Here is a 288,358-nt window from a genome sequence, read left to right on the forward strand (position 1 = left end):
GGTCTGGGTTGTGGCCTTGTTGAGCCGGCGATAGTCGCCACATGGTCTCCAGCCCCCAGTTGCTTTAGGCAGCAAGTGCAGGAGCAAGTTCCATGGGCTGTCTGACCGTCGAACAACACCCAACTTCTTGAGCTTGTGGAACTCCTCCTTGACCAGTCGGAGCTTCTCCAGGGAAAGTCATCTTGCCCTTGCGTGGAGAGGTGGGCCCTTGTCAGGGTGTGATGTCTGACATTGTGTCAAGGCATCTCTGCTGTGAACTGAGGGGAAACAATTACTGGGATACCTGTTAGCACCTTGGAGAAGTCATCCTACGAGCTGTGGACGGAGTCCAGGTGCATTGCCGGAAACTAGCATCCCTCAGTGCGATGGTCTGGTAGATCTCAATGTGGACGTGTCGCTTACCCTTAAAGGTCCACTAGGAGGCTGTGGGCTCACAGGAAATCCGCTCCGAGGAGTGGTTGTTTCACTGCGGCCAATGTGAACTCCCACGAGAAGTGACCGCCCCAGAACTGCAGCTTAGCCCTACGAGTGCCATAGGTCCGTATACTGCTGTTGTTGGCAGTCCTCAACGTGGATCCCGCTAGCCTGCGCGTATTGTCCAACCCTGTCGGGGTATCACGCTGAACTCTGCTCCTGTATCCAGCAGGAACGTCTGCCCCAGCTTCTAACCCCGCTGGGTTGTTGTCCTGGGAGTCGCTTTAGAGATATCTGTCTACGTCTGCTGCCACGCGATGTGGTGGCCCGATCTCTGCAAATGTGGGCAGCCACATAGGTAAATTACATAATTCAAAAGGCATTTGGAGATATCTTTGGCTTGGCTTCGCGGACGAAGATTTATGGAGGAGGTAAATGTCCACGCCAGCAGCAGGCTCATTTGTGGCTGACAAGTCCAATGCGGGACAGGCAGACACATTTGCAGCGGTTGCAGGGTAAAATTGGTTGGTTGGGGTTGGGTGTTGGGTTTTTCCTCCTTTGTCTTTTGTCAGTGAGGTGGGCTCTGCGGTCTTCTTCAAAGGAGGTTGTTGCCCGCCGAACTGTGAGGCGCCAAGATGCACGGTTTGAGGCGATATCAGCCCACTGGCAGTGGTCAATGTGGCAGGCACCAAGAGATTTCTTTAACCAGTCCTTGTACCTCTTCTTTGGTGCACCTCTGTCACGGTGGCCAGTGGAGAGCTCGCCATATAACACGATCTTGGGAAGGCGATGGTCCTCCATTCTGGAGACGTGACCCACCCAGCGCAGCTGGATCTTCAGCAGCGTGGACTCAATGCTGTCGGCTTCTGCCATCTTGAGTACTTCGATGTTAGGGATGAAGATGCTCCAATGAATGTTGAGGATGGAGCGGAGACAACGCTGGTGGAAGCGTTCTAGGAGCCGTAGGTGATGCCGGTAGAGGACCCATGATTCGGTGCCGAACAGGAGTGTGGGTATGACAATGGCTCTGTATACGCTCATCTTTGTGAGGTTTTTCAGTTGGTTGTTTTTCCAGACTCTTTTGTGTAGTCTTCCAAAGGCGCTATTTGCCTTGGCGAGTCTGTTGTCTATCTCGTTGTCGATCCTTGCATCTGATGAAATGGTGCAGCCGAGATAGGTAAACTGGTTGACCGTTTTGAGTTTTGTGTGCCTGATGGAGATGTGGGCGGGCTGGTAGTCATGGTGGGGAGCTGGCTGATGGAGGACCTCAGTTTTCTTCAGGCTGACTTCCAGGCCAAACATTTTGGCAGTTTCTGCAAAACAGGACATCAGGCGCTGAAGAGCTGGCTCTGAATGGGCAACTAAAGCGGCATTGTCTGCAAAGAGTAGTTCACGGACAAGTTTTTCTTGCGTCTTGGTGTGAGCTTGCAGGCGCCTCAGATTGAAGAGACTGCCATCCGTGTGGTACCGGATGTAAACAGCGTTTTCCTTGTTGACGTCTTTCATGGCTTGGTTCAGCATCATGCTGAAGAAGATTGAAAAGAGGGTTGGTGCGAGAACGCAGCCTTGCTTCACGCCATTGTTAATGGAGAAGGGTTCAGAGAGCTCATTGCTGTATCTGACCTGACCTTGTTGGTTTTCGTGCAGTTGGATAACCATGTTGAGGAACTTTGGGGGCATCCGATGCACTCTAGTATTTTCCAAAGCCCTTTCCTGCTCACGGTGTCGAAGGCTTTGGTGAGGTCAATAAAGGTGATGTAGAGTCCTTTGTTTTGTTCTCTCCACTTTTCTTGGAGCTGTCTGAGGGCAAAGACCATGTCAGTAGTTCCTCTGTTTGCGCGAAAGCCGCACTGTGATTCTGGGAGAACATTCTCGGCGACACTAGGTATTATTCTATTTAGGAGAATCCTAGCGAAGATTTTGCCTGCAATGGAGAGCAGCGTGATTCCCCTGTAGTTTGAGCAGTCTGATTTCTCGCCTTTGTTTTTGTACAGGGTGATGATGATGGCATCACGAAGGTCCTGAGGCAGTTTTCCTTGGTCCCAACAAAGCTTGAAAAACTCATGCAGTTTGACATGCAGAGTTTTGCCGCCAGCCTTCCAGACCTCTGGGGGGATTCTATCCATACCTGCTGCTTTGCCACTTTTCAGTTGTTCAATTGCCTTATATGTCTCTTCCCGGGCGAGGACCTCATCCAGCTCTAGCCTTAGGGGCTGTTGCGGGAGCTGGAGCAGGGCAGAATCTTGGACTGAGCGGTTGGTACTGAAAAGAGATTGCAAGTGTTCTGACCATCGGTTGAGGATGGAGATCTTGTCGCTGAGGAGGACTTTGCCATCTGAGCTGCGCAGCGGGCTTTGGACTTGGGGTGAGGGGCCGTACACAGCCTTTAGAGCCTCGTAAAAACCCCTGAAGTCGCCAATGTCCGCGCTGAGCTGGGTTCGCTTGGCGAGGCTAGTCCACCACTCATTTTGGATCTCCCGGAGTTTGCGCTGAAGATGGCTGCATGTGCGACGGAAGGCTTGTTTCTTCTCTGGACAGGACGGCTTTGTAAGGTGAGCCTGGTGGGCAGCTCGCTTCTTTGCCAGCACCTCCTGGATTTCCTGGCTGTTTTCGTTAAACCAGACCTTGTTTTTCCTGGAGGAGAAGCCCAGTACCTCTTCAGTGGATTGCAGTTTGGTAGTCTTCAGCTGATCCCAGAGGGTTTCAGGGGATGAATCCGTGAGGCGGATTATCCTCGAGCTTTGCTTTGAAGTTTGCCTTGAAGTTTCCTCTCACTTCGTCTGACTGCAGGTTTCCAACATTGAACCTCTTTCTGGGGGCTTTACTGTTCCTGGGCTTTGGCTTGAAGTGAAGGTTGAGCTTGTAGCGAACCAGCCGGTGATCAGTGTGGCATTCTGCGCTGGGCATGACCCTGGTGTGGAGCACATCTCGTTTGTCTCTTTCTCGCACCAGGACGTAGTCCAGGAGGTGCCAGTGTTTGGATCGGGGATGCATCCAGGTAGTCTTCAGGCTGTCCCTCTGCTGAAAAAGGGTGTTTGTAATGACAAGCCGCTGTTCTGCGCAGAGCTCCAACAGGAGGCGCCCATTGTCATTGCACTTGCCGAACCATGCTTGCCCAGGATTCCTGGCCAGGTTTCTGAGTCTTTGCCGACGCGAGCGTTGAAGTCGCCAAGGATGACAACCTTGTCGGCTGTAGGGGTGCGTTGAATGAGGTTGCGCAGGTCAGTGTAGAACTTGTCCTTTTCTGCTGGTTCCGCCTGGAGGGTTGGAGCATAGACACTGATGAAGGAAATGCGACGCTTGTTTTGAAGGGGGAGTCGCATGGACATGATCCGGTCCGAGTGCCTGTCAGGAGGTTTTCGAGTTTGCAGGCAATGGAGTTCTTGACCATGAAGCCTACACCAGATAGGCGTCATTCATCCATAGGCTTGCCAGACCAGTAGAGTGTGTAGCCCGCGCCGTGTTCTTGGAGGCTGCCTACATCTGCCAGGCAGACTTCACTGAGAACGGCTATGTCGATGTCAAGTCTGAGGAGTTCATGTGCAATGAGGGCAGACCGACGTTCAGGTCGGTGGCTGTCAGCCTTGTCTAGCATGGTTCTGATGTTCCAGCATGCTAGCTTGAGTTTGTGAGCATCTTTGGAGGGGGGGGGGACCTGGAGGGGGGGGGGGACCTGGAGGGGGGGGGGGGACCTGGAGGGGGGGGGGGGACCTGGAGGGGGGGGGGGGACCTGGAGGGGGGGGGGGACCTGGAGGGGGGGGGGGACCTGGAGGGGGGGGGGGACCTGGAGGGGGGGGGGACCTGGAGGGGGGGGGGGACCTGGAGGGGGGGGGGGACCTGGAGGGGGGGGGGGACCTGGAGGGGGGGGGGACCTGGAGGGGGGGGGGGACCTGGAGGGGGGGGGGGACCTGGAGGGGGGGGGGGACCTGGAGGGGGGGGGGGACCTGGAGGGGGGGGGGGACCTGGAGGGGGGGGGGGACCTGGAGGGGGGGGGGACCTGGAGGGGGGGGGGACCTGGAGGGGGGGGGGACCTGGAGGGGGGGGGGACCTGGAGGGGGGGGGGGACCTGGAGGGGGGGGGGGACCTGGAGGGGGGGGGGGACCTGGAGGGGGGGGGGGACCTGGAGGGGGGGGGGGACCTGGAGGGGGGGGGGGGACCTGGAGGGGGGGGGGGGACCTGGAGGGGGGGGGGGACCTGGAGGGGGGGGGGGACCTGGAGGGGGGGGGGGACCTGGAGGGGGGGGGGGACCTGGAGGGGGGGGGGGACCTGGAGGGGGGGGGGACCTGGAGGGGGGGGGGACCTGGAGGGGGGAGGACCTGGAGGGGGGAGGACCTGGACGGGGAGGACCTGGACGGGGAGGACCTGGACGGGGAGGACCTGGACGGGGAGGACCTGGACGGGGAGGACCTGGACGGGGAGGACCTGGACGGGGAGGACCTGGACGGGGAGGACCTGGACGGGGAGGACCTGGACGGGGAGGACCTGGACGGGGAGGACCTGGACGGGGAGGACCTGGACGGGGAGGACCTGGACGGGGAGGACCTGGACGGGGAGGACCTGGACGGGGAGGACCTGGACGGGGAGGACCTGGACGGGGAGGACCTGGACGGGGAGGACCTGGACGGGGAGGACCTGGACGGGGAGGACCTGGACGGGGAGGACCTGGACGGGGAGGACCTGGACGGGGAGGACCTGTCCTCGGGCCTGGGCAAAGGAGCTTTTAGGTTGAGTGCAGTGCGCGCAGTACTGGCCCCACCCTTTACACCCATGGTTCGTGTGCCGTGGCCAAGCAAGCTGGGATGTGGCAGCGAGGTCCTTGCGTCGTAGGTTTTATATTGGAGTGGCCTTACCCGGGCTGTAGGGGTCTGCCTCCCCTCCTAGGCCGGTCCATACTGCCCGGAGCGGCGGCCCCGGCCCCGGTGCGGGCAGAGGGTAAGCGGTGGCGGCCCCGATCCGGGCAAGAGCTTAGGGGAGGCGGCGGCCCCGGCCTCGGTCGAGTCAGGCAGGCGGAGGCCCCGATCCGGGCACAGGGAAAGCTGCGGCGGCCTCGGCCCCGGTCCAGGCAGAGGGTAGGCGGTGGCGGCCCCGATCCGGGCAAGAGCTAAGGGGAGGCGGCGGCCCCGGCCTCGGTCGAGTCAGGCAGGCGGAGGCCCCAATCCGGGCAGAAAGGTGGAGGCGGCGGCCCCAGTCCGGGCAGAAAGGTGGAGGCGGCGGCCCTAGTCCGGGCACAGGGAAAGCTGCGGCGGCCTTGGCCCCGGTCCAGGCAGAGGGTAGGCGGCGGCGGCCCCGATCCAGGCAAGAGCAAAGGGGAGGCGGCGGCCCCGGCCTCAGAATGATGTGGGTCAAATAGAGCAAATGTGCCCTGCCCAGAATACCAACTTATTTGGCATCGTCAAATCGGTCCAAAGGGCCTGATCCATGTTTTATCACTGTGACTGAATATTTATCTTCTCCACTGTGTTGCTAAATCCAGAACTACTTTCAAATTCCAGTGATAAATAACTGAATTTTTTAAAATAATCCATCACATACCTCTTTCAAAGGAAATTGAAACAAAAGATAGGAATTGAAAAAAAAAAGAACAGGGCCTTGCTGGGACAGAGGTGGAGAGGATTAGTTCATGCCTTCATGTTCCTGGGAGTCCATATTTCAAAAGATCTCTACTGGAGTCAACAGATCGAGACAACTCTGGAGAAGGCAAACCAACACCTCTATTTTGTAAGGTGTGTGAGGAGGCTTAGAATGTTGTCAATACTCTATCAAACTTCTACAAGTGCGCTGTGAAAAGAAAACTGATGGGTTGCATCTTGGCCTGGTTTGGAAATACAAGTGTCCAGGAATGGAGACGACTGCATAAAATAGCAAACATAGCCAAATCCATCAAAAGCGCCAAACTTACATTTATTGGAGAAATTTAAATTCCTGAGAATCACCATCTCAGATGAACTTTCCTGGACCCAACATACCAATGCTATTGTCAATCAAGTATGTCAGTGTCTCTACTTCCTCGGAAGTTTGTGGAAGTTCGGTATGACATCGAAAACCTTGGCAAACCTCTACAGGTATGTAGTGGAAAGTGGGCATACAGCCTGGTATGGGGGTAGCAATAACTTTGAGCAGAAAGCCCTGCAAAAGTTAATGGACACAGCCAAATACATCACAGGCAAAACTCTCCCAACCATCGAGGAAATCTACATGGTACGCTGCCAAGGGAGAGCAGCAGCAATCATCAGGATCCACACCACCCAGAACATGCTCTATTCTCACTATTGGCATCAGGAAAGAGGTATCGCTGCCATAAGACTCGCACCACCAGGTTCAGGAACAGCTGCTACCCCTCCACCATCAGACTCCTAAACAACAAACTCAATGAGGAACTCATTTAAGGATTCTTACTTAGCACATTATTTATTACTAAATATGTAATTTTTTTTTGCATTTGCACATTAATTTCTTTCTTGTTTACATTTCTCGCTTTTGTATTTTTCTCTCGAGTGCAGTTCACATGACTGATAAGTAGAAATTCTGCCTGGCCCACAGGAAAATAATCTCAGGGTTGTATGAGATGCCATATATGTATTCTGACAATAAATTTGGACATTTGAACTTTGACTCAAGAAGGATGTAAAGGACTCCCATCACCCTAGTCACAACCTCTTCTCACTGCTACCTTATGATTAAAAGGTACAGAAGCCTAAAAACCAGGACCTCGAGGTTCAAGAACAGTTTCTTTCAAACAGCTATCTGGCTCTTGAACCTCCCCTTGTTACACTAATTACAGAAAGCTCTAACATCACAAAAGGATAGCAAAGGTGCATACATCAGGATGTTCTTTATCGACTACAGTTTGACATTCAACACCATTATTCCCTCAAAATTGATTAGCAAACTCTAAGACCTAGGACTTAACATCCCACAGTGTAATTGGATCCTGGATTTCCTCACCTCCAAACCACAATCAGTGAGGATTGGTAAGAACACCTCCTCCACAATCTCCATCAGTACCAGAGCACCATAGAGCTGCATTCTTAACTCGCTGCTCTACTTGCTATTCAACTATGACTGTATGGCTCGGTACAATAACACCACCATCTACAAATTCGCTGACCATACCACGCATGTGAGTTATATAAAAAGGGGTGATGAGTCGGCATACAGGAGGGAGATTGAAAAGATAGCTGAATGGGGCACCAACAACAACCTTGCACTCAATGTCACCAAAACCAAGGAGCGGATTATTGACTTCAGAAAGGGATCATACACCTCTGTACGATCATTAGGGGATCAGAGATGCAGAGGGTAAGAAAATTCAAGTTCTTGTGAGTCACTATCTCTGAGGATCTGTCTTGAACACAATACACAAATGGCATCATGAAGAAAGCACGTCAGCACCTCTACTTCCTCAAGAGTGTGCAGAAGTTTGGTATTGCAAACCCTGGCAAATTTCTACAGATGTGTGGTGGAAAGTGTGCTGACTGGCGGCATCATGGTCTTATATATGGCACACCAATACCCAATGAACATAGAGCCCTACAAAAATTTGTGCACACACCCCAGGACATCACAGGCAAAACCCTCCCCACTATTGAGTACATCTAGAGGGAACTCTGCTGCTGGAGAGCAGCAGTAATCATCAAGGATCCACACCATTCAGCACATGCTCTCTTCTCAGAGCTACCATCAAGAGGTATAGGTGGCACAAGACTCACCCTACCAGGTTCGGGAACAGCTAATTTATTTTATTCTCACTCTGAATTGCACAGTTTGTTTACAGTTTTTGTACTGTCAATAAGTAGTAATTCTAGATCCCACCGTTCTTGCAGCCAAAAAGTTTAAATATGATTGTATTCGATGATGATTTCCTTTTTCCTTCTTTTGTAGGTGGGGAAGGGAGGATGGAGGGTATTAGTAGTGAGGTTGGGGAGGTTGGGTTTTCTTAAATATAAATAACTAATCACATTAGCTTTGTGTCAATATATAGTAACTAATGTTGTGATTTTAAATTTTAAATAAAATATTTTTAAAAAAGTAGTAATTCTGCTTCACCCGCAGAAAAAAATAATCTCAGGATTTTATGTGATATAATGTATGTACTCTGACAATAAATCTGAAATCTAAATTTTAAATGACCAGGCCATTATCCTGTCAGTATGTCTCTTTGTTCAAAACTCGTGAGGATTTTGTACATTTGAGTAACATCATTTGTCAGTTTTGTAAACATCAAGGAATACAGACCCAAGGTGTTAAGCCTCTCTTGATAGGAAATCCCTCCCATCTCAGGGATTAGCCTGGTGAATTTCCTTTGGACTATCTCCAATACCACTACTATGTTTTATTAGTAATGGATCCAAAACTATGTTGCGTCACCAACAATTGTAACAAAACCTCCTTATTTTAAAACTCCAGTACCTTTGCAATATGTGGTTTACCTTCTTAACCACTTTTGGATCTACCTGTTAACTCTTTGTAATTCATGTATTCAGGCACCTAGATCCCTCTGAACCCAGTTCCCTCCAGACAGATAATGATCTGCCCTTTTATTCCTCTTACCGAAATGACCTCACACTTTCCCCACAATTAACTCCATTTGCTAGGATTTCTCCTACTCATTTAAACCATCTATCTCATGTTATAAAATCACAATATCTTGAAAAAAATTCTACATTTCTGCTATTCATCTTTTTCAACTGTATAAACTGAAAGTTGCAACCTATCCAGCTGTTAGGAAAACAAACATTGATTGAGTCAGCATTTTCCAGCTCTTTAGTTGTCAACTAAAATGTGGAGTTTGTAATGGTTACAAGTGCACACTTGCAGTAGGTCAAACCTTGAATCTTTTTGAAGAAATATTTTGGAAAGAGATTATAGGTAGACATCATCACAGATGCAGTCAGCTCCAATTCATCCACAGTATACAAATCGCCAAAACATATTTAATAATGTTTTCTTGAATGATATCCATGAAATGAATGGCTGTCATAGTACATAATGGTGGGCAGAAAGGGACATTTTAGTTCAAAAGAATTAGATTTATATGGTAGTGTTCATCCAAGAAATGGCTTTGAAAGTCAGTATTAGTTATTTCCATCTTTTAAATAATACAGGATGCACAATCTGATTTATTTCCTGTTTGATATTCAGATAGCCATCATGGTTAAAACTATCATCGTTTTAATTATTTCAACTAATGTTTTAATGGCCAAAACTTCGTAAGATTTTTTTTTCAAACGTAGACTTTATTCACAATAAATTATTTGCAATGAAAAAGCAAATCATTCAAATGCTTTTCTAATCCTAGGGTCATATCCATATAGTTCCACCAATGTCCACTGTTACACTGTGGCACCTTGTCCTGACTCTGTTCTTTGATGGTCTCAGCCCCTCAATGCCAGGTATCGGAATGACTCTTGCCAATTCCACCCCCACCCACACCTTTTCTCGCATGAGTTCGAAACTGCCATCCACATCATCAAATCGGATCCAAGGTAGACGAAATCGGGAAGGAAAACCAATGAAATGGATGAAGAGGCAGAACCAAAGGTGGGGGGGGGGGGGGGGGTTAGTTGCAAGGTGGGTCCGAGGCTTGTTAGCGCCCACCAGTCAGAACAGACCTGCACGTCCTTTCTAATGGTTTAATGTTCTGTCCAGAGCATCACATTAATCCTGAAGGTGAAAAGCAACGGTGCTCACCTTCTTGTGATTGAAAAATGAACACCGTCGAAATATACATGTGTTGATCACCGTTCTAGGCGTCCACGAAATGACCTTAGATTCCGTCCAGGAACTTGCAACTCGTTGGAGGGGGTGGGGGGGGGGGGGGCGGGAAGGGTGGCTGTCATCTCTGTTCGAGTCCCTGCGATCTTAGCCCTCGAAAGGCATTTCAGTCGAGACCCACGATCCCGAGGAGCATCAAGATGTGAATTTGCAAACATTCGAGTTAAAAGTAAGGTCTTCTGGGCTGTCGTGGTAGGTTGCCTGCACAGAGTCCTGAAAGTTTGGTTTAAATGTCGTGGCATCCTCTTTCTGTCCTATACCTACTAAAACCATTTCAAAAAAGGAAGAATTTTCGTTGCTGCTCATGGCAGCCGAGTGTGTGCGCCTTCCCAGCACGTCCGCCCCCAGCAAACGATGGCTTCAAAACAACCATCACTTCTGCAACACGATTCCCACTTGCTACGTATAAACACTGTGAGACAATTTAAACGCTAAGACATGTTGGATGCTCAGAGACAGCTTTCAGGGGCAACTAAACGGCAATTGATAAAAACAAGGAAGGGGATACGTCAATGGCAAAGAATGGATCAAGAGAGAACTGGGAGGACAAAAAAAAGCAAGCTGAGGCTATCCAAGGAGGCATGATGGTGCATTTTGCAGAACTGCTGCCTCACAGGTCCAGTGACCCAGGTTCGACCCTGAACTGCGTACTGTCAGTGTGGAGTTTGTGGGTTTCCCAAGGGCACTCCAGTGTCCACACAATGTCTAAAATAAGTACAGGCTGGTAGATTAATTAACTACTATAAATAGTCCCAAAAGGAGTGGTAGAACATCAATGGAACCACAGAGAGAATAAAATGAAATTAGAGCAGGATTAGAGTATTTAGGTCCTTAATGATTGGTGCAGGCTGATGGCTAAAGGGTCTGTTTCTGTGCTCTCTGACTGTGACAGGAGTGCGTACTGGGATCTCAAAGGATCGTATAAAATTTAGAAAAGGGAAATGAGTGAAGCAATAAAATGATTTGTGGAATGATAATATTTAAGTGAAGAGTCATCCCTCCTCCAAACAGATAATTGTCCATAAGGGGACAGTGGATAATTTACTGAACATTTTCCCCAGAGGCTTGGTAGACTGATTTGAAACCTGTTTGGATTTCACTCTAATAGCAAGGACATGTAAATTTCTGTCATTAAGTTTGCTATTAAAACTTAAGTCTTAGAACTGAGAACAAAAAGGAAACTGTAAAGGGACTTCAGAGGGATATAATTAAACTGACTGTGGGGATGGCAAATGAAATATAATGTGGAAAACTGTGAGCTCATTTGCTTTGGTGCATGAAATGGAAATGCAAATCATTTGTTGCATGGTGAATGATTGGGTGGTATTGATGGTTAAGGAGCCTATGTGTGGTTGTACATAAAGTGTAGGAGGAGCAAGTGCTTAGGAAGGAAAACAGTACATTGGTCTTTATCACAAGAGGATTTGATTATATAACTGTTATTACAATTGACGACACTACATTTAGAGCATCATGTACATCAGTAAACTTGAGGGACTGCCAGATGCTGGAAAACTGGAGCAACACAGTTAGGTGGTATGTGAGTGGGGAGAGAAAACGATTGAGAACTACTGCTCAAGACCCAATTGTTTCTGAGATATTTGCTTGAGAAAAATTGTCATCCTTTGGAGTGATGAAATTGTCCACATAATTTGTCAATTAGGTACGATTTAAACAGCGGTTTTCAAACTTTTTCTTTAATCACATGGCATAGGGATTACTTAAGGTGGTATGTGAGTGGAAAGAAAAAGTTTGAAATCTACTGGTATAAAGTCAACATTTCAGGCTAAAACTCTTCATCAGGAATGTGCAGCCAAGAAAGAATGTATTTGCCAGAGAAAGTGCAGTGTAGGTTTACTATACTGGTTACAGGGATAATGGATTGAGGAGATAGGTCTTATTCTCATTGACAGACAATTTCATTGAAATGTACAAACTTCAGGATAAAAGGGTGTCAGTTTAAAGCAGTGGTTTTAAAGTGAGTGGAAAGAAAAAGGTTTGAAAACCACTGTTTTCAATTATACCTAATTAACTCTTTATGTGCACAGTTTCATCACTCCAAAGGAAATGGGCCAATGACAATTTTTCTGAAGCAAATTATTTCAGTAACAATTAGGTCTAGAGCAGTAGTTCTCAACCTTTCTCCCCCACTCACATCCACCTTAAGTAATCCCTTACCAACCACTTATGGCATAGGGATTGCTTAAAGTAGAATGTGAGTTTAGGGGGCAGTTTGAAAACCACTGGTTTAAAACAGACAGAAAATATATTTAATCAGAGAGTCGTGAGTCTGTGGAACTTGTTGCCTCAGGTGGCTGTGGAAATGAGGTCGTTGGGTGTATTTAAGGCAGAGATTGATTAATCAGGGCATCAAAGGTTATGGGGAGAAAGCAAGGAAGTGGGGCTGAGTGGGAGGATGGATTAGCTCATGATTAGAATGGCAGAGCTGACTCCATGGATCAATGGGCCTACTTCTGCTCTTAGATCTTGTGAACTTCTTAAGACAGACAAGATGCATCTAGTGAACTAATCTTGTCTTTAGGGGACAAAGTTTTCTATTCTTATATGGCTTGGCTTATATGTGATCCCACACCAAAGAAATTTGGTTGGCTTTTAACTTCTGAAAAGTCAGTCAATAAGGATGTGCGATAAAACAGTGATTCACAAGTGACACTTACTATCTAATAAAAGATATTTGGTAAAAGGAATCTAGAAATATTAAGTGGTGGAATGAATTAATTAAAAAAAAGATATACAGCACTATAACAGGCTAATTCAGCCCAATGAGTCCATGTCGCCCATTTTACACCCCATTAACCTACACCCTGGTCTGTTTTTGAATCTTGAATTTAAGGGTTAGAAGTTTTCCATATTGTATAAAGGTATATGTGTTGAACTCCGAAGTAAAACCAATCATTTAGCACTTTCTACAGAAAAATCCTGAAAAATAATTATCTCCTACTTCACTTCTGAAACCAACTTTACCAGATTTATCCAAAATCAAATTTAACACAATAAATTTATCAATTTCAGAATATACTGTATATTGATACATTTATATGAGTACTATCTAATAAGATAGGAACTTGTTAATACAGGTACTGTATTACTTAATTAATTGTTCAACCAATAGTCAATGTAAATAATTTAGGTGGCAAAGCAGAAAAAAAAGAAAACTACTTCATGTATACTATACATCAAAACAGGTGTCCAAGGACATATGAAAGTGCAAAAAAGCTGGTGTGCCCTCCCTCCCTTATCTACCTATTACTTGCTGCCTGTGGGACTGCACTTCTTCCCCTACCCCTTCCCCCACTATTTTATTTGGGCACCTGCCTACAATTTGCACATATCTTGATGAAGGGCTCAAGCCCGAAACATTGGTAATGCATCTTTGCTATATAGGTGCAGAAGTAGGCCATTCAGACCTTCAAACCTACACCACCATTGAATACTAACATGGCAGATCAAGTGACCTTAGTATCTCTGTACCTTATTCCCATTTTCTCTCAATACCCCTTGATACCTTTACCCATAAGGGAAATATCCAACTTTTTGTTTTGAATACAAATTAACCACAAAGCCTTACTGTGGTAGGAAGTTCCATAAGTTCTCAGCTCACTGAGTTTCTCTTCATCACAGTCTAAATGGCTTACCCCTTATTAATATTCTGTGACCCCTTGACGTGGTCTTCCCCAATATCAGGAACATTTTTTTTTCCTTTTTTTCCTTTTATTTATTTAATTTTCAATCAACGTGAAGTTTCAAAACACAAAAAATGAAAGAAACATTACAGTCATGTACAGTAAAGTTCCAAAACCGAACTACATGTTGATATGCAATCAACACATTATCACAATACAAAATTCTGCACTATTGTTTATAAATACAAAATTACACACCATGCTGATCCTTAAAAGAGGAAAAAAAGAATGACCCCCCCATCCCCCAAAAGAAAAGCAAAAAAAAGAGATAATTCACCCATATAATGTGGCAAAATCAGGTTTTCCAACAGCATTAATTACATAAAGGTGAAACGTTACGTGATTCATCCAGAGCTTCCTTCCTTCCTTAAGGAATAAAGGTCTTGACTTAGACATCACTGGGATACTGGAGCTAATGGTATTGTAAACCAGAGGGGGGAAAATCATCAAAGATCAACTCCCATGTATCTTCAGTACAGGTTCCATATTCTTAAAAACACATTGTAACAATTTTTGAGGTTGTAAGTAATCATCTCCAGGGGATGCATTTCTGTCTTCCAGTGGGTCAGACTCATTTGGGAATTAGATTGTCAAGTAATGGCTATGCATTTCCTGGCTACCGCTAAAACAAGTTTAACAAATTTCAATTGATATTTCGACAGTTTCATTTTAAGTCTTATATCTGCTAAATTTCCCAATAAAAACAATTCTGGCACCTGAGGGTGTCAAATTCTGGTCATTTGTTCCAGGAGATTCTTCAAATCTTCCCAGAAGGATCTCACCTTAGGGCATGAAAGGACCCTATACCTTGACCACATTGAAAGCAGAAATTGGATCATTCGGATTTCAATTTATTTTTTGCAGAGTAAGGCACAGCTGATGTAAAAAAATTATATTGCACCAGCCTATACCTTACATTAATTGTATTGCTCATGGTGTCCCGACACAGGCCAGACAAGCAAAATGGATCAATTTCTCTACCCAAATCTGTTTCCCATCTCTCTCTCTTGACTTATCTAGCCCTTGTTTCGGGGTTTCTGCCTGAAAAGCAAGAAATAAATTTCTTTGTGATCCACTTTTGAATCAGAGTTTCTATTTCACTTACATTGTGGTAAGGTCAGTAGTGGACCTAATTTATCCCTTCAATAAGATCTTAACTGAAAATAGCAGAAAAAGGATGTATTTGTTCAAATGTCATAAATTGTCCCTGCTCAAAACAATCTTCAATAGATTTGATCCCACTCTGAGACCAAGTCTCTAGAATTTTATTATCCATTGTTAATGGAATTAATCTTAAGAGATTGTAAGAGATAACCTGTTAGAATGCTCACAGAAGAACCCTCCTCACCCTATGAGATACAATGTGAAAAATTAACCAAAAGGCTAATCTGCCTCAAGAGCTCTTGATTATCAAGAAATCTGTATTGAACTCAATGACAGCCATGACTCGAGGGACTTTTGGGGGTAAAAACCCCCAAGTGACAAAATTGCTCACAGCAGTTGTTTTTTTTTGGTGGTGACTAGTGGCCACCTCACTCCTTGGCCAGGAGCAACATGCTGTCAGACCACTAAGGGCAAATTTCACGATACTGCACCCTTCCCTCCACCCTCAATTATTTCTTTTGGAGGTTGAACGTGAATTTCAAAATTAATGCCTGGTTTCATCGCCCATTCTTAAATGTTTATTTGCAACACTGTGCATGCAGAAAACAACAGAACCATTTAGATTTTTTAAAAAAAACCAAAGTTTCCCGAGCTCACGACTTCAAAGACTTACCCTGGGGGTGGGGGGATTGCCACTGCCTTCTGGACAGCTCGCTCCACACACTCACCACCCTCTTTGTAACGCAGTTAAATCTAAACTGCCCCTTCAATCTCCTCCCTCGACGCTTTTTCTGATAAGACATTTAAAGCGAAAGATGAGAGAAACATCATGAGACGGGAGAAACCTCGCTTGGAAATCACCCCCACCCCCCGCCAAAAAATGTGGCGTTTTGTTTTAGTGTGTGGGAGGAAAAGAAAGACTTTTAAAAAATCCCTGTGAATATTGTTACATCATAGAGTAGACGGATCACGGGAGGGTGTGGCTAAAGGGCAGATTAAGACAAAAGCAGATCGGTTCAACACGGAGCTGGGGGTGGGGGGGGGGGGCGATCGAAAGCGGCAACCTCCCCTTCCAGGAGAGAGCGGGAGGATTTACCCATTTTGGTTTTCAACCTCAACTTCTGCCATTGAAAGTGAGCTCATCGGCCATGAGCTCTCCACAGGTGATTGGTGACACTCCCCGACCAATCACAACGCGCCTATTAGCCATTGCAAAGTTGTTAACCCCAAGTCTTCTGTGGTTGTGTTTTAATCTTGGTGATGGCACACGGCAGATTCCCCCCGCCCCCACTACCACCAACCTCCCTCCCTCCTCACACTCACCCCCCCCCCCTCCTCCCCCCACCATCTCTTGGACAGAGAGCTGTGGTGCCAGGTGGGAAGAGCAACGTTTGCAAACAGCGATCGGGTGTCTTGTTTGATACTGTAAAATAGATTGGGCTTGGATGGCATCTGCTGTTTCTAAAGCCTATCTTCTGACCATCGTTCCGGACAGGGCTTGTCAACATCCTCCCTGGATGCAGATGGGTGAGTTTCCCCCCCCCTCCCCTCTCCTTAAAATATCCCTATTGAATTCATAGATTTGAAGCTATGTTGAAATATTGTTTTAATGCAACTTAGACCATTTCTTCAGGAGGTTTGTGGTGGGGCGAAAAAATATATAAATTAATAGCAAGAGAAAGATGACGAGTGTATTCCCTTTGCTTTGGTCTCGATTCCGCCCATGCTGTCGCGTCAATCGGGCGAAAGAGAGATATTTTTAAAAGAAAGGAGAAAATGCATATTTCTTGAAGAAAAAAAATGTTTTATGCTAAACCCCTCCCGAGACAGGAAAAATATCGATAGTTTCCAAAATAACTTTATTGGATCGAGTTGGGACTTTCCCCCCCCCCCCCCCCCCTCTCCTTGCCCATTCTTCAGATAGGGGTAAGCAGAGAAAATGAGACACCGATGTCTGCGATCAAAAGGCACGGATTCTAAAGAATAGGGAAAGGATTAAATCTCCAAGACGGTGAATGACAAATGTGAGCCGCGTTCCCACTAGACACACTGTAACTCTTTAATCATGGGTGAGATTGGAAGTCCAGAGATGTTGGCGGCTGCCTTTGGCTTGAGAGGGGGAGGGGTGGGAAATGACATATTAACTCGCTTTATATTAAGTTACGGCTGGACTCATGGTCGCTGCTCCTCTTTTGCAAATTCACGTTGCATGTTCCGCGCCATTGGTGCCTGCTCTGGAAAGCCGGGGAGGGGGGGAATACTGTCGCTGATCCCCCTTTTCCTGGGGGTGGGGTTAGGAGTTTCGTCGGTTTAATTGGCTATTAACACATGTAAAAGTTGGGCGTATTTTCGGATGCATTCGAGTTTTTATTTTTTTTTGCACACGGTGAAAGATTTAACGCCGCTCGGATTATTTGCATTGACTCGTGTTGGTGGCGCTGTTTTTAGAGCTCATTTGGGGGGGGGAGACTTTGAATCCAACGTCGATTTGAGCAAATTGAAGGGGAGAGAGGGAATGGACGCCCCCCCCCCCCGCCCGATGTGGGGGGTTGTGGACGCCCCCCACCCTGCCTCGCCATCACTGAACCCATTTTTTGTGTGTAAAGGATATCTTGCCCTCATCCTTGGTGGGGCCCCTGGCTTCAAACGCACTGGCTGCTCTCGCAGGGGGCGGGGATCTGATAAATTGTATCCAGCGACACCACTTTCATTTTTTTTTAATTGAGAATCCGGATGGTCGCGTCCCTCCCCTTCCCGAAAACTCTCCTTTGCCGCGATTCTTCGCACAATACCTTGTAACTTATTGCAAGCTCGCTGAGTTTGAGATTTGGATAAAGACCAAACGTGAAGGTTGCCGGCGATGGATTTCTTGCTGCAGGAATCAGGTGCCATCTCCCCACCCCCAAGTTTGGGTTTCGTAATATGAAAAGTGACGGTGGCGTTAAATGGTGAAAAATAAATGTGCCCCCCCCCCCCACGACGTGGAGTTCGCGTGTGTGTGGGTTTCTCTCCCCCCCCCCCAGAATTTTCTGCCTGAATTGTATCATTTTAAAAGTGGAGTTTTTGAGGAGTTAAAGGCGGCTGTTTTAATTTCACCCACAGTAGGTGACAGGCAGGCAGTTGAATGTGTTTCTCGAAAGGGAAATCCCCAACCTGATTTAAAATAAAACCATATTATCCGGAGCGTTGTACTCCAGAACCATCCTACACCAGAATCACGCTGGGTGACTGAGGCCATTGTTGTGCCTTGCAAGAGCAGTGATTATGCAGACATATTTGCTGTATTCTGTGCTATCAACATGACCGGTTATTAGTTGAATTCTATCCATCTCGAAGATCCTTATCAGAAATGTGCCAGGGCAACTGAAGTGCGACGGGCTCCTGTCCGCCCCTGCAGAAATCAGATACAATATTTTTTTCCTCTCGAAGAACAAACGGGTCCAGTTCCATTTTGTAAATCTAATGATATCAGAAATCTGACTGCATTCAGTTGAATCTTTTCACCCAGCTGTTCATTATCCGCAATGATCATTGGATGCCAGTGGCTATCGGAGTAGGTTTTCATTTTTGTTCAAGAAGAAATTCAGATTTGCTCTCAAACCACCCAGAACTCGAATCAGTTTGCTGCAGCAAATGAGGTTGTCTCCCACTCACTTCAAACATGGTGCATACTTCTGGCATTTTCAACCCACCCTTTTGGTGGGGGAAGGGAAGAAATGCGTTTAGGCAATCAATGGAGAACCACCTAACTGTTGGTCTGTGCATGTCTACACGCAGATATGACTGCATTCACAACCTCTTTATCCTTGGAGACTCTGGAAATGTTGGTTGGATTTGTATGCAATTTAAAATGGGAGGGGAGAGCGTACATTTACTGTACCATCAAGTTTTGCTTGACAGTACAACTTTCTGCCAGTAAAAATTTAGCATGGAATCACCATTGCCACTGTTTTTATTTTAAAAGGGAAAGCGAAAATATTTTCAATGGGAGGCATACCCTGTCATATACCCTCTATAGGAATTTCTTAATGTACACTCTTCTGATCTAATATCTGAATTCATGGCCAAAGGAATGGAGTATTCAACTTCTAAAACCTTCTGTTCCATTCAACTTCATTGCAGTAAAGGTAGAATCATTAAGTTTGAAGAGAGAAACTTATAAAGAAATGATCTATCATGAGAGCTCCATTGTACCAACATTTGCAGGATTTTGGCTGATGGAAAGATCCAGATTTCTCTTCCGTACATTTAAAAAATTATATTTTTTTTATATTGAAAGGTCTAGTTTTAGGATGGTCATTTTAAGTTCATCTAAGAAGAAAAAAAGTTATTCTATATCTACCATATTAATCATTTTTTAATTTTTAAATATTTTTTATCTAATCAGCCTTTGTAATTTAAATATGTAAAAATATTGGTATTTCCAAGTAAACTATTCAAACCCTTCATTGTATAATTGAAAATTTCCTCCATGTATGTTGAAATTAATTTTGGCATCTTACATATCTGCATTAATCACATCATACCTGTGGAGCAAGGACAGATGATAAAGAAACTGAAAGCTGAGAAGATGGGTACAGTTGAATATTCCCCTGAGATTGGAAGGTAATACTGGTTAAATAAATAATTGGAATGCCAAGGTGGATGAAAGCATAGGTGGTTGAGAGGGGATCCTGATGAGCTACATAAAATCATGAGATGAGATGAATAATGACAGTCTGTTTTTAAGAGTAGGAAAATCTAAGATGAGAGTGCACAACTATCAGTTGAGAAAAGTGGAGTTTAGAAGGGATGTGAGGAGATAGTTTGTGACTCAGAAGGTAGTGTGCATATGGAACAAATGCCAGACAAAGTGGTAGAGGCAGGATTGTTAGCGTCCTTTAAGAAACACAGATAAAAACATAGATGGGAGAGGATTAAAGGTGTATAGGCCTAACATGGACAAGTGGGACGAAAGAAGGAGGGTACGTTGTTCGGCATAGACCACCTTGGCTGTGGACCTATTTCCCTGCTACAAGGCTCTTTGACTCTATACATAAGGAAATGTTTCATATTTGAAGGTTTCCTTTGTTTAAAGAAAATAAGAACAAATCTTGTGTCCACCATTTTATTTCTCCACTTTTATCACAGGGCTCTTAATTAAGATCAACTGCTTAGGCACTGCAGATGCTTGTACTTAAAACAAAAGGCTGTGGTGGTACACCATTGGGCAGGCGAACCGGCCCCGCTTGTCACACACGTGGTGGGGCAGCCGGCCAAAATGGCGCCGTCGGGAGTTTCTTCCAGACCTCGGCACTGGGCTCAGAAACCCGCGCTGGGGGACCCACGTGACGCCCCAGTTACATTGGGGCCCCCCCAGCGCGGTTCTCAGCCAGGTCCGGGGCTGGGAGTATAAGACCAGCCAGGCAGCCTGCAATAAATCAGTTTTTGCACACTGAACTCAACCCGTCTGGTCATGTGATCCTTCAGTTAGCAGTGTAGCCATTGCTACAATTGGTGACCCCGACAGGTTTAAACGTCTTTGAACCCAACATGAATGACCCTTCGGTCAACGCTATAGCCATCAAGCTTCCTGACTTCTGGGTTCAGGAGTCGGAGACCTGGTTCAGCCACGCAGAGGCTCAGTTTCACCTCCGCCAGATTTAATCGGATTCGACCAAGTTTTACCAAGTGGTCACCGCCCTGGACCAGGCCACCGCCAAACAAGTGCTGCACCTCATTCAGCACCCACACGCGGAAGATAAGTGTGGGACCATCAAGCAGGCGCTCACCGGCTCCCTCGGCCTCTCCAGACATCACCGTGCCGCTCGGATGTTGCGCCTCGACACCTTGGGGGACAGAACTCCAATCGAGTTGATGGACTTGGTGCTCTCGCTCATGGGCGATCACACCAACTGCCCACTCTTTGGGTGCATCTTCCTCAACCATCTGCCTGAAGATATCCGGCTGTTACTGTCCCGGGAGAGCTTCGTGGACCCTAGGAAGGTCGTTCAAAAGGCTCAGGAGCTATGGCTCGAATGATTCCCAGAGGGCTCAGCAGTCCAGCAGGTTACGAGTCACGGGCATGACCACGCCAAGCCTTCCTCTAGTGCTGCGGTGGAACACCTGGCCCCTGCAGGGGCCTTAAAGAGCACAGCCAGAAGCAAGTCATCCACTTCAGGTCTCTGCTTCTTCCACGAGTGCTGGGGAGCCAAGGCTCGGAAGTGTCGTCACCCCTGCTCGTTCCAGGGAAACAAGCAGGCCGGCCGCTGTTAATGGCTGCGGTGGCTGGCCAAGAACACAGCCTTCTCTACCTGCGGGATTCAGTCAGCAGCTGACGCTTCCTCATCGACACTGGGGCCCAGATCAGTGTCATCCCAGCCACAACCATTGGGTCCCAGAACCGGCCTCGAGGACCTTCCCTCCGTGCAGCCAATTTGATGGGGATCCGAGCATATGGAGACAAGACCGTCCACTTCCAGATCGGCCAGCGGAAGTTCTCGTTGAGGTTCACCATTTCGTCCCTTCCAACCACCATCCTGGGTGTCAACTTGCTCCTCGCCCACGGCCTCCTGGTGGACATTCGAGGTAGGCCGCCTTAACTATCCTATCAACCTGCACAGCAACCTTGATAGACATATGGATTTGGATCCCAAGGTCCCTCTGTTCATCCCCACTGTTAAGTGACTGACAGTTAAACCTATTCAAAGCCTTCTTGTTTGTTCTTCCAAAATGCATCACCTTACACTTATTTGGAATGAAATTTATCTGCCACTTTTCCACCCAGCTCGTCATCCTGTCTCTATCCTTTTGTAACCTACGCCAACCTTCAGCACCATCCACAACTCCTCCAACCTTTGTATCATCCACAATCTTACTGACCCATCCTTCCGCCCCTTCATTTAGTTAATTTTTAAAAATCACAAAGAGCAGGGATCCAAGAACAGATCCCTGCAAAACTCCGCTTGTTACTGTCCTCTAGGCAGAATACTTTCCATCCACTGCTACTCTCTGCTTTCTTTCTGCAAGCCAATTTTTAATCCACACAGCCAAGGTTCCATGGATCCCATGCCTCCTGACTTTCTGAATGAGTTTCTCATGGAGGACCTTGTCAAATGCCTACTAAAATCCATATAGACTACTTCTGCCACCCTAGTCTCGTCAATTTATTTTGTTATCTCCTTAAAAAAAACTCAGTTAGGCTCGTGAGGCATGACCCATCCCTCACAAAGTCATGCTGACTCTCCTTGAGTAGACTGTATTTCTCCAAATACTCATAGATCCTATCCTTAAGAATCCTTTTCAATAGTTTGTACACCACTGACATAAGACTCACTGGAATATAATTCCCAGGAATCTCCCCATTACCTTTTTAAAAATAGGGATCACATTTGACATTCTCCAATTCTCTGACACCTTCTCTGTTGCCAAAGAGGACTCAAAGATCATAACCACTGCCCCAGCTATCTCTTCCCTCACTTCCCACAGTGATCCAGGGTATATCGCATCATGGCCCAGAGACTTACTAATCTTAATGTTTTTAAGAAGATCCAACACTTCCTCTTCCTTAATCTCAATCTTGACCAGCACATAAGCCTGTTCTATTCTCACCCTAATCTAGGTCCTTTTCTCTTCTGAATACTGAAGTATTAATTTAGAAACTCTCCAACCTACTCCACCACCTGGCACATGTTGCCTCCTTTATTTTTTAGTGGATCCACCTTCATTTTTGTCATCCTTCTGTACTTCACATACCTAATCCAATGCCAGGGCTTTCTTATGCCCCCTTTGAGCTCCTCTAAGTTCCTTCTTGGCTCCCATATACCTCACATGACCCCTTCCTGTTTCCTGCTTCCTTCTTCCTCTTGACTAGCTGCCTCACCTGTTTAGTCAACCACAGTTCCCCTTTCCTACCATCTTTTCCTTGTCCCATTGGGACAAACCTATCCTGAACCCTACACAAGTGATCCCTAAACTTCCTCTACATTATTTCTGTGCTTTCTCCCTTGTTTCCAATTTACTGTCCCTAGTTCCTTCCTCATCCAATCATAATTAGCCCTTCCCCAATTAAACACTTTCCCATTTTGTCTGCTTTTATCCTTATCCATAGCCATGCTAAAGCTCAGGGAGTTGTGGCCACTCTTGTGGTGTAACACTATTGGTGAAACATCAAGCAGGCCGATGACATCATGGGGCAGGACCTTTGCATCTTGGAGAGAGAGGCTCAGGACTAGCAGGAAAAGCCTGCGCACGTAGATATTCACTAAGTGTATGGGAAAATAAAGCAAGCTACAAACGCGACTCCAGGCTCAAGGTCATTTTTATAATGAGCGTGTCTGAACCCAACATGACATGGTGTCAGAAGTGGAGCTTTGAGTCGCAGAGAGAAGGACTGGCTGCAAAAGAATAAAAGTGAAAGAGGTGAGCTAAGATGGAGGACGGTCCTGAACATGTAGAGGCACTCCGATTGGGAGCAGCGGCTCCTCCAACGGCGACTTTCATGCTAAAACCTCAAGAACTCTTCACCTTCTCAAAGCCATAGGAGTGGGAGAAGTGGATAAGAAAATTAGAGTGCTTCAGACTGGCAAGTAATTTAAATAATTCCTCTGAAGCTAACCAGGTGAATATGCTGGTATACTGTATGGGGTCGAGACTGAGGACGTGCTTCAAGGCCTTGATTTAACGGGCATGAAGCGGCAGCAGTACGGAGAGGGTTTGATTATTATTTTGTCCCTAAGAAGTATGTAATTTATGAACGGGTGAAATTTAGCAAGAGAGAGCAGTAGCCCGCAGAAACAGTAGATGTGTTCATTACAGCCCCGTATTCACTGGCAGAGAACTGCGAATATGGGGATCTGCACGATGAACTTGTACATGACAGACTAGTAGTGGGTCTAAAGAATTCGTCACTGTCGGAGAGGATGCAACATGACAGTGACCTCACCCTCATGAAAGCCGTCACAATGGCTAGACAGTCAGAGGCGATAAAGCAGCAGCAAATGTGTACAAGCAAACTGGAAGTAGACGCAGTGCAACTTGAGAGGAAGACAGGAGAAGTTTAAAGGGAAAGGGCAGATGCCAGGACAACAAAAAGTTAAAACAATGATGCAAAGCAAAGTAGAGCGCAAGACATGCCCCAGGTGCGGAAAACTACCATTCCACCCAGCGTTTCCACGGCCACCCAGGAGTGTAGAATGCCACAACTGTGGAAAACGAGGACACTATGGAAAAGTCTGTAGGTCAACCCGCATGGTGAATGAGATAGCAGAGGATGTGGACAGATTGTTCATTGGAGGAATCGCATCAGGTGAGGAGCCCTCGATAGCAGACATTAACGCAGGCAGCAAAGTGACTCTCAAAATTGACACAGAGGCGGAGAAAGTGTTTAAAAGAATTATACTCAGAAACGGAAAGCTAGGAAAAACACAGAAGCCACTCTGTGGTCCAGGAGGAGTGAAATTGATGGTCCTGGGATCAGCAAAAGAAATGCTTTTATACAGAGAGAGGAGCACCACAGAAGTGTTTGTTGGTGAGAGACTGACAGGCAGTGTTGTTGTTGAGACTCCAGCTAGTGGCCAGATTGGACGCCCTAGACTAGGAGATGGCCAGGAAGGCATACCCCAAAATTTGTGGTGGACATGGGCTAGTACAGAAGCCATATGTCATTAAATTCAAGCCTGATGTGAAACCATTTTCACTAAAAGTACCTCGAAGAGTCCCATTGCCGCTCATGGGCAAAGTGAAAAGAGAGCTTGAAAGAATGGAGAAGCTTGGAGTTATCAGTTGCATAGAGGAGCCTATAGAATGGTGTTCCGGCATGCTGGTAGCACCAAAAGGAAAAAAAAAATAAAGAAGATGTTTGCATTTGTGTGGACTTGACACCCTTGAATGGACCAGTGTGCAGAAAAATGTTTATATTTCCTTTGGTGGCATGCTCACTGGTGCACAATATTTTACCAAAATGGACATGAACATGGGATTTTGGAAAATTCTTTTGTCCAAATAATCAACTCTCTACACAAGATTTATCATACCATTTGGGCGTTACTACTTCAACCGCCTACCCTTTGGTATCTCCTCTGCCCCTGAACATTTCCAGAACAGAATGGTGACCGAGGTTACTGCAGGCCTGGAAGGAGTTGTCTGCCACATATCCTCATTTGGGGGACCATGAAGGATGAACAAGATGCAAGGGTCCATGCAGTCCTTGAATGAACAGAAAGGGCAGGGGCCACTCTCAATATGGCGAAGTGTGAGTTTGGAAGGAGGCAGGTGAAATTTCTGGGGTACATCATCTCAACAGAAGGCATGATATCAGACCCAGACAAGACAAGAACTGTGCAGAACATGAAGGAACCGACAATCATTAGTGAGCTCAGAAGCTTCCTCGGTATGGTGAACCCACTAGGGAAGTTCATACCAAACCTGGCTGAAAAGGACAAACCACTGAGAAATCTGTTGTCCAAGAAAAACCAGTGGAGCTGGGTCATGAGCAACAGAGTACATTTAGTAACCACAAGCGTGAGCTATCATCCACACCAGTACTTCAGTTGTATGATCCAAATATGCAACTGAAAATATCAGCTGACGCTTCATCATATGGACTGGGAGCAGTATTACTACCGAAGGATGGAGACAATTGGTCACCAGTCGCTTATGGTTCCAGATCGCTAACAGAAACAGAGCAACAGTAGGTGCAGCTGGGAAAAGAGGCATTGGGACTGACTTGGGCTTGTGAATGATCAAGAATTTTATTTTTGGACTGCAGTTGGAGTTGGAGATGGACCACAAACAACATGAGTCTGCTAGGTGGGCAAGTGCTGGATTCGCTGCTGCCACGGATACAGAGGTTCAGGAATAAACTGATGAGATACTTGTACATGATCTCACATACACCTGGGAAGAACCTCACAACTGGGGATACACTCTCTCGCTCCCCACTACAAGATGGAACCACGAGTGCTGACAAAGACCTCATGGAGGACACCAATGTAGAGATGGTGATGGAAAACTTCCCAGCAAGTGACAGATACCTGACAGAGCTCTGAGAGTAACTATGCCCTGACAGTGTGTGCACACAGGTCATGAAATATTGCATTAGAGGCTGGCCAGAGAGATACCAGTTACAAAGACTAGTCAAACACTACTGGCAAGAGAGGGGAGACCTGAGTGTGCACAGTGGACTACTCCTGCATGATACGAGATTAGTTACTTCGGCTAACTTGTGGAACAAGGTACTTGAGAAAATATATGAGAGCCACCAGGGGGGATGTAAAGTGCCAGGAACGTGGCAATCAAACAGTGTGATGGCCAGGTCTGAGTAATCAAATAAACAAGATTGTCTTGAGGTGCAGAGAGTGCATCTAGGAAAGAACAAGCGTAAGAGAACCGCTGATGCCGAGTAAATTCCCTGACAGGCCATGGCAAAAACTTAGCGCAGATTTATTCACTCTTGGAGAGAACACATACTTATTAGTGGTGGATTATTTCTCTAGATTCTTAGAAATAACACAACTCAGCCTGACACGAACTACCTATGTAATTGTTCATTCAAAATTGATGTTTACACAGCATGGCATTCCAGAGATGTTAGTAAGTGACAACGGTCCACAATTCTCTGGACAAAACATGAAAGCCTTCGCAGTGGATTTCTGGTTCGACATGTACAGAGTCAGACCGCTGAGCAATGGCTACAGTCCAGCCCACTTGCTAATGGGACGACGCCTTCACACGACTTTAGCAACCCTTCCAGAGAGGTTGCAACGAGAAATACCAGACCTGCTACAACTCCAGAATGAGGAGAGGGAGAAGATGTGTAAGAATGCGAAGTGGTATAACGAGAGACATAGAACGAGTGACCTGGAAAAGCTGGCACCAGGAGATGTGGATCTCCAATGCAAGACAGCAAGATACAGTAACTTCCATGCACCACAGCCCATGGTCGTACATGGTTAGCGGACCACAAGGGACACTGAGATGGAATTGCCAACATCTCATTCCTGTACCAGAGTTTCCAGGTGAAAATGAACAAGAGCACGGGCCGGAAATAACACTCCTGCAAAGGCAGGTCCAGAGACTCTGCCGACTGAAACACAGAGTTCGCCTGGCATAATAAGAACAAGGTCAGGACGAGAAATAAAGATTCTGCAGAGACTGAATCTGTAGAGACTGTAAAACACCCAGAGTCAAAAAAGGTTTGTATTTTGTAAATGTTGTATGTGTATTTGTATCAGGCGAAGCCACAGAAAAGGGGCTTTGAACGCAAAGTATGGGGGATATGGTGTAACATGATTGGTAGGACATCGAGCAGGCTGATGACGTCACGGGACGGAACTTCCACATCTTGCAGAGAGAGAGGATCAGGACTAGTAGGGAAAAGCCTACACATGTAGATATTAACTAAGTGTAGGGTAAAATAAAGCAAGCTACAAACACGACTCCAGGCTCAGTCATTTTTATAACGAGCATGTTTGAACCCAACACAGCAACTCTCACCAAAATGCTCACCCTCCAAGCGGTCCGCCACCTGACCAGGTTCATTACCTAGAATTAGATCCAGTATGGCCTCTCCTCCTATCAGCAAGTTCACATACTGTGTCTGGAATCCTTCTTGAACACACCTGACAAATTCAGCTCCATCTATCCCCCTTGAAGTCGATATCGGGGAAGTTGAAATCACCCATAACTACAACCCTGTATTTCCTGCACCATTCCAAAATCTGCCTTTTTATCTGCTCCTAACCTAGTACAGTGATTGCTCCCTTCCTATTTCTGACTTCCACACTCATCGACTCAATGGACATTCTCTCTGAAGTGTCCTCCCTTTCTATAGCTGTAATACTATCCCTGACCAGTAATGCTACTCCTTCCACCCCTCCCCCCCCACAACTCCAATCCTATTCCTTTTAAAACACTTAAACCCCAGTTTAGCCAACACTGCCCTTCCTCCAGCCAAGTTTCTGTAACAACCACAACATTGTATTTCCAGGTACTGATCCATGCTCGAAGTTTTAATCCTAATACTCCTAGTGTTGGAACAGACATATTTTAAACCCTTTAACTGACTACATTTATGTTTCCTCTCCTGCCTGTTATTCCTCACAAACTCAGAACACATAGTGTCATGCTTTTGACCCTCTTCCCAATTCTCTGTACACACATTCTGGTTTCCATCCCCCTGCCAAACTAGTTTAAACCCTCCCTAACAGCTCTAGCAAACCTGCCCATCAGGATATTGGTCTCTTTCCGGTTCATGTGCAGCTTGTCTTTTTTGTACAAGTCAGACCTTCCCTAGAAAATATTCCAATGATCCACAATCTAAACCCCTGAACCAACTCCACAGCCATGCATTTGTCTGCCACAGCTTCCTATTCCCACCCTCACTGATGTGTGGCACAGATGGCAATCCTGAGATTACTACCCTTGAGGTCCTGCTTTTCATCTTCTTTCCTAACTCCCTGTATTCCTACTCTCATCTATATCCTTGGTCCCCACATGGACCATGACATCTGGTTGTACATTGTCCTGCCTGAGAAAGCTGTGGACTCAATCAGAGACGACCCTGACCCTGGCACCTGAGAGGCAAAATACCATCTGGGAGCCTTGATCTCGTTTACAGACATATCTTTTGGCCAAACCAATGAATCCCCAATCACCATAGCTCTCCTCCCCCCTTCCTTTCTGAGCTGAAGGGTTAGACTATGCCAGAGAAGTGACCATCATGACTTGTCCCTGGAAGATCGTTTTCACCCCCAACAGTATCCAAAACAGTATACTTATGGATGAGGGGAATGCCCACAGGGGTGCTATTAAGGGGGTGGGGGGAAAAAGAATTAAAATGACATCCAATCTCCCTCTGATGAATGAACCCTGGTGAGATGGAAGTTGTGAGTTTTGATTTGTAGCTATAATTTCTTTCCAGTGTGGTGCCTATATCCTTTGGCTCGTTTAATACAATGTGGGTTGAGGGTGGCCATTTTGACCATCATTACTCTTCCATTTCTTTGAAGCGGTTACCCAGTCTTGCTCTACACTCTCTTTAGAGTGTTTACATTTTTCATTGCATTGCCAATTCACAAGGTTAGCTCATACCAGTACAGATTACAAATTTATTAAAAATCAAACTACAAGACAAAATAGATCATGGCTGCTCTTTGCCTTGGTGACTAGTCATGTATTCCTTGACTTCTTTAATACCCAAAAGCATAGATATATTTGGTGACTGAGCCTCTATCCCACTTTGAAGAGAACTCAAGAGATTTGTATTATGAGGGTGAATACATTTCTTCGATTGGGTGACTCGAGTTTTAGAACTGTGACACCTGATTCACAGCACCCCAGCAGGGAATTTAAAATCCCTGCATTTACCCTATCAAGACCATTTAGCACATTTTAATATTTCAATGAAATCAAATCTCATTTATTTAAATAAAAGCAATATACAGACAATCTGAAGAATCTTTCCTTTTAGGCCAAATGCTGCATGGTGGAAATCAATCTGTTGGATCTTTGTATTGTATCTATCAAAGCACATCTTTCTTGGGAAAGGAGATTGGAGCTGTACACAGATGGTATCTTGCCAAAGTCCTATGTAATAGCAATGTCACAAGTTTATTCTTGGATTCCAATCTTACACATTTAATGGGTAACATGTAACTGGGCTTCTTAATTGCTTGCTATCCTTGCACATTAATACAAGTGATTTATGCAGATGAACATCCGGTTCATGTGAACACCAACACCTTGCAATCTCTCACTAATTAAGAAAATAAACTATCTTTCTACAACAAAATCCCCATTATCTGGCATTTAGTCAACTGGAAACTTGAACACTGGCAAAATAAATTTAGAAAATAAATAATATATTTTAAAAAAATTATAAATAAGAATAAATAAAGTTTTAAATGAAAGTGTAAATAAGAGTCTAAAATTGTCAAGGTAAATGTTCACCAAAGCAACTCATAATTCTTGGGAGCAAACATTCAGCTGGGGGAGTGCCCTGGTCATGCCCCACCCACAGCAGCTTTTTGAATAAAGTTTCAATAAAGTTGTGTTTGAATAAAACAGTGGCACCCAGGATGAAAAGCTGATCAGTGCCACTCACCACTGGGGTGACTCTCCCAAAGTGTCTCTCTATCCCTGTCTGGTGAGAGTATTTATCAGTATATTATTAAGTACATTAGTAAGGCTTTCTCAAAAAACTTGAGGGAGGGGGTTAATTATGATGGTGGCATGGTTAGAGTAGCAGCCAGTGGAACACTGTTACAGTGATTGCAAATGGGGTTCATATTTAAAAGAAGATAAACCAGGGCTTGACCGGGACACTGGCATGGAGGTGAATCAGGTTGCACCAAGAGCCTGACCGAGACACCAGGATGAAGAGTTGACCGATGTCGCTTGCTGCTAAGGTGACTCTCCCAAGGTGTCTCCCTACACATGCCTATATCTTTCTTAGAATTAGGTATATTAGTAAGGCTTTATGTGTAAATTTGGGGGTAAGGTTTAAATATGGTAACGGCTAGTTAGCTAAGTGCTTGTGCTACAATGTAACAGTGCCAGCGAATGGGGTTCAAATTGAAATGTTTTAAGTTATGGGAATTAATTAAAGTGAACTTTGCATAATTAAAGACTACAGAACTGATTTTTTTCAAATTACTTTATATTTTGCACTGTCTTGTCTTTTAAATGGTGTATTCTTAATGCAGGTGTCTTAGATAGGCACCGGAAGAGCAAGACTCAGTCAATCAGAAAATTTGCAATTCCCACATCAGTGATCTCTATAGGTGCCAGATAATGGGGATTTTACTTCTGTCAAAGTGGATGAGCTCCCATTATTTCCAAATTCTATTCCCCTTGCCATATTCTCTTCAAATCCATATTACCTTTCAACGTGGATTATAGGCAAGCCGGCTATCTTAAACTTTACTCATCTCCCATTGGTTACAGCCTCCCAAACTCAATTACCTGTTTATTCCTGTTTGTTGTCTTTTGCTCAATAGCTGATCCTCATTCTACACCAGTATCTTACCAACAATCCCATGATTTTGTTTAATTAACCATGAGTTTGCCTTTTAAAATATTTTAAATTATCACTTGGTGTCCACTTTTTATATTCCACTATCTATATGCTCAAAATTTGTAGATTTATCCACTATAATTACCGTTTTGTTAAAATCTATATTAATTTTGCACAATTCTATCATTATCTAAGAGGATTGTTATCACTTTCTTCATATATTCTAGCATTTTCCCTACTCCTAATGCACCTTCCCTTCTGAAATGTCTGTTATTTATTTTTAGTTCATGTCCTTTGGGTAAAAACCATTTGCTGGTAGAAATGCTTTCTTTACTCTATCAAGACCCCTACATTAAATCCTTTAGCGTCTGTTTTCAAGGGAACAAGGAGTTTCTCTTGAAACTGAAGTCCCGGTGTTAACCTCTGCACTATCTCCAGCCCCCTGACAGGAAGATGGAGAATCATCCAGGATGCATGCCTCTTCCTGTAAATTCTGCTAGAAAGTGCATGAACACAGTGAAGTCATTTTCCCAGTGGGAAATCTAAAATAAAGGGGTTTGATCTTGAGATAAAGAAATACCTATTAATAATTGAAACAAATCTTTTTTGTGAGGGTTGTGAATCTTTAGCATTCTTTTTTTATCACAGAGGTGTGGTTGCTGGGTCAAATATATTCACAGCTGGTATAGATTTTTGGACAGCGTGGGAATCAAACAGGAAAGAAGACTTGAGGCTAACAATCAAGTCAGCCATAATCATACTGAAGACCGATCATTTGACTTACAGCCCCCTTATATTCTCACAACTTTCAGGCTGAGGTTGGTAAGTGCTAAGTAACCTTTATGCCACAGAAGTGTATGGTAATAGTCATCTTCACCAAGACACTCTATTTACCCTTGATATTCAATGGCAATAGCAGTGTCATTTCCTCATCGCAAACATATTAGATAGTGGAGAATGCAAGGAAAAAGTGGTTGCCATTGGCCAGAAGAACAAATGGCCAGTACTGTACAGTTCAGTATTTTCCCAACCAGAAGCCCTGGTTGAACAATGAAATCTGGAACTTGAGAGCCAAATCACAGGCATTTAAGTCTGGAGATCAAGATCACTAGAGAAGGGGCAGGTAAGATCTACGGAAAGCTATCTCCAGGGCGAAGTTTCTGGATGAAAATGGAAACGTGAAGGATACCCAACAGTTGTGACAGGGCTGAAATTATATAACTTGCTAAAAACCAAATCCAGTACAGTAGGAGATAGCAAAGCTTCACCCCCCAGATGAACTCAAGGTCTTTTCCACCCGATTTGACCATAAGAACAAGAAAGAATCCTCACATCCCTGATGATCCTCTCCTGTCCATAAACAAGGATGGCGTGCAGACTGCCTTCAGGAGAGTGAATTAGAGGAAAGCATCTGGACTGGAGTACCTGACCAAATTTAAAAATGTGCTGACCAATTTACCAAGGTATTCATTGATTTCTTCAACATCTCACTCAGGGCATGGCACCCACCTGTTTGAAACAGGCATCAATTGTACCAGTGCCCAAGAAGAGTGTGGTAACCTACCTAAATGACTCGATCAGTGGAACGCTCATCCACATTGATGAAGTGTTTTGAAAGGCTGATGTTGAAACACATCATCTCCTGTCTGAGCAGCAATATGGATCAGTTTCATTTCAACAATCATAGCAACAGGTCCATGGCGGATGCCATCTCACTGGCTCTACATCAAGCCCTGGAATACCTGGACAGGTAAGATGCATACATCAGGATGCTCTTTGTCATCTACAGTTTGGCATTTAACACCATCATCCCCTCAAAATTGATCAGTAAACTCACAGGACCTGGGTCTCAACATCCCACTGTGTAATTGGATCATGAATTTCTTCACCTTCCTCATCTCATTGGAACTGAAAAGTTGAGTGAGAATTTTACAGGACCAGAGAAAGATAGGAAGAAAACATTAGAACTTGTCAGTTGAAAAGCTCTGTTATTGTTAACTGTTAACAGTAACATAGAATTGTAGTTTTAGTGCAGAGAAACCAGTCCTTCAGCTCAAATTTTCCATGGTGACCAAGTTATTTACCTTGGATAGTCCTGTTTGCCTGTGTTCAGCCCATGTCCCTCTGGAGTAGGTGCTGGAGGAAGTTAAAGTAATCGCCTTGGTGATTGGTACAATGACTTCACTCCTTGAGATGTCTGACCTTTCTTGAAACAGTGCTCATGCCATCTTCCACCTTCTGAGCATTGCTACTTTCTAATGTTTTAAAACTGCATAATTAATCTAGAATTAATTCTACAGCAGATTTCTTTTGTGCACATCTATTCTAGAATGAGAATAGATGTCCTCATGGCATCTGATTGTTTGGAGCAATTATCAGAATAGAAAAAAAAATTGAAAAGTAGATTTTTCTTTTGCCTCTCCAGAGATTTTTTTTCAAAAGCTGTCAATCTTCTATGGAGAAGAAAAACTACAATGGGGCGATGTAATGAACTAATGAATTGTGACTGGCCCAGAGGACCCCAAACCCCAACAGCAATAGAAATTCACCAAGACAAATGGTTACTTAAAAGTTGCTTTTAATTTTATTTAAACATAAAAACAGAATCAAACTTTAACTTATTACTATTAACTTAAGCCCCTCTAATTCTAAGCGCACGTGTATGTAATATGTGTGTACAAGTTCAGAAAAATTATTTGATTCACAGTCCAATCTCACTCCTCCAAGTTCACCAGTATCAGGCAACTCTTATACTGTGTACAGAATTTAACATTTATGTATCTTCACCAGGCTTTGGTGCTTGAAAGGTTAATGGTTACCACTCAGGAAGATTTTTGTCAGTTTTCAGAGAGAGATTTGTTGCTCGTTGGACACAAACTGATTCCCTCCGATCAGCCATTTTAGTATCTTGCGAAAGAAACTTGCCCCATCAGGGTTTCCAGATGATAACCTTTTTCTTTCAGGTTACCCCTTTTTTGTTTCCCTTATCTCAGGCGAACATTATACAGCCAGCCATCTCCTTTTGCATGGACCACAAGGGCTTTGAACAGGCTGAAGTAAGAACTCACAACCAGTCTTCAAAATGGGGTTTCAAAACCAGCTTCCAAAAGTCACTGTAGAAAAATCTCTCTCACTCACACACACACACACACACACACACACACACACACACACACACACACACACACACACACACACACACACACACACACAGAGAAAAACCTGTTTGAATATCTGCTTGCAAAACCACATGAGTCTCCTAAAAAGAGCAAACTGCCTTCAGACAGACTGTGGCACCAGACCCAATCTTCTGAATTCATTCATTTGTTGCTTTCCAAAACAATAATCCATTACTCCACAGCATGTCCAATTACCTTCAGTAAAGACGTTTCCATAGTCTTTACAAAGGCACTGGGGACCTGGACTGTCTGGCTTGAGCCAAGCTCTTGCAATTTAAATGAGAGCTGTTTGAATTTGATTGTGACCTACACTTAATAAAACAAACTCACAATTTATCTCTTTAAAACACATCTATATACAATATAAAATATAACATAATCATTGACAGTATAATTTTTTTTAACATGTCAGAAGCATATTTTACACCTTCAAAAACATCTTCCACTTTAGTATTCAGTTGTTGGGAAGTTTATTGCAACAAAGATTCAAAGTAACCTCTTATGCTGTCTAATGCTACTAATTCCAGTTTACTTTTTTCCCAATTCACATCTTGGTCGGAGTCATAGATTTTTACAGAAACAGGCCCTTTGACCCAACCTGTCTGTCAATCAAGTGTTCTACCTGAGTAGGTTCCTATTACCTGCATTTAACCTACAGCTACATCTCAAGGTGAAACAGGAATATCTGCAGACACTGTGTTAGTAGTAAAAACAATATTGGAGGAACTTAGCAGGTCTCACAGCATCCATAGGAAGTAAAGATATATAACTGACATTTTGAGCCTGAGCCCTTATTCAAAGCACGAGTAAAAAGCAGACCTGAATTGAAAGAAAGGGCAGGGGAGGAGGACAGATCATCAGACAAAGTGTTAATTGGATATGAATAGGAGATGAGGATAGAGGAAAGATGAAAATTGATTGAGGGAGAGGGGCATGATGTTTGGCTCTGTGAATGCAGAACTGTGGGGAAAAAGGAAGAGAGAGAGAGATAGAAGGTGGCTAATGGAAACCAGAGGTTGATGTGAATGTTATCCAGTTGTAGGTTCCCATATAGAATATGAGTTGTTGTGCCTCCAATTTGCACATGGTCTCAGTCTGGCAGTGCAAGAGACCATGGACTGACATGTTGATAAAAGCCCAGAGGCAAGGTTCTTCAACTCTTCCTTCGCTACATCAATGACAACTTTGGTGCTGCCTCATGCACCCATCATGAGCTCATCAACTTTATCCTTTTGGCTGTAAACTTCCACCCTGACCTCAAATATACTTGGTCAATCTCCAGCAACACTCCACTTTCTTGATATCTGTCTCCATTTCGGGAGACACTCTTGACACACATCTACCAACTCATGAACTTCCACAGCTGCTTCAACAACACCTCTTCACACCCTATCCCCTGTAAAAATTTCTATCCCTTCTTCTCAATTCCTCTAGCTCCATCACATCTGCTTCCAGGACCAAGTCTTTTATGCCAGATCATTCAAGATGCCCTCCTTCAAAAAATGTGGCTTCCCCTCTACTACCATCAACTCAGCACTCACCTGTATATTCTCCATTACCTGTACAAATGCCCTGGCCCCTTCCACCCCCATGTCTACACCTACTACCTCACCAGCCTCCACATCCAATATATCATCCTCTGCCATTACTACATGATCCCACCTCCGGACACATCTTCCCTTTTCCTCCCCAGCTTCCGCAAGGACTGCTCCCTCTGTGACTCCCATCTCCACTCCTCTGTTCCTACCAATCGCCCCTTTGGCACTTGCCCCAGTTTCTGCAGGAGGTGCTGCGCTTGTGCTCAGACTTCCTCCCTCACCATCATTCAGAGCCCCAAGCAGTTCTTCCAAGTGAAGAAACACCATTTGTGAATCTGCATCCAGTTCTCCTGTTATGATCTCTTCATCGGGGAAACTGAATACATTCTGGGAGATGGCTTTATTGATCACCTCAGTTCTGCATGTCGCAATAGCAGGGATTTCCCACCCAACAACCTTGCGCTCAACATTAGCAAAGCCAAGGAGATGATGGTGGACTTCAGGAGGAAGTTAGGAGAACACAACCCAGTCCTCATCGAAGGTTCAGTAGTGGAGAGGGTCAAGAACTTCAAATTCTTGGCTGTCAACATCTGAGGATCTGTCCTGGAGCTTCCAAGTTGATGCAATCACAAAGGAGGCTTGCCAGTGGTTAAACTTTGTGAGGAGATTTGGTATGTCACAAACTTTTTCAGGTGTACCGTGGTGAGCATTTGGCTGGTCGCATTACTGCCTGGTATGGAGGCACCAACTCTCAGAGCAAGAATAAACTCCAGAGGTTTGTCAACTCAATCTACAACATCACAGGCACCAGATTTCACTCCATCGAGGACATCTAAATGATGTGGTTTCTTTAAAAAAAAGCAGCCTCTATCATCAAAGACCTTCCCCCCACTCCATCTAGTTCACACCCTCTTCACTCTGTTCCCATTGGGGAAAAGGTACAGGAGCCTAAAGATGAGCACTCAGTGGCACAAGGACAGCTTCTTCCCCACTGCCATCAGATTCCTGAATAATCACTGCATTACTTTTCGTGTACTATTATTGTTTTTCATTGGAGCGACTTCATTTCCAACATCGAAGTACTCGAGATGGCAGAGGCCGACAGCATCGAATCCACGCTGCTGAAGATCAAACTGCGCTGGATAGGTCACGTCTCCAGAATGGAGGACCATCACCTTCCCAAGATCGTGTTATATGGCGAGCGCTCCACTGGCCACCGAGACAGAGGTGCACCAAAGAAGAGGTACAAGGACTGCCTAAAGAAAGCTCTTGGTGCCTGCCACATTGACCACCGCCAGTGGGCTGATATCACCTCAAACTGTGCATCTTGGCGCCTCACAGTTCGGCGGGCAGCAACCTCCTTTGAAGAAGACCGCAGAGCCCACCTCACTGACAAAAGACAAAGGAGGAAACACCCAACCCCAACCCACCAATTTTCCCTTGCAACCGCTGCAACTGTGTCTGCCTATCCTGCATCGGACTTGTTAGCCACAAACGAGCCTGCAGCTGACGTGGACTTTACCCCTCCATAAATCTTCGTCCGCGAAGCCAAGCCAAAGAAGAAGAAGATGGTTATAATATGTATGTATGATGCTGCCGTATATTTCAATTCCCTGCCCCATTCCCTTGTTGTCCATGGTCTCATTCACTGCCAGACTGAGACAAATTGAAGAAACAGCACTCCTGTCTGGGAACCCTCCACCCTGATGGCTTTAATATCGACTTTTCCGGTTTCTTTTAGCTGCCTGCCCACTCACCATCTCTCCCTGTGTCTCCTTCCCTTTTCCCTCATCCTCCTTTATCACAGCTCTACATTCATAGAATCAAACCTGCCCCACGCCCCCCCCCTCTAATAAGTTATCACCTTCCTCTCTCCTGGCTTCCTATCTATATCCTTTTGTCTGTGCTTCTCCCTCTGCCCTTCCATTTAATTCTGCCTGCTTTTTACTCATACTTTGAAGGAGCGTTGAGGCCTGAAATGCCAGTTATGTATCTATGGATGCTGCAAGACCAGCATTTCTGTGTTTTAACTATATCCCTCTAAACCTTTCTTATCCGTATATTTGTCACAATTGTGCCTGCCTACGTTACTTGCAGTGGTAGCTGTAGCTCATTCCACATAACCATGACTCTGCGTGAAAATGGTGCCCCTTGGGTCCCTTCTAAATCTTTTCCCTGTCACCTTAAATGTATGCTCTTTTTGATCATCTTTCCCTTTTTGGGAAAATTAACCTTATATATGTGACCCTTTATTTTATAAACCGGGTGGCCAAACCTTTTTGGTTGTGGGCCACATGCAGAAAAATGTAAGGACAACATTAAAGCCCAGCAGTTTTCAACCAATTACATGGCAAGAAAAATGTTTTTAGACCAGAAGATCCTTGTGTCATTGAAAATTCATTTTCTATCAAAATAACTACACCACATTACTGAACAAGTTAACTGTTGACATTACAGTTTTTATTGATGTGCTCACAGTATGCTTTTCTGTATCTTGCTCTTAATTTAATTTTAATGAATACATTTAACACTCATTCAAAAAAACAGTTGAAAATAAAAAGCTGGGTGCAAAATAAGAACAGGAGTATATATTGAATTTATCATATAACAGTTTATGGCATGGAAACAGGCTATCTTGGCCTTGCAAGTCCACACCGGTTCACTCAAACACCTCCACTAGCTCCCCCTGCCTATTCTCCGCCCATAACCCTCTAACCCCCTCTTATCCATGTATACATCCAGCCTCCTCTTAAATGAAAGAATTGACTCTGCCTCAACTATTTCCTCTGAAAGATTATTCCATTCAGCCACCACTCTCTTTTTTTTTTATTTTTTTATTTTTCACACCATAAAACACGTTAGCTATGATATACACTTTTTCATTTTCACACATATACAGTGACTTTTTCTCCCCCCCCCCCCCCCTTCCTCCCAAGCCACCCCCCCCACCCCCACCTCATCCATTTTAGGTATACAATCTAGGTTGCATTAAGCCAGTCAGACAATGTTGTCATTCAACAAAAATACACCAGAAATTCTACTGAGTCCATTCTTTTCTTTTCTTCTCCTTCCATCAACTTAGGTAATGTTTGTTCCCGGTAGGTTTTCGCTATTGTATTTAATGTAAGGCTCCATACTTGTTCGAATATTTCAATATTATTTCTTAAACTATATGTTATTTTTTCTAATGGAATACATTTATTCATTTCTATATACCATTGTTGTATTTTCAAATTATCTTCCAATTTCCAGGTTGACATAATACATTTTTTTGCTACGGCTAGGGCTATCTTAACAAATCTTTTTTGTGCATCTTCCAAGTCAATTCCAAATTCTTTATTTTTTATGTTACTTAGGAGAAAGATCTCTGGATTCTTTGGTATATTGTTTTCTGTTATTTTATTTAATATCTGATTGAGATCATCCCAAAATTTTTCTACTCTCTCACATGTCCAGATTGCATGAATTGTTGTTCCCCTTTCTTTTTTACATCGAACACATCTATCAGATACTGTTGGGTCCCATTTATTTAACTTTTGCGGAGTAATGTATAGTCTGTGTAACCAATTATATTGTATCATACGCAGCCTCGTATTTATTGTATTTCTCATCGTTCCAGAACATAATTTCTCCCATGTTTCCTTTTTTATCTTTATATTTAAATCTTGTTCCCATTTTTGTTTAGTTTTACCATTTGTTTCCTCATTCTCCTTTTCTTGCAGTTTAATATACATATTTGTTATAAATCTTTTGATTAACATTGTATCTGTAATCACATATTCAAGGTTACTTCCCTCTGGTAAACTCAAATTGTTTCCTAATTTATCTTTCAAGTAGGATCTCAGTTGGTAATATGCCAGCGCTGTATCTCCAGTTATATTGTACTTATCTCTCATTTGTTCAAAGGATAAGAATCTACTTCCTGAAAAACAATTTTCTATTCTTTTAATCCCTTTTTTTTGCCATTTTCTAAAGGAAAGGTTGTCTATTGTAAAAGGGAGTAGCTTATTTTGTGTCAATATTAGTTTTGGTAATTGATAATTTGTTTTATTTCTTTCTACATGAATCTTCTTCCATATATTGAGGAGATGGTGTAATACTGGAGAAGTTCTATGTTGTACCAATTTTTCGTCCCATTTATATAATATGTGTTCAGGTATCTTTTCCCCTATTTTATCTAATTCTAATCTCGTCCAGTCTGGTTTTTCCCTTGTTTGATAAAAATCTGATAGGTACCTTAATTGTGCGGCTCTATAATAATTTTTGAAGTTTGGCAATTGTAAGCCTCCTTGTTTATACCATTCTGTTAATTTATCTAGTGCTATCCTCGGTTTCCCCCCTCTCCATAAAAATTTCCTTATTATTTTCTTTAACTCTTTGAAGAATTTTTCTGTCAGTTGTATTGGCAATGCCTGAAATAAGTATAGTATCCTTGGAAAAATGTTCATTTTAATACAGTTTATCCTTCCTATCAGTGTTAGTGGTAGCTCTTTCCAATGCTCTAAATCGTCCTGTAATTTTTTCATTAGTGGATTGTAATTGAGTTTATATAATTGGCCTAGATTTTTGTTTATTTGTACACCTAGGTATCTTATTGCCTGCATTTGCCATCTGAATGGGGATTCCTTCTTAAATTTTGAGAAATCCGCGTTGTTCATAGGCATTGCTTCACTTTTATTTACGTTAATCTTGTAACCCGACACTTCTCCATATTCCTTCAATTTCTTATATAGTTCTTTTATTGATAGTTCTGGTTCTGTTAAGTACACTATCACATCATCCGCAAATAGACTGATTTTATATTCCCTGTCTTTTATTTTTATTCCTTTTATATTATTATCTATTCTTATCGATTCTGCTAGTGGTTCTATAGCTAGCGCAAACAATAATGGTGATAGTGGGCATCCCTGCCGCGTTGACCTGCTTAAGTTAAATTGCTTTGATACATGTCCATTTACTGTCACTTTCGCTAACGGTCCCTTATATAATGCTTTAATCCAATTAATATACTTCTCCGGTAAACTGAATTTTTGCAATACTTTGAACAAATAATTCTACTCTGTCGAAGGCCTTCTCTGCGTCTAAAGCAACTGCTACTGCAGGTGCTTTATTTCCTTCTACTGCATGAATTAAGTTAATAAATTTACAAATATTGTCTGTTGTGCGTCTTTTTTTGATAAATCCAGTTTGGTCTAAATTTACCATTTTCGGTACCTGTTCTGCTAATCTGTTTGCTAATAGTTTAGCTATTATCTTATAATCTGTGTTTAGCAAAGATATTGGTCTATATGACGCTGGTGAGAGTGGATCTTTCCCTTGTTTTAGTATCACTGTAATTATTGCTGTTTTACATGAATCTGGTAAGTTTTGTGTCTCATCAATCTGGTTGATTACATCCAGGAGGGGTGGTATTAATAGGTCTTTAAATGTTTTGTAGAATTCTATTGGGAGTCCATCCTCTCCTGGTGTCTTATTATTTGGTAATTTTTTTATTATCTCTTGTATTTCTACTGTTCCAAATGGTTCTGTTAATTTATTTTGTTCCTCTATTTGTAGTTTTGGTAGTTCAATTTTAGTCAAAAATTCATCTATTTTCCCTTCTTTCCCTTCGTTTTCAGTTCGGTATAATTGTTCATAGAATTCTCTGAAGTTTTCCTTAATTTCTTTTGGATTATATGTAATTTGTTTGTCTTTTTTCCTTGTTGCCAATACCATTTTCTTAGTTTGCTCTGTCTTAAGCTGCCATGCTAAGATTTTGTGTGTTTTTTCACCTAGTTCATAATATTTCTGTTTTGTCTTCATTATATTCTTCTCCACCTTATATGTTTGTAATGTTTCATATTTTATTTTTTTATCCGCCAATTCTCTTCTTTTGGTTGTATCTTCCTTTATTGCTAATTTTTTTCTATGTTTACTATTTCCCTTTCCAACTGCTCTGTTTCCTGATTATAGTCCTTCGTCATCTTGGTTGCATAACATATTATTTGCCCTCTAATGAATGCTTTCATTGCGTCCCATAGTATAAACTTATCTTTCACTGATTCCGTATTTACTTCAAAATACATTTTTAATTGTTTTTCAATAAATTCTCTAAAATCCTGTCTTTTAAGTAGCATGGGGTTTAATCTCCATCTATACATTCTTGGAGGGATGTCCTCTAGCTTTACTGTCAGTATTAAGGGTGAATGGTCCGATAGCATTCTCGCTTTATATTCTGTTTATCTTACTCTATCCTGCATACTAGCTGATAACAAAAATAGGTCTATTCTTGAGTATGTTTTATGTCTAGTCGAGTAGTATGAGTATTCCTTTTCTTTTGGGTTTTGTTTCCTCCATATGTCCACAAGTTTCATTTCTTGCATTGATTTAATTATAAATTTGGTTACTTTGTTCTTCCTGTTAATTGTTTTCCCCGTTTTATCCATATTTGGATCCAAATTCAGATTGAAATCCCCTCCTATTAGTATGTTCCCTTGCGTATTAGCTACCTTCAAAAAGATATCTTGCATAAACTTTTGATCTTCTTCGTTAGGTGAATATATATTAAGTAGATTCCAAAGCTCCAAATATATCTGACATTTTATCATAACATATCTCCTTGCTGGATCTATTATTTCCTCTTCTATTTTAAATGGCACATTTTTGCTAATTAATATAGCCACTCCTCTTGCTTTTGAATTATACGATGCTGCTGTTACATGTCCTACCCAATCTCTCTTTAATTTCTTGTGCTCCAATTCAGTTAAGTGTGTTTCTTGGACAAATGCTATATCAATTTTTTCCTTTTTCAGTAAATTTAGTAGTTTCTTCCTTTTAATTTGGTTATGTATTCCATTAATATTTAAAGTCATATAGTTCAGCGTAGCCATTTTATATTTTGTTTATCTTCTCTTTCCGTTTTTCCATCATTACCTTTCCTCCTTTTCCATTTCTGTTTTCTTATTTTCAACTCTTTACAAGACAACATTCCTACAACATCCAACATTTCAGCCACCACTCTCTGAGTGAAGAAGCATCTTCTAATGTTTCTCCTAAAATTTTGCCCTCTTACCCTCAACTTGTGTCCTCTTGTTTCAACTTCCCCTTCTCTCAGGGGGAAGAGTCTACTTGCATCTACTCTATCTATTCCCTTCATAATTTTAAACACCTCCATCAAATCCCCTCTCAACCGTCTACGTTCCAATGAATAAAGTCCTAACCTCTTTAATCTTTCTCTGTACTCTAGGTATTTTAAGCCAGGCAACATCGTTGTAAATCTTCTCTGCACCCTCTCCACCTTATCTATATCCTTCCTATAATTTGGAGACCAGAACTGAACACAATACTCCAAACTTGGCCTCACCAATGCCTTAAACAGTCACAGCATCACTTCCCAGCTCCTATACTCTATACTATGATTTATGAAGGCTAGCATACCAAATGCCTTCTTAACCACCCTGTCAACATGGGAGTCTACCTTCAAGGAATGCTGCACCACTCCAAGATCTTTGTCCTTGTGCATTCCCCAATGTCCTCCCCTTTACTACACATGTCCTATTTTGATTATTTTTACCGAAATGAAGCACCTTACACTTCTCTACATTAAATTCCATCTGCCATCTTTCAGCCCAACTCTCCAGACAAAACAAATCCCTCTGTAATCCCTGAAAACCTTTCTCACTATCCACTACTCCCCCTATTTTCGTATCGTCTGTGTATTTACTTACCCAGTTAACCACCCCATCACCCAAATCATTAATATAAATTATGAACAACATGGGACCTAGCACCGATCCTTGAGGTACTCTGCTCGTCACAGTTTTCCATCCTGACAGACAGTTGTCCACCATGACCCTCTGCTGTCTATCCTCCAGCCACCTCTGAACTCATCTTACTATTTCTCTATTAATCCCTAGTGACTGAACCTTCCTTACTAACCTTTCATGTGGAACCTTATCACAAGCTTTGCTAAAATCCAGATAGACTACATCAACTGCCCTACCTTCATCCACCTTTCTTGTCACTTCAAAAAACTCAACAAGGTTAGTCAAACATTACTTTCCCTTTACAAACCCATGCTGGGTGCTCCTGATCAATCCTTGCTTATCTAGATATTTATACACACCATCTCTGAGAATATCCTCCAAAACTTTCCCGACCACTGAAGTCAAGCTTACAGGCCTTTACTAACTTGGCCGACACCTCGAGCCTTTTTTTAAACAACAGAACTACATTAGCAACCCTCCAATACCGCAGCACCACACCCTCCTCCAGTGATTGTTGAAAAATCACTGACAGTGCCTCCGCTATTTGCTCCCTGACCTCCCTTAATGTCCTGGGGAAAATCCCATCAGGACCAGGAGACTTATCCACTTTTACTGACCCTAGAAGCTCCAAAACCTTCTCTTTATTAATCCCTATCTTTTCCATAACTAAGCCATTTGCCTCACTTATCTCACATAGTCTAATGTCCTTTTCCTTTGTGAACACAGATTAGAAAAAAATCGTTTAATATCTCTCCCATCTGATAGTTCCTCGCACAGTTCACCGCTCTCATTTTCGAGCTATCCTATTCTATCCTTAACCTTCCTTTTACTATTCACATCTGTAAAAACCTGTAGGATTCACTTTTACCTTATAAGCTATTAACACCTCATATCTTCTATTTGCCTTTCTAATTTCCTTCTTCAGGTTTTTTCTGCAATCTATGTAATAATCATACATCTTATTCATTTTTTGCTTCTTAAATTTAGTGAATGCCCCCCTCGTATCTCAAACCAACTTTCTTATTTTTCCAGAAAACCATGGTTTCCTTAGGGTTTTGGCCTTGCCTTTTGATCTGACTGGCACGTAAAGATCCTGTACTCTCAATATCTGTTCTTTAACTACCCTCCAAATCTCTACATCCTTTCCAGAAAAAAGATCAGCCCCTATAATTTTCTGCAAATCCCTTCTCATTTCTTCAAATCTAGCCTTCCCCCACTCAAACACCTTCAACCTCGGACCTGACCTATCCCTTTCCATTTTAAAGTTGAAGCTAATGGACCCATGATCACTGGATCCAAAGTTCTCACCAATGCACACTTCCGTCACCTGCCCTATTCTGTTCCCTAACAATAGATCTAACACTGCCTCCCCTCTAGTAGGCACCTCAACATACTGCTGTAAAAAGCAATCCTGAACACATTGTACAAAGTCTAAGCCATCCTGCCCACTCACTGATTGTGTTTCCCAATCAATGTTAGGAAAATTGAAATCCCCAACTATCACAACCCTATTTCTATTACACATCTCAGCTATTTCCCTGTACATTTGCTCTTCCAGTTCCCTATCCTCTTTTGGTGGCCTATAATATATCCCTATATTTGTAGCCTCACCTTTCTTATTTTTTAGTTCAACCCACAGAGCCTTGTGTGATGAGTCCTCCAGTCTATCTTGCCTCAGCACCATTGTAATATCTTCCCTGACAAGCAACACCACACCTCCCCCTCGTACCCAGCCTATTCTGTCATGTCTAAAGCAGCAAAATCCCAGAATATTTAGCTGCCACTCTCAACCTTTCTTCAACCATGTCTCACAAATTGCTATCACATCATAACGCCACGTGTCAATCCACACCATTAGTTCATCCACCTTGTTAACCACATTCCTTGCATTGAAGTAGATGATTCTCAGAGATCTTCCACATTTAACTTTCTGCCTCTCACCCTCTCTACAATTGTTACTATGGCCACTATTTATTACCTGCTGCTGTTCCACCTCCAGATTGTGTGAAAAAGCCTTTTTTCTTTGCCTAAAGACTCTGTTCTTGTCATCGTCCCTGACATGAACCCTTGTCCCCAACCTCACTAGTTTAAAGCCCTAGCAAATGCCCCTGCCAGGAGACTGGTACCTCTGGGATTTGGATGTAACCCATCCTTATAGTATAGGTCCCATCTCCCCCAGAAACTGTCCCAGTGGTCCAAGAACTTAAAACCCTGTCTTTTACTCCACCCCTTCAGCCACACGTTCAGTCTCCACCTGACTCTATTTTTACCCTCACTTTCGCGTGGCATAGGAAGTAATCCAGAGATTATATCCTTAGTGGTCCTTCTGAGCTCCCTGCCTAACTACTTATATTCATTTTGCGGGACCACCTCTTCCTTCCTACCAATGTCGTTGGTAGTGACGTGAACCATGACCTCAGGGTCTTTCCCTTCCCTCTTCAGGATGTTCTGGACTCATGTAGCTACATCACGGACCCTGGCACCAGGGAGGCAAACCACCATCCGGTTTCTTTATCTCGTCCACAAAATCCTCTGTCCGTCCACTATCACCCTATTCCTATTATTTCCTTTCTGGGCTACAGAGGCTGACCCTACACCTCTGCCTACCTTAGCTTTAATGTATGTACATCATGAACAGTATAATTGTGCCAAATTTTAAAATAGCCCTTTAAATGGGGAAATGTGACTCATTGTTTTTTTTTAAATTTTTTATTTTTCACACCATAAACCACATTGACCATGATACATACTGTTTCCTTTTCAAATATATATAGTGCCATTTTCTCCCTCCCTCCTCCCATCTGTAAGGTAAAACATCATGAGATGGGAATGTGTAAGGAGTTACCCTGTACAGGGCTGTAACAAGAAGGGGAGGTGTCCTTGTACTCCTGTTAGGTAAAACATCATGAGATGGGAATGTGCAGGGCTGTAACAAGATGTGAATGCATCCTTGTACTTACAAGATAAGAGAGACATTGATGGATTGAGAGGCAGGAAGCTAGCAGGGAAAGGATAGCAACAGTTTTAGTCATTGGACAAGTAATGATATGATGATGTTCTAAGCACATATCCAAGGGTATAAAAAATCACCATTTTGCTGATAACAGCAGAATGCATTCTCCGACTAACATGGTTAGTCGCAAGTGTTACAATCCGGTAATAAAGAACAAAGAACCCTGATTTCGACTCAGCCTGGTGTTTGTCTCACTCATTCATGAACAAAGCAGACCTAACACATCCCACCCTCCCTACCTCCCCCCCCCCCCCGTCCATTTAAAGTACAAAATCTAGGATACATTAAACCAGTCAAACAATGTTGTCATTCAATAAAAATAAACAAGAAATTCCACTGAGTCAATTCTTTTCATTTCCTTCTCCTTTCATTAATTTAGGTAGTGAATGTCCCCGGTAGGTTTTCTCTATTGTGTTTCATGTAAGGCTCCCATATTTGTTCAAATATTTCAATATTATTTCTTAAACTATATGTTATTTTTTCTAATGGAATACATTTATTCATTTCTATATACCATTGTTGTATTTTCAAATTATCTTCCGATTTCCAGGTTGACATAATACATTTTTTTGCTACTGCTAGAGCTATCTTAACAAATCTTTTTTGTGCATCATCCATATCAATTCCAAATTCTTTGTTTTTTATGTTACTTAGGAGGAAGATCTCTGGATTCTTTGGTATATCGTTTTCTGTAATTTTATTTAATATTTCATTTAGATCTTCCCAAAATTTTTCTACTTTCTCACATGTCCAGATTGCATGAATTGTTGTTCCCATTTCTTTTTTACATCGAAAACATCTATCCGATACTGTTGGGTCCCATTTATTTAACTTTTGAGGTGTAATGTATAGCCTGTGTATCCAGTTATATTGTATCATACGTAACCTCGTATTTATTGTATTTCTCATCGTTCCAGAACATAACTTCTCCCATGTTTCCTTTTTTATCTTTATATTTAAATCTTGTTCCCATTTTTGTTTAGTTTTACCATTTGTTTCCTCATTCTCCTTTTCTTGCAGTTTAATATACATATTTGTTATAAATCTTTTGATTATCATTGTATCTGTAATCACATATTCCAAGTTACTTCCCTCTGGTAAACTCAGACTGCTTCCTAATTTGTCCTTAGGATCTCAATTGGTAATATGCCAGCACTGTATCTTGAGTTATATTGTATTTATCTTTCATTTGTTCAAAGGATAATAATCTATTTCCTGAAAAACAATTTTCTATTCTTTTGATCCCTTTTTTCTCCCATTCTCTAAAGGAAAGGTTATCTATTGTAAAAGGGAGTAACTTATTTTGCGTCAATATTAGTTTTGGTAATTGTTAATTTGTTTTATTTCTTTCTACATGAACCTTCTTCCAAATATTGAGTAGATGATGTAATACTGGAGAACTTCTATGTTGTACCAATTTTTCATCCCATTTATATAATATGTGTTCAGGTATCTTTTCCCCTATTTTATCTAATTCTAATCTAGTCCAATCTGGCTTTTCCCTTGTTTGATAAAAATCTGATAGGCATCTTAATTGTGCGGCTCTATAATAATTTTTAAAGTTTGGCAGTTGTAAGTCTCCTTGTTTATACCATTCTGTTAATTTATCTAGTGCTATCCTCGGTTTCCCCCCTTTCCATAAAAATTTCCTTATTATTTTCTTTAACTCCTTGAAGAATTTCTCTGTCAAGTGTATTGGTAATGCCTGAAATAGATATAATATCCTTGGGAAAATGTTCATTTTAATATAGTTTATCCTTCCTATTAGTGTTAGTGGTAAATCTTTCCAATGCTCTAAATCGTCCTGTAATTTTTTGATTAGTGGATAATAATTGAGTTTATATAGTTGGCCGAGATTTTTATTTATTTGTATACCTAGGTATCTTATTGCTTGCATTTGCCATCTGAATGGTGATTCCTTCTTAAATTTTGAGAAATCCGCATTATTCATAGGCATTGCTTCACTTTTATTTACGTTAATCTTGTAACCCGACACTTCTCCATATTCCTTCAATTTCTTATATAATTCTTTTATTGATTAGTTCTGGTTCTGTTAAGTATACTATAGCATCATCCGCAAATAAACTGATTTTATATTCCTTGTCTTTTATTTTTATCCCTTTTATATTATTTTCTGTTCTTATCAATTCTGCTAGTGGTTCTATAGCTAACGCGAACAATAAGGGTGATAGTGGGCATCCCTGCCGTGTTGACCTGCTTAAGTTAAATTGCTTTGATATATATCCATTTACTGTCACTTTCGCCAATGGTCCCTTATATAATGCTTTAATCCAATTAATATACTTCTCTGGTAAACTGAATTTTTGCAATACTTTGAATAAATAATTCCATTCTACTCTGTCAAAGGCCTTCTCTGCGTCTAAAGCAACTGCTACTGTTGGCGCTTTACTCCCTTCTACTGCATGAATTAAGTTAATAAATTTACAAATATTGTCTGTTGTGCGTCTTTTTTTAATAAATCCAGTTTGGTCTAGATTTACCATTTTCGGTACATACTCTGCTAATCTGTTTGCTAATAGTTTAGCTATTATCTTATAATCTGTGTTAAGTAATGATATTGGTCTATATGACGCTGGTGCGAGTGGATCTTTCCCTTGCTTTAGTATTACTGTAATTATTGCTGTTTTACATGAATCTGGTAAGCTTTGTGTTTTATCAATCTGGTTGATTACTTCCAGGAGGGGAGGAATTAATAAATCTTTAAATGTTTTATAGAATTCTATTGGGAATCCATCCTCTCCTGGTGTTTTATTATTTGGTAATTTTTTTATTATCTCTTGTATTTCTACTATTTCAAATGGTTCTGTTAATTTATTTTGTTCCTCTATTTGTAGTTTTGGTAGTTCAATTTTAGTTAGAAATTCATCTATTTTCCCTTCTTTCCCTTCGTTTTCAGTTTGGTATAATTGTTCATAGAATTCTCTAAAGTTTTCCTTGATCTCCTTTGGATTATATGTGATTTGTTTGTCTTTTTTCCTTGATGCCAATACCATTTTCTTAGCTTGTTCTGTCTTAAGATGCCATGCTAGAATTTTGTGCGTTTTTTCCCCTAATTCGTAATATTTCTGTTTTGTCTTCATTATATTCTTCTCCACCTTATATGTTTGTAGTGTTTCATATTTTATTTTTTTATCTGCCAATTCTCTTCTTTTAGTTGTATCTTCCTTCATTGCTAATTCTTTTTCTATATTTACTATTTCCCTTTCCAACTGCTCTGTTTCCTGAATATAGTCCTTCTTCATCTTGGTTACATAACTTATTATTTGCCCTCTAATGAACGCTTTCCTTGCAACCCATAGTAGAAACTTATCTTTCACTGATTCCGTATTTATTTCAAAATACATTTTAATTTGTCTTTCAATTAATTCTCTAAAATCCTGTCTTTTAAGTAGCATGGGGTTTAATCTCCATCTATACATTCTTGGAGGGATGTCCTCTAACTTTATTGTCAATATTAAGGGTGAATGGTGTTAGGTCTGCTTTGTTCATGAATGAGTGAGACAAACACCAGGCTGAGTCGAAATCAGGGTTCTTTGTTCTTTATTACCGGATTGTAACACTTGCGACTAAACATGTTAGTCGGAGAATGCATTCTGCCGTTATCAGCAAAATGGTGATTTTTTATACCCTTGGATACATGCTTAGAACATCATCATATCATTACTTGTCCAATGACTAAAACTGTTGCTATCCTTTCCCTGCTAGCTTCCTGCCTCTCAATCCATCAATGTCTCTCTTGTAAGTACAAGGATGCATTTACATCTTGTTACAGCCCTGTACAGGGCAGGGTAACTCCTTACACATTCCCATCTCATGATGTTTTACCTTACAATGGTCCGATAATATTCTAGCTTTATATTCTGTTTTTCTTACTCTATCTTGCATATGAGCTGATAACAAAAATAGGTCTATTCTTGAGAATGTTTTATGTCTAGCCAAGTAATATGAATATTCCTTTTCATTTGGGTGTTGTTTCCTCCATATATCCAAAACTTGCATTTCTTCCATCGATTTAATTATAAATTTGGTTACTTTGTTCTTTCTGTTAATTTTTTTCCCAGTTTTGTCCATATTTGAATCCAAATTCAGGTTGAAATCCCCTCCTATTAATATGTTCCCTTGCGTATCTGCTATCTTCAAAAAAATATCTTGCATAAACTTTTGATCTTCTTCGTTAGGTGAATATACATTGAGTAGATTCCAAAACTCCGAATATATCTGACATTTTATCATTACATATTTCCCTGCTGGATCTATTATTTCCTCTTCTATTTTAATTGGCACATTTTTACTAATTAATATAGCTACTCCTCTTGCTTTTGAATTATATGACACTGCTGTTACGTGTCCTACCCAATCTCTCTTTAATTTCTTGTGCTCCAATTCAGTTAAATGTGTTTCTTGCACAAATGCTATATTAATTTTTTCTTTTTTCAGTAAATTTAGCAGTTTCTTCCTTTTAATTTGGTTATGTATTCCGTTAATATTTAAAGTCATATAGTTCAGCGTAGCCATTTTATACTTTGTTTATCTTCCCTTTCCGTTTCTCCATCATCACCTTTCCTTCTTATCCATTTCTGCTTTCTTGTTTTGAACACTTTATAAGACAACATTTCTAAAACATCAAACATTTTTCTTATTCTCCTATTTAAAACTTCTTTAACCCCATTCTCCCCTCCCCCTCCTGAGTTGTCCTTTATCCCTTGTTGGACAACCACATCTCCCCTTTCCATCTGGATTTGCGAATTCACTCGCAAACGTCAGCTGATTTTGCAGAGACCGTAACTCCTCCCCACCCAGCCCCCCCCAGAAAAGATTTCAATTTTCATATGTAACAAAGGTCACTCTTTTAATTCCCTCCTTATTCCCTCTATTCCATTTCCCTCCCTTATTAATTCTTGTCTATACTCTATATATTTTCCTCTAAATACGGATACATTCATGTATGCACACTATATATATATATATATATATTTATATATACACACATATACCCCTTTACACACATACATATAGATCGTGGTCATTTTTACTTTTATTACATGTCTTCATCTCTCTGCTTGTTTTGTAGTTGTTCTGCAAATTTCCTTGCTTCCTCTGGATCCGAGAATAGTCTGTTTTGTTGCCCTGGAATAATTATTTTAAGTACCGCTGGATACCTTAACATAAACTTATATCCTTTTTTCCATAAGATCGTTTTTGCTGTATTGAACTCCTTCCTCTTCTTCAGGAGTTCAAAACTTAAGTCTGGATAGAAAAAAATTTTTTGACCTTTATATTCCAGTGGCTTTTTGTCCTCTCTTACTTTCTTCATTGCTTTCTCCAATATATTTTCTCTTGTTGTATATCTTAAGAATTTTACTAAAATGGATCTTGGTTTTTGCTGCGGTTGTGGTTTCGGGGCAAAAGTTCTATGTGCCCTCTCTATTTCCATTTCTTCCTGTAATTCTGGTCTTCCCAGGACCCTGGGGATCCAATCTTTTATAAATTCTCTCATATTCTTGCCTTCTTCATCTTCCTTAAGGCCCACTATCTTTATATTATATCTAGTTTTCTATTATATCTATCTTCTGAGCTAACAGCTCCTGTGCCTCTTTAGCTTTTTTATTAGATTCTTCTAATTTCTTTTTTAAGTCTTCTACTTCCATATCTACAAATGTTTCTCGTTTTTCCATATTTTCCACTCTTTTTGCCAATTCTGATATGGCCACTTCCATTTTATTCATTTTTTCTTCTGCATTCTTAATTCTTCTTTTTATCTCATCAAATTCTTGTAATTGCCATTCTTTCACTGATTCCGTATATTCTTTAAAAAAAGATACATCCATTGTCTTGCTTTTTTCTTCTTCTTCCACTTCTTTCTGTTCTTCTTCTTCTTCCTCTGGATTGACCATCTGTTGTTTCCTTGTTTTCTTTTTACCCTCTTCTTTCTTGTTGTCGTTATTGTCTGTGTTCTGCACCTGCTGCTGTGCTGCAGGTGTCTCTCTCAGCTGTGGAGATCGACTCCGCAGCTGTTCCCCCCTCCCGTCAGTGTGTTTTTTTTTCATGCGCGGTTGCGCACTTTTACTCGGCTCTGCGGGCCATTTTTGTAGTCCCGAGCCCGGGACCTCCACAGACCTGTGGGAGCGGGCTTCTCTCTCCGCGGCGGGCCTCTTCGTACAGGTAAGGCCTTCACCTTCTTCTTCCGACGTCTTTCCTTCTTCTTTTCTTCCCGTTGTTTTTGGTTTTTCTTTCTTCGCTGCCATTTTCTCTACACTTTTACTTTCACTTTGTTTTGGTTTTTAAGTTTGTGCCTTTGCTTTTTCTCTATCTTTTTTTAACTTTTCTGGAGAGGGCTGGAGTTCCCCTACCGGCCACTACTCCATTATGTGACTCCTCGACTCATTGTTGAATATATTTTGAGGCCCATCTTCTCAGGAAACTGGGAGTGGGCAACTGGTTGAGATTTTTCCTTCATATGAGGCCAGGTTGGTTTAATTAGTACTTTATATAATCCTTATCGTTTATTTCTCTTTCATGCTATCAAACTAGCAGAGATTTTAATTGGGCTTTCTGTTTGGCATCTATTTCTTGAAATGTAGGCATGGTAAGAATTTATGGAAAGGAAATATAACAGGAAATTCTTCAGACACTGTGGTTGAAGTAAAAATTCCATGCTGGAGAAACTCAGCAGATCAAATGGTGCTCTTCATATTAGCAGAGATAAAGATACATAACCAACATTTTGGGCTTGAGCCCTTCATCAAGGTGTGTAAAAAAAATCTCGCAGGTGTCCGAACAAAAATGCAGGGGAGGGGGAGGGATAGGCGGAGGAGTATGGTCCCAAAGGCGGGGGGAGGGGAAGGTAATTGGTAGAAAAGGGAGGGAAGTAGAGGGAGGAGTGATGATTAGGTGAATAAAAAGGGAAGGGGGTGTAGAGTTGAGGGGAAGAAGACAAGGGGAAAGGAAGAAAGGGAGGGAGAAGGGAGAAAGGTTAGAATGTTTTGCAATTCCCTCGTTGGACTGACCTTCATTGCCATCTTGTTATTTTTTTGACGCAGTTTGAAATCACTGATTTGCTTGCTAGTTTTCTACAGAGGTAGTTATTGAGTTTACTCTCACGTATTGTAGTAAGAATGCCTATTTTGTGAGCAGGGCAGCTAGTCAAACCATATGTAGTTAAGCAGTTAAAAACAGTATAGTTACAAAAAAGATATCAGTTAGAACAAAGACAAACATTATTGTACTAATGAGGTTTATTTAGGAGTCTAGTAATGAGGGGAAAAAACTGTCCTTGTATCTGTGATGGGTGATCTCATATTGATAAATCCAAGTCTTGCTGAGAGGAGGGAGAAGAGAGTGTGGCTTGCATGAGATAAGATTTTTAATGTTGGCTGCTTTCCTGAGGCAATGGAAAGTGTAGATGGAGTTGATGGAGGAGAGGTGAGTTTGAGTGATGGTCTGAACTGCATTCATATTTCTTTGCAGTTTTTTTTTGCTTTCTTGGCTGGATCAGTTTCTGTTCTTCACAGTGATGCACCCTGACGCTTTCAAAGGTGCATCTGTAGAAGTGGTTGAGGGCTGCAGGTGATGTGGTAAATTTCATCAGGCTTCTGATGAAGTAGAGGCAATTGTGTGTTTGGCCATCATATTAACATGGTTAGACCAGAACAGATTGCTTAAGATTAGTACATTGAAGAACTTAAAGCTGTCTACTGACTCCACCTCTACAGCATTGATGCAGGCAGGGGAGTGAGCTCCCCTGCCCCCCCCCCCCCCCCCCGCCACTCTTCTGGAAGTCTGACCAGCTCCTTAATCTTATTGGCATTGAAGGAGAGGTTGAAGTCCTTTCACCAAGACTCTAGTCCCTCTATCTATTATATATTCTGACTCATTGTTGTTTGAGGGCCACCTAATTTGTTGAAGAATGTCTGCAGTCTTTTTGTTACACCACCATTTCCTTGTCACCTTGTCTTGCCCAGTGAGATTTGAGAACCGTGTCTTCAAAACTTTTGGAAACTGAAATTAATTAGAAGCAGTCTTTTAGACATGGAAAATGCAATAATTTTATGCTGGTGTTGCCAGTTCAAGATCTCTTTCAGGAAACTGAATGAGGTTAGTTCTGCTCATTAATTGACTACAGATTGTACTGTATATCTATTAAATCAATCTGCTCAAAAATAACATCTGATGTGTGCCAAAAGTGGCTGATTTTTATGAAATATGACTAAGGTAAGTTGCTTCATGTGAATTTTAAACATTTGAACTATTGAATAATTTTGTGTACAACACCTACCCTCTAGTTAAAGTGTAAATCATTTTAAATAAACTTAACCAATTCAATTTGGTTTGTAAATCTGCATTCAAAAACATTCTCATTAGTTTCGGGCTACATCATAGAAGTACTTAGTAGTTGTATGGTATTACTTTTGTCGACTGAGTACAATCTTCATTAAATAATTTCTCTAAATTTCTTTGCTGTGATCCATGAGACAGGAGGAACACTCATGGTTAATCAGAAGATACAGTACAACTCTAATTATCCAAAATCAGATTATCCAAAAGTTTTTGGACCCAGAAGAGACATCTGATCGGCTCCAAAAAAATTTTTTTGGATAATTGAGATTTCAGAAAAATCAGAAATCTTAATTTTTCCAAAAAAATTTCAAAGCGAAAATGATGTAATTTTGCCTCTGAACATTTTTGGATAAATAAGAATATCCAAAACAACCAGAAATCCTCAGTTATCCAAAATGTTTTCGTAGCCAAATTGATGTCACAGATTGAAAATATTTTTTTTTTAACTTTATTTAAAATTTTATGACATGAATAAAATAAAAAGTACATTTAAAGAAATAATAAAAAATAAGATAATAAAAATTAGAATACTACATCATTAAACTACACAAATTAACCCCCCCCAATAATTATAACACAACATTAATCATCTAATTTAAAATTAGTCCAACCCTCCCCCAAAATAAAGAGTGAAGAATTAATTAACAATGTTGTAAATAAAATAGAAAAAACCCCACTTACAAAAAAAAGGATAAAACTTAACAACAAAAAAAATTACTAACAACAAAGAAAAATATCAATACTAAAATAATACCCTTAAACATATATTTAAATCAAACATAATACATGTATTTAACAAATGAAATCCACTTTAAAACTAAGTTCAAATATTAAAATCATATATCAACCACATATCTGTTATACAAAAAATCATAATTAATAATACATAAATACAGAATTTCCATTAATACCAAGTTTCCTTTATAATTCATCGAGAGAACAAAAACATCCCTTAGAAAAACAATCAGATAAACTTTTTATTCCCTTCCCCTCCCCTTATATAAAAAAAGAAAAAAAGTTCAAACTCAAAATTCTCCATATTCTTCATTTATAACATCTTCAAAATTCTCTATCGAAATTAACTTAATTTTATTAAACTCTTCTCCCTCAATGTATTTGTACTTAATTTTCTTCTTTTTCTTCTTATCACCTTTCCCCTCATCTTCCTCTTCATCTAATTCAACATCCTCAGTTTTTGACTTATTATCTTCTGTGACATCATCCTCTTAAAAAAGAAAGAAAAAAGAGAAAAAAACCCCCCCAAAAAAGAGAAAAAAAGGAGAGAAAAAAAACCTCCTAATTCCCTCTCAATTACAATCAGAAAACAAAAAGAGTTTAAAAAAAAAATTATTTATTTAAAAAAAATAATTAAAAAAAGACCTTCACTTCTTGACCCAAAAATTAAAAAGAAAATAAAACAGGTCGGAGGTCACAACTACCTCCTCCTGTTTAAACCGCCCAAAGCGGTAACTCCCCCAAAATATTGGGTGTGAGATCACTCACAGGTAGCTGATGACTTCTGGAAACTAGTGCCCACCCAGTTCCCTCTCCCAACTCCCATTTCATTAAACTATCATCATTATTTAAACTATTTAAACTCTTCTCAAAAAAAAGATAAAAGATTTATTTTTTTAAATCAACGTTACCACTTTGGTCACCATTGCTTCCATTTCTTTTAAAAATCTGGATCCCACCTTACATCTCTACTCTCTTTGGAGACCTTAAAGGACTACATCATTCCTGAAACTGCATGATTGGTAGAGACTGAGCAAAGTCCATAACCTCTTTAGGATTGTCAAAGAACTTTGGCTAATTTCCATCCTAAAAAATCTTCAGTACCGCAGAATACCTGAATGTTGCCTTATATCTTTTTTTCCACAACCGTTCTTTCACAGAATTAAATTCGCGTCGTTGAAACATAATTTCTTGACTCAAATCTTGATAGAAGAAAACAGGATTATTCTGAACCATCAAAGGAGATCTATTTTGCTGGGCATTTCTAATAGCCGTACGTAAAATTGTCTCTCTGTCACAATAGTTTAAACAACGGATCAAAACAGATCTTGGATTATGTCCTGAAAAAGATTTTCATCTTAAAACTCTATAAACACGTTCCAGTATTAAACCTTCAGGGAATTTATCCTGTCCTAACACTCGTGGAATCCATTCAGTAAAAAATTTTCTTGGATCTGATCCTTCTATGCCTTCTGGCAAACCAACAATTTTCACGTTGTTCCGTCTAGATTGATTCTCCAAATAATCAACCTTTTTTGCTAAATTTTAATTTTGGATCTGCAATGTTTCAATTATTCTATTTTCATCTTGCAGTTGATCCTGTGCATCGACTAAACCTTGATCACACATTTCAAATCTTTCAATGGTTTCAAGCTTAAAAGCTCCATTAATGACTTCCGCCATCGCATTAATCTTGGAAATAAACAGGTTCACAAAATTAGCTAAGTGACTCGATACAGAATATATCTTATCTTCAAGATCCTTAACAGACATTTCAACAGAAGTAGATTCAGGCATAATGGGGTCTTGCTGTTCCTTAGAGACCACAGGATCTTCTGTCCCTTCCCTTAATTTAGTATCTTTTCTAGCAGTTTGACTTCGTATAAAAATCCCTCTCAAAGTCCCCCCAGCAATGCCAGGAGACTGAAGATCAGGGTTATCTTTAAGCCAAATCTCTTTAATCATCTTCACTGAATCGATGTCTGGAAAAACTGTTGTAATTGAAGATGCATTTTGCAGCGCCACCACTGTAGCAATCGAATGACAGCTCTTTAACTCTCCAGCTGGTGGCGCACCAGCTGATTCAACTGTCAAAGTCTCAGTAACAGCACTGACAGTGGCCGTTGTGTGAAATACTGGCACCCGTCCAGCTCTTTGGTCCGAAAGCTGTTGAATGCGACCTTCAAAGAGCCTCACCGGCTTAAAACGGAGTTTCAATGCCGAACTCTGTACGTCTTCCTCTGGATCCATTCTACGCTGAGTCCTGGCTTCTTGTAAACAAGTAGGCTCAGACAATTTCGGAAAATGTAGTTTTTAAACAGTCTGTTGATGTTTTCTTTTACCTTTTTTTTTGCATATAAACCATTAGGCACTAATCCAACACCTCTTATTATTTATAAACTTTTAAAAGAACTTTAACGGGCACTTAAAGACAAAACAATAAATCAGAGTCAGGAGAGGTCTGGAAGGCACGTCTGTTCCCTACGCCATCTTGCCACGCCCCCAGGTTGAAAATATTTTTGAAGTTTGGAAAAACCTCTGAGTAGAATTTCAAGTTTTGGGTGTTGGATTTATCTTATTTTATAGGTTGTTAATAAATTAAACATTATTTCATGCTTTAAAAAAAACCTTCCTTGTCGTTTGTTATTGTTTAAACACTGTTACAAGTGATTGATTTGCTGTTGCTCCTGGGCTGTTATTTTAAAAATGATCAGTTATCTGAAAATATCATTTACCTAAATAGGTCCAGTCCCAACCATTTCAAATAATTGGAGTTGTACTGTGTTTGGTTTTGGAAACTCCAGAATGTTTGAAAATAAAGCATTTTTTTCTGTTATTAAACAGCCAGGCAGTTTTGGATTGGGTCGGCAGTAAACCAGCATAAATATTGTAAAGGATAGCGCTTGAGAATGAGTGGCTCATTTATATGAGAAAGTTACTTGGGAAAGATATCAAGTTCAAGTTTATTATCATCTGATTGTATATATACAACCAGATGAAAGAGCGTTTCTCTGGACCATGGTGCAGACATAGCACATGATAATCACATATAATTTACAATAAATATATATAAATAATTTTTGAACAGTTTGTTCAGGTTAAAGGATACTGTTACTCAATCTGCGGGAAGAATCTACTTCCAAGCCTGGTAATCTTGATTTTGATGCTCCTGTACCACTTCCATGATTGTTGTAGGTCAAAAATACTGCATTCTGTGTGGAAAGGTGATCGAACTTGGCATCCTTTGGCAATATAATGCACGAAGATTTGAAGAGAAAAATGTATTCTGTGCTTGATCGACTTGACTGCAGTTGAAATACTCAATAATAAGGGTGACATGGTTAGCACAGCAGTTAGCGCAGTGCTATTAAAGCTCCGAATCATGGGTCCTCTACTGGCATCACCTACGGCTCCTAGAACGCTTCCACCAGCGTTGTCTCCGCTCCATCCTCAACATCCATTGGAGCGCTTTCATCCCTAGCGTCGAGGTGCTCGAGATGGCAGAGGTCGACAGCATCGAGTCCACGCTGCTGAAGATCCAGCTGCGCTGGATGGGTCACGTCTCCAGAATGGAGGACCATCGCCTTCCCAAGATCGTGTTATATGGCGAGCTCTCCACTGGCCACCGTGACAGAGGTGCACCAAAGAAAAGGTACAAGGACTGCCTAAAGAAATCTCTTGGTGCCTGCCACATTGACCACCGCCAGTGGGCTGATAACGCCTCAAACCGTGCATCTTGGCGCCTCACAGTTTGGCGGGCAGCATCCTCCTTTGAAGAAGACCGCAGAGCCCACCTCACTGACAAAAGGCAAAGGAGGAAAAACCCAACACCCAACCCCAACCAACCAATTTTCCCCTGCAACCGTGTCTGCCTGTCCCGCATCGGACTTGTCAGCCACAAACGAGCCTGCAGCTGACGTGGACTTTTTACCCCCTCCATAAATCTTCGTCCGCGAAGCCAAGCCAAAGAGAGATTACAGCGCCAGTGATCGGGACCAGGTTTTAAATCCTGCGCTGTCTGTAACGAGTTTGTGCATTCTCCCACTGTGTGTGTGACTTTCCTTTAGTTTCCTCCCACCTTTAAAAAAACGTACCAGTGGACGGGAGTGGTGGGGGGGGGAGAGGGGGGAGAATTGTGGTGGGGGTCATTGGGCTGCACAGGGGGCTCGTGGGTTGTCAGTGCCTGTTACTGTGCTGTATTTCTAATAAAAAGTGAGAGGGCATAGTAATTAAAGGAGCTTTGGATTATGTGATTCTGTTTTTTGGTAGAAGTGTAAGAAATTGAGGCAAGGTCAGAGAAAAGAGTCAGAAGGCTTATTACTTTGCTATCCTTGTGTAGAAACTGTGAGTAAAGAAATGAAAAACAACAATTAGCATTTGTGTACTGCTGAGGGTAAGAGATCATATTGAAGACAACATTCACAATTCTGTAGTATTAAGCATACTTATGGAAAAACAGAACAGTCGATTAAAAGTAAAAGTTGAAAATTGAGGCGAGGCCCATTTTTACTAGGCTGAAATACAAGGTTTATATACACAGCAATGAAGGATCAGACTAAATATATTCTGAATAAATAAAAAATAGAAAACAATTGATGTTAAGGAACATGCAGGGTCGAGTAAGGCTTAAATACAAAAGGACAAGTACCAGTAGCACAACATGGAAAATGTGCAGAAGTAAAATTCAAGTTTGTTTATTAGCATCTGATTGTACAAAGCAGAGTTCCTCTTGACCATGGTGCACATACATACACCATGCACAGCACAGTAAAATTACATACAGCAAATACATAAATACAATTTAAAATAAATAAATATAAATATTTTGGGATAATTTACTTGGTTACCACATACTGTTTATCAATCTCATAGCCTGTGGAAAGAAGCTATTTCCCAGCTGGGCAGTCCTGAATTTGATTTTCCTTTACCTCCTCCATGTTGCCACTGAGTCAAAAGTACTGTTGGATGGTAAGGGCCTTATTTTTTGAGCCCTATTTAAGCAACACTCCTGGTTAATGTTAGTAGAGGAAAGGGACACTCCAGGGAACTCCTTGGCCATTTTGATGATCCATTGTATTGACTGGCAGTCAATTCTTTGTAGCTACCATACCACACAATTATGCTGTGTGACTGGACACTGAATTTTGCTTCTGTAATGGGGGATGGTAGCCTTGCGCTCTTTAGGAAGTATAAGAGCTGCTGCACTTTCTTGACTAAATGAGGAGGTGTGGGTCCAAGATAGGTTGTCTTTTATATGCACACCAAGGAACCTTGGGTTCTCCACAACGAAACCACTGATGAGTGGTCAACCTTCATCTTCTGGTCTCAATTTCTTTTGTAAAGGCTGCATGAAAAAATATTGGCATATGAAGTGATATATGAATGTGTATATTGATTACTTCTAAATACATGAAAATACATGTATAAGAGATATTCTTATTAGAAGACAAAATGGTTGAGACATCTTGAGTTTGTTCAGGAGTATGAAAGAAAATCAAACAAATTCAACTTTGGAGTGTATTAAATTATTTATTTTAGTGATGGGAATGCTGGAAGGCCACTGGAACTGGAAATGAAGTTTACCAGATCATAAAGATCATTCGGGGAAAAATTTGCAGATAATGGTAGAAGTGGGGACCTATCATAATGATTCAGGATTGAATAAGAGGATATAAGAGAGAAACAGACTGAAGAATTAATGGACAGCTGTAAAATCAGCATTAAGAACTGAGGAATGTACTTGGCCTGATAACAACTGGAAAATATTATCAACTAATTGCAGAGAGTAACAAGCATGTGGCAAAATCAGAGTAGTTTTATTCAGGAATTTTAAACTAAAGAGTAATAAGAAAGTTCATGTGCCTAAAAGTTAGTGAAGTCCTTTTATGCCTTTGGAGTATTTTTCTTTGCAATATATTATATGGATGTCAGGAATTAAACTAAGGGGAGATGTTACACAAACTACTCATTTAGAAGGTTAATGGGTGATTTCCTTAAAGTTTAGCAAAAAAGATGATTGGGAAGATCAAATAAAAGAAACATTAATTGGGAAGCAGAATCTTAAATTTACAGCTAGGTATTTTTAAAAGTGAAGTTAGAAAATAATTCTATGTACTCAAAGTTTGAACTTCTCTTCTGCAATCAACAATTAATTTATAAGCTTGATAGATTTTCATTTACTATCCCCATAAGGAATGAGGAGGGGCTAAAGGTCATGATTGGCAATGGGTCAAAGGGCATTTTTACACAGAAACCAGAATTATTCTGAAAAAAAATTAGCATATTTATCTCCGGTGTGTCCTGATGTAGTCGCTTACACAGGGGCACTTTTAGGGCACTTTTACATAGCCTTCCTGTGTGGTGGAGTTTGTCAGAGGGGGAAATGTATCTATTAGGCCTGTTTCTCATGGAGTGGGTGTGGTCATTTTACACTGCAGCTGCTCTGTAAAAAATGTGTAGGGGTACGAGTGGAAAAATTATGGGATGGAATTTGTTTTCCTGAAATTTTCTGCAGTTCAGTGGCTGTGTAAAAGTGTCTAATGATAGAACATAGTTTAATTTGAATGGTGAAGTAGGAGAAACATAATGGTTCATCCACTGTTCTGCTACTCAAACAGAATCTTGTTATTTATGCTTTTCTGTGATGTTAATTGCAATATGAAACCACAAAACTGGATCCTACTTCCTTTCCAATATCTTTTCAAATCTTTAACTTGTTTCAAAGTTGTATGCCATTCCATCTAGTTACAGATGAGGCAAAAGGTTTGTCAATTTATTGAATCCCCAACAGTGACTGGATTGGGCATAACTCCCACCACCATCTTTTCAGGTGATCTCTTGGCTTTGAAGACCACTTCTATTCCATTTGTCTGGTGGTTGAAGAGATTTGTTTTGAATCCAGTAACTGCAGATGGGTTAGCAAATGTTTCTGTGGTGAATGGGATATTGTGTACTCGTTCTGTCATTTGCACCTGTCCTCTTTATATACCTCTGGTGTAAAGATTTGAAAAGCTTTCTTGAATAGTCACAGATCACAGACAGCCTTGAGTTGGTGAGAATGTTGCATTGTTGCCAAGAAGATTTTGGACATGGATTGAATATTTGTTTCAGGAGTTTAGAATTGAGTGTGGATATTTTAACCCTCCAACTGGATGGTTATCTGACTGTAACTTCAATGCTGCTTATAAATTTGTAGTGTTTTATGAGGTTGGGTTTGATGATTTTTTCACATGCCTTGAAGTGTTTTCTAAAGGTTGTAGATGTCTTGTAAGCAGAGAGGAGAGCAGGGATCCCTGCTGTTCACTGGATTGTGGTGGGTTTCAACTCTTGATCATTAAAAACGGAGGTAGTGTTGAATTTTCTCATGCTGCAAGGTGGTTCCTGACGTATGGAAAATGAATCTTAATTATCAGAGGATGGTGTTTGTGGTGGGATCAAGTCGGGGGTAGGGGAACCTTTTTTTTTAAACTTTATTTAAGATTTTATAACATGAATAACATAATGGATTACATTTTTAAAAAATTAAGAGTAAAATAATAAAATTACAATACAGTATCAGTAATCTAAATAAAGGGGTAGGGGAACCTTTGACCATAAAGGCTATTTGGGAGGAGTCTTTCCTTTAATATGCTTCAGGAGTCATTGATGACTTGGAGCTCTGTCTCCAAGTTTCATTGATCGATTATTTGATGAATGATGTTGGGTGATCCTGATCTAGAGATGATGTAACAAAGACTGAACAGCTCCCTTTACATCCTGCACACTAGCCTCACTGGGAAGTTTGTTGGAGGCATCAAAAATAAGCAGCTGCAATAGGTAATCTACCCTGTCAAGCCTGCTCTTCCACTCAATTAAATCAGGGCTGATCTGACCTCCCTGTCTTCTCCTTATAACCCTTGCTTTCACTACCACATAAAAATCTATCTGACTTTTTAAAATCTATTTAATGAGGCAGCATTTACTGCTTCCTTGGCGGAGAATTTCTTGAATCCTCTGTGTCCTGGTAAAACCAGTTCCTCTTCATCTCCATCCTAAATCCACTCTCTTGAATTTTGAGGCTATGTCCCTTAGTTTTCGTCTCACCAACCAGTAGAGAGGTGAGGTGCTACGTTACTGTTTGGAATGTTGCATAGAGGGATGGAAGTGATAACATAGCCATACTTGATCCCAGTCTGCTCTGGGATTGGGTCTGTGCTGCACCTTTTTTAATTATGGTTTGCAAGCCATTGTGTAAAGCTGGCACAGTAGTACAGCAGATAGTTTTGCTGCTTGCTAGCTCCGGTGACCTGGATTTCGTCCTGAGGTAATTCTGCTTTGCCTGCAGGAAAAAGTATCTCAGGGTTGTCATGTATGTACTCTGACAATAGATAAATCTGAAATCCTTACCTGCTCGTGTTTGTATGGAACAAAAATGCAAATGCTGGATAAGCGCAGCCAGTCAGTCAGTGGAAACCACTCAATGTTGTGGGTCTGCAATCTTCTTCAGAAGAGCCCAGTTCTATAGAAAGGTGACTGACCCAAGACATAGACTAATTTCTCTTTATGCATATGTTGTTGGACTGACTTTGAGTTCCTCCAATGTTTCTGGTTTTGTTGGCAATTCCAACATCTGCAATTCTACTTTTTTTCCCATTGCTGCTGGTTTGGTGTTTGTATTTTCTTTCTGTGTTCGGTAGGTTCCCCAGTGTTCAAATTTATTTTCATATCCAAAGACTTGCTGTTTAGTAAGTAATTAACCACTGTATATTATCCCAAGTGTAAATGAATGGTATAAATTGTTGGTATATGGGAACAAATTGGTTCTGGGAACTTAGTCCTGAGGGTTGGGTTGCATTAGAAAGATTGCTCAGAGAGTCAACTGGCTCAATGGGCCAAATGACAATCATCTGTGTAATAAGGAAATAAGAAAAATACAGCACGCATTTGAGTGTTCTCCCTCAACTGATGGCACTGAAGACTTTGTACATGGCCTCAATTGACCTTGTAAGTGGCTGGTATTGATCCCTAAAATTTTCCTGGATTTCAATGCAGAGGAAACTAAGTTTGTAGTATGCTTTGGGCAGAATTAAGCTTGTGATTCTGGGAAGAGCTTTTCGGCCACTGGAAGGAGGCAGTTGGAGTGGACCCCCAAGATGATTTCCTTGTGGCAGACAGCAGGGAGACTGTATTCATTGCTTCAACTGGTGTGTTCTGCTAGCTAGAATTACTTTGAGGTTTTCATGACTTGCCTCATGTAGGTTTCCCTTACACTTAAAATTATAGGCCGTGCCAACACCACCCTGACCTTGAACAAAAACAGAAAATGTTGGAAATACTGAGCAGGTTAGGCTGCATCTGTGGGAAGAGAAGCAATTGATATTTTGGGTGAGGTCCCTTCATCTGAATTGGGAAGGAGACAAAAGAAACTTGTTAAGTTGTAGGGAGGGTTGAGGGTTGTGTCTCTGATAGGGCAAAGATGGGTTAACCATGGGAATAAGCTGTAAACAGCTTTATTTGGTCAATGAGTGAATGGGAGCAATTGGAGAGCAAGAGCATCGAAGAAAGAATGTGAGAGTGAAATGTGGAACAGGAGGACATGCCAGGCAGGTAGGCAGAGGATGTTGTTCACTTGCAGAGAGGAAAATAAAATGTGGGGGAAATAAAACAAGCAAGCTGAGCTGATACAGAACAGAAGTCAAATGACTTGAATTTGTAAAGTTCATTATCAAGTCTAGATGGCTGCAATGTGCCCAGTTAGAAGATGAGTTGCTATTTCTCAACCTTGTTGGGCCTCATTGTAACAATACAGGAGGCCACAGACTAAAAAGTATGAGTAGAAATGAGATGGAGGATTAAAGGAGTAGGCAATGGGAACTTCGGGTGTCTGTATGGACTGAACACGGGTACTTTCAAAGCAATCTCCCAATCTGTGTTTGGTCTCTCCAGCGTAGTGGAAGCCACATTGCGAACTCCAAACAGTATTGAAACAAGTTCAAGTGAATTGCTGCTTCACTGAGAAAGATTATTTGGATTCCTGGATCTTGAACTTTACCGTGAATAGTGAACGATATCAGGAACAAGCTCTCCAGTTCCTCTTCCTTTTCTATGCCAACCTAAATTCCAACTCGACAACAGAGCCAAAGAATTTCAAGACAATTGCATCTGCTGCAGTGAAAGACATTCTCGTAAGTTCCTAAATACAGGTACTGCATTTCAGACACAAAGCCTGGTCTGCCATCTCCTTACAAATGTTAGTCAGATATAATGTTTAATTGAATATTTTAATAGTTTTGAGGCCAATTAATTATTTAGCTAATGTCAAAGCACAAAATATTAACCACAAAAAGCATGAAATAAAATAAAACAATCACAAAAATGACCAATCAATTACTAAGTGCTTGATCTACACAATTAGCAACAGTTAGTATAGGGGTTAGCACAGAGCTATTATAGTGACAGCAACACAAGTTTGAATCCAGTGTATTTGTATGGAGTTTGTATGTTGTCCTCATGTCTGCATGGGTTTGGTTGTATGTTGTCCTCATGTCTGCATGGGTTTACTCTTGGTGCTCCAGTGTCTTCTTGTGTTCCAAAGGTGTACAGGGTTAGTAGGTTAGTTAGTCACGTAGATGAATTTTGGTGGCATGGTCTTATAGGTCAGAAGGGCCTGTAACTGTGCTGTATCTCTAAAACTAAAAAAATAAAACTATTGCTCATAGACAAATGTAAATGTCAACAGGTCAAACAATATACTTAATATAGCAAAGATAAAGATACATAACCAACGTTTCAGGCTTGAGCCCTTCTTCAAGGTATGGACAAAATGTGGGCAGGTATCCAAACAAAATGGTGGCGAGGGTGGTGGGGGGGTGGACAAGGAGCACAGACCTGCAGGCAGGAGGTAATAGGTGGATGAGGGAGAGCATACCAGCAAACAGGGGAGGGGTGTTGACTCTGAATGGAGATGGTCAGGGGTAGAGAGCTGGTGATATGTGAATACTGTTGAGAGGAGGAAGAGAAAGGAGATAAGGAGTGACAAGGAGAGGAGACAGGACGCAGTTAAAGATAGAAAGACTGGTCTCTTGCATTCCCTTCCTCTTGTACCTCAGCTCTTACCACCCTTCTTCTACCAGGGAATTTTTTTAAAGCCTGATACACCATTCAATAAGATAAAGGTTGAAATGGCCATTGACTCACCTCCACCTTTTCACCATAACCCTTAATTCCCCAACTATGCAAAAATCTATCTAATTTTTTCTTAAATATATTTAATGAGGTCTGTCCAGGATGGCAGAAGAACATAGAGACCATCACACTGAACACTGGTGCACCTCAGGTTTGTGTGCTCAGCCCACTCCTGTTCACACTACTGTGACAGATTATGTTATATTTTATATCGTATATAGATATGTTTTAAAGGAGATAAATTGTGGCAAGGTTTTTAGTGTAGGTCACAAACAAACACTTCAAATCAGATCTCATTTAAAATGCCAGAGCTCTGCTCAAGCCAGACAGTCCAGGCTCTGGATGCCTTTGCAAAAACTTTGAAGAATGCCTATAAGGTGTTAATTGGACACGCCATAGAGTAATGGATTCTTTGGCTTGGCTTCGCGGACGAAGATTTATGGAGGGGGTAAAAAGTCCACGTCAGCTGCAGGCTCGTTTGTGGCTGACATGTCCGATGCGGGACAGGCAGACACGATTGCAGCGGTTGCAGGGGAAAATTGGTTGGTTGGGGTTGGGTGTTGGGTTTTTCCTCCTTTGCCTTTTGTCAGTGAGGTGGGCTCTGCGGTCTTCTTCAAAGGAGGTTGCTGCCCGCCAAACTGTGAGGCGCCAAGATGCACGGTTTGAGGCGTTATCAGCCCACTGGCGGTGGTCAATGTGGCAGGCACCAAGAGATTTCTTTAGGCAGTCCTTGTACCTTTTCTTTGGTGCACCTCTGTCACGGTGGCCAGTGGAGAGCTCGCCATATAACACGATCTTGGGAAGGCGATGGTCCTCCATTCTGGAGACGTGACCCATCCAGCGCAGCTGGATCTTCAGCAGCGTGGACTCGATGCTGTCGACCTCTGCCATCTCGAGTACTTCGACGTTAGGGATGTAAGCGCTCCAATGGATGTTGAGGATGGAGCGGAGACAACGCTGGTGGAAGCGTTCTAGGAGCCGTAGGTGGTGCCGGTAGAGGACCCATGATTCGGAGCCGAACAGGAGTGTGGGTATGACAACGGCTCTGTATACGCTTATCTTTGTGAGGTTTTTCAGTTGGTTGTTTTTCCAGACTCTTTTGTGTAGTCTTCCAAAGGCGCTATTTGCCTTGGCGAGTCTGTTGTCTATCTCATTGTCGATCCTTGCATCTGATGAAATGGTGCAGCCGAGATAGGTAAACTGGTTGACCGTTTTGAGTTTTGTGTGCCCGATGGAGATGTGGGGGGGCTGGTAATCATGGTGGGGTGCTGGCTGATGGAGGACCTCAGTTTTCTTCAGGCTGACTTCCAGGCCAAACATTTTGGCAGTTTCTGCAAAGCAGGACGTCAAGCGCTGAAGAGCTGGCTCTGAATGGGCAACTAAAGCGGCATCGTCTGCAAAGAGTAGTTCACGGACAGTAATGGATTATTGTTTTGGAAAGCAACAGATGAACGAACTCAGAAGATTGAGTCCGGCGTCACAGTCTGAGTGTAATTGGAGGTTCTAAAAGAGTCATGTGGTTTTCTGTGTGTGTGTGTGTGTGTGTGTGTGTGTGTGTGTGTGTGTGTGTGTGTGTGTGTGTGAGAGAGAGAGAGGGAGAATGAATTCAGTTCAACAGTTCAGTAGCAGCAGCTGGGACTGGAACAGGACAAGCTAGGAAGCTTGTGGAAAAACCCATTTTGAAGGCAAGTTGTGAGTTCAGCCTGTTCAAAGCCCTTGTGGTCCATACAAGAGGAGAGGACTGGCTGCATAATGTTTCACCTGAAATAAGGGAAACAAAAAGGAACTCTGTGGTGACCTGAAAGAAAGAGGTTATCATCTGGAAAACCCTGATAGGCAAGTTTCTTCAGCAAGACACTGAAGTGGCAGATCTGAAGGAATCTGTTGTGGGTGTCCAACAAGCAACAATCTCTAAAAACCGACAAGAACCTTCCTGAGTGGTAACCATTTACATTTCAAGCACCAAAGCCTGGTGAAATTCATAAATGTTAAATTCTGTGCACTGTATAAGAATTGCCTGCAACCAATGAACTTGGAGGAGTGAGAAGTGAGATTGGACTGTGAATCAAAGAACATTTCTGAACTTATACACACATTAAATACACGTGCGCTTAGAATTAGAGGGGGTTAAGTTAACAATAGATAAATTAAAGTTTGATCCTGTTTTCATGTTAAAAGATAATTATTTATTTATTAAGTAATCATTTGTCTTGGAGAATTTCTATTGCTGCTGGGTTTTGCGGTCCTCTGGGCCTATAACATTACTGACTGACAGCAATGCCAAATCCAACTTCAACAGAGTCATCAAGTTTGCAGATGGCATAACAGTAGTTTGGCCTCATCAGCAGCTACAATAAGTCATACTATGGAGAAGATTTCATGAAATGGTGTGAGAACAACAACAACCCGAGTCTCAAGACAAAGGAGATGATTGTGGACTTTAGGATGACCAGGACAGCCATCCTCCATTACATATTAATAGCTCGATAGTGGAGAGAACTAAGTTCCTCGGAGTCCACTTAAGTAGTGACCAATCCTGGAAACAAAACATCTCCTCACTTGTCAGGAAAGTGCAATAGCGACTGCACTTCCTTAGAAGGCTGAAGTGGGTAAGGCTACCATAGACCATTCTATCAACTTTCTACAGGATCTCTATCAAGAGTATCCTGGCTGGCTTCTTCGGTGTTGTACGGTTGCTGTAGCGGATTAGATTGGAGGTCAATCCATGCAACAATAAAAGCAGCAGAGACAATGACTAGGGTCTTCCCTCACCCCCATCAATGTGATTCACTGTGATTGTTGTTGAAAGAGGGATTGTAAAATCACTGAGGACCCTTATCATTCTGTACACAGCATCTTCCAGCTATTCCCATTGGGAAAGAGATACAGAAGTATTAGAACCAGAACCACTGAGGAATAGCTTCTTCTCACAGGAAATGAGACTGTTGAATGATTGATGAACTGCTAAAGCAACTCTCCAAGACTCCAGTATTTATATTATGTACTGTACACGTCTGTATGTGTGTTTGGACTGTGACCCAAGAATGCTGTTTCTATGGGTTGAACTGGTACAATCAGATGATAAACTTGTAAACTTGATCTTAAAGTTTCCCAATCTTCAGGTTTCCACAACACTTTGTGGCTTTCTATGCATGACCTTTTAGTTTGAAGCCTTTCTCTAATTCCTGTTATCCAAGACTGCCTTTGCCTATCCTACTGTCCTTACTTTTAACTCAAATATACCTTTGTTGAGCACTGTGGAAAAAAAATCTCTCTGAAAGATTGTCCCTCAACCTTTCCTCAACCAAGTTCCCAATCTACTTAAGCCAACTCCTTCCTAATTCCATTTGTCTCCCTTATTTAAGCATAATACACTCACTTTAGGTCAAACTTTTGCACATTCCATTCAGAAACATAGAATGTGACAGCACAGAAACAAACCCTTAAGCCCATCTAGTCAGTGAACTATTATTCAGCCTTGTCCCATTGATCTTCACCTGGACCAGATGAAGCCATCCATGGTCGTGTATCCAATCTTCCTCTGTTTTTGTGTGGCCCCACCTACTTGCTACTGCTTGTGCTATCCAAAAGGAAACAAGGACCTGAATTGTGGCCTGAGCAAAGGCAATTATTTCCTTCATGATGAAAGCTGTGACAGGAACTAATAAGCCCTGCTGCAATTAAATACTTCAGTGTATTTCTGTTATCCAGTGGTTATGTTGCAACAGGGCACACTCCCTTTTGACTGTGAGTCACTGACTGCAGTACTTTCTGCAATTTTTTTGGCTAGGAATCAAGCAAATAGAGAACAAAATAAAAATTTAATGATTATCATTAAAGTATTTGCACAACACATTTCTTAACCTTCAAAATTAACTTGCAGACATGGCAGTGACAATTAAGTAGTCTGCTAATACTAAAATATTGCTCACTTTGCCCTTGATATTCATAGCATTACCATTTAGGAGTCCCTCGCAACATCTTGGAGGTTACATAGGACCAGAAACTCAACTGGGTTTCTCTGCCTACTTGAGCAGTAAGTTCAAGTTTACACACACAGAGTCTTTAGTATTCTTCTGTAATGTTGAGAAAGGAGGCAGGCTCACAGGGTTAAATGGTCAACACTAACTACTGTTCTTCCAGCAGTAATCTAATAAGTAAATATGAAACATTCCATGCTCTGTTCAAGTACATAGATACAGAAGCAAGAATATGCTATTCAGCCCTTCTTGCATGTTATGCTATTCAATAAAATAATGACTGCATAAGAAACTATTTTCTGCACGAAGCTCTTGTCTCAATTTCCATAATATTGAAAAAAAATCTTATCAGTTTGTCTTGAAGATCATGGTTGGAGAATTCCAAAATTCCACTCCAGGCACATTAGTTTCTTCTCATCTGTGCTAAATTGGCATATTCCTTATTTTGAGGCTGAATTCCTTGTTTTAGACAACTGTGTCAAATGTTTTTGGGTTATTGGAATAAACTATTTTGGTCCATAAAGCTAGATGAAGCACTAGCCGTGAGAGAATAACTGTGGCCACATGGATGACACTAAATCCTCTTGCAGCCATGGGGAATTGTGAATACACACATTAAGACAATGGACTCTTCATACAAACATATGGCAAAATCATTGGGTACCTAACCTCAGACTGTATCACATCCTCCAGTCTCCTCCCATGTGTAGCTGTTGAAGTGTTGAGTTCAAGTGGCTGCTGGGTTCCCATTACAAGGCCGATCTAGAGGGCTCTGACTGGCAGATGGTCATCAAAAGTTGAATCCCATATAAAGTGCCTGCTTTTAATTACAATCTTATTTCCTCCCCCCCACCCCATTCACTTCAGTGTAGCTGCTGACAATGGCAGCAGGTTTAACCAGGGCAGAGTCGGAGGCTTAATATTAAATGTATTAATGCCCATTTGCTCCAGCTGACCAGTTTCTCCAGTGCTCTTTTGTAGGCAGGTGCTTTTTTTTTTGAGGTTTATGATGAAAGTTCAAGGCACACGGGAAAGATAGATCATGAAAATTGATGAGTTTGTTAGTTCAGAATTGGATTGCAGTGAAAATAGCATGTTAACCAAGTGATTATCACTGGACTGGAATTTGGATGCCAGAATCCCATCATTGAATTTAAAACAAGAGACATTGTCCTTGAATATCATGTGTAATAATATTTTTGCTGTGAAAAGATTTAGAAGTATTTTAGAATGGTTTATACCTGTAATAAGAAGGGTTTAATAAGATGAATTTAATAGTCTTGAGGTGGACTGGGATAAGATGTTATGTGATGCGAATAATGACACAAAAGAATCAGATAAATTACAAAGTACCAAGTTTCTCCAGCTTCACTTTGTTAACTCAAGGTTCCAGCATCCGCAATTTTTTTTTGGTGTTTATTTAACCACTAGTTGGTGATCAAATGAAGAAATAGATTTTACTGAAATGTCCACTGATGATATTGAATTAATACTTTTAAATATTTTTGTAGAGAACTTTGCAGAATTACCTGTAAGTATTCACATATTCCAGAGCCCACATTTGAATGACTGAAAGATCCATTGTGTGGAAGTTGGATATATTAAAATTATTCTTTGATATCTGATGCTAAATGGATGCTGGTGTTCACTGCCCTTATTATTAGTTTTATTTTAATGGAATGAAATATTGTGCCGCTGATTAATTGGCCTTTACTTCATTACATGTTTAGTGTTAACAACCAAGCTCTAATTTCCACCTTGTATCTAATTACACACAGGAACTCTGACTTGTTGCAATCCATTAATAAAATTTTAATATCAGCAAATTTTAAAAATGCAGGCAGAGCAGAAACTGATGAATTTGTGATAGCATGTGATCTTATCAAGGGTCTAAATATACAGTATAGGGACTTCCAAGCACTATTATTATTCATTTAGCCTCCACACTTTAAACAAGCTGGTTGTATTTGCAATAATAAAGATTGCTTAACAAATGTAAATGAAGGGCATTAATGTAAAGGTTTTGGACATTCGTGAGATCAGAATGGTGGTGCTACTTTCTTTTCTTTGGCTTGGCTTCGCGGACGAAGATTTATGGAGGGGTAAATGTCCACGTCAGCTGCAGGCTCGTTTGCAGAGAGTTGGAGGTGGCAGCCCCAGTCCGGGCACAGGGAGAGCTGCGGCGGCCTCGGCCCCGGTCCGGGCAGTATGGACCGACCTAGGAGGGGAGGCAGACCCCTCCAGCCCGGGTAAGAAACCTGCATAGGAGAAGGTGCTACTACAACTGCTGTAACAGCACTGCTGCCACTGATGGGGAACTAGGAGCTGCAAGGAGACATGTCCTCCAGTCCTAGAGCCTGGCCTTCCCACATGAGAGCCCCGTATAGGGTTAAGTTGCCTGTAGATTGGGGCTGGTGGTGTTTTTTCACCACAGAGGTCAAGATGACATTACCTATGCTCGGTTGGACTCCTGCGGACAATAGATTGGCTTGGGAAACCCATCCCTCAACTGGTGGAATCTGTCGTTAAGCCCAATGGAAGGAGGGAGAAGAGAGTACCATATATCCGGGGTGTGATGGGTTTTCAATATGTTGGCTGTCTTTCCTAGGCAGTGGGAGAAGCCTCAGAGAAGATCGTGCAGAGTCAGGAGCCAATGCAGCAGACGAGCACAGGGCCAAAGGCCCCACACCCAGGCTGATGGAAATTGGCATATGGCAGCTAGGTAGTGGGACCAGGATTCTTGAAGGTCCTGATGGCTAACAGGGCTCCCAAAGGGCCTCAAATGCTGATAACTTTGAGGGTTTATGTATCAGTAGTGCCTTACTGTTAGGATTTTATACAAATTGTGCCACACTTATTTCTGCATGAATTATTACAGAATAAATATCCTAAATTATAATAATCTTCTGCAGAAAAAAAACTAGATCATTTGTCCTGGCCACTGGGTTGCTTGTCCATCATCTTAAATGCTGGATTTTTCTGTAATCAAATGGAAGTCAACTGAAGCACTTAAGTGCTTGACCACTAATCCTTTGGTGTGTCTACTAAGTTCAGTGTTGCTTTAACTTGCAGGTTTGTCGGCATGTAGTTTCTTGCTGTTTAAGTTCTTTGATCTGACAATGGGCAGACCCAAAACTGTAACTCTGGAGCAACCTCACCCAGCTGTAATGTGTTTCATTACCATGTGTTCTGTACTGCTTATTCTTAGTGGCAACAAACCCTTTCCGAAAGCTTCATGCTATGTTTGGCAAGATATCACACAGAAAATGCAATCTTATTGTTCCTGAGTGCAGAGGGTTTTTTTCCCTCTTTAGAGGAACATCAACAGTAAGTTTTAAGTTTTTGCTTAGTATAGTGAGAAGGGTTCTTCTGAGAACAGATATGTTATTTCTAACATATCGCTAACATTCACACAGCCATGTAAAATGCACAATTTACAGAGTATAAGATTACAATAAAAAGGAAGCTAAATTAACACCAAGCTAGGGCACCATGATAGCTTGATGGCTGTAGGGAAGAAACTGTCTTTAAGCCCAATGGAAGGAGAGAGAAGAGAGTACCAAGTATCTGGGGTGTGATGAGTTTGCAATACATTGGCTGTCTTTCCTAGGCAGTGGGAGATGTAGATAGAGTCCACAGAGGGCAGGAAAAGTTGTGTATTTAGAGTTGTATTCACTATCTCCTGTGGTTTCTTTCAATCTTGAACAGAACAGCTCCCTTACAAAACAGTGATGCATTCAGCAAGTATGCTTTCAACCATAACCTGTAGATGCTGCTGAGGGACAGGTGGAGCATGCCAGTCTGTTTTAGTCTTCTAATAAAGTAAAGGCATTGGTGCACTTTCTTGACAGTCATGTCGACGTGCTTGTCCCAGGTAAGTTATTACAGGTGTTTGTTCCTCGAACTTCAAGCTCTCTACTCTTTCAACTTTGACTCCATTTATGTAGTCAGGGGTGAGGACTCTGCCCCCTTTCCTGAGTCAGTGATCATCTCTTTTGTCTTGATGTTGAGGTTGTTACTTTGGCACTATGCCACTAAACTGTCTATCTCTTTCCGTGTATTCCATCTCATTGTTATTTCTGTGATGTCTTCGGCATTAAAGTAAACGTGTTTGATACTGAATTTATATCTAAGTTATTATAATGTTCAGGTCAGAATCCATAATTAAATTGCCAAAAAAAATTAACTTGGCATCATATCAATGTGGGGAATAGGACAAATTTATCTGAGATGGGAATATTTTATTTTTATGTTAAAATTAGCCCCTTTTTTCACTGGCATCCCAATTAATTGACTGTGCAGTGTCTCTGGATAGGAAGCCCTTTGTGCTGTTTCCACTGGGCCACCCTTAACTGGGACTCTAATTGCTTTTCTACTGAACACAACTCATCCCTGGGATCTGCGTGTTCTACCTTCAATTGGAAGCAGGTGACTTTCCACTGATTTTATTAGCACGCCAGCAAACACCAGGGATATGAGTAGGGGCAGAGGCAGTTAATCCCCAGCGTGAAATTATGTCATTTGATGCTGATGTTCGGACAGTGTTCCTTTTTGACTGGACCTTGTCCCAGTAAATTCCCAGTTAATTCTTGGGACAGGGTGCCATTGACAAAGGGGCTATCGTATCTGGATATTAACTGCACCATTATTAAATCATCCTGTTTCTTTGAGTGGGGTGGGGGGGGGATTGAATCCGAGACGCAAAGCAAGAGAGGTACTCTTCAACATTGAAAAGTCACATCCTGGTGAATAGTATTCAATACTATTCTCATGTGAGTGTCTTCATGCTAAAGAGCCAACATTAGAGATTCTTGGTCCATGAGATGTTGCTCACAAGATCAGAAGGTGGTTTATTCACATGTTTTTCAAGGGAATTTCCAACTTCCATTCTTATGGTTTTTATACTGTATTGTTGGAAAAATCGTGGGAAAAAATTAACATAATTACTGTCCGTGTGGTCATTCACACTGGGTGCCATTTTAGACTGCAAGCACCTGAGTACAACAGTCCCAGTGGTTGGACATGCAGTTGAGTGGATAATCACAGTGAAGAAATTGACTCAAAATTCCTGCACATTCCTTTTTAGACTGCCTGTTTAGCAGCAGAATTCCTCGATTGTACCGATACATGCCTGCAGTCTAAAAACCATAATTGCTGTCTGATCATGTTTGCCTACCTCCTGTTGGTAGCTTTTCTGAGATTGTGGGGGGAATTTATTGCCCCTTAATCTGAATAAGGTGGGGGGGGGGGGGGAAATGAGAGATGAAAATTTTTAAAAATGCTGAAATATTTGAAAAATGAAATATAAACAGATAATGCTGAGGAAAAGGCTAGCAGGGTCAAGCAGCATTTGTGGAAAGCAAGACAATCAACATTTTGGTCCAAGACCTCTTGTGGAAAAATGGAGATGAAAAACTAGCACTTGGGCAGTCTCCAGCACCACTTCAGGGGGTCCAAAAATAATTGGGTGAGGATGGCTTGCAGGAGGATAGCATGGGGATAGTTGTTTCAGTCAACCAAAGGGCAGCATCTTTACCAGGTGAAATGTACTGGGAAATTGTCTTAGAGTTGTTATAAAACAACGATGGTCAAGCAATTAGAGTAGACATTAGGGCAGAGAATCGAAAGAAGTAACTTTTGACTGGTGGCTTAAAAGAGCAAAGAAAGGTCAAGAGGCCAAGATGTTCCAAGGGCTCCAGAATTTGGGGCATAAGTAGCTGTGAATGGTGGCATGATTTAAATTTGGTTCAGCTTCTTGGGATGTATTTCTCAGGAGCAGTGCAGATTCCATAAAGCTGGTCTTTGGTCTTGTTGACCTGGCATATGTCCCTCTATTCTCTATATTCCGTCTTGTTACCATTAGAAATCACGCCAATGGCAGTGGTGCCATCCGTGAATATATTGTTGCATTTGGAGCTATGTTTGGCTACACAGTTCTGGGTATACAGAGATATGGGAGGGAATTGAGTACATTGACCTTGTCGTGCCCTGATATTAAAGATGATTATGGAGGAGGTACTGTCTCCAATCCTCACAGATTGCAGCCTGTAGGCTTAAAAGTCATGGATTCAATTGCAGAAGAGGGGTATTGAGACCAAGTCATGTAGCTTGGGGATTCTTTTTTTGTATTATTTGGCAAAAAGCAGAATGGAGGTCAATAATTAGTAGTTCAACATAGATGTTGTTCACCTGTTCCAGGGCTGAGTGTAGGACCAAGGGGATGATCTCTGCTCTGGGTCTATTTTGATTATATGTGAATTGGAGTGGGTTGAGGGTGGAATGGTGGACTAATTGATATGAGCCATTACCAACCTCTCAAAGTACTTCATGATGGTGAATGTCAGAGCCTGTAGATTTTTAGACCAGACATTCTTCTTTGGCACCAGATGATTAAATTTTGTATCAAAGCAATGAACAAATTTTGGGATTCAAAGTAATCATTCGCCTGAAATTTTGGAATTACTACACTTTAAGCCCTCTGGATGACAATGTACTTCAATAAAAAAAATGTTTTCATCAGATACCTAGAGCAGAGTACTGTAAAGAGTGTAGAAATTGAAAATGGAAATTAGCAAAACAAAGGGAGGGTGCAGGAAAAATACCTGAATATAAAATCTAAAAACTTGTAAAGATGTTTTGTAAGTACTCAAGAACAAGAGGATATCAAAGAAAACAGTTGTGCCTCGTTGGGTCTAAATTAGTAGCTTATATGTGAAGATGGAAGAAGGGATAAAGTTGTAAATGAATATTTTCTAGCTGTTTCCACAAAAGAGGTACAACTTCAATAATGTAGTTGAGGAAGTGTGTGAAATATTGCATGGGATAATGCACCAGAGGGAAGGATCTGTGCACTTTTTTTTGGAAAATGAATAAATCACAAGTCCCAGATGAAATGAGCTGTCAACAGAATCAAGGGAAGAAAGAAGTTCTGACCAATATTTTTCAGTTTTTCCTGGTTGCAGGAATAATGCGAGAGAACTTTGAGTCTACTTCAAAAAGGGAGAAAAGGATAAACGGAGTATTTTACAGTCTAGATTAATTTCAGTGTTAGGCAGATCACTAAAATCAGTTTTCAAGGATGATAACAACATTTAGAAAGCCACAGATTTGGCAAGGAGAGACTTTATAGGAAAGATGCTGAATGAGTAACAGGTAACAGGTAATTTTGTTTATGTGGACTTCAGCAAGGCTCTGGTATGGACTCGCAGATCACAAAAGTAAAATAGCAAATTGGATTCAAAATTGTCCTAATAGCAGGAAGCAACGGACAATGGTTGATACCTATTTTGTGACTGGAAGGATCTTGTCAATGGGATTCCACAGGGCTTAGTAGTTGAACCTTTTCTTTGTGTTTTAATAGATCATTTGGATTTAAATGTATGTAACGTGATAAATAAATTTGCAAGTGATACCATGTGGTTGAGATTGAGGCATCCAGCTTCAGAATGCAGGAGTAGATGGATGGGCTGGTACATTGGGTAGGAAAATGGCAAATAGAGTTCAGAGAAGATTGAAACAAATTGAGGGGAATAAGCAATAATTAGGATACTGAGAGCCCTGGGAGAATAATTAAACCTTGAAGTGTATTTAATTTTTAAATTTAGAGATACAGCACAGTAACAGGCCCTTCAGGCCCACAAGCCCGTGCCATCTAAATGCACCCATGTGACCAATTAACTTACTAACATCTGTCTTTGGAACATGGGAAGAAACCAGAAAACCCAGAGGAAACACACATGGAGAACGTGCAAACTCCTTACAGACAGTGGCGGATATGTCTGCATATCCTTGTTGAAAGCAGGTAAATTGAATAAGTGAATAGGATGGATGGCTTAAATATTTTAATAATGATGGAAAGTATCCGGGCTGAAAGGCAAAAAGGATATTGAGTATCTGAAATAAAAACAAAATACTAGAAATTCTTAGTAAATCAGGCAGCATCTGCAAAGATAGAAACAGGTCCTTTGTGTATTTTTTAAACAGTATAGAATTGGTAAATTTTGATGCAAGTTATGGTTCATAAGTATAATTCTATATGATCGGTATGTACCTGCAGAAAATACAGTTTATGTTCTAATTATGTACTTTTACTGCTAAATGGATAACCCTTGACAAAGCTTCAGTAACGGCCATTCCATTCAATCCCAGTGGGAGGTAGGATAAATCTAAAGTTAACTAAAATCACCCAGAGAATGGTGGGTGCATTGCCAGTAGTGGCATGAAGGGAAGTACAATAGGATTTCTTAAGAATCTATTCGAGGGGTATGTGGAACTGAGAAAAATGGAGGGTTATGCAGTAGAGAAATTCTAGGCAGTTATTAGGTCAGCACCTCTGCTGCAGATTTCTGTCTTCTTCTTCTTTGGCTTGGCTTCGCGGACGAAGATTTATGGGGGGGTAAATGTCCACGTCAGCTGCAGGCTCGTTTGTGGCTGACAAGTCCGATGCGGGACAGGCAGACACGGTTGCAGGGGAAAATTGGTTGGTTGGGGTTGGGTGTTGGGTTTTTTGCAGGGGGAGGACGTGGACTTGTCCTCGGGCCTGCGCAAAGGAGCTTTTAGGTGGAGTGCAGTGCGCGCAGTACTGGCCCCACCCTTTACACCCATGGTTCGTGTGCCGTGGCCGAGCAAGCTGGGACGTGGCAGCGAGGTCCTTGGGTCGTAGGTTTTATATCGGAGTGGCCTTCTGTGTTCTAATCTGTAACTAATTAACCTAACCATGCAACTTTAGTGATCTTAGAGGACAGTGTTTCCAATTTGAGGAAAATTTGAGTTCCAGAAATCTCATACAACTCAGGGAGTGTCTGTACCTAGAGAGAATAGTTCTCCCACTCAGAGGAAGATGATTGAAGATGACTTCCGGTCTATGTTTTCTGTGGTCCAGCACTAGCCAGTTCCCCAAGGTGCTCCACTGGTGTTTCACCCTGTATTTCTTCTAGAAGAAGAAGAACATTGTGATGGAGGCCATATGTGATCTTTCTCTTGTTTAATTTGGTGCCTTCCAATCAAATACTATTATGAGCAGTTGGATGTATAATTGAAAGAAGAACAGAGAAGGCAAGAGCAGCTGAGGAATCAGTTTTCACAAGTCATGGGCCTCTGTTTAGGTCTTGATTTGTCAGCATTTTTAAACTGTGGTGAGCTTTCACTTGCAATTGAAGTTTTGTGGTTCATTATAGGGAATAAAGTATGTGGTTCAAGCTTGTGCTGCCCAATAACAAGAGAAACCTGTCTTGGTGGAAAAGAAATACTGTAGAATGGTAAAATACTAAAGCAACAAAAAATGAGGAAGTGGAGAATATCAATTATAAACAATCCAAAATAAAATGGTTTCCATGTGTTATTGCTTGTTGCAATTCAAGTTGATTTGTAAGATTTATGAAATTTAAAAAAAGTAATTTCAAGGATAAGAATGTAATCCATTTAAAGCTTCTTGAAAGGAAGTGTCTATCTTAATTGTCATTTAGAATAAAAATGCAGTTCATTCTGCTAAATGGAATCTTTGGCAGATATAAAAGCAAGCCCTATGAACATCAAAACATTTATGCTATAACTGTGAGGTTAGAAAATAAATTCTTATGCCTTGCGTTCAAAATAAGATCAAGCTCCCCCTTGCTGCTGAACATAACAGAGCAGTCTAAATTTCAATATTTTCTGAACACTGGTCAGGAATGGCACTTTTATATTCCAGAAGAACAGATTAGCTAATTTATGTGCTAAATATGATTTCACCTGAAATAGCTCAAGTCAACTCCTTGATCAATAAAGTCTTTTTTTGACTGTGAGTATTGGTGGGGTTGTATCTTATAACTACAGACAAACAATTTAGAATCAGAATTTATTGTCATGAAATTTGTTGTTTTGCAGCAGGCATCAAAGTGCAAACGTTCATATTATAACCATCTGACACAACAATAAATTTTTTTAAAATAGTGCATGAAAAGTAAAGCAGTGTCTTGATTATTCAAGAATCTGATGGCAGAAGGGAAGAAGCTGTCCTTATAGCGCTGAGCGCTCATCTATAGGCTCCTATAGGTTTTTCCCCAATGGAAGCAGAGTGAAGAGGGCATGTCCTGGGTGGTGGGGGTCTTTGTGGAATGAGACTGCTTTTTTAAGATACTGCTTCTTGTAGGTGTCCTTGATGGAGTGAAGTCTGGTACCTGTGCTGTCGCAGGCCGAGTTAACAGCACTCTGACAAATGAAATATTGTCTACTTCCAAATTCTAGCAACAAATTAGTTTTTTTTTAAATTATTAACCTGCATCCAAATTATACATGTGCAATTTGGCCATTTGCAAACAGGAACTTCGGTTTAAGAGAAAGCAGTAGGATACCTGGATTGCATTTTATTAAAGTTTTTTTTTTCAGTTTGACACTTTAGAATTTTGAATAAACGTGGCAGAAAGGATCCTGTCCAATGACACTGACAGTTTTTAAAAATGAGAATGAACAGACTGTGATGCATATTAATCTATTTCCCATGATTATATTCTTCCTGCTGTTAACTTTTGTTTTGTTCTCATTGAGGATCAATATAGATCAGTGGTTTTCAAACTTCCCCCTAAACTCGCATTAATCCCTGTGATCAGTAAATGATTCCTTAAGGTGGTATGTGAATGGGAAGGGAAAGCTGAGAATCACTGCTCTAGACCCAATTGTTACTGAAATATTTTGCTTGAGAAAAATTGTCATTGGCCTAGTTCCTTTGGAGTTATGAAACTGGGCACATAAAGAGTCAATTAGGTACAATTAAAACAGTGGTTTTCAAACTTCACAGAGCACTTATAGAAAAGGGATTGCTTATAGAAAAGGGATTGCTTAAGGTGAAATGTGAATTTAGAGGGCAATTTGAAAACCACTGATATAGATTCTTTGAAGTGTAACAATGCCAAATTTTGTATTGATCTAGGTTTTTTTCTCAACAGCAAAATAATTACTTTTGTCATTCCCTTCTCTAGAACTGCTGTTTCATAGCTTGCAGATCTGAAATCTGATTTAATGTGGTGCCCTTTTACAGGGAATCTGATGACTGAACAAGAAAGCAACAAAGTGGCCTAGCAATCAATCAAGTGGAAGTATTTGCACTGATGCATGCAGTCTACAAGCAAGAACACTTTTTAACAGATGTTTAAATTATGCATAAAGCAGGTTAAAGTTGGGGAATACAGAAAGAATTAAGGGAGGCAAGTAATTGGGGGGGGGGGGGGTGAGGGGATTACTTTTCCAGGGCAAGAGAGGTCATCTTCACTTATTATGTAGTTTAAAAAATGTACTTGCTCTAATTATTTTGGGTGCCTTTGGTGCAGTACAAGTCAATGAGAACGCAAAATAGCCAGGACAGGCCATCTGGCAACTCAGTCCAGTCTCATTCAGTGAGATGGCTGAATCAATGATAAACTGCTATAACATCCTACCAAGATTCCACTATTTGTTTATTAATGCTAGTAATATTAAATATAAGTAGTTTAATTCCATTATGTAAGTAATAATACAGAAAATATATAACATTAAATTTCCTTTCCTTGCTGTAAGGTAGAGTCACCATTACTATTGGTCAGCGCCCTTTACAGTAAGAGAGAAAGCATAGCAAAAGAAACTGGATGACGTCGGACTCCATCCTCTCATACATATTCCATTTCCTCCCCTTCTCTGCAACTTAAAATATGTTATTCACTTCCACCAGTTCTGACAACAGGCTATTGACTTGTAGTGTTAACTTTCTTTCTCTCTCCACAGATGCTGCCTGATCTGCTGAGTTTATTTTTGATTTTATTTCGGTTTATACAACATAGATTATAAATAAACGCTTGTTATCACAGCAAAATGCCACTTGTACAGTCATCAGTCTATTGCATATAGAGCATCTAAGAGGTATTTGAATATCCTCCAGTGAATTTCTGTAGTTCACAATGACCTTTTGAAAATAAATCCTAGATGGCATTGGACGATTTACTTTTTTGATCAAGCACTCAAGATTAATCAAGCATGTGCTTGAGGAATACTCAATTGGCACAAAGTGGTTTTTAAAAATAGATTCTGTTGGTATTCTACTGCTTGAAAAATGACAAGGATCTGAAATTGCTTTATCATTTATCTACCCTGTCCCTAAATGCAGGCAATTCCGATATCTTGTCTAAAACTGAACATAGCTTCTTAGATTTACATTATTATTTACCACAATGTTGAGAAGAAAATTACTAAATTAAATGTCTATATTTGCAGGTCTTTTTCTCCAGTGTGCCCCACTGACAAGCATCATGAAGGAAACTATAGCAACTATTGTTAAAATGGACTGGATATTGTATGTTTGTTTTAATCGAAGCCTTAATGAGCCCACAAAAGGAAACCTGCTTGGTGAGTCTGAACAAAATATTTTTACAGGAGGAGGGTAATTAAAAAATATTTGCTCCATGCAAGATTTTGCAAAGAGCTGTCAGTGGATTCATCGAGTGCTGATTGAGTTCCTAATATGATCTGTGGCTGAAGATTTTTTATCCAAATGTGCAAATTCTCACTATCACCTCTTTCTCATGATGATCCATGACTTGAATTGTTTTACTGAGTTTTTTTATACTGCAGTATATTTTCCTGCAGAAACATTATTGGGTACACTGGCTTGATGAGTTTCCACTGCTTTTATTGCAATATTGAGTCCCTTTGTTACTTTCTTAGAAGTTTTCTGTGATCTGTTTAGTAAGAAGCAGAAATATGTGGAGGACAGCACACTTAGTAAATTTTATGTTGGTGCTTGAAAAAAATGTCATATTACCACTGATTTATTATTGTGAATTGATTGTTCTGCCTCAATGGATTGAGAACCTTAAATCAGAGTGAGTTTATGGTGAAACTTGTATTTAAAACATTCATCAAACCCTTTTAATTTGTATTGTCTATTTTTGCTGGAAGGTAAAAAAGACACCATGAGTGGGGCAACAAGGGAAATAAAAATGAGTGAATGATAGGGTGGAGAGAAAGGTTGGAGTGAGAAGAAGTAATCTTACAGCATGAAAAAAGCCAGGCTATGTCCATGAAAAGAGTTGAACAGTCAACATGATGTGTTGGGACCCTTTTATCAACTAGAATGGGAGGTGGCAAGCATAAAAAGGAGGGGTTAGGGACAGGGGAAACGACCAAGAGCTAATAGGCAACAGGATAAATTATGGGAGAGGTTAGAGAGACAAATCAGATAGGACAACACTGATGGTTGGGGGGCGGTGGGGAGGGGAAAGGATGTGAAAGAAAATTGAGAATGGGAGTAGATAAAAAGACAGTGGGATCAGATTTGAGTGGGAGTTATCCAAAGTTGGAGAATTGTATGTTAATGCTGTTGGGCTTTAAGCTCCCAGGAAGAGTTCGCTTTGCCTCAGTCTGGCAATGGATGAGGCCAAGGAGAGATATACAGAGCCCTCCATAATGTTTACGACAAAGACACTTTTTTTTCCCTTTATCTACCCCTGTGCTCTACAATTTTAAATTTGCAATCAAACAATTCACATGTGATTAAAGTGCACATTCCCAATTATATTAAAGGTTATTTATATACATTTGGTTTGACCGTGCAGAAATTATAGTTCCCTAATTTCAGGGCACTATAATGTTTGGAACATTTAGCTTCACAGGTGTTTATGATGACTTTAGCATGTTTAATTGGTGCAGATATAAGAGAGCTAGGCTTATTTCTAAGCTTTTGACCATCTTTGGGGCGTAGTAGCCATTTTTCAACATGAGGACCAGAGTTGTCCCAATGAAAGTCAAAGAAGTCATAATGAGGCTGAAAAGCAAGAATAAAACAGCAAAACACATCACCCAAACCAAAGGATTTCCAAAATCAACGCTTTAGAACATAATTAAGAAGAAAGAGCATACTGTTGTGGTTATGTCAATGACAACTGCCCGCAGAAGACTTCATGAAAGAAATACAGAAGCTACACTGCAAGATGCAAAGCACTAGTTAGCTTCAGAAACAGGATGGCCAGATTATAATTTGCCAAAAAGTATTTAAAAGAGCCTGCAGAATTCTGGAAAAGGGTATTGTGGACGGATGAGACCTAGATTCCCTGTATCAGTGATGGGAAGAGCAAAGTGTGGAGGCATAAAGGAACTGCCAAGGTATACCACCTCATCTGTGAAACATGGTGGTGGGGATGATATGGTCTGGGCATGTATGACTGCCACAGGTACTGGCGCACTTATCTTTATTAAGGATGTATCTGCTGATGGCTGTAGCAAAGTGAGTTCTGAAGTGTATAGAAACGTCTTATCTGCTCACATTGGAACAAATGCCTCCAAGCATTGGACAGCGCTTCATCTTACAGCAAGACAATGATCCCATGCATACTGTTAAAGGAACAAAGGAATTTTTCAAAGCTAGAAAGTACAAACGTCTTGAATGGCCAAGTCAGTCACCTGATCTAAAGCATGCTTTCCATATGCTGAAGAGAAAATTTAAGGGGGCAAGCCCTTGATATAAGTAGGTGCAGTAGATGGTTGCAGTAGAGGCCTGACAGAGCATCAAGAGAAAATAAACTCAGCACCTGTCTCTGAATCACCGACTTCAAGCAGTCATTGCATTGCAAGGGATATCCAACAAAGTGCTAAAAATGACTATTTTAATATGCTGTACATAGCATTGCTATGTGCCAAATATTATGGTGCCTTGATATGAGGAGACTAGGTATAAAAAGTGCTGTAATTTCTACATGGTCAAACCAAAATGTACACAAATATCCTTGAATAAAATCTGGAATGTGCACTTCAATCACATGTGAATTGTTTGATTATAAATTTAAAACTGTAGAGCACAGGGGCAAATAAAGGGAAAACTGTGTCTTTTGTCCCAAACATTATGGAGGGCACTGTATTTTGGGGAACTAGGAGTTCCATCTTGTATCTACGCGCAGAGCTGTACAATCTGCGTTTGGCCTTACCAGTGTGGAGGAGGCCACACCGAGTGCACCAGATTAGATTGGACCAGGTTCACAAGAAACTCTGCCTCACTTGGAGGTTTTGCACTTTATGGAGTTGGTGGGAAGTGCCAAAGAAAATGGAAGGTTAGGTGAGAGAAGAAGAGCAGACCATGGAGTTATGGAGTGAATGAGTCTTGCAAAATGTGGAGGGGATGGTAAGGCTGGGGAGGAGAAGATGAGGCTGGTGGAGGGATCACATTGAAATTGCTGAAATGTCAAGGAATGATTTGCTGGATGCACTGTCTTTTTTACTTTTAAGTCTTGATATGATCTCAAGATGAATAGGTATGTTTTCACAATTACAGTTTGAAAATAAACGGTGCTGGCAAAACATGGTGACATTTTGTGAGCTGCTCCCAGATGATTACCCTTTGCATAAAATACCATCATTCCACTCTCCTTTCTCTGCACTCTAAAACTTTCATTTTAATATCCTGCATTTATTTTGCTCTTGTACTTCTGTATGTTACAGTTGACTTGCTGGATTGTTTGCAAAACATACCCTTCCCACTGTACCAGGTATAATGTGACAATAAACATGAAATTATTGAAACCTGTGCTGCAGCTGGATTGAACCTTTTGTGTTCTCCATCTAATCCTTGCTGGTTTGAGATCCACATGAATCTCCTCCCAGCTCTCTTCAAGCCCAAAGTTCACAATTGCATCCCACAAAATTGGCCATTCAGTGCCCCGAGATGGGAATAGGGATTTGGATTTTCACACTTGGTCATTCCTAACTGGGACACTGAACGCTTTCACACTTGCAAGGAGCCTTCCCCAGGGTTAGGACTGTTCTACCTTCTACCAGTGACGTCATGACCCATTGAGCGATGGTGGACCTGCCCTAAATCCTGATCAATGTATTATGATCTTATATTTGAACAAAATTAATCATGCCTAATTATAACATAATTCAGCTTTATGTACAGAAAAGTATGTGCCCTTCATCCCGTGATGTCGTTGTGCCGACCTATATAAACCTTTATAATGGACCACGGGAAAGTGCTAGCAATCAATAGCAACAGCAGACAATTTTTAAACAGCGTGGGAAAATTGGTAGCACTATCGCATACAATTTATAAATATTGTGGGGAAAAATTGATAGCAGACCTGCCATCCCAGAATGCCATGTGGCAGAGAAAGGGCTGTATGCCTGGCTGCATGCATGGAGCATTTATAGAGGGGTTTCTCTGCTGCATGGCATTCTGGGAAGTCAGGTCTGCCATTGCTTTTTTCCCCCAGTCTTTATAAATTGTGCTCTATAGCGCTACCAGTTTTCTCATGCTTTTGAAAAATTGTCTGCCTTTGCTATTTATTTCCTCCTCCTCTCTCTCTCTTTCTCTCACCTTTTCTCTCTCTCTTTCTCGCGCTCTCTCTCGCGCTCTTTCACTCTCTCTCGCGCTCTTTCGCTCTCTCTCGCGCTCTTTCGCTCTCTCTCGCGCTCTTTCGCTCTCTCTCGCGCTCTTTTGCTCTCGCACTCTTTCGCTCTCTCTCTCACGCTCTCTTGCGCTCTCTTTCGCTCTCAATCTCTCTCTTCTCCCCCAATCCCCACTGCGACTTTCCCATGGCAAAGTTTATACCTTCATTTTAATCTTCCTGCACTCGTACAAAAACTTAGGTCATTTCAATCCCACAATGCAATTACCCATTTCACACTTGCCTGATTGCAACGCCAATGTCTGCCGACGCTGGGGATTGTACTAGGGGGTGAGGCCGTCAATCCCCGGCGTGAGATGACGTCATCTGACTCCGGTGTTGAGCTTATTTTTGCTTTCACACTAGGCTCTTTAAAGGCAGATTGGTGGTTAATTCTTGGGATCACTTCCAAATGTGAAAGAGACTAGTGTTGCGCTAAACGTGCCACTGTCATAATTAAACCCCTCCACCCATGTTTACTGTTACGAGTTATATTATTATGGTTAGGGATAAATATGTCTTTAAAAGAGATAGATTGTTGGGGGGGGTTAGTGTAGGTCTCTTCGCAAACAGAGTAACACTCACAAAAGACATCTCATTTAAAATGCAAGAGTTTTGCTGAAGCTATATGTTGAGGCTACAAGTGATTTTGCAGAAACAATGGAACTGCTTTGGAAAGAACTTCAAAAAAGGAGGTGCAAATTGGAACAGAGTCCAGACTCAAGTATTGATAAGATCTTTCAAAGATTGGGTTTGGAGCCTTGGGAGAGATTTTTTTGTGTTTTTACAAGCAGAGAGAGGAAACAACAAACAGGATTCTTCTCAGAGAGAGAGAGAGAGGTCAGTTCTACAGTAGCAGTTGAGGCTGCAAAATGGCAAGCTGGCAGGCTTGTTGATAAACCCCATTTTGAAGACTGGTCGTGAGTTCTGAGTTCAGCCTGTTCAAAACTCTTGTAATGCTTACAAGAGGAAATGGCTGGCTAGAGCATTTCTCCTGAAATAAGGGGAACAAGAAGAACTCTGTGGTGACCTGGAATAAGAGATTATCATTTGGAAAACCCATGATGGGGCAAGTTTCTTTGGCAAGACACTAAAATGACTAATTGGAGGAAATCAGTTTATGTGTGTCCAACAAGCAACAAATTTATCTCTGAAACCAACAAGAGCCTTCCTGAGCAGTGGCTATTTAACTTTAAGCACCAGAGCCTGGTGAAAATTCATAAATGTTAAATTCTGTGCACAGTATAAGAATTTCATGATACCGGTGAACTTGGAGGAATGAGAAGTGAATGATTGGACTGTGAATCAAAGAACTTTCCTGTACATATACACATTACATACATGTGTGCTTAGAATTAGAAGGGGGTTAATAGTAATAAGTTAAAGTTTGATCCTGTTTTTATGTTAAAAGAAAATTAAATTCAACTTTTTAAGTAACCATTGTCTTGGTGAATTTCTTTTGCTGCTGGGTTTTGGAGTCCCCTGGACTTGTAACATTATAGATAAAGCCTGACTAATATACTTCATGTGAATAAAGATTAAGACTTACTTGGCAGGGATAGGGAGACACTTTGGGAGAGTCGCCCCAGCAGTAAGCAGTAGTGGCAAGCTCTTCATCTATCTGCTATTTTATTCCACAGAACTTTATTGAAACTTTATTCAAACAGGTGCTGCTGCCGGGGCACCACTGGAGCATTCTGCTGGCTAAAAGTCTCTATACTACTGCCATCTTGTCCCTTCTCTTCCACATCCTTACCCCATCCTGCCAGCTTCAACTCAAGTGTCCCGGTCAGGCCCTCAGCACATCTTCCTCGTGCTGACAACCCATCTCACCTCCATGCAAATGTCCTGGTCAGGCCCTTGGTCATCACACCTTCCTCGCGCTGACATCATAACTCCCCTCCATACAAGTGACGACAGCAAAAAGAAGGCTTGAGAGGCATTTCCAGTTCAGCGGGGCAAACCTGCGTGTGTCCAACCAAGTCTCAGTGCTCCCCCACGTGGTCCATCTGCTCAGTCTTATTTAATTTGAAATTTATTTATGTGTTTATTTCCTCTTTTTTTTGCCAGTTATTTGAATTTCTGGTTGATTGAATTCCAGATAATGGGGATTCTACTGTATCTACATTGTTTCCATTCACTGCTCATTTGGTAATACATTCCATGTTTAATGACTCTGGGTAAAAAAAAAAATTATTTATCAGTCATTCCCATATGATCTCCAATTACTTTTTTATGGTTGCATTGCACTAATTTTCTTCATTATGGAGTCTATTGAGAAGTGTATAATCTCAAATCAAATCACACTTTCTCAAATTCCCTGACCAAGTTGACGGGTAGGTGAAGGGTTTACTTGATATTCATCCTTTCCTTAGCATAAATTTGTACCTGTACAAATTTTTGACGAGTGCATTTGTGTCTGGGGGGGGTGGGGGGGTAGGAAGGAGGCATTTCAAGTCTTGGTTCTGAGGAAGATGGAGGGAGTGGTACCAATGGGAACTGCAATCATTCTAACATAAGGTTTAAAATACTATTCTTTAGAAGATTTGGACTAAGGTGAAAATAGTAAGAAGGGAGCCAGTTTCAATGGTGTGAGAACTGATGTGGCCCGGGTAAATGAGAGAATGAAATAAATCTAAAAAAGATTTGCTGATAAATGTCAGTTTGACAACACAAATAAGCACCAGATTACTTGAAAGCTTCAGGACAACTATCTTTCATTATGTTGGGTACAATAATGTGGTCAAATGGCGGCTCTGCTATTATATAATAGGATCTTCTACTAAGGATCTATTGCATGATTTTCTCTTTCCCAACTTCAGTACTTTGTGTTTCATTACTGATTGTAAAAATGATAATAATAATAAACTCAGAACAAGTGTGAAGTGGTTAGAGGGAAACACTATATGACCAGACTGAGAGTAAACATAAAGAATGAAAAAAATCTACCGGAAGGTAAACAATAACCAGATAATAAGATAAGAGGTAGACTAATTAACGACCAAAGAGGAGGTCCATTCAAATAATCATTGTTTAAGACCCATGCAGCAGGAAAACAGGCCTTTCCATGCCAACCAAATTGTTCCTCTTTGCTAGTGTCATTTTGTGTGTGCTTGGCCCCTATTCCTCTGAACTTTTCCTATTCATGTACTAGTACAAATACCTCTTAAATGCCATAATTGTACCCAGTTCTATCTCTTCCTCTGTCAGCTCATACCATGTATCTGTGTGGGTTGAAAAATTGCTCCTTATGTCCTTTTTAAATCTTTCCCCTTTCTCCTTCATCTATCACTCATGTTTTTAGACACTTCTACCCTTATCTACCCCTCAAGATACTTTCATGCAGTAAGTGGCGGAAATCAGGAATGTGGTACCAATGTTTAGAGGGCATAGGTAGGTGAACACTGATTTAATGCAGCATTAAAAATAATATAGGATAATTACTTGAAAAGAATGCATGAAAGAAAATGGCATGGCTTTAGGGAGAGAATGTGGAATTCTAACTTTCTAGACAAATAGTATTGATTGCCAAAAGCTGCTAGCACACATTTCATGGGCTAACATGCTGCCCTCTTCTGTAAATCTCTGGTGTATAGGAGGCCATTCAGCTCACTGTACTTTCTTGGAGCTGTCCAATTACTTCCTGCTTTTTTCCCTTCACCCTTTATTAATTTTGTTTTATAATCTTAATTTCAATTTCCTTCGAGGTGGAAAATGTGCGATGAGGAGAACCCAAACAATTGACAAAGATATAGATAAATTAAGGGAGTGCGCAAGAAGATTGCAGTGCAGTAAAATCCCTGGTATCTGTTACCTATGGGAATCAGGGGAGAAGTGAATTTTCCAGTTGCTTGAGACTGTATGTTAAGTGATTGGTGGACTAATGGCATATTGGCGTGCCAATTTTTACGGAAGTTTACATTTTTCAATTTTTTAACTTTTTTTGCTGGTTGCTTGAATTCTGGATAACCGATGCTGTACTGAATGAAGAAATATGTCATTTTTAGAAAAATAGTCTTCTTTTAAATTACGAGATTCCACATTATAGTCTAGTTTGGAAGGTGAAATGCATGGGATCCAGGGTGAGCGAGCCAATTTTATTTAAAATTAGGAAGGAGTCAAGGGTGGTAGTGGAGGGTTGCTTTTCAGATTAGAAACCTGTGATCAATGGCATGAAAAGGATTTGTGCTGGGTCCATTGTTATTTGTCATTCTGTATTAACGATTTGCATAAGTTTGCGGACATCACCAAAATTTGAGGTATAGTGGACAGTGAAGAAGGCTAGCTAAATTTACAACAAGATCTAGACGAACTGAGAAAGTGAGCCAAGTAATGGCATTTGGAATTTTACTCGGACAAATGTGAGATGTTGCACTTCAGCAAGTCAAACCAGGGCACTCCTCACACAGTAAATGGCAGGGCCCTGTAGACTTTGGAGAACAGAGTCCTTGGGGTACAGGTACATCATTCTCAAAAAGCATTAAAATGGCTAGACAGGTCAGTGAAGAAGGGATTTGGCATACTTTCCTCTTTCATTCAGGACATTGAGTACAGGAACTGGAGTGTCATAAATTACAAATGTACAACATGTTGAAGAGGCCATATTTAAAGTATTGTGTTAGTTATATTTGGCAGCTACAGAAAGATGTCCTTGTACTGGAAATGGTCAGAAAAAATTCATGAAGATTTAACGGGGACTGAATGATTTGAGATTCAAGGATAGGCTGAGAGCTTATCTTGGAGCGAGCCATGACCATTTGGTGTACAAAATCATGAAGGACGTAGACAATATGAATAGTCACGGTCTTTTTCCCAGGAAGGGGAATCCAAAATCAGGTGGCAAAATTTTAATGCTAGAGGGGAAAAATTTAAAAGGGACCTGAAGGCAATGTTTTGCAATCAGATGGTAGAAAGTGTATGGAACAAGTTGCCAGAGAAAACTGTAAAGGCATTTAACCAGGTAGTTGGACAGAAAAGGTTTGGCCTATTTCTCTGCTGTACAGCTCTGACTCTGTGTCTCTAGTGAGGAACTTATAAAATCTGTATCAAGAAATCTGGATGTGCAGGTATATGAAATATGAAAAGTTAATATAAAGACTACAGTAAATCATTAACAAAGTGCTGTGTGTTGAGCTTTATTGCAAGAGGGTTTGGGGTACCAGAGAAAGTGTAATGACACTGCTTTGGTGTCCATCTCTTGGAAAGGATGAATTCACCGAAGATGTGGAGTGTAGATTTTCTTGATGATTTCTTTGATGGGACATGACATGATGGCATGAGGGTAGATTGAGCAGAAAGAGCTAAAAAAAAAAATTTTTTAATTAGATGTTTGTGTATCATTGGTACATGCACAATTTTGAGGTAGTTTGAAGGAATAGTTTTTCTTGATGTTTACTGCTCAAAAGATAATCCTGGGAATTTGGAATTTCCACAAAAACCTGCCTATTTCAATAGTTTTATAAATAGTACAGTCCTTTAAAAAAATATCCTTCCAGCTTAGTTCAGTTATGTTTGCAATGTTTGCGCAGATTTCACGGGTGTCTTCAAGGGCAGGGTTCAAGACAGCCACCATTCATGCTGGTACCCAAGAGAGTGAAAATAACAGGCCTCGACTACCGCCCTGCAGCACTGACCTCCATCATTATGATATGCTTCGAACATCTGGTGATGAAACGCATCAAAGCTCACCTCCCAGGGTTGCTGGACCCATTTGAATTCGCCTATAGAAGAAATCTTTCCAAGACGATGCTATAGCATTGTCACTTCATTTCATCCTGGCCCACCTGGACAAAGTCACCTCATACGCCAGGCTGCTATTCATCGACTTCAGCTTGGCATTTAATATGATCATTCCCCAGCAACTGATGGAGAAGTTGTTCTGGCTGGGACTCAATAGCCCTCTCTCTAACTGGATCTTGGACTTCCTAATGAAAAGATCACAATCTATCCGTGTCAGTAGCAGAATATTAAGCACTGGCACACCTCAGGGCTGTATGCTGAACCCACTCCTGTTCACACCACGATTTCATCGCCATATTCAGCTCCAACAGTATCATCAAGTTTGCAGATGACACAGCAGTAGTTGGTCTCATCAGCAACAACATGACAAAGAGGTGGAAAATCTCATGAAATGGTGCGAGAGGAACAACCGGAGTCTCAACGTGGACAAGACAAAGGAGATGATTGTGGACTTCAGGAGGTCCAGGAATGACCACCCTCCACCACACATCAACAACTCTGCAGAAGAGAGAGTGGAGAGCACCAAGATCCTTGGAGTTCACTTAACTAGTGACCTATCGTGGATGCTCAGCATCTCCTCAATTGTCAGGAAGGTGCATCAGTGACTGTATTTCCTGAGAAGATTGAAGTGGACAGAGTTATTGACCATCATTATGCCAACTATCTGTAGGAGCTCTATTGAGAGCATTCTGGCTGGCTGCATCACAATGTGGTACGGTTCCTACAGAGAAATGAATCGGAGTTCAATCCACAGGGCCATAAGAGTGGCAAAGAGGATCTCTGCCCCCCCCCCCCTCCCCAACCATTCATATGATCTACTGGGATTGTTGTCTGAAGAGGGTGTACAAGATCATTGAGGACCCCTTCCACCCTGCACCCAGCATCTTTCATCTGCTCCCGTTGGGGAAGAGATGCAGGCGTATCAGAGCCAGCACCACCAGACTGAGGAACAGCTTTTTCCCATGGGGAGTAAGAGTGATGAACAAGCAAAGGAACTGTTCAGACTAAACATCTGGACTCTCATTCATACAAAACACTATCTATCTATTTATTTATTTATAATAGATCTGATATTTGTCTTGCCTATGTATTATTTGCCTGTTTGTGTGTTATGCCTGCTTGTGTGTCTGCGTATTTTTGTACTGAGTACAGGAGAACAGTTTCATCTGGTTTACTTGTACTACTAGATGACAATGAACTTAATAACAGTTCTTCTTAATACAAAATTGAAACTATTTTTTTTCCTTTCAAAGCACAAAACATTTGTATTGTAATTATAAATATACAGACGTATCATTATTGTTCAATAGAACTCTGCTTTTACTCGCTCTGAATAATTCTAAACCTAGTAGTTTGCCATCTTCCAAAGTTTTCGTATGTAATGCAGCAAGGAATGTATGTCAGTAAAAATAAATGGCTTTGAATTTATTGCTCTGTACCAAACAAAATGCTCACAGGATTCTTTACTGTAGGAAGCAAAGGAATCAGAAAATCTAACATGGTGAAAAGAGATCTCTATTGGTTTGTTCCAATTAATATTCCATGGTGATGCTTCTTTGGTGGGCTAGCTCACTGCAATGCGGAAATAATTTAATTTTCAGTTGAATTAATATCAGGAAGTGAAGCGATTTTATATATTGTATATCTATAATATATTGAATATGAGATTTATTTCTATACAAGTTACGATGTTTTATTTTTCCTACTGCAGTAGAAAATTCAGTTTCTACATTGTCATATGCTGACCTAGCAATTAACACAGTATTTATTTACAAAGTGAAATAGAGCCCTCTACAGGGAATGTAAGTATACTGCATCTCTAGTTACACACATTTTCTAATCCAGTCGTTGAAAGTGTGCAGTACAGAGCAAATTGGTGGTTTCTTTACATGTTGTCTTGTTTCATTGAATCATTTGGGCCATTTCCATTTATTTAATGTTAATCGATAATGAAACAATCAAGTACTAGTTAGCCGCTAATGTTTACTTTGATTTTGTATGGATTTGCTCTTTTTAAGGTCTGTTATCAACGGAATATTTTAGTAACATTTCTTTTGTATTGGCTGTAAATTTAGTTTTGTTTGGACAATATCTGTTCAAAGGCATGGTTAGCATAAAACTATTTTAGGACCAAAGACCGGGGTTCGAATCCAGCGCTACCTGTACATTCTCCCCTGTCTGCGTGGGCTTCCTCCAGGTGCTCTAGTTTCCTCCCACCATTCAAAAACATACTGCGAGTATGGATTAGTTGGGTGTAATTGGGCACCACAGGCTTTTAAGCCAAAAGGGCAGGTTACCGTGCTTTATGTCTAAATTTAAAACATATACTACTCTAATATGAAAATAAAATCACGACTAAGTGCAGGATTGTGACTAAAAACATTGACAATTCCATCCCTCTAAAAGTGATTCTCGACCACTGAGTTTCTCCAGCGGATTGCTTGTTGCTCTAGATTCCAGCATTCAAAACTCTGCGCAGACGTTGGAAGTCTGAAATGAAAATGCAAAATGCTGAATATTCTGTCTGACCTACTATAAGGCTTTGCTGCATTTTCCTTTTTTTTAAGTTTCTGGACGAGAATATCTTGACCTGGATATGAAGAAATACAGTAATAGATTCTGATTCAGTGATGTTTTTTGCAGTTAAAAATACTTTGCTTATAAATCAAGATGATGATTGCAAAAATACACAGAAAAGGTTTATCCTTTGTTGACCCTATAAAGGTACACAGAGGCATTATTAATGAAGCAGCACCATTACAACAAGTTATCTATTGGCTGCTGAGCTCTAAACAGGAGCCTAATTTGCTGCTGTGGTTTCCTACCTGACTTGACAGTGAAGGTATGCTCCCACTCTGTCCTGTGCCAATCCACTGCTTCCCCAAAGTCTCCATTCATAGAACGCTACAGCACAGAAAACAGGCCATTTGGCCCCTCTAGTCTGTGCTGCCCATCTCCCTAGTCCCACTGACCTGCTCCTATACCATAACCCTCCAGTCCTCTCACATCCATGAACCTAGCCAATTTACTCTTAAAACACATTCACCGCATCAGAGGGCAGCTCATTCCACACTCCCAACACCCTCTGAGTGAAAAACTTCCCCCTTAATTGTTCCCCTAAACCTCTCCCCGTTCACCTTAAAACTATGACCTGTTAAACATAGAAACATAGAAGATAGGAGCAGGAGTAGGTCATTCGACTCTTCGAGCCTGCTCCGCCATTCAACGAGATCACGGCTGATCTTAAAGTTCAGTACCCCGTCCCCGCTTTCTCTCCGTAACCTTTAATACCCTTCTATTGAAGAAATAGATCTAATTCCCTCTTAAATATATTTAATGAACCTGGCTCTACTGCCCTCTGTGGCAATGAATTCCACAGATTCACCACCCTCTGGGTCAAGAAATTCCTCCTCATCTCGGTCCTAAATGGTTTGCCTGTTATCCTCAAACCATGGCCCCGGGTTCTGGATTTTCCCATCATTGGAATCATCCCATCTGCATCCATTCTGTCCAGTCCTGCCAGAATTTTATATGTCTCTATGAGATCCCCTCTCAATCTTCCAAACTCCAGCGAGTACAATCCCAATTTGCGCAATCTTTCCTCATAAGTCATTCCTGCCATTCCAGGTATCAGCCTTGTGAATCGCCTCTGCACTCGCTCCATTGCAAGAACATCCTTCCTTAGATAAGGTGACCAAAACTGCACACAATACTCCAGGTGTGGTCTCACCAAGGCCCTGTACAGCTGCAGTAAGGTATCCTTGTTCCTATACTCAAACCCTCTTGATATGAAGGCCAACATACCATTTGCCTTTTTAACCGCCTGTTGTACCTGCATGCTCGCCTTCAGAGACTGGTGTACAAGTACCCCTAGGTCTCTCTGCACTTCCCCATCTCTTAATCTATTGCCATTCAAATAGTAATCTGCCCTCCGGTTTGTATTACCAAAGTGGATAACCTCACATTTATCCGCATTGTAGTGCATTTGCCCAGTCCCTCAATTTATCCAAATCACACTGGAGCTTCCTGACCCCATCTTCCGTGCACACAACCACTCCTAGCTTAGTGTCATCTGCAAATTTGGAGATATTACATCCAATCCCCTCATCCAGATCATTAATGTAAATTGTGAACAGCTGGGGTCCCAGTACAGATCTCTGTGGCACCCTGAGTCTGCCACTCAGAAAACGAGCCATTTATCCCAACTCTCTGTCTTCTACCTGCCAGCCAGTTCTCGATCCACATCAATAATATGCCCCCAATCCCATGAGCCTTGATTTTGGAAGCCAGTCGTTTATGCGGGACCTTATCAAAGGCCTTTTGGAAGTCCAGGTACACCACATCCACTGGCTCGCCCCCATCTATTTTACCTGTCACCATCTCAAAGAATTCCAATAGATTTGTCAAGCACAATTTACCTTTTGTAAATCCATGTTCACTCTGTCCGATCCCTTCTCTGCTAGTCATATGCTCCGCTATTACATCCTTAATAATGGATTCCATCATTTTGCCCACTACTGATGTAAGGCTCACCGGCCTATAATTCCCCGCTTTTTCTCTACCCCCTTTTTAAATAGTGGGATAACATTAGCTACCCTCCAATCCAGGGGTACTGATCCTGAGTCTATCGAGTTCTGGAAAATAATTCTTAAAGCATCTGCTATCTGAATGGCCACTTCCTTAAGTACCCTAGGATGTAGATTATCAGGCCCTTGGGATTTATCTGCCTTCAATCCCATCAATTTCCCCAAGACCATGTCCTTAGAGATACTGATTTCTTTCAGTTCCTCCCTTGCATTAGTTTCTATGTTTCCCAACATCCTTGGGAGGTTATTTGTATCCTCTCTTGTAAAAACAGAACTAAAGTAAGAATTTAATTGGTCTGCCATTTCCTTATTCCCCATTATATATTCCCCTGATTCCGACTGCAAAGGACCTACTCTGGATTTCACCAATCTTTTCCTCTTGACATATTTATAAAAGCTTTTGCAGTCGGTTTTTATATTTGCCGCAAGCTTACTTTTGTAATTTATTTTTGCTCTCTTGATTAATCCCTTTGTCCTCCTTTGGTGGATCTTGAACTGCTCCCAGTCTTCGGTTGTGGTACTTTTTTTGGCCAATTGATAAGCTCTCTCTTTGGACCTAATGCTGTCTCTAATTTCCCTTGTTATCCACGGTTGAGTCACCTTTTTTGGTTTATTTTTATGCCAAACCGGTATAAACGATTTTTGCAATTTCTCCATTAGATCTGTGAATGCTTTTCATTGTCTATCCACAGTCAACTCCCCCACAAACACCACCCAATCAATCTTACTCAACTCCCATCTCATACCATCATAATTCCCTTTATTCAAATTCAGGACCTTAGTCTCGGTTTTAATTTCATCACTCTCCATGTCGAGTGAGAATTCGATCATATTGTGATCGCTCCTACCCAAAGGGCCTCGTACAACAAAATTGTTGATTAGCCCCTTATCATTGCATAATACCCAATCTAAAATGGCCTGCTCCCAAGTTGGTTCCTCAACATATTGGTCTAGATAATCGTCCCGTAACATTCAAGGAATTCCTTCTCCTCAGTATTTTTACTAATTTGGCTAGTCCAATATATATGTAAATTAAAGTCTCCCATGATGACAGCCGTTCCCTTATTGCACACTTTTCTAATTTCTCTTTTAATGCCTTCCCTCACCTCTACACTACTATTTGGAGGCCTATATACCACCCCCACTAACGTTTTCCACCCCTTGCTATTCCTCAGTTCTACCCATATAGATTCCTCATCTTCCGAGTTGATATCCTTTCTGTCAATCGTGTCGGTCCCTTCTCTCACCATCAATACTACCCCACCCCCTTTTCTTTCTTGCCGATCCCTCCTAAATATCGTATACCCCTAAATATCGTATACCCCAGGATGTTAAGTTCCCAGGCTTGCCCACCTTGCAGCCATGTTTCTGTAATCCCAATCAAATCATATTTGTTTATTTCAATTTCCACAGCTAATTCATCTACCTTGTTCCGAATGCTTCTTGCATTAAGATATAAAGCTTTCAGATTTGCTTTTTTGACCCTCCTTGCTCTTTCTGATTTTTTACTTTCGCTGCCTAACCTAACTTTTCCTGTTTTATCTTTTCTGTCCTTTGCCCTATCATACAGGTTCCCACCCCCCTGCCAAATTAGTTTAAACCGCACCCGACGGCTGTACCAAACCTAGCTGCCAATATATTGACCCCTTTTGGGTTTAGGTGTAACCCATCCTTCTTGTAGAGGTCATACCTTCCCCAAAAGAGATCCCAATGATCCAAGAAGCCAAAACCCTGTCCTTTACACCAGCCCCTCAGCCACACATTCATTTTTCTTAACCTTCCATTTTTGTCCTCAGTTGCACTTGGCACAGGTAGCAGACCAGAGATCACCACCCTGGCTGTCCTATTTCTTAGTTTCTGTCCTAGCTCTCTGTAATCCTTTTTCAGTACTTCCTCCTTTTTATCTATGTCATTGGTACCCACATGTACCAAGACATCAGGCTGTTCGCCTTCCCCTTTTAGAATACCCTGGACCCGATTTGAGATATCCCACACCCTTGCACCAGGGAGGCAGCACATCATGCAGGCATACCTATCTGGCTCACAGAATCTCCTGTCTGTATTTCTGACAATGGAGTCCCCAATGACCACTGCATTCTTCTTTACTTTTTGGTCCACCATGCCAAGCTCAGTGCCAGCGACCTGGTCACTGCTGCCAGCTTCTGTCAGGTCATCTCCCTCAACAGCATCCAACAAAATATACCTGTTACTGAGAGGGATATTCACAGGTGTGCTCTCCATTTTCCTGGTATTTTTCTTCCCTCCCCTGACAGTTACCCACTTACCTGACACATCTGGTCTTGGAGTAACTATGTCCCTGAAAGTTGAATCTATCAACTCCTTACTCTCCCTTACCAGCCGTAGGTCCTCAAGTTGCAGCTCCAGTTCCCCAACTCAGTCCTTAAGGAACTGCATCTCGGTGCACCTGACACAGATGTGGCTATTTGGGAGAGAGGGACACCCATGGTTCCCACATCTGACATCCAGTACAAAGCACTAACCCCATAGGCATGACTGAGCTAAAATAATGCCACTTACCTTTCTCCTCACCTGCTTTTCCCTAAGCCTGTTGAGCCAAAGGCTGGAAGTCCCACTCCTTCAGTGCCCCACTCACTCAGTGTGCCGCTCCCTCCCCCTTTTACTCCTTTGACTGGCCCCTTGACCAATTAACCTTTGACCAATTAACCTTTGACCAATTAACCCAGTCACTCTCTCCAAGCTCCTGCTCCTCTGACTCACAGCTCAAACTCCAGCTGCTGCCTCCTCAGACTCCCAGCCCGATTTGAGTAGGCCCAAGCCCCAGTAAGCCCTTGTATTTAACTGCTTACCTCCACGTCACTCTCTCCGAGCTTCTCCTCCTTCGACTCCCAGCTTGAACTGTTGTATTTATCTCCCCCAATTTAAGTAGAAAAAGCCTATTCACAGCCACTCTGCCTATACCTCTTATAATCTTGTAAACCTCAATCAAATCTCCCCTCATTCTTCTTTGATCCAAGGAATAAAATCCCAATCTGTTCATTCTTTCAATCCCTAAAGACCCAGCAAAATTGTAGTAAATCTTCTCTGCACTCTTTCAATCTTATTGATATCCTTCCTGTAGTTAGGCACCCAGAACTGCACACAATATTCCAAATTTGGCCATAGCAATGTCTTAAACAACTTCAACATAACATCCCAACTCCTATACTCAATACTTTGATTTATGAAGGCTAAGATACCAAAAGTTTTCTTTTCAACCCTGTCCACATGCGATGCCATCTTCAGGGAACAATGTATCTGGACTCCTAGATTCCCTTCTACTCCTTAGTGCCTTATCATTTACTGTATATTGTTACAAACCCAGAAGACCCAAACTCCAGCAGCAATAGATATTCACCAAGACAAATGGTTACTTAAACAAAAGTTGCTTTTAATTATCTTTAAACACAAAAACAGGATAAAACTTTAACTTATTGCTATTAACTTAACTAACCTAACTTATCCCCCTTCTAATTCTAAACGCCCGTGTATGTAATGTGTGTGTAAATTTAAGAAAAGATCTTTGGTTCACAGTTCAATCTCACTTCTCATTCATCCAAATTCATTAGTTGCAGGCAATTCTTATACTGTGCACAGAATTTAACATTTATGAGTTTCACCAGGCTTTGGTGCTTTAAAGGTAAATGGTTACCGCTGAGGAAGGTTCTTGTCGGTTTTCAGAGAGAGATATTTGTTATTCCAGGACCTCCACAACTGATGTACTTCCATCAGCCACTTCAGTGAAATATTAGGCAGCGAGTCTTCTCCTCTTGTATGAACCACAAGGGCTTTGACCAGGCTGAACTAAACAATCACAAACCACCTTCCAAATGGAGTTTTTACACAAGCTTTCCAGCTTGTCCTGTTCCAGTCCCAGCTGCTGCTGACTGTAAAACTGCAGAACTGATCTCTCTCTCTCTCTCTCTCTCTCTTTCTCTCTCTCTCTCTCTCTCTCTCTCTCTCCCTCTCTCAGAGAAAAGCCTGTTCGACTAACTCTCTGCAAAAACCACATGACCCTCTTAGAACAGCAAACAGCCCTCCCAGACAGCCTGCAATCTGAACTTACTCCTCCGAGTTCTTTCATCTGTTCTTTTCAAAACAACAATCCATTAGTAAAGTCTTGGGCACTCTCCAAAGCTTTTGCAAAGGCTCTTGAAGCCAGACTGTCTAGCTTGAGCAGAGCTCCAGTATTTTAAATGAGATCTGTTTTGAAGTGTTTGTATGTGACCTACACTAAAAAAAACCTGCCCCAATTTATCTCCCAAAAACATATCTATAATCTGTCACAATATCTGTTCCAAAATGCATCACCTCATAGTGGCTTGCATTAAACTCCAACTACTTTCTGGCCCATTTTTCTAGATGGTCCAGATCCCTCTGCAAGCTTTGATAACCTTCTTCGCTGTCCACAACACCTCCTATCTTTGGATCGTCATCAAATTTGCTGATCCAATTCACAACATTATCGTTCAGATCATTGATGTATACCACAAACAACAATGGTCCCAACATGGATCCCTGAAGCACACCACTAGTCACAGGCCTCCAATCCAAGAAGCAACCATCTACTACCATGCTCTACCTTCTTCTACTCTGCCAATTTTGAATCTGCTTTACCTCTTCTCCTTGAATACCTAGTCTCATGACCTTCTGAACTAACCTCCCATGTGGGACCTTGTCAAAGGCTTTACTAGCATCCATGTAGATAACATCCACAGCCTTTCCTTCTTCCTGATAAACTCAAACAAAAACTCCACTAGATTTGTTAAACATGACTGACTATGCACAAAGCCATGCTGGCTATCTTTAATCAACCCATGACTGTTCAAATATCTATATATCCTGTCTCTCAGAACTCCTTCTAACTATTACTACTGACATCAGACTCACTGGCATATAATTACCTGGTTTATTTTTGGAACTTTTTTTAAACAATGGGAGAAAATGAGCTACCCTCCAACTTTCTGGCATCTCATCCATGGCTTAGGACATTTTGAATAGATCAGCCAGGGCCCATGAAATTTCTACATGTCTCCCTCAAGGTCCAAGGAAATATCATATTTGGTGCATGATTCATCTACATTTTATTCGCTGTAAGGCAGCAAGCAGATCTTCCTCCTTAATCTCCATCTGTTCCATGACTTTTCTGTTTGTTTCCCTTCCTTCCTTATCCACTATGCCAGTTTCCTGAGTAAATACTGATGCAAAAAAAAACTATTTAAGATCTCCCCCATTTCTTGAGGCTCCATATATAGTTGACCACTCTGATCCTCTAGGGGACCAATTTTGTCCCTTACTATCCATTTACTGTTAATATACTTATAGAACCCCTTTGGGTTTACTTTCATATTATCTGCCAGAGGAACCTCATGTCTTCTTATTACCTTCCTAATTTCTTTCTTGAGTATTTTCTTGCTTTTTTTGTACTCTTTGAGTACCTCATAAGCTCCTTGTTGCCTCTACTTGCTATACATCTACCTCTTTTTCTTAACCAGATCACCAATATCCCTTAAAAACCAGGGTTTTCCATGTCTAGTAACTTTGCCTTTAATCCTAAAAGGAACATGAAAACTCTACACTCTCAAAATTTTGCCATTGAAGACCATCCACTTTCCTAACACACCCTTCCCAGAACATAACATATCCCAATCTCACCCGCCTTGTTCCCTAATAGGAGATCAAGCACTGCTTCCTTTCTCATTGGTACTGCTTCTTTTCTCATTGGTACCTCTATGTATTAAGAAAACCTTGTTGAATACATATCACCAACTCAAATCCATCCATCCCTTTTCCAGTATGGGATTCCCAGTCAATATTTGGGAAGTTAAAATCCACCATCATCGCAACATTCTGCATCCTACATTGATCTGTCTCTCTACAATCTGCTCCTCCAATTCTCTCTGACTATTTGGCAGTTTATAATACAATCCTAACATTGTGGTCATACCTTTTTCTTTCCATAACTCCACCCATTTGACCTCTGGAGATAAGTCCTCCTGGCTGCATTGACTTTGCACAACTGAAGTCTGGGTTGTTGGGCATGGGTACACCCATCACTAGGACCTGACCTCTAAGCCTATCGATGGAAAAGCTGCCCAACCCCTTTCAACAGGCAACTTAAACCTGCCTGTGACCATCAAGTGGGACAGCCAGGCAGTGGGACTACACGGGGAAGCACTGATAGGCTGTGGTCCAACTCCACACTCTTCTAGGGTCCGTTACAGCTGTGCTATCTACTTTACCTTAAACATTGACATGTTCTTAAACCGACTCCTGTTGGTCTTGCAGAATGACAAATCTACAAGTATTCCAATCGGAGAAATAGTTAAGATGAGCAAAATGCTAGTATATAGATAGTGCAGCTATCAGAACCCTGTCCAAACCACAACAAAACAAAATCAGCAATTGGGAACCAGGTGGAATTTATAAACCAGTATGTAGACCTCCCAAAATTCTACACGTCAAAGTTAATTGTAACAGGCCCCTTGGCGCATGCTATCCAATTTCATCAATTAACTAAAAACCCTGTTCGCATTTGGAGAACGGAGACTTGGGAGTACAGATTTATAATTACATGAACATGGTGACACAGGTAAATAAGAGCTGAAAGATATTTGGCACACTTGGTCAAGGAGCAGGGATTCATGTTACAACTGTGCAAGACCACACTTGGTATCATGTGTGCAGGTCTATTAAGATCAAATGGGTGCAAAAAGGATTCAGAGGAATGTCACTGCCACTGGTAGGCTTGAATCCTAAGGTGGAAGGAAACCGGAGTACCTAGAAGGAACTCGCACAGACATGGGGGGGATCATATAAACTCCTGATAAGCAGCACTGATTCAAACCCAGGTCGCTAGTGGTGTAACAGGATTGCTAGATGAGGTCTCCAAATCCGAGTCCTTTCTCAAGCCAAAATGCCTGACAGAAGACTGCCCAAGGACATCTTGTACGGCCAACTGTCCAGTGGTACCCAAAAACAAGGAGGCCAGCGACTATGGTACAAGGATGTTCTGCTCAGGAGCTTCAAGAAAACTGACATTGTCCCATCAACATGGGAGAAAATGGCTCAAGATCATACAGTGGAAGGATACCATCAGAAAAGGTGTGGACTCTGCTGAGAACAACCTCAAAGAGGCAACAGAGGAAAAGAAGTGCCTCAACAGAGCTTCCGCCCCTGCTTCCGCTCCAGGCCTCACCTGCCAAGTACATGGCAAGCAGTGTCTGTCAAGGATTGGCCTGTACAGCCACTCCAGGATGCACATATCAAACCCCACAAACTGAGTGAAAGGAACCAGCATCATCCTATGGGATGGACAGTCAGAAGAAGAACAACAGCATTGGGTTAACTGCTACGCTAACTGCCTCCCACAGTTACGTTGTATGATTGAAACATTTTGTGTAATTCAAACTACTGATTCTACATTAAGTTCCATTACAGGAGTGGCATGACACAACTGTCTCTCAGCTTCAGTGAAATGGGTTAAATACTGACCTCCAATGATGTAAGGAGTTAATAAGCTCCCATTAGCCCCTTTCACACTTGCATCCCACTAAATTGGCCGTTCAGTGTCCTGGGATAGGAATGGGGGTTTGGCTCTTCACACTTGACCACTCCTAACTGGGACACTGAATGCTTTCACATGTGCCAAAGAGCCATTCCCGGTAACGAGTGATGGTAGATCTGCCCTAAATCCTGATCAATGTATTATGATCTTATATTTGAACAAAATTAATCATGCATAATTATAACATAGTTAAGCTTTATGTACAGCACAGTGTGTGCCCTTCATCCCCTGTTGTTGTTGCATCGACCTTTCAAAACCTTTAAGGGACCATGGGAAAGTGCTAGCAATAACATATAATATAACCATATTACAATTACAGCACGAAAACAGGCTAATTTGGCCCTTCTAGTCCACACTGATCCAAGTACCCTCCTCTAATCCCACTTACCAGCACTCTGCCCATATCCCTCCAACCCCCTCCCATCCATATGCTTATCTAATTCTTTCTTAAATGACAAAATTGACCCTGCCTCCACCACCTTTCCCAGAAGCCCTTTCGACAGAGTAACCACTTTCTGAGTAAAGAAGATCCCCCTCATGTTGCTCCTAAACCTTTGCCCGTCAACATATAGCAATAGTGGACAATTTTTATACAGTGTTGGAAAATTGGTAGCACTATTGCATACAATTTATAAATACCGAGGGGAAAAAGTGATGGCAGACCTGCCCTCCCAGAATTCCATGCGGCAGATAAAGGGCTATATGCCTGGTTGCACACATGGAGCATTCAAAGAGGGGTTTCTCTGCCACATGGCATTCTGGGAAGTCAAGTCTGCCATTGCTTTCTCCCCCACAGTCTTTATAAATTGTGTACTATAGTGCTACCAAATTTCCCATGCTGTTTAAAAAGTGTCTACTACTGCTATTTATTCTCTCTGTCTCTGTCTCTCTCTCTCTCTCCCTCTCTCTCTTTCCCCCCCCCACCTTCCCCTGCAACTTTCCCATGGCAAAGTTTATACCTTAATTTTAATCTTTTCTTCCTGCAGTCACGCAATAACTTGGGGCATTTCAATCCCACAATGCAATTACCCGTTTCACACTTGCCTGATCATAATGTTGGCGTTTGCAGATGCCAGGGATTGTACTAGGGGTTGAATCAATCAATCCCCAGTGTGAGATGATATCTGATGCCAGTGTTGAGCTGATTTTGCTTTCACACTCAGCACTTTAAAGGCCGATTGACGGTTAATTCCTGGGATCACTTCCAAGTGTGAAAGGGACCTATGATTGTGTGGGTTTTCCCTGGGTACTCCAGTATCATCTATGCCAAAGATGAACTGGTTGGTGGATCATTTGGGTACTGTATATTACCCCTTACTGTAAGTGGCTGATGGGACAATTGTGGAGGGGGGGGGGGCACTGTTAAAGCACATGTCTGAGAGCATGGGAGAAGCAAGCAAAGAAATGGGAATCAGATTGCTTTGAGAACTGGCAATCAAAAGGCTGGCTTTATCATATGGAAATACGAAAATCATTAATTAACTTTGAGTAAAGAATCCACTTTTGGCAGTTCAGAAATGTGCAGAAAGGGTGTTTATTTGAATTCTGGTGAATATGTATGGTTGAGACAGTTACTTGCTATGAGTGATAAATTTGATTATTTCAAATTGCCATTAAAAATAGTGGACTTTTCTAATAGATGGTTGGAAAATTAGAGGTCTACCACAGAGAAATGACTTTCAGCCCAACTCATCCATACTTACAAAGATGCCCAGCCAAGCAAGTCCTATTTGGCCTACATCCCTCTAAACCTTTACAATGACTATAGAACCAAAGAACACTACAACACAAAAAACAGGTCATTTGGCCTTTCTAGTCTGCTGAAATATTATTCCGCTAGTCCCCATTGACCTGCACCAAATCCATAACCCTCCAGACCTCTCCCATTCATGTATCTATCCAATTTATTTAACACTTAAGAGTGGCCCCACATTTACCGCATCAGATGGCAGCTCTTTCCTCACTCCTACCACTCTGAGTGAAGAAGTTCCCTCTAATATTCTCTCTAAACCTTTCCCCTTTCCCCTAAAGTCATGTCCTCTCGTATTTATCTCTAAGTGGGAAGAGCCTAAGCACATTTACTCTGTCTATACCCCTCATAATTTTGTAAATTATCAAATCTCCCCTCATTCTTCTAGCTCCCCTTGGAGCTTAATCTTTCCCTGTAACTCAACTCCTGAAGACCCAGCAACATCCTAGTAAATCTTCTCTAGACGCTTTCAACCTAATTGCCCCTTTTGCACTGCCATTGAAAGATGGGAATTAACTGCCTTTTAGCCACTTTGGACGCAATAATGTGGGGGAGGGGGGGTTCATTTTCATCTCGGTAATGACCTAGCAAGAGTAGGTAGTATCAGCCGATCCAAAATGCATCAGCTCCTGACCCACCATTTCTTGGTTCAACGTGAATGATCTGACCTGGCTTTAAACACGGTTCGTTCACACGCCTATTAAGTGGGATCTTTGTGTAAAAGGGCTAACTGACATCCTTCCTGTAGTTAGGCGACTTGAACTACACACAATTTGGCCTCTCCATAACATCCCAACTCCTATTCTCAATATGACATACCTGTCCAAATGGCTTTTAAATGGTGCAATCGTACCTAAAACTAACTCTTCTGATCCCCTTCAAATCTTTCTCCCCTCGGTTTAAAACTATTGCTCCAGGAAAAACAGTCCAATCCTCTAGTCTCTTAATATAACTCAAGACCTTCAGTCCCAGCAGCAGCGTTGTGAATCTTTTCTGCACCCTCTTGACCTGAATCACATTCGTGCAATCTTCGGATTGCAACTCTGCAATCTCGCCAACGTAATGTACACTGTAGCAAGACGAACAACTCTTGAATTCAATGTCCAGATAAACATATTATTTGATTAGAATCCAAACAAGTTCAAGATTAAGTTTGTGACATCTTCCAAAGAACAAACCCATTTGAAAATTGATATTAATGTATTTGAGATTTGCTTTGGGTAGTTAAAATCTATGTGGATTAAACGTTGCAAGTGAATGTTTATTGCATCCTTCCATTTTCTTTGAAATTCAACATGTAAACAATTAAAAATATAAATGTGATAATGTGATGTCTTTATCGTGAGTGCCAAATAAAAATATTGTGCCTCAATAACATTACACATAATTGTCTTGTTGAACACAATCAGAATTGATTTCTTTTATCCAAGATAAGGTTCAATGATCTTTACAAAAGTAAAAGGAAATATTTTTTTAAAAAATAACATAAACACTAAGCTAATTGCGCCGCCTCTGTGGAAAGAAAAAACTGTCAATGTTTCAGTTGAACTGGAGAATTTTTTTTTGCATTTCCAGTTCTGATAAGAGGTCATTGGTTTCATTTCCTAGTCTGTGCTACTTATACTTTGACACTTGGTTTTAATTTCCAGCACTTGTACTTTCAATAAGAGAAATAATTTTCTGTTGATGATAAAGAGCACAAAGCTTATGCAAAGCCTCATTTCCTCCACATGCTGCACACAGCTGGGCTTGCTATGGACTAGAGATGATCTGAATATCACTGGAAGTGTATGGGGGGAAAAAAAATCTGTTCATTTGTCCTTGATCACCTCCTGCTTTACAACTTGTACATACAATTCTGATGAGTTGTATTTCTATAGTTACCTTCACAATCCTTTGTTTCTTCAGTTATTTTATCCAGATTAATACAACTTTTAGCATATAAATTCAACATAGAAATGTGCCAGTATTGGTTTCAGCTATGGATAGATGCAAGATCAGTGAAACTAAGATATATAATGTCAAACTAGAACCATAGACTATTACAGCACAGATAAAGGTCCCTTAGCATTTTTTTGTTGTTGCCTAGTCCCACTGACCTGCACTCAGTCCATAGCCCTCCATACCTCTCCCATCCATGTACCTGTCCAAATCCTTCTTAAATGTTAAAATTGAGCCCACATTCACCACTTCAGCTGGCAGCTCGTTGCATGCTCCCAACACTCTGTGTTTTTTTTTAAACTTTATTTAAGATTTTATAACATGAATAAAATAGAAAGTTACAGTAAAAAGATTAAACCAACTCTCTCTGTGTGAAGAAGTTTCCCCCTAATGTTCCCCCTTTCACTCTTAACCCATGTTCTTTGGTTTGTATCTCACTTAGCTCTCTTTTCAACCCTATCCACCTGTGACATCACTTTCAGGGAATTATGTATCTATTCCCAGATCCTTCTGTTCTACCACACTCCTCAGTGCCCTACCGTTTACCATGTATGTCTTTTCTTGGTTTGTCCTTCGGAAATGCAACACCTCACATTTGTTCCATCTGCCACTTTGCATCCCATTTTTCCAGCTGGTCCAGATCCCTCTGCAAGCTTTGAAAACCTCCTTCACTGCCCACAATGCCTCCAATCATAGTGTCATCTACAAATTTGCTGATCCAATTTACCACATTATCATCCAGATCATTGATATAGATGACAGACAGCAATGGTCCTAGCACTGATCCCTGAGGCACACCACTCGACACAGGTCTCCAGTCTGAGAAGCAATCATCCACTACTACTCACTGGCTTCTCCCATCCAGCCATTGTAGAACCCACTTTACTACTTCACCATGAATAGTTAGTGTCTGAACCCTCCTGACTACCCTCCCATGTGAGACCTTATCAAAATCCTTACTAAAGTCCATGTAGAAAACATCCACAGTCTTTCTTTCATCAACTTTCATGGTAACCTCCTCGAAAAACCCTTATCAGATTGGTTAAACGACCTACCAGGCACAAAGCCATGCTGACTATCCCCAATCAGTCCCTGGCCATCCAAATAATTGTATATCTGAACTCTTAGAACACCTTGCAATAATTTCCTACTACTGACTCAGGCTTACTGGCCTATAAAATCTTGGGTTACTTTTAGAACCTTTTTATACAACATGAGCTACCCTCCAATCCTCTGGTACCACACCCATGGCTAAGGGCATTTTAAATGTTTCTGCGAGAGCCCCTGCAATTTCTACACTAGACTCTTTGAAGGTCCCAGGGAATATCTTGTCAGGCCCTGGAGATTTATCCACCCTTATTTGCTTTAAGACAGCAAGTACTTAATCCTCTTTAATCTATATAACACACTTTGAAACAGAAAAATATACTTTTCAGCCAGCTGATTTGATTTCTTGTGAATGTTGCTTCTGAACAAGCTTCTTGGTTTCTGTCTCAGATCATTTTCTACAAATTCATTTGGTATCACTTGTAGATGTCAAATGACATTTTCATCTTGTGCAATAAAAACAAATTTTTTTATATCTAAATGGTGGTGAAAATATGTGATGTCAAATTAATAAATCAAGAAACAGAACCTTCAACCTAACAACCACCTTGCACTCAGTGTCACCAAAACTAAGGAGCTAATTGATGACTTTAGGAAAGGTATACGATCCAGTGATCCAGTGTTCAACAGTGGAGAGGGTGAACAAATTTAAATTCTTGGGAATCACTATCTCAGAGGACCTTTCCTGAACCTAACAACCTAACTTCATTGTGAAGAAAGCACGTCAATGCCTCTGCTTCCTCAGGAGTTTGTGGAGAATTGTTATATCAGAAACCTTGGCAAACTTCTTCAGATGTGTGGTGGAAAGTGTGCTCACTGGCTGCATCACGGCCTGGTATGGAGGCACTAATACCTCTGAGCAGAAAGCTCTGCAAAAGCTAGTGGACATAGCCCAGTAAATTGCAGGCAAAAGTCTCCCCACAATCGAGAAAATATATATGGAAAGATGCTGTCGGAGAGCAGCAGCAATCATCAAAGATCCGAACCGCCCAGGACATGCTCTGTTCTTACTGCTGCCATCAGGAAAGAGGTATAGTTGCAACAAGACCACCAGGTTCAGGAACAGTTACTACCCCTCTGCTATCAGACTCCTTTACAACAAACTCAGAGACTTGTGTAAGAACTCTTACTTTGTCCATTATCTATTATTGAATATTTAATTTTTCTGCATTGCATGGTCAGTTTGTTTACATATCTTTAATTATTTACATTTCTCTTTTGTATGTGTATCTTTTCTCGAGTTTAAGTGTTTTTTTGTGCAACTGATAACTAGAAATTCTTCCTGGCCCGCAGGAATAAAAAATCTCGGTTGTATGTGATGTCTTTTATGTACTCTAACAATAAATCTTTTGAACTTCTTGAACTTCAGTCAAAAGTATAGCTCATCTGGACCACCAGAAAAGGCAAAGGGAGTAAACAGAGGAAGATTCCCTTGTGGCCATTCCCCTCATTAACAATACACTGCCTTGCATACTGTGAGGGAAATGACATTTCATCAGCTAGCACCAGCTGTCAGGTCAGTGGCACTGTGACTCCTGAAGGCATGGATGCAGGCAGAATAACAGTGAAGGGGATAAACAGGTAATTCACTGGACACGGGGATGGACAGGAGATTATGTGGCTGCAGAAGAGATGCCAGGATTGTTATTTCTAATAAAGAGCATTATTCCTAATGAATTATTGGTTACCTTTTATTTTGCATGGATGTTGTGTGACCTGTTGAGCTTCTCTAGTATATTTGTTTATTGCACTAGTGGTGTATCACAGGGTTCGGCACTGGGCTCATTGCTATTGGCTGTCTACATCAATAATTTAGATGAATACATGCATGTCGTGATTAGTTAGCTTGCACATAAAGTATTGCAGATGGTGAAGATGGTTGGTAAAGATTGCAGCAGGATCTTGATCAGTTCAGCAAGTGGGCAGAGGAATGGTCGATAGAATTTAATACGGACAAATGTGAGATTTTGGAAAGTCTTTAAAACTATAAATGGTAGGGATCTGGAGAATTTTGCAGCAAAGGGATCTAGGTACATATGACATAAAGTGGAATCACAGGTGGCAATGGTGATCAAAAAGGCTTTTGACACATTGGCCTTCATCAGTCAGAGTATTGAGTTGGGAGGTCATGTTGCAGTTATATAAGAGAATTGAGGCTCCATTTAAATTACTGTGATCAATTTTGGTCACTATTCAATAGAAAAGAATTTGTCAAGCTGGAGAGGGAACACAGAAATTTCAAGGATGTTGCCAGGACTCGGAGGCTTGAACTATAAGGACACAATAAGCAAGTGAGGGCTTTATTCTTTGGAGCACAGGAGGATGAGGGACAATCTCAGAGAGAGAAATAGATGGGGTGAATGCATAGTCTTTTACCCAGAGTAGGGGAATTAATAACCAAAGGACATGGGTTTCTGAGGGAGAGGGATTCAATAGATACCTGAAGCTAACATTTTTTTTTACACACAAGTTTGTTTACATATAGAATGGGGTGCTGGAGAAGATGGTTGAGGCAAGTACTATAGCAACATTTTTAAATAAAATGTGGACAGAATCATGAATAGGAGTGACCATATACAGTGTACAGGCAGGTAGGACTAGTGTAGGTGGGCCACTTTGGTTAGGGTGGGCATAAGGGCCCATTTCCTTGTTGTATGACTCTAATTTTGATATTTCTGCTTCAAAACAGTTGCCCAAATTAAATAGGAAAATTAATGGGTGCATCATTTCACTGCATACTTAGCTGAACATGTGTGCTGGCAGTTCTTAATTGAACTGAAATGGTCCTCTGCCAAAGTGTGACAAATTTAGGGATTACTGAGCAAATTCAAATTTATTGTTACATATGCTGAAATGCAGTGATGGTTTATTTAGTGAGCACTCCAGCTTGACATCGCATGCATAGTACAAGTAAGACACAGTGCAGAAGTGCAGAGTTAGAGAGAGATCAGTATAATTTTACTATTTTTAAGGTGCATTCAGAAGTCTTGAATCTGGTGAACATGATCACAATGACAGGTGATGAGGAGAATGTGACTCCGATGGGATGAGTAGTTTTCCAGGGCAGCAGGAGCTAGGTTCAATGAAGAAGAGAGAGTGCGTGTGATGGCCTGAGCTGCGTTCACAACCCACTGCACTTTCTTGCAGTCTTGCATGAGCAGTTTCCTGTCTGCGCAATGATGCAAACTGAAATAATGCTTTCAGTGGTGTGTCTGTAGATGTTATGAAGGGATACAGGTGATATTGCTTATTTCCTTGGGTTTCTGAGAAAGTTGAGGTGCTTTCATGGCCATTGGGTTGATGTGGGTGAACCAAGACAAGTCATTAGACCTGTTTAAATTGAGGAATTTAAAGCTATCTACTATCTCTATCTCTGATGAAGACCAGTGAGTGAGTTTTGCCTCTTTGCCAGAAATCTGTATCCTTCTCCTTGGTCTTGTTGATCTTGAGAGAGAGGTTGCCATCCTGACACCAATCCACTAGTCCTTTCACCTCCCTTCTGCATTCAAACTCATCATTCGAGATCCTTCCTACATTAGTGGCATCATCACAAAATTATAGATGGATTTTGAGCAGTGCTTGGCCATGTTGTTTTTGGCTGTGGGGCCCTGATGTTAAGAATAATCATGGAAGGGGTGACTGCAACCAAATCCAGGGGTCCTTAATTTGTTGGCCATTCTTGTCAGTGAGTCCTGAGTCCAATCCAAAGTTGGGCTCTTTGAGCTGTCAAAGGGCAAACATGTTGCAATCTGCCTGCTGAACTTTCTTGGGTTAATTCATTAAAATTTGTGAGGGATGGAAATTAAGATGAGGTCATGTACTTTTAATAAATAGTTTAGTTGCTTTTATTTTCATATTGTTTGACAATTTTTTGAACGTTGTTAATTCCTTTTAAATATGTTCAATTTTCTGAGACAGATTTCAGATTTATTGTCAGAGTACACATATGACATCACATACAACCCTGAATTTTTTTTTGCGGATGAGGCAGAATTGCCACATTGAGAGTGCAAAAAAAAACCATATACTATGCATGTAACTACCGTAAATAAAGAACTGTAATTAGATAATGAATGTAAGCAAACTTCAATACAGAGAGAATAAAGAAAAGCAATAAAATGTACAGGTAAGTGTCCTTAAAATGAGTCCCTGATTGAGTTGTTGAGGAGTCTGATGGTGGAGGGGTAGGAGCTGATCCTGAACCTGGTGGTGCAAGTCTTGTGGCACCTATACCTCTTTCCTGATGGCAGCAGTGAGAACAGAGCGTGTGCTGGGTGGTGTGGATCCTTGATTATTGCTGCTGCTCTCTGACACATAGATATTCTTGATAGTACGGAAGGTTTTTTCCTGTGATGTCCTGGGCTGTGTCTACTACCTTTCGAAAGGCTTTATGCTCAAGGGTATTGGTATCCCCATACCAGACCGTGATGTAACCAGCCAGAAAACTTTCCACACACATCTGTAGAAATTGTCAGAATTTCTGGTGGTGTACCAAACTTCCATAAACTCCTGAGGAAGTAGAAGCATTGATATGCTTTCATCACAAAGTCACTCCTCCAAGATAGTGACTGAAGACATTCAAAGTCTTCAACAATGATTATTGGCTGAACCTAAGAACTGCCCTTTCTTCCTTTTTTTGAAATAGACCTTATTCTATTGAGAATACTTGGTGGGTTCCCCCCACTTCCTTTTTTTAAAAAAAATTTAAAAGTTTATTTAAAAGTTTTGACCATGCATGCAGTCAATTACAAAATTTAAAAAAATACAAGTTCAAAAGTAAATCCAGTATTTACTCCATGATGGTTATACCCCAACCCCCACCCACCCACCCAAGACCCCAAAGAAAGCTGTAGATAAGAAAAGCAAGAAAGGAAAGAAAAGAAAGCAGAATAGATTGCTGAAAAGTGTTGCACACTCCACAAATCATAAGTTCAAATTCTATTTAATTTTTCTTTGTGGAGGATCAACGCAGGTCTCGAGGGTTAGGAAGAACACAATTAAAATTTGCATCTGAAAATTGAAAATATGGACGCCATACATCGGATTTATTTCTTAAGCCATAGGTAATTTCCTCAAGGGGAATACAACTATGCATTTCTGCATTCCAACATGCCATACCTAGATGTGAATCAGACTTCCATGCAACTGCTATACATTTTCTAGCCATTACCAGTGCATTTTTAACAAATTCTTATTTAATGTATGGATAGTTTCAGTTTAGGTCTTATCCCTGTAATATTACCCAGTAAAAATAATTTTGGGTTTTATGGAAATTTATTTCTTGTAAGAAATTTTCTAGATTGACCAAAAAAGGTTCACTTTAGAACATAATCAGGTTGAATGTAAAAAAAAGTTCTGACCTCTTTGCCACATCTAAGCCATCGATTTGATAGGCTGATTTTAATTTATTTAATTTCTGGAGCAGAGATATAATTGCTGCAAAAAATTGTACTCATTTATATCTTACATTTATCGTATTTGTCACACTATCCCAACATATTCAGACCAGGTTTCCTCATCTATTCTTACATTTCAGTCTGATTCCCATTTTTGCCTGGACTTTTGGACCTCTCCCTGTTTGGAGGTTCCCATTTGAAGTAAGTGATACATTGCTGAAGTAAATTTCACTTTGTGGTATTATGTATGCAAGGTCCTCTCACAATCCATGGCCTTGCAGTTTTGGATGGCAATGATTTTGTGCAGTAATATGATACTGAAAAATATGTTGAAACACTGTACATGGCTCAGTGATGACAACACAATGCTGGAGAAACTCAGCTGGTCAAATAGTGTACTTTAGGTAGCAAAGATAAAGATGCATAACCAATATTTGAGCTCTTCATCAAGGTATGTAATCCAGAGTTGGATGCGAAGGCTGGTGGAGTGATATGTAAGGGCAAGGGGAATCCTGTGGTTTGTTACGTTTGGGGGCAGAGGGGGCCAGGGCAGATGAGCAGAAAATGGAGAAGATCGACGCTTCAGCTGAGCTGAGCTGGACTAGAAGACCTCTTCTTGGGAACAAATGTGACGGAGTCAGAGAAATTGTGAGAAAGGAATAGAATCTTTGCAGGGATTGGGTGTGAAAAAGTGTAGTTGAGATGTGGGAGTTGGTGGGTTTGTAAAATATGTCAGTGGAAAGGATGTCTCAAGATTAAGACAGATCAATAAAGGAAAGATTGTTGCTGGAGATGGACCAGGTGAGATGAGGGTGGAAGTTTGCAGTGAAGTGAAGGAAGTTGATGAGCTCATCATGGGTGCATGAGACAGCCATGTTGTAGTTGTCAATATAGTGGAGGAATAGTTGAGGGACCTTGCCAGTCTAGGCTTGCAGTAAGGATTGCTCCACAAACCCCACAAACAGACAGGCATAGCTGGGATTCATGTGGGTACCCATTGGCTACTCTTTTAGTTTGGAGGAAGGGGGATGAGTTGAAGGAGAAGACATAAAGAGTGAGAACAAGCTCCGCCAGGCAGAGGAGGGTGGTCATGAAGGGTGACTGGTTAGATTTAGATTTATTGTCAGAGTACATGCATGACATCACATACAGCCCTGAGATTCTTTGTCTGTGGGCAAAGTAGAATTACAACTTATTGGTAGTGCAAAAAAAAATCATACACTATACATGTAAACAAATAAGGAATCATAAACAGATGACAAATATAAACAAACTTCAATACAGAGAGAATAAAAAAGTTTTTAAAAGTGCACAAGTAAGAATCCTTAAATGAGTCCCTTATTGAGTTATTGTTGAGGAGGGTGATGGTAGAGGGATAGCAGCTATTCCTGAATCTGTGGTGCAAGTCTTGTGGCACCTATACCTTTCTTGATGGCAGCAGTGAGAATAGAGCGTGTGCTGGGTGGTGTGGATTTTTGATGATTGCTGTTCCTCTCCAATGGCAGCCTTCCCTGTATTTGTACTCAATAGTGGGGAGGGGTTGGGAAACAATGAGCTGGGAGGCTGTGGGAGGGAGGTGACCAGAGGCGATGAGGTTGAAGTTGGTGTGACAGTGGCTTGATGTGCTGTGGCGGTGCCCTGTAGAAGAGGTAAGTTGGAAGAGGTGTCTGATAACTGTCGTCTAGGCTTGGCAAGGTAGAGGTCAGTGCTCCAGGCTACAACAGCATGGCCCTTGTCTGCAGGTTTGATAGAGAGGTTGGGATTGTTGCGGAGAGAGTGGAAGGCAGAGCATTTGGAGGAGTTGAGATCGGAATAAGGTGGGGGGGAGGTGGTGAAGTTGAGATGGTTGATGTCTCAGCGGCAGATGGAAATAAAAAGATTTGGAAAGGGCAGCTTACTTGGACAGTGTCCAAGAGGAGGATGAAGGCTTAAAGCAGGAGAAGTGTCTTAGCTGGCAGGTGGAGAGTCATGGGCATGGAGGTAGGCCTGGAGACTGAGTCAATGGAAGAAGAGTTCGGCATCGTGGCATGCGTAGAACTCATTAAGATGTGGGCAGAGGGGGATGAAGGTAAGGTCTCTGCTGAGGACTGAACACTCTGTCTCTGAGCAGGGAAGATCAGAGGGGATAGTAAAGACCAAGCAGGGATCAGAGTGGGAGTCGGTGTAGTTCAGGGTGTTGGGGGGAGGTGGGGGTTCAGGGAGGTCGGGGGAGGGGGGGAGGTGGAGAGTTCAGAAGAGATCAGAGGGCACTCTCCAACCAAATGGCATTGACATTAACTTTTCTGGTTTCTATTAACTTACTCTCTGTTCTCCCTCCCTTCCCTTTGATTCCTTTCCTCCAGCTTTCCCTCTTCATTCACAGATCCATCCTTCCTCCTCCTACTTGCTGGTGTCCCCTCCCTCCCTTAGCCACCTATTCTGCCTTCTCCCCCTGCTCCTCCCCCCCCCCACCTCACCATTTTGTTCGGGCGTGAGCTGATATTTTTCCATACCTTGATGAAGGGTTCAAGCCTGAAATGCAGATTTGTATATTTACTACATAAAGTAATAGTGACTAGTTGAGTTTCTCCAGCATTGTTTTTACTTCAAACAGTGTGTGCAAACTTTTGTGTTTAACTTCTTCCATTTCAATCAGTTCCGATTTGACTGATTTAAAAGGGAGTATTATTTTAGTAAATGGGAGGACTGTGTTATTGTTTGGAGCTAAATCCTCTTTATATCTTTAGATCCACTAATACATCTGTTACATTTATTCATTACAACCTGATTCATTGACCATTTGACATGTAGTAAATAACTCGAGAGGCTGAGACCGAGTCACCGATTTACAGGCTTTTATTTACAATGGACAGGGACCTCATCCCGTGCTGTGACCCAGGGTTTCTGGGGAAGGGTCAAGGCTTTATACAAGGTCAAAGAGGAGGGAACCACAGGTAGTCACAGAATGGGGCAGGGCCAGGTAATCAAGAATACAGCAGTTCACCACATTATAGACTTCATATATTAAAGAAAATTGGTATACCTGACACTAATAGCTTATTTTGGAAATCAGGTGAGCATCCTGAAAAATCACTCTTTATATAAATTTACCCATATATATTCAAAATCTTTGCACTGTTGGTTTTGATAACTTGTTAGCTGAACTTGGACTGTTGTACAAATATATATTATATCAAATAAATGTTGGAAATTAAACATACTATATTGGTAAAGGATTTTTGTAATTCTTATTCAATTGTATATGTATCTTTTTCCCAAATGTCTTCACAGTAGTTTTGGAAATAAAATGAGGGCTCCAATGGCTGGCCTACATATCTTCAAAAACTGATCCACAGTCCAACAGCTAAATCTATCAGAAGGAGAATTGCTTTTAGCTTTATATATAAAATGCAGAAGAAACTTTTCACATTCATTGGGTTTTCTTAGATTGGTTTTGTTACATATGGATAGTTTCATATGATAAAATACCTTTTCCATGCACTGAATTTAACATTTTTAAAAGTCATTAAAGCTTGGATTACTTTTTGCTAGTAAGAAACCCTGCAAAAATATGAAATAAGCCACAATGTTAGTCTGTATTTTGATAGCCTTATTTCAAATTTAGATTTTGAGTAGTCTCTTGTTTAAAGCACAAGGTCAGTGAATTGGTTGGAATCGGTTTGCTTGACCAGAACTGGCTTCAACAAAGCAGTGTTTAGCGCTTGGAACAATAAAAGTTTCCACTCCCTACTTTGTTTAAAGAGAGCATCATCAATTATATTAATCTAATTGGAACATTTTATAAATCAAAAACTGGCATATGTGGGAAACGTAAAATAAAAACACTAGGACGACAAGGCAGCATCTGTGGAAAGAGAAATAGACAATGTTTCAGGTCAAAGACATTTTATAAAATTGGGAATGAGAGAAAACAAATCACTTGTGTAGTAGAGTAGGGAGAGGAGGTATGAATAAAACAAAGAGAGTTTCTTGGTTAGGAAAAGGGTAGGATTGCCTAAGGGATAAGTTGTCTGATTAATGGGAGTGGTGAGCATGAGTGGGAAAAGTGTGGTTAGATCAATGCCTTTACAGTATCAATGATCTGGATCAGGGTTTGAATCCCGTGCTGTCTGCAAAGAGTTTGTACATGTCTCCCCCATGTCTGCATGGGTTTTCCTCAGGGCTCTGGTTTCCTACCACTATTCAAAATGTAGTGGGGTTGTAGGTTAATTGGATATAAATTGGGTGGCACAGACTCACGGGCCGAAATGGCCTGCTACCGTGCTATATGTCTAAATTTAAAATTTGAACTCGAGTAACAAAATGGGAAAGTGGAAAATTAGAAATGATGTGGAACATACCCAGCATGTCAAGCTGTACTAACATCCACAGAAGTCTTGAGCCAATATTACAAAAGCCTGACCTACAACAGAAATGGCCAAAACTGATACAAACAGAGAATGTGAATGACTGAATTTGGAGAATTCCTTTTAGTGTATTAAGGCAGGAACATGCCCAGAGAGAAGAAAAGGTGCTGTTTCTTGAGATTGCAACAGTACAGGGGGTCACAGAAGTGCATAGATAATTAACAGGCAACAAGGAACTTGCCAGTGCTCTATAAAGTGGTCACTCATCTGCGTTAGTAGTTTCTCCAACATACAGGAGACGACTACGTTGTGAACAGGAATCGCAATGAGTAGATTGAAGTGCAAGTAAATTACTGTTTCACTTGGAAGGGCTGTTTGCACTCTCACGCGATGGAATTGCAAATGTGAAAGTTGAATGGAAGAGTGCCATGAGATCTAAGATTGGGAGAATAATAAAAGGAATAGAAGAACAGACCTTTTTAAGTATTACTGTATGTAGCAAGACGATGATTGTTGCTGTGGGTTTTTGAATTTTGAGGATCATGCAACCATTTCTAGAATACAAGTATAGAAAATGAAAGGATCTATTTAATAATAGATTCGTAAAGTACTAGTAAAACATCTTGTCCATATAATACTATAAAATCCAGTGATTATTCTGGACTGTAACTGCTTCACTTCATACAATACTTCAGGAAAACTGCTTAATTAAAGATGCTCTCTTTCTCGTGCAAAATTAGACTGATTGTGTTACTTATAGTTAATTTAAAATATTCCATAGGACTAGTCAAGAAAATGAGTGGTTTAAAAAGTATCTTGTCTAGATGCATTACAGCTTGGTGATAGGGACTGCTCTGTTCAAGACCAGAAGAAACTAGATTCAAGGTTCCTTTGTTCTTGTATATACAAAATTTGTTTTCCTTTGCTCACCCTGTAAAGGTACACAAAGTGTTGCTAGTATTCCTATCAAGATGAGAAAGGGAAGTAAAAGAAAGTCCCCTCAGAGATATTGAGTGTCTGTGAATCCTGATGCTGCTATAATCTCCATGGTGACACAGCCTCCTGTCTATTGCAGCAGTGAACCCTGAGCTCAAGGCACCAAGTCACCCTACTGGGCTCCTGGTTCTTAACACCTAACACGATTAGGAAGCCATCAACAACAGAGGGCCTTTGGAACCTCTGCTTGCTGTCTGCACAATTTCAAATCCCAATACCTGGTTCCCATAAGCCAGCTGCCCAGTCTGAGTCCTTTGGCTGTCATGTCACGTTATCCAATGCAGAGTTGTAAAAACAGCTGAGACCATCACACAAACCACATTCCAGTGCCTCAGAAAAGCAGCCAAAATATTCATGGGCACATCTTACTCTTCCTTCATAACATTGGGCAGAAGATGCATGGATTTGGAAATGTACAACTCAAGTTTCAATGACAAATTCCTTCCTGCTGTTGTCCAACTCTTGAATGAACCTCCCATTATTAAAAGTTGCCTTGCACTATTTGACTGTATTTCTTTCTCTTTAACACTATATACCCAGCACTGTTTTTATTCTAAAACTATCCCTTTTTGTATTTTTGCAATACTTGCTATATTATGCATAGACTGACCTGCCGAGATAGCATGCAAAGTTTACATTTGACAATAAACAATTCAGTTTAAGTTCTTTCCAAAACTACTTTATTTTTCCCCAATTGACTGTGCCAACTGTAGATATAACTGGTTCATTTTTTAAATAAATAAAAGGTTTTTAATCTCACTGTTGTTTTGATATCTTGTGATATCATTTTGATAAATGTGCTGTCAGAATTCCCTCTTCTCCCAAACCCACCTCTCACATGTCAATGCATCTGCAATTGAAAAGTTAAAGTTACAACTTTCTTGTAAATTCTGATATGTCATTGTGTAAGATTTGACTAATCAAAAATTACTTCATATATTGACAATGGTGAACTGAGATTTTAACTTTTAATTTTTAGTTAACACTTGAGAAAGATTTATCATGCATTAAAATTTGCAGAGTTGGGCAGCACAGTTAGCTTAGTGGTTAGCGCAATGCTATTATAGCACCAGCAATTGGACCGTGGTTCACAGGCTCGTGGATGTTGGGTGTCTAAATTTAAAATCATATTTTCCTGATTTGTTAATTTCTTAATTCCAGACAACTTTTTTCTGCTAAATATCTACCACATCAGAATGCAAGTAGATTTTTGTATGCGTTCTGGAGCATAAAGATTTACAGGACAAAAACAAGCCCTTCTGCCCAATATCCATGCAGACCAAGTTAAGATTACCCCATTTGCCTGTATTTGGCTCATGTTCTTCAAAATCTTGTACCAATCTAAAACCTGCGCAAAGCAACTGGCTAGAAATTTTGCAGACATTTTCAACCTCTTGCTACAATGGTCAGAGGTCACCACCTGCTTCAAAAGGACATCCATTAAACCATTGCTTGAGAGACCAAAGTGGACTATTGGCCAATGACCCTTGCATCTACCTTGATGAAGTCCCTTGAAAAGTTTAAATTAGAGCAGATTAACTCTTGTTTCAGGAAGAACCTGGAGCCACTTCAATTTTCCTACCAGGCCAATTGCAAATGCCATCTCACTGGCCCTCCACTCTGCATTAGACCACAAGAACACCTATGTCAGGTTGTGGTTCATTGTCTCCATCATACCATCTAAACATGATCACACTAAAGGGTCTAGGATTCTGTTCATCCTTTTGCAATTGGATCCTTGACTTGCTCATGGGCAGACCCATCAGTGCAGAGTGACCACATCACATCTTCCAGGCTGACCTTCATCATAGCGGCTCACAAGGGTGCGTGCTTAGTTCCCTGCTTTATACACTCATGACTGCAGTCAAGTTTGGCTCTAATCCAATCTATAAAATTGCTGACACCACTACCATTGCTGGCCAAATAACTGGAAATGATGAGCAAGAATGCAAGATTGACATCAAAAATCTGGTTTGGTGGTTCAACACTGATAATCTTGCTCTCAATGTCACCAAGACCAAGGAACTTTTACAAAGTCGTGTTTATTGTCATCTGATTGTACAAGTACCACCCGATGAAACAGCATTCTCTAGTCCTCAGTGCACAACATGCAGACCACAACTAGACATAAAACACATGCAGTACAATTATTTTTATCTCTACAAATAAATATTGTCTTGTTCAAGTGAGAGTCTTGGATGGTTAGTGTGAACAGTTCCTTTGGACATTCAGCATTCTCACTGCCAGTGGGAAGAAGCTGCTCCTCAGCTTGGTGATGCTGGATCTGTACTGCTGTATCGCTTCCCTGACGGGAGCAGCTGAAAGATGCTGTGAGCAGGGTGGAAGGGAAGGGGTCCTCAATGATTTTGTGCACCCTTTTCAGACAATGATACCTGGTACAGGAGAGGCCAAAGGACCACACACCTGAGTGCATGTAAAGGTTGAGAGGGTTAGTACCTTCAAGTGCTCTGAGAAGTTTGAATTAGAGCAGATTAACTCCTGTCTCAGCAAGAACCTGAAGCCAGTATATCAAGGCAACCATGAAGAAGGCACACCGATGCCTCTACTTTCTAAGTCTGAGGAGATACTCAAACAAACGTCTTCAGGTGCTGCTGACTATTTCCATCACGACCTGGTTTGGTAATTTGAGTACCCAGGAACACAAAGCTACAGAAGGTTGCAATCGGTAAAGACATCTAGGTAAAGTGCTGCCTCAAGACAGCAGCTAATGTCATAACCCTGGTGGTAATCTCTTCATGCTGCTTATTTTTGGCTCAGTACCTCCAGGTTCAAGAACAGTTACTGTTCCATTGCTCTGAGGCAGTCAAATATCCCCTAACAACACTAATGATAAAATACTCTGACCACACTACACAAAAAACTGTCTGCACTTTTGTAACCCCAGTGTTTTCATGCACGATAGTAACTGTGAATATTTATTGTGTATCTTTTGCTTTCATTTTCAAGTATACTATTTATAATTTTTAGTATATCTACAGCTGCAGTAAGAATTTCAGTGCATCTGCAGATTGTACTTGACAAGCTCATTATTATTTTAAATCTTTCCCATCTCACCTTAAATCTAGTCATATACTTGCCGCAGCAAAAAGATGATCTATTTACTTTACCTTACCATTAAATTTAGTTTGAATTGTGTTCATTTCCACTCACGGTTATTGCCAAGGCTGCTTAATAAAGTGAGTTTTTAAATCTTTTAATAGTACCAAGTACAGTCCTCTGCAATAGTTGTTAACAGTTGTTCTGTTAGTTCCATTAGTCAATGTTTTATTCCATAGCTGTTAAATTTAATTAGAATATGAAGATGATTGCTTTAATAAAACATTTAAAAGCTAAGACCCCCCCCCCCCCGAAAGCTTGCCTCCTCCCTCATTCAATGTGAATGTCAATATACTGATGATCCACTTCAGACATCAGTACTTCTGTCCCATTTTCCCAGAGCTCTCACTTCCCTGAACTTTGAAATCGATCGAGTTTATAACATCGTTTTCTCTCTGCAAGGGAATGTTCTGAATCAACCTCGCAATAGGTTGGGCAACCTTGCAATGAATGGATGGATGTGGGCCGTGGCGGAGGGGCTCCAAGAGCCTCCAGGTTGAAGTGTCTGTTATTGAACTGAAATCTCCACCGTGCTGCTCACCAGGACACGAATGAAATAGAAACAATATCCAGTCTAGTGGCTGTCGCGGCGCTGTGCAACCCGGTTTTGGACCCGGGTTGGTGTGGGCTCTGGGAAGGAATGCAAGTTGATCCGGATGCTGCAAGGTTGTCCCCCCCACCCCCCGGTCGTGCCCACACACCCCTCGGTGGCCGGGCCATGCAGGAAGCTCGGCAGGGTTGCTCAATGTTGGCTGATGCCAACCTGCCCATTGAGTTGAAACTGGAGCAGTGAGGGGGTAAAAGGCATGTGACACCTCCCCTTTCCCCACGGACCAGGGAGATGCTCTGTTTGAAACCCGCTGCTGCTGAGAGGACGCGGGTTTGCGCTCGTTGCTTCGAGCGAGGGGCATCCACGTCGTGGCGTAGTTAATTTTTAAATAAAAGGAACCCTAATATCTCCCCTCCAACCCCGGGGGGGGGGGGGCGCTCTTCCTCCGTCGTCGCCCGCCAGCGAAAGGCGGCTGATTTGCTGGCGGGCCGGGGCCAAGGCCGAGCCGTCCGCTCCGAACCGGAGGCGCCGAGCTGCGAGCGGCGCCGGCGACCGCCCGGGTGCGCGCGCAGCGGGGCCGAGCCTCGTCCCCGCCTCTGTGCATTGTGGGATGGCTGGACTTTAATGACCGCCATGTTGGCCATGGCGTATTGAAGCCGACAAAAGGAACCCAAACGGACCGGGGGCAAAAAAACGCATTTCTTCCGCTTCCAACCCCGCTTTCTCTTCATGGAATGGAACTAGGATCTCCAGACTTTCATCCATGATAGTTTCCGGGCGGCTCCGTGTACGTTTTGCCGGGTATAGGCGTCAACATTTCATCGGTTGTTGAAAAAAAAGCGCATCTTAAATATATATATATATTTATATATTTCCTTCCACCATCTCCAATTCCCCCCCCCCCCTCCCCTTTCCCCACCACCCCCTCCTCCCTCCCGCGGTGGTGTTTGGGTTTGTAATTCGCCGCGAATACGCACACACAAAATCGAGGGAGAGGGAGAATAATGAGCAAACTGTCGTTTCGGGCAAGGGCGCTCGATGCATCGAAACCCCTGCCCGTGTATCGATGCGAGGACTTGCCGGATCTGCACGAATATGCTTCCATCAACCGAGCGGTGCCCCAGATGCCCACGGGGATGGAGAAGGAGGAGGAATCGGTAGGTCGATTTTCGTGCTGTTGTGGGGTGTGCGCGTCGACGGCCGTGGTGTGTATGTGTGTGTGTGTGTGTTTTAAAAAAACGAACGCTCGCAGGTGGGCTTGCTGTGCCTGGGTGTGTGCGCAGCCAGCGCGGCCGCCATTACGCGGCTCTCGCTCGCTTCCTCCCAAACATGGGGCCGGGCCGCGGAAACGCAGGCGGCCCCGGAACCACCCACACTCGCATTCCTCGGCCACCGAGATCGGCGCCTGCTGGCTCGTCGGCCGGCCGGCCCCGCCCGCCCCGTTTCTGGGGGGGAGGGGGGGGCGGCGGCGCGCGCGCCCGCTCGCCGACCCCAGCCGACGTTTATTTTATCCTGTCGGAAAGCGAGAGGGTTTCTTCTCAGGCTCCGGAGTACAGGGGGAAAAGGGGGTCACGTGACCGCACAGGAGCGGCCATTTTGTTGTGTTTCTCTGTGTCTGGGTTGAGCTCGACCCACGGCAGTGGTCGGCCTGAGCCGCGGGGTGGCGCTCGAGAGCTCGGCTCCGAGCGAGGTGGGAGGGGGGGGGGGGGGGCTGTGGCTCGGCTGACCAGTCCTTCACAATGTTGTCACTGCTCCTTTGGTGGTTGCTGCGTCTGTCCGTTCCAGTGTGTGCCCGATTGACGTGACGTCTCTGACTTCTAAGCTGTTTGGATATTGGCAAACGCGATTTTGGATTTTCTTTGTATCTCAACGCGTGTGTGAATTATAGTAACTTTCATGGCGTACTTACAGTGCATCCCTGAACACTTGAAGCTCATTGATGATTGCAATGCAGTTTCGCTCAACTTTGTCGTGTAATTATGTGTGAGGCATCGACCTATGGACAATAGTTGTCTTGCATTGCTGTTTCCAAATATTCAAAGAAGGCATTTAAAAAAAAACATCTTCTAGTGTCGTGTTGCAGAATTAAAACTCCAGGGTAAAAGAGAATTGTAGCCTCATCAAAATCTAAATGATGTAATTTCATATTATCAGATAAATAATTTTATTGTGCATTGGATGCTAATTGTTTATTTCCATTTTTTGCCTTTCCTTACTTAATATCTATATATAAATATTTCTCTTAACACTAATCACTTATCAACTGCACTGAGTTTCTTAAATTTGTATCTCAGCTCATATTATCATTTTTAAGTTTATCACATTCTAAACACAGCCTGTCTCATAGATGGGAGAGGTACAGTATGGAAATGGGCACTTTGGGTCACTGAATCTGGCTGAGCACTACATGCCTTTTTTTTATACTAATCCTACCCTGATTTCATATGGCCTTCCACTCCGAGATTCTATGCACTAAGTCAGGGCAATTTGTTCAAGGCAACCCACACCTTGTTGGGATGTGAAAGGAAGCTTATGAGGTACCATGGAGAATGTTCAGGCACCACAACATGAGATTGAAGCTGAATCTTTTTGGAACTTTGGGGAAAGTGAATTATAGCGTGGTTTCCAACAAGAATTGAAAATTATATGACATTAATTTATTCAGTTAATTAGAACACTTTATCTTAAAAATAATTTGAATGTAAGATGCATATAGATTTGGAAAATTAAGGATCAGGATTTCAGCTGGAAGGGAGTTCATTTTAACTATTGTCCTACGAGTTGTATATACTTCGGTGTTATCTAGTTTTCATTTTATGCAAATGAGATGCTTTTTGTACTTTACTTTCTCAGTGAATGATCAGTTTCAAGTCTATTGTCGCATGAACCAAGATGCAGTCCAGCTAGACATCTTGCATACAGTACAAGTTGAGCAGTACAGACCAAAGATAGAATAATTTTACTACTTTGAGTTTTATTCAGGAATCTGGTAATAGCAGGAAAGAATTTTCCTGACAGGAAGGAGGAGCAGAGTGGGTAAGTAGGATGAGTATTTTAATATGTTGACTGCTTTTTCAAGGCAGTAAGAGTCATAGATGGAGCCAATGGAGGAGAGGGGGTTGAACCACCTAAACATGGAATGGCTCTCATACAATGTTAGGATGCACCCTGCAAGGATAATCTGTGGAAGTTGCTAAGGGATACAGGTGACGTGTGGAATTTCTTTTGGATTTCTGGGGAAGTAGATTCACTTGGCCGTTGCAATGTGGGTGGATCAGGACAAGTCACTAGAGATGCTTGCGCCTGAGGACGTAAAGCTGTGTGTAAAGATACAGTACTTCACTTCCATTGATGTGGACAAGAGAGTGAGCTCTGTCCCTCTTGTGAAAGAGTGGATACTTCTGAAATCTAGTACAGTATGTTGAAAGTGAATATAGATTGAATGTCTATTGGGAATGGCAGCTTTCATTTTTACCAGAAGAATTATTTTTGAATTATTGCCTAATTGTGTACATGGTCACTCAAATGGCAAATTAGCATTTGTAGTTTCAATTAATTTAAGGAACTTGCAAAAAATGCTCTAGGATCTTTGACAACTACACAGAATACACAAGTTTTAGTAGTAACATGCTTTAAAAGTTTTGATTTGAAGTTAGATGGAGGTTTGATGCATCCTGCTGTGACATTTCAGTGTGCAAACTGGTGTAGTGGAGGAAGTATAATGAGCAATGGATTTGTGGCCTGGTTTGGAAATGAATGTTTATGAACATAGGCCATAGAAAGTGCCAAACCTAGCCAGGTCCATCACTGGCACTGATCTCTCATTCATTGAAGACATCGATGTGAGATGCTGCCTCAAGGCAGCCAACATCATAAAGAATCCCAGTCACAATCTCTTCTCACTGGTATCTTCAGGCAGAAGGTACAGAAGCATAAAATCCAGCACCTCTAGGTTAACAAACAGTTCTTTCCAACAGCCAGAAAGTTCTTGAACCTCTGCTTACTAATCCTAACTATTCCAGGCTGCCACAAAATCTGCCTGAACTATTGAAATCTTTTTTCTTTCAGAACTGCAATTGTGAATAATTATTTTATTTTCCTTTTCATATTATCTTTTTCCATGTTGGCATGTTACAGTATTTTAATTATACTATTGTAGTTGGTGTATCTTATTTACCTATTTGGCTGCAACAAGAATTTTGGCGAATCTGTGCATTGCACTTGTGTAATGACAATAGATTCTTTCATTATCTCATCTCATTTTAAAGCTCAATCTGCTCTCGGATAAATGATCCTGAGCAATGTTTTGGAAGAGACCATAGGATTTGACTTTTTATATAATCTTTGTGGATATATTGAAGTAATTTAAAGTGCTAAGTGAAAGTTGGGTCAGATAGGACTTAGATAGCATCTCCAGCAGCGTAACACTGGAGCAAAAAATAATCTGCTGGAGGAACTTAGTGAGTTAAGCAACATCGGTGGATGAAAAAGGATGATCGATGTTTTGGGATGGAACACATCATCAAGACAGTGCAGGAGAGAGGTAGCCAGTATAATGAGAGCGGAATCAGATTGGGGCAGGAGGGGGATTGGTGAATAAAGTAGTTTTTAGACTGCAATGTCAGGAAAATCACTGAAAAAAATTAACATAATTACTGCCTGTGTGGTTGTACACACTGAGGTCCCTTTTAAACTGCAAGTACCTGAGTGCAACAGTCCCAGTGGCTGGACATGCAGTGGATGACCATCAATGAATTTTTCCAGTATAATTCACACTGCAAGCTCCCTCCAAAAAGTTGTAGGGGTCCTGCAGGAGAAATCAAGGTGCAGGAATTGACTCAAAATTCCTGCCCATTCTTTTTTAGACTGCCCGTGCAGCGGTAAAATTCCTTGATTGTGCTGTTACATGCTCGCAGTCTAAAAATCATAAAGGAGAGAGATGAAGATTTGCTGAACTAAGGACGAGGTGATGTCTTTCCAATTTATGACCTGTTCAAGCATCTTACAAATGTTATAATTGTGTCTGTCTACACTAACCCCTCTGGTGGCTTGTTCCTGACATTCACCAGCCTCTGTAGGGAAAAATTTCTTCATATTTGTCCCCTTTCATGTTAAACCTGTAACATCTAATTGTAGATGCTCCTGCTTTAAAGAGCTACTAACTATATATCTTGTATATGCCCATTATCGTTATAAAAAACCTTTAAGATCATCCATTGAGAATTAACTGACCCTATCTCATCTCTCCTTTTCACTAACAGCCTTCCATTTGACAACACCCCGATGAACCTTCATCTACCACATACTTCCTTTGTTTTCACTACCTTTGTAGTTCCAAAGAGTCAGCACTTTCAGAGGAGAAATTTTTCCTCATGTCTATCTTAAATAGACAGCTGGTTTTGAACAGTAACCCTAATTCTATATCCTTAGATGATCAAAATTCCTTGCCACTGTTCTGCTGTCAAAAACAGTCAGAATCTGACTGTTCCACTCCAATCACTTTCCTCCTTCACTTCAAATTTCAGAGTTATTCTCAGAGTTCATTTATGAGTGCAATCATATACAGCCCTGGACAATGTTTCATAACATGAATCTAATCACTTTGAAAGTTGAGCAATATGTTTTTTTTTCAGAAATAAAATCTCAATTAAAATGAGGATAGTTACAAATTATGCGGTTAGTCTGTTTTGTTCTGCCTTATCCACATTTTGTAGGATTTGTGTAATTTTCTTCCAAGGTACTTTACCCAAGGGGCATGTTAAAAAATAAGTTAAGATGTGGAATTTGCCACAATTTTTTAAAAAAAATCCTCCATAAAGGAATTGATCTAGTTGTGTTAAAAGAAAAAACACAAATGCTGAAACTCAGCAGGTCAACAGTGCCTTTATGTAGCAAAAGTGAAGATACATCACCAATGTTTTGGGCTTGATCCCTTCATCAAACTGTGTTAAAACATCCATTTCAGCTTTGTATCAAAATACAAATGAGTGAAATTTTCCTTTTATTAACTATGAAGATTGTTCATTGGGCAATTTTTTTGAACATTTGAACTTGCAGAGGTTACATTTGTGCAAAATTTTATTTGTATATGCAGGATGTTTGTGGTAATGTAGCTAGAAAATTGAAGTACTGAACAGTAACATGTTGATTTCTTATTTATCAACATGCAACTATTTGTTTGCCACCAACTTTTGTTCTATGCTGAGAAGAGGCAAACTTGTTGCCATTTTCTCAGATGTGTGGTATATGATTAGCTGTGCTGTGTCATGGATTCTGGTGTTTGCCTTATTTCACCTCTGGAATTTCACCTAAAGAGTTCTGGTATTAACGGTTATTTCCTTTGAGGCTCTGTGAAGGATACTTTGAAGAAACAGAACTGTAGAAAATAGGGGTAGGCCAAAATACAGACTGCTGGGGGAACTTGGCAGGCCTAGCTATATATTTACTGTAAAAGAACTGGGTAACATTTTGGGTCAAGAACCTGCATTGTCCTAATACAGTGTCTTTACCTGAAACTTGGGCCATGCTTTTTTCTTCAGAGATGCTGCAGACCTCCTGAATTCCTTCAGCAGTTTGTATTTTTGCTTCAGATTCCAGTATCTGCAATTTTTTTGCCTCTATAGGAGTAAGTCATTTAATCTTTAAACCTCCTGTGTACTATCATGACTGTACATCTATCTGGATACCATATTTCTCAATTTTCCCCATTTTGATCAGAAAATGCATAGATTTCCTTAAATGTAGCAACTTGCTACTTTAGAGTGTAGAGATTTATTTCCACTGATTGGTCATCTTTTGTTGAGAATCTTCTCTCGTTTCAATCTTAAATCTCTTGCCCTTAAACCTGGAACTCTGGTCTGACTTTTTGCCTGAAGCCATCGAAATATGCAAAAACATTCTTCCTCGGGTTGATTGCTGGTCATGTCAAAATTTTGATGTCTCATATTTGTAAACTCCTAGGAATAAAAACTTGGTCAGCCATATTTCTCAATTTTGTGGCTATTGCACTTGCTATATATTACATGTATTTTTTTAAACTTGGAGACCAATTCCTGTGTGGCCTCACCAAGGTCCTATATAATTCCAGAAAGAAGCTTTGTTTCTTATCCTAAACACTCCATACCCATAAGAGCCAACAATCTGCAGAATCAGAATTTATTATTATGAACATGTCACAAAATTTGTTGTGACAGCATCACAATGCAAACACTTATGTAAAATAAATAAAAATAGTGCAAGAAAAAGACATGAGCTAGTATCTGTGATTCATTGTTAATTCAGAAGTTTGATATCTTCTACAAGATTTTTAGCTACTGATGTACAAGAACCCAAAGCATGGTTTTTTCCAATTCTTCACAACCTAAGATTATTTAAATAATACACTGGTTTTCTTGCGGAAATTGATAATTCATATTTATCAATGTTATGCTATATTTGTCATATTTTGGCTTGTTGGCTGAATGTATCAAAAACACCTTAAATCCCTTTTTCTTTCATTTTACAGCCCCATGCCATTGTCAAACTTTAAAATATTACATCTCTATTTCCATCATCCAAATCTTTGATAAGCATCCTGGTAAATGACAGGATTCTTAAGTGTGGAAGAACAGAAACCTCTTAGTTGAAAAGGCCTATGGTAGGCTGCCTTTATTAGTGGACAGATTGAGTTTAAGAGCCATGAGGTCATTTTGCAGCTTTGTAAAACTTGGAATATTGTGTTCAATTCTGGTCACCTCATTACAGGAAGGATGTATAAGCTTTGGTAGGGGTGCAGAGTTTTACCAGGGTGTTGTCTGGATTGGAGAATGTCTTGTAAGACTAGAGCCACTTTAAGGTGGCCACAATACCCAACTGTAAAGCCGCCTATTGTACTCCTATGCAACTGTCGGGTGGCCATCTGAAAGTGGAGAACACGGCCAGGAGGTTTACCTACCTAACCCTTCTCCTGTAGGTATAATATCCTGCTCCGAGAATCCTCCGTTGTACCTGAAAGCAGCACCAGGTAAAGCTGCTACCAGCTTTCAGGTGCCTAGCAGATGGCGGGCTGATAACAGTCAGCTGGCGACCCAACTCCCCGCTGCCTGACAGCCCCCTGGTGCAGGGCTGGGGCGGCCGGCATGGGACTACGGGGCTTGGGGGGCCAACCCAGCCCTGCAGTTACCCCCGCAGGGGGACTGTCAGGCAGCGAAGAGGCAAGCTGTCAGATGGCTGCCCCTGCTCTGACTCGGGAGCCGACGTTCGCTCTGCGGCCCCTCTCCCCGCTTCAGACCTTTCAGGTGGCAGAACACTGCCTTCAGCACTGTCACCTGAACGTCCCTTCGCAAACACCTGGAGCCGCATTCTCCAGGTGATTCTACCTGAAAGCGGCTTAGGTTAACAGAGCTAGGGTTTTTTCTCTTTGGAGCGAAGGATGAGAGGTAACTTAATAGAGGTATGCAAGATGACAAGGGGCATAAATATCACCTTTCTGGATTAATGGTAGCAAATACCAGAGGACATCTTTCAAGTGAAAGGTGGAAAGCTTAGGTGAATCATCAGGGTAAGTTTTTATTCAGGTGCCTGGAATGCATTGCAAAGGGTGGTGGTAGAGGCTGGTACAATAGGAACATCTATACAAGAAAAAGAGGTGTGAAGTAGGGAATTTTTAGATTGTTGCAGGTTCATGCAAGTCTGCAAACATCATGGGCCGAAGGGTCTATACGGTGTGGTAACATTCTCTGTCATAAAGACCTAACAGCTGACCCCTGTGGTATACCACCAACTTATCCCACTTCAAAGAAAGACCCATTTATTCTAGGCAGTCAACTAATTCATTGCACTGCTCCCAAAACAATTTATGCATGTTGGATTTTATCAAAGGCTTTCTAAATATATGTCCATGGGCTTTCCCTGCTACTTGCTCAAAATAATCTGTAAAATACTATTTCCCATCAAAAGTTTGTTGACTTTGTCTAATTCTGCAAATAATTCTAGAAGTCCCAATTATTTGCATTAGTGTGATTGCTCAGTTTTTAAATTCCTTTCAGGGCATTAACCTGAAGTGTTAAGTCATTCTCTTGTAGATGCAGACTGATCTGCTGAGTATTTCTAGCATTCTGTTTTTAATATAAATGATTCGAACTGAGCATGAGGAGTACATAATTTTTTTTTAAATTGGCATCAATAATAAAACCAATGTTATTTCTGATAGTGAGGCAGGAAAACAAAGTTAATACTGCAGATAGTGAACCAGAAGATGGGAGGAGGGAGAGAAAGGTTTTTTTTTAAGTTGAAGATATTGTAGGGCAAATGATAAAATACCAGAGCTGCAAGGGGAATAAGGTTTAGAGACCAAGGTTAGTGGGGGCAGTTAAAGAAATGTAATTGGAACTCTAACTGTTTTAAAATTTCTTGTTAATCACCATGATTACCTCCCTTTGTTGACTTGAGAGGTCTGTGGTCTTACCTTATATCCTATCATTTGCTGTGTATTTCCTTTCCTGGTTTGTTTCATTGCATTGTATTTCGATCTGAATTAAGAGTTAACCATGGTATCTAAGGAGATATTTTTGCCTCCATCAAAGTTGATCAAGCTGATGATAAAACAATTATTTGCAGTAGTTTCCACTTCAAAATGATTGATATATTTTCTACACCAGTGACCATTCATCAGAAACTTGTCAGTGAGGCAATACTTGAAGAGGTGGTAAAAGACAGTTTTACTCCTTTCAACAGTTATTTACTGCCGTCATTTTGTGGATTTTGTAATAGTTTTTTCTCCATAACGAATTCGAAGGTGCATGTGCATGTCAGACCTAATTCAAGATAGATCAGTGAAAATTTTGAAACAAAAACATTTGTCTACTTTTAAAATTTGAGCGACTCTAGGTTTTCTAGGTTCTAAAGCAAAGAAAAACTTGGAACAATGTAGGGTTTGTCACCACTAGTGTTTAAGTTAATTTTTCAATTATAGATTGATAGCTGACAACAATTACTGGGAGGCAGTGAAGCCAGTTGTTCTGGAATTTGAGATTGGTATTAATGTATAATTTGGTGTGAGTTGCAGAGATTGGGAGGACTGGTTTTCAAGCCATGCCAGGAATTGTGATGAAGACTACAATTTTGAAATGTACACTAGGAATGAGAATTGAGATCGTAAAAGCGTTGATGGATGTTTAAAGATTTTAGATGAGATATTTGTGCAAAATAGAATTTAACTGGTGGTGCATGATAAACCAAATATTTCAGTTTATAAGACCAACCCTTGAAGCACCCAAAAAAAAACCATCAAAAACAAGGGTTGTCTTTTGGGGTCAGATACAAAAATGTGATCTTAAAATTCTACTCAAGATATCACTGGATTGGTTCCATAACCCACTCAGACCCTACCCTACAACAAATTTTTAAGATACTGGTTTATATTAGAAAGGAAATGTTCATTGTTTCTTCAAAAAAAAACACATCTAAAATCCTTCAAAATCACTTTCAATGTCTGAGCCAAATAACTTGGCAAGTACATCGAGAATCTCACTGTTTATACTGTCATCGCATGAGTCCCAGTCTGAATACAATGAGTCGGTGTCCCACAATAAATCATCCTACGTTCACTACAGATACAGCACTTTTCGAAAGATTTTATTACAGTCTCTACTTTCACTTTATCCCATGCTTTGATCACAAAATCAGACAGCAAATCAAGTGATGCAGCATGCATTGCCCCACCTTTTGTAAAGGATTTTTCAGCACTCGTCATCAAATTATTCTGTTCTTCACGCACATGATCTTTAGATGGCTTGTTTTTTGGAGGGGGGGGGGTGGCGAGGATCATCTGATGCACCCTTTTATATAATAGAACCATGAAATTCAAGACCTGACTTGTCTTACGGTCGTCTTATACACCAAAATATACGGAAATCCTCAAATCTAAATGTGGAAAGTAAAAATTGAGATTGCAAACGTGTTTGAAGCTAAACTGAAGGCGAGATCAAAGGAATAGTTAAGATTTGGCGCAGTTATTTTTTCTTTTATTGGGATTATAATTGAAAAGTGGGGGACAATTTTTGGGTTGAATCTTAAATTGTTTGTAATAGATGAGCTGACTGCAGTAATTGTGAGTGAAGCATGGTGGGAGACAAACAGAATCTTGTGAAAATGCATGAAGTTGTTGACTTTATGAATGTAAAAGCCTTGTGCAGCAGGAAGTGCAAGAATAAAGTGTTAAAACAAGAGTGCAGGATATAATGGCAGATGGGACAAAATTGAATGCTAATGGTATTGCAGTAAGTATAAAGAGAGTAAATGTAAGGTGGATCTGCTAGAATCAGCTTGCAAAAGGATGCCATGTTCTGGTGCCATTTCAGATTTTGAATATGAATAAAATAAATGCTGGAATTGTGGGAACTATGCCTGGAGTATTGCATACGATTTTGTTCACCTCTCCCAAAAAAATCTACTTGCGCAATAAAGATTCACTAGTTACAAGATGACACTTTCTCTGAGCTGAGATTAGGTGAGGAAAACTTCCCCGGCCAAATAGCGGGGTTTATGTTCTCAAGATGAGGCCTTTCTGCATTTCGTGGGTAGTCAATCTTTGGATTCTTTTTCCACTACAGATCCGTATGGAAGCTCAGTCACTTAAATTGTTGGCAAGCTCAAAGACAAAGCTTGTCCATCATGCTGAATACAGTTTGTTGTTCTCTGTCATACCACTCTCTCAGCTTTGTAACACCTTAAAATTGATCTTAAATTCCCATTGGAGGGATTGGTAAAATGTTAATTTTCTGTGGCACTTCTTGATTGGTGATACAACCCCTCCACCTCTCACCTCCTCCTCTGTCCCTATGAGCTTGCACCCATCACATCCTATAAGGCAAAAAAAGTTATTATAATTAAATGATTTGCATTTACTTTGGACAAGCTCAATGCTTGCAATGTTCACTTTGATAGGGAAATAACTATGTGCACTCACGAAGCCCTACAGCCTCCTGAAGGGAGGGCTACATCTGTGTGGTATTGAGGATTCAAACAGTGAAAATATGCTTGGAATTTTGAAATTTTCTTCAACCAATATGATTTTTAATAAATTTAGTGTTGTAGGTACTGGTCTGCATGTGAAAAAAATTTTTTAAAGTGCAAAACTGTTACTGTTTCATTGGTCCAGCTTTACGGAATTGTAAAGCTGTTAATGGAAAACCAAAACCGAAGTAACTTGGTTGAAAATTGCTTTAAGAAAACAAGCAAAAAGACAATGAAAGTGCAATATAACTTGCGTATTAAATTCATTGAGAGCATGCTGTCTAATTTTTGTAGCCAACCTCCGACGTAGAGCAGATGTTCTAGTTTGTAGGTGCTAAATTTAAAGTTAATGGTATGTGGTTCAATTTGTATGAAAAGAGTTCCGGTTGTGTATGATTTTAGACATGGGAAGTTCAATTTTTCAAAGTGTGATCCTTTTTGTTGCTATTATGTGATTTAAGTATATCAAATAAATTATTAAAGGTCAAGAAAAAAGGTGCAGTGATTCGATGTTATATTCTTGTAATGACATAGAAAGAGGCTATTTTCACCATGGCTTCTAGGTTGCAGAAATATGCACTGAAAGGAGGGGTCAGAAGAAATTCAGATTAAAATAATTGAGAAAAGTCTGATTCATATATTAAATAGAAACATTTTTGGAAACATTTGTAAGCTACTGTATGAGCAAATTAGGTGATATTTTAACAATAGACTTTGGATAATGTAACAACAGATTTGTAAAGGTATAATTCTTTTATGTACTAATAAAAGTGTATCAGGCAGGGAACATTGAGCAGTTAAGTTCAAAGACGAAGCAGAGCATCTGCGAACCATAGGGGTGCACACACAATGCAACCTACATACAAATGACGTATATACATAACAATCCAAAAGAAATAAAAATAATTTTACGATAATACAATTTACAATGTGGCAAAGTTTGAACATTTCCAGGATTTTGCACACTGTTTAGTCATGTAAAAATGTTGGAGTATAATTTAGTTTTTGGTAAAGGAAATATTGTCATTTTTATTAAAATTGTAGATCTTGTGTTTTGCTTATTTTCAAATAAAGTTAGAATGGAGGACTTTCCATTTTTCTTTCTATGCAGATCTTGTAAAATTTATTAACTTTTTTTGTTTTTCTAATGTTGGGATATAGGGGAATTTTTAGTGTGTGTGTAGAATATACATGATGCTTTATTTTTCTTGACTGAATGTTGTTCAATATTAACTGCAATTAATTCATCAGATTGAATTTTAAATAGGAAATTCGTATTGAAAATTATAGAAGCTTAAATATAGTTTAATAAGGATGATCATTGGTCCATTGAGTTTACTCTTCTAGCACAATCCAATTAGTTCCATTGCTGGCCAATTCCCTACCCTGCAAATTTTTGTATACTAATTCCCTTTTGATAATTATCCAGTATTTCAGTTTTTTGTTTAACATTATGTTGTAATCTATATTCACGAATTTGTTGAAGGCCATATTTTCCAAGTTTGTTGATAATACCAAAGTAGGTAATATGAGTGTTTTGGAGGATGTGGCAACTATATTGACAAGTGAATGGGTGAAAACATGTCAATTGGAATATAAATAGGAAAACTGATGGATGATTTACTTGGGAGCATTATGCAGAAAAGCAATTCGTGGTGGTAGATTGGGAAATAATTATCAAACAGATTAAAATTGGCAGATAGATTTGGAAACCAGTAGTGTTTTAGAGCAAATAGCTTGCAAGACAATTTGAGTATAGCAATAAAAAGATCGTGTTGCAATTGTATGAGGCCTTAGTCACCTATAATGTGTGCAGTTTTAGTCTCCCTCCTAAAAAGAATTACTGTAGATGGAGAGAGGATACAATAAACCCTTTGTGAGAGAGGACAGTTATGCTGTGTGATAAAGGCCTTGTCTACCCAATGTCTCATTCTCCACTGCTCAGGAGAATGATGAGTGATCTTTATGACATTTATAAGATTTCTACAGGATTGTCACTGGCTGAGATGTCGAGAATCAGGACCGCAATTTCAGATTAAGGGGTAAATGGCTTCAGACTTAAGAGGAGAAATTATTTCTCTCAAGGTGATGAATCTTTGGAATTCTCTACTCAAGGCTGTGGCATTTCAGTCATTGCATTCATTCAAAACGCATTGGGTTTTTTTTATATATGAAGGGAATTGAGGGATGTTGGTAAACCACTAGAAATGCTGCTGAGACAAGTAGGCTGTGAGGTTAATGAATGGCTGCCAAATGCCGTGACTTTAATATTTGTGATTTTTAAAAAATTTCATGTAGTATATTGGCTTTAGTGACTCATGTTTAATCCAACAAAAATGAATATTGATGTTCCAGAATAATTTCTGTAGATTTGTACATGACAACATAGAGGTGGCTTTCAGTTCTTAGACTAATTTTTAATAGGTTTTCAGTTTGCATACAAATTATGTTGCACTGTGTTATTGCACAATCAGGTCTTATTCTATGTCCCTGCACATAGAATGAGCCATCTCATGGGATGCAGTTGCATTACCAGAGAATATTCTGCCCATTGCATGAATGCAATCTGGCCTTGTCAGCCATCAAAAAGAAGTAAATCCCCTAACAGAATTCTTTATTAAAACTACTATACAGTACATATTTTGTATTAAAAATATTGTATGCAGTGGAACCCTGTTAAACACAATAATTTGGGTCTAAAAAAATGCATTACGATAAAAGTTGGGTCGCACTAAATTGGGATTTCATTAATGGTTGTAGTTACGTTTGAAATTAAAACACAATTTTTAGTAAACCGTCCCTTCTCCCGACAGTAGCCCAACACCTGAGTCCAATTACATTATTTACTCAAAGTTTATGTTAAGTATCTTTATTAAAGGTACTGTTCTGAATATATGTTAACATTCTTCATTAAAGGTTCATTTGTTGAAAATCTGTTTTAAAACTTGTTTTAAGATCTTGTTAAGCCATGCATGGTGGGGCAAATCTGAGTTACGACCAATCCATCAGTCATGGATTACTGTCATAAGTCGGGGACTACCTGTACAGACGAGGATGTAAATAGGCTTTAAAGGAGGTGAGAGTAAGTTGGCAAGAATATGAGAGAATGGAATATAATGTGGAAAATTAAGGTCATGTGGTTTGGTGAACATAGCAGAAAAGTAATATAAAGTAAAACCCCTGGTATCCGGCACCTAGGAGGATTGGTAGATGCTGGATAAGAGAGTTTTCCGGTTGCTTGAGTCACACTCTTGCAGTGCCTAACTAATACAACAGCATTAAGAATAAACAGTTTAAAAGACAAAAAAAGTGAAAAATAAAAAGTAATTTGGAAAAAAAATAAGTATTGTGGTCCTTAATTATATAAAGTTCACTTTAATCAGATTATTTGTGTTATGTCTGGGTTTTTTTGCACTGAGGACCAGAGAATACTTTTTTGTTGGGTTGTTCTTGTACAATCAGGACAATAAACTTAGCTTGACTTGAATTCCTGTAACTTAAAAAAAATAAAATTTTAATTCTAACTCCAGTTGCTGGCACGGTAACAGCGTTGCGCTAACTGCTACGCTAAACATGTTGCCATTATAATTAACCCCCTCCCCCAAAATTTACAGATAAAGCCTTGCTATACACTAATAAAGACTCTTACTAAGTAGGGATAAGGGGACACTTTAAGAGAGTCACCCTAACAGCGAGTGGCATCACCAACACTTCATCCTGAGTGATGCTATTTTATTCAAATGCAACTTTATTCAAAAAGCTGCTACGAGCAAAGCACAATCAAGGCCTTCTGCTGGCTGAATATTTGCTCCCACCTTCACCAAAGGTGTATGTGTTACTTGGAGAACGTTTACTTTAACAATTTTAAACTTGTATTAAAATTTTTAATCTTATTCTATTTTTATTTATTTTCTTTGGAATTTTTTTGCTGGATGCTTGATTTTAGGGTAAAACTTGGGTTTTACTATGGTTATCCTGGTGAAAGATTGGGTGGTGGTAATGGTAAAGGAAATTAGTCTGTAGCTTGCACAAATTAGAAAGTCTTATTTTAAATATGTAGAGCTTTGGGAAGATAGGATCTGAAGTATTACATACAGTTTTGGATTCCATACCCAATCAAGAATTTGCCAAAGAGTGCAGCAAAGATTCATTGGACTACCTCTGGATGTAGTGCAAGAAAATGGCATTGAGGCAAAAAAGTTATGATTTTGATAAATAACAATATAGCAGGCTCAAACTGCCACATAATTTTTTTTCTGTACTATTTCTACCTAACAACCTGAGTATTTGTCAGACTAGCTAAGGTTTTAAATTTAAGTTTGTTAAAAAAATATCTAATACAGCAAACAGGTCTGTGAACAGACCAATGGATTATCTCTATAGAACACAATTAATATTCCTATGTTATTGCTGTGCTTGCCAACCACCTCAAGGCTTTTAACTTGGTTATACTCATCTTCCATTGTTGCAGATGCAACTTAAGACACTGGTGTTTATTCCCTTTATCATTGACTTGGATGAACTAAAATGAGGTCTGAGCCAGTCAGTCGAACTCACCTGTAAATAGGTTATTGGTGAATAAGTGTTGGTTGATAGCATTATCAATGATAGCTTCCATTAGTTTTCTAATAATTGAGAGTAAACTAATAATTGGATGGATAAAATTTTCCTGTTTTTTTGTGAGCAAGATGTACCTGGGCAATTTTCCATGCTGGTTAAAAGCTAGCATTGTACTATAATGGAATAATTTGGGTAGCAATACAGGTAGTTCTGGAGTACATGTCTTCTGTGTTACCACTGAGGTATTGGCTGTTCCAGACGCATTTTCTATATCCTGTATTCTCAGCTGTTTGTTCATAGCAATAGAATTGACTGGAGAACAGTTTCTGTGGAGGTCTTGGAAGGAAGCCAAGATTAATCTATTTGGCAAATGTTACTGATCATGGAAGTGAATGCTTCAGTTTTTGTCTTTTCATTTTGTTTACGGACCCCGTTACTGTTGATAATCAAGTTATTCTTTTGTGCAAAATTGAGCATACTATTGTCCAGAGAGACCCAGAGACACTCCATGGATGATGGTTCTCCAGTCTGGAAAAACTGCCTCTACAATCACTAACTGACTGAACTGTTATACCAATTTTTTTATTCAGTTGGCTAGTTGGTCACCTGTCCCATGTGCCCTAACCTTCCATGCCAACCTACCACATTGGGCCTCTTGCGTCAAAAAATTCTATCAAGTTTGTAAGACACTATTTCCCATGCACAAATCCATGCTGTTTCGCCTTAATTTTCCCCTACCCTTCCAAGAATTGATAGATTCTATCTCTTCATTCTACCTCCAAATCCTTTGGCATTTTCCCTACCACTCACATCAGAATAACAGGTCTGTTTTTAAATAACAGTACTATATTTGCCATTTTCCACTCCTCTGAACCTAGAGGGACAATTTATAAGATGAGTATTGTGCTGAAAAGTTTTCCAGTGAACAGAAGTTGGAGCGAGAGTAGGACAGTTTAAGAAGGTGAGAGTATAAAGAGAGTGATCATCGAGGGAGCAGCCATTTTGTGAATGGAGCAGAGTTAGAGAAGCAAGTTGAGGCTTTCACTCGAGGCTTTGGCGAATAAGGCGGAGATTAAGTTAAGACTCTGGTATGATTTTATTATTGTTTATTCTTTGACCTTGTATTAGTGCTAAAACAAAATAGTCAGAATAGCCACAGGGTTAGTGGAGTGTTCATCTAAGATGTGTGAATTCTAGGAGACTTGTCATCTCCCTAATACCTGCACGAGGAGCATCAAGTTGCAGACAAACTTTGGGGAACTGGAGCTGCAGCTTGATGACCTTCAGCTCATACTGAAGAATGAGAAGTTTATGGATAAGAACTACAAAGAGGCAGTCACACTGAAGCTGCGTGAAGCTGGGTGATGGTTAGGAGTAGGAAAGCAAAAGCAAGGAAGCAGGTTGTGCAGGATATCCCTGTGGCTGATTGCCTCGATAATAAGGAAACTGTTTTGGATATTGGGGGGCAAAACTGCAGTGACTGGGTCTCTGTCTCTGAGCCTGGCCCTGAAGCTTAGAAGGGAGAGAAGGAGAGCAATAGTAATGGGGGATTCAATAGTTAAAGGGGCAGACAGCAGATTCTCTGGACACAAAAGAGACACCAGGATGGTTTGTTGCCTCCGAGGTGCCAGGGTCAGGGGTGCCTTGGATCTGATCGATGGCATCCTGATAAAGGAGAGTGAGCTGACAGATGTTGCGGTACTTGTATTAATGACAAGGAGGAGGGATGAAAAGGATGAGGTTCTGAAGAGAGAATACAAGGAGCTAGATGAGAAGGTAAAAGATAGGACCTCAAAGGTAGTAATGGATTGTTGCCTGTTTCATGCGCCAGTAAGGATAAGAATAGGATGAGATGGCAGATGAACATATTGCTGTATAATTGATGCAGCAAGCAGGGTTTCAGGTTTCTGGATCATTTAGATCCCTTCTGGGAAAGGTATGGTCTGTACAAAAAAGGATGGGTTACACTGGAACGGGGTCAATAGCCTGGTGGAGAATGTTTGATAGATCTATTGGAGAGGATTGAAACTAGTTTGGGAGTGGGATGGCAACCCAAATGAAAGGGCAAAGATTAGAGCAGGTGGTTGGAAAGGTTGATGCACTATGTAGTGAGATTGTGAAGAAGGACAGGCAGTGATGGGAAGCATAAATATAGTCATTTGAAAGGAATGAAATGTGTTTACTTCAATGCAAGAAGTATCAGGAATAAGGGAGATGAACTTAGTGTGGATCAGTACATGAAATTGTGATGATGTGGCCATTATCAAGACTTGGTTGATGAAAGGGCTGATGAAGCTACTGGGGGGGGGTTTAGATATTTCAAAAGGGATAGGAAGGGAGGTAAAAAAAAAGGGTGGGCAATAGCATTACTAATCAGGGATAGTTTCACAGCTGAACAAAGGGAGGATGTTGTGAAGGAATTGTCCACTGAGTTTGTGGGTAAAAGTCAGAAACATGAAGGGAATGACCACTCTTGGGGGTAGCCTATAGGACCTAAATAGCCCTTAGGACACTGAGGAGAAAGTGAATGCACAAGATTTTGGAATTATATGGGTGAAATTGAGGATTGAGAGAAGAATTGTCACATTAATGGGATTGTATTATAGACCATCTGATTGTAGGAGTTGGAGGAATAAATATGTAGAGATAGCAGACAGTTGCAAGAAACACAAGGTTGTGATAGTACATTGGGGCTTCCATACTTTAAAAAGGGCTGGACAGATTTGTTTATCAAGTGTGTTCAGGAATGTTTCTTTCATTAATATGCAGAAGTTCCAATGAGAGAAAGTGTAATACCGGAACTCTTATTAAGGATGAGACAGGGCAAGTGATGTGTGTGAAGGGAACACTTTAAATTAAGTTATCATAGTCAAGTCAAGTTTATTATCCTCTGATTATACAAGTACAACCTGATGGAACAATGTTCTCCAGTCCTCGGTGCAAAAACATGCAGACGCACAACAAGGTATAACACACATACAGACAGATAATACATATGCAGGATGAGAATTTTATCTGTATAAATAAATAATTTTTTTTGCACAAATGAGACTCGGATGGTTAGTGTGAGCAGTTCCTTTGGTCGTTAGTATTCTCGCTGCTCGTGGGAAAAAACGGTTCCTCAGCCTGGTGGTTCTGGCTCTGATACTCCAGTATCTCTTCCCTAACGTGAGCAGCTGAAGATGCTTTGTGCAGGGCGGAAGGCGTCCTCAATGATTTTTCATGCCCTCTTCAGACAGTGATCCTGGTAGATCATGTCCATGGGTGGGAGGGAGACCCCATTGATCCTCTCTGCCACTCTTATGTTCCTATGGATTGATCTCCAATCCCTTTCTCTGCAACAACCATACCACATTGTGATGTAGCCAGCTGGACTCTTTCAATAGAACTATAGAAGGTTGAAGTAATGTTGGCCGGTAACCTTGCCTGCTTCAGTCTTCAGGTGCTGTTGCACCTTCCTGACAAGTAAGGAGATGTTGAATGTCCACAATAGGTCACTAGTTAAGGGAAATCCAAGGAATTTGCTGCTCTCGACTCTGCTACAGAGTTGTTGATGTGTAGTGGAGAGTGGTCGTTGTTGGTCCTCCTGAAGTCCACGATCATCTTCTTTGTCTTGTCCACGTTGAGACCCGGGTTGTTACTCTTGCTCTATTTCACGAGATTTTCCACCTCTTCTCTGTAGTGTGACTCCTCATTGTTGCTGTTGACGCCAACTACAGTTGTGTCATCTACAAACTTGATGACACTATTGGAGCTGGATCTAGCGATGCAGTTATGGGTCAGTAGCGTGAACAGGAGCAAGCTGACCACACAGCCCTGAGGTGCACTGTGATGGTGTTCGACATTCTGCTACTGACCTGGAAAGACTGGTCTTTCTGTTGGGAAGACCAAGATCCAGTTACAGAGGGGTGTTTGAGTCCCAGCGAGGACAGTTTCTCCACCATCCTCTGAGGAATGATTGTATTAAACCTAAAATGCCATTAATTTCAAGATAACTGGAATGGAATATGTCTGATCTTCAGTTTGAGATTTTAAATTGGAGAAAGGCAAATTTTAATAGAATAAGAAAGGATCTGACTTCTGTGGATTAGAATATGTTATTTTCTGGCAAAAGTGTGCTTGGTAAATAGGAGGCCTTCTAAAGTGAAATTTGGAGCTAGACCAGCGGTTTTCAATCTTTTTCTTTCCACGCACATACCACTTTAGGTATTCCCTGTGCCATAGATGCTCTGATTAGTAAGGGATCACTTAAGGTGGTATGTGGGTGAAAAGAAAAATTTTGAAAATCACTGTTTTAATCGTACCTAATTGACTCATTTGTGCACAGTTTCATAACTCCAAAGGAAATGGGCCAATGACAATTTTTCTCAAGCAAAGTATTTCAGTAACAATTGGATCTAGAGCAGTGATTCTCAACCTTTCCACCCACATACCACTTTAAGCAATCCCTTACTAATCAGAGTACCGATGACATAGAGATTATTTAAAGTGGTGTGAAAGTGGAAAGAAAAAAGGTTGAGAACCCCTGGGCTAGACTAACGGGTATAAGGAACCTTGGTTTTTGAGAGATTGAGGTCCAGGTTAAGGAGGAGGAGGTGCATAGCGGATATAGGCAGCAAGGAACAAATGAGGTACTTGAGTATCAGAAATGCAAGATATACTTAAGGAAATCGGGAGTGTTAAAGCAAAGCATCAGATGGCTCTGGCAGACAAGGTGAAGGAAAATTCCAAGAGCTTCCACAGATGTATTCTGCAAAAGAATAAAGGGACAAAATTGGTCGTCTTGAAGATTAAAGTGGTCATCTGTATGGAGCCAAAGGAAATGGGGGAGATCTTAAATGTTTTCTTTGCATCTGTATTTACGAGTGAGAGACACTATGGAAGTAAATAGGCAAAACTGCAGTGAGATCAGGGGTCCGATACTGTTTTGAGGTAATAAGGGGGTATAAATCCCCAGGGCTTGACAATACATTTCCTCTGACTCAGAGGGAGGCTAGTACAGAAATTGTAGAGACCCTAGCAGAGGTATTAAAATGTCCTCAGCTATGAGTAAGGTGCCGGAGGATAACTAATGTTGTGTTGTTTAAGAAAGGCTCTAAGTGTAATCCAGGTAATCATAGACGTGAGTTATTGTCATCATGACTGAAAGAGGGATTAATGTGGGTGGCATTGTTAGCAATGCTGTTACAGAGCCAGCAATTGGGGCGGGGGTTCAAATCCAGTGCTGACTCGAAGGAGCTTGTACGTTCTTCCCATGACTGCATGGATTTCCTCCAAATGCTCCTACAGTTCAAAATGTATGGGGGTTGTAGGTCAATTTGGGTGTAATTGGCAGATGACACTAAGATTGGGGTGTAGTGGACAGCAAGGAATGCTCTCAAAACTTGTAACAAGATCTTGACCAGCTAGAAAAATAGGCTATAAAATGACAGAATTTAATGCAGACATGTATGAGGTGTTGCACTTTTGGAGGACGAATCAGGGCAGGGCTTGCATGGTTAATTGTAGGAAACTGGAGTGCCGCAAAGTGGTGTCATGGATAGACGAGGTTGTATCGAAAGCTTTTGAAACATTGGCCAAATCATCAAAATATTGAGTAAAGGGGTTTGAATGTGATATTTAAATTGTATAAGCCATTAGTGAGGCCAAATATGGAGTATTGTGTAAGGTTTTGATCACTTTCCTACAGGAAAGATATCAAAAGATTGAAAGAATGCAAAGAACGTTTTCAAAGATGTTGCCGAGACTTGAAGAGCTGAGTTATTGGGAAAGGTTGAATATAGGACTTTATTCCTTGAAGCATTGGAGAATAAGGAGAGATTTGATAAGAGGAATCCAAAATTGAAGGGGACAGAGAGAGTAAATGCAAGCATGTTTTTTTCATTGATGTTGGGTGAGAGCAAAACTGGAGGACATTGGTTAAGGGTGAAAAATAAAATGTTTAAGGGGACATCAGGCAGATTTTATTCACTCAGGGAAATAAGACTGGAATAACTTGCCAGCGGAGATGATTGATTCAGGTTCAATTTTGAGAAATTTGGAGAGGTACATAGGAGTGATATGGAAAGTGCGGGGAATTATGATTGTGGTGCAGGTCAAGGGACTAGGTGGTATAAATATTATAAGTACAGATTTGTTGGGCTGATGAACCTGTTTCTGGGCTATAGTATTTTGTTGAAAAGGGTAAAAGATGAAGAGGAACAGGACTGCAAAAGGCTATGATGCCAAATTAAACTAAATCTCCCATTTGTCCATGATGTATATCTGTGTATTTATGCCTCTTAAATAAGGTATTAGAATTCAAGAGCTATGGAAATTTGTAATCTTTAATGGCTACAAGACTGTTAAAGCATCAAAAGCAATGATGAAATGCACAACTTTGAAATATTTGGCACTGTTGCAGGTCGAGCAAGGGCATGCATGTGCTGAAGCAGGGCAATATGCATGGCTTGCAAGATGCGACAAGATTGCATTTTGTCTGACATCTAGGTTTTCTGCCTTTTTGGGGGGAGGTGGTGATGACAGTGAAGTTACACTGATGCAATTAATGTTTTCAAATCATTTTTTTGCTCAATGTAGATGAATGTCAACCTCAAACAAGGAGTTCACAAAATATTTTGTGAACCTACTATGTTAAATTGTTTATCTGAAATTGTTCTTAACATCCCTCTGTTAGTAACATTTTCCTGTTACCGCAAATTTTTAAAATCACCCCTTTCCAGAGTACAATTACTTCATCTAATTACAGTTATAAAATGGAGTTTATGATATTAGATCTACGTTAACCATTTCATAACATGAAATTATCCACTTAGAAGGAATTCAGTATTTGGCTTTTTAGGCTCCAGAATAAATCATTTCTGTTGTATGGTATTTGGAGCTCTATAGAGCAACAATTTGCAAGTAATTCCCAGGGTATGAATTCAAGTTTTGCTTTACTAAAAATAGTAACCCGACATATTTAATTGTGCAATACACAAGATGTTGGGAAAACTTGGCATCCATAGGAAGTAAAATATAGTAACCACTGTTTCAGGCCTGAGCCCTTTGTGAGGAATATGTTCTAAGGTATTTAAAAATGCCATTTACAGTAAAATACGTATTTAATTAAAGCTCAGCTTAGTTCCCTATTGATGTCTAATGAATGGGTCTCAACTTTACACTGCCTACTGTTTTATAGCAACACTGAAAATTCTGTATCTGATTTTCTGGAAATCTTGATGATTCATCATTTGGTTCACTAATTGGTACAGTAAGCTCTCTTTATCTTGAACTTTCAATGTACAGCCTTTGTACTCGTGAGGTATTCAATGTGAGTATGAACTGTTGAGTTGGATATGGGGTTGGGAATACAAGATTTGCAGCTGATTTGTGTAACAGTACAGTAAAATGCTATGTTCAGAAACTAGGAGGTTAAAGACATTGGGAGGATCTGCAAAAAAAAAGCCTAATTTTGAGATTTAGATGAATTCAAGTTTTGTCACACTTTGTACAAAAAGAGAATAAAGGGGGATGTGTTGGGGGGGGGGTGTCAAGCTAAATAAATTGGTTATTGTTAAGAAAAGGCACATAAATTTCACTAGCAGATCTGCTGAGACTGAGGCAGAGTTGGGCACTGTGGCAGAGATGGTGGGCCATTGTTTCATTATATCAGGCACCAGCCCACATGATCAAAGTTGAAATGCACAAGAGAATTGCTTTGCAGGATGATAAATTCATTAGCTAGAGAGCAGGAACTGATAAAGAAGCTGTTAACTTCACTTTTGCCAATGTTTGAAAAATGTTACTGCTCATCTGATACATGAAAGTATTTTTGTTTGGTGAAATGCAGTTGGGATGTGGCGGATCTTTATAATTGGGTAATTGAGGATTATCAGTTAATTCACTTGGTTGTTTGGAAATCTTGATCATCCACCCACCATCTGGTAATCTGGAATGTAGGACACTGGATTGGAATAGAATCGAATCACTCAATTTCTGAAATTTTAATATTAAAATTCCAGTCAGAATTACTTTTAGCTACTCAGAATTCTCAAAGACAGTTGGGAGAAAAAGTTTTTAAAAAGCTTGGCATTAATTCCAAGCACACAGTTCAATTTAACAAGAAAAGAGAGTGTTGTCTCTTATCCTTCTATTGCAGTAAGTTTGTTCCATTCTGGAAATGTTTCTTGCTATTACCTTTCCTAAGAAATGGTGCAGGTACAAATACCATTTAAGCATAAAGATAGTTGTTCGAAGTAGATATGGTAAACAAAAGGGAGCAAAATCCTACCACAAAGGTGCAGCAATTAAAGTAGTATACACTTAATGATTATGCTGTGAATCCTAAAAACATTTTACCACTGTTGGATATCAGTTTGAGGGTTCCAAGATGTGATCTGACATCAAGGGTCTTTATACTGCAGGATCTAACTGCCCCCAAATGTTTGCATCAAGAAAATGTGAAACTGTAATTGTAGTCTTGAATTTCAATGGCCAAGTTTGACTTTTGACCTGCATTCCGAAAGAAAATGTTCAGATCATGATATTACTTCTCTTGATTACCAACAGCCCTCAAAAGTGCATCCAGTCTGAATAAGGGTCATGACTTGCTTTTCTATATGACAGCTAAGCCCTCCGAAGCTGCATTGGCTACCAAGAGATCTATCCTTAATCTTAATTCTATTATCTCCCTGATTAACATGAATACAATGCTGTAATGGCTGCTGCTTCAAATTTCAGATTTAGATTTTAGATTTATTGTCAGAGGACATCACGTACAACCCTGAGATTCTATTTCTTGTGAGCGAGGCAGAATTACCATATCAGTAATGCAAAAAAACTGCTGCACCCACATGTAAACAAATAATGTAAACAGATAAAGATGTATAAACAAACTGTGCAATGCAGAACTTTAAAAAAATCAATAAAGTGCAAAAGTAAGAGTACTTAACTTTGTCCCTGAATGAGTGTTGTTGAGTCTGGTGGTGGAGGGGTAGCAGCTGAACCTGATAGTGAGAGTCTTATGGTACCTATACCTCCTACACCCAGCATGTGTTGGGTGGTGTGGATCCTTGATGATTGTGGCTGCTCTCTGACAGCAGCGTTCCCTATAGATGTTCTCAATGGTGAAAGCTTTGGCTGTGATGTCCTGGGCTGTATCCACTACCTTTTTGGAGGGTAATGATGTCTGTATACCAGACTGTGATACAGCCGGTCAGTACACTTTCTAACACAGTTCTGTAAAAAATTGTCTGGGTTTCCGATGTCATACCAAACCTCCACAAACGCCTGAGGAAGTAGAGATGCTGACATGCTTTCTTCATGATGCCATTAGTGTGTTGAATTGAGGAATGAGACAGTGATTCCAAAGAATTAAAATTTGCTCACTCACTCCACCTCTGATTTCCCCCAGTTATCACAGGACTTCCTGAAGTCAACCATTGGCACCTTGGTTTTGCTGACATTGAAAGCAAAGTTGTTGTTGGTCCAATATTCAGTCAAGTTTTCAATCTTCCTCTTGTATGTTGACTCATCACTTTTTTTAATATTACCCACTAACATGGCATCGTCAGCAAATTTTTGGATAGTGTTATTGTCGTACCAAGCCACACAGTCATAGGTATAAAGTGAGTACAGCATGGAGCCAAGAACACAGCCCTGTGGTGCTCTGGTACTTGTGGAGATTGTGAATGGAGGTAAGGAAATCCAGGGTCCAGTGGGTGTTGAGTCCCAGGTCTTGGAGTTTGCTGTTCAGTTTTGAGTTTTCAATTAGCTAGAAGGAAACAACTAGCTTCAGTCATGGTTTTTAGACTGCAATATCGTGAAAATTAATTACATAATTAATGCCCATGTGGTCGTTCACACTGGGCACCTTTTTAGACTTCAAGTGCCTGAGTGTAACAGTCCCGGTGGTTGGACGTGAAATAGAGTGGATGATCAACAACAAATTTTTCTGGTACGATTTATAGTGCAGGCTTTCTCCAAAAAGTTGTTGGGGTCCTGCAGGATAAATTACAGTGTAGAATTGACTCAAAATTTCTGCACATTCCTTTTTAGACTGCCTGTGTAGTGGCAAAATTCCTTGACTGTGCTGACATACCTGTAGTCTAAAAACCATAAGATTTTTTTCCAAAGGTTAACTTGCAGGTTGAGTCATTAGTAAAGAAGTCAAATACAATATTAATTGAGAGGATGAAAACATAAAAGCAAGGATGTAATGCTGAGACTTTATAATAGCTCATTTAGAGTATTGTGAGCAGATTAGGCCTCCTGTCTAAGGAATGATGTGCTGGCATCAGAGAGACAAGAGGAGACTTGGATGTTTGATGGCTCAGGGCCTGTACTTGGAGTTTAGAAGGATGGGAGTCAGGGAGGGAATCCTCATTGAAATCTACTGAATTTTAAAAGGGCCTGAGTGGAGAGGACATGGAAAAGATGCTTTGAGTAGTGGATCAGTGTGGGACCAGAGGGAACAGCCTCAGAATAAAAGGATGAGAGCAGAAACAAGTATCATCTTCAGTCATGGGATTGAATCTGTGGAGGACGAGTCATAGGGTATATTTAAAGTGGAGTTTCGTGATTAATAACGATGTCAAAGGTTGTAGGAAGAAGGCTGGAGAATGGGGTTGAGATAAACATTAGCCATGATTCAAATAGTGCAGCAGACTTAATTGGCTGAATGGCTTAATTCTGAACCTGTCTCTTGTGACCTTGATAAAAGTGCATGTGAATGGCATATTACAGCATGGAATTGGCAAATTTTAAAAGAAATTCTAGCAGTGGTGAAAAGATACTGCTTGCTGATTTTGAAAAAAGATATTTTAAAGATCCAAGTACAAGTTTACATTTATTGTCTTGTGCCAAGGTGCAGTGAAAAGATTTGTTTTGTGTGATATCCTGTAAGTCTATCCTTACACAAATATGGCAGAATAAAAAAAGTGTAGAGTTACAACACATTCGTTCGATTGGAGTAAGGACAACATTATTTTACTCATAAGTTCTTTCAGTAGCCTGACAACTCTAGGAATGAAACTGTCCTTTAATCTGGTGGTGTGTGGTGTAATGGAATATTTGTAGGTGTATTTGGGAGATAAATTGGTCAAATTAGAGTAGGTTACATACATGCACACACTTTAAAACAGATTTTATTTGAAATACTGAAGAATTCATATTCAGTAACTTTACAGAAAGTATGAAGAATGCTGTGCAATTTTACAAGTAGGTGCTAATTGAAATAATGTCATTAAAGCAGCAACCCGGAGATGCTCTGGCTGTTAAAAGCTCTTTGCAAGGGTTTTTGACAGAGTGCACACAAAAATCACTCCTGGGTTTTTGTTTACCTAAAACAACAGCTTGACCAAGAAGACTAACTCCTATTGTTTGCTGGAGAAAGTCAAGGATTTTGCAAGTGAGAGAGTCACATGGGCTTTCTGCCAGTTGGAGAGAGAAAAGGCTACTTCAGGTGTATTCTCCGCTAAGAATGCACCTGAAGAAGAGAAAGTGGCCCTTTGATTTGCCGTTCAGGTGGCAGTGCTAAAAGTGCACCGCTGGCCACCTGAAGGGACAGCTGCACCGGTATGCGCATCTGAGTGCATTCTGGCTCCTGTCCCTTGGGCTGTCAAGTTAGGGTGGCTGGCTGTCAGCTGGGACAGCCAGCGCGGGAACATCCCCCATGGAATGTCCCCACACTGATTGCTCTGCCCCCATCGGGGGAGAAGGGGGTCTGGGACGGCCAGCAGGGGAGAAGGGGGGCTGGGGCAGCCGGCAAGTGAGTATGGCGCTCGAGTCTTGTACTGCCATTGTTTTGGCCAGGCCCCTTCTCCACCGCTGGCCGCCAGTCTCCCTTCTCCCCTGCTGGCCGCTCTAGCCCTGCAGTCCTCGCACTGACAGCCCAGCTAGCTGCCCCTGCCCTGATGTCCTGCGCCAGGAGAAGGAGCAGCTGGGAGAGGAGCTGTCAGGCGCACGCCAGCTGACTGTCATCCCAAATGCAGCCGCTTTTAGGCGACTGCATTCAGATGTCTGAAGAGGCCACTGTGCTGCGGCGATTATCCCTCTCAGAGGAGGGTTACAAAGTTCGCCTTGCAAGCGCCTCCTGCACATTCATGTGGCCTCGGAGAGGGAGGGAGAGAGAGAGAAGAGAGACTGAACAGACAGCTGAATCAAGCAGGAGAAGCTGGTTGAAACTGAAACAAACTCTAGAGTGGCGGATGGCTGGAAGTGCTATCTGTCTGATGTTTCTCTTGGAATAATAGGAACAGAAAGGAACTCTGTGGTAGCCTGAAAGAAAGAGATTATCATTTAGAGCACCCTGATGGGGCAAGTTTAATCAGCAAGACATTGAGGTGACTAATGATGGTACCTCAGTTAATCCTGGAACAACAAATCTCTGCAAACCCTACGAGAACCTTCCTGAGTGGTAAACATTTACCTTTTGAGCACCAAAGCCTGGTGAACATTATGCATGTTAAATTCTGTGCACAGTATAAGAATTGCCCGCAACCAGAGAACTTCGAAGAATGAGAAGTGAGATTGAACTGTGAACCAAAGAACTTTTCTTAAATTTACAGACACATCATGTACACGTGCGCTTAGAATTAGAAGGGAGTTAAGTTAATAGAGATAAGTTAAAGTTTGATTCTGTTTTCATGTTTAAAGATAATTAAAAACAACTTTTACTTAAGTAACTACTTGTCGTGGTGAATATCTATTGCTCCTGGGTTTTGGGGCCCTTTGGGCTCGTAACAGTGGAATCTGTTTTTAGACATAGTCCCCTTATTTCAGGGGACCATAATATTTGGTGCATAGCAATGATATGCAAATTCAAGTAGTCCTTGGTTGCATATAAGATTTAGATTTATTGCAGGGTACATAGATGACATCACATACAACCATGAGATTCTTTTTTTCTGCTGGTGAGACAGAATTACTACTTACTGATGGTGCAAAAAAATGTACACAGCATATACATGTAAGCAAATAAAGAACAGATAACGAATGTAAACAAACTGCAATAAAGAGAATGGAAAAAAATAAAGTGTACAAGTAAGAGTCCTTAATTGAGTCATTGAGTTTATTGTTGAGGAATCTGATGCAATGACTGCTTGTAGTCTGTGATTCATAGTCATCTTCTCTGGTGATACTCTACCAGGCCTCTAATGTATCCATCTTTAGGTCTTGCTTGTTTCAGGAGCTTGTCCCATTAAGTTTTTTCTTCAGCATATGGAAGACATGCTCAGTTGGACTTAGAACGCGTGGCTGACTTGCCCATTCAAGAATTTTCCACTTTTTAGCTTTGTAAACCTCCTTTGTTGCTTTTGCAGTACATTTGGGATCATTGTCTTGCTGTAGGATGAAGTGCCTTTCAATGAGTTTGGAGGTATTTCCTCAAACTTGCAGATAAGATGTTTCTATACACCTCAGAGTTTATTTTGCTACAGCCATCAGCAATTATATCATCATTAAAGATAAGTATCCCTGTACCTGTGGCAGCCATACATGCCCAGGCCATAACACCCCTACCACCATGCATCACAGATGAGGTGGTATGCTTTGGATCTTGGGCATTTCCTTTACAACTCCACACTTTGCTCTTGCTAACACTCAGATGCAGGTTATTCTTGGTTTTATCTGTCCCCAAGACCTTTTTCCAGATGTATGAAGGCACTTTTAAATACTTCTTGGCAAACTAATCTGGCCATCCTTTTTCTGTGGCTAATTAGTGGTTTCCATCTTGTAGTGTAGCCTCTTTATTTGTGTTCTTGGCAGTAGCCATTGACACATCCACATCTGCTTCTTGAAGAGTATTTCTGCTTTGTTCAACAGGTGTTTGGGGATTTTTTCTTCTTCATAATGATAAGAATTCTGTCATCAGACTTTTCTTGGTCTTCTAGTCCCATTGCTATTACTGAGCTCACTGGTATGCTCTTTCTTCTTAATGATGTTCCAAACAGTTAATTTTGGAAATCCTAAGATTTGGACCATGTCTCTTACTGTTCTTGTTTTTCAGCCCCATAATAGCTTCTTTGACTTCATTGGTGTAAAATACAATGTGTTCACAATCACTACTCAGGAGAAAGTTTTGGAGAACAAGTTCCGTTTTATTTGCGGGTCTGCAGAGTCGCGTGTCTCTTAGTCCCAAGACACACCGGAGATTTGAAATCACTTTTTTGTACAATTCCGCGCTTAGCAAAGACACCTTACAACTCCTTTCATTCGGGACCCCAATAGTTCACAGCCTTCCTATTTCCCTTCCCATCCTCCCCGATTCTATAGGGTTTTCCTCCTTGTTCATACATCGTATGTTATGTTAATCAAGCAGACTTGTCATTGGGGGCGTCCAGGTTAATATTTATATTCTCGTTAAGCAAGCGCAGTAGTGACTGCAGTTTACCCTAGGTTGTTTTACCAGTTTAAACCAGAACTCATTGTCCTTGGAGATTCTGACACACAAGGGGTCGACTAACTGTTCTTGAGTGCTAATCTAATCACGTTCCACTACTTCTCACAATGGTGCTAGTTTAATCACATTCCACCACTGTTCACATTATGATCTTCTGCACATAGTGATGCAGAAATTCATGAATCAAAATTTTTCTATAGTAGTAAATCAACCCGAGTATTCAGTCAATACTCTATTCCTATTTAGACAAAGAAAAAATTTCCAACCCATTGCCACAGTGTAAATAAAATGTTGAGTCCTATTAGGCAACAGTGATGCAGCTAGTAAATCTGCTGTTTAAGATCCAGAATCTGGTTCAGTCCTGACCTCTGGTGTTGTTTATGCAAAGTTGTGTATTTTCTTTGTGATAGCATGGTTTCCTGAGAATGCTCTAGTTACTTCCTGTCCCAAAGATGGGCAGATTGGTAGGTTAATTAATCACTGTAAAATGCCCCCTCGTGTCTATGTGAGTTGTAGATTCTGACAAAGTTGATGAAAAGTACAGAGAATGACATTGGTGTAGAGTTCAGTGTACACGAGTGCTTAATGGTTTGTGCAGTCTCAGTGGCTTATTTCCATGCTAAATTAATCAGACCATTTGTAACTGTTAAACTTCTTAGTAATCATAGAGCTATGCAGCACAGAAGTGCGCTATTCTGCCCAAATTTCCTTGCTGTCCACATTGCCTGAGCTAGTTCTATTTACCTGTATATTTAAACCACCTTAAAGTGATTTGTATTCGTTTAAAAATAATTAGCTTAATCATTGAGTAGGATCATATGATAATCAGCCAAATTTTACAAGATTTGAATTCTGTTGAATGGTATGTTATGTGGATCCTGGTGAGGCTAACACAATTGGATATTTTATTGAAGTAAAAACACAATGCTGGAGAAACTCAGCAGGTCAAATAGCGTACTTTATAAGGTAGTAAAGATACACAGCCAATGTTTCAGGCTTGAGCCCTTCATCAAGGTATGAGGTGAAATGTTGGTTATGCATCTTTATTCTTGCTATAATAAAGTATGCGGTTTGACTTGCTGAGCTTCTCCAGCATTAGAGAAAGAAAAATTTTCCAACCCCATTGCCACAATGTAAAACTTTAATCACTGCATCTGCAGACTTTCGTGTTTTACTGGATGTGTTATTCTGTTACTCGAAATGTTGGTCTTTCTTATTCCTGGTTACTGTTCAGTGACCTCTGCTGGATTAGAAAATAAAACAATAATTTTAATTAATGTGATTCTCTGAGTCAGGTCTTGTGAATAGGATGGCAGTGGCTCAATCAAATCTCATTTCAAAAAGGAGTCAATGCCCGCAAGAGTGCGGGCAAAATTTTTTGTTTTGATGTATACGTACAACTACAAACACATTTCAACCAGGATTCTATTTCCTTCTCTCAATTCCTCTGCCTCCATCACATCTGCTCCCAGGATGTCATCCACCATTTCAGAACATCTAAGAGGTTCTCCTTCCTTTTCACCCCCTCCCCCCAACTGCCATCAACTCAGCCCTTGCCTACATCTCTATTTTCTGCACATCTGTCTTGGTTCCCTCTGCCCCAAGATTCAACAAGGACAAGATTTCCTTTTACAATCTACCACTCTCCTGCCACTCAAACATATGCTCTGCTATTTCCACCACACACTGCATGGTTCATTGCCAGATACATCTTTTCCTCACCTCTCTACTTTTTGGAGGAACTGCTCCCTCCAAGACTCCCTTATTCACTCATCTCTTCCCACTAACTGCTGTCTGGGTACCTACCCTTGACTACAAGAAATGCTACACTTGTGCCCACACCTCTTCCACCGTTTAGAGCTCCAAGCACTTATGAATCTGCAAGGGTCATCCACTGCATCTGGTCTGCATCAGAGAGACTGGGCACGGACTGGGAGATCGTTTCATTGAGCACCTTCACTCTGCTATAAACAGACTTCCTAGTGGTCAACTATCTTGATTCCATACACCATTCCAACACTGACCTACCTAACCATGCACTGCCAAACTGAAATTGTAGGAATAACAACTAATACTCCATCTAGGCACTCCAAACAGATGGTATTAACATTGACCTCTAGTTTCAATTAAACCCCTTCCCTGTGTGTGTGTCTCTCATCCCTTTCTCCTTTCCAGCTCCACACCCTCTTCCTTTCCCTCTTATTCAGAAAGCAAGCCCCTCCCCATCACTTCTCCACTTTTTACCTCGTGCCTATATCCATATATGACCCGTTAACCTGTGCTTCTCCCCTTGCCCCTTCCTCCCTCCTCTCATACCCACCTACCCTACCTATTTGTTCAGTCGTCTATTGCTTTTTGCTCATGAAGGGCTTGTGTCTGAAACATTAGTTACACTTCCTATAGATGCTACATCACCTCCTGAGTTTCTCCAGCACTTTTGTGCATTGCACACAAAGAATAACTGCTCAAAAGACGGTATGCTTGATAAGGTCCTTTTATTCACTTTAAAAAAAATCTGTAAAATATTATTGATTCTCACTTCACCCCTCATCATTCCACCACCCCCCCCCACAAATATTTTATAAATGCTTTGATGTCAGTTTTGGTGTTGGAGCTGCTATTGTTATCCAAGTTTCTTCTGCTGAAGCCATAGGTTCAGTTAAATATTATGACATCAGCAGAAAAAGGAATGTTTTTAAATGCCAGTGCAAATTTTGAAATTGAAAGATTCTGAGTTGTAATTGAAGGGTTGTAACTTGATATGTAAAATGGTCACATATTAATTCACTTTCTTGTCCTCTTCAGGAGCATCATCTTCAGCGGGCTATTTCAGCACAGCAGGTTTATGGAGAGAAACGGGATAATATGGTTATTCCTGTTCCAGAGGCAGAAAGCAACATCGCCTATTATGAATCTGTCTACAGTGGGGAGTTCAAGATGCCAAAGCAGCTTATTCACATACAGCGTGAGTATTAACATTTGTGCATGTATGTCTGTTTGTTTGTCTGACCTCCATGCAAATCAATATGGAGCACTCGAGAAATGTCCAAGGAGGTTCAGTAGATGTAACATTTGATGCTGAATGTCATGACCACATTGAATTTAACCTTTACCCCATATGAAGTTCAAAAGTTCAAAAAAATTGAACTTGCATCAGGGACACACAATTAGTTCCAGTGCTGTGCATCAATGTACCTTCAGAATAAAAACAAGTGGCCAAACCCAGTTCAATATGGGCCCCAAAACAGCGAAGCAACATTGGCAGAAGCTCTTCATAAGTTAGACAAAGGAGAAAGCAAGAGACAGCAGAGGAACATCAGTCTTGCCTCACTGTTGATATTTTCAGACATGCAAGGAGCAGGCAACTGGAAATTGAATAGCAGCAATAGGCTTTCTCAGTGCTCAGGCCTCCAGATAGGCAAGGGTCAGGCAGCAGGAAACACTACCAACACCAGGCCTGCCTCAGTACTCAGGCCTCCAGACAAACAGAAGCAGGCAGCAGGGAAGAGAGGAACAACACCAAGCCAGAGTGTTTTATTTCCCAGGCAATGCCAGGTATCCTGCTAGTTAAATATATAAAGCTCCTGTTTCAGGGTGTTATATGTTAGCATGTTGTAAATGCACTTGAAACCTGAATATTCTTCTCCAATCACTGTCTTTTCTGATGTACCTCAGACTTCATTTTGATCTGTCTATTTACTGTAGGGTTATTAAATTTTTTGCTCCTTTCTGTTTAGAAGATAAATGACTAAATTTGTAATTCAACATCCTACACTAACCCACGAATATTTGCGAATCTTTCTGTCTATTTTGAATAAACTGACCTTCCACAATCTTTAGGTAGAAGTTTATTACCGCTTGGAGCAGAAATCTCTTCCTTTGCTTTGAATGGCTGACTCCTTGCCTCTTTCTGTTTATTAATGACAGAAAGGGGATCTTTGGCCTTTCAAGTCAATATTGAATCTTGGAGAAATCCCTTTACTCTAGCTTGCTCTCTTGCCTTTTCATCAACTCCATCTTGATCCTCCTACCACCTTATGCTGGGGGTTATTTACAGTAACCAATTAACTGACAAACCGGCACCTGGGGAAACACAAGTAAAAGCAGCGATGTGCAAACTCCACTGTACAGGAAGTCAGGAATAACTTCATGGTTCTGGAGTTATGAGCCAATAGCACTGCTTACTGTGCCATTCTGGTACTGTTTTTTGAAGCCATAATCCCTGATCAAGAGAGGTTATCCAGGTAAAATGTTGTCCCTACTTGACGTGCCCAGTAGGAATTCTGTATCTTTCAGTGAAGTCATCACTCCTTCTTAAAATTCCAAGCACAATTGCCTCACCTACCATGTTTTATATTAATCTGTCTATATTGTTGAAAGTAATTAGGAGGGCCAATTGTAATTCAACCTTTATATCAAGTGATTTTTATTTCAGGAGAAAGCAAGTTTTAATTTCATTCTATTGTGTCATGGTGAGATCAGATCTGGAATATTTTGCCCAGATTTTATTTCTGTACCTAAAAGAAGGTATTAGTCATGGCAGTAGTGAATGTTGTGTATGTACTTACACAATTAAGACTCAGTCATGATGCTTTCTCATCCTTTACTTCTATTAGACTAACATGGCTACTGAAACGCATAAGTAACATCATGACATGGGCATCATTATGTCCAGCAGAGGGTGGGCTTTTTACCCAACATTCTTCTCTTTTTTTTCCCCACCCCCCTGTGCAGTAAATGCTGACTGGACCTCTTCAAACTAATAAGATTACATCAGGCCCAAGACTACAAGTGAGAATTATAATTATAAAAGGAAAAGTATTTAATAATAATCAAGGCACATAGTCTTTCAAGCACTCAAGTGGTCTTCCTTCTCTTTTGGACTGCCTCGGCGTGGTTTTCGGTGCCGGTTCTTGCTCAGGACCCGTAGATAGTCCAGTTGGCGGCAACTGCCTGCCTTCACTGCCCTCCTGGCTGCGCGTCTCAGTTACTGGACTCCTCAGCTCCGTGATCGTCTTGGCCTGAAGGGTGGAATGGTCGGGGCAAGCCAAGGCAGGTCTGGTTCCACCTCCTCCAGTTCATGGACCTTAGAGTAAGTCAATGCTTATAATTGGTCATTGTGTCACTTCCACAATCTGTCCCCCACTAGAACAGAGTATGAACAGGGGCTCAATTTTTGTAAAATTACTTCTACCACCCATGGGTCTTTATATTGTCTATAATCTTGTACCAGAACTCTCTTGCCCACTTCCAATATTCTAGGTGAGGTTTGTGGTGATGGTGTCATTTGCAATTGGAGACCCAGATCTGGATGAACTGTGGACAGCCTAGTCTGCAGGTTGCGGTCAAACATTAGTTCTGCTGGGATGCGTTTTGTGATAGAATGCAGTGTGTTTCTGTATCCCAATAGGAAATCTGTGATTTTTGTGTTCTAAGTTTCATGGTTTTATTTGCTTTTTTTGAGTGTTTGTACAAAACGTTCTGCCTCCTCATTAGTACTTGGGTAATAGGGTGCGGACAAAATATGTCTGATATTGTTGTCATGCATAAATTTTTTTAAATGTTCTGATGCAAATTGAGGCCCATTGTTCGTAACTAATTCATGAGGCAATCCACAAGTGGCAAAGATAGCTCGTAGACAGTTAATCATGGAATCTGCTTTGGTATTTTTCAGCTGTGAAACTATCGGCCGTTTGGAATTTGCATTCACAACTATTAGGAAAGTCTCACCCATGAATAGTCCAGCAAAGTCTACATGAATCCGATGCCAGGATTTGGGTGGACATTTCCATAGGTTAGCTTCAGCTTGCGGTATTTTTGGCTACATTGTCTGATATACTTTGCATTCTCTTACTGTTGTTGCATTGTCTCTTGTCTATGGAGGGCCACCAGATGTGCATCTGGGCTAGTGCCTTCATTTGTATCATTCCCAGATGGTTGTGGTGCAGTTCTGATAACAAGGTAGTGTGCCACTTAGCTGGAATAATTGTAGGGGTACCCCATAGTAAACATTCTTCTTCAACTGATGGTTCATGACGGCGTTTTAGATCTTCTGAGATGACTTTAGAATAGGGCCACCCATTAAGGGTGAGGTATAGAATCTTGCTTAATGTTCCCTCTTTTTGGGTTTCCTTTCTGATCGTCTGGGCTGTAATGGCCACTTGTTGAAATTGTTCTTGGTTGATGGCTGCTACTTCTGCTGACCATTTAATAATTTCTTCTTGTTGTTCTGTCTCAGGTAGTGGCATACGTGATAAGGCATCTGCATGGCTATTGAGTGTTCCTGGTTTATGTTTTATATCAGAATTATACATCTTTGAATTCTGGCTGCAGCTAATACTGGTATACCTTTGTGTGGCCCCAGGATTAAACTAAGAGGTTTGTCTGTGATCAGGGTGAATTTTTTTCCATAAAGCTATTGGTGGAATTTTTTTCTAGTTGGGAGTAATTGGGTTTACTTGTGGTTAATGTTCGCGAAGCATACACTACTAGTTGCTCACCTTTTTCTGTGATTTTGTGATTTTGGGTCCCACTGGTGAAGCATCCATGGCTAGTGTAACTACTAGGGTTGTAGTGGATCAGCACTTTGTAGTATTTCCTTTAGTTGATCAACTGTTTTTAGTTTCTGTGTTCCAATACCATGTTTGATCTTTCTTGAGTAATTGGCTTAGCGGGCTGCATATTAGGGATATGTTTTCGGTAGCGATGAACGAGTCCAAGGAAGGACTGTAATTCCGATTTGTTGGTTGGGTATGGGGCCTTGCGAACAGCTTCTGTTCCTGCTGGATTCATTCGCTATCCCCCATTGTCGATTTTAAACCCAAGATATGTTACTGAGGGGCGCATGAAGACACATTTGTCCTTTTTAATCGTATATTAGTCTGTTGTAGTCTAGTTAAAATCTTTTCAAGGTTTTGTAAGTGTTCATTGTTGTTTCGGCCTGTGATGATGAGATTATCTAGGTAACACCCAACTGAGAGTCCATGTAGTAATTTGTCCATTGTTGCTTGAAAAATCACAGGAGCTGCTGAAACTCCGTAAGGCCCGTGTGTAGGTGAATAGTCCCAGATGGGGACTGATTGTCACATAGTCCATCTGTTGATAAGCTTGTGATAAATCAAGTTTTGTGAATTTTTGCCCTCAATTTAGTGCTTGGAACAATTCTTCTGCCTCGGGCATGGGACGTTTGGGTATTTTGAGTGATGGATTGATGGTGACTTTGTAATCGCCGCAAATGCAAATCTCACAGTTTGCTTTTTGTACGGGTATGATGGGCGCTGCCCAATCGCTGTATTGTATTGGTTCTAATATGCCTTCGTGTTTTTAGTCTGTTTAATTCAGCCTCAATTTTCCCTTTCATAGCAAATGGGACTGTTCTGTCTTTGAAGAATTTTGGTTCTGCATTATCTTTTAATTGCAGTTTGGTTTGAACACCTTTGATTTTCCCCAATTCTTGTTGGAAAACCACTGTGTGGTTGTTGAGGATTTGGTTGAGTTCTGGCTGGGAGGTGTCCGTGTGGTTTACGTTTAGTATTGAACCTATTTCCAGCCAGTCTAGGGAATGTGTTGCAGTCAGTTTCTTCCAAAAAGTGCTCGTCCCTGGGTATCTACGATGTAGAGAGTGTTTTTGGTTGCTGTTGTTTGAATTGTATTTGGACAGTACATTTTCCAAACACTTTGATTCTGTCTCCTGTAACAGATCTTAGAGTATTTCAATTGTTTTTACCGGGAAGTGTGGTAGCAAGTTTTCCTTTACATGTAACAGCATGAGGGACAACTCTGCCCCTGTGTCTTACTCCTTCAGGGATGTCTGTTTATTTTTAGATCTATAGAGATTGTTGTGTTTCCTCATTTTATTCCTTGTATATGTAATATCTCAGGAGCTGAAATTTCAGGAGCTTGAAGGTCAGCAGTTGGTCTGTTCTTATCATCGTTGTTAGGTTGCCTCTCTCACTCTCTCATTCACTCACTCTCTGCAATTGTTTTGACGTTAGCTGCCTGCTTGTTTACAGGCCACTTGCGCTTTAGAAGCAGACATTTAGCTTTGATACGTCTTCTGTTTTGCAATGGTTGCATTTAGAATTTTTGAATAAACAGTTTTCTGGTTGGTGGTTGTATTTCCCACAACGGAAGCATTGTTGGCAGGGAGACCTCTCGATCAGTAGGTCTGGTCGACCCATATTCAAGATTTTATCTGCTATTTCAGAGCTACAGGCATTTTTGTATGCAATTTGTAACCTAACTTCTTGATCCATTACTAATAATTTTTGCCTTGGTGATTTGCCAGCCCCATCATTAATCTGTCTTGCAGTGCCTGATTTAGAAATTGTTTGAAATGACAGTGCTCCTCCAGTTTGCGCAATGATGCCAGGTATTCACTTACTGTTTCTCTTGGTCCTTGTCTTCTTTCATAGAATCGTTGCCTTTCTGCCATAACTGGTGGTTTGGGGCTTAAATGGTTCCTTAAAGGTGTGCATAATTCATTTAATGTCTTCATCCCTGGATCCTCTGGGGCCAGCAAGGTCTTAAGGAGGTTGAATGTTTTGCTGTCCATTATGTTGAGGACGAGGGCACCTTTGCGGTTTACTGGATTTTCCACAATATTGTGGACTACGCAGTAGTTGTTAAGCCATTCTACGTAGTTATCCCAACTCTCTTCTACTTCGTTGAATTCCCCAAACTTTCCCTCCATCATCTTGGCACATTGCCTTTATCTTTTGACAGGAATTTGTTGGGGTTGTTAGGTAGTTGTTTTCTACCTTTTTTCTGTTGTTTTTCTTCTCACGGTTGGTGCATGGAACATGTGCAAGTTTTGTTTCATTCCTTGTCCCCACTGTTGTGTATGCACTCACACAATTAGACTCTGAGACGAGATGCTTTCTCATCCTTTACTTTTATTAAACTAACATAGCTACTGAAACACAGGGTTATATATGTGGAAGGGTGAGATCATGATGTGGGCATCATGATGTGTAGCAGAGGGTGGGCTTATACCCAACAGAAGATTCATTGGATTGGTTCCAACAGTAGTGGCTCTGTATTCTGAGAGATTGAGTAGTCTAGGATTGTATTCTCTAGAGTTTATAAGAGTGATACTTATGAAATTGTTAAACAGCTAAACAGACTAGGTGCAGTGAGAATGTTTCATCTCAAGAGTTGAGTGCCAAGGAAAGCAGTTTGAGAATCAAAAGTAGAATGTTTTTACATTCAGAGGATGGTGAACCTCTAATTTTCAACCCAGGAAGATAGTGGAGTCTTAGTTGTGTTCTTTTGAAGTAGATAGACATAACTCAGCTGTGCTGATATTGCTGTTTCCAACAGAGGAAGAAGATTAGCTATGATCTTCATGAGTAGGGAAGTAGGCTCAAAATTCAGATGTCCTATATGTTGTGTTCTTGTTGGGAAAACTTTAAAAGGCAACAAAGGACAACTAAACGGGAAATAAGGAAAGGAAAGAAGGATTATGAAGATAAATTAGCACAAAATATAAACACAGATAGCAAAAAAATTTATAAATATATAAAACTGAAGAGGGTGGCTAGAGTCAACATGGAAGATGAGAAAGGGAAATTGATATTGAGTAATGAGGAAATGGCCATGGCATTGAACAAATATTTTGTCAGTCTTCATGGTGGAAGACATCCAGCATGCCAAAGAGTGGTGATAGGGATGCAAAGTGAGGTGAGGATCTCGATAAAAATAATTGTTACAGAAGAGTTAGGGATGAGCAAACTAATTGGACTGAAAGCTGACAAATCCCTTGGACCTGATGGGATTGAAATAGTAGGAGTTGTAGTCAATGCATTGGTAGTCATTTACCAAAATTCTCTGGATTCTGGGCTGGTCCCGGCAGTTTGGGAGAGGACAAATGTCACGCTACTTTTTTAAAAAAGGGATGTAGGCAGAAGATGGGTAACTATCAGCCAGTTAACTTAATGTCTGTAGTCAGGAAAATAATTGAAGTTGTCATTAAGGATGAAATAACAAGACATTTAGAACGTAGGGGTTCCATCAGGCAGATGCAGCATGAATTCAGAAAGGACGGGTCTTGTTTGACAAACTTGCTGGAGTTATTTGAGGATAGAATGGGTGCAGTAGATAGAGGGAAACAAGTTAATGTATATTTGGATTTCCAGAAGGAGTTTGATAAGGTGCTGCACAAGAGACATCAATAAGATACAGATGAATGGAGTCGAGGGAAGTATATTGGCATGGATTAAGGATTGGTTAACTAACAGAAGGTAGAGAGTCAGGATAAATGGGTGTTTTTCTGATTGATGGTGGTAAGTGGTGTTACGCAGGGGCTTGTGTAGGGCCCACAGTTGTTCAGTTACATTAATGATTTGGAAGCAGGGACAAAGTGTAGTGTAGCCAAGTTTGCAGATGATACTAAATTAACTGGAAAAGCAAATTGTACAGAGGATCTGATGAGGCTGCAGAAGGATATAGTTAAGTTAGATGAGTGGGCAAAGATCTGGCAGATGCAGTACAATGTTAGTAAATGTGATGTCATCCACTTTGGAAAAATAGAAGAGCAGATTATTATTTAAATGGTAAAAAAAAACTACAGAATGCTGTAGTGCAGAAGGATTTGGCAGTGCTTGTGCATGAATTGCAAAAAGTTGGGTTGCAAGTACAACAGGTTACTAAGAAGGCAAATGGAATGTTGGCCTTCATCACTCGAGGAATTGAATTCAAGAGCAGGGAAATCGTGCTGCAACTGTACAAGGTACTGGTGAGGCTGCATCTGGAGTACTGTGTACAGTTCTGGTCTCCATACTTGAGGAAGGATGTACTGGCCTTGGAGGCAGTCCAGAGGAGGTTCTCCTGGTTGATCCCAGAGGTGAGGGGGTTGACCTAAGAGGAGAGAATAAATAGTCTGGGATTATACTCACTCAAATTCAGAAGAATAAGGAGATCTTATAGAAACATAAAATTTTGAAAGGGGTAGATAAGATAGAGGCAGAAAAATTGTTTTCACTGGTCGGTGAGGCCAGAACTAGGGGACACAATGTCAAGATTCAGGTGAGTAGATTTAAGATGGAGATGAGGAAAAACCTTTTTTCAGAGAGTAGTGAATCTATGGTATTCTCTGCGCGGGGAAGCAGTTGAGGCTAGTTCATTAAACATATTTAAGGTTCAATTAGATAGATTTTTACATAAAAATGGAATTAAAGGATATGGGGAAAAGGCAGTTAGGTGGCATTGAGACAATGATCTTATTGAATGGCGGAGCAGACTCAATGGGTCAGGTGGCCTACTCCTGCTCCAATTTCTTATGTTCTTATATATTTAACTTCGTACCGCTCAGTGGCATGTATCTTCATATTTTGCCACAAAGAGCATTTATAAAGTTGATTTATGGTTTTAAGTTGATGATATTAAGATGAAAAGAGTTAGCAGGTGAAATGAACATAATAACAAGGAAATTCTTTGGAACTGCAAACGTAGCCATTTGAGATTTTAATCCACTTTAGCCTACATTTGGTTTCAACAGTATTTTTTTTTTTAATCTGTATTTCTTATAGGTTTGAATCAATTGAGCTTTGTTCGATTTAGCATTCATTTTATCTGTCCATATTCTGAAGGTTTTAACTGTATTTTTGAACACATTTGTTCAGATTGATGTTTAAAAATTAATGGTGGCATCTGTAAAATCAGACTCAGACATTAATCAGTTAGTTATGTTTTATTTCTGCATTTTGTTTCAAATGCATGAATATACAGTGAAATGGTAATTGGAGGGAGGAAATTATAACATTCCCATGGATGATTGGTTTGTGATGCTGCCAAAGTATCTATGATATACAGTTCTCCTTGATTATTTAGTGTAAAGAATAGAATGCCTTCTCCCCATAAGTTCACACTGCCATAATAAATTTCACCTGGTATTTTTGAATTATCAAATTTCACTTAAACAATCTCTAAGAGTGCACCACCCATTTCATGAATCAAGGAATGGCTGTTTTGCCACAAAGGACTCCTATGCTATGACCAGTAGGAGGTGGAGTTCATGCTTCTGCTGGTGGATTAAATCTGAATTTGTCTTTGGCCCCTGTTCTAGAATTTATTTCATCGGACCAACAGTAGGGCAAACTGGAATCTATTGGGAGCGCTGGTAATGTGACATTTAGTAATAACATTAAATAGAGTGGAAAATTAGGACTTTTTAAATTGTTTAAAATTGAATTGTTAGTGTTCAGAAAGATCCAAGTGTCCTTGTGAGCATCCCTGAAAATGAACATGCCAATATAAAAAAATAGGTAGCCAAGCAGATGTTGAATGCAAGTGCAATTGCAATTTTGGGTCAAGTCCATTAAAGTCTGAAGATAGGACAGTGGGTCAGATCTTCAGACTGGAGATTGTGACTGAAATGTAGGGGTTGAAACAAAAGCCCCTTTCATACTTGCATCCCACTAAATTGGCTGTTCAGTGTCCTGGGATAGGAATGGGTATTTGGCTTTTCACATTTGACCACTCCTAACTGGGACACTGAACGCTTTCACACTTTTAAGGAGCCATCCCCGGGGTTAGGACTGTTCTACTTTCTACCAGTGACATCATGATGCATCGAGTAATGGTGGACTTGCCCTAAATCCTGATCAATGTATTATGATCTTGTATTTGAACAAAATTAATCATGCCTATTTATAACATAATTGAGCTTTAGGTACAGCACAGTATGAGCCCTTCAGCCCCTGTTGTTATTGTTGTGCTGACCAATATAAACCTTTAAGGGACTGTGGAAAGTGCTGGCAATGGACAATTTTTGAACAGGGCAGAAAAGTTGGTAGTGCTCAATTTATGTAGTGTGGGGAAAGTTTGTAGCGCTATAGCGTGTAATTTATATAGCATTATCGTGTATGATTTAAACTGCGTGGGAATATTGGTAGCACGATCACATACAATTTATAAGTACCACGGGGGGTGGGCGGGGGGGAGAGCGATGCCAGATCTGCCCTCCCAGAATTCGATGCGGCAGAGGAAGGTATATGCCCAGCTGGATAATGGAGCATTCATAGAGGGGTTTCTCTGCCGCACGGTATTCTGGGAAGTCAGATCCGCCATTGCTTTTTTTCCCCAGTCTTTATAAATTGTGTGCTATAGCACTACCAATTTTCCCAAGCTGTTTAAAAATTGTCCGCTATTGCTATCTATTTTCCCTCTTTCTCCCCCACTGCGACTTTCCCATAGCAAAGTTTATATTTTCATTTTATTCTTCCTTCATGTTCCTGTGCTCACATAAAAGCTTGGGCCATTTCAAACCCACAATGCAATTACCCATTTCACACTTGCCTAATTGCATCTTCAGTTTATGCAGATGCCAGGGATTGTACCTGGGGTCGAGGCCATCATTCCCCAGCAAGACATGATGTTGTCTGACCTCAGTGTTGAGCTGATTTTGCTTTCACACTAGGCACTTCAAAGGCCGATTGACTCTTAATTCCTGGGATCACTTGCAAGTGTGAAAGGGGCTAAAGGTTCATAAGATTGATACCTGTCGCTGATGGTTTCTCACAACTAGTTAAGCAGATTCTGCCTATTCTCTCATTCAGAAGAATATGGGGTAATCAAATTGAAACCAAAAAATTTTGTGGAGTTCAACGGGGAAGTTGCAGTCCCTGTAGCCCCTGGTTCTCTTGACTGGAGTCTGGAAACTGGAACTGCAGTCTTTGCTGGTCAAGAATTGGCTGATGATGAGAAAAAAGAAATCTACCTGAAATAATTGGTTTTTTTTGTGTAGATGTATTAAATGAGCATTGAGTGGGGGAAATGCATAGCATATTAAAGAATTTGTTTTAAGCTTGATATTTAACTGAGTTATTTGTAACTTGTTCTAGCATTTGTGTCCAAGTGGTAAGAATAGGAATGTTGGCATTTTATTTTTGATCATTGTATGACCTATGCACGTTCCATTGTTTAATTGATCCTTTGCAGTTGTGACCAGTGGCTTCAAAATGTATGTAATTGAACAAACTTGACAAAAAGAATCTTAAATAAACAGTATCAAGCAAAGGAACAAATCTTTTCACACCTTAAAATAATTTGTTCTTACCATTCTATTCAGTAGTTGAAGCTTCACTTTTTAAAAGAGCACCAGGGTACTAAGTAACCTTGAATATTTTTTTTAAAGATTGTATCAAAATGAAATCATACTGTGTATAAAATTGCTCCAATAGATGTCTAATAGTTATTAGGCTTATAATTCTATGATCAAATTTCAGTTTAAATCATGAATGATTGAAATTAGAACATTTATTTTGCGCTCATTATTGACTTGGAGATGAACTGTGGTAGAATATTACTTCAATCAAGTTGTCATCTATATTTGTTATTAATACCATGCATTGCAAGGTAAAGATGAAATAATGTTTCCCCAGGACCATGGAACAGATTCACACAAGTTAAAATATTAAAACATATACAATAAAAGTCCACAGTACACTATCCACATATGTTCTGGGAATTCAGGAGCCTGATGGCTTGGTGGGGGTGGGGTGGGGGGGGGGGGTGCGGGGGAGAACTTGTCCAATCTGGACACAAAGGCCCAAATGCTATAGTACCTTCTACCAGATGGCAGAAGGGAGAAAAGTTTTCATGAGGGGTGTGTGAAGTCCTTCAAATATTTGTTTTAATGTCTGTCATGGTAGGAATTTATATATGATTAATGATCCAGTTAGTGTATAATTAAACAAAGGAACATTTTTGTTTCAAAGACAAATTCTAACCTCTGCATCATTTTAAAAAAAAATTCAGAAGGTTCTGTGTCCACAACTGAAAATATTACAAATCCCCTCTTAATCTAAAAGTGTACATCCCCTGCATCCTCTTTTCTGTAATCAAACCATTTATCCATATTAATCTTCTGTTCTGTGCTTCCATCTTGTCATTTGCATGGGACTTGATCATATGCTTTCTGAATATCCATGTTGTACTATTCACTATATATCGTTCCGTTACTGGATTAGAAAATCTAGTTAATTTAGTCAAGCAGTATCTGCTTTTGGTTCTCCTTGACTTGGCCTTTTCTCAATTAGTAAATTTTTCCCCTGGAAGTAATACTGAGCTGACTAATCTGGACTTTTCCCATTAAAATATTCCTCTCTTCTTGAATCTAGATACAGTATGAGCATTCTTCAATCACTGCAGCTCCTTTATCCAAGAGGCATTGAAATTGTAATCAGTGTCTCTGCTTTTGTTTACTTTATTTGGCAAACTGGGATAAAATTATTTGCAGAACAGGTAGTTTTAGGAATGTTACTATTTATAGTATTTGTTGTTTTGGCCATAATGTCCAGATCTTAAAATGTAACTCTCAAGGTGCTTGTCCTTCGTGAAGGTAGATCCAAAGTATTCAATTCTATTTTATCTACTATAGCCCCTTTTCCACTGACACATTGTCCCAGGAATTAACAGGGAATTAACTGGGACAGGGTCCAGTGGAAAAAGAAAACAGTCAGTGTGTTGGTGTCAAATGACATTTCACGCCGGGGATTGACAGCCTTTACCCCTATTCATAACCCTGATATCAGCTGACACCAGCGTGCTGATTAAACCAGTAGAAAAAGGACAGCAAAGTCACCCATTTCCAGTTAAAGGTAGAACATTCCAATCCCCAGGGATGAGTGTGTTCAGTGGAAAAGCAGTCAGTGTCCCAGTTAAAGGTGACCCAGTGGAAACAGCACAAAAGACTTTCTATCCCGGGACACGGCATGGCCAATTAACTGGGATGCCAGTGGAAAAGGGGCTAGTCTCTTGCATTTTATGTTTGAGTGTTCAGTTTAATGATGCCTATTCATCTTGCGGCATCTCTGTCAATAGCAGATCTGGGAATATTTACCTTTTCATTTCCATTCCATAAGGTTGCTTTTTATTAATTGAAACACATTCTAAATTTTTATTGCCTGTCTCCTTTTATAAAATCTTTCCTTATCACATGTTCTTTAAATTTGAATACCTTAAGACATCTAAGTAGAAATAGGCTATCAGCCCTTAGTGTCTGCCCTGCCAATTAATTGAGTTAATTTATTTTCCCATTGAGCCCCACTGCCTGGCTATCTCCCCATAACCTTTGGTGCCCTGGCTAATCAAGAACCTAACGATCATTGCCTTAAATACACCCAGTGAGCTAGCTTCCACAATAACCTGTGACAATAAATTGCAGATTTACTACCTTCTGGCAGAAAAAATTCCCTTGCATCTCTATTCTAAGTGGAAACCCTTCATTCCTGAAGTTGTACCCTCTTGTTCTAGCCTCTCCCACTATGGTAAACAGCCTTTTTGTCAATACCTTTCAACATTCAAAATGCTTCAATGAGATCCCCCTCCCCCATTTTCCTAAATTCCAATGAGTACAGAACAAGAGGTGTCAAATACATACAATAAACCTTTCATTCTCAGATTTATCCTTGTGAACCTCTGCTGTACCCTCTCCGATGTCAACAACTCCTTCCTTGAGTGAAGAGCCCAAAACTGCTCTCATTACTCCAAATGAGGTCTCACCTGTGCCTTGTAAAACCTCAACATCGTATCACATCTCTTTTATTTTGTTCCTCTTGACATGAATGCCATCGTTGCATTCACATTCTTCACCACCGAATCAATGTGCAAGTTGACCTTCAGGCTATTGTAATGATTATAATATTTTGGGGAATTTGTAAGATTTAGAGTAGGTTACTACACACATTTTAAAACGGATCTTATTTGAAAGACTGAAGAATTCACTTTGCAGGATCTCTGGAGAATGTACAAGTAGGTGCTAATGGCTCATAAAATCCTTGACCATTGTCTTGCTGGAGTCAGGCTGTCTATAAGTACCTTTTCTGCAAAGTGCTCACAGTAACATCACTCCTGGGTTTTGTTGAGCAGAAGAAAGAACTCATGTTGTTTGCTGGAGAAGGTAGGGGTTTTGCAAAACACATGAATCACCTGCTTTTTACTGGAGTCTCAGTTGGAGAGAGAGAGAGAGGGAAAGGGAAAGAGAGAGGGTCACAAGCTCTTTGTCAGTGTGTGTGGGACACTGAACAGTGCAATCCAGGAAGAAATGATGAAAAGTTCCAAAGTAGTGGATGGCTGGAAATGCTATCTGACTGATGTTTCTCTTGGAATAAGAGAAATAGAGTGGAGCTTTGTGATGGCCTAGAATAAGAGGTTACCAACTGGAAAACCCTGATGGGACAAGTTTCATCAGCAAGACCTTGAGATGACTAATGGTGGTACCTCAGTTGTGGAAATCCTGGATCAACAAATATTTCTCTCTGCAAATCCTACAAGAACCTTCCTGAGCGTAAACATTTACCTTTTGAGCACCAAAGCCTGGTGAACTTTATACATGTTAAATTCTGTGCACAGTATTAAGAATTGCCCGCATCCAGAGAACTTGGAAGGAGAAGTGAGATTGAATAGTGAACCAAAGAACTTTTCTTGAATTTACACACACGTTGCATATATGTGCGCTTAGAATTAGAAGGGGGTTAATTTGGGTTAGTATAGAGTATAGTTAAGTATGTATAGAGTTAAGTTAAAAGTTTGATTCTATTTTCATGTTTAAAGTTGATTAAAAATATCTTTTGTTTTAAAACCACTTGTCTTGGTGAATGTCTATTGCTGCTGGGTTTTGGGGTCCTTTGGACTCGTAACACTCCTGCACAAAGACTCCCAGGTCCTTTTGTATTTGGGTATTTTCATTTTTCTCCCCATTTAAAAATTACAATAGTTTGCCCAATATTTTTCTAAGTGTATGACTGTACATTTTCCAATATTATATTTCATTTTCTACTTCTCTGCTCATTCTGCTAATCTGTCCAAGTCTTTCTGTAGCCTCCCTGTTTCCTTAACTATCGGCTCTTCAACCTACCTTTGTATCAACTGCAAATTTGACAACAATCCAAAACATAAATATACAACATAAAAAGAAGTGGCTCCATCACTGACCCTGTGGAACACCACTAGCATTTGCAGCCAACCAGAATACGATCCTTGTATTCAGACTCTGATTTCAGCCAAAGCTTTTCCCCACTCTAGGTTGTTTCCTGTTCTACCATGGACACTTAACTAATTAAAGAGCCTCCTGTGTGGCACCTTGTCAAAGGTCTTCTGGAAATCCAAATACACAGCATCCACTGCATCCCCTTTATCTAGCCTGCATTTCACTTCTTCAAAGAATTTCAATAGATTAGTCAAGCAATATTTCCCCTTGAGAAAATCATGCTGGCTTTGGCCCATCTTGTCATGTGCTTCCAAGCTTTCCATTAACCTCATCCTTGACAATAGACCCAAGATCTTCCCAACCACTGACTTCTTGCTCTTGAAAAGGAACAGCTTTTTTTCCACGAATGCCTGGCTTTGCTTTTTATTCTGCAATTTCTCAATTTGCCTGTTGACCCCATTTCTGACATTGTTGTTTTCTGGTCTTTTCCTCAATTGTTCTGAAGTTGTGGTGCATATCTCATAGAAATAAGTGCAGAACTTCCCCTAGATTTAACACTGCTACCTTTAAATTTAGACCATTTCAGTATGTTAGGTTTGAAGCAAAACAGTTGGTTTTGTAAACATGTTCTCTTTTTTTTCCTCTGTCCATTTTGAAGTTGAAGTCCTTGGAACAATGTTTTTTGATAAATTTGGTCTGCGTCATATTGTCTCTGTTTCCAGCCTCCAATAGCCTCCGTTTCTCTCTTTCCTCTTTGAACCCTCAGTTTCTCCAATTCCAATTGCATCTCAACAGATCTATCCTGTGGAAAATTTTCTCAACAAATTTTCCCTCACCTATATAATATTTCACTATAATCCTCTGTATTTGTATTTTCTTCATACAATGCTTGACCAGTCAGTTTTAATGCCTTAGAAATAGCCATCAGTTCCTCTTTTCTCTTGCTCTTTAGGTGATGGTTATGACAAAAATGTATCAACATCATTGCTGCTGTTTTTCCATACACAAGCTTGAAATTAGCTTGGAAAAAAAACAATTAACTAATAAATCACAAAAACTCTAATTTTCAAACTGAACAGACAAGCCCCCATAAAATGTTACGAGCCCAGAGGACCCAAAAACCCAGCAGAAATAGATATTCACCAAGACAAATGGTTAATTAAACAAAAAATACTTTTAATTATCTTTAAACATGAAAACAGAATCAAACTTTAACTTAGCTATCTAAATGAATCCCCTTCTAATTCTAAGCACATGTGTATGTAAGTGCAGGAAAGTTATTTAGTTCACAGTCCAATCTCACTTCTCATTTTTCCAAGTTCCCTGGTTGAAGGCGATTCTTATACTGTGCACAGAATTAAACATTTATAAAGTTCACCAGGCTCTGGTGCTTGAAAGGTAAATGGTTACCGCTCAGGAAGATTCTTGTCAGTTTTCAGAGAGAGATTTATTGTTCCTTTTTAATCATCCACTTCAGTGTCTTGCTGACTAAACTTGCCGCTTCAGGGTTCTCCAGATGATAACCTCTTTCTTCCATGTCACCACAGAGTTCCTTTTTGTTTTTCTTATCCCAAGTGAAACATTAGACAGCCAGTCCTCTCCACTTGCATGAACCACAAGTGCTTTGACCAGGCCATCTTCCAAAATGGGGCTTTCCACAAGCTTGCCAGCTTGTCCTGTTCCAGTCCTAGTTGTTGTGCTTACTGTAACACTGTAGAACTCATCTCTGTGTGTGTGTCTCTCTCTCTCTCTGAGAGAAAGCCTGTTTGACACTCTCTGCTTGCAAAACCACATGACCCTCTTAGAACAACAAGTTCCAACAAAAACTTTCATCTGTTGCCTTTTGTAAACAACAATCCATTGGTGAAGCCTCTTGAGAACTCTTCAAAGCTCTCGCAAAATCTGTGGAGCCGATATGTCTAGCATTAGGCAGAGTTCCAGTATTTTAAATAAGATGTGTTTTAAATTGTTTGATGTAACCTACTTGAACAAACTTTTCCCATTTTATCTCCCAAAAACATATCTATATACTCTCACAAAATGAAAGCATAAATTGTACACTATTTCCAAAGTTTGGAGTTCTATTCTTAGAAAATCTACCCATTTAACAGATCTCTATCTTAATTCAGGCTCCATAACCTCAATCTCAGATCCATCTTTCTCTTTACCATTTTGAGCAGAAATCTAAAACTTTTTTTTGCTTTAATTGGTCTTAATAACTGCAATGCATGCAACCCAGAATGGTTTGTAGTGCATCCCTTTTTGTCAGGACATGTTAAAATGCTAATCACTTCCATCTGCCAATCACATGAAATGATTTTAATTTTAACTACATAATTGGATATTATTCATAACAAACAGAAAATCTCGAGCGCTTAGCAAATTAGGTGATATGAATGAATAAAGAAACTGCCAACATTTTGGGTCAGAAAGGTCACTGACCTGAAATATCAATTGTTTCTCTCCATGGATTCTGTCTCCAGCAAGTGTTTTCAGAATTTTCTATTTTAGTTCAAGCATCTGCAGCTCTAAAAATTGTATAAAGGAAGTGCCAAAGGCTTCAGAGGGAAAGTAAACAATGAAAAGGGAAGGGGTTAGCAAAAGTCAGTGTGTTCCTTTCAGAATAAAACAGGAAAAATTATATATGCAGGAAAGAAAATGTCAAGGAAATTAACCAATTTGCAAATCAGAAGTAATGAATATTTGGAATTCTCTGGCCAAGAGAGTTTCAGATTTGGTTGCTGAGTATATTTATCATCTGAAGTGGAGAAATGTTTGGTTATCTGTGGAATTGAGGGATATCCTCTTGGTACAAGTAAGTGCTGAGGTGACTGGTGGAACAGGCTTGAGGAGCTGAACAACGTGCATTTTCCATTTCTTATGATGCGAGGATTTAAATATGACCTGTTCACAAAAGCAGGGCAGATCAAATGCAGTAAATTGAAGTATGGACCAAAGAGCTGACTGAATTCCAGAGAGAAGGTAGATGTTACCTAACTTGACATCAAGCCAACAATGTGGCATTAAGGAATCCAGGTAAAACCAAACTCAAGGGCATCAACCAGACAATGGTCCAGGAGTGGATACACCCTGCAAAAAGGAAGATCCAATGTATTGCTGCCCAGTTCATTTTCAGTCATCAAAATGGATCAATGATCTTGATTCCAGAGTGGTATTTTAGCTTTGTATTTGTGTTGCTGTGGCACAAACACTTAATGCAAAAGTAATAATGGAGAATTACTGCTCGACTCACTGATCCACTTGCTAAATCTTGGTAATAAATCTGAAATCTTGTCAAAGTTAAATGACTGCCATTGTTTTGTTTGTAAATTATATATGGCAATTATTTTGAACACTAAGTTGCCTGATTACTCTGGAGTTTGTCCAGGCAGAGAGGATGGGGTTTCTTCTTAGTGTGCCAGAAGCTTTTGTCCTCAATGATAAAGGTTCTGGGCTTGGGAGGTGCTGTCTGAGAACCCTCTGCATGTAATTGCAGAACATTTTGAAGATGGAACAAGCTGCAGCTATGTATACTGGCGATGGAGGGAAACAATGTTTAGTCTTGTACATGGGGGTCTCATATGCTAGAGAATTGGAGTGTAGTTCATTGTGCCCTGTCAATGGTCAAAAGGATTGCAGTGCCAGATGCATCACTTAATGCTGTATTAATCCACAGTATTAATGTGTCTGATCAATAGTGAAGTGCAGGATATTGATTGCAGGTGACATGTTGATAGTAATCCTGTTAAATGTCAAAGGTAGACTATTAGTCTTGTTGGAGATGGTCATTCCTGGCACTTGTGTGGCTTGAATGTTACTTGCCTCTTTATCGGTCCACGCCTGAATGTTGTCTTGATCTTGCTGCATGCAGGCATGGACAGCGTCATTTGCTGAGGACCTGCGAGTGGAATTGAACATAGTGGAATCATCAGCGAACACCCCCATTTTTGACCTTGCGGAGTGAAGGTCATTAGTGAAACTGCTGAAGATGATTTGACCTAGGACACTAAGAACCTCCTGCAGTGATGTCCTGGGGTTAGGATGATTGATCAACAACTGCAAGCATCTGCTTTTGTGCAAGGTATGACTCCAAGCATTGGAGTGTTTTGTCCTTGATGCCCTTTAACTTCAGTTTACCAAGATTCCTTGATGCCAAACTCATTCCAATGCGTCTGATTTGATGTAAAACACGAAAGTCTGCACATAGCATGTTTGAAGTAGAAACACAATGCTGGAGAAACTCACCAGGTCAAACGGTATACATTACGTAGCAAAGATAAAGATACATAACCAACGTTTCGGGCTTGAGCTCTTCATCGAAGTATCTTTATTTTGCATCAGATTTGATTTCAGGGTATACTTTATTGCCTCACCTCAGGAATTCAGCTCTTGATCCCTGTCTATTGATTGACAGTAGGTAATAATTGGGCAGAATGGTTTTTTTTCTTTCTATGGAAAGGGCAAGCCTGGGCATATTTTCACTTTGAGACCCTGCCAGTATAATTGTACTGGAACAAATTGATGTATGCGTCTTGAGTGCTTTCATCAAGATGTCATCAGTTTTTGTAGCTTTTGTTTCTTTTGTGCTGGAGATCTCAAGAGGAAGCTGAGATGAATCATTGACTCAGCAATTCTTGCTGCAAAAGTTGTGAGTGCAATTTATGGTATATGCAATCTCAGCCACGTCGTCATTAATGAAAGAAATGTTGGAATTGCCGCCTGCTCCCTGTTAGCTATTTTGTTGTCGGTACTGTTTACAACTAGATGTGGCAGGATTGCAGAACATTGAAGTCCTTTTAATAATGCTTTTTCTTTCCATTTCGTCATTCAACACCATCATCCCTGCAGTACTCAGCAGTAAACTCCAAGACTTCGGCCTCTAGACCCCAGTCACTTTGGTTGGCAAAACATTTCCTCCACAACATCCATCAACACCTGAGCACTACAGGACTGTGTACTTAGTCCTCTGCTGTTCTCACTTTACACGTCTATCTGTGTGGCTCCGTACGACAACAAATTTGCTGATGTTACTACAGTAGTGGCCTGTGTAAAAAGGGACAATGGGTCAGCATACAGGAGGGAGATTGAAAACTTGGCTGAATGATGTACTAATAACAACCTCCCACTTAATAAAGTTAAGAACAGGGTTATTGATTGTGGACCTTAGGAAAGGAAAACCAGAGACCCACTTCCTCCATTGGGGGATCAAAGGTGAAGAGGATCAGCAACTTTAAATTCCTGGGTGTCACTATCCTGGACCCATCATGTTAATCCTAATGTGAAGATGTTACCGTGTGTAAAATTTGGAATTTGCATGGGTTTATTTGTGCAATATGAACAAAGAAAATATTTCTGAGTTCTGCACTGGTAATTTCTGAACTGGCAATGGTAATTACGGTTATTGTTGTTTCTGACTATGTTTGATAAGCTAAAGAAAAATGGTTGTGTTTACATTGTGCACTTCCAGGCCAGGTGCCACTTAGCCTGCAGATAAAGCACTCTCTACTGCACTAATTCACACAACTAAGATTTTTCATCCTTGAAATCTCTTAGTAATGCAAAGAAGACTGGTTCTATGGCCCAGTACCCAGTAGAAAATGGGTTCAAATGTTGACGTTTAAATGATAAAAGCAAGGACCAAAGCAACATCTTTCAAGTTGCATGCAATTCATTCCAATATGATCTTTCTTGGAACATAGAACATTATAGCCCTTCCACCCACGATGCTGTGCTGACCTATGTCAACCTACTCCAAAACAATCTAAATTTTTCCCACCTCACACTTAAAACCTTACTTTTCTTGCATCCCTGTGCCTATCTTAATGTCTTGTGAATGTCCCTATTGTACCAGCCAGCACCACCACCTCCAGCAATATGCTCCAGGCACTCACCTCTGAGTTTTTTTTTAAAAACTAGCCTCTGACATCTCTCCTAAATTTCCTCTGCTCTTCTTAAACAGCTTCTCTTTGGTATTTGTTATTGTTGCCCCAGGAAAAGGTGCTCTCTGTCCACCCTCTCTGTCAGGCTATTACATTTTTAACAAGAAAGACTACAATGTTGGCAACCCACATTCATAATTTTATACAAGTGCAAATTGCTCTGGTATTTGCAAAAGTTGTTCAAGAGGTGGTGCTCACCATTAATCTTGTAGCTGCCAACAGACCAGTTTAAGCTTTTCCCATATAGTACAATGGTGGCTCTCTCTCTCTCCCTCCCCCCCTCTCTCTCTCTCTCCCTCTCCCCCCCCCCCCTCTCCCCCCTCTCCTCCTCCCTCTCCCCCCTCTCCTCCTCCCTCTCCCCCCCTCCTCCTCCCTCTCTCTCCCCCTCCCTCTCTCTCTCCCCCTCCCTCTCTCTCTCCCTCTCCCTCTCTCTCTCCCCTCCCTCTCTCTCTCCCCCTCCCTCTCTCTCTCCCCCTCCCTCTCTCTCTCCCCCTCCCTCTCTCTCTCCCCCTCCCTCTCTCTCTCCCCCTCCCTCTCTCTCTCCCCCTCCCTCTCTCTCTCCCCCTCCCTCTCTCTCTCCCCCTCCCTCTCTCTCTCCCCCTCCCTCTCTCTCTCTCTAGCTAGTTTATTGTTGAGGCGGCTACCCTTCTAGTCAGTCCTTCAGAATCTGCCCAGCATGGAGATGATATACAAGATCGCCACCCAAGTACCTTCTGGTTGTAACAAAAAAATGAAGTGAATCAGCCTTTACAATTTGACCTCCTTGTTTTTTTGAGATTTTTTTCCCCCCACACACAATATGGCAAAAATTTACATCCTAACATGCTGTGAGTAAACTTTCAACTCAGCCTGTGAGCTGAACTTAACTAAATCACCCTGTTCATGGAGTTGGATGAAGATGATAAAATGGATAATTTGTCATTGTTGTGACTTCTGTATTATGAAGAAAGGGTATTCAGTGGCGAATTGTAGAAACCTTACAAGGGAATTGCAAAATAGGCTTGAACATTTGTTCACTTGAAAACAATGCAAGCAAATACTAGGTGCTTAATGTTCAAAATCAATTATTTAAAGAGGACTTTAAGCAGTTTAAAGTGATCGTAGATTAATATATGTAATAAATATTGATTTGTACTGTTGTTTTGATCAGTTTATTCCCACCCAGTTGGCCATAGATCAAATTCAAGAATTGTTGTGTCACCAGTGGAATGAGGGTGACCTCTCTGCAATTCTTTGCTACTCTTAAAGCTTCAAAGCATTATCTAGTGTAAATCTTCCAAAAGGTGCTGTTCCATCTTCCAAAATTTGAGCAGAATCTGTTGTTGGCTGAATCATTGAGTCAGAATAAAGGAGAGAGATGGAGAATCTGGTTGTGTGCTTCCAGAACTGTAATCTTCCTCTGAAGGTCAGCAAGATCAAGGGACTTGTTGTGGGCTTAAGAAAAGGGAGGTCAAGGGATCACATATCTGTCTTTATTTTGACAGAATGGCAGTGGAGAAAGTGAATGCCTTCATGTTTTTGGAAGTCCACATATTAGAGATCTCCTGGAACCAACATGTTGAGGCAACCCTGAAGAGCGCACACCAACAACTCTACTTTTTAAGAAGTCTTGAGTAGATTAGACATGTTGTCGAATTTTCTATTGCACTTCTACAAGTGTACTGTGGAAAGTATACTGACTGGTTGCCATCAGCCCCTGGTTTGGAAACTAAAGAATTCAGGAGGCTGTAGAAAGTGACATACCTAGCCACGTCCATCACTGGCATTGACCTCCTGTCCATTGAAGACCTCCATGTGAGGTACTGCCTCAAGAAGGCAACCATCATCGTAATACCTCCCACCCCCATCACCTTGAACATAATCTCTTACTCATTGCTACCTTCAGGCAGAAAGCTGAAGTTCAGCACCTCTAGGTTCAAGAACAGTTTTTATTCCCCCTATCAGGCTGTTATACTATAAACCACAAACTACTCCAGGTCCACCAAAAGATCTGTCTGCATGATTGAAATTTTTTTTTGGCACTGAGTGTGAATCTATTTATCTATAATTTTGTATTTCATTCTATCTCATAGCATTTAATTGATATTGCTAGTCTTGTGTATCTGTGTACATTGTACTTGGGTATATGATAAACACAAGTTGTGGAAACTAGACAGTAATCAGGGAATGTTCTGCAGTGAGATTCATTGTGTTGAGGATTCCTGACCATCTAGAAACCAGCTTTGGAAATCTGCAACACAGTGGGTAAGAATCTGCCATTTTGATGTTGGATTATAAGAAATCCTGATTGATATACCAGAACTTTGATGGAGTTTGAAAGGTCCAAAGATTGTTGCCAGTTAGTCTGTTTGTAAAGTATTAGTTATTGAATGGCCTGCACAAAATGCTCTCATTGCTTGGAGTCCATTCACAGAGGCCAGACTGATAAGGATGGAAGATTTTCTGCTGAAGAAATTGATGCTTTTTAATGGTGTTCTGGTAAATTCACCACTTTTATACACCTGGATTACCTGCCACTTAATTTTAGTGAATATGCATTGTAATTTTCTGTTTATTTTAAAGATTCAGAATGCAAAACTGAACTTGAACTCTTGCGCATTGCTACTAAGAGAAAATAGTTGAGTTTACTTGACCAACCACACCCAAATCTTGCCCAAATAGTTTTTCATTTTTGTCAGTTTGTATATCAAGTTCAAATTTATTGTCAGTGCATACATAACATCGCATACATAACATCACATACAACCCTGAGATTCTTTTTTCCTGTAGTTCTGGCAGTTGTTGGTAGTGCAAACTACTCAAGAAAAAAAGCAAAAGAGAGAAATGTAAACAAACTGCAAATACAGAAAAAAATTATTCAGTAATAATGTGCAAAGTAAGTCTTTAAACGAGTCCTTATATGCTGTGTAGGGGTTTTTTTTTGCACTACCAAAAAGTGGTAACTTTTTTGTAGATGGTGGAGTGGTAGCCATTGTTCCTGAACCTGGGAGCAACGAGAACAGAGCATGTCCTGGGTGGTGGTGCTCTTTTGATGATTGCTGCTGCTCTACAGCAGCTTTCCATGTAAATTTTGTCAATGTTGGGGAGAGTTTTGCCTATGATGTGCTGAGTTGTGTCCACTTGAGCTCCCTGCTCAGATGCAGCCAGTCAGCTTACTTTCCTCTACACATATGTAGAAAGTTGCTGATGTTTTTAATGCCATACTGAACCTCCACAAACTCCTGAGAAAGTAGAGCTGCTGATGTGCTTTCTTTGTGATGACATTAGTACGTTAGATCCAGGAAAGGTCTCCCAAGATGGTGATCCAAGGAATACAACTTTGCTTGTCCTCTCTGCCTCTGATCCCCAAATGATCTTGCACTTCTGGTTTTTCCTTCCTAAAGTCTACAATCAACTCCTTGGTTTTGGTGACATTGAGTGAGAAGTTGTTGTTAGTCCACCATTCAGTCAAGTTTTTAATTTTCCTCCTGTATGCTGACTCGGTGCCCCTTTTTATATAGCCTGTTACTGTGGTATCATCAACAAATTGGTAAATGTTGTCATACTGAGCCACACAGTCATAGGTATAAAGCAAGTAGAGCCGGGGGCTAAGAACAAAACCCTGTGGTGCTCTGGTGCTGATGGAGATTGTGGGGTAGATGTTTTTGCCACTGATTGGGGTCTGGATATGAGGAAATCGATGATCCAATTACCCAGTGTGTTTTGTGGCCCAGGTCTTGGAGTTTGCTAATCAGTTTTTAGGAGATGATGGTGTTAAATGCCAAAGTGTAATCAATAAAGAGCATCCTGATGTATGGATCTTTGCTGTCCAGGTGTTCCAGGGATTTGTGTAGAGCCAGTGAGATGGCATCTGCCATATACCTGTTGCTGTGTTAGGCAAATTGAAATGAATTCCGGTCGCCAGGAGCTGATATGCTTCAACACCAGCCTCTCAAAACACTACATCACTGTGGATGTGAGTGTCACTGGTTGATGGTCATTTAGACAGGATACCACACTCTTCTTGGGCACTGGTATGATGGAGCCCTGTCAGAGTGAAATGTTGAAAGTATTGTGGCCATTGGAATCGCAGTGGACATGACATACTAACCACACAAGGCATTTTTACAGTGAATCAAACTGATTTACTCTTCATTACCTTTTAAAATCCCAAATCTCATGCTCGACCCACACTGAGTTATCACACACACTGATGTCACATGACCAGTTTGATGCCTTCTGGGAGTTGTAGTGCCTCCATAGCCCCCACCCACCCCCCGCCCCCAAAAGAACTGACAGAAAGGTTCTTTTAGGTGATCGAATTCTGCAATGGACTATTGGCTGCTGTAGTAGGGAAGGCTTGTCCACGTGAGTTGGTTTAAGCCTGTCAATAGTGAAAGACTGTGGCTTCCCTCCAATGCCAAAGATACAGGTCGACCTAGTTTGTCTGAGTATCCTAGAAGGTCCATCGTAGGGTGTCTGTAAAGGTTGACCAAGTGTTCTCCTTCGGTCGAGGACATATTCACAGTTTTTGAGGTCTTCAGGGACAAAAGAGTGTTCTCCATACAAAGATGGTAGTAAAGGGGTCGATTTTCCCATGGTCTCCCTTAGCCTGCTCAATAGTTCCTTAGGATTATCACTGGAGTTGGAATGGTAGGGGATGAATTCCCCTGGAACCACCAATGGTGCGCCGTACCGAAGCTCTGTAATGAAGCTTGACAATCCTCCTTTGGAGTTGTTCTAATGCCCAGTAATACCCAGGACAGCTCATCAACCCAGTTCAGGCCCTCTAACCGAGCCATCAAGGCTGACTTGAGATGTCAATGGAATCTTTCCATTGGCCTCAGGATGATAGGCATTCATATGATGAATTATTGTACTGAGCAAGCAACACAAGGTCATCCATAGTAAGGAAGTAAATTGTAGTCCTCTATCCAAGATAATATGCACCGGTAAACCAAAACTAGACATCCAGAAACTAAGGAATGCCCATGCACAAGCATCTGCAGTAGCCTCTGGCCACTGCATAAACATGTCCAAGTGGACATGAGCAAAAGGACAAGTAACTGCTGGGAAGGAGTGCAGTGGTGCCTTAGTATGCTACTGAACTTTTGCTTTCTGGCAGGCGATGCTGGACCTCTCCATTTGTGTAACGTCTTTTTTAAGACTATGCCATACGATCCTGTCGTAAATTATACGAACGGTCGATCTCATCATTGGATGTGAGAGACCATAAACAGAGTCGAATACTTAATGTTTCCATGATGCCTGAACTACTAGGCGTGGGTGTCGCGTTGATATATCACAGAGGAGAAGTTTGCCATTTATCTCCAAACTAGATATCCTTCAATTGCAGGTTCATGCTTGCAGCCCGATGAGCATTTGTCTCATGGTCGTGTTCTTGGGCCACAGCCAAAGCTGTGTAGTCAATGCCTCGAAATACAGGCAAAACCTCAAGTGGAGCAGAGCGGGAAAGTGCATCAGCTACTTCATTTTCTCTTCTGATAAATGAATGATAATTGCCATTGCTGTCGTGCTGACCAGGGCTTTGCGACCTTGGAAAATACAAATGCAAATCCAAAAAATAACAGAAGTGTCAAATAGACAAGTAAATGGCCAAAAGCTCCTTGTCAAAAGCAGTGTAATTCTCCTCTGCTTCACAAAGATGGCAGCTGAAGAATGCTCATAGTTTCCATTTCCCGTTGACGTATTGATGAAGTGCACCTCCTGCGGCCCTGCTGGAAGCATCTATAGAGGGCAGTGGCTGCATTTATAACTGGGTAGCTGAGTATAGTGGCATGAGTCAGCAAATCTTTCGCCTTCAAGAAGGCGTCGTTTTCCTCTTCAATTCAATTGCTGGTTCTGGTGTTTCAGGCCAGTAAATTGAAAAGAGGCTTCGTTATATGAGCTGCTCCAGGAAGAAACCGATGGTAAAAAAAATTTACCATTCCCAAGAATTTCTGTAGGATTTTAACCATAGCAGGTTTTGAGTATTTGGAAATGACCTCAACTTTGGATGGCAGCAGAGTTGCACCTTCCTGAGTAATCCTAATCCCCAAGAAATCAATAATTTCTTGTCCAATAACACATTTATCTGGATTGATGGTCAGTCCAAACTTTTGAAAACAAATAAAAAGTGTACGAAGGTGTTCCAAATGTTCTTCCTTCGTCCCACTAGCCATAAAATGTTGTCAAGGTAAATGCAGACATTGGTCATTCCGTGTCCTAAAGCATCCATCGCCCGTTGAAATGATTGAGCGGCATTCTTTAATCCAAATGGCATTTGTAAAAATTTGAACAACCCAAACGGTAATTATCACTGTTTTTGGAATGTCTTCTGGCTCTACTGGTACTTGGTGATTGCCACACACCATCTATTTTGGAGAAGATGCAAATTTGCTGAGGTGGCGGTGTGGGGCGTGAGGAGGATGTAAGGAAAATGCAGAGGGACTTGGACAGGCTGGAGGAGTGGGCGGCTAAATGGAAGATGAATTTCAATGTGAACAAATGTGAGGTTATTCATTTTGGGGGAAGTAATAGGAAAGCTGAGTATTATTTAAATGGAGACAAGCTAGGGAGTGGGGAAGTGCAAATGGTTCTGGGTGTACTTGTTCACCGGTCACTGAAGGCTAGCATGCAGGTTCAGAAAGCTGTGAAGAAGGCAAATGAAATGTTGGCTTTCATAAAGAGGGGATTGGAGTATAGGAACAGAGACGCCCTTCCACAGTTATACAGGGCCCTGGTGAGACCCCACCTGGAGTATTGCGTCCAGTTCTGGTCTCCAAACTTGAGGAAGGACATACTAGCTATAGAGGGTGTGCAGCGCAGATTTACAAGGTTAGTTCCAGGGATGGCAGGGTTGTCATATGCAGCAAGGCTAGAAAAACTGGACTTGTATCCATTGGAGTTTAGAAGGATGAGGGGGGACATGATTGAGGTATATAAAATCATCAGGGGGATAGACAAGGTGAAGTCTGATTACTTGTTCCCAATGATGGGGGAGACGAGGACTAGAGGGCATAGTTTAAGAATACAGGGTAGGCCCTTTAGGACGGAGATGAGAAAGCATTTTTTTACCCAGAGAAGTGTGAATCTGTGGAATGCTCTGCCACAGAGGGTGGTAGAGGCGGATTCGCTGACTATGTTCAAAAGAGAGTTAGATAAGACTCTTGTGGGTAACGGAGTTAAGGGTTATAGGGATAAGGCTGGAAAGGGGTACTGATGGTAATGATCAGCCATGATCTAAAATGGTGGTGCTGGCCCGAAGGGCCAAATGGCCTACTCCAGCTCCTATTGTCTATTGTCTATCGTGAATATGAGGTATCTGATAACAATCTGGAGTGGTGGCATCATTAAACCACCTGTAATCGCCATATGGAATGGTGATGCCCAGAGACTGTTGGACCTACGAATTATGCCAAGTTCTCCATCTTGGCAAACACTTCCTTAGCTAAATGCAACTTCTTTAGAGATGAGCAGCGTGCTTTAGCATGGATAGGAGGGCCCTTAATACAAATGCAGTGAGTAACACAGTGCTTTGCAATGGAGGCAGAAAATTGTAGAGTAGTAATCTCAGAGAAATCTTCCAAAAGCTTGGAGAATTCATTTACTGGTTTACTTGATGTTTGAAGGCGCACAGCAGGGGTATAGGCATCTGCCAGAGGAATAGTCTGAAAAGTAGTTCCATCTATTAGCCGACGCCATTTTAAATCAACAAGGAATGAATGAACCCAAACAAAATCTGCACCAAGCCAAGGTCAGGATACTGCTGCTATAATAAATGGCCAAGTTTAGAGATGATTCTCTAACTTGACGTTCGTCGTCCTGGTGCCAAAGGTCGGAATGTTTGAACTGTTAACTTCTCGTAGTTGTAGGTCTGGGATAGGACGGCGTAGTCAAAACTGGTGGGTGGAAATATACTAACTTCTGAACCCATGTCCACCAGAAATTTTCGCTGGGACATACAGTAGATTAGGCTTGCAAGTTTCTTGCCAACTGTCACATCCCTTACTGACAGTTGGCTGGGCATTTCCCGCAAACAAGCAGGTGGAAGGCACTTGCTAGCATTTACTCCCCAAAACCTGTGGTAATAACACCAAGACAAGGTGTCCACAGGCTGCTTGCTTGTCTTGGGGCATTGCCTGCTTGTAGGGAGTGATTTGCTAGAGCACTGGAGTGTGGCACAGGATCAATATCAGAGGGGTTGGTTGTGCAGACTTGTCTTTCCTTGCTGTGCTTTTTAGCCAGCCATAGAAAGTCTGCCTCTGCCACTACAGCCCTTGGTTCTTCAAATGAACACTTGGATAACAAGAGCCTAATATCATCTGGCATTCACTCTAAAAAGAGCTGCTCGAATTACATATTGGGCCTTTTGCCAGATGCTAGGAACAACATTTCATCCATTAGTTCTGAAGGGGCGCGTTCTCTCAACCCATCGAAATCTAGTAGTTTGGCTGCCCTATCCCTACGGGACATATCATACACATGTAATAAAAGTGCTTTTAAACCGTCATACTTTCTGGCATGTGGTGGATCCCATAGGAAGTAGCTGACCCTTAGCGACGCCATGATGGTAATAATGAGTGATGTCCAATTTTCTCCATCAAATCTTGCTGCTGGTTTGCCTTTCTTTTCTTTTACCCAGCCCCCATTTCTTCCCCCCCCCCATCCAAAACTTAATTGTTGCACCTTGCATCCAGTTTTTCCACAGATTGTTGTTTCCATCATTCAAGTTGCTTGCGCTAGAATCTTCCTTTGCAATTTGATCCTCTGATCCTTTTGCTTTATTTGCCTTTAGCTAAAAAACCTCATTGCACCTGATGCCTATCCCAATTTCCCTTCCTCTGGTACTATAATCAGAATTGAGTTGTGCATGCTAAACTAATGAATTTCTGATGTGGATAGACCAGAACTGTGGACATTTGTACTGGTAAAAAACACACAGAGTGCAGGTGAAACTCAGCAGGCCTGCAGATTTTCGTGTTTAAAATTTGCACTGGTGCAAATTTGGAGTAGATTACATATTTTGAGAAAATGAGCATTTATGTTCAACTTCACAATATTTCTAGTTGTAATGGATGCTTGCTTATTACAACACAGAAGATCATTCTGTGTAGCAGGTTAATATCAGTACAGCAGTTACATGGTCCCATTTCACCATTCCCATTCCCCTGTATCTCTGCAACTTATTGTTTCATATGCTCATTGATCCTCGCTCCTCCCTCATCCTCTTCTCTTTTTGACATAAGCCTGCACTGGGGTAATTTATACTATTCTTCCAGCATATCTTTGGCAACCTTTTGTAGAAATAATTTATCCAATGAAACATTTCTTGTGACTAATTTATATAAAAACAGAAAAATTGGTATTCCTTTAATCATGTTGTCTTAATGCCAAAATGGACTTCTACGTTCCAGGTAATACCATTTTCCTCGAAGTCTGTTGTTGCTCCAACTTCAGTTCTACTTAATTGTTTGCAGCAATTGTTTTTTCCAGCTCTGTTGCATCTCTTACTGTTTCATTTTATCCTTTTCTTTTTTAAATTATTTTTATTCATTTTAAACAATATGTTTAAAAATACAATGAATATCCATTATGAAGTGTATAATAGCTATTAAACAATCAGTACATCAAAACAACAAATTGAAAAATACATCTATAAATCATAGTCTGGGTAGTATATTATATTTGGATCAAGGGGAAAAAAAGAAAAATCACATCCCTTTCCATCATCACTGTTGTATAGTGATATACATTCTTTGCATTAAATTAAAAACGAAGGGAGAAAAAAGGATGTAGGTCAGACACAAATTATGAAGAAAAGTTATAAAGTAGGAAAGTGAATTTTGAATGATCTCCACGACATCTTAAATTTTATACCTGAATTATTAACTCAATAGCGAATCTTTTCCATATTCGGATAGGACATGATGTCCCGCAACAATTGACCATGAGTGGGCGGGGCAGCATCCTTCCATTTAAGCAAAATCGCACATCTTGCTAAAAGAGAAGCAAAGGATAGAGTACAACTGAACTGAAGACAAAAGAACACCATCCTTTCCTGTTGTATCAAAGAGAGCAACTAAAGGATTCTGCACTAATTTTATATTAAGAATTAAAGATAGGGTGTAGAAGGTCTCACTCCAGTACTTTTCAGATGAGGAAAGTCCAGAGCATATGAATTAAAGAAGCTTCTCCCTCTTGCACTTACCACAAGAAGAACGTGAATCAGGACATAAACACGATAATTTAGTCATAGATGTCTGCTCTATGTACCACTTTGAATTGCAATAAACAGTGGCGAGCACATATTGGAAAGCTATTAACTAGTTTTTTTTAAAAATAACATCCCAATCTTCATCTGATACATTCAAATTTAGGTCCTGTTCCCAGGCATTTTTAACTTTTAAGTAATGAGACCTGTTTTAAATGTAATAACCTCATAAATTTTAGATATTAAACCTTTACAAAAAGCTGAAAACTTTTTTTTAATTTAGCCACTTTGGAGAAATCAGAAATTTGAGACTGAAGAAAATGCCGAACTTGCAAATATCTGAAAAATTGAGTTAGGCAAGTTAAACATCAGAAAGCTGATTAAATGATGCAAAGCAGCCATCAATGAAAAGATCTTTAAAACATTAAATACCTGTTCTGCACCATTGCTGAAAAACAATATCCTGCAAAGAAGGTTGGAAAAAGTTGGTTAGGACTTAAGAGAGAAAAATTACAAAATGTTTTCTGAACTGTGTGCAAATTCTCACAGAATGCTTAACAGTGAGATTATCTATCAACTTAATTGAAAAAAAGGAAGTGACGAGCCAATAAGTGCTAAATTGGAGACATTTTGGAGGGAATTCAGCTCCATAGACACCCATAATGGGTTGTCAGTATAATTATGAAAATATGACCAAAACATTATATATTGACTGCCCAGTAATAGAATCTAAAGTTGGGTAGACCCATACCACCATCCCTCTTGGGTTTCTGTAAGGAAACTTTTTTTAGACAAGGATGATATATCTGAATCAAGTGAATTGAAAAATGATTTTGGAACAAAACTTGATACAGATTGAAAAAGATACAAAAATGTATGCAAATATTAATTTTAATAGAATTAATATGGCCAACTAAAGATATAGACAAAGCTAAACATTGAGTTAAGGACTCCTTCACCTGCTTTTGCAAAATAAGACCGTTGCCTTAAAGATGTTTGTTTTTTTATATAATTGTAACACCGAGATATGTAAATTGGTTTTTAATAATCTTGAAAGGAAAGCCAACATACATTGACACAGGAGAGTTTAAAGGAAAAAGTTCACTTTTGTGCAAATTCAATTTATAACCTGAAAATTCACTAAATTGCAAGAGTAATGACAACATGGTTGGTGGGGGGGTGGGTGTAAGGAGGCAACCGGGTTCAAAATAAAAAGTAAAAGATCATCTGCATAGAGAGAAACTTTGTTTGATCCACTTTCTCCATATCCCTGAGACATCCATGCACTCTCAAAATGCAATTGTTAATGGTTCAATGGACAAATCAAAAAGTAATGGAATTAAAAGGTTCCCTTAACGGGTACCTCGTTGCAGATTGAAAGACTGTGATTGTTTTAAATTAGTAAGAACTGTCGCAGTTGGACTCGAGTACAGTAATTTAATCCATGTAATAAAATCAGAACTGGTTAAATTTTTCTAAAATCATAAATAAATATGACCATTCTACTCGACCAAATGCTTTTTCTGCCTGCAGTGAGAGAACATATGCAGGAGTCTTGTCAGAGGGCAAATAAATAATAATCAATAAATGACTAATGTTAAAATGGGAATACTGATTTTTGATAAACCCTGTCTGATCTTCAGAAATAATTAGTGGTAAAATATTTTCTATCCTTTTGGCCAAAACCTCTGCTAAAATTTTAGCATCAACATTCAATAGAGAAATTAGTCCATAGGAGGAACATTTGGGTGTAACTTTACCCTTCACTATTACAGATAATTTCAAACCTAAGTAAGGTGAAAGCAACTGAGAGAATAATTTTTAAAATTCCACTGTAAATCCATCAGGTCCTGAGGACTTTGCAGAATGTAATAAAGAAATAGCAGCCATTATTTCCTCTTGCAAGAAAGTCAAACTAGATCAGATGAATTTAGCAATCATGGTGATGGTTATCTGATCTTAAAAAAAAATTCTTCATCGAACTACTGTCATTTATACTCTCAGAAGAAGAAAGTTGAGAGTAAAATTTTCAAAATGTATAATTTATCTCAGAATGATATGATGATGTTACCATTATCTTTACGAATCTTTGTAATACAGTGGAACCCCGATTTAACGTGCTCTGATTTAATGGGAATTCAGATATAATGCAATGAGTCATTGGACTCCTTAACATCCACATTTCCATTCTTTGAGATAGGACATAAGCAAGCCCATTTTAAAAGATGGATTACAAGGGATGGCCACTCTGTGGTGCAGCAGATGTTTAGAAGAGAAATGTCTAAATGATTAAGTACAGAAATGTTTATCTTGGTGGGGAATTCATTGCATTAATGAAGGGAGGGTGGTGTGCATTGCTGCGAACAGTGGGGTGTGAGTGCTGCCGTGAATGGGGGGGTGGAGGGTGAGTGCTACCACGAACAGAGGGGGGAGGGCTGCTGTGGACGGGAGGGTGAGTGCTACCATGAACAGGGGGGGGGTGGGGGCTGCCACGGACGGGGGAAGGGGTGAGGACTGCCGCAAACAGGGGAGGTGAGGGCTGCTGTGATCGATGTTTTATATAATAAAACATACATTGCACACAGTAGTGAAACCCCGATTTAGTGAGACCCTGCTTTTTTTCGTGATTCATATTTTTGGACCACAACTATTGTGTTATAACAGGGTTCCACTGTACGTTGTTTAGCTCCAAATCCTCTCAATTGATTAGCCAAGAACTTACCAGATTTATCACCATGAATATACAACTGACACTTAGCTTTCAAAAGTTGACATTCAACTGGATATGTTGACAGAAGAACAAAATAGTTTCAAGTTCGATCTTTTTTCTATAATTCCAGATTTTTAGTTTGAACATACTGTTGATCTATTTGGTTAATTAATTTGAGTCTTTATTAGTTTTCTTTCTTTATTAGTCTTCCTTTTTTATTAGTAAAAGAAAGAATTTGTCCCCTGAGAAAAAGCTTTCAAGGCATCCCATACAATTAAACTGGAAACTTCCGGTGAAACATTAGCATCAAAAAAGAAAGCTATCTGTTCTTCCATGAATTTAACAATGTCATTGTCTCAAACTAAAGCTTTATTGAAATACCAGTGTCTTTTTACTCGAGGAAAATTAGGAAGCGTCATTGATAGCATAACAGGTGCATGATCAGATATCACAGTACAGTAATAACACAAGAAAGCATTAGTGGGATTAATTGATTATCATGAAGAAAGCAATATATGAAAAAATATGAACGTGTGGAAAAAAAAAAGAATACTCTATTAGTAGGATGAAAAAAAGCTAGACCTCGGAAATGCCATAATCTGATAAGAAAGAATGAATTAATGAGGAAGATTTACTTCATGTGGCAGGGTTAGTGGACAAGTGGTCTAAAATAAGATATAACCAGCAGTTAAAATCCCTGCCTAAAACAAGTGAATATAAACTTGGCAAAGAAGAAATGATCAAAAACATCACATCATCTACATTGGAAGCATAAACATTAACAAAAACCACCATATGTCATGTAATTTCCACAAAACAACTATTAGTATCCAAAACAACATTATGCATAGTAAAGGGAATATTTTGATTATTAAGGATTGAAACTCCTGAAGTCATTTTATCAAGTTTATGGGTTTAATAGTTTTGCCATTTTACAGTTTCAAGCTGATCTGTTTTATTTCCTATAAATAGGGATTTCAACGTCATTTGATACACAATGAATATCAATTAATATTTATTGTTGAGTTACTCAAACAATTCAGTTTTTTTTAATTTAAGCACTGCTTTCTGTAGGTTTAATTGGAAATTCAACTGTTGAAAAGTGGTGTACCAGTTGGTTATACTGAAGCTACTAAAATACATTATACTCTACTATAAAATAGGCTATTGTAACAAGAATTGGCAAATAAGGAGTTGAGGTTAAAATTAAAATTTAGTATTTTCCAAGCTCTTGTCAGTCATTCCTCTTGAACATTGGTTGTGTCTATGTTAAAACTAACTTGTATCTGTGGTTTGTACAGAATTTTAAATTATTATTCAAATGTTTATTATGGGCACTCTTCAATCCCGAAGGTTAATCGAGAACCATCAGTGTTTGTTCTTCAAATTGCATCTGGCAAATATTTGCGTTTTAAAAGTGTCTGGTTGGTTGCAAAGTACAGAATGAGTTCAATGCCACAGTTTCTAGTAGTTGGAAAGCTGAGAACCAGAGAGCACTGCCTCTGAATTAAAGAAAGACCATTTAGAATAGTTTCTTCAGCCAGGTTATGAATCTGAAATTTGTTGCCACGATAGCTAAGGAGATCAAGTGATTGGATATACTTAAAGCACAGGTTGATAGGTACTTGATTAGTAAGGGTTTCAAAGGTTCTGGGGAGAAGACCGGAGACTAGAGTTGCAAGGAAAAATACATCAACCATGATTTTAAACGAGCAACTGCAGATTCAGGGGTTGAGTAAAATACACAAATGTGGTGGAGGAACTCAGCAAGTCATGCAGCATTTGTAGGAAGTAAAGGGTAACAAACATTTCTGCCTGGAACATTAGTTACCCTTTACCTCCTATGGATGCTCAATGACCTGCTGAGTTCATCAGAGCAGACTCATGGGGTTTATGGCCTAATTCTATCCAAGTTTTCTGGCTTTCTGTTGAATATCTGGAGGGATATATATTAATTTTTCTATTTGTGGAATGGTATTTCCCCATATAGTCTTGAATTTGCTGTTGACACAAAGGTAATTTTATGGGCAAAGGCAGCTGCTTTTTTTTAAAAAAATGCATGGACTACAGGTGCAAGGAGAAAGTCAGTACAATTTGGTGCTTTTAATAAGTCAGAAATATGATAAATTTGCAGAAAGTATTGAGCCAATTTGTTTCCCCTGAATTTAATAATATGACACTGTAGAAATAAGCATGGAAATTGCTAACAGGAAGGTCATTTGTTCAGTCTTGTTCACCTTCTACCATCCTGATAGATGTGATCCAAAATATCAGTAATTTAGCCATGGGGGGTACTTTATTAGCCATCAAGTTAGCAGTTTATTGAAACCCAAGCTGCTAACTTGAGTAGAAGAACTTAATAATGTTTGAGAAATTAATGCAATTGAGTATTAAAGGAGAATCTCGATAGTGCAATGGTTTTTTTTTCTTGGATTCCATAGATTATGGAAGAGCAGTGACAGCAAAAAAGGAATTAATTATGCGTTGGGGTGGAGGCAGAAGAGAATAGGAATTTGGTATTAACGTGGATAGTCAGCTGTGATTGAATTTAATTACAGAAGGTCAAGAGCTGATTGACCTTTTTTGCTTCATTACTCAATATAAACTCTAGAAAGCACAGGGTGATACTCAGCTATAGTGAGAGAAATTGTTACGAGGAGAGGCTTGTTCCGATGCAACTATTCCTACTGCTGTAAGACATCAGTAGGGATAATGGGATTTTGGAAACTGGTTTGCAGTGAAGACTTCTTTTAATTTTATAAATGGGGGTTAATTTAAGATCTTTACAGTATAGAAATGAAAAATTCATATGTATGTATGGAATTGTTGGTTTTGTATTTGTCTGCCAAGAATTTAGTGCAGATATGAAATTAGCAGATTTTTGTAACTTTCTGTGGCACAGCTCCCAAAAGTATTGATTGCTCTGCAAACAAAACTGCACAATTACAGTGGAACTCCAATTTAACACGAATCTATATATAATGCCTTGAGCCATCAGACTTTTTTTCCTCATTCCAGATTGTAAGAAATAAAAAGATGATTGCAAATACAGGTATTGATATGTATTCTTGCTTTTTTTAAACTTGTTTTTCGAGAACTCCGACTTAGCACGACACCACTTTTTTTGGTGATGCAGTTTTTGGGGGGAACCCAAACTATCGTGTTCTAACAGTGTTCCCTGTATCTGCAAGTGATCAAAACATGCATTTGATTTGAGCATTGACATTAGTTTTTGGTTTTCCAAAGAAGTTAATTTCACTTGAAATCAAAATTAAAAGTCAGTTGTGGACTTAAATGGTTGAATAGCAAAAGAAGTGGCACATTCAGTCCATTGTACTTCGGGGGTTTTTTGAGACATCTATCCACTCCCCTTTTCTTCAGAGTATACAATTAAGTCTTTTTTTTAAGTTACTGGATTTAACTCCATTGCCATTTTAAGCAATGCATTAAAATCTTTGATTGTTTTGAATTTAATTTTAACATTTGCCAGTGATAATGAGATTTGGTACACTGAAGAAAAAAGCATAAGCTAACTCCAGAATTAAGGGCTATAATGAAAAATATCTTAGTTATTTCCATAAATAAATTTGACTTTGTTATAGATAGGGGATAGCTTTGCTGTATGAAGAATTAAAATTACACAAAAATAGCTTTAATGTAGAAAACATACTTCATGCTGATAAGTAAGCTAAAGAAAGAATTATCATTTAACTGCAAAAGTTCAAAAATAATACCGTTAATATCATTAATTTATAATGCAGTGTCATTGAAAATTCACTTGCATTCAGAACAAAAAAAATTATGAACTGATGTGGTTTATTGCTAGGATTCAGGGAAGATCTAACCTAATGTTGATATTCTCTGGTCTGAATCAAAAAAGAATCCAAGATAACAAAAACAGAAAATCCTGGGACAATGTAGCATGTCAGGTAGCACCTATGAAAGAAAAGCAGTTTAGGTCGGAGACCTTTCATCAGAACTGAGAAAGAGAAAACAAATTAATCCAGATAGTGAAGGAAAATGAGTCAAACAGAGAGAACATCTGATAGTGTGAAGTTATGTACCCTTTGAGAGGCAGTTGGGTTTTAACTTAAATTCCCTTGGTTCCACATTGCCTTCCCATACCTTTGCCAACTGGATCTGATGAAAGGCCTCAGATCTGAATTATTAACTGTTTCTCTTTCCATAGATGCTGCCTGAAATTGAAAGCACTTTTTTTTTTGGTTTTCAGATCAGTAATAATTCATTTCACAGTGCACGTGTGGAAGGCCTGGAGTGTTTGCAAATTTTCTTATAAATTTAGGTTCAGTAGCCCACAATTTGAATTTTAGTTGTAACTTTGTCATCTTTAATCCAGCTTTTAGCTTGGACGCTGAGCAACCAGACTATGATATGGACTCGGATGATGAAGCATTTGTGAATAAATTAAAAAAGAAAATGGACATCACACCTCTACAATTTGAGGAGATGATTGATCGACTAGAAAAGGGCAGTGGTCAACAGGTAGGAAAATTTAGTACTTGATCTGACTGCAATTGCTGATTGAATTGTCTGTCTGTGAGTGTGGTCTCAGCAAATCAACCCATACAACAGGTAGTACAATAACAAACAGTGCAAAATGTGGTGTTACAGTAAGTCAAAAAATTCATCGATGGAGAAGTACAGCTTCATCCTTTACCAATGAAGGGTCCAACAAAGTATCTAAAAACATCAGGCATAAACTTTTTTGAATTCATGTTTTCAACTTGTGCATCTTCTGCTCAATGGAAGTAGGTGGAAGAGAGTGGTTGAGAAGGATAATTTATTGACAGCTTTCCTGAGGCTAAGGGAGGTACAGAAGGAGTCATGGGGGGTGGGGTGTAGAGAGGTTGATTTGTGTGATGGACTGTGCTACATTCACAACTCTGGCTTCTCATGATCTTGGATAAGATGGTTTTGCTTTTATTGTACAAAATATGCTATACATTTTTGGCGTGTGAAGGTAAATGTTGACCAAGATACATGCATAATTTTGTCTTGTGTAAAATGGGTTTGCTTCTGCACATACTACCCTGCACTGGGGTTATTAATGGGTGTTTATTTTGAAAATTTTATTATTTTGGTAGCTGGTAACTGTCCAGGAGGCAAAGTTACTATTGAAAGAGGATGATGACCTGATCTGGGAAGTATACGAGTATTGGATACGGAAAAGGAAAAACTGTAGAGGTTGTTCACTTATTCCAACTGTAAAACAAGAAAAGCGGGATGGTTCCAGCACCAATGATCCTTATGTTGCATTCAGGAGAAGAACAGAGAAGATGCAGACCAGAAAGGTTTGTGAGAAGTCGCATCTAATTAACAATTACAGGACTCTGGTGTCCCATGATTTTGAAAAAAGTCCAATTTTTTTTAATCCCATTAATTTTTATAATATTGCATGAAATATGTTACCAAATTTTAGTTTCATTTAAACATGTTAAATTGTATCATTACTCTTGCATATGATATTTTAAGCTTTATTTTTTTAAAACTATTGAGATGGGGAGTTGATGCTGTTTATAATCTTCAGTTTTAAAATGTGGTGTTACAGTAAGTCAAAAAATGCATGAAATAGAGAAGTACAGCTACATCTTTTATCAATGAAAGGTCCAACAAATGAAAAATTGAGTTGACTTTTTTCTCTCATAATTTTGAGTTTTGCATTTAATAAGGTATTCATTTGAAAATATCAAAATTTTATTTTGAATAATGTTTTCTGTATATATTTCTTTCACAAAAATCTAGGTAAAAGTAAATACAAGAGAAGTTTTTAATGACAAATTAATAATGATACTTGAAGCAAAGAACAAAATAGATCTTTTTTTTTGTAGAATCGTAAAAATGATGAGGCTTCATATGAAAAGATGCTGAAGTTGCGAAGGGATCTTAGTCGAGCTGTAACCATCTTGGAGATGATTAAACGACGAGAAAAAAGCAAAAGAGAATTGTTGCATCTGACATTGGAAATTGTAGAGAAGAGGTAAATGTACAATAAAATATTCTACATTTTGAGAGATTTTTTTTGCATAGCTCTTAAAAGTCCACATTTATATATCCATAATTTTTTGTAGTTATTTTTCTGTTCCACTGCTATAATGGGCACATATGCAAGGAATTGATTGGAAAAATCAAAATTGTGTCTGGACAAATGATGAGACTCCATTATTAAAGTCACAGACTTCCTGTTTTCAGGCTGCTTTCCAACTTTGAAGTTGCTTTACTTTTATTGACTTTTATTGTAAGCTGATAAAGGTATTGTGCTTTACCCTATGTTCTGTTCCTCTCTTTTCCCCTTCCCCCCTCCAAACTGCAGAGAGCATGTGACTGAAGTTGTCTTTTACTCTGTTAGGCACAGTCTGGGTGATTTCAGTGGAGAGATTTTGTCAGAGGTCATGGCACAGCGGCAGCATGTGAAGCCTACCTACACAGTGCCCATCATTCCAATATCTAATAGCAATCAATTTAAACATCAAGAGTTTATGGAATTTAAAGAATTCAAAGTAAATAAGGTAGGATCTTAACGACTGCATAATTAAAAAATAGAATGAGTAGTGTTCTCCAAATAATCTCTAATAGGTTATTTTTAATGTTGTTTGGTTTAGATCAGTGGTGGAATGGTAATTCTGTTTTGTGGCAAACCAGCACTAAAAACGCTGGACAACAATTTTTTTCAAAAGGTTTGCTCCCTGAAAAAAATTAGGAATTATGATAGGCAACTTCAAGCTGAAAGATAATTTCAGATTTTCTGTATCACGTAGGAAATTGGAGAAACGTTTTGCATATTAAGTTAGTTCAAATGACCTAAGAATATTTTCGTTTGTACTCAGCATCGGATGCCTCTGGTGTAAGTGTCCAACAATAGTCGGCCAGCATTGATGCATTCCAGTTGCCCTGTTACTGTTTTTCCATGGTAGCAATGTCCTGGTGAAGCTTTTCACCATGTTCATCACTGTCTGCACCAAGACCAACAGGGAAGAAGTCCAAGTGAAAATGCACAAAATGAATTTTCAATGACATGTTGCATTTCATTATTTTGTATTCTTGATTTAAAATAGGACAGTAAATCCCAAAAGAGGTCAATATAAAAAAAAGTATGTGATAGGACTATATTAAGGTGATTTTTGTGATCAGCAGGCCAATAAAATGCACCCAAATTTATTCAGGAAGCAAAATCTTTTGGATTTAAGTTTGCTATTTTCAAGGAAATCTTGAATTTTTAAATAAAGTGTATACTTTCTGTGCTAAAGGTGGCATTGTTAAAGATTAAATATTCTATGCAAATTGTATTTTAGCAAGAAAATGTGGAGATTATACGTCCTAAGAGAAAGTATGAGAAGAAAAAACATAAAATCACACAACCAGTTGTTGCTGCACCTCAACAGACTAGCCCTGCTGCACTGCCAGTCTTTAATGCAAAGGATATAAACCAGTATGACTTTCCCAGCTCTGATGAAGAGCCCTTCTCGCAGGTATGGATTATGCTTTGTTACTGTGAAAATACTTTGAGGTCACTTCAGCCTTTAGTGCTGTAATAAGCTACACTGTTTCAGTGTCATTTAAATCAGGGGATGCACATCCAATGTAAAACCTACTTTCTTTATTTTATCTAATGGATCTAAATTTATAACTTCTAAGTTGTTGCTTCTAAATGTTGCCCACCAGAAGTTGTTGTTCACTCTCAGTTTATTAATATGAAAGGTAACTCAAGATGGCAAAACCACATGTGCACAATTGATTAATGGTGGATACTTTTTTTTCCCCTGTTCTAAACAACAAGATTGACCATATAATTCTTGGGGGACAAAATAAAGGATCAGTGTTACCAAATGATGGTGTGTGAAGGAAAGCTTTTTTTATTTTTTTCCATTTTAAATTTAGACAAACAGAATGGTAATGGGCCCTTCTGGCCCATGAGCTCAGAATGCTAAAATACCCAAATTAACCACCATACATTTTGAAGGGTAGGAAATCTCTGGAGCATCTTGAAGAAACCCACATAGACATGCGGAGAACATACAACCTACTTAGAGACAATGCCGGATTTCCTGGTGTTTGGCTCTGTAATAGTGATGCGCTAACCGTATGTAGGTTGTGAATCAAGTTGGATAACATTTAGCAGTGGAAAGTAGATGGGAGTAACAATGAAAGAGGTAAATATAGTAACACAAGAAGCCAAGGAAGGTGAAGCTGAGTAAGAGAGAAGTAAAGAAAAAGTAAGTAGCTGTTAAAATTTTAGAGGATGTGGAGAGAAAAACAAGTTATGTGAGTTTGGATTGAAAAAGAATTGGTCATAATGAGTTTTAAGCCTAGGGTAATTGTTATTTTCACCTAGTTTAGAAAAAAATTTGGATATTAAACTAAGCAAGAGGGAATAGTGCAAGAAAACGAACTTTGAGGGTAAGGAAGAATTGAAAACCAGATGGGAGGTTTTGACAATGTTGATCGACCTTTTTCCATAAATTTGTAATATCCTAGATTGAGCATTATTGAGGGGTGCTATTCATTGATTGACGATTTTCATTTTATTTTTTTAAAAAAAGGCTGTTGTAAATCATTGTCTTAATTGTAAAAGGAAACATGAGCAATATTAGTACTGTAAAGAAAACCTATTAACTCACAGCTTACCAGAAGGGTATATAGAAATAATTGCTTTCAGTAATTGAGTACAGAAATAGGCAACAGTAAACCAGTGCATTTATAACGTAGTAAAATATAGTCTTCATTACTTCACAGTCCTTTGAAAATAAATTGCAGTCTTATGCTTTGTTTTATTTTTGCTGAAGGTCCATTCTGCATCTTCGGAAGCAGAGGAAGAGAATGATCCAGATGGTCCTTTTGCTTTCCGAAGGAAAGCAGGATGTCAGTACTATTCTGTAAGTAACCAAAAATTTGGTACTGTTTTACTTAAATCTTTGATTTGAATAATTGTGATATACATGTTGTGGTTCAAATAACTATTTTAATCAGGAAACACAAATTTTCTTGGATCAGCATTTTGTTTTCTGTTGTCTTTACTTATTTTCAGTGCCATAGCTTGTTTCTAAAAGGTAATGCATTGTTACATCTGTTGTATCTAATGATGAATCAATTACTGTGCAACAATGGAAATTACTTAAGTGATCATGTACCATATGTCTGCTAACAGTTCGGTCCTGGGTCCACTATTATTTGTTATATATATTAACGATCTGGATGTAGGGGTGGAGAATTGGATAAGCAAGTTTGCGGATGATACAAAGATTGGTGGTGTTGTGGGCAGTGAGGTAGATTACCGTAGATTAAAAGGTGATTTAGGAAGGCTGGAGGTGTGGGCTGAGAAATGGCTGATGGAATTTAATACAGATAAGTGTGAGGTGTTACATTTTGGAAAGGCAAATTTAAATAGGTCATATACATTGAATGGTAGACAATTGAGGAGTGCAGAGCAACAAAGGGATTTAGGAGTTATGGTAAATAGTACCCTCAAGGCCGATACTCAGGTAGATGGTGTGATGAAGAAGGCATTTGGAATGTTGGCCTTCATAAATCGGAGTATTGAATTCAAGAGTAGGGAGGTTATGATGAAATTGTACAAGGCATTGGTGAGGCCAAATTTGGAGTACTGTGTACAGTTTTGGTCACCAAATTATAGGAAAGATATAAACAAAATAGAGAGAGTGCAGAGAAGGTTCACAAGAATGTTGACAGGATTTCAGGGTCTGAGTTACAGTGAAAGGTTGTGCAGACTGGGGCTTTTTTATCTGGAGCATAGAAGATTGAGAGGGGACTTGATAGAGGTGTTTAAGATTTTAAAAGGGACAGACAGAGTAAATGTGGATAGGCTTTTTCATTTAAGAAAGGGGGAGATTCAAACTAGAGGACATGGTTTAAGATTGAAGAGGGAAAATTATAAGGGGAACATGAGGGGAAATTTCTTTACGCAGAGGGTGGTGGGGATGTGGAATGAGCTTCCGGCAGACGTGGTCGAGGCGGGATCATTGGTTACATTTAAGGAAAGACTGGAGAGTTACATGGATTGGAGGGAACTAGAGGGGTATGGACCGGGTGCTGGTCAGTGGGACTAGGAGGGTGGGGATTTGCTACGGCATGGACTAGTAGAGCCGAACTGGCCTGTTCTGTGCTGTAAGTGGTTATATGGTTATATGGAACATGTAAAGTAGGCAAGTGAAATTAAACAGTAATCGGTATTAAGTAGTTGCATTCTACATTATAACTTAGTAAGTTCTTTTGGGGGTTTTGTGGTAGGAGAGTTTAATAAATAAAATTTACTTTGGTCAAAAAGATATTTCTTCGTTGTCTGAAGTCCAGTGAATATGCATTTTAATACTGGGAAATGTAATATGGGAAATATTCATTACCTTCTCAGTCCTCCAAGAATGCAATACATTTTCCTTCCTTATAAATTATCAAGCTGCTTATCCACTTTGGTACTAGATGATAAGAAATTTCCTCCATCTAAATAATTTGAACCATAGTCAATGCCTTTGGTCATCCCTCACAAACATTCATCATAATTAATCATTGCTTCCATGTCTATACTTATCTCTACTCTGGTTCAGCTTAACATTCTTTGCAGCTAGGGCTAACTTAGAGAATAGCTTCTGTATTTTCCTTAGGACTACCAATTTTACACTTTTAATATTTGATGACGTGGCCTCTGTGATAGATCATCAGCTTTGTTATCACACAACTCTGTAATGTTCCAGGAAATACTTTTTTCCAATCTTGGTGTTTCGATCCGATGTGAAGTAAATCACTACTGCTGTGCGTTCAACTATGAAGCCCTTAAGTTTGATATTCTTTCCCTCGCCATATGTCTTTGACAAAATGTTGGATCATTGATTCTCAGGTCTTGTGGCCTCATTTAGTTTTTTAATAGTGTTCATGTGGAGCATCTTGAGGGGGCTTCGCAATATTAAAAGCCCAAAATTATTTCCATCCACTTTAAGGGGTTGAACTTTTAACTGTTTAACTTCTCATCCAATGGATGCTACTTCAGGCAATACCTCCTTGATGTACAGCCTTTTCTCTTCAGATTGTGCATTTGTTCTGCAGTGAACAAACACCCTGATTTAGGTGAGGTGCAAGCATGGTGCTGTGCCTTTTTTACTCTGCATTTTCCAACCTTTTTTAGTTATGAATTGTAATTTTTACCCAATTGAAGATTCCTAAAGATTTGAGTAAATTGAATAACCCTTTATTTTCCAATATTCAAATGTTTCATTTTGTCACTAATACTTATTTTGATGATAGTCTTTGTATCCCTAAATCCCAGCAGTCTTTGAATTCACAAGTAGGAAGTAGAAATTAATTAAAGGTAGAGGTTCCATTATTGGAATAGAATACTACATTTAGAATGTAACATACATGAAATTCTTTTAACTTTGTCAAGCACCCCTCATTTATGAGGGATGAACTCGTGAACCCTGGTTTGCAAGACCAGTGCTCAAACCACTGTGCTATCAGAGCCTTAATTGAAATGAAAATTAAATTGGCATAGCTGTACTTTTTTTTTTGAAAACTCGATCTTGTCAATTAGCTACCCACCTTCGTTTCTTATTAAACAGAGAAATTTGTGTACAAGGGCATTTCTATTTTGGGGCTTGTATATAGTAAAAATAAATTGAGGAAAATTGCAAATGTATTATCAAGATTTTCACTTTTAAAATGTTTGGAAAAAGACAAATTTACAAAGCTATGGTGAGTGGCTCAAGTAAAATGAGTTAAATGACCTGGGATGTGCAATTCAGTGAATGGGGGAGGGTCATGTCTTTAAACATATCAGTGCTGATCTGATAGAACAAGACTTTATTTGTCACCCAGCTTTTATGTTAATTGGAGAATTGATGCAGATAAAAATGCTTGATGTTTAGAATTAGAATTTTGTTTTACACAAAACTTCAAAGTGGAATTAAATCAAAAGTAATTTATTTTATAAGAACTAATATATATCCTATGTTCTGGTTTCCCATGCCTGCAAGTTGATCTGTACATCAAGATGGTACAAATATAGTAGAGATGAAAATTGATGGGGGGTGGGGGGGTGGTGGAGTGATGACTAAGTAGGTTATCCATGTTTTGCATTGCATTCTCAATGATTGCATTTATTTTTAAATTTGAAAGAACCTCTTTTTGCATGTTTTTTGAATGCATTATAAGTTCTGAATAAAATACTATTCCATATAAATTCTCACCATACCTTTCAGTTGATTTTCAAAATATAACATTTACAGAAGCTCATGGTATAGGACAATTTTTTTTAAAAATCTGATAATACCTGTTTGGCCTATGAGAATTCTGCAGGCTTCTATCTTCAGCACAATTGCAGTACAATAAAACCATCTGAAAAATATCACTGGACTGAAAACCAGAAGCCTCTTAACTGAGTAATCACAGCACTAAATAGGTATAAGCTTTTGCATTGCTGGAAAGGGGACATTTCTTAATCGTCCATTTTGCTTTCTTTTCTTGCAGCCTCGCTTGGACCAAACGGGCAATTGGCCTTGGTGTAGCCCAGAAGAGGGAGGATTAGGAGATGTTCGTTATCGATACTGCCTCACTACACTCACTGTTCCCAGGAGGTGTATTGGTTTTGCACGGAGGCGTGTTGGTCGAGGTGGAAGGTACACAAAGGCACTTAAAGAAATTTGTTACATTGTTTAATATTAGAATCTGAATGAATCTTTAATGGAGGTGACAATGCTTTTGCTTAAAAATAATGTCATCCAGTTATAAATGTTTTTGAAAGCTGCTGAAATGTATGACCATTAAAACAGAAATTAAATATTGTTTAATAATTAGATCTCTAACTTCATTTGCACTTCTCAGTGCAAGACTTGCTAGCATATAATACACAGATTATAACATCAAAAAAATAACTTCTGGAAAATGTGAGTGGGGAGTCAGGAGAAGTGAAGCCTTTAGCAAAATTTAAAGGTGGGATATCAAGACCAACTGTTAATATTGTGTGTAGATTGTCCATTCTAGATAATAATATGGCACCATTCATGGGATATTTTCTGATGTAATGGGCAGGTCTTGCTAGTCATATCCAGAATGTAAGCTTACTGTCACATTTCTTAAACAAATCCTTAAGAAATCTTATTTAAAAGGTTTAGAGGAAAAATTGCAGTTTATTAGTAAACTAAAAACTAATCCCTACATCAATTAATCTGTGATTAAAAATTATTACTGTAATTAATCTCTTTAATTTTAAGTGAGCCAGCTGCATTTTTAAGAATCACTTTCTTCTCTCGCTGCAGGATTTTGTTGGACCGAGCGCACACAGAAAACGACATTCTGCTTCATCAGTTGGATCCTGAGACACTCTCTTCCCCACCCCATTCTCCATTTAATGAATTTGCCAATACCTCACAAATAAATACCTCGGATCATCCTTCTAGAGACCTCAGTCAGATTCTATCAAATATTAAGGCATGCCGATGGCGGCATTTCAGACCCCGGTCACCAAATCGTCAGGACAATGATGGTGATGAACTCTCCTCCCGAAAGCTGTATCGGGGTGTAAATCGAATCGTAACAGCACAACTTGGGACCCAGCCATGTAGTACCTCTGTCTCCAGCAAAAGCAGTGGCACTGGTTCAACACAGAATAGTGGTACGTGCTGTGATTACTCAAATGGTAATTTGATCAATAAAAATGTGTATGTAGTGCAATATTGGAGCATAATATTGATTTATGCTGGGAAGGCAGAGGCTGATTTTAAACACAGCTGCTTGCAGGTATTTTCCTTGGTAAATTACAGAAGATCCTAATAAAGTTGTATATAATATATTTAAATTGGCTGTTGATACTTGGAAGTTTGAACATATCCTACATGTAATGGCACATTAAAAAGATATATTTATATGAAAATACTCTGAACTTTAAGCCAAAGTCTTCCTGTTATCTTTCACTAATATTTCTTACTGCTTGATTTATTTGCATAAATACAAATGAAAATTAAATGTCTTTGTTTTCTGAGGATAGCTATTCTGCCCTAGCTTTAAAATTTAAATAGTGATTAATGCTGTCCTCTGAGTTTACTGTTAGGTTTGAAAGCCTGCTGAAGCAATAGAACAAAATTAAACTTCTTCTGATGCAATCCACCCTTAAAAAATCTTTTTGTCCTGTTTCTTTTATTGGTTAATATGCTAATTAAGTAAAATGTAGAAATCACAGAATATGTTGAAGGAATATTGTTCTTTTTTTTCCCTTATTTTGTTAAACTGCCAAATCTTAAAATAAGAAAGACAATATTTACCAATGGCGTATCTTGTTAAAATATTATCAAGTTGTAATGGGAGAAGTTGTATGGCATGAATGTCTTGGGAGTAAGACTTAAATAATAGAGTAAATAGGTAGATGAGACGTTTCAATATTGTGCACCTGATGATTTGAAATCCAGTATTTTAAATTAGATTGACCTGCGCTTGAATGCAGTCCAATTATACGGTGAGCACTTTTTCTGTAGATTGTAACAAAAATCTTTTTAGCCTCTATGTACTTTATAGTCTGACAGGAATTGTGTTTCTTTATGGTTATGCAGTAAAAAAAAAAAATCATGCAAGGGTTTGACACTTGTGTGTGTTTTCGAGCAAAGCATAGGAAATTCTTTCTGGCAACTGTCTGCCATTGGTAATTGACGTGAATTATATTCACTGGTACAAGATGTTCTTTTTTTAAATAAAAGTTTAACATTACTGCTCTGCCCTTGGGTTGTGTGGAATTAAGTCATAGTCATACAGGGTGGAAACAGGCCTTTTAGCCCAAATTGACTATGCCAGTGAAAAAGTACCACCTGCACTACTCCTACCTGCCTTCATTCTGCCTGTATCCCTCTAAACCAATCCTGCCCTTGTATCCATCCAAATGTTTCTTCAGCGTGGCAATAGTTTTCAACTACCTCCAGCAGCTTATGCATAAGCCCACCACCCACTAGGGGAACAGAAGATTCACACTCACCCTTCCTTAAACCTATGTCTTCTAGTTGATAATTTCCTCTACACTGTGCAAAAGACACCATGTGCTCACTGAACTATTTTTCTTATTTTTTTTACACTTCTATTAGATCACCAGGTCCTGGCACCATCCTTGTAAATCTTCTCTGCTTGACAACATCTTTCTGATAGCATGGCATCCAAAACTGAACACAATACACTGAATGTGGTCTTACCAATATCTTGTACAACTGTGATATGACTTGGCAATATCTTTACTCAATACTCCTCTAACTGAAATCCAACATGCTGAAAGCATTTTTTGACCACCCTATCTACGAGTGACACCACTTTCAAGGTACAATGCACCTGTACTCCTAGATCCCTCCACTCTACAGCTTTCCTCAGATCCCTACCTTTCAATGTATGGGTCCTACCCAAGCTAGACTTTTCTAAAATGCAATACCTCACATTTATTAATTCCATCAACAATTCCTCGATTAATAAAATGTTAACTTCATTGAAGAGGGGATAAGACTTTGCTTAGCTCTTAGTAAGAAATGATCATTCTCTGCTCTATTATTCAACAATCTGTAAAATGTAAACAGAACAATGTTTACCATAGAGCTCATATTTCCACGGGCTGACAAAGGTTGAAGAGAAGACATGGGACTTTGACAAATATTATGAATGAGGTAGCAGAAACAGTACCAGCAAATTGGATTCTTCCAATGGCATGTCCACATCCAAGAATGGCAAAAGTAGCTTCAGACCTGTTAATTTATCCTCTTTTCTGTCATTTGTTCACAGTATTTAAAAATAGTCTATTCCATTGTAATGAGATCAAGATCACAACAATTGAGAGGTCATGCTTGTGTGATGTAGCTTAACTTGAAAGGAACTGGTGATTCTTTCATGGGAAAGCTAAATTTCAATGTGGTAAAGCAACAGAGAAATGTGGGAAAAGTACTCGATGTTGTACTGCTGGGCCTTTTTCCAATCAAATGTTTCTACTTTATCCTGTTCTGAAACGTGCAAAATGAATCAATTGAAGGAGTTGGCACCTTGTACAAATGACTTTGTCAGATATATTGGACTGTGGCGTGTCTCAAGGTTATAGCTCGGAAATAAGACGCATACAACAAGGAGTGAAGTTGACACTGATGTAATGAACTGGCTGCTCTTTTATATAGTCAGGCTGATCCTGGCTGCCATGTGATCAATGGGTGTGACCTGTGTCCCTTCATGTTCTGATTAGTGTCCTCACGATCCGTCGCCGGCAATTGGCTGGATTGGCCCATTTTTCTGCAGTTTCATCAACTGATTTGTTTTGTTCAGGCCTTTCATGATTCAGTGATTGGCTGGCAGAGCCCGTTTTGCAGCGCCCTAAAGGGAACAGGCTGCTACAGGACAACTATAATTCTTGCTATAGTGTACATTAAATTTAAAGTGATAAATTCACACTTACCATCGTGCAAGTAAAAAGGACCGTGGCGGTAGTGGAAACTACCTATGTTTAGAGTAGTATGGGAAGGTTCAAGAGTCTCATTGAAAAAACCTTTTGCACAGAGGTGCTGAACTTGAGTTTTGTGTACCATTTTTCAGAAGGTAGAGGCAAGAAAAGAGTGATGGGAGGAGGGGTCCCATGGCTGCTCTCTTGAGGCAGCACCACACAGCTGCAGAGATTTCAGAGACTTTCAAAATTATGAAGGATTTTAATGCAGTAAATGGGAGAAAGAAGAGGTATTCTCTACTGAAAATTAATTTGAATACATTTTGTACAAGATAGAATTGAAGTAAAAATATTAGATCTTTTAAGAAAACAGTAGATTAAATATTTGACGCTGATGATAAGATGCAGTGAAAATTGGGAGGTGTGATTTGTTTTATTAATTGATCTGCTTTCTATCGATATTGCTAAGAAATCCACCATTTGTAATCCAATCCTAATTGCATTTGAAGGCTATAGCTGTAAATATCTGGCAAGGCATTCCCATACTGCTGCAATATATTTCACCATTTAAACCCAGTACAAAAGAATAATTGTTTGTCACTCAGATTGGAATTTGCATATGATTACCTTGTACTTCGAGATGGTGGAGGTTGAAGAACAATGGATCAGAGGTCATAAAAGCCATAAAATAACAATTTTATTGTTGCGGTAATTTTTAAAAAAAATATTGATCTTTTGGTACACAATTAGAAATTAACACTTAGTTCATCTATTCAAAGAACTATTAACTACATATACAGACAGCCTGTGAACCTTTACTGCCTACTCTCCCCCCCCCCCCCCCCCCACACACACAATTTTATTCTGGCACCTGCCTAAATTTTTCTCATCTTGATGATGGTTTGAAGCCCGAAACGTTGGTTATTTATCTTTACCTTTGCAATATAAGGTACACTATTGGACCTACAGAGTTTCTCCAGCATTGTTTTTAATCACAAAACTCACTTGATCATTTGAGGTGTGATGCTGCTGGAAAAGCCGGTATTTATTGCCCATATCTTCTTGCCTTTGAACATAGCACTGGGTCATTTGCTTGAAGAACTGCAATTAATCTAGTGCTGAAGCTCCCATGCTGTTTTGGATAGGGTTTATTCCCAAGATCGTGTTATATGGCGAGCTCTCCACTGGCCACCGTGACAGAGGTGCACCAAAGAAGAGGTACAAGGACTGCCTAAAGAAATCTCTTGGTGCCTGCCACATTGACCACCGCCAGTGGGCTGATATCGCCTCAAACCGTGCATCTTGGCGCCTCACAGTTTGGCGGGCAGCAACCTCCTTTGAAGAAGACCGCAGAGCCCACCTCACTGACAAAAGACAAAGGAGGAAAACCCAACACCCAACCCCAACCCACCAATTTTCCCCTGCAACCGTGTCTGCCTGTCCCGCATCGGACTTGTCAGCCACAATCGAACCTGCAGCTGACGTGGACATTTACCCCCTCCATAAATCTTCGTCCACGAAGCCAAGCCAAAGAAAAAAATTTTTAGAATTTGGACCTAGCATCAAAAAATACTGTCCCTTGGAAGGGTGTGTACAAATGGTAGTCTACTTTAGCCTGCTGTCCTTGTTCTTCTTGATGAGAAGTCATAAGTATAAATGGTGATACTTAAGTTATTAGGTTACATTTACAGCAACTGTAAATGGTACACACTGCAGTAATGTGTTGATGGAAACTTGGTTTCTTGAGTGGTGCTCGTCCCAAACAAGAGAGCTGCTTTCTTTAATAGGGTGTGAAGTTTGAATGTTGTTGGGGCTACATTCATCCAGGCAGGGAAGGAATGTTTTATCAGCTCCTGACATGGCAGAAAGGTTTTTGGGTGCCAAGAGTTGAGTCACCCACTGATCTGACCTCCTTGAACCACATTATTCATGTGGCTAGCCCACTTTTGTTTGTGGTCAATGATAAGCCCAGAAAGTTGCAAGTTATGTCAGGACAGGAGATTACACTTCCTTGTTGATGGCCATTACCTGGCTGGTATTAATTAGCACTGTAACTATTGTCATTTATTAATTACCTGATGTAATGTCAGGATTTTAGTAGTTTTAATTGTACAACAAAGGAAATCAACATTTACATCTGACTTCACTGCTTTAAATGCGTATACTTGGAGGCCCCGACTTAAGTGCCTAATTGTTGGTTCCTTTTACACTTGAATAAATTATTTTGGAAGATATTTCACCATTTAAATTTCAGTGCTGATGGTATACTGTCCTGTCAGTGATCCCAAATTCCAATAGAATGCTAAACCAAATCTTATCTACTCCTGTGTGTGGTCATTAATGCTATTTTCAAGATCAGGGGAGTCATCTAAGTTTTAACCTAATATTTACCTGGCGAGTGCTGGTTTTGAGACCATACCATATTTCCTACTTCATCCCTCAGAGCTTCATTGACAGTATTAATTTCTAAGCAGGAGTAATTAACAAGTTAATTCCACAACAATTAGCTTTACATTTTTAAATTCATAATCATATAGAACATTTCAGAACAGGCCCTTCGGCCTACAATGTTGGGCCAGCATTTATGAACTTACTCAACAATCTAAATGAGTGATTCTCATTACATATCACTGTAAGTAATCCCTATGCCATCAGTACTCTGTGATTAGTAAGGGATTACTTAAATTGGTATATGAGTGGAAAGAGAAGGTTGAGAATCCCTGCTCTAGACCCAATTGTTACTGAAATATTTTGCTTGAGAAACATGGTCATTGGCCGATTTCCTTTGGAGTTATGAAACCATGCACATAATGAGTTAAATGGGAATGATTAAAACTGTAGTTTTTAAACTTTGTCTTTCCACCACATACCACCTTAAGTAATCTCTTACTAACACCTATGGCATAGGGAATATGTGAGTGGAAAGAAAAAGGTTGAGAACCAGACTTAAACCTTCCCTACCTCACACCCATAACCATGTTTTTCTTGCATCCATATGCTTTTCCAAGAGTCTTTAAGTGTCCATACTGTATCAACCTCCACCACCACCTCTGACAATGCATTCCAGGTACCCACTACACTATTTATTTAAATAAAATGCAAAACTTAGCCCTAACCTTATGCAGATGTTGTCTGGTACCTGCTGCTGTCACCCTGTAAGAAAGGTGCTGGCTGTCCATCCTCTCTATGCCTCTCATAATCTTAAAATCTCTATGAAGACACCTCCCATCCTTCTTCAATGCAGAAACAGTCCTTGCAGAAACAAGGACCATTAATCTAATCCACCAGTGCATGGTCTCTTTCCTTCCATCCCTTGCCTGTTCATGTGCCCACAAAAATAACTACTGGAAGAACTCACCAGCTATGGACAGTTAACCTTTTGGTTCAAAGCCCTGCTTCAGGATTCATATGCCTATCTGAATAAAATCATAGAACACTACAGAACAGAAATAGGCTCCTTCGGCCCTTCTAGTCTGTGCAATTTTTTTGCCTAGTTCCACTGACCTGCGCCCAGTCCATAGCCCTCCATACCTTTCTCATCCATATTCCTGTTCAAATTCTTTTTAAATGTAAAAATTGAGTCAGCATTCACCACTTCAGCTGGCAGCTTGTTTCACACACCCACCACTCTGTGAAGTTTTCCCTGTTGTTCCCCATAGACTTTTCTCCTTTTACTCTTAGCCCATATCCTCTGGTTTGTATTTCAGCTACCCTCAGTGGAAAAGGCCTATCTACATTTACTCTGCTTATCCCCCTCAATTTTAAATACCCTTATCAAATCTCTCCTACGGTCTAGCGAGTAAAGACCTAACCTGTTTAACCTTTCCATGTAACTCAGTTTTCTGAAGTCCAGGCAACATCCTAGTAAATCTTCTCTGCACTCTTTTCTATCTTATTGATGTCTTTCCTTTAGTTAGGTATCCAAAACTGCACACACTACTCCAAATTTGGCCTCACCAATGTCTTGTACAACTTGACCATAACATCCCAGCCCTTAAATACTGCTATCGCATCTGTTTCCACCACCTCCACTTGCAGTGTGTTCCAGTTGCCTCCCACTCTGTGTAGAAATGTGCCTCACAAATCTTTAAATGTTTCTCCTCGTTTTCAACCTAAGCCCTTGGCAAATGTCGTTGACCACAGTTGTATAATAATTGAAAAAATGAATTGAAAATGCTCATTTTTAAAACACTGAAAATCCAGTTAGTTAAAGCAGTATCTGAAGTGGTTATGTGGATTGTTGATTCAAACCCATAAAGGAATTTCAATGAATTAAATGTCAAGGCCAATCATTATTTGCTAAGCATCTTTACCAAGGAAGAAATCTTAGCTCAAATTCTTCACAATACTAGAAATGCAAGCTGTAGGACTTTACAGCCCCTTATTCCTGTCCTGCCAAGAGTAAGATTCCTGGTAGATCTTGCCTCAATGCCATTTCTTACAACTGGTTTTCTTTACATCATAAAACCTATCAACTTCATTTTGAAAGTACTGATGATTGTCTTCTAAAATTTAAATGCTACTGGGTGAAGAAATTTCTTCTCAACTTCAACCTTGATGGTTAACTGCTTATTTTGAGGCTTTTAAACTCTAGCCAGTGGAAAGATCAACTCCATATCTGCACTGTCAAGACTAATTAAGAATTCTATATGGTCACTTTTTTTCCTCTAAACTCAGGCAATTACTTGCCCAGGCTGCCTAATCTCTCGAAGGAAAACATGCCATCTAAAGAATAATTTTGTAAACCTTTGCTGCATTCCCTCCTTTTCAGGTTTGTCATTCCTTAGGTAGGGAGAAGAGACCTGCATGTAATATCCCAAGTGTCAATCCACTAGAGTTGTGAGGTATTGGAAAAAGATGTCTCTGCCCTTGCATTTACATCCCCTTACAATAAAAGACAGCACACTTCATCGTTTGTATTTTTACTGTGTCTGTTAATTTTCAGTGATTTGTATTCAGTCACTCTTGTTCCTCTGATCACCAACAATGTTCAACTTGTTGCCATTTTTAAAAAATGTATTAAAATAAAATATTTTTAAACCAGATTAGATGGCTTAATATTTTTCCATTTTGTATTTCATCTGTATGTTCTCACTCTTTCCTACTCTGACCAGAATGTGAAATTTCCACAGCACTCATTATCAACATATACTTTTGGTCAATCTATGCCATTATACTTTTAATATTACTTCTGAACTTTCAAACAAAAAGTACATGCATTAGTTTAATCTATTCTGTTGGTCACAACCTCAAAACAAAGCTCTTTCAGATCTGTCACTGACTCCAACAGTTATCTGGACTATGCATCTTTCTGCCTTGTCTATTATAAGGACCCTAAACCTTTCTCACAGTTACTCCACCTCTGCCACATTTGTTCCGAGAATGAAGCCTACTGCTCCAGAACATCCAAAATATCCTCTTCTTCAAGAATTGTGGCTTCCCCCTTGCTGTCCTTACCTGTATCGTCTCCATTTCGCATAGTATTGCACTCACGCTGCCATCTCCACCTTCCTCCCCCCACCCCAAGACAAGGATAGATCTCTCTCGATCCTTCCGTCAGTTTCATCATGATCCCATCACCAGTCACATCTTCCACTCCCCATCCCTTTCTGCTTTCATGAGGGTTTCTTGTGATTTTCCTATTCCGTTCTTTGCTCCATACCCATCCTTTCAACTCCTTGGGTACTTCCTGCTGCAGTTACATCAGGTCCACAACTTGTCCCTATTCTTCTTCCAGCACATCCATCCAGAGCTTTTAAAAAAAAGTCCTTGTTCCATATGCATCTTGTTATCTAATCCACTGCATTTGGTGCATGCAGTGTGGCTTTCTGTACATCAGTGGTGTCAAATGCAGATTGGGTGACCACTTCAAGCACAAACTCTTGTCTCTGAGGGAAAGATGGAACTCCCTACCATTTTAAGTCCCTTCATCTATTGCCTGATACCAAATGTAACTTTAAGGAACATTATATTCCTAATGTATCCCTGAACCCAACATCATGAATGCATTTCATTTTGGATAACCCTACCCCAATCAAGTTTCACTGTTTCCACTTTTCTCTCAAGTACCACCTTCTTTCCTCCCCCCCCCCCCCCCCCCACAAGATGATCTCAAACACTTGTGACAGTCATTTGTCCACATCTTGGCCCCATCCCAGTTTTCTTTCTCTTCTCTTTCCCCCCCCCCACCAACACCTTTTTAATGCTTGCTATCTCCTGTTCCCTCTGGAGTCTCCAACCAAAATATGGACTAACTATTTCTTCCTATGAATTTTGAGTCTCTAGGTTCGGTAGTTCTCATCTTTTTTACTCTAGTTAAAGTCATTGCTGTCTCATTTGCCAAGGAGCCTTTAAAGTCTGATTTGAAATGATAGGTTGGGAGAGTATTTGCTTAGTCCTGTCTAAAACACTGCAATCAAAGCAACAATGGATTGTGGAGAATAAGTGGATAACTTAAAACGTATTATGCTTGAGTTAGTTGAAAGCATTATGCATTCTCAAGAAACCATCAGCAGCCAGTATACTTATAGGATATAGTTACTGAAGTTGTCAGTCAGTAGGTTTAATTGTTCTTGAAAATGAGAGGAATTCAAATTGTTAGTCAAAAATTGAAAGATACTTAGTTTGCATGACAAGAAAATGAAATGTTGTATTTGTTTTTGATTTGTACTTGGGACTTTTTGGGAGTAATTTGTATAATGTTTTTCTAGCTATTTCAGAATTATGGCAGATTTATACATTTTTGAAACATTTCAGTATTTTAAATGGATGCAGAAATTCAATAAGCTAGAAATATTCTGGTCATACAGCATGGAACAGGGCAGGCTCTTCAGGCTACAATACCTGTATCTGACAGGATGCTAAATTAAGCTACATCTCGTATCCCTCTATTCCCTGTAGATACAGGTGAAAATCTAGAAGCTTTCAAGCTACTAGTGTGTCCTGCTTACACCAACACCAGAGCAGCTCGTTCCAGGCACCTATTGCTCCCTATAAAATAAATGAGTATTGCACATCTTTAAAGTTCATATGTTATGCATCATACCTTTAATTCCTTTGTTTTGAGGTGAATTTAGACTTGTGGTGTAAAGGTTAGTAAGTTGATGCTGGATCTTTACACCTTAAAATTAGAAATTGGTTTACATTTCATAAGTTGGGTCTGATGGATCTGACTATTCATACTTATTGAGATTAGTGATTTTTTTTTATCCTTTTGAGATTCTGTAGTCATTTTCAATGTATCAAGCACTGAAAGTAAAATCAAAAATCCTTTATTTTACCATTTTGATCTGCCTTTGATTTTCTCGCCTTGTTGGTTTGGATCAGCTCCTGTGGATGTGCAGGAATAGTTGGCACAACTGGATGCCTGGACATAGTCATCGACATTAGCCCTTTTTACACAGAGATCCCACAATACTTCCATAAAGAAGGCCTGTCATTAAGCTGGCTTTGCTTGTTTACACTGAACCAAACAATGCCAGCATAATGCTGGGCCAGTGTGTCGTTTTACACAGCAAGCCAGCATTCTATGATCAAAACAGGCAGGACGTGTAACAGCGGCGTCAACGCCTAGTGTGACGTATAACATGGTGTGTTTGACGGCATACAAAACTCACTTTTCCCCTCAAAAATACTCCCAAATCTTGTATGAAATTTGGTAGATGATGGTGAGTGACGCCGAAAGTGATCATTGTTGCTGAGTGGCTCACTAGCATCACCACTATCTATCATTGGGGGCTGGTGGCGAGCTTTCACGGGGTAATGGGGCCTAACCCCCTCCCCGGCTGTCAAACCCTGCACTGGTCGCTGTTGTGTTGAGAACATGTCAGGTTTGAGAGAGACAAGTCTGGGCACAAGGGTTTGCAATCAAACGTAACTTTAATTGACTACAATTAATAGAAGAGTGTGTGTGAAAATCGTAATGGGACTAAATCATACACAATTTATAAAGGTGTGGGAAAATAAGTGCACAATTTAATAAAGCATGTGTGCAGATTTGTCAGTGTAGGAAAATAATAATGGGAAACAAACAGAAGAACATTAAACAGTACACAATTACTAATTCACACAGGTGATGCAGACATTTGCACTCTGTAAGCAAGGGTTCTACACACCCTCCCAGACCCCTGATCATTGGGAGTGGCGGCTCTAGTGCAAGTATTGATTTATAGTGGTAGCTTTCAAACTTTTTCTTTCCACTCACATACCACTTTAAGTAATCCCTATGCCATAGGTGCTCAGTGAGCAGTAAGGCATTACTTAAGGTTGAGAACTGCTGCCCTAGACCCAATTGATACTGAAATATTTTGCTTGAGAAAAATTGTCATTGACCCACTTCCTTTGAAGTTATGAAACCGTGCATGTAACGAGTCAGTTAGGTACAATTAAAACAGTGGTTTCCAGACTTTTTCTTTCCACTCACATACCATCTTAAGTAATCTCTTACTAATCACAGAGCACTTACGGCATTGGGATAACTTAAGATGGAATGTGATGAGAAGAAGGTGGTTGAGAACCACTGACCTAGAGCAATTTGATCTATACTATGGCACAGCTCTAGTGCAGGGCACACCTTATCTGCAACCCTTCCAAGCAACATCCACAGTAGTAATCTGTCATGGAACAGTGTCCGGGGCTATAATCACAAGGGGAAGAGTGTTCTTGCATGCCTGTGGGACTTGTATGCTGTCAAAAATGGTACACATCATTTCCAGTCCTGGATGTCAATTCAGCGCTGTGACTACCTCTGCTTCAGGCTTAAAAAGCATGGCACAATAAAGGCACAGTATACTCACATTGAAGTGGCTGTGTAAAACAGGCTATTGAGTGGTTTGGCATGTACCTAAAATGTGATATTAAGTTGCAACCTTGAATTTGTTAACTGACATTGATCATATGTACTCTTATACTTTATCAATTTTGGTGAAAGTTGTTGAAGTAAGATGCTGTCTGAATCCCAGCTGATTAACTGAGCACGTCTCCAAATTTTAACCAGGCCTTATAATTGTGATGCCAAAAATGATCCATTTAACACTTTCGTTACCTCTTCTTAATACAGAATGACCATTTGTTGGTGGTAATTGTTCATTGCTATAGCTATAATTGCTTAGAATCCTTAATTGCAAGATTCTGTTTTTTAAATTTACAATCCAATCTTTTTGTATTTTACTTGTAGATTGATGGAAAAGAACAAGTAAAAAAAATAAAATAAAAAAAAAAATTTATATGAACTGGAAGATGATATAACATATCCATTCGGGGAGAATTAAGCAGAATCTTGGACTGAATTTTTTTTTAAATGAGGGAAGATTAACAGCTAAAAAGTAATAATGCTAAAGTCTGAACAAATTTGAAGTTGAGGATGCTAAAAGGTTACTGGCAACTTAAAACATTACAGCATAGTACAAGCCCTCAGCCAGCAATGTTCTTCCAACCTGTATAAATCTACTCAACAAACTAAACCTTTCCTACTTAATAACACTGTTAAGTCACCTCATATCCTCCTTTGCTTGCCAAAAGGGGGGGAAAAAACACTAGCTCATAACACTTCCTCCAATCCAGGTAACATCCTGGTAAATTTCCTCCACACCCTTGCCATAACTCCCATGTCCTTCCCGTAATGCAGCGGCCAGAATGAACAAACTATTCCAAGTGTGGTGTAACCAGAGTTTCATAGAGCTGCAATATTACATCTCAACTCTTGAGCTCAGTCCCCCTACTAATGAAGGCCATCATACCACAAGCCTTTCCTACCCTACCAACCTGCGAGGCAAACTTGAGAGATGCATGGATTTGGACCACAAGGTTCTTCTGTTCTTCCAAACTGTTAAGTATCCTACCATTAACCATGTACCTTCTAAAATGCATCACATTTACCCAGATTGAACTCCATCTGCTTCTTTTCTGCCCAATTCTGAATCCTGTCTCTATCCTGTTGTAACCTACAACTTCCTAAACTATCCATAACACTTCCAACCTTCATAACAAACTCATTGACCCATACCTCTGCTTCATTCAGTTTATTTATAAAAAAAACACAAAGAATCCGGGGTCCCAGAACAGACCCATCCATATACACACCTATATGCCCAGAACAGACCCATCCATATACACCACACCTACTGCCTTTCCTTCGTCAATTTTTTTTTTACTCCTCAGAAACCTGAATTAGGCTTATGGAGCACAGCCTACCCCTCAAAGACATGCTGACTATCTCTGGGAAGACTATACTCCATCTACATGGACACTGAATTATTAAGAAATAGAGAATAAGAGTAGTTGCTCTTCAATTGTAGAAATGAACATAGTTATGCTCAAAGTTGATGATAACCAGGCAGATGCAAGGAGCTGAAATGCAAATACAAAGATAGAAAAGAACTGAGATGTGTTTGGGAGGAAAATGAGAAGTAACACAAGTGTTGCGGTTTGAAGAATTTCATCAAGTTGAACAGCATAGAAAGAAGGCCGCAACGTCCATATTGATTTTAATACCATCTACATTAATTCCACTTGCCTGCATTAGGACTGCATTCTCAGTGTCTTACCTATTTTAGTGCCTCTTACACTAAATAGTGTCTGATTCCTCCACCACCACCTGGCTGTGCATTCTAATTATGCAGAGTTTAAAAATTCACCCTGTGGTCCTCCTTAAAACTCCCTACCTTTCATCTTAATACTGTTCTCTCTTTTGATACCTCTATTGGCTTATATTATGCTAACCACCGTGTTAACTGTTTTTAAAGGATACAAAACATAGGATCTGGACTTTACAACTGTTTGTTTGCAAAGTCTATAATAAAATATTAGTTTCAGCAAGAATGTGGTTGTGTGCGCACACACGTGAGGGTACATAGAGGTTTTTAGTCATAACTGTTTACAGCGCGGAAACAGGCCATGTTGCCCCTTTGAGTCCGCGCCAGTTCACTTGAACAACTCCACTAGCTCCCCCCTCCCACTTACCGCCCATAACCCTCCAACCCCCTCACATCCATGTACACATTCAACCTTCTCTTAAATGACAGAAGGGACCCTGCCGCAACTATCTCTTGGAAGACCATTCCATTCTGCCACCACTCACTGAGTGAAAAAGTATCCTCTAATATTTCTAAAGTTTTGCCCCCTTACCCTTAACTCATGCCCTCTTGTTCCAACCTCCCCTGCCCTCAGGGGAAAGAGACTATTTGCATCTAGTCTATCTATTCCTTTCATAATTTTAAATACCTCTATCAAATCCCCTCTCAGCCGTCCACGTTCCAATGAATAAAGTCCTCGTCTCCTTAATCTTTCCCTGTAATCCAGATGCTGTAAGCCATGCAACATACTTGTAAATCTTCTCTGCACCCTTTCCACCTTATCTATATCCTTTCTATAATTTGGAGACCAGAACTGAGCACAATACTCTGAACCAGGCCTCACCAATGCCTTAAACAGCCGCAGCCTCACTTCCCAGCTCCTATACTCTATACTATGATTTACGAAGGCCAGCAAACCATATGCCTTTTTAACCACCCTGTCTGTCTACATGGGAATCCACCTTCAATGAACTCTCTACCATACCCCCCCCCCCTCCCCCGCCAGACCTCTTTGTTTCTCTGCATACCTCAATGCCCTCCCCTTAACTGCATATGTCCTATTCTGGTTATTTTTACTGAAATGCAGCACCTTGCACTTGTCTACATTAAACTCCATCTGCCATCTTTCAGCCCACTCTTCCAAACAAACCAAATCCTTCTATAATCCAAGAAAACATTCCTCACTATCCACCACTCCCCCTATTTTTGTATTATCTGCATATTTGCTTACCCAGTTAACCACCCACTTCTCCAATGATAAATGATAAACAACAGGGGACCCAGCACCGATCCATGAGGCACCCCACTTGTCACAGGCTTCCAACCTAACAGACAGTTGTCCACCATGACTCTCTGCTGTCTATCTTCCAGTCATCTCTGAGACCATGTCACAATCTCTCTACTAATCCTTAGTGACTGAACCTTCCTTATTAACCTTTCATGTGGAACCTTATTAAAATCCAAATAGATCACATCAACCACCCTACCTTCGTCTGCTTTTTCGTCACCTCCTCAAAAAGCTCAACAAGGTTCGTCAAACATGACTTTCCCTTTAAAAACCCATGCTGGGTGCCCCTAATCAATCCCTGCCTATCCAGATATGCGTATATACTATCTCAAAGAATATCCTCCATAACTTTCCCCACCACCAAAGTCAAACTTAGTGGCCAATACTACTTGGCCTGCACCTTGTGCCTTTTTTAAACAACAGAACTACATTTGCAGCCCTCCAATCCCACGGTACCACACCCTCCTCCAGTGATCTTTGAAAAATCACTGTCAGTGCCCCCGCTATTTGCTCTCTGACCTCCCTTAACGTTCTGGGAAAAATCCCATCAGGACCAAGAGAGAGAAAAGAAAGACATTATTATTGGATCAGGTAGGCTATGGATTGACCTGAAAAGTTTTTTTTAAAGAAAAATGCTGAGAAATGTTCAAAAACAGAACAAATTTTTAAGCAAAAAAAGGGAAATGTGGGGGATGAAACATTAGGGACATTTAAAAGTCTCTTAAGCATATGGATGAAAGAAAAATAGAGGGTTATGAGGTAGGAAGGGTTTAGTACATTTTTCGGTAGGATAACATCAAGGGCTGAAGGGCCTGTACTGTGCTGTAATGTTCTATGATAATTGCACTGTAATCCAATACCTGAAGATATGATGGTGGCTTTCATTAGGCACCTGAAAATTGCAGGCCTCTGGTAAGTGAACAGGAACGTGTCAACAGTTGAAAAACTTGAAGTAAAAACAGAGTTGAAACTCCTGTTGTGAAGAAAGATCTTTAGCCTTAAAAGTTGGCTCTCTTTCTCTTCCCACAGATATGGCCATACTTTAGTATTTCAAGCATTTTCTGTTTTTGTTTTCAGTTTTCAGCATTTTCAGTTTTTTTTCATTCTCCTGTGTTGTTTGATTCTATGGTTCACAAGTCATGTAATCCTTTAGTTTAATGTGCTCTGTACTCTGTCTTAAATTTAAGCTCAACTGTTTTCACCAAGCATTGCTCACTTTGTCTCATTTCAGCTACCATTCTTCTATCCTGTTACTTTCTATCTCTGATATTTTTCTTATTTAACCACTTTTGTGTCTTGATTTTCTAATTAATATTTAGCACTGATTTTTAGCAACCAGTTTTCATGTTCTCCAAAGTCAAAATTTGGAGGAAATCCCTAGAACAAATTGAACTCCAATAAAACATTGCTTGAATACATGTGCATAGAATAAATAGTAGTTTTGTGTAAGGCACGTTTTTATAATATATGTAATCTTGTTCATTTACATTCTAATTATATTGATTTTTCTCTTTTTTATTTCACTGTTCCCATCTCTTTACATACATGTTTACCCATTCCCCCCCCCATAGTTTATCCCCTACCTGTCTCTCCATCTTTCTCGCCTCTCATACTATCACCTCTGGGCTCCTACCCCAGCTTTTTTCTCCCTTTAGATATATAATTTCATTTGTTCTTGGTCTTGAATAAAGGATTCAGATCAGAAACATTGACTGACCATTTCTGGTCAGCACCATGGGTGCTGCCTGACCAGAGTCCCTCCAGAAATTCTTGCACAATGAAAATAATGTGTACATTATTCTCTAATGACTCGGGCACTAAAAGCCAAGTCCATAGATGCATATACATTTATGTCGCAAATAATAAAGTGGGCATGTTTCATAGTTCAATTATGATAATGTGTTGAGTGTGCACCTCCACATCCATTTTAACTGTAAAATTGGAAGATCACTGCAGAATATGAAGTTATTAAGTATACTTGAATGAGCATGCATATACAGACACCATAATGTTTAGCAGATAATGTTTGTGCACTTGGTCACCATACAAGGTCACCTAACCTGTGTTGTATAAAGTTGTACCAAAATCTGTTGCTTTTGTACACCATGCCCTGTGTAATGAAAGCTTCTAGTATGCCCTTTTCACCACCATATCTATCTATGCTATTGTTGTCAGGATCTTTAGGTTTGTATGTTAAGCTCAATTGTTCCTCTATTCTCCTATGAGCTCTACCATTAATGGTATATTTTTAAAATTTCGACATACAGCACAGTAACAGGCCATTTCGGCTCATGAGTCCATGCCGCCCAATTTACACCCAATTAATCTACATTTTGAACCGTGGGAGGAAACTGGAGCCCCAGGGAAAACCCACGCAGACACGGGAAGAACGTACAAACTCCTTACAGACAGCATGGGATTTGAAGCCCCCATCGCTGGCGCTGTAAAGGCGTTGTGCTATCCGTTATGCCAACTGTGCTGCCCAATATATTTCAATCTTATTTGACATTCAAATGCACCACCTCATATTTCCATTTCCCTTTGCCTTGCCCAATTTCCCAGCTTATTACGAACCATTCTGTACCCTAAGTCTACCCTCATTATTATCAACAAACACAATGTTTTCCCAATCACAGAAATCATGGATCTGAGTTAAAAATATACACTGGTCAATATTATTCCTTGTTTCTTGGCTTTAAATATGTTCAATTTGTCAGATTCCCAAGTTATTGGCACTACAAAATTTGAGTAATATTAAGTTTAATAACTTTCACCTGGCTGCTTAATTCAGGCAAATATCTGTTGGATTCAATAGATCTTCTTGTGCTTCAGCTCCTTTAAAATAATTTCAATCACTTGGTCACAGAAAGTGGTATATAATTAACATCACTTAGTAAAGGGTTAAGAGCAAAGATGGGTAAATGAGCCATAAGATGAAAATGATGTACCAAAAATTGCTGTCCTAGTAAATATTTTTTTTTTAAATTATATCTAACATCAGTGAATGTTCAGGGTAAGCAATTCCATGGGTTCATGATGGTATTGCTCCTGTAGTAATTTAGTGGCTTCAGCATGAGGTGATTTATTTAAATCGATGTGATGTGGTCTATAGGCAAACCAAGAGTTGCAAACAGCTTCAGGAATGTGGAGCTGCCAAGATCAGAATAGCCATGATCATATTAAGTAGTAGAGCAGGATGGGCGAAGGGGAGATGTACAACTTCTCCCTCAAATTTCCTGTATTATCTTAAAATCTGTTTTATTTCAATGTTTTGTGTTCTTCTAATTAAGTGAATTTGTCCACCAACATTGCCATCGTGACACTGTAATTTTTAAATCCAGACTTGCCAACACAGCACCATTAGTTTCTCTATCTCCCCCTGTTCTTGCTGCTGTTTAATTCCTATTCTTCTGTCTCACCTCTCTCTTGTACTATTATTACCTTCGGCAATTGGCTTTCTTTTTAGTACTGTTTGTTCCGAGTAATTAATACATTTATCTCTCTGTATCTAACATCACATGAGAATGACTAGTATTAAAACAAGTGTTTGAATTATATTCTTTAACAATTGGCACATCAGGACATTTTTTAAAAAAACTACATTCCTGTAGTTTTTTTAATTTGGCCATCGCTGTAAATTATTTCTCGAACTGAAAGGCAAATCTCTTAAGATTTCTGAATTATACAGAAAATATTTCTGAGACTAAGCTGCCTGAATGCAGGCTGCACCAAAAGCTTAGCTCACAATGTTTTTATGAAGAATATATTCTCTTGGTTGAAATGTTTCTTAAGTCGCATTTCAAACCAAGTGTATTCTATGAGATGAACATTTTATGGTAGTTTCAAACTGCCTAATTAGATTTCCAATAAATATGAAATATTTTAATTTAAATACAGTGGAATTCCCATTATCCGGCACCTATGGGAACTGTAGGTGTCGAATATGCTAATTTTCCGGTTGACTGGGACTCACTCTTCCAATGCCTAATACACTTGCATTAAGAATATACCATTTAAAAAACAAAATATAGTGTAAAGTCATTTGAAAAAAATCAGTGTTGTAATCTTTAATTATGTAAACTTTACTTCAATCGGGTAACTCCTGTAAATTAACAAAATTAAAATTGGAACTGATAGCGCTGTAACAGTGTTGCACTAACTGTGCTGCCTTCATAATTAGCCCACCCTCCCACAAGTTTACAGATAAAGCTTTAATAATATTCCTAATGCTAATAAAGATAAAAACTCTTAGTAGGCAGGAATAGGGAGACACTTTAGCGTCAAGTCGCATCAGCCAGCTCATCCACCTGGGTTGCCACTATTACATTCCAATGCAGCTTTATTGAAACTTTCTTGGGCTGACAACCTGACTCACCTCCATGCAAGTGTCCCAGTCAGGCCCTCAGTGCACCCTCCTCACACTGACAACCCAGCTCACCTCCACCCTAGTGGCAACAGTGAAATGAATGTGTATGTATTGTGGGGCATTGCTAGTTCAGTGGGGCAAACCTGCATTTGTCCAACAAAGTCTCAGCACTCCCCTGTGAGGTCCTGCCTAGTCATATTTATTTGAATATTCTTTAAATTTCTGGTTGTTTTAGTTTCTGGTTGATTGAGTTCTAAATAATGGGAATTCTACTGTTCTAGAAATAGTACAGCATCAAAAATTTATTGGGACCCCATAAGATTATTTGATTAATACAGATTTTGGTGTTGGCTTGAGTTCCTTACTCTGTTGACAAGATTTGACAATTTTCAAATCTGGATTTCCTGTGATTACCAACAGAGTTTTTGTAATAATCTTTAAATATTTTGTCTGTTGTTAGCAAAAGTTCTAATCTCAATACATGGGTATCGATGTTTACAGTAATAGGGAGTTGAAGGGGTAAATCTTGTGCAGCTTCTTGCATGGAGCTTGTCACTGCATTAGAATTGCAGCCCTGGAGTATATTCCTGCTTTTAATTGTATGAATAGCACTAACTAAAGTTTCCATGAAATAAAAAAGATGGGTAAATCAAGATCATTTTTCTCTGCATCAGACATTCCTGGGGAAAAAAGGACTTTACAATTGCATTGGGAACCCATAAGCAATATTAATTTAGAGATTCATTGATTGCCATTTGGCTGCTATAATCAATACCTGTATAAAAATACAATATGATAATATTCAAGTGCAAGAAAGTTTTTAGTTAAAAGTTGGATATCTTGTACAACAACTTTAGGTTCAAACATTGAGAAAAAATCCCAAGTATAATCAAACTCGCTGGCGGAATCAAAACAGCTGCATTCTGTATGAGAATTGGAAATTGCTTTATTTAAATAAAATAAGGAATGGCATTATGTTGTCTGTTAATATCCAAACAAGTGTTTTTAGATTAAATTCACTGAAAAAGGAGAGTGAAAACTGAAAATTTACAGTTTTTTTAAAAGGAGAGAAAATGACTTTTAATGTATCAGTTGAAAAACAAAAAAAACTGCCAAGTGTAGAAAGTTGTATACTAAAAATAGTAAGCCCAGCTATGGAAAAGGACTATGTAATGTTTTGGATTAATCACCCTTTTCCAGTTTCCATCTATGCTGTCTGAATTGTTGAGTATTTCCTGCACTTCCCTGGTATTGTATAACATTTGTTGACATGGGAGTAGATTTTTTTTAAATCTTAAACATTTTATTATTCATCTGTTATATTGGATAATTTGTTTTTGCTACATTTTCTACTAAAATTATTGGGCACTGCCTTTGGGGGGGGCGAGGGGGTGGGGGGAAAGAATCCGTTCAGATAAGCATTTCCAAAGCATTTTTCACCTATGTACCAAAAAAAAGTCGCTACTTCCACTTGTGCACAATGCAGATGCAATTAATCCAACTTGCTTTGATCATCCTGTCGGAGTTAGAAAAGAAATATGTGATAAGCAGAGGCTTGTGCCAAGACTGAGGTTAATGGTTTTGTGCTGGAATATTCCTATTAAAATCTGAATGTACATTCAGTTAAGTGCAATGATACATTTTATAAGAATGATGTAATGCAGCATTTTGAGAAGCAATTAATCTTCATGACAGATTTGTAATGTAACTGGCTATTTTTCAGATTAGTGCTCTTTTCTTTTAAAAATGGATATTTACACATTAATTTAATACATAAAACTTTGGCACAAGTGTTTGTAAAACTACATTTTTTTTAAATATGTCTTTAACCAATCATAGACCCATACAACACCGAAACAGACTCTTCAGTTCATGTCGATCTTTTCACCATCTACACTACTCCCATTTTCTCGCATCAGAGCCTATCCTTTTATGCTTTGCGTCATAATTATATTTGATTCCTCCACCCCCTCTGGCACTGTGCTTCAAATATTAACTTAAAATATATTCATGTATATAGCCCTACTGTGGGGAAACAGATTAGACCATAAGACCTTGGAGCAGAATTGGGTCACTTAGCCCATCGAGTTGCCCTACCATTCTATCATGGTTGATTTACTAACCTTCCAACCCCATTCTCCAGCCTTCTCCCCGTAGCACTTAATTCCCTTCCTAATCAAGAACTTGTCTTCATCTATCTTAAATATATCCAATGATGCTTTCACTGCCATTCACAGCAATGCATTTCATAAATTAATTCACCCTCTGAGTAAAGCATTTCCCTCTCATCTCTTTTCTAAAGGGATATTTTGTATTCTTATGCTGTGCCCTCTGGTCTCAGTCTCTGCCCACGATAGGAAATATCATATCCACATCCACTCTATCCAATCCTTTAGTATTCAATCGGTTTCAATGAGATTTCCCCTCATCCATATAAATTCCAGTGAGTACTCTCCTTGTATGATAACCTTTACATTCCAGGGATCATTCTAGTGCACCTTCTCTAATGCCAACATATCCTTCCTCAGACGAGGAGCCCAGAACTACTCACAATATTCCAATAAAGTCTGTCCAATGGCTAATAAAGCCTCACCATTACATCTCTGCTTTTGTATTCTATTCCTCTTGAAATGAATGCAAGTATTGTATTTGCCTTCCCACTGACTCTACCTGCAAGTTAACCTTTAGGGAAAATTTGGTGAGGCCAAATTTGGAGTACTGTGTACAGTTTTGGTCACCAAATTATAGGAAAGATATAAACAAAATAGAGAGAGTGCAGAGAAGGTTCACGAGAATGTTGACAGGATTTCAAGGTTTGAGTTACAGGGAAAGGTTGTGCAGACTGGGGCTTTTTTCTCTGGAGTGGAGAAGATTGAGAGGGGACTTGATAGAGGTGTTTAAGATTTTAAAAGGGACAGACAGAGTAAACGTGGATAGGCTTTTTCAATTAAGAGTGGGGGAGATTCAAACTAGTGGGCATGGTTTAAGATTGAAGGGGGAAAATTATAAGGGGAACATGAGGGGAAATTTCTTTACGCAAAGGGTGGTGGGGATGTGGAATGAGCTTCCGACAGACGTGGTCGAGGCGGGATCATTGGTTACATTTAAGGAAAGACTGGAGAGTTACATGGATAGGAGAGGACTGGAGGGGTATGGACCGGGTGCTAATCAGTGGGACTAGGAGGGTGGGGATTTTTTACGGCATGGACTAGTAGGGCCGAACTGGCCTGTTCTGTGCTGTAAGTGGTTATATGGTTAAACACAAGGACTCATGTCCTTCTGATTTCTGAATTCGTCTGTTTAGAAAATAGACTGTACCTTTATTCCTTCCACACTTCTCTGCTCTGTATTCTATCTGCCACATCCTTACCCTAAGTACCTCTGTTGGCTCAGTGCTTCCTCAACTCTACCTGCCCCTTCTCCAATCTTTATATCGTCCACAAGCTTGACCATAAAACCATTAATTCCATTATCTAAATCATCAACATAAAGACACAGGAGCAGAAATAGGCTATTCAGCCCATTGAGTCTGTTCCACCATTTAACCATGAGCTCATCCATCTACTCACTTATCCTCAATGTTCTGCCTTCTACCCATAACCTTTGATACCCTGGCTAATCAAGAACCTATCAATCTCTGCCTTAAAACATAACACGAAAAGTGGTCCCAACATTGAGTCCTGTGGAACATTACTGGTCTCTGGCACCCAACAGCAAATGCACCTTATGTCTCCCCCAACTTCCTTCTGCCTGTCACCCAATCTTCTATCCATGCTAATATCTTTCCTATAATACTGGGGTTCTTAGCTTGTTTAGAAGCCTCGTCTGTGGTACTTTGTCAAAGGTCTTCTGAAAATCCAAGTAAACAACATCCACTGCCTCTTCTTTGGCCTTCCTGTTTTCTCCTCAAAGAATTCAAATAGGGTTGTCAAACAAGATTTCCCTTCAAGGAAACCATACTGACTTGGGCCTGCTTAACCATGTGCTTCCAAGTACCCCAAAACCTCACCCTTGATAATAGATTCTAAAATCTTGCCAATCAACAAAATCAGACTAACTGCTCTGTAATTTCCTGTCTTTCTGCCTCCCTCTCTCAAAAATGGAGTGACATTTGCAGCTTTCTAGTTCTCCTGAACCACTTCAGAACCCAAAGCCTCTACAATCTCATCAGCTGCCTCTTTAAGAACCCTGGGGTGTTGTCTATCCAGTCCAGTTGATTTATCCACCTTCAGACCTTTTAACTTCCCCCACCACCTCTCCTTAGTAATAATGACTACACCCATTTCTGCCACTTGACAATCTCAAACGTCTGGCATACTGCTGGCATCTTTCATGGAGAAAACCGATGCAAAATACTGCAAATTATGCCCATCTGATTATGCTCATCTATGGCTCTCAATTTTGTGTAGCCCTATTGCCTTCAGCCTCAATCACTGCAGAAAAAGAAACCCTGATCTATCTAATCTCTCATTATAACTTAAGTTCTCCAATCCAGGAAACATCCTGGTTAATCTTTTTTACATTGTTCAAGTGCATTCATATCCTCCCATAGTGTGATGATCAATATTCCAAGTTTGGCTTAACAAGTATTGTGTAAAGTTGCAACATAACATTCAAACTGTCTATGCCTCAACTCACAAAGCCAAATGTCTTGCTGCTTTCAGGAATTGTGGACTTTGACTTCAAGGTCTCTCTCTGTTCATCCATATTCCTTAGTGCCCTTTCAGTTATGATACATGTCTGACTGCTCTTTGACTTCACAAAATACATCACCTCACACTTCTCAAGATTATATTCTATTTTCCAACACTGGCAATTTTCCATCAAATCAATATCCTGATGTGGCTTTAAACAGGTTCCCTACTATCCATGCCACCAAATTTCATGTTGTCCATAAATTTACCAATCATACCTCCATTTACATGCATGTCATTAATATACATCACAAAACAGCAAAGGTTCCATACCAATTCCTGAGATCCTGTATTTCATGGCCTTCCAATCAAGGTAGCATCCTTTCATTCCCACCCTCTGCCTCTACCACCAAGCTAATTTTGGATTCAATTAACCAACTCCCATGTGCTTGATTATAAAGCTCAGTAATTTGTTATTTCATCGTAACCACATTGCAATCACTATACAACTGTCATCTAAGAATTTCACTGAATAAACAGCAATAATGAGTTGTGTGTATATATAATAGCTATAACATAAGAAAGCACTTGAAGAGATTGATGAAATGAAAGACGTCTGAGCCACATAAGGAGATCCTGGGCAATCGACCAAAAGTGTGGTGGTTGGAAAGTATCCTGATCCTCTAAATTTGAATGAATAATTAAATGTATAAAATAAAGATCAAATTATAATTTGAAATACAACTCCTTTGGAACGTTTTTCTCAGAATTTCATGAATGTAATCTGGACAACAAACTGATTTAGTTGATTTTATTTCTCCAAGCCCCCCCATTCCCCAATGTACAATGCCTTCCCAGCCCTGTTTTTGATGCATTGATTTTATACTGATTCTGCAATTTGGTCAAAAAATAGTGCTGGAGAAATTGGTGAGCTTGAAAGCTGATAAATCTCAAGACTTTTGAAGGAGGTGTCTTTAGAAATGGTGGATGCTCTTGTTATCATTTTCCAAAGTTTTGTGGTTTGGAGAATAACAATTGTGACTTCTGTTGAAACAAAGCCCCTCCAGTTAGTCTAATGTCCATGAAGAAAACATTGGGATCTGCAATAAATGATGTAGTAACAGAACACTAACGTATCATAGAATTGGCATTGATCTATCAAGGCAAAATCATGTTTGACAGGTACCTTTGAGGATATGACTACCAGAGTTGATGTTGGGGAAACAATGCATGGTGGTATTTTTAGTATTTTAGATAAGGTCGTACACAAGATGTTGGCTGAAGTGAATTTTTACTTTTTCCTCATGTTGGCTTTCTTCCTGCTGTTCAAAACATACTAGGATTACAGGTCAATTGGGTGGCATGGGCTTATGGGCCAAAAGGGCCCACTTAAAAAAAAAAGTGAAACATGAAACTGCAGATGCTGTGATTGTAGTGAAAAACACAGAAATGTTGGAGGACCTCAGCCGGTCGACATTTCAGGCCTGAAATGTGTGGAGTTGGCAATAATGTACTGATGGGGATTATGAATTGTTTTTTTTTGGCAGAACAAATGAGAATGAATGGATCCTTTCGAGGTTGGTGATTGGTTAACAGTGGATGCTGCTGGAATTGGAATTTGGAGCCCACTATCACTGATTTGGCTGAGGGGATAAAATGTTTACTGCTGATGTGGGATTTTTGAAAATTAAGGCGGATGCTTCCATGATTGCAGAATCTAGCACCAGGGATGTGCTGGGAATAAGAGTGGTGAATCTTTTGAATTCTTTAGCGATGGAGATGGTCAATATTTATTTAAAGCGAGTAGATTTCTGGATATTAAAGGAGATGGAAAAAGTGCTGAAAATAGGTAGATCAACTAAATGTGAAGAACCTGTGGCCTATTGTTACTTGTTATGCAGTTGGCCGATAACTTAATGGGGGCTAACTGATGGGATTCAAAGTGTACATAATGTTTACCGATACTTCTGTGGCATATTCTGATTGGCATTCTAATCAAATTTTTAATGCTGTGGTTTCTTTTGTATTGGACTCTTTCCACTTCAATATTTTAAATATAATTGATCAGATGTTGAAATTAAATCCAATTCAATGTATTGATGAGTTGGTATGTCAACATACTGTTTAAAAAGAGTATCATCGTGACACATTGGGGGGTGGGGGGGGGGGGGGGGGAAGGGAATTTGTAAGCTTAACAAATCATTATTTCTAAAATAGGTGTATATAAACTCAGGCCAAATTCCGAAACTGGCAAATGCTACTTGTTAGTTTTAATTTTGCATCAAATTTGCCTTAATAAGTTGATCTGTGTTCAGCATTTACAGCAGAAGAATACCAGCAACATCAAGAACAACTCGTCCTGATGCAGAAACAGCAACTTGCACAGATTCAGCAGCAATTGGCACATAGTGATTCAGGCTCCAATTCTTCACAGGTAAACCCTGTTCGGTTAATTATGTCACTGCAAAATCTGTGTGACTTGCAGATGAAGAATTCTTATTTTGAAGGAACTATCTTTTAATAGTCTCGTAATTAAATCGTGTTGCGTATTAAGAAACAAAATGTTGATTATGTTTAATATCTTTCTGGGAAAAATCAAGGGAAATTATCAAAAATGGAGAAGTACAGAACAAGAACTCATTGGAGTTTGGCAGTTGAAAGCATGTTTAATAGTCAGGCATAATCTGCTATTAAAATATTGCTGCAGTAAGATTGAAGTTGCGTATTTTTTTAGATTAAGACTGTAGTCACATGAAACTTGGGGATTTATGATTAAAGAGGAGCAACTGTTTTGATAGGCTCTAAATTATGAATTAGAGTTAGCGGTGAAGTGCAAGTTAATATTTTAGAATATGGGTGTATTCTTGAAGCAGTGAGAATAATAGCTATAACTATCTACAATGTTATTTCTGGTTGAGCTTGAAATCTAGCAAAAAAAAACAAATCGATTGCCTATTGCACCAATAGAAAGTACAGCAAAGACTATCCCAGAATATAGTACTATCATTTGCAAAATCTTTGAATGTTAAATGGAATTACACAATGACTATACAATCATAATGACTCGGTTCTTCATAAATTTCATAGAATACAGTCATTAGAAATAGTACTAGAACTATAAATTTAGGGTGAAAAGTGAAAGACTTAGGGGGAACTTCTTCACTTGGATAGATACATGGATGGGATAGGTCTGGAGGGTTATGGAATGGGTGCAGATCGGTGGGGGGACGAGAGGAATGCTATTTCGGCACAGACTAGAAAGGCTTAATCGCCAGTTTTCTATGGTTCTATAAATGTTTTTCTATTAAAAGGTATTTCCATGTTTGTTGTTTTCAAGAATATTTCTGGTTCTATAATTTGTTCTATATTCTTGTATGACAGGGTTCAGTTTCAAAAACATTGGATTCAGTCAGTGCACAATTTGCAGCCTCTGCTTTAATGACATCAGAGCAATTGATGGCATTCAAAGCAAAGGAGGAAGTGGTGCTTGGAATCAATGGTGTCCTACAAGCCTCAGGTAAGTCTGGATATTTCACAAAATGAAATGTTTTAATGGGGTGCAGGATGAGACTATGTAATGTGGAAAGTTTTCATATCAGAAAATGTTGAAAATCTGAATTGTAAAGAATTCTTTGTTCATCCTTGCCCTGCCATTTCTATTTCACTGTGCAGCAGATTTTTGAAATACAATTACTACATTTATGGCATGCTTAATATAGAAAAAATGCAAGTTCATTGATGCGAGGCAAATTGTTCTCCATTTATTTAAGCATAAATGGTACAGTGACTTGTTGGAGATGGGTGTGTAATTGCGTATCCCAAAAGATTAATTTCTAAGCTGACACGCACTACCATTGGCTTTGCAAAAGCTTTGTACCTCAATGGCAAAAACAAAGCATTGACCAGCAGATATATTTGTAGATTTGCACCATGGATATGAACTGAGCATATATGTATATTTCTGGTTTAACTCGTACATTTGTGTATTGAATCTTCCCCATTTTAGTCTTAAATAATCTTTTCAGAAAACATAATTACAGTCAGATGAAGGAACATTTAATGGCCAATTGTCATTGATACCTTCCACAGCAAATTGTGGATTTTATCTATTTTAGAATAATTTAATTATAACAGGTTTGATTGAACTTGGGATGCAAAATTGTCATTTAACAATAATTGTAATTGTTTGGGAGAAATTGATCATTTTCTTTAAAAGATGCTTTGTAACTTTGAGTTTTTTTTAAATGTGTGGTTGGCATTTTATCTTTCTGGGAAAAAAGACTGCATTTTCTGAATATTCTGAGAAGACAAATGTCAGAGTTCTGAGAGGAGGTCAATATTTGAACATCTCCAACCACTGTCAGCTTTTTAAATCCTTTCCTTATTCCTCCTCGCACAAAGCAAAATAAAATGTGGTCAGATCATTATTGTGTTAATTTATTTGCATGCTCTTGCTTTCTGGCATTTACTCCTTTAATATGCAATAAAATATGAACTTGTGTATCGTGATCCCTTCCCATATGCAACCAGGTTTCAACATACACCAATATTAAATCCTTTTATTAATTTTGGATCATTCCTTGCCCTGGCTCTAAATGATAAGTGTTCGAATTCTGTTTATTTTACTTCCTATAGGATCGTACAAGGGCTTACACCTCACTAGTACCACGCCTACAGCACTTGTACAAACCTGTCAATCATTATCGTCGTCAGCAGCAGGTTCAGGCTTATTGCCGTCCTGCAGCAACACACAGACAGCAACTTCCCACAGTGCACTGAGTCACCATGGAAGTACTACGAACTCAAGTCCTCAGGTTTTGCTTGGCAACAGCCTTCGTATAGGTGTACCCAGCTCAGTAGCTGCTGTTAATTCTGTCACCAGTCTGAATGCACGACATATACCACGAACTTTAAATACTGTTCCAACAACTGCCTTAAAACTGGCTTCAGCAGCAAATTGTCAGGTGCCCAAGGTTGCAGGCTCCACCTCCATGGATGGAGTACCAAGGTAAGCTCCTTTCTCAAATTAAGATTTGTATGTTAGAGGAAATGCCCATACCCATGATAGTAGAGTTGAATTCTTTAACATTTTCTTTAAATTAATAGTTGGCATTTACAATTCATGTTCAGCTGTAAGCTGGCTCATTCATAGAAGCAGATATTTACCCTTAACAGAATGTTTCCGTGTGCTGTAGTAAAGATGCATTGTCTGGGTGGTGACTTTTTCCATTCAAGCAGTCTCCATCTGATGAATGGATTGTTGCCCAAAGCTGATAGAATGGGTAGAAGTTGGGTATATAAAATCAGTGGAATTCATTAACTGAAATTCAAAAAGGTTCTTCAGTTACAGTAATTCCTCAATTTAGACATGTTGAATTTACAAATTTTCCCTTGAGGCTTATTACTTTTCATTGAAATCTCTTCACATTTTTTGGTCTTTTACCTATTGCAGAATTTCTGTAATCATCGTTTCAACCTGCTATGTGATATCTCATGATATCCAAATGCACTGAAACTGTTAAGTCCTTTCTTGGTTGTATGTAAATGTAGTGTTGATTGCCACCTGATTGTGGTACATAATTTTCTACTGCTTGTGTGAACTGCCTTCAACCATGTCCACAAAACAGTACTCACTACAAATATTGATTTAAATCCAATAATCATGGGGGAAATGTCTAACCACTATGTATTGACATCCATTCAATTGGAACAACTGAGATATGTCTTAAGAGACCAAGGTTGGTTATGACGGCTCCTTCAATGAAGACAAGATCAACACAGAAAATAAAAGCAAGAATAGACCACCAAGCCCCTGAAGCCTACCTTGCTTTTCAGTATGATATGGCTGATATATGCTGCCCTCCACATAATGTATGCCAGTTCTGCATGACCTTCAATTTGTTCATCTTTCAAATATTTATCCATTCCACCATAAATATATCTAATTGTCTGTTCACCACCATCCTTGGGAACAGGAAATGAGAGATTCACTTTCTTTGAGAGGAAATTTCTGTGTTTGCCAGGCCTCTTACTTTGCGGGTGTGCCCCCTTGTATGTGACTCTTGCACGAGCAAAAATGTCTCAATTTCTTAAGATCTAGAATATCCATCATTCTAAACTAAAGTATACTGACTCGTACTATCCAGCCTCCCTTGATAGGACAGCACTCTCATCCAAGCAATTAGCCTGGTGAATCACAGCATTCCAAGTGTGGTCAGTATAATTATAATGACACCTAGTAAAAATCCAATCCCTTCTCAAATTGAGAGCAACATGCCATTTGCCTTAACTACTTGTTGGACCTTTTCATGCACTGGAAAATCTAGATCCCTCTGCACTTCACTCCTCGGCACTCTAGAATGAACTCGTGTCTCCAGGATAGCCTGGACAAATCACTGGAGGCTGTTCAGCACTTACTAAACAATACTCTCACAAATATCAACAGCTTTGGGAAGGTGAGGTTGTTGGGGGGGGGGGGGGGGGTGGAAGAAATAGCAAAAAAAAGTGAATCCATATAATTCTTTTGTTATTAAGGATAAAATTGGACAAGTTAGTGAGCTAAATAGTATTTGATTGGGATGAGCAATATGAGGTTGATTGGTGGCATGAAAGCAGCTATTCAACAGTAATCTTCATGAAATTTCTCCAGATGATCTGAAAGGCAGCTATTGAGCATTTTATCTGATTTTATTCATTTGGTTGCTCAAGTCAATAAGATAAAGGACCAAAAAAAGAAGTTCAATACTTCAAATTAAGAAACCTGCATCTGTTTTTACACCTTTATGCAGCCTATTAAAATATTATGCTTGTAAAAAAAATTGTATTTTTGTATGTAATTTACCTTGATGTGGGAAAGTATGTAGGTTTCTTATTACACACCTTTCTTGTATCCCCTTTAAAGATAAGCAACAGATGACATGACTTTATTTTTGCATGACAGCTATCTTTTACAAATACAATCTGTTCTCAGTAGTTCTTTCTCCCTTCTGACATTCCCAAGATATTTTTAATAATTTACTTTTGTGTGGAAATTGAATCTCATTTAGGGAAATAAAAAGGACTCAAAAGATGGGTGGTAATGACATGAATTTTGAATGGAACTCTTTTTCACAATGGCAAGAGTTAATGGGCACTTGAAAAGCTTATTTTAAGAAGTTATTGAGCCCAAAGGTGTATTCTCATCAAAATTTTCCATATGTAAAAACTTCCCAGAAAATGTTCTGAATATATTAACAATTCTTTTATGGTTTGAATTTTACTATAAAGGGCACTGATGATAACTCTTTAAACATCACACCTGCAGGATGTGTCTCTCCATAAACACGTCACTGGCTCTGCAATTCATAGCGCCATAAAGACGTGATGTTGCTACCCAGAAGGTGAAATAGGAGTCATAAATGGAGACTTTACTACAGCACATCGGGAAACTTTAAGGGTAGGAGCAGGAGGTTGGGAGGCAAGTAAAGTGCTTTTGTTTTTTTTAATTGAGCAGTTGGATCATTTCCCTTTTTCAGAAGGAAATCCTTTTCATTTTAAATCTTTATGGTTGTCATAACTTCAGAAATATATTTTGACATGGCCCATTTAAATTTATAGCTAATTTAAATGTGAAGACTGATTCTGTAGGACTTAAGATTTTCTACTTTGGTATTAAATGACAGTGAAGAAGGCTCTTTATTCATACGGGTAGGTAAGAGTATTCAGTGGAGGTATGAAGAAGTTACACTATTGAAATAAAGCAATGGGCCCTTCATGGTCTTGCATGTATATTTTTGCACATTGTTAGTCAAAAAAGTATATTTAATGTTTCAACAGAATTCCTTTTCCTCATTTACTGATGGTACAGAGATTTTAAACTTTATGTTTATTGGTCAGTTCTTTGGCGGTCCAATTTTGGAATATCTATGATAGTTTAATAACAAATATTGATGCTGATAAGATTCAACAGGATCTTTGTATCATTTCAGATTTCATAACACGAACTTGTATAGGAGCACAAGTAGGCAATCTAGCCCTTTAAGCTTGTCCTGTCTGTAATTAAGATCATACTTCAACTCTATTTACTTGCACTATCTCCATTTCTGTGGGTTCCTTTAACAATCAGAAATCTATTGATCTGTTTTGAATGAATTCAGTAACTGAGGCACAAAGCCACCCCCCCCCCACCCCGAGATTCCAAAAGTTCACTACCCTCTGAATATGCAAATTTCACCATAGCCAACAACAAAAAATTCTTCCTTACACCCACATGTCAAGTTTTGTGGGAATTTTGTGTTTCAATGATATTCTGGCATATTCTTGTCAAGGTATAGGTGCTGCATGTCTGCTAAGGTTCTCCAGCACTTTTGGTCATTGCACCACAATCACAATGTCTGCAGACGTTCCTGTTTATCTGTGTTGGTTTCTTTATTGCTGGCTCCAGTTTGCATTGAAATATCCAAGTTTTCATGATGCCCATTTTTCTAATGGTTTATATTATTTGATATTCAGAACCTGCTCTAATAAGCAGCTGTGAGAGAAAATCCATCAATCAAGCTCAGTTACTGTCTTTGAGGGGTCCCATAAAATGCCTTCTAGAGTTGAAAAAAATGCTGAATGATCTTGGCAGGTCAAGCAACCAACATCTGTCCCTCACCCCAGTAAACACGTAGAGATGATTCTCAATCTGCTGCGTTTTTCCACAGTTTGGTTTTGGCTCCAGATTCCAGCATCTGTAGTTTTTTTTTTGTGTTACTCTCCAGAGAAAACTGAAAACTAAGTTGCATTGAAAGATTTTCCAGTGCGTATGGCCATAATAGTTATAACTCTGCATTTAGATGAACAACAGATCTTTCTCTACAAATATTTGAAACCCTTTACACTTGGTCCGTTGAAGTTGGAAAAACAAGATGTAGTTATCAAAGGAAAATTTCTGCATAGAGGATATGCCTTGAATGCATTATATATGGGGAAGCAGATTATTCAACCATTAGGTTCGAGTCCATTGAGCAAATGCAATGCAGCACAACATATTTTTAGATTACAGTGCTTTTACATTATTAAATCTAAGTGAACACAAATCCTTAGTTGCATATTTTTTATGTACTGGGTTGAAAGCCTCATTAGTATTTATTCCTTCAAAATAGATTTTATGATTTGAGATTACCAATTCAGTTTTAATCTAGTTTCCTCTGGAGAGGAGCTATAAATTGATTGAAGAACATTCTAAACAGGTGCAATGAAACTTGACTTATTTGGTACTAAAGTATGGGTGATTTTATTATTTCAAAAACAGAATGTTGGGAAAGATGTTGCAAGTCATTGATGTGAATAAGTGTGGATCTTGTAGTTCAGATCAGATTAGAATCATGAGGGGGGCATGAATGGAAATTAAAGGGTTTTCCAAAATCTTGTGGAGTCGCACAGAGAAACAGATTGTTGGTGATAGACATTTTTTAAATGAAATATTGCCAGCAATCTTAACCCATAAGGTTGAACATCTCATGGAAACTCTGGTTATTGCAAGGGATCTATTCAATCCACTTCTGATGTTAAGAATTTTAATTTGTACGTCAAAAATATTCATAGAGCAGAGACTAACAATATGTATCTCTCTTCTCCAGGGAAAACCATGACACAGAAAAGCCAGCACTAAACAGTATAGCAGACAATACAGTGGCAATGGAAGTAACGTAGTGTCCACAAAGACAGCTGCGGCCTTGGGAACTCATTTAAGTGCTATGCATCAATAGCGTTTATGAATGCAAGGGATGGCAGAATGCAGCACATTGCGTTTCCATGGCAGCTCTGGGGACTTGATGGCATTGCACATCTCATGCTTTTTTTGTTACTGTTGTTAATAGGAATTGACATCTGTAAATGATGATACAGCAATTATCTGTACAATACTACATATTTGTAATACACTTGTATATATGTTACTTGAATACTGAACTGTTCATTCGTGATGCTTTGCACTTGAAAGAAAAAACAAAATTGCAACCAGTGAGAGTGTGAGATGTGAGAGATCTATAGAGATGAAGTGTCATCACATCATGTGCATGGTGCGGAACCTGCTGTTTTATCTATTTATTGTGCTGTGTTTACAGTTTTGTACACTGTACCTTCATTGGTTCCTGTGCTGTAGTAAATGTGTTAGGTAGCTGTGGACTCCTTGGTATTTTGTAAATGGTGAACATATTTGGTTCCCCTCTGGGTCCCTGAGTTTCTGTGTATCATGTAAAAATGGTGACATACATACAGATTTGAAAATTAAGGCATCAGTTTGTAAATGGGGATGGAACTACTTCTTGGAGACATAGGGATCTTCCACTTATATTTGTTCTAATGCAAGTAACAAGCTGGAAATGAAGTCACACTTTTTCAGAAGCAGAGAAGCTTCTGCAAAATTATTTTAGCACTAATTATTTTCTATGCTGCTTAGATATTTTGCTCATTTGAGTTTAAATGATTTGAACCTCCCTCAAACAAATCTGAGCTGTATCAGAATTTCCCTTGCTTTTTCATATTTCATTCATCAATTTATTTTTGTATCTGTTCAAGTTGTAAATTTCTTGTTGATTTTGTGCTCCTGTACGCAGACTTCATTCTTCACTTGTTCGCGTCAAAAAATGAGAAGAAACAAAAAGGAGATAAGGGCGATGAATGCAGTAGTTGCTGTACGTGTATCACCATTCCAGTTTCTGAAACAGCCAGCTTTTACTTTCAGATTCTTGTGAAGGCTGTAAGGCCAGAACCACGATATCGGGTGCCTTCCTTTGGAAATAATAGACCTCTCTTCTATGAAGAGATTGGTACTTAACAGACTACTACTAGTGCTTTGTCAGTACCTGAGTCTGAATGCCCAATCCAATGGCATATTTATCCTCAAGGTTTTTAATCCCACCTGGAATTGTGACAGAACTCTCACAAAATAAACCCAGGGCATTACATGTTGACCAACAGCTGTGTTTTTTTTTAAATTTTGTATCGTGTGTTGGAGTTATTTTTCTTGCTACATTAGAAAGAAAAGTAATTTGTGTATTTACAGTATTTTGTAATTGAAGCATTATGAAATGTGAGCTCTCACCATTTTACCATGCTGGTAAGTTAGATATAAAAAAAATCTGGGGGGGAGGGGAAATTATGTGGCTGGTAATGCATTGAGGAGGTAACTTATTGGACCACTTCATAAATAACTTAAGTTTATAGCATACATCTTTTTCAAGACCTAATGCTTATATTGGAAAAAAAAGTAAATTGATCCTTGTTGAATTTCAGTAATTACTTTGTTCTGCTTATTTTCATTTTACTACGTTATTCAATTGCACAATTAGATCATTGGAAAATAATTGCCTCTTAGTTATTACTTTGCTTGACTGGTATAGGAATGACAACATTGTTCTTTTGTGAAGCAACTACTTACAAATCGGAAATTACAGTCTTAGGGTTCATTGCCTAACGATGCCTTCCTTCCCTTTTGAGAAACCTGTGTCGTGGTATGGTAACCTTTATAAATACACCTTAATCAAAAAAGGTAGCTCCCAAGGATTGGTAAGAATTGATCTTCACTTCACATTTGGTGGTTCTAAAAAAAAAACTGTCTTTTTAATGATGTACTTAATATCTGTGAGGCTAAGCATAGATTGGGTTTGTATTGCCAATGTTCGCAGTGAACCATCTTGCGCTCCCAGGTACAAACCATTTCAACTCTCCTTCCAATTCTTACATCAATCTATCTGTCCTCTGCTTTCTCCATTGCCAGGGTAAGATCAAATGCAAACTAGAAAAAAGTTTTCATATTATGCTTGGTAGCTGTCCAATTTTCCAATTTCAGATAATTAGCATGTGTGTCCTTTCTGATCTATCCAGGTTCTCTCACCAATTTCTCCTTGTTACCCAGTTTTTCTTCTTTTATTTCCCCTTCACCTCTCCACCTGCCCATTACCCACACACAACTCATTGGGCCTGCTATTCCACCCTGTCTCACAATTCCCATCAGTCCACAATCCTTCCCTTGTTTGGTTCCACTTGTTATCTTCTCGTATTCCAGATCTGCAGACAATTTTTGTCTCCTTTTATCACATTCCAAGCTCTGTCTCAACCCCTTCCCCCTGTCCTCAAATATCCTGGTCCCATGGGCCCATCATCCCCCTTGCCTGTGGTTCCACCTAAATCCTAGCTTCTACCTCACCAACCCCCTAACTTTTGTTAATGGTGTTCTCCCCCCTGCACTCTTGGTTCTGATGCAGGCTCTCTACCCAGAATGTCAATTATTCCTCTGCCTCCATAGATGCTGCCTGAGTTCTTCCAGTAGTTTATTTTGCCCCAGATTCCACCATCTGGAGTCACTTCTATTTGTAAATTATTTGCTACATTAGTTCTTTAGATTGGTGCTTGACCAAAAGGAGCAAGGCCATTCAGCAGCAGATAATTGATACCAGCTCCACTTTAACATTTGCATGGATTATTACTGAATTCTTTCATAATTTATTCAGATACTGATCAATTTTGGTGAAGAGTTTAACCTGCATACAGCCATACAAAGTAGAGTATTACAATGAAAAGATTGAGTACATAAGGGTTAAAGATTTTACCGATACTCAGTCAAGAAGCCTGATGGCTGCAGGGAATAAACTGAATCAACTGCCTGTTGGTGTGCAATTTCATGCTCTTGAGCCTCCCCAACGGAAGGAGGGAGAAGAGAATATGTCTGTGGTATGATGGGTCTTTCAACATGTTAGTAGGAGATGTAGTTGGAGTGGAGGGAAATTTGTGCTGCATTCACCAGCTTCTGAACTTGAGTAAAGTAACTCACATACCAAGTTGCAGTGCATTCAGCTCGTATCTTTTTGATCATGTACCAGAAGTTAAAGGACATGGGAAACGTGCAGAACTTCCTATGCATTGCCTGACATTGGAAGTTGCAACATATTTTCCAGTATTTTTAATCAACCATTCATTAAATAGCTACAGCTGCGTTATTCTTCTCAGAGACCATAAACTGGTTCTAGCTGTATACAATTTTCAAAAATATGGGTGTAAATTTTACTTCAAACCAATATAAAGATTAATGTATAATAAATTGAACCTAATCAGTAAAATTACTCAAGTTTTCATGGTAAAGTAGGCTACAACTAAATTATAATCTGCACGTCTTTTCTAAATTACAGAATAATGCACTACAAGAGGCAATTTGGCTGTTTTTCTCTCTTAAAAGAAATTCTAAAGATGTACCTTTGATTAATCAGCATTTGTTTTTATTTCTTAATTGTCATTCATTTCCCGTTGATGAATAGACTTGCACCATTCATTCGAGCATTACAGCTAATTTGCTTGTAAAAGGTTGGCTTCCTGTCAACTCAGGTTATTTGCTGATTTATTTTTAAATCTGAATCCTGGTTACCAACACTGCAGTTGAAAACTATTTCTCTGTATAACCCCTTTTTATGATTTTTGAATGCATAACCTGGTCCATAGAAATCAACTCAAGATTTTTCACCAAGAATTTTGTCACTGAATCTCCATTTATACAAAAGCTGTGACAGTTCTCCTGTGATGTTAAGGCTCCGAACAGGCTCGAAAAGTTCAGCTATTTAAAGTGTTCTGTAAGATCTTAGTGTCGTTTCATTGCCTTGTTCCTGTATTAAGCCTTGATTTCCTTGCTGCTTTAAAAGTTTTTAAAAATCTCAGTTTAACTGGAGGTCTAAGGTTCTTCATGAAAAATTTTCCAGTTAGTTTATCTTTAGTTCTGTATATCAAAGGTTACTAATTTTTCTGCCTTTCTGTCTAATTAACTCTGATAGATCCCCCTGAACTTTATACCATTTTCCATTCTTCTTGAAGTCGTGTCTAACATGCTCGAGTCCTATCATTAATGCATTAAAAACAGCAGTGGTTCCAAATTGACAATGTTCTTGTTATTTATCACTTCCAGACATTTGTTCTTGGACTTCACCACCACATTCCCTTGATGCATTTCCCCTTCCGTATTTGACTACTCATTGGGAATGAAGATCCAAATGGTCTATGTATATGAACCTACTGTGAATTGTCAGCCATGAGCTATCCCATCATTATTTTCCTTATGCTTGCCACCACAAATCTTGGGAGTTATGCAGAGGTTTTCTTTGAGACACCTGTTCTTTAAAGCCCTCACAGTTCTTGAAATTGTGGAATCTTAAACGTTTGCCTTCAATATTGATTCTAACATGATTATCTCTATTAGGTGAAATACTAAAGGATGCTTTTTCACTCAGAGTGGTGGCAGAATGGAATGATCTTCCAAAAGAGATAGTTGCGGCAGGGTCCCTTCTGTCATTTAAGAGAAGGTTGATTGTGTACATGGATGTGAGGGGTTGGAGGGTTATGGGCGGGGAGCAGGAGGGGGAAGCTAGTGGAGTTGTTCAAGTGAACCGGCGTGGACTTGAAGGGCCGACATGGCCTGTTTCCACGCCATAAACAGTTATATGGTTATACATTGTCATCCAATTTTTTAAAAACCTGCATTTAGTGATGATCCTTTATTCGGAAGCTAGGAAACCCAATTATTTGTCTTAAGTTCATGGCAACTTAATCTTTTAACTTCCACATTAAGACATTTATTCCATTCCTCTGCTGTACATTTGTCCAGTTGCCCATTTGACAGATGGAATACACACACAATGTCCTTGATGCAGTGTAGAGCACGTCAAAAGAATCAAAAGCTTGTTGATCCAAACCAAGGCATTTTATTAACTAGAAGACTGGAGCGCATCACATGTAGGTGGACCAGAATGATCTGGCCTGGCTAGGAGCAACCCTTTAAGACCTGCCAGTAGGCGTGACTATGCTCTCAGCCAATCACAATCCTACAGTATAATCTACATGTACACATTGGTGATAGGATCTGTACTATCGCATGCAGGAACTTGCCTTGTAGCACACTTTTTGAAAGGATTCCCGTGCTGTTTACCATTATCCTGTGGAAAGACTACCTGTTAATTCTATTGAATGCTATATTTCGAGGAGAACTTGATGTCTTCTCCAACAAAACAACCTCTTAAATTCCCTAGAAGTACCTCTGCTACTCAAACTTGGAAACCTTGAGCATCTTAATGAGTGCAGACTGTGATGGGAAAATTATACAGGAGTTGCCATATAGTACAGGAATCATAGTACAAAGTGCATTTTTACTTGGGTTCAGAATTCACCCATTCTTTTCCTAGTTATGCCAGGTTTTGAATGTGTTGCCGTCCCCATTTTTTTAATAGTATCCTCTGCCGAGAACATTTTAATGTTATACTCTTGAATCTGATTATTTAAAAGCCAACAAGAAATAATTAACAACCTTTTCCAAATTCAAATGCTATTCTACTTAGTAAGATACTAGATAGTAGATTTAAGATGACTCCCTCAAATCTGAGGGATGAATAATTTGGAAGAGCAATAGTATGCCTTAATTAGTGGAAGGGGGGAAAAAATTAGCATTCCACACTCATGGCACACTTGCCAAACTTCTTCACAAGCTGGGAATTTGAGATTTATGTTATATTTATAGCCTAGGTTTCCTAATTCTCCAGCATCTAATACTTTTTGACCCTTGTAAATATTTATTCTGCTCTATTTTGAGAAGAATATGTTCACCTTGGATATGGTCTTGGTACCATTTAACCACCAGTGTATTTTTATTATGAAAATAAAGAATTGTGCTAGGGAGCTGAAGTGTCATTACCCCCAAAAATGTAAACAGTCTGGATTTTTAGCTGTGGAATATTAATGATAGGAAGATGTACCAAGACAGCTGAGCTCAGGACACCTTTCGCTGGTCAAATGTGTGAGAACACAGTATGTATTTGCATTTTGTACTGCACAAGATCAAAGTATCTCGATGTAGGGATAATTTATTCTGATCTTTTTATAATCCCTTCCAGGCCAGAGGTTGAGAAGGAGAGTATATTTAAGTTCTTGGGAGTCACTATTTTGGAGGATATTTCCTGGACCAACACAAAAATGGCATCATGAATAAAGCATGTCAGTGCCTGTACTTCCTCAGGAGTTTTCAGAGGTTTGGTATGGCATCAGAAATCCTGGAAATTTCTACAAATGTGGAAAATATGCTGACTAGCTGCATCACAGTATGGTAGGAGGACACCAATATCCCCAAGTGTGAAGCCCTCCAAAAAGTAATGGACACAGTCCAGGACATCACAGGCAAAACCTTCCCCACCATTGAGAAAATCTGGGAAACTGCTGCCAGAGAGGAGCAGCAATCGCCAAGGATCTACACCACTCAACAAACTGTTCTTACTGCTACCATCAGGAAGGAGGTCGGGGTACCACAAGATTCGCTCCACCAACTTCAGGAACAGCTGCTACCCCTCCACAATAAGGAATCTATTTAATAAGAAGCTTACTTTTGCACTTTGTTTCCTTTCTGTATTGCAGTTAGTTTGTTTAAATTTCTTTATTTGGTTACATGTGTACATTGGGTACATTTTTTTTTGCATTACCAATAAGTGGTGATTCTGCCTTGCCTGCAGAAAAAAGTATCACCGTATGTGATGTCATGTATGTTCTCAGATTCTGAATCTGCTCACCATTTAATATGGGCCATGCATTTAAAACCCCAAGGTGCATCATGGGAGCATGCAATGCAAATTATTGACTGCTGTTCTGGCTTTCTTTAATAGCTAAACGTTTGCATTTAATATTGATGGAAGAACAGTGGCCAAAGAAGCAGAATCAAGCAGAGTTACAATTGAATAAGATTTGTCCTAAGCTGTTAGGGAGGTAAGGGAAGCGATTACTGGGGCTCTGGCTGAGATTTGGCCACAAGAGAGATACCAGAGGTAACAATCATCATATCTTTTTTCAAGAAGGGCAACAGAGAAAGGCTTAGCAAGTTGACGTGAGAGCCAAATGTATGCAAATTTATTAGGGTGGAAATTGAAGTAGAGAACAAATGTACTGTTAGAAAGGCAGTGGCTAATCAGATGTGATCAGCATAGCTTAGCTTTGGATAGACAGGATCTGCCCTTGACAAACCACAAAAGTTCTGGAGAAACACACTATCCAAAGGAAGTAAATGGCAATCAACATTTCACTGCTAAAATGTCAAATGCCTTTTATTTTTCATGGATGCTGCGTGATTTGCTGAGTTTCTCCATCACTGTTGTGGACGGCACTCGACCTCCATCTGCCTTTAATAACCTGATGATATTCTTTGAAGAGGTAACAAAGTTTATTTATAAGACAATAAGGCCTTTAGTCTGTTGGATACAGAAAAAGTTAGTAAACTGAATTAAAATTTGGGTTGACAATAGGTGATAGAGGCCGATGATTGAGGGTTGTTTTGTAGTTTGCCTGTGCCAAAAGGATAATTGCTTCGACCCTTGTTTGTAATGTGAACAATTTAGTTGTGGATGTAAGAGATAAGATTAATTAGTTTTCAGATGACACCGTTTAATGGAATTGATAATGTAGAGTTTCTTAGGGTGATAAGCAGTGAGCAATGACAGTTTAAACTAAGTAGATACGGTGATGTATTTTGGAAGTAATAATAAGGCAAGGTCATATGCCATGAATGTTTGGGGTCCAAGTGAGTACTGAGGAACCTCAGTGTAGAAGTTCAAAGATCCTGTGTTTCAGAAGGCATATGGGATGCTAACCTTTATGCATTGAATTCAAGGTTAGGCTCCAATTTATAATCATTGGTTGGACCTCAGCTAAAGTGCTGGTCACTGCACAATAGGGAAAATGGGGTAGCACTGAAGTGGGTGCAGAGGAGATTCACCAGAGTGCTTCGGTATTGAGGAGAGGCCAGGTCTGTTTTCCCTGGAGTGAAGGAAATTAAAAGGAATTGTGAGTGAGATATAGAAAGTGAGGTGTACAGATAAGGTAGATTGCAGAAAATATGCCCCCTATTTGGTGTAGATGAAACTAGAGGACAAATATTTGAGGTAAGAGTTGAGAGATTTTTGAGGAGATATGACTGGGCCCTATTTAACCCAGATAATGGGGATTACCTGGAATACCCTGCCTGAGAGAGAGAGAGAGAGAGATGGAAGCAGTCAGGGACAACATTTAAGTGTCTTGACAAGAGCCAAGTGCTGGAAAATGAGATTAATATAGCAGCCTCCATTAGTCAGTATAGGAATGGTGGACCAAGTGGCCTGTTTCCATGCTCTGTGGTTTCCTATTGCTCTCTGCAGGAGTCTGGAATTATGCTCATGAGGAGGGATCCCAGGCAACTTGTATTGGTTCACGTGAAATGTTGCCCTTTGGAAATCCCTGAAGGCTGTTGATATAAAAGTTAAATACAATGAATGAATGCTTGCTCAAACTTAAAATGAAAACCATATGTGATACCAAATTCCCTTCCGCAACCTCTGGTACTGAATGATTTTGGCAAGTAGTTTTCTTGAACACTTGGATAATGATCAGTGAATTGGTGAAAAGCACAGAGGAAACTTGCGTGTGTCGTAGAAATTACACCCCTGAGTCAGCTGTTGTCCTTATTACTTTGGAATAATAATGTTTAGATTCTAACCACTCCCAGATTTTGGCCTAAAGACTTAAAAGCTGAATTTAGCCCATCAAGAGCTTAATAGAGGAAAAAGTTAACAGTAGAAAAGAAAATAGTTTTTATACAAATATAGGTGGAGGAAATCAGAGGGCAGAACTCCTCAGAAACAATGGCAGAGATATTAAATAAATATTTCACAAAAGTTTTGGAATATGCCAATGCACTCCAAGAACAAAAAGCGTGTTCAAACGATTGTACAAAATAAGAAGTATTCAATACAACTCTATTCTAGCACCAAAGAACACATTAATTAAGTCAGACTGGAATCCATTAGATCACAAGATGTTGGAACAGAATTAGGCCATTCAGCCCTATGAGTCTGCCATTTAAGTCATGGCACTTGTATTTTTCCTTTCAACCCCATTCTATTGCCTTCTTATAATCTTTGACATCCTTGCTAATCAAGTACCTATCCTCCTCTGCTCATACCATTGGACTAACAGGCCATTTCTGCCTATGAGTCCGTTTTGCCCAATTTACTCCCAATTAACCTACACCTCCAGGCCCAAACCTACTCAAAATACTCCAAATGTGAACTAACTAATGCTTTATAAAGCCTCAGTAACTTTGTTTTTATACTCTAGTCCTCTTGCTTGAAATGATGGGTAACATTGCATTTGCCTTCCTAATGACTCAAACTGTACATGAACCTTTCAGGGATTCTGTACTAGGACTTTTAAGCCCCTTTTACACTTGCATCCCACTAAATTGGCCATTCAGTGCCCATGGATGGGAATGGGGGTTTGGTTTTTCACATTTGACCACTCCTAACTGGAACACTGAAGAACACTTGCAAGGAGCCATCCCCATGGTTAGGACTGTTCTACCTTCAATTGGTGACGTCATGACGCATCGAGTTATGGTTGACCTGTCTTAAATCCTGATCAATTTATTATGATCTTATATTTGAACAAAATTAATCATTCCTAATTATAACATAATTAAGCTTTCTCTACAGCACAGTGTGAGCCCATCAGCCTGTTGTGCTGACCTATATAAACCTTTACAAGGGACCATGGGAAAGTACTAGCAATAGCGGACAATTTTAAACAGCGTGGAGGTTGGTAGTGCCATAGCACACAATTAATAAAGACAGGGCGGAAAACCTACCAACTTTCCCACGCTGTTTAAAAATTGCTTTTCTGCTATTTATTTCCTCTCTCTTTCTCTCTTCCTCCCCTCCCCCACCCCCACTGTGACTTTCCCATGGCAAAGTTTATACCTTCATTTTAACTTTTTCTTCCTTCACGTTCCTGCACTTATGCAAAAACTTGGGTCATTTCAATCCCACAATGCAATTACCTGTTCTTATACTTGCGTGATTGCAAGTGGAAACTCCACTTGTATAGTTTTTTTTAAGAATGTCCCCTGGGTCTACCCAGAAGGATCTCACCTTCATACATAGCCAGGTGGAGTGGATAAAGGTTCCAACCTCTACAATGCATCTGAAACATATCTGAAATTTATGACTTTGATTTATGTAATTTTTGCGGTGTGAGATACAATAGATGCAGGAAATTGTACTGCACCAGCATGTGTCTAGCATTAACAATCCCTGTCATGCTGTTCTGACAGAAGGCTTCCCATCAATTTTCATTAATTGTTGTACCCAAGTCTGACTTCCATCTTTCCCTCGACCAGTGTAATTCCAGTTTCGGGCCCCCACTCAGGAGTAGGAAATTCTAGAAATAAATTTAAATACATTCCACTCTCAAATTAAAATCTCCATGGTGCGACATTGCCAGAATTATTGTTTGTCCTAATATGTCTTTTAAGAAAGATCTCAATTGTAGGAAGCAGAAGAATGTTATTAGATAATCCAAATTTAATCCTCAATTACTCAAATGAAATTAGTTGCCCCTGATCATAAGTCTTCAATACACCTGATCCCTTTCTGGCACCAGGTGTCCAGGATCCTGTTGCCCAGCATCATGAGTATTAAATTGTTCTGGGTCAATGGTGTATTAGGAGACAGCCCTACCTTAAATCCAATACATTGATGTATTTTTTGGGCCATGTCTGGTATATATGTTTTAATATGGGGTTATTTGTCTTTTTGAAAATTAATTTGGTGTTCCATTTATATATAAACTCTTCTGCTATCCTTTCCCCTATCATGTGTAGTGCAATTTGTGCCTATTAAGGGGGCCCCCTCCCTCAAACAGTGAGGTGATAAATCTTGCCTGAGATGCCCAATAATATTGTTTTTTGAAATCTGGCAGTTTTAGACCTCCTAATTTGTATTTGTATGTTAATTTTTCCATGGAGACTCTTCCCACTCCACAAAAAAAGTTCCTGACACATTCATTGAACAGCTTGAGGAAGCACTGGACCAATGGAATGGGCAACACTTGAAAAAGATATTGCAGACATATTTGAAGGCATCACCTTCATTCTGATACAATTCACTCTGCCCACTAATGTTATGGGGAGAGCTTTCCATCTAACCGAGTCCTCCTCAATCTTCTGGACCAAAGGGAGATAATTTAACTTGTGTATAAATTGCTTAAATCCTTTTCTGCTCTTATCACCAAAATTGGCTTCTTTGCTGATAGGATTTGTAATCCCCTTTAGTCAAAGGCATAATTTCACTTTTGTACAAATTTATTTTAAAATCCAGAGACCCTCCCTTAATCTTCCAGTGTGGTCCTTAGTTTGGCGAACAACCCTCCATGGTCTGTCAAATATATTAATACAGAAAACAGATTGATTTTGTGTTCCACCTGGTCCCCCTTGTACCCCTTTATATCTGAATCCCGTTGAATAGATTCTGCCAGTGGCTCAATGGTCAATATAAACAGAGCTGATGACAAGGGACAGTCCTGTCTACTAGATTTACACAGTGGAACACCAGAGATATTTGTCCATTTGTGATAATTTTGGCTTGGGGTTTATGATACAATGTCCTCACCCAATTTATAAAAGTTTGTCTCAATCCAAATTTCTCCAGTGCCTTAAAAAGGCAATTATCGAAGGCCTTCTCTGCATCCAGAGATACAGCCACCCCCGGTTCCATCCCTGACTCTGCCAGATATGTTAAGCAATCTAGCTGTGTTATCTACAGTTTGCCATTTTTAACCGAAGCCAGCCTGATCCGGATTTGTCAATTTCAGCAAATATTTTGCTTACCTATTGGCCAACGCTTTTGTTATAATTTTATAATCTACATTCAATATTGATATAGGCCATTAGTAGATGGGCTTCAATGGATCTGTCTTTTTTTGGCATCACTAATAATTCCTGTTGAAAAAGACTCTGGGAGAGTATATGTTTCTGCTGCCTGATCCACAGCCTTCATAAGAGGCATTAAAAAGTCCTTAAATTCTCCATAAATTCAATGGTCTTCTTCCAGGGATTCACCCACCTGTAGAGTGCTCGAGATTATTCAAACTCCTCTCAAGAAGGGGGGTATTCAGCCCTTCTTTTTCTTCCTGATCCAAATTTACCAGTTCTAATGCATGCAAGAAGTTATCTATTAGTAGGGCCCCCCTCTGTTCCTGATTTATACTAGAACTTACTAAATGTATCATTTATTCCTTTTGGTTTATACAAAATATTGCCTTCCCCTCCCCTCACATGAATTGCATTACTTGTCCTCGAGATCTCTTCCGCCCTCACCTGCCAGGATAAGACTTTAAGAGTCTTTTCCTCCAGTTCATAATATTGCTGCTTTGATCTTAAAATCAACATTTCCATTTGTATGTTTGTAATATATTGTATTTGAGCTTTTTATTTACTAAATCCTTATATTTATCATCAGACCCCGATCTTTGATATTCTTTTTGCAATTAAGCTATGTCCTGTTCCAAATTGTTAATTTCCCTTATTTTTTTTAACCCTATAGAATATCCAATTATCTGGCCCCTTAAATAAGCTTCAATGTAGCCCAGATCTTAAAAAAAATCATCAGTAGAGGGGCAGTTCGTGTCTCAGTGCAATTCTATCTGGTAGGATAGTGGAGACTGAGTACAAGGCTCGGCTGCTGTCAGATTACGCACAGAAATTCTTACTGGAGCCAAACCAGTACTTGTAAAGAAAAGGTATAATATTAAACTAATTAAATTAAAGACAAAAGAATACAAGATAGAAATTCACAGTAATAATAGTTCAAAAAAGTAACTTGCAATAGTGGAGACAGTCCTTTTGTTGGAGCAGACTATGATTAGTGAACCAAGGGGAGGTTCATTAGTCGTGGATGTGCAGTTTTCAGGAATCTCTGTCTTCCTAAAGTTAGTGTGACAGATTATATTCTATTTTATAGATATGATTTATAGGAGATAAATTGTGGCAGGTTTTTAGTGTAGGTCACAAACAAACACTTCAAATCAGATCTCATTTAAAATGCCAGAGCTCTGCTCAAGCCAGACAGTCCAGGCTCCAAGTGCCTTTGCACAAACTTTGAAGAATGCCTATAAGGACTTCACAAATAGGTGTTAATGGACATGCTGTGGAGTAATGGATTATTGTTTTGGAAAGCAACAGATGAACAAACTCAGAAGATTAGATCCGGAGCCGCAATCTGTCTGAGTGCAGTTGGCTGTTCTAAGAGGGTTATGTGGTTTTCTCTAAGAGAGAGAAAAAAATTCAGTTCTATAGTTCAGCAGCACCTGGGACTGGAACAGGACAAGCTGGCAAACTTGTGGGAAAAATCCCATTTTAAAGATGGGTTGTGAGTTCTTAGTTCAGCCTGGTCAAAGACCTTGTGGTCCATATAAGAGGAGCTGGCTGGCTGTATAATGTTTCACTTGAAATAAGGGAAACAGAAAAGGAACTCTGTGGTGACCTGAAAGAAAGAGGTTATCATCTGGAAAACCCTGATGGGGCAGGTTTCTTCGGCAACACAGTGAAGTGGCTGATCGGAAGGAATCAGTTGTGGTTGTCCAAAAAGCAACAAATCTCTCTCTGAAAACCAACAAGAACCTTACTGAGCAGTAACCATTTACCTTTCCAGCACCAAAGCCTGGTGAAATTCATAGATATTCAATTCCGCACACAATATAACAATTGCCTACAACGAGTGAACTTGGAGGAGTGAGAAATGAGACTGGATTGTGAATTAACTAACTTTTCTGAACTTGTATTACATACACATGCACTTAGAATTAGAAGGTTGTTAAGTTAATAGAAATAAGTTAAAGTTGGATCCTGTTTTCATGTTTAAAGAAAATTAAAAATGACTTTTATTGATGTAACAATTTGCCTTGGTGAATTTCTATTGCTGCTGGGTTTGGGGGTCCTCTGGGCCCATAACATTAGCAGTGAGAAGAGGGTGTGACCAGGGTGCCTTCATAAGGCAGCGCTTCATATAGATGTCTGCAATTAGTGGAATGTCTGAGCCTGTGATGCACCTGGCTAAGTTCAGCCTTTTCAGCCTTCGGTGTTCCTAGGCCCTTGAGTTGCTGAGCCAGGTTGTGATGCAACCAATCAGTATACATTCCACAGAACACCTATAGAAATTTGATAGAGTATCTGATGACATGCTAGATCTCCTCAAACTCCTTGGAAAGTAGAGATGCTGGTGTGGCTTCTTCACAGTTGCCTTAATGTGCTGGCTCCACGGATGGTCTTCTGACATATGGACTCCCATAAACATGAAGGATCTGACTCTCTCCTCCTCCCCATCTATGTGCTCAGGTGTGTGGGCCCTCTGCCTCCTCTTCCGAAAACCAACAATAAGATCTTGGTCTTGGTGGCATTGAGAACAAGATTATTTCCTGCATTCCAACTCATCATTTCCAGTTATTCAGCCAACAATGGTTGTTTCATCAACAAATTTGTAGATTCAATTGGAGCTGAACTTGGCTACGCAGTCATCGATGTACAAGGAATAGAGGGCTAAGCAGACAGCCTTGGGTTGCCCCTGTGTTGATGTCAGTGAGGAGTTGATGTTGGTGATGGGATAGTGGTGGTTTATCAGGATCAAGTGCGTGAAGACAATAACTAGCACTGCTTACACATGGCTCCAGAAACCAAGGTTTAGTCCTGAACTTGGATCCTGTCTCCATGAAGTTTGAAAGTTTTTCCTGTAAGCAAGTGGGTGCTCCAGTTTCCTGAATAGTGAGCTACTACAAACCATAATTTTTCTTCAGGTTAATGACAAAATGAATCAAGGGGGAGTTTATGGGTATGTGAAAGAAGTTTGCTGGCCCACAGGAAAATAAGGGGTAGGGTGGGGCAGGATTATTGGTTTGTTGAAGCCAAATGTGAGCCACATGATGGCTTCCTGAAATCAAAATCTGTGATTTAAAAAAAAAATAGGCTGTAGGTTTGAAGGACATCCTAGATTTAAATTTTTTAATGTTAAATGTTTGTTAATTTTTAATTTTTTTCAATTTTGGACATATAACAGGTCCTTTTGGTTCAGGAGCCCATGCCACCCAATTAACCTACAACCCCAGTACATTTTGAAAGGTCGGAGGAAACCCATGTAGTCATGAGGAGAATGTATAAACTCCTTACCAACAGCGCTGGATTTGAACCCTGGTTGCTGGCCACTGTAACAGTGTTGTGTTAACCATGCTGTCCAAAGATGACATTTTTAGCTCATCTGAGGGCGGGAAAGGAGAGACTGACCAGATGAGCAATGGCATGGTCAAGTTAAGAATTGACGGATCAGGTTTGTGACACCAAATGGGCTAAGGCAAAGACCATTTAACTTGTGATGGAGCACCTTGCATTAAAGCAAGCTCCACTCAAGTTAGAGGGTGATCCAGGAAGGGTATAGATTCCAAATTGGGAGTGTAGTCAGGGTTTTTATATTGAATGGTATGCAGTCATGCATTTTATCTTCATGAGTATGGAATATCCTGCATTGCCAGATATTGAGAAACCCTGGTTGACCTATGAATTTCTCTCCTCATTCTCGGTCAAAGTAAGATCCATAACAATTGTTCAGTGATTATGTACAAGCCAGGAATTTGGAAGGTTGGTGAGTTATTTAACCAAAATGCTGATGTTTTTAATGTGATCTATAATGTGACAATGTGATAGGATCATGTCATCTGTTGTTTATGCTACAAATACATCACATACCCATTTTTTTCCTATATCTCAAGTTGACAAATATCTCTGTCAGTCTTGAATTGCTCTAGATCAACATGTCTGATATCCTTTGACGATCTTCACTCCTGAATAACTGAACACTGATATTTGGAGAATTGATCCCAATTGTAGATCCCCAAACAAGCATAGTTTATTTCTTTATCAGTTCACCTGACTGGCCTAAAAACTTGAATCAAAACAGGTCTCATTTTTCAAAATTTCAGGATACACACACGAAATTCTGTGCAACCTCTAATTATAACATCAAATCAAGATTTTATTCCATTAAATCAACATTGAGCTATCTGTACTTCCAAAACAAATATGTTCTCTACATTGTGTGGTTCTGAGAACTGCTCACAGTCCCTCAGATTTGTTCTAGCTGGGGCTTTCTGCAGATATAGTTCAACTTCAACCCCTATGTATATAGTCCTCTGGATGTAAAGGCCAGCACTCCATTGGGCTTTTTGGTTTCCTTCTGTACCTGTCAATAATACAGGTGAGTGCTGCCTAACGTCCAGTTGCGCAACGTCCGCATAAACGTCCACCATCCGTGGTCCAATAGGATTATAACTGAGTTCAGTCAGAAATCCCTATTGGAGAACTTGGTATAACTGGAACTGAAGAAGAGACCAGGGAAAAGGAAACTGCAGAAGGAGGAGAAGAATGATTGCAGAAGTGGTTCACTGTTAAGGGGTTGGCCAAATTATTTGCAGACCTGAACAGCTTGCTGAAGAGGACCCAATGAACGCTTTTCACTGCTAGATAGGAATGTTCATGCACTGTTTGCTGCATATCAAGAAATGTATGAAGAAAAGAAAAAGCAAACAACACTGGATATATTCCTGAAGAAGCCAACCCCTCCCCAAGGAGATCCTCAGCCAGGTCCTTCAGGCATCACAGAGTGACAGTTCATCAATGGAGGTTATTCCACCTGACCCTCTTCCAGTGGAACACCATGAGGAGGTTGAGAACAGTGTTGTGGATGATCCTGATCCCCTTTGTTAAATTGTATGTGATATAGGATAATAAAGTGTTTACATAAAAGTTTTTCAGTATCCCATATAGCTTTGCTCAGTAATTACAGGGGTATAGTGTTCGCACAAGGTCCACATCGCATAACCCCCAATCTCACAGAATGTATCATGGATGCATACCTGTATTTTAATGATCTATGCACATAAATGTCTTGGTCTCCTGAAGCCTGTATTTGTAGCATTTCAACCACTATCCCTTGGTTCAAATAGAATTACTTCATTTTGCATGTATTGAAATCCATTTGCCACAGTTTTATATACTTATAATACCATACATCTTATGTATGGTATGTGGAAACTATGGAGAGGGTGCAGAAGAGATTTACCAGGAAGTTGCCTGGATTGGAGAATGTGTTCTATGAGACAAGTTTAACAGAGCTAGGGTTTTCTCTTTGGGGTGAAAAAGCCTGAGAGATGAACAAATTGAGGTCTACAAGATTAAGATTATGAGAGGCGTAGTTAGAGTGGACAGCCTGGTGCGAGACTAGCAAACACCAGACAAGGTGAGGAGGAGAAACATTTAGGGGAGACACCAGGGGTGTTTTTTTTTTCAAACAGTACTGGGTACCTGGAATGAATTGCTGGGGTGGTGGTTGAGGCTAGAACAACAGAGGCATTTAAAAGATTCTTGGGCACATGGATGCAAGAAAAAGAGGGATATGGGTGGAAGGTAGGGAAGGTTTAATTTGTTGAGTAGGTCAGCACAACATTGTAGGCCAAAGGAGCTGTAGTGTAATGTTCTCTGTTATAATCACAGCCTGCCAACTTGAGCACTTCCCCATCAACAAGGCAGGGTGGTGGGCAAACATCAAATTCTTAAACCAATCTCCATCACAAATATTCTATTGTGCTCAAGGCTTATGAACTTCGACTGCTGTCTCCATTAGATTATTAAAGGAAGTTTCAATTAAATCAAAATTTACTAAAGTAACACAATAATTGAGTTATGGTGCAACAATTCCTAATTTATTGAGAAGTGTTAATACTCGTATACTGTTGCCTCATTGAAGCCAGAAATTGTCTTGTGGTCATTTTACTGTTACCTCACCACCTGTGAACAACCCAATTTCAAATACTCCCTTTCAAACTCACTAGTGCCCCAATTCCGAAGCTCCCTTTAAACTTGGCAGAGACCAGTGCTCCCTGGAAATTTTATTATAGAACTGTGTAATAGTTTAAAAAAAAAAGAAGAGAATTACAACTGGATTGAGGAATTAATTGGTAAAACATTCAACATCCTCGAAAAACTAACAGAGTGGCACCTCCACAATCCTTGGGGTACTGGATTAAAGATCCATACTGAGGTTCATGGCAGTATATTTATTAATTCTACTTTCAAACTTCATGCCTCCCTTAAGGATTGCAATGGAAGGAGTTAGTAATTTCTACAATCAAAAAGCAAAAAAAATGCAAGTCCTGAGTCTGGAATTTTGGGAATAATCAGGAAACCAGGCAGCATCTCAATTTCAGATTTGTCAGAGTACATGGATAACATCACATCCAATCCTGAGATTCTTTTTCCTGCATGAGCGGCAGAATTGGTAGTGCAAAAAAAAACTGATTCAATGTACGCATGTAAACAAATAAAAATGTGTAAACAAACTGCATTACAGAGAGGGAAAAAATCAATAAAGTGCAAAAGTAAGAGTCCTTAGGTCTCTGATTGAGTTTGTTGTTGAGGAGTCTGATGGTGGAGGGGTAGCAGTTACTCCTGATCCTGGTGGGCCCCTATGCAGTATACCTCTTGATGGCAGCAGAGAGAAGAGTACGTGCAGGATGATGTGGATCCTTAATGATTGCTGCTGCTCTCCAATGACAGCATTCCCTGTAGATGGGGATTGTTTTGCCTGTGATGACCTGGGCTGTGTCCACTACCATTTGGAGTTCCCAGACCAGACCATGATGCAGCCAGTCAGCACACTTTCCACCTCACATCTGTAGAAATTTTCCAGGTTTTCTGATGTCATACCAAACCTCCACAAACTCCTGAGCAACTAGAGATACTGACATGCTTTCTTCTTGACGCCATTAGAATGTTGGGTCCAGGAAAGATCCACCGAGATAGTGACTCCCAAGAACTTAAATGTGCTCTCCCCGCCACCTCTAATCTCCCAATGATCACTGGACCTTGGTTTTCCCTTTGTGAAGTCAACAATCAGCTCCTTGGTGCACCAACAACAACCTCGCACTAATTTAGCCAAATTTTCAATCTCCCTCCTGTATGCTGACTCATTGCCCCTTTTTATACAACTCACTAGCGTGGTATTGCCAGTGAATTTGTAAATAGTGGTGGTGTTGTACTGTGCTACACAGTCATGAGTATATACCGAGTTGAACAGGGGGCTAAGAACACACCCTGTGGTACTTCAGTACTGATGGAGATTGTGGAGGAGATTTTTGACATGAACTAACAACCCTTTTAATTTTGTTAGGGACTAGAGAGACTTTGTAAGTACTAACAAAGGAACAGCAATGGAAAAATCACCAGACAATGGTAAATTCAAAATAATAGTTTTTTTTTAAACTTTATTTAAAGATTTTAAAAGAAATATTACATTTAAAGAAAAGATATAAAATAAAATAATATTATTACAATACATTAATAACTTAACTTAATTCAACCTAAACCCCCCTACATGTACAAAAACTAAAAAAAATCTATATATAAAAAACCACTCTTCCCCTCCCCCAAAATAAAGAGTGAAGAATTAGTAAAATTAATAAAATATATTTTAAAAAAAACACACAAAGAAAAAGAAAAATATGACAAATAAAAATAATAAAAAAACGATTGAGAATAGAGTTGCCATCACTAATGCTGAAGACGGGGGCATGGCAAGATGGCGTAGAAGGAAGACGTGTTCCACCTCTCCCCAGCTGGATCATTAAATATCTGGTTTTTAATAGTCTAAAAGTGATTAAAAATAAGATTTACAGTTATTTAAATAACGCTGTTTTATGATGGCATCTACTGTGAAAAAGCCTAAACCTCAGCTGCAGAAAAACCTGCCATATAAAAGTGTGGAAGAATTGAGGCCTACCTGTACTGCTGAATCCACGGAGTCATCATTGCGAGCCTCCAGGTCTCAGAAGGCTCCAGCCCATTCGATTTTGACTCTGGCGCCGATCCTTCATCCTCAAGATGGCGCCGGCACATTGGTGAGTTCGGCCATTGCCGACCCGCATCCACGTGACGCTGTGCATGCGGGCGGAATGACTGATAAGGGGACCCGTGAGCCCGCGATCTCGCTGGGTGGCCTGGTGATGCACAGAATAGCATCAGAAGGCACTTCTGCGCATCCGACAGCTTCACCTGGCCTGCGTGTGGTATTGCTGGCCCGGGAGCTACTGGATAAAATCAGCGCTGTGGGGAGCTTGAGCGCCGACGTCCTGAAGAGGTCGGGGCACCAGTGTCAGGTGTCCAGACCCGCAGCCATTCAGTTAAGGGAACTGTGCTGACTGATGAAGAAGAGGAACTTATCTCTTTGGAATACGTCCAGGAGGAGGAGCTTGCTGTTAGAGAGAGTGAATCTCAAAAAGTGGAATTGGAATCTGGACTGGATTCAGTGTTTACTGTTTTGGAAGGGATTGCTTGTCAAATACAGCAAATGCATAATATGTCAAAACAAATATCAACTCAAATGAATCAAGGATTTATGAAGATGAAAATAAAAATGAATACTTTGTCTGATGAAATGTCAACTGTGAAACAAGAAATGACTGTAGCTAAAAGTGATATTCATAAATGTATACAATTAGTTGATACTGTGCAAGATAATTTTAAGAAAATTGAAACGGATTTTTCTGAGTGTCAAACTCAGGTAGAACGTAATAGAGAAAAAATGGAAACAGTAGAAGGATCTTTTGTAGATTGGGAGATTCAGAAAAGAGATTTAATGAAGAAAATTGATTTGTTGAAAAATCAAAGTCGGAGGAATAATGTGAAAATAGTTGGTCTTCCAGAGTAAATGTAAGGTGCTGACCCTATAAAATTTTTAAAGCACTGGATCCCAGAGGTGCTGGGTAAAGAGTCTTTTCCTGAAGGTTTGGAATTGGATAGCGCTCATAGGGCTTTGAGAAGAAGACCACTTCCAGGATAAGCACCGAGAGCAGTTTTGATTCATTGTTTAAAATATTAAGATCGTGAAATGATTCTACATATGGCAGTACAGAATGCAAGACAGAATCAATCTCCATTAATGGTTCAACATAATAGGGTGTTTTTTTATGCCGATTTGAGTCAGGAGGTTATTAGAGGATGACAAGAATTTAATATGTCTAAAAGTGTTTTGTGGTGAAAAGGCTACAAGTTTGCTTTTCATTATCCTGCAATTTTGAAGGTTTTTTTATGGCAATTTTCAATCTCAATTTTTTGAGAATGTTCATGATGCCTTGGTTTTTGCTAATTCCTTGCCAGAATTGCGAAGAAATGGATCTCCTCCTTTGTTATCTCCTAAGAGAAGAGTGAATGGAAATGGACAGGAGAATGGAAAGAATGGAAGGAAAGAAGAGTTGACACAGAGTCTTCTTGATGTTGAAGATCCGGAGGAATCATTGGGCTTGGAATCATTGGGGTGAATATGTGGACTATATTTGAATGTGTTTGATTAAATAATCGATATGTATCTGGCTGGTTGGGGGGTGGGGTGGTTGACGCTGAAATCTTTGACAGTCATCTGCCACTAGTGGGTTTACCACACCCAGTTTTTTGGGGTATTACTACCTTTGGATTTTTTTTATTGTTTGTATAATTTTTTTAATTGTTTTGTTGTTTTGTTATTTTTATTTTTTTTTAGGGAGTTTTTCTTTTTTGAACGAATCGTAGAGGGGAGCATTATTTTATAGTGTATAATTATAGTAGTTAAAAATAATGTCTCAATTGAATTTTGCAACTTTTAATGTGTATTGATTAAACCAATAATCCAATCAAGAGAAAGAATATTGGCCTATATTTAAAAAAGTGAAAATTGATATTGCTTTTTTACAAAAAAACGCATTTGACTGAGAAAGAACATTTGAAATTGAAAGGGGATTGGGTTGGTCATGTTTTCACGTCTTCTTTTAATTCTAAGGCAAGGGGAGAAGTAATTTTGATCCATAAAAATTTACCTTTTGAATTAGAATCTTCAGAGGGGTGTGCTGGTAGGGTGTTGAGAGTGAATTGTAAAATTTTTGCTGAATCGTGGACTTTGTTGAACCTTTATGCCCCTAATATAGATGATGAGTGGTTTTTTTCAGAAACTTTTCTATTGTTAACTCAAGCTAATGAAAATATTTTAGTTGGTGATTTTAATTGTGTTCTCAACTCTTTATTGGATAGAAACCCAAAGAGTATAAGGAAATCAAAGATGGCAACACAAATTAATGTGTTAATGAAAATTTTAATTTGGTGGATATTTAGAGAAAAGTTAATCCTACAGAGAAGGATTTTTCTTTTTATTCTTCGAAACATTATTTGTTTTCTAGAATTGATTTATTTTTGGTATCAGCACATTTACAAGGTAGAGTATTGCATGCTGAATATAAAAGTAAAGTTATATCAGATTATTCACTATTATTTTTTCTTGTGAAAGTTCGGAGGTAGTGCGTCTAGCATTTCGATTGAAGTTTAATGCCATGTTATTGAAAAAAAACAGAGTTCATTACTTTTGTTAAAGAGCAGATTTCTTTATTTCTGTCTGAAAATGGTTAATTCTGTGGATAGTCATTTTGTAATATGGGATGCTTAAAAGCTTATTTGAGAGGGCAGATCATTAGTTATTCTACAAAAGTTAAGAAACAATATATGGCAGAAAGTTTAGAGTTAGAAAATAAGATTGCTGAGTTAGAGAAGGATTTTCAGAAAGGGGTAACAGAAGATTTTTAAAAATTGCATTGGAGCAGTTGAAGTTGCGATATAATACTTTACAAACTTATCAGTTTGAGCACTTAATTAATCAATCTAAACAACATTATTATGAGTTGGGGGGAAAAGGCTCATAAAGTACTTGCTTGGCAATTGAAGGCTGAACAGATGTCTCAGATTATTAATGCTGTTAAAAAGAATTCAATAATAACATAAGGCTCAGGAAATTACTGACCAATTTTATTCATTTTATCAAAAATTATATACTTCTGAGGGGAAACAGGATAATGGGTTTATTGATTCATACTTACCCAAATTAAAGTTGCCAGTATTAGATGGAATTGATGTTCAGGAATTGGAATCTCCTTTCACGGATTTTGAAATTAAGGAAGCTATTCAGGAAATGCCAAACGGAAAGTCCCCAGGGGACGATGGATTTCCTGTGGAATTATATAAATTTTTTTATGATGGTTTATCTAATGAATTTGGAGAGGTGTTGAATCAAGTTACTGAAAATCAGAAGTTACTGGAATCATGCTTTAATAATTGTTATTCCAAAAAAAGCTAGAGACCCATTGAAAGTGTTTTTGTATAGACCTATTTCTTTATTAAATGTGGATTAGAAAATTATAGCAAAAGTATTAGCTAATGGACTCGCTAAATATTTATCTAAATTGGTACATATTGATCAAACAAGTTTTATTAAAAATAGAAATGCATCAGATAATATATTTCAATTAATTACTTTGATCAATGCATATCGAAAGCAACCTATGGTGGTTGCATTAGATGCAGAAAAAGCTTTTAATAGGGTTAAGTGGAATTTTTTATTTAAGGTATTAAGAGAAATTTAAATTTGGCCCTTTTTTTATTGGTTGGGTTAAGGCTTTATATATGAACCCGATGGCTAGGGTGGTGACGAATGGACAGATTTCTTTACCATTTAAATTGACCCGTTCAACTCGACAGGGCTGCCCATTGTCACCAGCTTTATTTGCATTGGTTATTGAACTGTTAACTCAAGCTATTAGATGAAATGAAGAAATTAGAGGGATGAGGGTTAAGAATGAAGAATATAAAATTAATTTATTTGTGGATGACGTGTTGGTATATTTAACAGAACCAGAACATTTGTTGAAACGATTGCAAGAGTGCCCGTTGAAATTTGGAGAATTATCGGGATATAAAGTTAATTGGGACAAAAGTAAAATTTTACCCATTGGTGTGGGAGATTATTCTGAATTTAAAACAATTACAAAATTAAGGTGGACAAGTAAAATTAAATATTTAGGTGTATTTATGGATATGAATTATTAATCATTATATCTATTAAATTCTGTACCTATATTAAGATGGATAAAAGCAGATTTGATTAAGTGGAAAGATCTTCCATTAACTTTGATTGGTCAGGTTAATTGTATTAAAATGAATATTTTTCCATGAATTCAATATTTATTTCAGACACTGCCTTGTTTACTTTCTAAGGGTTTTTTTCAAGATTTGAATAAAGCAGTGAGAGAGTTCTTATGGAAAGGTAAATTAGCTTGAATAGCGCTACATAGACTTACATGGAAGTATACATTAGGTGGATTACAATTACCACACTTTCAAAATTATTATGAAGCGGCCCAGTTGAAGTTCATAAGTAGATTGAGGATTTAGATCAGCCTCCAAGCTGGGCTAAAGTGGAGATGGCGTGTATTCCTAGGGTTGAAATACATGAATTTATATTTTGTTGGAATCTGAATTTGTTACAGCAATATGATATGCTGATATTGAAACATTTATTAAAGATTTGGCTAAAAAGAGTAGGGTGTTAGGGTCGAAAGATAAATTATCTATTTTAACTCCATTGTATAATAATCAGCTTATTCCTTTTGCAATGTTTAACAATCATTTAAAAATTTGGGATTCTGAAAGTATAAAGACAATATAAGATTGTTTTGTAGCGAGGCAACTTCTTTCTTTTAATCAATTGAAAGAAAGATTTGATATTCCTGTCAATTCTTTGTTTGCATATTATCAACTTAGAGCTTTGATAAAAGATAATTATGGTAAAGAGATGATTTTACCTACTTTGTCGAGATTTGAATCTTTGATTTTCTCTATACCGAAAAAGGGCTATATTTCAGTTATGTATAAACCAGATGGGGAGAAATCTAAACTTAAATGGAAGAGTGATCTAGTGTTTATTTTTCCTGAAGAAGAAGAATGGGCAAGTATGTGTCAAGACAATGTCATTAAATTGACCAATGTGCGCTATGGGATGGTCAATTATAATTTTTTTACATCAATTGTATTTGACCCCGGAAAAGTTTAAAAAAAAATAATATGGATTTAGAAATTCGGATTCTTGTTTTAGATGTGGTTCATGTATTGGAACTTTTTACTTGCTGTATGGAATTGTGTTAAAGTTCAATCATTCTGTCAAGGTATTCGAGTAGTTTTGGAGAAATTATATAATTTTATACTACCATTAGATCCAACGATCTTTTTGTTGGGAAATTTATACTCGTTAAGAGGAATGGGATTGGAAAAAATTCAAATTGCTTTTGTACGTTTGGTGTTATCAGTAGCGCGTAAATGTATTGCTAGTACCTGGAAAGATGATACTGAGATTAATATAGCTTGTTGGCATAATGAATTGAAAGTATGTGTTGTTATGGAAACAATTACTTATACTTTACATGATAATTATTCTTTTTTTGTTAGTAAGTGGTCTCTATATTTGAAATTTATGCATTTAGATTACTTTTAAATGTTGTTAACATTTTAAAAAATATATGTATGTGTATATATATATATATATATATATATATATCAGGTTGAAGAGACTGCCATCCGTGCGGTACCGGATGTAAACAGCGTCTTCATTGTTGGGGTCTTTCAAGGCTTGGTTCAGCATCATGCTGAAGAAGATTGAAAAGAGGGTTGGTGCGAGAACACAGCCTTGCTTCACGCCATTGTTAATGGAGAAGGGTTCAGAGAGCTCATTGCTGTATCTGACCCGACCTTGTTGGTTTTCGTGCAGTTGGATAATCATGTTGAGGAACTTTGGGGGACATCCGATGCGCTCTAGTATTTGCCAAAGCCCTTTCCTGCTCACGGTGTCGAAGGCTTTGGTGAGGTCAACAAAGGTGATGTAGAGTCCTTTGTTTTGTTCTCTGCACTTTTCTTGGAGCTGTCTGAGGGCAAAGACCATGTCAGTGGTTCCTCTGTTTGCGCGAAAGCCGCACTGTGATTCTGGGAGAATATTCTCAGCGACACTAGGTATTATTCTATTTAGTAGAATCCTAGCGAAGATTTTGCCTGCAATGGAGAGCAACGTGATTCCCCTGTAGTTTGAGCAGTCTGATTTCTCGCCTTTGTTTTTGTACAGGGTGATGATGGTGGCATCACGAAGATCCTGAGGCAGTTTACCTTGGTCCCAACAAAGCTTGAAAAACTCATGCAGTTTGGCATGCAGAGTTTTGCCGCCAGCCTTCCAGACTTCTGAGGCGCCTGCAAGCTCACACCAAGACACAAGAGAAACTTGTCCGTGAACTACTCTTTGCAGATGATGCCGCTTTAGTTGCCCATTCAGAGCCAGCTCTTCAGCGCTTGACGTCCTGCTTTGCGGAAACTGCCAAAATGTTTGGCCTGGAAGTCAGCCTGAAGAAAACTGAGGTCCTCCATCAGCCAGCTCCCCACCATGACTACCAGCCCCCCCACATCTCCATCGGGCACACAAAACTCAAAACGGTCAACCAGTTTACCTATCTCGGCTGCACCATTTCATCAGATGCAAGGATCGACAATGAGATAGACAACAGACTCGCCAAGGCAAATAGCGCCTTTGGAAGACTACACAAAAGAGTCTGGAAAAACAACCAACTGAAAAACCTCACAAAGATAAGCGTATACAGAGCCGTTGTCATACCCACACTCCTGTTCGGCTCCGAATCATGGGTCCTCTACCGGCACCACCTACGGCTCCTAGAACGCTTCCACCAGCGTTGTCTCCGCTCCATCCTCAACATCCATTGGAGCGCTCACACCCCTAACGTCGAGGTACTCGAGATGGCAGAGGTCGACAGCATCGAGTCCACGCTGCTGAAGATCCAGCTGCGCTGGATGGGTCACGTCTCCAGAATGGAGGACCATCGCCTTCCCAAGATCGTATTATATGGCGAGCTCTCCACTGGCCACCGAGACAGAGGTGCACCAAAGAAAAGGTACAAGGACTGCCTAAAGAAATCTCTTGGTGCCTGCCACATTGACCACCGCCAGTGGGCTGATAACGCCTCAAACCGTGCATCTTGGCGCCTCACAGTTTGGCGGGCAGTAGCCTCCTTTGAAGAAGACCGCAGAGCCCACCTCACTGACAAAAGGCAAAGGAGGAAAAACCCAACACCCAACCCCAACCAACCAATTTTCCCTTGCAACCGCTGCAATCGTGTCTGCCTGTCCCGCATCGGACTGGTCAGCCACAAACGAGCCTGCAGCTGACGTGGACTTTTTACCCCCTCCATAAATCTTCGTCCGCGAAGCCAAGCCAAAGAAAAAAAAAAGAAAGATATATATATATATATATATATATATATATATATATATACACATATATATAAATAAATTTTTTAAATTTTTTTTGCTCCCCTTAAGGGAGCTGGCTGTAAGGGTTGGGGATGGATGGATATTAATGGGGGGGAAAATTCTTTCTTTGATTATTTACACTGTATGAAATGTTTCTGTTTTCTTTCAAATAAAGTTTTAAAAAAAACAATGCTGAAGACTTGGACCCAGCTCTGTTTGGGATCTTCCCAGCCAGAAGTGAAGGTTTTTTTTTTAAATGTTACTGTAATCATTTGTATGGTTAATTTACAGATTTGTTACTTGGCAGTTGGGGTGTTGTAACAAAGTTTGGGTTGTTGCTGGGAGTCCTGGACATCATGCATATGGTATGCAGTTACCCTCACTAATGCATACTATCTATTTATTTATTGATTGATTGATTATACATGCCTGGGGGTCTATGAGGGATCAAGGATTCCATGAAGGGGTCCATGGTCTATAAGGTTTGTGGACCCCTGGTTTAAACCATCAATCTTTATAAATTATGTCTCCCATTATGTTGAAGTTAGTGTTATCAAAATACATTCAAGGTAAGTACTGTTTGTGTCAAATTATACTTTTAAAATTTGCTCTTCTTAAATGGATTTAAACTGTTGGTTACGATAACTATGTGCTGTTGATTTACGGACCTCAGATCATGAACCAGGACATGTCTTGCTGTCATTTTAATTCTTCTTTCAAATTTATTTTTATAATGATACTTAAGATAATATGAATAACAATATTATTTACATACTTAGCACACACAAGCTAAGCAGAACTTTAACTGAAGTGTTTCTCAGGCTTTCTGTTAAGCTAAATGATTATTGAGAGAAATGTAATGAAATTAGTCCCCATACACTTCATGCCTTGCGTACTTCCATATTTTCCTGATTTAGGAGAGAAGCTAGGGTATGATATAGTGATGTTTCCGCACTGGCAGTGACATAAAAGCAGAGGGTATATGAAAGTAAGAGAGTAGCAGAGTAACTTAACAGCTGGGCAGCATCTGTAGAGACAGATAATTGATGTTTCAGGTCAAAATCCTACAGGATTGTCCCTGGTTACACCATCTATCATCTCCTGGAGCTTCAGTGCTACCTTTGGAATGAATTGTTGTAAGTTGTATACAAAGCTTACAATTCAGAAGTGCCATTGTTTTGAACATTCTCTGGATCCTGAATACCATCATCGGCAGAAATCCCACACAACCCCCTAGTGGTGAATAACAATGTAATGGTGGAATACAGAAGACTGAAGATTCCCTCTGCCAATGTCCTTGGAATTTAGTGGAATTATTCATCTAAAGAGGCGGCCAACTGCATTTCACGCCATTTTGCTTTTTTCCCCAAACATGGAAGTTGATGCTGATCAGTGATTAGCACAGGGAGTGTGTTACAGTGAGGGAAGTCAGTTACCAGATTAATACCAGCTGGCCTGAAATCTCAGAAAGCTCTGGGCCAATTTTCAAAGTACCTGCAGAGACTGTGAAGCAAATAAAAATCATTCAAGACCAATTTTACTGAAACTAACAAGCTTTTGTAATTTTGGGTCATTTTGAGCAGTGCACACAACCACCAAATAAAGGTCTTAACCAATGAAACTGGATTATTTGGAAGCCACTAAAGTTACTGTAAATGCGGGGGATGTGGCAAGATGGCGTAGAGGACAGACGTGCGATCCCACCCTTCCTCAACTAGTTTTTTAAGTACCTGTTTTTAAAGTTTATAAAATGATTAAAATTTGTATTTTTATTTTTTGGAACATTAGTGGGTTACAATGACTACTAATGTAAAAAAAAAACTCAATTGCAGAAGAAACTACTTTTAAGAGTGCTGAGTAATTGAGGCCTACCTGCTTAAATAAAGCCATGGAATCGATTTCCTAAGGCACAGAGGACCCCTGAATGGCTGAGTGCGACGCCGGCGCTGATCCTGCCTTCGCAAGATGGTGCCAGCTTGACGACGAGATCGGTTGGTGCCGAACCATGCGCCCATGATGCCAGGCACATGGGCGACTCGGCTGAGAGAGGAGCCCGTGAGCCCGCGCTGCCGTCGGGTGGGCCGGGGACGCACAGAGTGGTGTTGGAAGCCGCACCTGCGCAGTCCCTGGCCTTACCGGGCATGCGCAGTGCCTCTTGGGTTCGGGGGCTCGGGAGTTGTTGGATCGGGTGTGGGCTGTGGGGGGGGGGGTGCCTAAGCAGCAGCGTCCCGACGTGGTCGGGTGCCGTCGTCGGGTGTTCAGACCCACAGCCGCACCGGAAAGGGACCGACGACATTTGAAAAGGAAGAAGACTTACCTTTACTGGGCAGCACACAGGAGCAATTGGAAGTAGAAACTAGAGAATGTATTCCTCAAAAAGAGGCACTAGAATTTGGAATGGAGTCTATGTGTGCTGTTTTGGAAGGGATTGCTTATCAAATGGATAATATGTTTAAACAAGTGACAACTAAAATGAATACTATGAAGATATGACTGCAGTTAAGAGTGATGTTAATAAATGTATCAAATCAATCGATACAGTGGAAGAAAATAAAAAAAATGGAAACAGCTTTTTTTGAATGTAAAAATCAGGTTGAACGTAATAAGGAAAAAAATGGAGAAAATGGAAGATTCTTTTGTGGATTGGGGAATTTAGAAGAAGGAAAATTTAAAAAAATGGATTCACTGGAAAATCAATGTCGATGAAATAATGTGAAGATTGTGGGTCTTCCAGAAGATATTGAAGGTTCCGATCCAATAAAAAATTTTAAGAAATTGATTCCTGAGATGTTGGGCAAGGAGTTTTTTTTTTGGAAGGCTGAGAGTTGGACCGGGCACATAGAGCGTTGAGGAGGAAACCACTTCAGGACAACCTCCAAGGGTGGTTTTAATCCGTTGTCTGAAATATCAGGACAGAGAAATGATATTACGGTTGGCGGTGCAGAAGGGACGACAAAGTCAAACTCCAACGATGATTCAAAATAACAGTATTTTTTTACACTGTTCTGAGTCAGAAGATTATTAGGCGATGTCGGGAATTCAATTTGGCTAAAGAAATGTTGTGGCGGAAGGGTTACAAATTTGCTTTTTGTTACCCTGCAGTGTTAAAAGTATTTTATGGTAATTTTCAATCTCAATTTTTTGAAATTGACCATGATATATTAATCTTTGGTAATTCCCTACCAGAGTTGCAAGAAAATGGTTGATTTTCGCCGCCGTCGCCTAAAAGGAAGACAAATGGAAATGGGAATGGGAAGAATGGGAGAAATGGGAAGAATGGGAGAAATGAAAGAAGTGTTAATTCAAAGTCTTATCGACATTGAAGACCCGGAACAATCATTGGGGTTGGAGTCAATGTGTTGAATATATTTATTATATTTGATTATGTTGATGTGAATAATGTATTTCTGACTGGAGGAGGTGGATGGCACTGAAATTTTTGATAGTCATCTGCCACTAGTGGGGTTTACCACACCCAGTTTCTTTTAGGGCATTACTACCTTTGGGTAGTGTTTTTTGGTTAATAAAAAAATTTGTTTTGGAATTTTTTTTAATTAAAAAAAAAATATTAAGGGGATGAATAGTAATTTTAAGATATTATAAGGGGAGCGAATAGTAGTGAATGATTATATTGTTAATTTGTAGGGATGTCTAAATTTACAACTTTTAATGTTCAGGGGTTAAATAACCCAATTAAGCAAAAATGAGTTTTGGCTTATATTAAGAAAATGAAAATTTGATATTGCTTTTTTGCAAGAAACACATTTGACTGAAAAAGAACATCTCAAATTGAAGAGAGATTGGGTTGGGCATGTGTTTTTTTCTTCATTTAATTCCAAGGCAAGAGGTGTAGCAATTTTAATTCATAAGAATTTGCCCTTTGAATTACAATCTATGGAAGGAAATGCTGGGAAGGTTTTAAGGGTGAATTGTAAAATTTTTGCTGAATCTTGGACTTTGCTTAATGTTTATGCACCTTATGTAGATGATGAGCATTTTATTTCTGATGCTTTTTTGTTGTTAAATCAGGGTAATGAAAATATTTTAATTAGGGGATATTTCAATTGTGTTGTGGATCCTTTATTAGATAGATCTCCAAAAAGTATAAAGAAATCAAAGATGGCGATACAAATTGGGGCCTTGATGAAAGACTTAAATTTGGTGGATATTTGGAGAAGGGTCAATCTACGGAGAAGGATTTTTCCTTTTATTCATCTCAACATGATTCATTTTCCAGAATAGATTTTTTTTTAGTATTGGCACATTTACAAGGAAGAGTATTACAGGTGGAATATAAAAGTAGGGTTATATCAAGCGATCCTCGTGATCTGGCAAGGATTTTTCTGCAGCTTGTAATTACTCATAGGCCAAACCATAATCACCCTTTTTATTTTTTTCTTGTGTACGTTCAGAAGTGGTACATTCATCTTGTGGATGGAGATTTAACACAATGTTGTTGAAAAAAATAGAGGTTGTTACCTTTATTAAAGAACAGATCATTTTATTCTTGACGGAATGATAACTCTGTAGATAGTCATTTTGTGTTATGGGATGCACTAAAAGCTTATTTAAAAGGGCAGATTATTAGTTATACTACTAAAGTTAAGAAACAGTATATGGCAGAGAGTTTAGAACTGGAGAAGCAAATTGCTGAATTGAAGAAGGAATTTCAGAAAGATGTGACAAGATTTATTTTAAAAAGTGGTTTTGGCTCATTTAAAACTACTTTATAACACATTACAAACTTATCAATTTGAGCATTTAATTCATCGATCTAAGCAGCGTTATTACGAGTTGGGTGAGAGAGCACATAAGGTACTTGCATGGCAGTGAAAGACAACAGGTTTCACAGATTATTAATGCTGTTAAAAAGAATTCAATAGTTACCTATAAACCTCAGGAAATTAATGACCAGTTTTATTCATTTTATCAAAAATTATATACCTGAGGGGAAACAGGATAGTGGTGTTATTGAATCTTATTTATCTAAATTAAGGTTACCAGCATTAAAGGAGGAAGATGTTATGGAATTGGAAGCTCCATTTACAGAATTTGAGATTAAGGAAGCTATACAGGAGATGCCAAATGGAAAGTCACTGGGGGACGACGGATTTTCTGTGGAATTTTACAAAAGTTTTTATGAAGATTTATCCTCTGTGTTTGAGGATGTATTACAACAAGTAACTGAAGAGCATGAGTTACCGGAATCTTGCTCCAGTGCTTTAATTACTGTAATTCCGAAAAAAAGCTCGAGATCCGTTGCAAGTGTCTTCATATAGACCTATTTCTCTACTGAATGTAGATTATAAAATTATAGCAAAAGTGTTAGCAAATCGACTTGCTAACTATTTACCTAAATTGATACATATTGACCAAACAGGTTTTATTCAAAATAGAAACGCATCAGATAATATTCTTTGATTGATTACTTTGGTCAATGCATATCGACAGCAGCCCAACCATCCAATGGTGGTTGCGCTTGATGCGGAAAAAGCCTTTGACGGGGTTGAATGGGAATTTTTATTTAAGGTGTTGGAGAAGTTTAAATTTGGCCCTTTTTTATTGGTTGGGTTAAAGCACACATGTCAAACACTGGCCCACGGGCCAAATTTGGCCCGCGATGTAATTATATTTGGCCCACAAGATCAGATAAAAAATGTATTAGAGGTGGCCCGCTGGCCGTCGCACCAGTATAGCGCATGCACAGTAACCGCTGTGTCCCAGGGTGAGAGAGAGAGAGAAAAATCCTGGTCCTTGAAAAGTAGTGGTGGGTGGTTTTATAAACATGCTGTCGTGTCCCCCCACCCACCCCCCCCCACCGCAGCGCGGCCTGGCCGGTGACAAGGGAAGCCAAGGCCGCTTCCCAGCGCCCGGAACCCCAGTGGCAGAGCGTTTCTTGGAGCTGCAGATGGAGCCGGGACGCCGGGCGATGGGGGCGCCGGACGCCCTGTGCCTTACCACCAGACCAGCGGCGGGTGCCCAGAGTACACGTGGAGAGCGAGGCTGGTCGGGCATGTAGGGTGGAACCCCCGCCAATCTCGGGTGTGGGATAGGCTGGATCGGGATTAGCCGCGCTCACCCTCTCCTCCACCGCTGACCGGGATCCCAGTGCGGTCCTGAGTGCGGAGACTGCCCTGGAAAGGCCCTGGGACACCGGCACGGAAAGAAAAGGGGGTCCGGGAGAAACTCAGCAGGTCAAGGGGGGTCCGGGAGAAACTCAGCAGGTCAAGGGAGGTCTGGGAGAAACTCAGCAGGTCAAGGGGGGTCCGGGAGAAACTCAGCAGTCAAAGGGGGATGCGGGAGAAACTCAGCAGGTCAAAGGGGGATCCGGGAGAAACTCAGCAGGTCAAAGGGGGGTCCGAGAGAAACTCAGCAGGTCAAGGGGGAGGGGTCCAGGAGAAACTCAGAAGGTCAAGGGGAGGGGGTCCAGGAGAAACTCAGCAGGTCAAGGGGGGTCCAGGAGAAACTCAGCAGGTCAAGGGAGGTCCGGGAGAAACTCAGCAGGTCAAGGGGGGTCCGGGAGAAACTCAGCAGGTCAAGGGGGGTCCGGCAGAAACTCAGCAGGTCAAGGGGGGTCCGGGAGAAACTCAGCAGGTCAAGGGGGGTCTGGCAGAAACTCAGGGAGGGCCTGACCTCGCCAGGACTGTTGTCCACTCCTCCTCCCTGCTGCAGGCCGACCCGCGACTCACGGTGACGAGGCCGCTGATCTGCCGAGATCCCACCCTGCAGCGAGAGCCGATGCCTCCCGCACACAGGCCTGAATAAGTATTATGAACTTTAATCTCAGGATAAAATGATCTTCCAATAGTTTCATGTCACAGTGATAAATATATTCCTGGTTAAAAATGGTCCTGCACCTGGATACAAGCTCATTAGGCATAAAACTTGAAAAGGGTGTAAATCAAAGGATATCTGTACCAATGGAAAAAGGACATGGCAAATAACCCTGCTAGAGTTCATGCCCACAATCAGTCACCCATTTGATTGTTTCAGGAATCGTTATTCTCCCACATTCTCAATAGCCCTCAGATTTTACTATTCGACAGCACACTAGCAACATTTGACAAATCCTCTATAGAGAAATATTATTTATTGAATATTTTATTTCTCATTTGTTAATGCTTCTGGAAAGAGTTTATACCAAACTATTATTAAACATTTATTTTAATAAGAAAAAGTTTAACATTACATATGTTGAAAGAAGAGAAAACATTCAGATGTTGTTGAAAATTTTCAATAAATATTTAGTTCGGCCCTCGACTTAGTCCAAGTTTTAAATTTTGGCCCTCCGTGAATTTGAGTTTGACACCCCTGGGTTAAAGCTTTATATACAAACCCAATTGCTAGGGTGGTTGTCCTGGGTAAACTTGTATCTCTCACTTTTTTTGTTTTAGATTGGTCACAAGTGTTTGAGCTACCGAAAGAAAATCGACACACACACCAAGAGCAGTTCAGTTTATACAAATGTTTATTACAAATTCAAAAGCTGATTTCAAACTACAATATGCTAGCCCTTCCCAACTATACTTATCAACGCCTGGACTGGTCCCAACTGCCGAAGCGAGGCAACGACTGCACATTTGTAGTAGGTGGTCAGGGCGACGGTAGCAGCTTCTCCACCTCCCTCAACCGGGACGTTAACTGGACTCTAGAAGTTCTTCTTCTTGCTGAGAGATGTTGCCACCTCTCGGAGAGTCTCAAACTTCAGCAGCGGGACCATAGCATATATTACCCAAAAACTGCCTTACCCAGCACAGTAAGAAAGATAAGCAAGCAAGCTAGCATGCCTAGGCTTCTATCGAATAACGTAATTTTCATCTTATCACTTTGAATACAATTGTTTATTTTGCATCAAGGCTAGGCCTCTGACAGTCTGTGACCAAAACAAGCAGGAAGATTAAATGTTCTTGGTACACAGATGTCATTTCGTCAGATAACAGCATCTTTGGGCCCCATTGTGGAATTCAGCTTATGTCTGATGATTCTAAAAAACAAGCAGGTTCTCAGCCTTGCAGAAGCAAAGGCTGCAAAAGTAAGAAACACGATTAGAATCTTCCATTACAGTGGTAACAAATGGTCAAGTTTCATTACCATTCAAATTGACACGTTCAACTCTACAAGGGTGTCCATTGTCACCAGCCTTGTTTGCATTGGGAATTGAACCGTTAGCTCAAACAATAAGACAGAATGAACAGATAAGAGGGATGAGAGTTATGGATGAAGAATATAAGATTAACTTATTTGCAGATGATGTTTTGATATATTTGACCAACCCAGAATGATCATTGCCACAATTGCAGGAATTTTTATTGCAATATGGAGATTATTCAGAATATAAAGATATTGTAAAATTGAAATGGTCTGATAAAATTAAATATTTAGGAATAATTGTAAATGCTGATCATCAATCTTTGTATAAGTTAAATTATGTTCCTTTACTAAAAAAGATTAAAGCGGATTTAATTAAATGGAAAGACCTCCCGTTAACTTTAATCAGAATCGGAGAATTGAATTCAAGAGTAGGGAGGTTATGATGAAATTGTACAAGGCATTGGTGAGGCCAAATTTGGAGTACTGTGTGCAGTTTTGGTCACCAAATTATAGGAAAGATATAAACAAAATAGAGAGAGTGCAGAGAAGGTTCACGAGAATGTTGACAGGATTTCAGGGTCTGAGTTACAGGGAAAGGTTGTGCAGACTGGGGCTTTTTTCTCTGGAGCGTAGAAGATTGAGAGGGGACTTGATAGAGGTGTTTAAGATTTTAAAAGGGACAGACAGAGTAAATGTGGATAGGGTTTTTCAATTAAGAAAGGGGGAGATTCAAACTAGAGGACATGGTTTAAGATTGAAGGGGGAAAATTATAAGGAGAACATGAGGGGAAATTTCTTTATGCAGAGGGTGGTGGGGATGTGGAATGAGCTTCCGGCAGACGTGGTCGAGGCGGGATCATTGGTTACATTTAAGGAAAGACTGGAGAGTTACATGGATTGGAGGGGACTAGAGGGGTGTGGACCGGGTGCTGGTCAGTGGGACTAGGAGGGTGGGGATTTGCTATGGCATGGACTAGTAGGGCCAAACTGGCCTGTTCTGTGCTCTAAGTGGTTATATGGTTATATGGTTAAGTGAACCAGCGTGGACTTGAAGGGCCGACATGGCCTGTTTTCATGCCATAAACAGTTATAGTTAAAGTTGAGTTAATTGTATTAAGATGAATATTTCAATCAATACTGTATCCTCTTTCAAAGGGATTTTTTCAGGATTTAAATTAAGCCATGAGAGAATTTTTACGGAGAAGCAAATTATCGCAGGTAGCATTATATAAACTTACTTGGAAGTATGCATTAGGTGGGCTTCAATTACCTCATTTTAAAAATTATTATGAAGCAGCCCAGTTGATGGCCGGTTGCGAGAGTGCATCGGCAACCACATTGTCCTTCCCCACCTTGTGCAGAATGTTGGTGGTAAACTCCGACACAAAGGAGAGGTGACGCTGCTGGCGGGCCGACCAGGGATCCTTTACCATCACGAGCACCTGGGTGAGGGGTTTGTGGTCGGTGAAAATGGTAAAAGTCCTCCCTTCCAAAAAATAGCGAAAATGCCGCACTGCCAGGTACATGCCCAATAACTCGTGGTCGTAGACACTATACTTGCGTTCCGGCAGGCGGAGCAGGTGGCTGAAGAATGCCAGCAGCTTCCAATGCCCATTCACCTGCTGCTCCAGGACAGCGCTGACATCTGTGGCAGAGGCATCGACCAAGAGTGCCATATGCAGGTCGGTGTGCAGGTGGGAGAGCTTGGTGGCCTTCACGAGGGTGTCCTTGATGGCCTTGAATGCGGTGCAGGCTTCTGGGTTCCAAGCGAGCGTCTTGTGCTTGGCTGTGATGAGGGCAAACAGCAGCTGCATGATGCGTGCAGCTCCCAGGATGAAGCAGTTGTAAAAGTTGACCATACCTGCGAACTCCTGCAGCCCCTTGAGGCTGTTCGGACGTGGGAACACCCTGATGGCAGCAACCTTTGCAGCGGCAGGCATGGCCCAGGAACTGCATGGACTCTTTCCCGAACTGGCACTTGGCTGGGTTGATGGTAAGGCTGAAGTCGGCCAGCCGGGAGAAAAGGGCATGTAGATGGGCCTTGTGCTGCGCCTAGTCCTTGCTGGCGACAAAGATGTCATCCAAATAAATAAAGACTAAATCCAGGTCCCTGCCCACAGAGTCCATGAGGCGCTGAAAGGTCTGAGCGGTGTTCTTGAGCCCGAATGGCATGCGCAGGAATTCGAACAGGCCAAAGTGGGTGATGATGGCTGTCTTGGGTATGTCCTCCAGGTGCACTGGGATCTGGTGATATCTGCGCACCAGGTCAATCTTGGAGAAGACCCTCATGCCATGCAGGTTGGCCATAAAGTCCTGGATGTGAGAGATGGGGTAACGGTCAGGAACAGTTGCCTTTTTGAGCCGTCGATAGTCTCCGCAGGGATGCCAACCGCTGGAGGATTTCAGGACCAGATGGAGTGGCAAGGCCCACGAGCTGTCGGACTGCCGAATGATCCCCAGCTCCAACAGGTGCAAAAACTCCTCCTTCGCAACCTGGAGCTTGTCAGACGGGAGTCGGCATGCCTTGGCGTGAACTGGCGGGTCCTGGGTGGGGATGTGGAGTAACACCCCATGGTGCGGTGAGGCAGTGGAGAACTGTGGCTTGAGCAGTGTCGGGAACTCATCCAGGATCTGCTGGAACTCATCTCTGGGTGTGCTGATCGTGGCCATCTGTGGTTGCTCCGAGCGGGAGGCGTCGAGGCGAACAGCCTGGAAGGTACGGGCATCCACCAGGTGCCTACCTAGAATGTCCATGAGAAGCCCGTGTGCGAGGAGGAAGTCTGCACCCAGGGTGACAGTCGGGAGGGATGAGACGGTGAACCTCCATGCAAAATTCCGTTGGCCGATCTGAAAGTGGACTGTCTTGTCTCCATACATCCAGATTGCCGTTGCATTGACTGCACGGAGGGGAGGACCATGAGGTCGGTTCCTGGATTCGATCTGGGCTCTAGTGTCAACAAGGAACCGCTGGCCACTGACTGAGTCCTTCAGGTAGAGAAGGCTGTGTACTTGGCCAGCCGCTGCAGCCATTAACAGCAGTCAGCCTGGTCGTTTCCCTGGAACGAGCATGGCTGACGACACTTCCGAGCCTTGGCTCCCCAGCCCTGGTGGTAGAAGCAGAGGCCTGAAGCGGATGCTGTGGCCTTGGTTATGCTCTTGGGGGGCCCTGCAGGGACTGGGAGCTCTACCGCAGCGCTAGGGGCAGGCTTGGCATGGTCATGCCTGTGCCTCGTGACCTGCTGGACCACTGAGCCTTCCAAGAATCATACGAGCCATAGCTCTTGGGCCTTCTGGGCAACCTTCCTCAGGTCAGTGAAGCTCTCCTGAACCAGCAGCGGGCGGATTTCCCCAGGCATATGTTCGAGGAAGATGCGCTTGAAAAGTGTCCATCAGTTCCATCGGGGACCTGTCCACAAGGGCATCGAGGTGCAGCACCTGAGCGGCACGCTGGTATCTGGATAGTCCGAGGGACCTGGTAAGCACTCGCTTGATGGTCTTGTATTTGTCCTCGGCGGGTGGGTGCTGAACAAGATGCAGCACGAGTCTGGCAGTGGCCTGGTCCAGGGCAGCGACCACATGGTAGAATTTCATCGTGTCGGATTAAATCTGGTGGAGGTGAAACTGGGCCTCCGCATGGCCGAACCAGGTCTCCAGCTCCTGCACCTAGAATTCAGGCAATTTCATGGCTATAGCGCTGATCCCAGGCTTGCTCATGACGTTTGAACCAGTTGGGGTCACCAATTGTCGCGCCGGCTACACTCGTCCTGCAATAACACATGCAACCAGATGGATTGAGGTCAGTGAGCAGACTAGTTTATTGCAGGCTGCTGGGCTGCACTTATACTCCCAGCCTGGACCTGGCTGAGAACCGCGCTGGAGGGCGCTGACATCACCCGAGCATCATGTGGTCCCCAAGCGTGGGTTTCTGAGCCCCGAGCTGGAAGGAAGGGAAACCCCCGATGGCTCCAATTTGATTGGCTGCCCCACCGCGTGACTTACAAGCAGGGCTGATTCGCCTGCCTTGTGGTGAGCCGCCACAAAGTTACCATTAGATCCATCTATTTTTAATGGTTCCTTTGAAGGGAATAGGGCTGGATAAATGTCAAATTGCATTTGTACGTTTAGTACTGTCTGTAGCTCAAAAATGTGTAGCAAGTACATGGAAAGATAACACAGTGATTAATATAATGCGATGGCAGAATGAATTGAAAGCTTGTATTGTTATGGAAAAAATTACATATAATTTGCATGATAATTATTCTTTTTTCATCAATAAGTGGTTACCATATTTGGAATATATGCAATTAGATGTATTATATATTTTTCCTTTTTTTTTAGCTCTGCTTAAGAGAGCTGGTTGGGAGGGGTATATTTTTTTCTCTTTTTTTTTCTTTGTGTTTATGTTTTTAAATTTTTTTATAGATATATAATTATAAAATTACTTATATTGGATTGTATATTGTTTTTCTATTAACAATTTTCTTAAATAAATAAGGTTTTTGAAAAAAAGTTACTGTAAATGCAGTTTGAATCTGGCTCATAATCTGATTTCAAAACTGTTCAAGACCAATTCAAGTAAGGTCAGGTATTAAGACCCATCATGTATATTAATACTAGTATTAGCTAATACTAAAATAATACAGTGCAATATCTCAATTGGTCTTCAATCCAATGTAAGTGCCATTAGCCAGTAGTATTTTCCTACTTGGGGACTCATAGGATGGTGGTAAGTTGTTTGACAAGATCCTGCATGGGAAGCTGGTCCAGAAGATTAAGCCACATGAGATCAGAGGCAAGATGGCTAATGAGATCCAATCTTGTCTTGGTGATAGGAGTTAGAGCATGCTGGTGGAAGGATGCTTTCCTGATAAGAAATCCGTGACCAATGTTATACAATTGTGAACAGTGCTGGGACTGTGTTGTTTGTGATATCGTTGTTGGGCAGAAAAGTGTGAAGTGATGCATTTTGGAAGATCAATCCTGAAGGCTGAGTACTGGGATAATGATCAGATACTTAACAGTGTGGAGGAACAGAGGGTCCTTGGGGTCCAAATCTATAGATCTCTCAAGGTTGCCATTCAGGTTGAAAGGATAGTTAAGAAGGCCAATAGGATGTAAGGCTTCATTAGTCAGGGAATTGATTTCAAGAGTTGAGAAGTCACATTGCAACTCTACATATCTCTGGTGAGACCACAATTAAAGTATTGTGTTCATTTCTGTTCACCTCCTATGTAGAAGCTATGTAAAGGTGCAGAGGAAATTTACCAGGATGTTGCCTGGATTGGAAAATATAGTAACTGTTATGAGGCAAGGTTAGCAGAGCTAGGATGTTTCTCTTTGTGGTGAAGAAGGATGAGAGGTGACTTAATAGAAGTCTACGAGATCCTGGGAGGCATAGGTAAGGTAGACAGCCAGCATCTTTTTTCCCCAGGGTGGGAGTAGCAAACACCAGAAGTTATCTCTACAAAGTGAAAGTAGGAAAGTTTCAGACAGAGATGTGGGTGCCTGGAATGCCTTCCCATGGGTGGTGGTGGAGACTGAAACATTCGGAGCATTTAAGAGACACTTAGAAAGATGCGTGGATGAAAGAAAATAGGGTTACAAGGTTGGAAGAGTATTCTTTCGGTAGGAATATATAGGTCAGCACAACATTGAGGGCTGAAAGGTCTGAAATGTGCTGTAATGTTCTATTAATGATCTGGATGTGAATATAGATATGATCATGAAATGATTGGATGACAGATGACTTGTTTTAGTGTGGCTAGAGAAGAAATTTGTCTAAAGCTTCATCAGGATATCAATCAGATGGAAAAATGACTAAAGTGTTGACAGGTAGAAGTTAATCCTGACAAGTACAAGGTAATGCATTTTATGGTAAGAAAAGGGTCGGATATGTACTTTAGTAAGAATGGATTTTTAAAAAATTTATCATTTTTATCAATACAAAAATAAATAATTTAGTAATATAGCAATTGTCATACACAATGATACAAAAAAATTTTAATTTTTCTCACCAACCTGCTCCCTTCCAAAAGAAAAAAAAAGAACACCTACTTCTACATATTATTAGCATTTATAATATTCATTAATTAGTTTTATAGCTTCTAATTGAGCGGGGTGGATAAAGTGGAGAAGGTGGATGGAATTTTATTCATGAAATCCAAAAATGGTACTACTATAATTTTCCAAAGTGTCCATCTTCTCACGAAGCTGGTCCTTCATTATTTTTGATTCCACTTGAAATTTTTTCACCTGGTCTTTTAGTTGCTGTATTTCCAATTCATTTCCTTTTATTCTTTCTTACATAACTTCTAATTTCTTATCCATTTACTTTACAGTCTCCTGCACTTGACCTGTCACTTCTCTGGTTTCTGTCACTTTATCAGATTATGACTTTAAGAGTCTGTTGCAATGATTCTTCCAGAGATCGCTATAAATTGCCCATATACATTTTAACTTCCAAAGCCAATAATAAAGTTTTTTTACCAACCTCTCTGAATCCTTGTTCTGTGTCCGATTCAACTTCTACCTCTATTAGCTCTTCACTAGGTTCTCCCCCAGAGCTGTCGGGTTCAGGATTTTTTTTTAAAGTGCCTTCATTTTATTTTTCTTCTCTGCGCAGGCACGAGGAGTCGCACCTGCTCAGAAGTTGTTCCTCTTCAGTTGCCAGTGGCCATTATAAGCGGAGACCCTGACTGAAAGAGCTCAAGACTCCCTGGCGTTCACTACAGAGGACCAGCCTACGAACAGCTCCAGGTTCCTTCTTTGAGGTAGGCCTTGCTTCTTTTTCTTTGTCTTTTTCTTTCTCTAGTTCCAGTACGGTGACAGCAAGTTTTTTTCTTTCTTTGGTGATATCCTATTCTTTTCTCCTCTTCCAATGGATTTCTCCACTATTAATTTAAATTTTTCTACATTTTTGGACACTTTTTAAAATACTTTTTATGGGGAGAGTAGGGATCATGATACTAACTCCACATCATCATGTGACACGCCCCCCCCAAGTTGAAATTTTTTATAAAATACATCAAGATTGTATGGCTGAAAGAAGGTGATGAAGGTCAAGATATGAATAAATTTTTACAAAGTTGGATACTGCAAGTATTGGGAATTGAAGAATTTAAAGAAGACATTGAAATTGAGAGAGCACATAGAGCTTTAAGACCAAAACCACATGAAGGACAAAACCCTCGTCCAATATTGGTTAACTTCCTTCGCTATGAAGTGTGAGAGAGTGTTGGAACTAGCAGCAAAGCAAGTGAAGGCAAGATCTACAATGGAAACAAGATCTTCTTCTATCCGAATATAAGTTTTGAATTGTTGAAAAAGAAAAAGAAATTTAATATAGTTAAAAGTATTTTGTGGAAAAAGGAATATGCATTTGTTTTAAGATACCCTGCTATATTGAAAATTTTTCTTGATGATAAGAGTAGATTTTTTTCAGATCCTGAAGAAGCCAAAGTTTTAAATCTTTGCTTGTTAAGATGGGCAGTAAGGGAGGAGGAGGTACACTGTTTGATGGTATAACTGGAAGATTGTGCATTTATTTGACTTTTCTTTAATTATAAGGGTAGGGAGCTAAAAATAATATTAATAGGTCATTAAATAATTGATGATATATGTAAGGTTTAGTCAGTGTAAGATTCGGGGGGGGTGGGCAAAGGGAATGTGTGGTGACTGCCACTGAATCATGTGTACAGGTTGGTCTACTACTCCTATAAATAGGGGTAATAAAAAGGGTATGTCTTTTTTGGGATATTCCATCTTTTCTTGTTTTGCAACTTTTCTTTTTTCTACATGTTTATTGACACAATAGATCTAATGAAGAATAATGCCGTTATTATGTTAAAGGGGATCTTGGAGGGTGAAGGCTGGTTGAGTGAGGGGTTAATTTCTAAAAATGATTGGGAACATTAATTTTATGAGTTTTAATGTTAATGGGATACAAAACCAAATAAAATGTACAAAAAAATATTGGTATTTATGAAAAATAATAATATAGATATAGCTTTTTTTACAAGAAACACATTTAGTGTAGAAGGAATTAAATAAATTACAAAGGAATTGGATGGGTACAGTAGTGGTGACTTCACTTAATTCAAAGGCTCGAGGAGTTGCAATATTGATAAATAAAAATCTACCAGTAAAAATTTTAAATGTAGAAAAGAATGTGGCAGGAAGATATGTTATGGTAGAATGTCAGATATATTCAGAAATTTGGACTTAGTTGAATTTATATACTCCAAATATTTTTATGAAGATATTTTTATGAAATTATCAAATTCTAATGGTAAAATTTTGATGGGAGGAGATTATAATTTGACATTAAATTCAAAAATTGATAGATTGGGAATATATGTAGAAGATAGTAAAATGTCTAAAGAATTAAAAGAATTAATGGTATATATGGGATTGAAAGCTAATTGGAAGAAAATGCATGTGAATGAAAGGGATTATTCATTTTATTCTTTTCAATATAAAACATATTCATGAATTGACATTTTTATTGACAGCTCAAGTTCAATCTTGAGTACAACAGGTGCACTATTTGGCATGTACTATCTCAGACCATTCCCCTTTGTTATTGTCAATAGTATCTGAAGAAGATAAAAATAAGTGGATACAGGTGGAGATTAAATAAGATGTTGATGAAAAGGAGAGATTTTTGTGATTTTGTACAAAAACAAATTAAGATTTTTATGGAAAATAAAAATAAATTTGTTATATAGATGCTTTAAAAGCATATTTGAGAGGACAAATTATGCGGTAAAGTTTAAAAAAGATTATTTAAGGGAAGTGGATCAATTAGAAAAGGAAATTACTGATCTAGAGAAAACAATACAAATTAGTCCAAATGAAGAAAGGAAGAAATTAATGGAAAGAAAAAAAAAGGTTAAGCTTAATATGATACAAACATATAGAGTTGAAAGAGATATTTTGTGAACTAAACAGATATTATGAATTTGGAGAAAGAGCTCATATAATGTTGGTATGGCAGTTAAAGAACAGATATCTAGAACTATAGTAGCAATGAAGGACAAAAATGGTCAGATGGTTTATATCGAAAGAATTAAATGAACATTTTAGAGAGTTCCATGAGAAGTTATACAAGTCTGAGTTCAAATGAGATGAAATTAAAATAGAGCAATATTTGCAACAAATCCAATTACCGAATTTGTATGATGAGGAGAAGGAAGAATTATGTAAGTCATTTAAAGAAGCTGAAATATACAAGGTTTTAAAAACATTGCAAAATAATAAAGCACCAAGAGAAGATTGTTTTCCAGTTGAATTTTATAAGGAATTTAAGGATTTGTTTGTACCAATTTTTAAAGAGATCAAATAAGAGAAGTAAATGATGTACAGGTACCAGAATCCTTTAAGAGGGCACTGATAATGGTAATACCAAAAAAGGGAACATATCCATTGCAAACTGCTTCATATAGACATATATCTTTGTTAAATGTAGATCATAAAATTGTATCCAAATTCTGGGCTAATCATTTGGTTAAGTTACTTCCAAAACTGATTTATATGGATTAGTCGGGGTTTATAACAAAAAGGAAGCAGCAGATAATAGAGTGAGGTTTTTTAATTTTGATAAATGTGACTCAAATAGGGAAAGTTCCAGTGATGTCAATTACTTTAGATGCAGAAAAAGTGTTTCATAGATTAGAATTGGACTTTCTATTTAAGATATTAGATAACTTCAGATTCCCTGAGACATCAGAGAAATAAAAGCATTGTATTATGAACCTAATGCGAAATGACAGTAGATGTTCAAATATCAGGTTTGATTAGATTAGGAAGGTCTTCTAGACAGGGTTGCCAACTTTCACCATTCTTATTTTATTGGCAATAGGACTGCTAGCTGAAATAATTTAAAGGAATGGGGAAATTACAGGTTTTGAGATAGGGGATAGAGTTCATAAAATTAGCCTTTTTCCAGATAATGTTATAGTATATCTGACCAAACCTGAAATTTCATTGAACATATTAAATTAAAGATTAATAGAATATGGATTAGTTTCAGGATATCAGTTTAATGTGGATAAAAGTGAAATTATGCCATTGTTTAAAGCAGATTACACACAATGTAAAAAGTTAGTAAAATTTAAATGGCAAAATGAGGAGGTTAAATATATGGGGATAAGGATAAGTAGCCAACTGAATAATTTGTATAAATTGAATTATATACCACTTTAAAAAAAAGACTGAAGGAAGATTTAAAAAGATGGAAGGAATTACCAATAACGTTAATAGGATGGGTGAATAGTGTTAAAATTAATATTTTTCCTATAATTCAATATTTATTTCAAACATTACCAATTAAGGTACCTGACATGTTTTTAGGCAATTAAGAGTGTTCAGGTGTTTTGATGGAAAGGGAAGTCGGCAAGGATGAGTATGGAAGGATTGACATGGAATTAAAATCAAGGGGTTTGCAATTTCCAAATTTTAAGTTATAAGGCAGCTCAATTAAGGTTTATGTCTTGTTGGTATCAAAGGGGAGAAAAAGTATTGTAGGTAGATATTGAGATGAATAAAATAGGTGAAGTAAGTCCAGACCAAATATTGAATAAATGGAATTATGAAATTCTTAAAGGTAGAAAGGAATACCAATTTTAAGGCATTTGTTTCGAATGTGGAATGAGATACATGTGGAAAGAGGCATAAGGAATTATCAGTTGGCTCAATTGACTTTAAAACAGAATCAGCTTCTTCCATTTGCAATGAATAATTTTTCATTTGATAATTGGTATGAAAAAGGTATATAGAAAATACAAGATTGTTTTAGAGGTTAATTATTTATGATATTTGATCAATTAAAGGAGAAATACAGGATATTACATAATACAATATTTGCATATTATCAATTCTTCTTTTCTTTGGCTTGGCTTCGCGGACGAAGATTTATGGAGGGGGTAAAAAGTCCACGTCAGCTGCAGGCTCGTTTGTGGCTGACAAGTCCGATGCGGGACAGGCAGACACGATTGCAGCGGTTGCAGGGGAAAATTGGTTGGTTGGGGTTGGGTGTTGGGTTTTTCCTCCTTTGCCTTTTGTCAGTGAGGTGGGCTCTGCGGTCTTCTTCAAAGGAGGTTGCTGCCCGCCAAACTGTGAGGCGCCAAGATGCACGGTTTGAGGCGATATCAGCCCACTGGCGGTGGTCAATGTGGCAGGCACCAAGAGATTTCTTTAGGCAGTCCTTGTACCTTTTCTTTGGTGCACCTCTGTCACGGTGGCCAGTGGAGAGCTCGCCATATAACACGATCTTGGGAAGGCGATTGTCCTCCATTCTTTACGATCATATTAAAAGGAAAAAATAGGAATGCAGTTGAGACTTCTGAAATATAGTCAGTTTGAATATGTTATAACAGATGCTGTTATTATTCAAAGATTCATAACTACTATGTATAATAAATTACCAGAAAAGAAGGACTTCTGTAAAACTAAAATGAAATGGGAACAGGATTTGAATATTCAAATTCATGAAGGTATAGGGATGAAATTATATAGAGATAGTGTAACTAATATAATTAATGCTCGATATCAAATCGTTCAATATAATTTTTATGTCAAATGTATTATACACCCTATAAATTTAATTTGAATCTCTCTGCTCAATGTTTTAGATGTAAAAGAGAGATTGGTGATTTTTTGCACTCAGTATGGATATATGAAAAGGTAAAATATTTTTGGAAAGAACTATGTGTTATTTTAGAGAAGATATTAAAAATGAGGATTAAATTAGATTTAAGAATTCTTCTTGTGGGCAATATATATGATGAAGAAATTAGATAAATATAAAAAGAGATTTTTGAGTTTAGCAACAGCAATAATACAGCTAAAATGTGGAAATTAGAAAATAATGTGAAAATAGAAGAATGGTTTGATGAAATAAAATATTGTCTCCCATGAGAGAGATGATTATGATAAATTTTGTCAAATATGAGAGCCTTATATGAGATTTATGAATATCGACTAATCCAGACCTTCTAATCTAATTCTCCCCTTGGAAATGATATATTCATCAAGAAATATTAGGGTATTATTAATGTGGTTATAATTATTTTGATGAATGTGTTCTTTCTTTTCTCTTTTTTTCTATCCTTTTTTCTTTCTGTAGGGGTTAGGATTGGTGGGAGATGGGGGATGAACATTGAAAATTAATTAGTATCTATTCTGTAATATTATAGCAAGTTAATTTGAAATGTATGTTGATACTAATAAATAAAATTAAAAACATGTCAACTCGATTTCTTAGACTATATGTAATTTTTTCTAAAGGTATACAATTTTGCATTTCATTGTGCCATCTGCCTAATAATACCACATTTTCCGTTTTCCATGCTACCGCTATACATTTCTTTGCAGTCGTTATTGCAATACTTAAAATTTTTTCTTGATATTTATCCAATTTCAGTTTTATATCTTTTTCATATATATTCCCAAGTAAGTGTATTCTTGGATCTTTTTGTATCTTTATTTTTATAATCTGTCCGAGTAGTACACTGAAATCATTCCAAAACCTTTCCACTTTTTCCACAGGACCATACAGATTGTAAAAGAAAGTCAGTTTCCTTAGTACATCGAAAACACTTATCCGATTAGAATTAAGTCCATTTAATTTATGTGGAATAATTGATGAAGAAAATTATATTGAACCATTTGATATCTAGCATTAACTGTATTTGTAACACTCTCTTGATACAATTTTGGCCATATTTCCTCTTGAATTTGTATTTAAATCTCATTCCCATCATATTTTTGATTTGTTTAATTTTTTCCTTGTAATTTTACATACATATTAGTAATAAATTTCTTAATAATAAGTGCATCTATTATTATACCTTTAAATTGACTTTGCTCTGGGAGTCTCAAATCTGTTCCTAATTTATTTTTAAGTACAATTTTAATTGGTAATATGCACAAATTATAATATTTTGTATATTATATTTATCTTTTAATTGCTCAAAATTTAAAAAGAATGATCCTTAAAAAAAATCTTTTATCCTCTGTAAACCTTTACTATTCCAACTATCAAATAAAGAATTATTAAAAGTTAAGGGAATAAGTTGATTTTGTTTTAACAACATTTTTGGTAATCAATAATTTTTAATTCCTCTCTCCATATGAATTCAATTCTATATTTTTAATATATGTTTCAAAATTGGTACCTCCATATTTCCTTTGAACAGTTCACTATTCCATTTATACAAAAATTTTTCTGGGATGGTTTCTCCAATTTTATTAATTTCAATCTGAACCCAAGCTGTTTTTTCACATACTTAATAACAGGAGGATAAAAATCTCAATTGAGCTGCTTTATAATAATTTTTAAAATACTGTAATTTTAGCCTGATCAAATTTCCCCAATAATTTTTCAAAAACAATTCTTGACAACTTATCTTTCCAAATGAATTCTTGTATAATTTTATTCAAACCCTGATAAAATAATTCAGGTAAATTAATGGGTAATAATTGATATAAATATTGTATTCTTGGGGAAAATATTCATCTTAATACAATTCACCCATCCTATTAACATTACTGGTAAATCTTTCTATCTTCTCAAATCTTCTTCTATCTTTTTCATTAGTGGGAGATAATTTAACTTAAGCAAATTATTATATTTCTATTAATTTTTATTTCTAGATATTTAATTTCATTGTTTTGTCACTTTAATTTTGTCAATCTTTTACATTGTGAGTAATTCATATGCACCATAGGCATCACCTCACTTTTATCAGCATTAACTTTATAGTCTGATACTAATCCATATTCTTTTAATCTCATATTCATCTTATTTAACAATATTTCTGGTCTCATTAAATATACTATAACATCTTCTGCAAACAAATTAATTTTATGTTCTTTATTACCTATCTTAAATCCTTTGATTTCTTTATCAATTCTAATTATTTCTGCTAATGGCTCTATTGCTAATTCTAGAAAATCTTTCTAACAAAGGTTTTGATATTTGTCTATTTGTAATCACTTTTGCTTTTGGTTGATCATATAATGCTTTTATCCAATTTATAAACGTATTTGGAATTCTAAAAG

General features: G+C 39.8%; 1 protein-coding gene and 1 long non-coding RNA gene across 9 annotated transcripts; one reads left to right on the plus strand and one right to left on the minus strand.

Moving 5' to 3' along the window:
- Positions 1-13,571: 13,571 nt before the first annotated feature.
- LOC138751748 (uncharacterized) lies at positions 13,572-17,889 on the minus strand. Of its 2 annotated transcripts, none has more exons than XR_011350149.1 (3): positions 17,789-17,889; positions 15,670-15,787; positions 13,572-14,304 (listed from the first exon to the last, which is right to left on the minus strand). It is a non-coding gene; the product is annotated as an uncharacterized lncRNA (long non-coding RNA). The 2 variants fall into 2 exon arrangements; XR_011350148.1 differs by lacking the exon at positions 17,789-17,889 and adding an exon at positions 16,093-16,197.
- Positions 16,323-240,429, plus strand: LOC138751745 (enhancer of polycomb homolog 1-like). Of its 7 annotated transcripts, XM_069914450.1 has the most exons (16): positions 16,323-16,523; positions 65,483-65,721; positions 82,921-83,052; positions 157,933-158,092; positions 196,255-196,400; positions 197,003-197,209; positions 197,747-197,895; positions 198,265-198,424; positions 199,208-199,384; positions 200,699-200,788; positions 204,390-204,538; positions 205,178-205,533; positions 231,483-231,601; positions 232,549-232,684; positions 233,803-234,175; positions 238,770-240,429. In XM_069914450.1, the coding sequence occupies exons 3-16, from the start codon at positions 83,002-83,004 to the stop codon at positions 238,840-238,842; spliced, it is 2,346 nt and encodes a 781-aa protein (XP_069770551.1). In that variant the 5' UTR covers positions 16,323-16,523; positions 65,483-65,721; positions 82,921-83,001; the 3' UTR covers positions 238,843-240,429. The 7 variants fall into 7 exon arrangements, 6 of the variants coding, with proteins under 6 accessions (XP_069770551.1, XP_069770550.1, XP_069770552.1 ...); XM_069914449.1 differs by lacking the exon at positions 65,483-65,721; XM_069914451.1 differs by lacking the exons at positions 16,323-16,523; positions 65,483-65,721 and adding an exon at positions 17,767-17,881.
- Positions 240,430-288,358: the final 47,929 nt, after the last annotated feature.

The sequence above is a fragment of the Narcine bancroftii genome, chromosome 1 (assembly GCF_036971445.1).
Source record: "Narcine bancroftii isolate sNarBan1 chromosome 1, sNarBan1.hap1, whole genome shotgun sequence".
NCBI classification, from domain to species: Eukaryota; Metazoa; Chordata; class Chondrichthyes; order Torpediniformes; family Narcinidae; genus Narcine; species Narcine bancroftii.

What these genes read in the sequence shown, in the direction of transcription:
- LOC138751745 (XM_069914448.1), top strand. Translation starts at nt 125,198, where the DNA reads ATGAGCAAACTGTCGTTTCGGGCAAGGGCGCTCGATGCATCGAAACCC. An exon ending in GCAGCTTATTCACATACAGC is followed by an intron (nt 158,093 to 196,254) that starts GTGAGTATTAAC and finishes TCTTTAATCCAG; the next exon opens with CTTTTAGCTTGGACGCTGAG. An exon ending in AGAAGATGCAGACCAGAAAG is followed by an intron (nt 197,210 to 197,746) that starts GTTTGTGAGAAG and finishes TTTTTTTTGTAG; the next exon opens with AATCGTAAAAATGATGAGGC.